Source organism: Amblyraja radiata, chromosome 25 (assembly GCF_010909765.2).
Source record: "Amblyraja radiata isolate CabotCenter1 chromosome 25, sAmbRad1.1.pri, whole genome shotgun sequence".
Taxonomy (NCBI): Eukaryota; Metazoa; Chordata; class Chondrichthyes; order Rajiformes; family Rajidae; genus Amblyraja; species Amblyraja radiata.
In genome coordinates this window covers 17,740,445-17,984,237 of record NC_045980.1, presented here as the reverse complement: position 1 = coordinate 17,984,237, position 243,793 = coordinate 17,740,445, and the positions used below count along the sequence as shown (strand labels likewise).

Sequence of the window (243,793 nt, the reverse complement as noted above, 5' to 3'; positions counted from 1 at the left end):
GGACAAAAAGGATCGTGACACTCTTCAGATTTAGAGTCTGAAGAAGGGCTCGAACTGGAAACATCACCTATTCCTTTTCTCTAGGGATGCTGCGTGACCCACTTAATTACTCCACCACTTTGTGTCTATCTTTAGTATAAACTAGCATCTGCAGTTCATTCCTACACACTAATTGGATGTAAAGTCCTTTGAACTCCGTCATGAAATGTTCCATGTAAATGCGTCATTTTTCTTATTTCCAGATTGTTTTTGAGGCAACTAAATTAAAATTTAATTTGCCATATTAGGATTTGTTTTTAACATTCTCTGGGCTATGAATCCAGACCTGCAGATAATTAATCTCAAACCCCCTTGTGACCATTTTGTAAAGTTTATGCAATAATAACTAGATTATTCACAATAGAATGTTGTTTGCAACAATACAGATCATAGTGGCCCAGTTGACATATTAAGGTTTTCTGTGTTAATGTGGGTGGAGATTCATTAATATTGAGTAATGTGACAACATCCTCTCCTGCACATATCCTATAAAATGATTTAATTAAAGTCTATGCTCTATCAAAACCATATTTTCTTCAACTGAAATTCAATCTACTAATTTATGTTGCAGCTCTCATTATTTATTAATTTCCTTCTCCTGAAAACTGCTGTCAGTATTGACATTATTCCTTAAAGACAGACTTCAGCGGTTTAACAAATGTTTGGCGATGAGATGATTCATTATTTGCCTCCAGCAATATGTTTCAGACCCAATTCTGAAAGATCACATTGAAATAGCTCATCTGCTTCTCGGTGGATCCATAACAGCTCCACATTCTCCAATCTGCCCAGCCAATTCATCATTTATTTAAACTGTTAAAATGGATATTAAAACAATATGTTAGACAAGAGTCCCCAGGGTCTTTGGGAGATAAATTTGATTGTCCTCATAAACGGGCAAGGGACTGTGATGTACGATTAGCCATCACTCAGTGATTGGAGTGCAGGCAACAATCCAACTTCAAACTACCTGGTCACTTCAATTATTTCAGCATCCAGCAAGTATTAACAAAGGGTGGTGGGTATATTGAACGAGCTGCCAGAAAAAGCAAGGCAGTTACTATAATGACATTTAAAAGACATTTGGACATGTCCACGGATAGTGTGCATTCACTCTATCTAATCCCCCTATGAATATATACACCTCTAACAGATCACCACTCAGATATTAAGTCCTAGCCTGCCCAAATTCGCCCAATAGTTCAGCCCCTCAAGTCCTGCCAACATCTCGTAAATCTTCTCCGCACTGATTCCAGCTTGACAACATCTTTCCTATGTGACCAAAGCTGAACACAATACCCCAAATGTGGCTTCACCAATGTATTTTACAACTGTAACATGACCTCCCAATGTCTATGCTCAATGCCCTGACTGATGTGCCCATGTGCCAAAAGGCCAGTGAGCCAATGCATTATTGACCATCCAATCCACCCGTGATGCCACATTCAAGGAACTATGTACCTGCCTCACCGACGTGTTGGTCAGCATTGGTGATACCGACGTGTTGTTCAGCGCATGCCACACGATGTTCGAATGCTGCAGGGGAACCAATGCATAGCAGCTGTGCTGCCATGCAAGGTTAGCTTGCTGCCACTGTAGTGCAGGGTGTTGCAAGGGTTTAGTGAGTGTTACATGACTGAGGGAACATTTCTGAGCCGGATTATTGAACGTTTTCCCGTCAATATTTCAGTCGACTGCAAACTACAAGCAGTGTTGGCGATGTGTGGTGAAGAGCATCATTTTAGATGGCGAGGACCAGGGTGCGTGGATGCAATTATCCAGTGTTTCTTACTCTTGTGTTGAGTGATTCCCAAGTTCCTGAGACAGTGCATCTCTGCTAAAGAAATCCAAATGCGATCATCAGCTGCCCTGTGAGTTTCACAAGGACCAGTCAGCAAGATGGTTGTGCGGTTGACAACATTTTAATTTTTTCACACGGTCTTTAAGATACCATGATGAAACTGAACAGCACATACAATAATTAATGCTACGCCAAATACACATATTGATTTTGGATAAAAGTCGTCACAGTGAATGAAGGCAGACGGATTTCATTTGAAAACTCTCAGCAAAAAGCTTATTTGGTGCTGTTATAAAACATGTATATAAATAAAAACTGGCAAAAATCACAGTTGTTTCACACAGTCACTCACTGGCACCGTCGTGGACTTGTGTTCATCGCACAAGAGCACTTTATAGAATAAATACAAATGATTATACATTCACAGACTGCAAAATATTAATGCCTTTTTTTAAAAATGTCACATTAAAAGGTTATTCCAATCTGTTTACAATATCAAATTTAAGGCAGCATTGATATACAAGGGGCACTCCATCACTGCAGCATGTATTCAGATAGCATGAATAAACAGACTCTACTTACATACATATAGTAGCATTGCCTTATCTGTAAAATACATAGAACATTTACTCCGATACACACGGGCCTTATCTGTAAAATACATAGAACATTTACTCTGATACATAATGTTATTACTAACAGTAACATGCGTCAATATTCGAAGTGACCTCACAATCTACAGCACATACAGAATATAACAACTGGGTATACTGACCACTGCACAATTGTTGCATTTAAATCACCTCAGCTAAACACAGCAGTCAATGTCCACATATAACCAGAAGCCCACATAACATTGGTGCCACAACAATAATGGCATTAGTGCAAGTAAAATGGCAGTGTCTGCATGGGAGCTTTCTCCTGTGTTAGCCTACGTGGCTTCACCAGGCATTCTCTCCCCCTCAACTCTGCATTGAAAGGGGATCAAACCTGCATGACTGCATGCATCGTTGCATTACTCTGTTCATAAGACTGGCAACAATTAACAATTGCTTCTCCACATTCATGCTTGAATTAAAAATAACCAAGAAGATCACACAACAAGCTTACAAGCAGTAGTTTTTCCCCCCTAGCTGCTTTGATGTCTCAAGTATCCTTAGCACATATTGACTTTGGTAGAAAGTGACTTAATACAAGGTTTGCAGGTGGTGGAGTAATTGACTGAGGTGAATCACACAGGCCAGCCCCTGGTTCAGAGTTTTCAGTGCTGCATTAACTAAATCTCTTGGACTAAACAGAGCTCAGTGGGCATTTGCAAAATGTGGGAGGTGAATGCAAGCGGCAATGGGTTCCTGCAATGTGCTGCCAGGGGTGATGGTTGGTGGTGGAGGCATATATGACAGTGGTATTTAAGAAGGTTTTAGATGGGCACATGGATATGCAGGGAATGGTCATAAGGTTATGTGATAGGAGCAGAATTAGGCCATTTGGCCCATCGTCTACTCTGCCATTCAATCATGGCTGATCTATCTCTTCTTCCTAACCCCATTCTCCTGCCTTCTCCTCACCACCCTTGACACCTGTACTAATAAATAATCTATCTATCTTAGTTTAGTTTAGAGATACAGTGCGGAAACACGCACTTCGGCCCAGAGTCCGCACCACCCAGGGATCTCCACACATAAACGCTCTCCCATACACAGTAGGGACAATTTTACACTTAGACCAACCCAATTAACCTGCAAACCTGTACGTCTTTGGAGTGTGGGAGGAAACCGAAGATCTCGGTGAAAACCCACGCGGTCACGGGGAGAATGTACAAACACCGTACAGACAGCACCCATAGTCGGGATCGAACGCAGGTCTCCAGCGTTGAAAGCACTACAAGGCAGCAGCTCTACAACTGCGCCACCATGCCGCCCTAGATCTCTGCCTTAAATGGAGGGAACCATACTCAGCATGGACATCGCATCCATGTGCTGTACTGTTCTGTGTGTAATTGGGAGAACTATTGCTGTTTAAACTTGTGTTCTATGAGTTATTTAATCAGTTGTGGTGTGACTTAATTCTGATGGCACAAAGATGTTGAGAAGATAAATACAAAGATTTGATGGTGGCCTTGGCAACCCCTCCTCACCAATCACTCCCCCTTCCCGCGTTATAGAATCAAATGAATTCCAAGTTTTGATTGAAATGCTTTAAATTTGCCTAAACCTCCAATAACAAGTTTAACCCCCCTTGGCTTCAAATGTTTACAAATAACTTCCTTCCTAACTCTGATTATTAGTAGGAAGAATCTTAGAAAATTCCAGCATTGTAAATAGTCGGTTTGGTTGGATAAAGTGGTTAATTTCAACACGAGGCTGTAAATCAACTGATCTTTCAATACAAAATGTATACAAAATCATGAGAGGAAAAGATCGAGTAGAGTATTTTACCCAGAGTAGGGGAATCGAGGACCAGAGGACATAGGTTCAAGATGAAGGGGAAAAGATTTAATAGGAATCCGAGGGGTAACGTTTTCACACAGTGTGTGGAACAAGCTGCCAGAGGAGGTAGTTGAGGCTGGGACTATCCCATCGTTTAAGAAACAGTTGGACAGGTACATGGATAGGACAGGTTTGGACATTGTTGGCCGGTGTGGGCGAGTTGGGCCGAAGGGCCTGTTTCCACACTGTATTAATCTATGACTATCTATGACTAACATCGCCAACTATTCAATATGTCATTAACATTTATGATTGAGTTTTGGCTTTAGGATTGCTAAATAACATTCCCGTTTGACAAACAAAACTGTTCCGAAATCCACGCAAATCCTGTATGGTGAAAGGGAGATATCTAGGTAGATGTAAACATTACATTTTATTCAGTCATCTGTTTATGTATTTAAGGGAAGTGTAATAAAATGCAGCAAATAACAAAGTTCTGGAGGAACTCAATGGGTCAGGCAGCATCTTTGAAGGGGAATGCAAAGACTATGTTTCAGGTCAGGACGCTTCTTCAGACTTCAGATGGGTCTGCAGTCTGAAGAGGCATCCCGACACGAAATGTCACCTGCCCAATCCCTCCCCAGATGCTTCCTGACCTGCTGAGTTTCCCCAGCACTTTGTTTTTTTTGTTCAAGATTCCAGCTTCTGCAGTTTCTTGTGTCTATAATAAAATGCAGATGGTTTTGTGTGCAAACTGACCTTTAACATGCAGTCATTTGTTGACATGATTTTGCAATCAATGCAAAAGCTTCCTAAGTATCGAATTAATGGATTTTTTTTAAAACCGGTTTGTGGTCAGTGAGAAGCAGTAGAAGTAATTTAAATTGTTTTTGAGGTCAAATCTGATGTATTACATTAATATTGTGGTAAGAAAATCATGAAGTGCTGGAGTAACTCAGCGGGCCAGGCAACATCCCCGGAGGACGTGGATAGGTGACGTTTAGAGTCGGGACCCTTCTTCAGAGTACTCCAGCACTTAAAAAAAAAAAACAGCATCTGCAGTTCCCTGTGTCTACATTAATATTGTGGTTGTTATAAAAAATGAAATTAGCCATCCTTTTTATTTGATGGAATATTAATTATTTCTAAGGTACACAAAATTGCTGGGGAAACTCAGCGGGTGCAGCAGCATCTATGGAGCGAAGGAAATAGGCGACGTTTCGGGCCGAAACCCTTCTTCAGACTGATAGGGGGTGGGGAAAGAAAGAAGGACAAAGGGAGGAGGAGGAGGAGCCCGAGGGCGGGCGGATGGGAGGGTGGGAGGAGACAGCTAGAGGGTGAAGGAAGGGGAGGAGACAGCACGGGCTAGCCAAATTGGGAGAATTCAATGTTGATGCCATAGGGACGCAAGGACCCCAGACGGAATATGAGGTGCTGTTCCTCCAATTTCCGCTGTTGCTCACTCTGGCAATGGAGGAGACCCAGGACAGAGAGGTCGGATTGGGAATGGGAGGGGGAGTTGAAGTGCTGAGCCACCGGGAGGTCAGGTAGGTTATTGCGGACTGAGCGGAGGTGTTCGGCGAAACGGTCGCCCAACCTACGCTTGGTCTCACCGATGTAAATCAGCTGACATCTAGAGCAGCGGATGCAGTAGATGAGGTTGGAGGAGATACAGGTGAACCTTTGTCGCACCTGGAACGACTGCTTGGGACCTTGAATGGAGTCGAGGGGGGAGGTGAAGGGACAGGTGTTGCATTTCTTGCGGTTGCAACGGAAAGTGCCCGGGGAGGGGGTGGTGCGGGAGGGAAGGGAAGAATTGACGAGGGAGTTGCGGAGGGAGCGGTCTTTGCGGAAGGCAGACATGGGGGGAGATGGGAAGATGTGGCGAGTGGTGGGGTCACGTTGGAGGTGGCGGAAATGGCGGAGGATTATGTGTTGTATTTGCCGGCTGGTGGGGTGAAAGGTGAGGACCAGAGGGACTCTGCCCTTGTTGCGTGTGCGGGGATGGGGAGAGAGAGCAGTGTTACGGGGTATGGATGAGACCCTGGTGTGAGCCTCATCTATGGTGGCGGAGGGGAATCCCCGTTCCCTGAAGAACGAGGACATTTCCGATGCCCTGGTATGAAATGTCTCATCCTGGGAACAGATGCGGCGTAGGCGGAGGAATTGGGAGTAGGGGATGGAGTCTTTACAGGGGGCAGGGTGGGAAGACGTGTAGTCCAGATAGCCATGTGAGTCAGTGGGTTTATAATGTATGTCGGTCAGGAGTCTGTCCCCTGCGATGGAGATGGTGAGGTCAAGGAATGGTAGGGAAGTGTCTGAAATCGTCCAGGTGTATTGGAGTGCCGGATGGAAGTTGGTGGTGAAGTGGATGAAGTCAGTCAGTTGTGTGTGGGTGCAGGAGGTGGCACCAAAGCAGTCGTCAATGTAGCGGAGGTAGAGGTCGGGGATGGGGCCCTGGTACGTCTCGAACAAGGATTGTTCAACGTACCCGACAAAGAGGCAGGCGTAGCTGGGGCCCATGCGTGTGCCCATAGCTACGCCTTGTGTTTGGAGGAAATGGGAGGAGTCAAATGTAAAGTTATTGAGGGTGAGGACCAACTCCGCTAAGCGGAGGAGAGTGTCAGTGGCTGGGTATAGGGTTAACTGCAATTATTTCTAAACTGCCTGACCCGCACTGTATATGATGTGCCCTGTATACTGTACCAAGAGGATTACAGGTCAGTGTGGCTGAGAACTTTGATCAATCCATACGCTGTCTGTAGTTTCAAAAGTAGACTCAATGATAAATCTGCAGAGCAGGTTTATATAATACATAAATCATTGCAGAGTAAAACCACGGATTTTTGATCTTGATCCACAACATCTGTGAAACTCAGACAGGTTAACTGCAATAATAACCTCCTGACAAAGGAAGCACATGGATTTACAGCTCATGTGGAGCAAAAACTCTTGCCAGCAATCCCCCCTCTCCGTTCCTCCCCTCTGTCTTTACATTTCCCCCCTCTCTTCTCCTTATCTCACACCTTTTTGTTTCCTTTTCATCTCCAACCTGTGTCACTTACTCCACTCATCTGCCAGTCAAACTCTCCCCTCACTTGTATCCAGCTATCACTTGTCCAGCTTGGTCCCAGCCCCACCCTCCCTCCCTTTCCAGCTCCCCCCTCCCCCCCTCACCACCTATTCCAAACAGTCTGAAGAAGGATCTGACCCAAAATGTAGCGTACGTTTCACGTGGCTCTGGGCCTGTGCTCGCTGGAGTTTAGGATAAGGGGAGATCTCATTGATACCTACCGGATAATGAAAGGCCGAGATAGGGTGGATGTGGGAAGGACTTTGCCAGTCGTGGGAGTGCATTGAACCAGAGGGCACAGCCTCAGAATAAAAGGACGTACCTTTAGAATGGAGATGAGAAATTTCTTCAGCCAGAGGGTGGTGAATCTGTGGAATTCATTGCCACAGACGTCTGTGGAGGCCAAGTCATTGGGTATTTTTAAAGTGGATATTGATAGGTTCTTAATTAGCAAGGGCATCAAAGGTTATGGGGAGAAGGCAGGAGAATGGGGTTGAGAAGGAAAGATAGATCAGCCATGATTTAATGTCGAGTAGATTCGATGGGCCAGACCAGATAACCTAATCCTGCTCCTATATCTTATGGTCTTCCCATCCACAGATGCTGCCTAACCCGTTAGGTTCCTCCAGCACTTGTGTTTTGCTCAATATTCCAGCAGCAGCAATTCCTTGTGTCACCAGTATCACAGCTTCTCTGAACCAGTTTACAGCAGTCCAGAGGTATGTTAAGCTGATGCTTGGGGCCTATGGCTGGCCAACTTCACACACACTTGATTACTTTGAATCACTATGCTAAGATGAATTGTTGATTTCCTGTGGTACAGTGGCATGCTACCAAGAAGGACATCTTTACAAATGAGTAAATGGGACAGGTTTTAGAATACAGTACTGGCTCAGGGGCTAAAAACCTCAGTGTCCTTACATTAATAATGGTTTAAATCTCCTTTTTTACTTTAAATGGCAACTCACCCCAGTGTTGCCATGGATATGGGTTATTTGTGATAATGATGCAGCTTCTTCCCCAGATGGGCATCATTTTCTGGCCTCTGTATCTATGTGTTGCAAATGGCAATGAGGCAAATTATGTACTTTGTTCTTGTTTAAAGCCACAGACCCAATTGTTGCATGCTGTGCACAGAGCATTCACTGATGGGTCTCATGGCCGGTGGCAACAAGTTACTCAGGGAACGGACAGTTCGTTGGCTTGCTTCTCCTTCTCCCTGCTTTCAAATGCTTGGTGGGCATGTTCGAGGTCTCGTACCACTTCCAGAAGCCTGGTGACGGCTGCCGTTTGTTGGTCGTGCAAAGAACGACTCTTCTCCACCCCTGCTGCTTGGGACAGGTTTTGGTTTGGTCAGTTTTGAGGTTCGGAAGCAACCCAATGCAATCCAACCAAACCCAACCCAACCCAACACACCCAACCCAAACCCACCCAACCCAACCCAACACACCCAATCCATGACCACACAACACACCAAGCCCAAACCCACCCAACGCAACATACCAAACCCAAACCCACTCAACCCAACACACCCAGCCCAAATGCAGCCATCCCAAACGCAGTCATCCCAAACCCAGCCAGCCCAAACCCAGCCAGCCCAAACCCAGCCATCCCAAACCCAGCCATCCCAAACCCAGCCATCCCAAACCCACCCAACCTAAACCCACCCAACCCAAACCCACCCAGCCCAAACCCACCCAGCCCAAACCCACCCAAACCAAACCTATCCAACCCCCACGCAACCCAACACCACACACATAACCCAACCCAATCCGACCCAACCTAATCCAACCCAACCTAATCCAACCCAACCTCACAAAACCAAACTCAACCCAGCCAACCCAACCCATACAACCCTTACCAAACCGATCGCAACTCAGCCAACCTAACCAATACAATCCAATCCAACCCTATCTACCCCAACCCAACACACCTAACCCAACCCATCCACATGGGGGCAGATATGATTGTAGCTATTAAGTAGCCTTTGGATAGGCACATGGATATGGATAGGCACATGGATATGGATAGGCACATGGATATGCAGGGAATGGAGGGATAGGCACATGGATATGCAGGGAATGGAGGGATCGTTTACAAGCAGAGATTAGTTTAACTTGGCATCATGTTCGGCACAGATATTGTTGGCCAAAGGGCCTGTTCCTGTGCTGTACTGTTCTATTTTCTCACAAATTAAACTCAATCAGTGAGGTAGTTTGTGCCTACTGTCATGCATCTGAAGTTGAACCCAGAACTTTATGGGAAATTGGATTTTCAACTTCTTATGACAATCGAAAAGTTAACTATAACTTAAAAAAAATAATTTAAATGACACTTGGATGGGTAGATGGAAATGATTTAGAGGGATATAGGTTAAATGCAGGCAGGTGGGACCAGCTCAAAATGCAAACTTGGTCGGCATGGACAGATGGCCTATTGCTGTGTTTTATAGTTATGTCACTCTATCAATGAAAAATGTGTTCAAACTGGTGCTCCTAACACATTATACATCTTATAACGTTCTAGAAAACGCCCATTTGTTTCAATACATGCGTCTACTGGGCATGAGTTTGCTCACCTGCGTTAGTTCCATCCGTGTCCACTCTCTCCTCCTGCTCCGTCAACGAGCCTGTGTCTAGAGGCTCAAAGTATTTCTTTCTAAAACAGAAAACAAAGTCTTCCAATATGAGCATATTATAATTTTAAAATTGTGAAGTGCTATCATTTTAGTTTAATTTTGAAATCATATCCCACTGATATCGAATTTTGTCTCGTGCAATTCATTAATTACTAGTTAAGGGCCTGTCCCACTTAGGCTATTTTTTGGGCGACTACAGATGACTAGGCTGTCGCCACATGGTCGCCAGGGTGTCGCCTGTATGGTCGTGAGTCGTCTGCTCAGTCGCCCAAAGAGTCGTAGCTTCTTTCTGGTTGCCGCTGGATTTTCATAATGTTGAAAATTTTCTGAGACAGTCGGCGACAGCGTAGCTTGACTTCTCCTGATGTTCGTGCTGTCGTAGGTTATCGCCAGGTTAACGTAGGTTATCACCAGGTTAACGTAGGTTATCGCCAGGTGACATAAGATGTCGCCGGTGCTGACTTCATTTTTTTTTTTGTTGTTAAAGTAATGATTCTATTTCAAATTTTACATCGAAGGGGGGGGGGTCCAGTCCCCGTTTTTTCGGCGACCTGCTACGACTATGACAGTCGCCGGCAGTCGCCTAAAAATAGCCTAAGTGGGACTGGCCCATTACACTCCAATTCCTGTTTGTTAGAACATTCAACTAAAAAAATAAATAAATGTAATCTATGAATAGACAGCACTATTTATATCTTGTGAACGTGGTTGACATGTTACGTTATTTTTCAAAGAGTATATTCATAGAGTAATACTGCACAGAAACAGGCACTTTGGCCCAACATGTCCATATCATCCGCGATGTCCCATCTGGATTAGTCCAAGTTGCCTACAAGTATATTTTCACCACACATCTATGTCAATGTAAGTTCTGGATTTGCCACTTTTTAATAAAGATTGCAACACCTTGACTTCAAACCATTCCCTACCACAAACTACTGAACATTGCATTATATAGATTATTGTTAGGTAAACTATTTTTTTTAAAACCCACAAAGTTCTGGAGTAAACTGGCAGGTCAGGCAGTATCTTGGAGAACATGAATAGGTGACGTTTCTGGTTGGATCCCTTCTTCAGACTTCTAACCTGAAACCTTACCCATCCAGAGATGCTGCCTGACCTGCCGAGTTGCTCCAGCTCCACGTTTGTGTCCTTTTTGTAAACCAGCAATTCCTTGTGTGTCGACTTGTTTCATATACCAGTTTTACCTCATATTGTGAATGCATAATTTTGAGGGAGGAAATTTACAACTATTTAAATTAAGTTCCACTTAGAATCATAGAGTCATACAGCACATAAACACTCGCTTCGGCTCAACTTGCTCATGCTGAGCATGATAGTCCCACCTGCCCACATTTGGCCCATATCCCTCTAAACCTTTCCTATCCATTTACCTGTCCAATTGACTTTTAAATGTTGTTATGGTACCTGCCTCAATGACCTCCACTGGCAGTTTGTTCCACCCTTTGTGTGGAAAATATGTCCTTCAGGTTCCTATTAAATCATCCCCTCACCTTAAACCTATGTCCTCTGGTTCATGATATCCCTACTCTGGTTAAAATACTCTGTGTATTCACCTTATCTATTCCCTTCATGATTTGATGCACCTGTACATTATCATTCCTCATCCTCCAGTGCTCCAAGGAATAGTCCATGCCTGCTCAACGTTGCCATTTGTTATAGTGAGTAACTTAATAGGTCACGCTTCAACAGGCTGCTTCATATACAATGGTTGGTGTAGCACTGCCCTCTAGTGGCACAATGTATGGTTTCAATACCCTGCTGTTCCTGGAAACTTTTTGATATCTAATTGATCAACATTTTACTGAGCCAATCTTACCCTTGTTCATTAATTCACGTTGTGGGAGAAATTAATCGAGTTGATTATAATATATATTTTTTATTTCCTGTACTTTACCCCAACATGGAAATACTGATTTAGTTTAGAAATACAGCATGGAAACAGGCCCTTCAGCCCACCGAGCCCATGCCGACCATTGATCACCCATCCACACTATCCTACATTCACATCCACTCCCTACACATTAGCGCCAATTTACAGAGGCCAATTAACCTACAAGCCCGCACGTCTTTGTGATGTACAGAGCACCCGCAGGAAACCCACGTTGTCACAGGGAGAACTTGCAAACTTCACACAGGCAGCACCTGAAGTCAGGATCGAAGCCAGTCTCTGGGGCTGTGAGGCAGCAGCTCTACCAGCTGCGTCATTGGGCCATCCATTGCGCTACGCTCTGGTGAACCCAGATTAGAAGTATCAACGCAATCAGTCTGAATAAGGATCCCAAGCCTGCCCATTCCCTCCATAGATCATAGAACATAGATCATGGATCGGAGAAAAGTGCAGCACAGGAACTGGCCTGAATCTGAAGAAGGTTCCCGACCCAAAACCGAGTCATGTTCTCCAGGGATGCTGCCTGACCCGGTGAGTTACTCTAGCACTTCGTTGTTTTGCTTGGAAATATTATGCCTCCCCTCCACCCTGCACTTCCCACAGCCTGCAAGAGTCAGAAAGTTAGGCATTCCCCAAAAGAGCCATAAATCCCAAACATTATTGAGTGAGCTCTGTTGCTGGATCTGTCATGGAGTTGTGGCTGGAGTGAAAATGAGTCGCAGCTCCCCTTCACTTATACAGTCTCTGACTGTAAAGCTCGTACCACCCTAACCCAGTGTGAAATACCGTGAAGAAAGGCAGAAAGTGTTGGAGGAACTCGGCATCTGTGGAGGGAAAGGACAGGTGACGTTTCAGGTCGGGACAATTCAAAAGTTACTAAATGTTGCACCCTTTATCCTTTATCTCAGTTCAGTTCAGTTTAGTTTATTGTCACATGTACCGAGGTACAGTGAAAAGCTATTGTTGCGTGCTATCCAGTCAGTACATGATTAGAATCAAGACATTCACAGTATATAGAGCCATGATAACGGAATAACGTTTAGTGCAAGGTAAAACCTGTAAAGTCCGAACAAAGATATCCAAGAGTCCCTATGAGGGAGATAGATAGAAGTTCAAGACTGCTCTCTGGTTGTGAAGGGTGGTTCAGTTGCCTGATAACAGCTGGGAAGAAATGTGCACTGGGCACTGTGGACATTTTTATTGTATTCATGTACAGTCTTTTCTTTGATTGGATGGCATGCAAACAAAAGCCGTGGTACGTGATGAATAATAACTAAACGAAAGGGTCCTTTTAAATTAACCCACATTATATATTGATTTTTACTATAAACATAAATATTGTGAAAGTTGTGTGAACATTTAACTATAAAGGCATGTGATATAATACCGTAAGACAAAGGAGTAGAATTAGGCCATTTGGCCCATCGAATCTGCTCCATCATTCAATCATGGCTGATCTAGCTTTCCCTCTCAACCCCATTCTCCTGCCTTCTCCCCGTAACCTTTGACGCCCTTACTAATAAAGAGCTTATCAATCTCTGTTTTAAAAATACCCAATAACATGGCCTCCACAGCCGTCTGTGGCAATGGATTCCACAGATTCACCACCCTCTGGCTAAGGAAATTCCTCCTCATCTCCTTTCTACAGGCATGTCCTTTTATTCTGAGGTTATGCCCTCTGGTCCGAGACTCTCCCACTACTAGAAACATCCTCTCAGCATCCTATGCCTTTGATTATCCGGTAGATTCCCCCCTAAACTCCAGACCCAGATCCATGAAACACTGCTTACACATTACATTGTGTACCACACTAATATTGACTTTAAAAAGGGAGCGTGTAGGACTCTTCCGTCCCGTTACCATGTACGAGGGCTGAGATGCTGCCAGCGCGTCGGGGCCGTGGCAACTACTTACTTCAGCTTCTCTCTGCCTTGCAGCAGCTGCTTGTAGATGGTCTGAGCCTCAACGTCAGGGTCGAGGGGGTCACTCCAGTCCCCCAGGGTCACGGCGGAGTGTGTCCGGCTGCACCCCTGCACTGTTAAACAAATAGAACGCATTCAAGAACAGAACCTTATCCTCACCTTATATCTTCAAGGTCAGACTGGGATTGTTTTCTCTGGGTCATTAGAGGCTGAGGGGACACCTGATAGTAGTTTATAACATTATTAGAGGCATAGACAGGGTAGGCGGTCAGAATGTTTTTCTCAGGGTGGAAATGTCAAATACTAGAGGGTATAGCTTCAAGATTAGAGAGGAAAGTTTAAAGAAGTGAGTGCAACAGAGGGTGGTGGGTGCCTGGAATGAGCTGCCAGGGATGACGGTGGAGGCAGATACAATAGTGGCATTTAAGAGGCTTTTGGATAGGCACATGGATATGCAGGGAATGGAGAGAAGTGGATCATGTGTAGGCAGAGGATTTTAGTTTATCTTAGCATCATGTTTGGTACAGACAATGTGGGCTGAAGGGCCTGTTCCTATGCTGCACTATTCTATGTCTGCATTTAAATTGAAAGTTGCAGGATGGCATATTCAAGGTCGGCTACAGGAGGAAGAGGTGTCCCTGGGGGCATTAACGACGGGAGCCGGTTCTCCGGCTCTGTGAGGCAGTGGCTCCAGTTAGGACTGAACCTCTACCTGCTTGCCCATTGCGTCACCACCAAACCAAAACAGGGACACAAGATTATCCCAGCTAAAACATATTTCCAAATTCAATGCAGATGCACCAGCCATTTTACTTCGGAGTCACGTGAGTGACTACGTGAAGTACCCGCTCAGTGCGCAGGCGCGGCATTAACGCCAGCAGTGCAACAGCGGCTGCAGCGGGAGCTAGGCGCTCCCGCTACAGAATGAAACGGACCGTCAGGTGAGTACCCTGAGGTCGGGTTTCTTTTACAGGGGAGCCTTTTTCTGCTTGTGTTTTACAGGCAGAGAAAAAGGCTCTGGAACAAAACTGTCCCCCGTTCGAGGAGGAACGTTTTCCATCGGGGAGGGGGGCAGCAACAGGCGGTAGGAGCGACCCAGTGTTCCACTATTCCCCGACACCGTGCCGAGCCCAGCCCGCTAGTACCTGAGCAGCGGGCTGGATGCATAGCCACCCGAAGAGGCATCCGGCAGGTGTTCCCGAATTCGGACGGGACGTCTCTCCACCCGCACGGGGGGAGAGAGAGCCGCCTGAGCCGCTGGAGCAGCTCACGGAGCAGGTGCCTGCGAGACGCGTTGCTTGAGGGGCGCTCTCGCTACTACAAGGCACAAAAGCTCTAGAAGAAGGCGGTAGGAACAATTACCGGGCGCTCCGCTTTCCCCATCACCGCGCCGAGCCCAGTCCCGCTAGTGCCTGAGCTGCGGGCTGGATGTTCAGCCATCCCAAGAGGCATCCGGCCGGTGGCTTCCGACTTGTCGGAGGGGACGTCTCTCCACCCGCAGGGAGAGAGACAGCCGCCTGAGCCGCTGGAGCGGCTCCTGGAGCAGGAGCTCCTGCGAGACACGCTACGTGAGGGGCAGTCTCGCTGGGGGTTCAGGCATACCCTCCACAGTGCCTAGGCACTGCCCATCGCTTCCTCCTTATTGTGGTTAGCTTTGGGGTGACCAGTGGCTGGGCTGGTCATGAAGAGGGGTCGCTGGCTGAACAACATCGGGAGTATGCTAGAGGTACAGGATCAGGAAGAGCTGCTGGGTGTGGCCGCTATGTGGCTCCACCACTAGCGAGATGGCTTTTCAGTCTCAACTGATGGCCAGCTTACTACTTGTTCTTTCAAAAATCTCCAAGACAGGTAGTCATGAGGCGTTGGATTTCATCACGCTTCCCCTAAATTGCATTTACTCAAAGTGGCCACCCCATTGAGGGTACATTGAGCATCGCTTTTAAAAAAAAAAATAAAAGCTAAAAATCAAAAAATGAATTTGATATCCCTGACGTCGGCTATCATTTTCGCATGCTCTTCCAGAGGGTCACGGTAGTATGGCAAAACACCTGACCTACTGTTCGCAGTGCTCCGCAACTTCTCAGGAAGTTATAAAACCTGCCCTCAACTCAAATTTTTTTACAGGACTGTGAGAACGCCGACCTCACAACCACAGATCCTGCTGTCTGGCTAAGTTACCAAACCAAGCCTAAAAAACTGGACGAAGTGTCCAAAATATCGGCGCAAGAGGGCAGGGCCTGGAATGAGCACCACACGTAAACCAGTCAGCAGTACCTCTAACGCGTCCACCAGGAGGGTCCACCTCATGGTACTGGTGAAAGCTCGGGGCCTGCATGCCTCCCGTAAGCCGTTCAGGCCAGGCCCCAGAGCAGGCCCCATGGAAAATGCGCCACCCCCCAACACCACCACCACGTCAGACAACGTGCAAGACTCGTTGGACCAGCAGGAAACAGAAGAATACCCATAACCATGGTGGTAGGTGGGTCTGGTTCCTACCAACGTATAGAAAAAAGGGGCTTAATACTAACAGGGGGGAGATTACACCTGTTTTAAGAAGCGAGAGTCTATCACAAGTGATCAGTATATACTCAATGGCTTTAGTGGATACAAAATAAATTTCATACTAGAAAAATTGCCACCAGTTCAACATTTACCCCAGAGGGTATTTCCCTCTCCATTAAAGAAACAAGAGGGACAAGCTGTACTGGTGAGACTAATTTGGAATTCGTATCATATATTCGTCACTAAACCCAAAAAGATGGTGGATGTCGCATCATCATTGACTTAACTTCACTAAATATGTTTGTTAAGTATATACATTTCAAAATGGAAACGGTTGTTACTGCCAAACAACTAATTTCCAAAGGATACTTCATGGCAAGCATTGATCTTAAAGATGTTTACTATTTAGTACCATTCACAAGGATCATCGCAGATACCTGAAATTTACCTGGATGGGGTAGCTATGGCAATGGGAAATAGGCAAGACCATGGAATTGACTATGTTAGCTGTATCAGCTACCAAACAGTTATTCGAAACCCTGGGATTGTCTTACATCCAGATAAATCTAAGTTGAAGCCATCCACAATCATGCACAACTTGGGCTTCACAATTAATTCAGGCTACGTGACTGTAACTTTGCCAAGAGACAAAACAGTTGAATTGGCACAATCATGCAACAATTTAATGGTCCACGTACTCCCAACTATTCGACAAGTAACAGAGTAATTGGGAATATGGTAGCAGCATTTCTGGCTACACAATTCAGACCTTTGCACTGTCAAAACTTACAAAGAGCAAAGGTACAGGCACCAGAACGACATACAGGTCATTATGATTGTGTCATTGAAGTCACCCACTGAAGCAATATCATAACTACAGTGGTGGGCAAAAAATGTTTGGCATAAATTTACGGTTTAAAAGCATATGCACAAATATGCATCACTTGCATGTACGGACACAAATAGATAACACTACGGTGGTGGCCTACGTTAACCATATGGGCGGCATAAAATCGGTATCATGCGACAAGTTGGTCAACACAATTTGGCAATGGTGTGTCGAAAGACATATTTGGCTATCAGTAACTTACCTGCCAGGTAAGCTAAATACAGTGGCAGACACCAGGTCACGTAAATTTAATGACAATGGATGTTAAACCCCAAATAATTTGCAAAAGTTATCATGCAATATGGCACGCCAGATATCGATTTATTTGCATCAAGGCTAAATCACCAGATACCTATGTATGTCGCTTGGGAACCAGACCCTGAGGCAGCAGCGGTAGATGCGTTCGCGCTGGATTGGGGAAATTCTTCTTCTATGCAGTTCCTCCCTGCTGCCTCATCAGTTGGGGACTACGCACAATACAAATGGACTCTGCTTCAGGTATTTTGATAGTACCCGACTGGCCTACACAGCCATGGTTCCCAAAACTCCATGACATGGTTGTTGAAACTCCGATGGTATCCCCAGTGACCCAGAGTTATTTACACCCAGTGTCGGGCACAAGCCACCCGTGCCATGAAAATCAAACTCCTGGGTTGCAGATTCTGAACCACTCCTGGGACTGGGATTATCAGAACAAACCATCGACACCATGTCAGCATCCCTTCGAACATCCACTAAAAAACAGCACTTGTCCAGCATCAAGAAATGGGAGAAGTACTGCTTGGATAAAGGGACCACCTACTCAACCGTTACAGTTACCAACGTACTGGAATTCCTGGCGAACCTTCACCACGATGAAGGACTCAGCTACAGAGCCATCAACACGGCTAGAAGTGCCATGCCTGTCTGTTTAAAACCAGCTCCAGGACAACAGGCCATGGGGTCCCACCCGCTGGTGGTCAAACTAATGAAGGGTATTTACAACTCTAACCCCCTAGACCAAGGTACACCCATACATGGGATGTCAGTGTGGTCCTGACATACCTCAGGGGATGACCACCAGCCAGACCCCTTAACCTGGAACAATCTATGCTCAAAACACGCATGTTGATGGCACTTGTATCTGCACAGAGGGTCCAGTCACTACACCTATTGCGACTGGACAACTTGATCACAGCTCCAGACCAGATCTGTCGTTATCCAGCGACTGATCAAACAGAGCAGACCAGGAACACCTAATCCAGTCGTGGAATTCCAGGCTTACCCACCAGAACCACGGTTATGTGCCATGACCCACCTACTATCCTACATAGACACAACCAAAATATTTGAGGGAGATGAAAAGCCTTGTGGGTCAGTCATAAAAAACCTTATGGTCGGGTGACAAGCCAAACCATTGCGAGATGGCTCAAGCAGGTGCTAAAAACTGCTGGGATAAAACACTAACATGTACAAATTTTATTCCACCAGGGCAGCATCCACGTCGAAGGCTAAAAGAATGGACATGCCTATAGACCACATCCTGGCTACAGCAGGATGGTGGGGGGGGGGGGGGGAAAGACCATTCAGAAATTTTATAATAAGCCGTTGGCAAAACCTGTTCTATTTGCAGCAAAGATTTACGGACTGCAAATATTTAATTTAAGCCCAGGGGAGCAATTTAATTATTTGTTGTTATTGTTAAAAAATACCATTGTGTTTTTCTACAAACAGATTCTTTGGTTGATTACGATAACACTTCCTCCCTCAAGAACTTCGGCAGTGAGTGAAATAAAACTGTTACACGGTTTGAAATCACAGAGCTTTGAAGTCTTCATGTAGTCACTCACGTGACTCCGAAGTAAAATAGTAAGATTAAACGAGAATTTACCAGTTTGAAGTTTGATCTGTATTTTATGAGGAGTTACGATGAGGGATTACGTGCCCTCCGCTCCCACCCTCATTATATGGATCAAACTAATAAACTGATGTCTCCTTGTCTTTACTATGTTTACTTCAAATAACTGTGTCTATCTGTGATTCCACACCGCTGCTTGGAAGTATGCCGCGCCTGCGCACTGAGTGGGTTCTTCACGTAATCCCTCATCGTAACTCCTCATAAAATACAGATCAAACTTCAAACTGGTAAGTTCTCATTTAATCTTACTATTTTAGTGTATTACAATATGCAATTCATACAGGATATATTGAGATAATTTAGTGATGAAAAAAGTATGAGAAAATCCCGAATGCTTTTCTAAATGATTCAACATTGAGAAACATTAAATCTCCCAAAGTTCAAAAATGTGTTTAGGTGATTGATTTAATGGGATTTTTTCTGAATCTGGTCACGTTTTCACTCAGGTGATTATCTTTCTCTTGACTGACACTGCCTTCCTACATTTATTTTAAAGCGGGGAGGGAGAGGGGGAGGGGGAGGGGTAGGGGGGTTGCAGGCGTACCGGTCCTTTCTGTGTGCAGACAACATGTCCACCGGTTACTTCTATAAGAACCTGGATGGAAGGAAGGAAGCATATGTTGATTGTAGAGACTGGCTTTCCTGATAGCCGATAGCCACTGATTCAGTTCATTCACGTTCTAGAAGAGATAATGTGCAAGTTCAGTAGTAAGCATTCAAAAGACTTGGCAATTTCCTTATGTCAATCAGGCAGCAATTTAAAAACAATGGTTTCAGCTTGTGGGATTGCCCATGTCTAATGAAAACCATCTCATTGAGCAGCAGTTCAGTGCCATGTTGACACAAAGCTTGATTAAGTCAAGAGTCAAGAATTAGACCCAAGAATCAAGAACCAAGACCCAAGACTCAATACTCAAGACTCTAATGGGCCTGTCCCACTTAGGCGACTTTTTAGGCGAGTGCAGGAGACTCTGCGCTCGCCACAAGGTCGCCACATGTTCGCTGGTGAGTCTCCTTCATGGTCGCGAGGAGTTCCCGCATTCTGGGAACTAGTCGCGGCCTCAGTATGGTCGCCGCAAATTTTTCAACTTGTTGAAAAATTTTCTGCGACCAAAAATTGGTCGCCATGGAGATAATCGATAATCCTGTAGTCGTAGGTGCAGTTGAAGTGGAGTCGCCATGTAGTTGTTGGTAGTCGTAGGTAGTCGTAGGTAGTTTTAGTTAATCGCCTTGCTGACCGGTCATTTTCATTGGCTCATTGGGGAAACAAAATACAAGCAGGAGTTTTCAGAACCAAGGATAACCGACCGGTAATGTTCAATGTCCACCGAACTTCACAGCTGTGTATAGGATAGGATAGCCTTTTATTGTCATCCAGACCGAAGTCTGAACGAAATTGAAGCAGTCATACATACAATACAATACAATAAAAAAAACAACAATAAACACATATTAACATCCACCACAGTGAGTCCACCCAACATCTCCTCACTGTGATGGAGGCAAAAGTCTTAGGTCTGCAGTCTCTTCCCTCCTCTTCTCCTTCTGCGCTGAGGCGATACCCCCCGGGCGATGTTAAAACCTGTCCCGCGGCTCAAACACCGCGGCCCGGGGTAGTCGAAGCTGCCGCTCACCAGACCTGCTGACGCAGCCGCTGGCCCGCGGCCGAACCCCGTTCTCAGGCCACCGCCACCAGAACTGCCGTCCCAGCCCCCGGAGCATCGTTCCAGCCCCGGGCCGGATCGCCCTCACGTGAGTACTGCCACCGTCTCAGCCTCGCGCCAGGCCGCCGCTCCTCCCTCGCGCCAGGCCTCCCCGACTGGGCGCCGCTCCTCCCTCGGGCTGGGCCGCCCCGACTGGGCACCGCTCCTCCCTCGGGCTGGGCCGCCCCGACCGGGCGCCGCTTCTCCCTCGGGCTGGGCCGCCCCGACCGGGCACCGCTCCTCCCTCGGGCTGGGCCGCCCCGACCGGGCGCCGCTCCTCCCTCGGGCTGGGAACGCCGTACCTCCCCGAGCTCGGCCACTCCGACGGGAGCACCATTCCTTCCTCGGGCCGGCCGTCACAGCCCCTCACGAAAGCCCTGTTCCAGCCCCGAGCCGGGGCGTCCTCACGGGAGCGAGCTCAGTGCGAGTCCTGGCGGGCTCTGCCTCCTGAGCCTCGAGGTCGCCAGCTCCGCCATTAGGCCTCAGCGCAGACGGAGGCAGAGAAGGGGAATACGACAAAAAGTCGCATCCCCCCGCAGGGAGAGACAGCAAGCCCCGTTTCAACCCCCCCCCCCAAAAAAACACAAACTAAAAACCAAAACTAGACTAACCAAAACGAAAATAAACAACCCAAAAAACACAAAACAAACAGGACTGCCGGAGAGCCGCTGCAGCCAGAGCCGCGCCGCCACTAGTGCACACACACTATCTCTGGCTTATTAAAAGTTGTCTGGCTTCTTAAAAGTTGTCTCCGCTCCTTCTTCCCAACTTCTCCCCCCCTCCCTCTTCTCCCCCTTTTCCTCCCCCGCCCCCCCTCTATTAAAGGACTGCTAGCCGTCTTAATTACAGCACCAGCCTTAATTACACCACCAATCTTGTTAATCGCAGTGTGTGTTTGTATCACCTTGGTTTTGCACCGTGTGAATTTCAGACAGCGCTCTCCCCGCTTGCCCTGGCCCCTGCCTTTGCGGTGTGTGTGTGTGTGTGTGTGTGTGTGTGTGTGTGTGTGTGTGTGTGTGTGTGTGTGTGTGTGTGTGTGTGTGTGTGTGTGTGTGTGTGTGTGTGTGTGTGTGTGTGTGTGTGTGTGTGTGTGTGTGTGTGTGTGTGCCGCTCTGACAGTCGCCTGCAGTGCGCTGAAAAATCGCCTAAGTGGGACAGGCCCATAAGACTTAAGACACAAGACTCAAGACAAGACTCAAGAGCCAAGACTCAAAACCCAAGACCCACGTCTCAAGTCTCAAGACTTCAGACATATGACCCAGGACCCAAGAATGTTTAATTGTCGTATGCAATTAAATTGTTGACATTGTTCTATTGTTGGTACATTTTACAATGAAACACTCTTGATTTGGCACATCATCTCTGATAGTGTCCATAGCAGGTGTTACAGACCGCATGGGATAACTGCACGATGCTTTAGATAATGCGGGCATTAATGAAGTAACAGAGAGGGTGTCCATGGGTTTACCTTGCACTGGATGTACATTATGTGGAGCTGTGCCTCATTGTCTTGTGTGATGACCTGCATCATGTGGAGCTGCTGGAAAGCATTCTCATCCACCCGCTCGACGGCACAAACACGCTGCACTGGAATGGAAGATTTCACCTGACGCACAACACACAGACAGGAAACAGAGCAGAGACCTGTGTGAATGCAAGGATCCCAAATCATCAGCTCACACCTAATCCAGGCTGGGAACTGGCATAGTCTCACAAAAACTCAGACATCAGATGAAACAAATTAGAAAATAATTACGATGAGAGTCACATTGAGTCTCTGGTGTACTGCAGAGTGCTGGAGTAACTCAGTGGGTCAGGAAGCATCTCTGGAGAACAAGGATGGGTGGTGTTTCAGGTCAGAACCCTTCTTCAGACTGATTGTACTCAGGGAGAGAAAGCTGGAAGAGAGGTGGGGGTTGGACAAAGCCTGGCAAGTGATAGATGGATACAGGGATACAGGTGAGGGGAGCTTTTAGCAGATGGATGGAGTAAGTGACAAAGGAGACAAAAGGGTGGAGAGTAGATGAGATGAGTGAAATGTCGAGCCAGGAGGAGGGATATAGGTGGGAGGGGAATGGGGGTGGGGAAGGGGGAACTTGAGCAATGTATGTAAACAGTATTGAATGTTTGTATACTCAATCCAAATGCAACTGACACTTCCTGGAAGGAGAAAAATCTCGCAGACAAATCTTCAGCAAATTGTTCAAAGTCACAATTGCCGGCTCTGCGAATGAAGTCGCCACAATAGGGGTCAGGTTGCCAACTGTCTCGTATTAGCCGGGACGTCCCGTATATTGGGCTAAATTGGTTTGTCCCATATGGGACCGCCCTTGTCCCGTATTTGACTGCTACTGCTCGGGTCGAGGGGCCTTTCGGTTTGGAGCGCCGCGTCCGGTCCCACCTCACCCGTCCCGACCTAGTGCAGCAGCAGCACCTTGCCCGTGGTCCCATCGGTCAGCAGCCCGGCCAACTGTCCAACCTTTGGACCTTCGCTTACCGCCGACACCACCACCCCTCCTTCTCATGGCTGATCATCGGTTCATGAGTTGGTTGGATTGCCGGACTTTACACGCGACGTTGCGCGGCCAGGGCCAAAACTCCTCAGCTGGCCCGCCGGCTGGGCTTTGCATGTAGTCCAGCACCCGGGCCAACTCATCATTCACCCAGCCACAGCCAAGTCGGTCAACGAATTGCCGTTGGAAATTTGTCCCTTATTTTGACCTTTTTTCCCTTATTTGGGAGTGAGAAAGTTGGCAACCCTCAGCGTAACTGTTTGACTAATGGAAGTTCACACATTCACATTTCACTAAAAACAACTGTGATATGATACGGAATAGAATTCTGCATTCTTGGAATTTATGGGTCAATTTAAATTTTATTCTCAACTTGCATTTCTTGGCGCGTGTGCAGATGATGCGGCTTTGTGTTACGAAAATTTTCAATGTGGACGGTCGCCAGAACAATTTTCAGATTAGCTTAGTTTAGAGTCTATGCTGTATCTACAGCATAGAAATAGGCCCTTTGGCTGACCGAGTCCATGCTGACCATCGATCACCTGTTCTCACTGGTTCTATCTTATCCCATTTTCTCATCCACTCCCTTCACACTAGGCAACATTCTTTATTGGATCACCAACCCCTATATCTTAAATCTACGGTTATATCAGAGGGGAACGTTTGAAGATAACAAATAATCCCTGTCTTCGTGTTCAAGCTCATCAGAAGCTTTGTTTCTCTGGAGGCACTTAGGTTTTATATCATATACGATAACTTTCCGAGTTGTGATTGATTCATACAAATGGCTGAAATAAATATCTCCATATAATGAAAAACAAGCTGGGCAAGGATCTCCAAAAGTCGACTGTCACGGCTTTCGGAGACATTGTGTGATGACTATCTCCTTCGAACAAAGGTTCCCAATCAGTACCCGTTAATATGGGAGAGTCAAGTCACTGCCATGCATATAAAGGGTAGAGCTATTGACCCTTCAGCCCAACTTGTCCATGCTGACCAAGATGCCCCACCTGCCTGCATTTGACCCATATCCCTCTAAACCTTTCCTATCCACAATAGACTTTAGACTTTAGAGATACAATGTGAAAACAGGCCCTTTGTCCCACTGAGTCCATGCCAACCAGCAATCATCCTGTACACTAACACTACTCTACACACTCGGGTCAATTTACAATTTTATTGATGCCTATTAACCTACAAACCTGCACGTCTTTGAAACCGGAGCACCCGGAGAAAACCAACGCAGTCACAGGGAGAATGTACAAACTCATACAGACAGCATCCCGTGGTCAGGGTCAAACCTGGTTTTCTGGCGCTGTAAGGAAGCAACTCTACCGCTGGGCCAATACTTAAGAGTAATTCCAACCTATTGTTATTTTCAACTGCTATTTACTTCTGCAGATGGATAAATTATGCTATTTTATTTTTAGTTTATCGCTCAGCCAGCTCCAAATTGAAGTGTGATGATACAACTCTGTGCACTTAGCATGGCTGCAGCTGCTTCTGTGTAATTAAATAGCAGTAAGCTATGATGCAATCTAGTAACTCAATTTGGACCAGCACCGTTCAATGGTTTTTACCATTGAGTTGTAAATCTGTAAGTGGAACAGTTTGGATTATTTTATGCATTTTATTCAAAGTGCCCACCACCCTTTCCTCTGAGTTTTATTTTTAAGTCATCTCCGGGCACTGCGAGATATGTATAGTGTGAGTAGTTTGCACCTCATATCCGAGGATGTACTGGCTTTGGAGAAGGTCCAGAAGAGGTTTACGAGAATGACCCCGGGGATGAATGGGTTAATATATGATGAGCATTTGATGGCACTGGGCCCGTACAGGTTGGAGTTTAGGGGATGAAGGGGGACCTCATTGGATCTTACCAAATAGCGATAGGCCTGGATAGAGTGGATGTGGAGAGGATGTTTCCAGTAGTGGGAGAATCTAGGACCAGAGGGCACAGCCTCTGAATAAAAGCACCAGGAGAAAGGAGATGAGGAGGAATTTCCTAGCGAGAAGATGGTGAATCTGTGGCATTCGTTGCCACGGACTGCTGTGGCGGCAAAGTCATTGGGTATTTGTAAAGTGAAGATTGATAGGTTTTTAATTAGCAAAGGTGTCAAAGGTTACAGGGAAAAGGCAGGAGAATGGGGTTGAGAGGGAAAGATAGATTAGCCATGATTGAATAGTTGACTAGACTCGATAGGCCTAATGGCCTAATGGCATGGAAACAGGCCCTTTGGCCCTTCGAGTCCGCACTAACCAACAATCACCCCAAACACTACCACTACCCTACACACTAGGGACAATTTGCAATATTTACCTAAGCCAATTAACCTACAAACCCGTACATCTTTGGAATGTGGAGGAAACCAGAGGACTCAGAGAAAACCCACGTGGTCACAGGGAGAACGTACAAACTCCCTACAGAGAGCACCCATAATTAGGATCGAACCTGGGTCTTTGGTGGTCTACCGCTGTGCCACCCATGAAATGTGTGAATCACATTTTATTATTGTAACAGCTCTTCCCCTCTTACCTGCCAATCGGAAGACTTGGCATACGATAGGCTTTCACTGCTGAGCCAGAAGTAGCGCTTTTTAAAGGTGAAGCGAGTAACAAGGTTGACATCTTCAGCTTTGCGTTTGTGGAGGTAGCCTTCCTTAATGGTCAGTGATGGGTGGAAGGTCAAGCGTGGCTGCAGGTCTGCAGCTGTGGAGAAACAAGACAGCATGAACTCTGGTTCTCTCTCCCACTTACTCGACAGCCACCTCAGATGAACTTTTAACATGAGAAATACACGTCAGCTAATTCCAACATGTGCTTCCTTGCAACTGTGCCATCGATGCACAATGCTGCACAGATATTTCCAGTAAGCATCAAAGTGCAACATTTAGAATTACTACTGTAAAATGGATTGCCCATTGTATGGAGACAGGGCACAATTCAGTTCGAGTTCCACATTCATTCAGGAATCTTTTCAACATCGTTAATGAAGGTGCTTTCAAGAAGGCGCCCACCCCAGGTGACTTTGCGTGGTAGCAGATCTATAAACTAGTATTACAATCGCTCTACACTCTCTATTCCTACAGCAACATTTCAATCTATACTCTGTAAATGAATCGACTGTAATCATGTATTGTCTTTCTGCTGACTGGTTAGCACGCAACAAAAGCTTTTCACTGTACCTCAGTACACGTGGCAATAAACTAAACTGAACTGAGATGTACAAAGACTTTGGTCAGGTCACATTTGAAGTATTGTGTGCAGTTCTGGTTGCCCTGTTACAGGAAGGATGTGAAGACTTTAGAACGGTTGCAGAGGACGTTTACCAGAATGATGCCTGGGTTACAGGGTATTAGCTACAGGGAGAGGTTGGTCAAATTTGGATTGTTTTCTCTGGACGCCGGAGGTTGCGGGCAGACCTGATGGAAGTTTACAAAATCCTGAGAGGCATAGATAAGGTAGACAGTCAGAATCTTTAAAGGACGTTTAAAGGAGATAGGTTGGGTAAGTCTTTTGCAGAGAGAGTGATCGGCACCTGCAATGGCTGTGAAGATACATCTATCAGGTCTCCCCTCATCAACCAATGCTCCGGAGAAAACGCGCTTTGGAGAAAAAGTCCAACCTCTCCTGTTAGCTATTACTCTCTAATTCAGGCAGCATTCTGGTAAACTTCTTCTGCACTCTCACAAAGCCTCTACGTCCTTCCTGAAGATATATGTATTTAATTCACTTCTCAGAGTGCATGGTAGATTTGAACTAAAGTCTTCAATCGTTAATCAAGAGCTACAGACTAGTAATCTGTTAAAATACCTGCTCTGTTACCACGCATGCACATCTAAGGACATAAATCAGAAATGCACATGTATTTTCTTTCTTTCAATGGAAAGGTTTATGAGGTTGTTGCCAGGACTCATAGGCTTGAATTAAAGGGAGGGGTTGAGTAGGCTAAGGGTTTATTCTTTGGAGAGCAGGAAGCTGTAAAAATCATCAGGAGAACAAGCAGGGTGAATGCAGTTTTTACCCAGGCTAAGGAACTCAAGGGGAATCAAGAGCCAAAGGTTATGGACAGTGGCGCAGGGTGGGTTTTGAGCGCCCGGGGCAGTTTAAAATATTGCGCCTCCTCATTAGCGGCTAGCCATGGCCCATGAGCTGTTATAAATCCAAGTTTTGCATTTATTTTCTCAACCTAACAAAAAGATGGCGGCGCTGCCTTAGCAGCTGCGGCTCGCCTGCAGTCTGTCTGGTTTATTCTTCTTTTTTTGTGTTGTTCTTTTGTCCTGTTTAGTTGATTTTTGGTTTATTATGTTGTGTATGTGAGGGGGGGAACACGTTTTGGTCTCTTCCTTCGGGGGATGCGACTTCTTTTGTCGTATCCCCCGTCTCCGCCTGCGCCGAGGCCTAATGGTGGAGTTGGCGGCCTCGGAGTTGGGCAGCGGCAGCGGCGGCTTTGACAGCGGCAGCGGCCGCCCGGCATCAGAGCTGGGACGGCGGCGGCAGCGGCTGGGACGGCGGCAGCGGCAGCGACAGCGGCGGCCTGGCCTCGGATTTGGGGCGGCGGCAGCGGCGACCTGGCCTCGGAGCGGGGACAGCGACAGCCTGGCCTCGGAGCGGGGGCAGCGGCAGCGGCCACACGGCATCAGAGCTGGGACGGCAGCGGCAGCGGCTGGGACGGCGGCAGCGGCAGCGACAGCGGCGGCCTGGCCTCGGAGCTGGGACAGCGGCGACCAGAACTCGGAGCTGGGGCACGTTCCGGCGGCGGTGGCCACTTGACCCGACATTTTATTACAATAATTCCGGGGAAGGCTGCCAAAGAGGTGCAGCGTGCCTTTAGAACAAAGTTTTTTGCCATTTTATAATTTTTTTTTATCCAACAATTTTCTTGCGCCCCTAAAAATTTAGCGCCCGGGGCAACCGCCCCTCTGGCCCCCCCCCCCCCCACGCTACGCCACTGGTTATGGATAGAAGGTGAAAGGGGGAACCTGAGGGGCAACATTTTCACTCTGGGAACAAGCTGCCAGATGAGGTATATGAGGCAGATAAGTAGCATTTAAGAGATATTTGGACAGGCACATGGATAGGAAAGGTTTAGAGGGATATGGAAAAATGTGGGCAGGTGGGACTAGTGTAGATGGGGCATCTTGGTCAACATGGACATTAGGGTAGGGCCTGTCTCCATGCAGTACGACTCTATGACTATGACCAAGTCTCTCGGAACCATCAGTAGCAGTCACAAGGTGTTGGCACAAGATGTTACTCAATAGCCACCAGAGGGAGTAGTGTTCCACACATTGCAACACATATTTTGAATTAAATCAATGCTCTTGTTTTATCCATCCCTCAGGAACAACTATATCAACAGGGCAAGTTGTTTGCACAATGGAGGAGAAATATATGGAACACACTGCTACAAAGGAAACATTGCAAAAAAGTGGAAATAGTCAAAGTCCTCAGATATTTATTCAGCTTTGCCTTTCAAACAATAAGGTGACATAGTTTAATTTAGTTCAGTATAGAGATACAGCATGGACACAGGCCCTTCCGCCCATAGAGTCCACACAGACCATCGATCACCCATTCCCACCAACTCTATGAAAGTTACATGATAGAATGGTGCCATATGGAACCTCTACATGGCAACGTTTAATGATCCTCCACAGTTCAATTAACGGCCCAAAGTTAGAGTCGTAAAGACACAGAAAAATACCTTTCAGCCCTCCGTAACCATGTTGATAATCAACAACCCATCTGTACTAATCCCATTTAACTGGGAACTCAGGTCAGGCAGCATTGGTGGAGGGAAATGATCAGACAACGTTTCAAGTCGGGATCCTTCTTCATCCACAGATGCTGCCTGATCCACTGAGTTCCTGCAGCAGTCTGTTTTTTGCTCAAGATTCCAGGGTGTGCAGCCTCTTGTCTCTACATTTAACTGGAGCCTGGTCTCTCCTCTTCTGTGCCTTGACAACCAAAGAGCACATCCAGATATTTGTTAAACGTTGTAAGAGCTCCTGCCTCAGGCTACATGTTTAGCTTGCAATCAACCTCTGGTGGAAACGATGTCCCTCAGATACTCTCCAAAATCTCTTGTGCCTTACTTTAAAATTATGCTATGTCCATTCTATGCCACAGCAAACATGTTAAATGGACCTTGGAGACGCAAGGCACTGCAGATGCTGCAATCTGGAATAAAACTTAATCATGAACTCAACAGGTCAGGCAGCATCTGCGGAGGGAATGGACAGATTACATTTTGGGTTAGGACCCTTTCTCAGACTTGATGTGAACCATCGCCTGTCCATTCCCTGTACGGAGCAGCGGTGGAAGGAGCCGACGGCAGCGGGGGTTGCAGGATGGCACTGGACTGAAAGTAGGGAGACGGGGGGTGGAGTGGGGGGGGGGGGGAGTTTCTATTTCATGCTGTGCTGGACATGGCTGGGCTCAAGGGAGAGGTTGGACAGACTAGAACCTTATTCCTTGGAGCACAGGAGGCTGAGGGGTGATGTTATAGAGGTGCATAATATAATGAGAAATGTAGAATGGAGTATTTTACCCAGAGTTGGGGAATCAAGAAATAGCAGGCATAGGTTTAAAATGAGAGGGGACAGATTGAATAGGAATCTGAGCGGCAACTTTTTTCACACAGAGGATGGTGGGGATATGGAACGAACTGCCAGAGGAGGTAGTTGAGGCAGGTACTATAACAACATTTAAAAGACATTTGGACAGGTTCTAGGATAGGAAAGGTTTAGAGGAATAGGGGCCAAAGCATCAATGAAACTAGATTGGATTGGGTGTCTTGGTCAGTATGGATGTGTTGGGCTGAAGAGCCTGTTTCAGTGATGTGTGACACTATGAATGGCTTTATGACTATGAATGGCTGAACGACTATGACTCTATGTGCCATCAGCACTGCACATAGGTGAGTGACTTCATTACTGTGTGCCAGTACAATAATCCATACTGACATCAAGGCACTGCAGGCATGCATCAAAAAATCACTCCATAGTCACAGCTGGTTTTCAGGATATCAACTGCATGAAAACCACCTCCCAGCATTAAATGATAGTCTAGGAATGTGTTACACTTAAATTATTCACTGCAAGCCGGTACTGCAGGAAGCACAGATCAAGTGTTGGGGAGTGCCGGGGCAATAGAAACCTGGAGATATGACCCAAGACTTCCCCCACTTCCCACCCCTCCCTCCATCCATGCCTCCCTCACAGTGAACTGAGGGAAAGTAATCGTGCTTTCAGTAAATCACCCAAAATTTAAGCATCGGGCCAGGAAGACCAGATCACCACGGCAACCTGTATCTCAGCAACAAGCTGTTCTCCGGTGAATGTTATCAGATACCGCCAAAAAGAGGAAAGAATTTGTGGAAGATTTTCACAGTGACTGCTTCAAATCTAATTGGCAACATCAAGTTTAAATTTAGTGTGGATATATCACGAAACCAAAACAGAATGGTAAAAAGGTAAAAAGGCTCAGCAGGTCAGGCAGCAGCTGTGGAGAGAGGAAGAGTTGGGGAAGGTGGAGGGGGGGGGGGGGGGGGGGTCAAGCAAACAAAAACTGATGGTGGAACTGTATAAAATGGAACTTTATACTTCCCGGATATGTCACGTAAAGGAGAATGCTGCAAATGTTCCTGATAGCGCCGTCACTGATCATTAACAAACAATCCCACCAATTCTAGGACTTATAGATTGGAACTTTGATGTGTTACTGGTAGATCTGATTTCCTCAGGATGAACAGATAATCATCTGAAGTGCATCTTTGCATAAAGAAATTAAAGGAATGCAGCTGGACAATTATTTTCGTGACAACATGATGGGTAGGAAAGGCCTAGAGGGATATGGGCCAAATGCGGGCAAATGGGACCAGCTTACATGTGGCATTTTGGGCTGAAATGCTTGTTTCCGTGCTGTATGAATCTAAGAGGCGCAGTGTAGACACAGTGGTGCAGCTGTAGAGTTGCTGCCTCACAGTGCCAGAGACCCGGGGTCGATCCTGACTATGGGTGCGTTCTGTGCAGAGTTGTACGTTCTCTCTGAGACCACGTGGGTTTTTCCGGGTGCTCCAGATTCCTCCCATACCCCGAAGACGTACAGGTTTCTAGGTTAATTGGCTTCTGTAAATTGTAAATTGCCCATAGTATGTAGGATAGTGCTAGTGTATGGGGTGATCGCTGGTCAGCGTGGACTCGGTGGGCCAAAGGGCCAGTTTCCGCATTGCATCTCCAGAGACTATTACAAAAAATATTTTCTGTTTCCACTTTATCCCCATTCATTTCTTTCTCCAGTCAATTCAGTTTTCCTCGCCTCCTCACTTTCTGTCTTTCAGTCTTAGTCATGGAGATAAATAGCACAGAAACAGGCCCTTCAGCCCAACTTGTCCATTCTCACCAAGCCAATCCCATTTACCTGTACCTAGCCTATATCCCTCTAACCATTTCCTATCCCAGTACCTGTCCAAATGTCTTTTAAATGTTGGTATTGTACTTGCCTCAACTATCCTACAACCGTCTTTGTGAAAATATTGCCCCTCAGGTTCTTTTTCAATCTTGCCCTTCTCACCATAAACCTATGCCTTCTAGTTCTTGACTCTGCTACCCCTGGGGATAAGACTGTACATTCACCCTATCAAGGTAATTCAGGCAAGTACCATATAAACATTTAAAAGCCATTTGGACAGGTGCATAGGTAGGAAAGGTGACCATAGGACCATAAGACATAGGAGCAGAATTCGTCCTTTTAGCCCATCAAGACTGCTCTGCCAAAGATCATGGCTGATCTACGTTCTCCAGGAATGCTGCCTGACCTGCCTGTTACTCCAGCACTTTGAGTCCTTTTTTGTTAACCAGCATCTGCAATTCCTTATTTTTGTATCCTCCCAAATAAAGATGTAGTGATGATCAATATCTACGTAACTATGCATCAGAAGTTCATGAGTCATAGGAGCAGAATTAGGCCATTCAGTCCATCGAGTCTACTCCATCATTCAATCATGGTTGATCAATCTTTCTCCTGCCTTCGCCCCAATAACCCCTGCCACCCTTGCCAATCAAGAATATGTTAATCACTGCCTTAAAAATACCCAATGACTTGGCCTCCGCCACCATCTGTGGCATCGAATCTGAATATATTAATGGTTGGCGCAATAAATTTCACCTCAAGCTGTGAATTTGAATGAATCGGAATCTGATGACCATCTACATAAGGTGGTCACACACTCCACAACATGATTCTCATTTGATACAAGTAATATATTACAGATGAAAGCTTCCTGACACAAGATTGCTTGTTTTGTACAGGAAATAGATTCAAAAGATATTGAACGTGGCACAGGAAGGTTTATTGGAAAACTCGATTAATCATTAAACAATTTCTAACAAATGTTTGTCAGAGATTTCAGCTGCAATTTTAGGAAGATTACAATAAGGTGTCATAAAATCTTTTGACAGGGGAAAGCTTATATTTGGTTTAAAGTGATATCCACTTCCTGAGTTGGGGACATAAAAATACTCAGAGCTAACCAGCTAACCTGAAAACTTTCAAGCAGCATCTGTGGAGGGAATGGACAGACGATGTTTCGGGTCGGGACCCTTCTTCAGACATATCAAGAATGGTGAGCAAAGGACAAACGCTGAAATAGCTCATTTGGTCAAACAGTTTCCTCCATAGATCTCGGTCTATTTTCCTCCACAGTTGTTGCTTGACCTGCCTAGTTCCTCCAGCACTTTGAGTCTTTTTTTGTAAACCAACATCTGCAGTTGCCTGTGTCTCTATCCCATGTCATAATTTGTCACACCAGGTGACAAAAATGTTATCAAGAGGGCTACTGAGTGCTCTACGCCATGCAGCTTCTCTGCTTTAATATGGCGTGTAGTCTATGGGTTTAAATCAAAATTCTCCCCGTCATCTTTTGCAAAGTAATATTCATTCAATTTCCTTCTCAATCTAAAATTCTTCTAATTTCAGGAATAGTGAGCAAAATACTGCATCCCCCACATATTTCTGTCCATTCCCTCTACAGATGCTAGTTTAGTTTATTGTCACATGTACCGAGGTACAGTGAAAAGCTTGGTGCTGCATGCTATTCAGTCAGCGGAAAGACTATACATGATTACAATCGACCTGTCCACAGTGTACAGATAGAGGATAAAGGGAATAATGTACACTCCACTAAAGCCCGATTAAAGGTAGATCGATGGTCTCATATGAGGTAGATGGTAGGTCTGGACCGCTCTCTAGTTGTGATATTATGGTTTAGTTGCCTGATTACAGCTGGGAAAATGCTACCTGACCTGCTGACCTGACCCAGCGGGATATTCTTTTGCTGAAGATTCTAGATTCTATGATCGCTTGTGTCTTTATATCAGGAATAGTTCCTTTCTCTTTAAATTAACACCATTTTATGTTTTGTTTTCCTCTTTATTTAAAGAGCAGACTTATCTCCTCTGAAAGAGCAGAGCCTCCAACAGTGGGGCGACAGCCGAGATGTTTGTTTAGTTTAGAGATACTGCACGGAAACAGGCCCTTTGGTCCACCAAGTCTACGCCGACCATCGATCACCCATTCACACTAGTTCTATGTTATCCCACTTTCTTATCCACTACCAAGACACTAGGGGCAATTTACAGAGGTCAATTAACCTACAGACCTGCACGTCTCTGGGATGTGGGAGGAATCCCACACTGTCACAGGGAGAACATGCAAACTCCACATAGACAGCATCCAAGGACAGGATCAAACCCGGGTCTCTGACTTTGTGAAGCAGTGGTTCTACCAATTGCATCACTGTGCTGCCTGCCCATTTGTACTTCAGTATCCATAGCAGAGGCCATAGGTAAGAGGTGTTACAATAATAAAACGTGATTCACACATTTCATCACTTTCATGGGCGGCACAGTGGTGCAGCAGTAGAGTTGCTGCCTTACAGCACCAAAGGCCCGGGTTGGATCCTGACCACGGGTACTCTCTGCACGGACTTTGTACTTTCCCCCTGTGGGTTTTCTCCGGATGGCTCCGGTTTCTTCCCCAACTCCAAAGATGTACAGATTTGCAGATTAATTGGCTTCGGTAAAATTGTAAATTGTCCCTAGTGTGTAGGATAGTGCTGGTGTACGAGGTGATTGCTGGTCCAGGCTGACTTGGTGGGCCAAAGGGTCTGTTTCCGTGCTCTATCCCCAAAGTCTAATGTGTAAACTCTGAGCCCAGTGTGCTGGGAGCAGACTGAAACACTGGACTGTGCCTGCCTTGTAAGAAGGTAATCATATTATGGAGCATGTAATTGAATCTAAGATACACCATATTGTCTTCATTTAGGGAAACAGAAGTCTCACCATTTTCATTATCGATGTCTATGAGTTTATCAAGGAAGTCCTTCACACAGCTAACGCTCTGCAGAATGAATGGATGGAGGGGGGTCATCCAGATCTCCTTCCCATACCCCAGCTGCAGCCCCAGGTTACCGATACTCTGAACAGCCTGAAAGAGAACATACAAACAGACCCATTACTGTCCCAAAGCCATTTGCTTATCCACGCCTCTGATTGAATTGATTTTAAATTTATAGACCATAGACCATGCACTGTGACTGAAAGACATAGAATGATGACACAAGGAAATGCAGATGCTGTGTTTACAAAGAAAGACACAAAGTGCTGGAGTAACTCACCGGTCAGGCAGCATCTCTGGAGAACATGGATAGGCGACGTCACCTATCCATGTTCTCCAGAGATGCTGCCTGACCCACTGAGTTACTCCAGCACTTTGTGTCCTTTTGTGTATTAACCAGCATCTACTGTTCTTTGTTTCCACAATCAATCGGAAGAAGGATCGCAAACTGAATCGTCACTTACCTACAGATGATGCCCGACTGCATTACTGCAGTACTTTGTGTTTTACCCTTTCACATCTGGGCTAATCTACCCTACCTCCAGTAGGCCCTACTTTCATTCCATTATTGTATTAATCAGAAGGAACCAAATCAGCTTGAACCTGTTCACAAGAGAACTTGAAAATAACTTAATATATTGTGAGATAGCTGTCCATCATCTCTGCATTCTCAATAGTCTCAAACATTTCCAATGCCACCACCATCATCTTAGAGTGATAGAGCTGTACAACACACAAACAGACCCTTTGGCCCACTTTGTCTCTGCCAACCAAGTCAGCTTACTGGGCAAGTCCCATTTGCCCGCATTTGTCCCATAGCCTTCAAAGCGCTTCCTATCATAATACAAGATACATTTATTTATCACATGTGCCAGTTGGCACAGTGAAATGTGATCACCATACAGCCAGACAATAAAATAAAGAACACAACACACGATATCTGTCCCAATGCCTTTAAATGTGGAGAATTAATGGCGGAATGTCACCATGTAGGTGATAATTGACTTCACATCATCTTATCGCTGAAATTATAATGGAAACGTTAATGAATAATGAATAAAATGTTGACATGAGGTATTTACACAGGAAAAATAAATTCATTTTGGTGCTGAACCCTTTAACTGAAGATCGACAGCTGGGACGGAGTTATCTTTCTGCACTCTTTATGCCTGCACCGTGTGTAATACTAGAATGCCACTGAGTGGATGGTGACTGCTTCCCAACTGGCATTTCTTTGTAGCCAGGAAACAAATACATGTAGTTTGAATGAAGAATAGAAATATTGCAATAGTGGGCCTGGCAAAATCTCTGACCTGAAGCCAAGTATATCAAAGTTAATTAAATTAAAGCACGAGAAATAGAATATTCTCAGAGCCGCCCTGTACTAATTCTTTAGACCACAATGAAATCCCACACCCTTGGCTTCTAATATTAACAGACTCCCAGGTATCACCTTCCGAGTGTACCAGAGTGGCACAGTAGCACAGCGGTAGAGTTGCTGCCTTACAGTGCAGAGACCCAGATTCGATCCTAGCTACGGGTGCTGTCTATAACGAGTTGTACATTCTCCCTGTGACCACGTGGATTTTCTCCGGGTGCTCTGGTTTTCTCCCACATTCCAACGATGTGCAGGTTTGTAGGTTAATTAACTTCTGCAAATTGCTCCTAGTGTGTTGGACATAGAACTAGTGTACAGCTGATCGTGGTCAGTGCGGACTCAGTGGGCTGAAGGGCCTGTTCCCATGCTGTATCCCTGAAATGTACAGTGGAGGGAAAGTCCTATCAAATGATTAATGAAATTACTATGATGGATCTGTTGGAATGTAAATTGGAAATGTGAAAATTGATAATTGGAAATTGACACTGTTTGAAACTGACACCAGGAGCGTTGATGCTCCAACAGGAGTTGGTTCTGATTTCTCCTACATGCTGAAGGCCACACTGTGAACAACAGGGGCTGTAAATGTCCCAGATCATTCCCATCCAGGGTATCCTTACTCACACCATCACCAATCCAATTTCCTATGCTGTTCTTTAGCACATTCCTCTGCTGTTGGACCAGATGGAACATAGGAAAGCCTAGGAACTGCAGATGCTGGTTTACCATAAAAAAGACCAAAGAGCTGGTGTAATTCAATGTGTCAGGCAGCATCTCTGGAGAACATGGATAGGTGATGATTTTGGGTTGGGTTGCCTCTTCAGATTGATTGTAGTAGGGGGGCGTAGGCTGGAAAAGAGATGGGAGCGGGACCAGGCATGGGGAGTGACAGGTGGATACATAGTCCTTCCTCTGGCAACACATTTCCCGCCTCTTCCATCTTTATCTCCTTATCTCACACTTTTTGTCACATAGAAACTGTGTGAATGGGTGATCAATGATCGGCAGGGGCTCAGTGGGCCAAAGGCCTATTACTATGCTGTATCTCTAATCTAAACTCCTTAAGATTTATATGGTAGACTGCTCAAACAGTATGGTCACATGATCATCAATAACATATACACCTTTGCATATAGAGGTCCACCACCGATTTTCTGGCAACTTTAATCCGGACAAATTTACAAGAGTGCACTTGAAATCTCCCCCCGGAAGCACCCCCACAAATATGGTGCCTAGGCCAGATGAGGAGGCCGATCTCGACCTCATTGAGACATCTGAGCCGATCGATGGGTCGAAATTTCCCCCAGCGGCCTGGCCTTTGGCCTGGCCAGAGCTGGCAGATCCATTCCCATAGCCAACTTCCAAGGCTGACTTTGTGGGCCGGTATCTCAACTCCCTCCCAAGGTTGTGACCTCTGTCAGTCCGGCAAAATGGATAATTCAGCAAGGCTCTTTCTGGAGCCAAAGGTGCCTGAAAATCAGAGGTGGACCAGCATCCGATTCTCTGCGTTGGACAGCTGAGAAAAAGGAGGAAAATAATTACCTTTGCTAAAAGTAGCAGAGTTCTCCCTGTCCTCGTATCAGCGTGGTGATCTCGGAGTTTGAAGAGTTTTGGAGTTAAAATAGCTGGAGCAAAGAACCTCAGGAACAGGAAACCACTGATAGCCAAGTACTTTACATCCTGGAAGGAAAATTACAAAGATATATATATGAGCCTCACAGTCAGAGACCCGAACAGAAGCCCATTCCCTGCTGCATTAACCAGAACCTGGGTTAACATCTGATCTCACTGGACCGGGCGCTGCTACAAGAGGCCGAGAACATGGACCAGACGAAGCACGCAACGATGGAGCAGCGGCGGAGGACACCACAGCCACACTTGGCCAGGCCGACCCTGCCAAGTCACCATGACAACGGGCCTTCATGTTCAGTTCAAGAACCCTGAAATTACAACAACTGGGACTTGAAAATAGCGCCAAATAGGCGACTCTGTATACTGTCTCAGTGTACTACACTTGTCCAGTATCTGAGATGATTATCTAAGTATGTATCTGAGATGTATCTAAGTGCTTCTATATAGTGATACTTGTACTGAACTGTATAAAAAAATAAATTTCACTGTACCTTGGTACATGTGACAAATAAAGTGCCATAGTACCATTGATTACCTTCCCAGGAGTTAATTCTATTGTGCTTCAGGGGATCTGTGATGCTTAGTGTTACTGATAATGATGTGTGCAGCCCACCACAGTGAGGAACACAGCAAAACAATAATTAAAAGATATAATTTCAAAAATATTGAATGGGTTCGATAAACCGAGATGTCATACATAAAACTTTGGGAAAAAAAGTAATTGTTTTTCTAAATGGGGATAATGAAATAATTATTCTGACAGAATATGTCAGTTACAAAATGTATTATTCTGGGTCAGAGCAACATTTAGTATTAATACTTTCCTGGTATACCATTAAAAATTAAGTTATATTTCATTCAACGATATACAACTTTGAAAGAATTCTTGCTGGAGTTTATAGAGCTTCAAAGATTTTAAAAGGGCTTTTCAGAGACGTGGGACAGGGTTTCCCTGAGAGGAGTTTCTGATTTGGTGCCGTTAATGATGTATCTCTAGTCCCCAGAAATTAGAGTCATAGAGTCATCCAGCACGTAAGCAGGACCTTCCGCCTAACTTGCCCATGTCACGGAACATTCCCTATCTACACTAGTCCCACCTGCCTGCATTTGGCCCAAATCCCTCTAAATCCCTCCTATCCATATACCTGTCCAATTATAGTACCTGCCTCCTCTGCCAGCTCGTTCCATACACCTTTCAGATTCTTATTAAATATTTCTCCTTACACTTAAATTTCACAAATTAAGAACAGTAAACCATTCACCATTGTTTCATTTGTAAATTTTCGGTCAATGTATTTTTTTCAGAAGGACATTATATTTTGATGCAGCACTTATGATTGATCAAACCACATTCACATTGGTACACAAGTGTACCTGCACATTGCCATTATGCTTCATTTTTACCTTGTTACGCAGAACAAGTTAAGATGACTACCTAGAATAAGACTACTTGGCCTATTGCCTTTGAAATAGCTGGTCAATTCCGTTTAGTTTAGTTTAGTAATACAGTATGGAAATAGGCCCATCGGCCCACCAACCAGCGATCACCCATACACTAGTTCTATCCTACATGCAAGGGGCAATTTACAGGGTTCAATTAACTTACAAACCTGTACGTCTTTGGAATGTGGGAGGAAACCGGAGCACCCGGAGAAAACCCACGCAGCTACAGGGGGATCGTACAAACTACGTACAGATATCACCCGTAGTCAGGATTAAACCAGGCCACAGCTCGGCAGCAGCTCTACCCCTGTGCCACTTTGCCATGCTGAATTATGTTCAAACTATTTCCTAGAGAGACGCTGGCATTATCAAACTCTATCTATGTTCTCCAATGATGCTGCCTGTCCTGCTGAGTTACTCCAGCACTTTGTTTCTTTTTTTTTGCAACCTGCATTTGCAGGTCCAGTATCTACATTTGGACTGCTCCACTGCAAAATTGCAAGGTATGACTATTTTGAAGTTCTCCTCCTCTCCCCCATGGGAGTTCCATGATAACCTCTCTCACTGCTCACCCTCTTCTGCTCTACAAACCATTCCATCAACAACCAGAGAGCTGTCCTGACCTCCCATCTACCACGCTGAAGACCCTCAGACTACCTTGAATTGGCCTTCACTGGACTTCATCTTGCACTGGTCATTATTCCCTTTATCCTGTATATGGACACTGTGGACAGCTTGATTGTAATCCCGCTGATTGGATAGCACGCAACAAAAAAGCTTTCCACTGTACACGTGACAATAAACTATACAAAACCAAACAATTTCGGACTCAGATTCGCTACCACAGCCACATGTATTTTTTTATCTCTGCCCCTTGTCCGACCATCTGCCTATTAAGAACATCACCTTGCCTGTGTTCACCTGCCACGTTTTGTTCTGCTCTTCCTCTCTTCCAGCTTTCACCCCCCCCCCCCCCAACAATCAGTCTACAGAAGGGTACCAACCCCGAAGCGTCACTGATCCACATTCTCCAGAGATGCTGCCTGACCCGCTGAGTTACTCCAGCACTTTGTGTCTTTTTCTGTCAAGCCTGCCGGCTTCCCTTTCTCCTGCACACGTCTCATTACATGAATCAAGAGTCAAGAGTGTTTTATTGTCCTGTCCCAGATAGAACAATGAAATTCTTACTTGCTGCAGCACAACAGAATATGTAAACATAGTACATTGTAAACAATATGATAAACGAGAGGAAAAAAAACTTCACTGTGTATATATACACACATACTCACAAGTACATACACACACACACACACATATATGTATATATATATATATATACACAGTGCATTCAGAAAGTATTCAGACCTCTTCACTTTTTCCACATTTTGTTACGTTACAGCCTTATTTTAAAATGGATTAAATTCATTTTTTTATCATCAATCTACACACAAAACCCCAGAACGAAGAAGCGAAAACAGGTGTTTAGAAATGTTTGCAAAGTAATTAAAAAGAAATGACTGAAATGTCACATTTACATAAGTATTCAGACCCTTTGCTATGGCACTCAAAATTGAGCTTGGGTGCATCCTGTTTGCATTGATTATCCTTGAGATGTTTCTACAACTTGATTGGGGTCCACCAGTGGTAAATTATTGTACATGATTTGGAAAGGCACACATCTTTCTATAGAAAGTCCCACAGTTGACAATGCATGTCAGAGCAAAAACCAAGCCATGAAGACGAAGGAATTGTCCGTGGACCTCCAAGACAGGATTGTGTCGAGACACAGATCTGGGGAAAGGTATAAAACATTAGCCGCGACTGCGAGTTGGGGGCTATACGTGCGTGGATAGAGCAGAGGATGTGGTGAAAGGAGTGAATGAATAATATTAATATAATATCAATGGGGTGGTTGGTGTGTGTGTGTGTGGGGGGGGGGGGGGGGGTGGTTAATGTGTGTGTGACCGGGTTGGTAGTGTGTGTGTGACGCCGCAGGCTGCCCCCTCCCTCCACAACCGCGCGTTGAGGGGACGGGACCCAACGGGTCCCACTTGGTCTAGTATATATCACGCACACATATTCAAACAACAAGAATCAAAGGGATGCAAAGACAACACAGGCTGCCACTCCGTGCGTGACACAACATCACACTGTGACAATAAGCAGCCCCAGCAATATTTCAACATGAAAGCAGGCGTGAAAAAAATCTTCCAGCTTTTATAAAATGTACTTTCAATTCCCTTGAGTTTGGTAGCTCAGAACATGTATTATTCAGCAACAGAAACACAATGTTTATGAAGTTATGTTCTCAGTTGCTTGTGACAGTGAAGCTGGCTTTGGTACCCACTGGGTAATCTGAACATCGCTCCAGCGGTGACTACAGATATATTTGTAACAATGACTCATTCAGAAGTGTCAAAACCAAAATAATAAATTTAATTTAATGCTGCAAGAACTTTGTTTCAAGTATACATCTCTCAGAAAGACGTTATTTAGCATTATTATTATTATTCAAACTCACTGGTGTTACAGGTTAACAGTGGCGCAGCTGGTAGAGCTGCTGCCTCTCAACACCGAGAGGGACAAGAGAATTAAGAATACATATTATCATATGTCCCAAAACGGCCGAGGTCAGGATCGATCACGGATCTCTAGTGCTTGTGAGAATTTCATTGTGCCGTTTTGGGACATATGATAATATGAACTCTTAATTCTCTGTGTGTCTGTGCGCAATTTGCACGTTCTCCCTGAGTTTCCTCCGGGTGCTCCGTTTTCCACCCACATACCAAAGACGTGCGTGTTTGTAGGTTAATTGGCCTCTGTAAATTGCCTTTAGGAGGTGGATGAAAAAATGGGATAGCTAGTGTGAATGGGTGATCGATGGTTGGCGTGGACTCAGTGTGCCAGAGGTCAGATTCCCTGCTGTATCTTTCAATCAATTCAATGGAGTGATATTGACCCCGCAGCTCTTCCAGGTGAGACTGAGGTTCATGTGTACTTTCTTCTGCAACTGCGCTGCTGGTATATCGATGTGACAGCAGAGAGAGAGGCATTGTGGCAAAAATGGGTAGAGGTTAGATGGTGTGGAATAGGGTTCAGAGTATAAAACTCAGGCTTGGTTCAGGGAAGATATTAAGGTTGATCTAATTTTGATCAAATAGAAAATAATATGTAAAGTTAATCACAAAGAACTCAGTGGACAGGACCTTTCTTCAGACTGATTGTCCGCACTTAAAAATAGCGGAGTCAGGGGATATGGGGAAACATAGAAACATAGAAATTAGGTGCAGGAGTAGGCCATTCGGCCCTTCGAGCCTGCACCGCCATTCAATATGATCATGGCTGATCATCCAACTCAGTATCCTGTACCTGCCTTCTCTCCATACCCCCTGATCCCTTTAGCCACAAGGGCCACATCTAACTCCCTCTTAAATATAGCCAATGAACTGGCCTCAACTACTTTCTGTGGCAGAGAATTCCAGAGAAGGCAGGAACGGGGTACTGATTGGGGATGATCAGCCATGATCACATTGAATGGCGGTGCTGGCTCGAAGGGCCAAATGGCCTACTCCTGCATCTATTGTCTATTGATTGGTGGAGAGTTTCAATCAAGAGTTTATTGAGTTTTGGTGAAGTTTTAATTTCTAATTACTTTGAAGAAACCATGGAATCATCACATGGCTTTAGATGGGAAAGGGAGCAGAAGAGATTCACCAGGACATTACCTGATCTTGTTGACTTGAGTTATAGGGAGAGGTAGGACAGACTGGGACTTTGGGGCTTAGGAGGCTGAGGGGTGACCTTATTGAGGGGCACGGATAAAGTCAACACACAGACTTTTTCCACAGGGTGTAGGATTCTGGAACCAGAGGGCAGAGGCTTAAGGTGAGAGTGGACAGATTTAAGGAGCTTCTCAGGGGGAATATTTACACTTGGAAGGTAGGCCAGACCTAGAACAATCTGCCAGAGGAAGCTATCTGACTTTTAAAAGACATTTAAATCCACAGATATGTGGATTGAAAGGATTTGGTAGACTGTGGGCCAAGTACAGGGAGTAGCACAATATACCATCTTGTTTTGCATGGGCTAAGTGGGTCAAAGGGCCAGTTTTTGTGGTTTCTGAGCTCTCCTCCTGGTTTCTCCCTCACTGGGATCTCCTCGGTCTAATTTGTGGTCCATTGGGGTGATCTGGTTGCCTAATTACCTATTCACTCCCATCATTGTTTAATTATTAATATCTCACTTTGTCTAAATGTCCAAGTCCCCTCTTGCTGTGATTTCCACTAGGTCTAATTATCTCTTTGCTGGAGCTTCCTTGAGGTCTAATTACAGCCTTGCTGGGACTTACCTCATTCTCGGCTTCGGGAAACTGCTCTGCCACTCGTTTGTGCAGTTGTTTGAACACAACTCTCATCACGGCTGGGCACTGTTCCACAGAACTCACAATGGCATCTATCACATCACTCAGGTATGACTTTAACATCTCCTGGCTCCATTCTCTCACGTTGGCTTCTGAATGGCCCCCTTTGAAAGAGATTCTCCTTCCAGATCAACAAAAATATTAGTCATCGTAGGTACCTTCCATTTATCCCCCTCCTGTAAAGAGCTCAAACTCACACGGGTTGAAACACAAGCATCTTTATTGTTCAGGTCACTGACTACATAGCAGGTCAACACACGTTCACACTGCTACTCTAACTGGTAGACAGTGGGTAGGATCTTACACTATGAATGTTATAATTAGGCGGGGTTATAAATACTAAACATTCTAATTGGCTAACATGCTATAGCCAATCTACACCTCCTTTCATTGTGTTGTTTAGTGGTCTATTGGAAACGTTAATTTCATTGGAGAAATGTTTTCCAGAGACCTGGATTTGATCCTGACGTTGGGTGCTGTCTGTGTGGAGTTTGCACGTTCTCCCTGTGACAGCATGGGTATCCTCTGGGTGATCCGGTTTCCTCCCACATCCCAAAGACATGCAGGTTTGTAGGTTAATTGGCCACTGTAAATTGCCCCTAATGTGTAGAGAGCGATGAGAAAATGGGACAACAGAGAACTTGTGTGAAGAGGTCATCAATGGTCAGACTGGACTCAACAGACTGAAGAGCCTGTTTCCATGCTGTATCTCTAAACTAAACTGAGAACGCTGAAAATTAAGTTTAGAATCTACGCAGGAAAATCTCACAATTATTATTTAACTCTGAGAAATGCCTGTGTTGTGCATTAACAAATAAGGCAAGCCAGATTTAATAATTAGCTAGGTTTTGAAGGCATATGCAATAAAGTAATGAAAATGCTGTAGGTTACACGCAGACCTCTGGAGCACAGTTATTTCTGCTGTTTTTACTGCAGTAAAGTTCATCAATAAAATGTGTGTGGGAGGATAATCTATATGAAGAAATAGAGGGATTGATTAAATGAGAAAGGAACTATATTTGATTTAGATTAAGGAATACCTCCTTCCTACTTGAATAAGTCTTATGCGGCATCAAACATAAGACAGTATGTCCAGGCCAGGCCGACACCTACGACACCAACCCAGTGGAGATGCCAGAACAATGGGCTTTTAAGACCAAGATAAGACCTAGATACTGGGAGAAGGTACTAAATCGGGAAAAGGCGTTTTACAAGATTATTTGGCAAGAGGTAGGAGACGGGTAAATTAGGAGCAAAATTAGACTATTTTAAATAACTTTGGTTGATCTTACGGCCAGAGGGCATAGCCTCAGAATAAAAGGATTTGCCTTTAGAAAGGAGATAAGGAGGAATGTCTTTATTCGGAGGATGGCAAATCTGAGGAATTCATTACCACATGCAGCTGTGGAGGCCAAGTCATTGGATATTTTTTAAAGCAGAGATTGACAGATTCTTGATTAGTAAGGGACTCAAGGGTTATGGAGATCTGGGGTTGAGAAGGAAAGATAGATCAGTCATGATGGACTGGCGGAGTAGACTCAAAAGGCTGATTCTGCTCCTACGACTTATGAACTATGAACTTATGATGTGAAATCCTTGGAATGACATGGAATGTGTCCACTCCCTCCACCAACACTGCTCCTTTCTGGGTCCATCCTGCCACAGATCAGGCTGCTTGCTGGTCACACAGGGTAATGTGCTGATGGACCTCATGCCTCTCCCATTAGACAAGTTGACTCTTTGACCAGCCTTCCAGGAGTTAAATCTAATACCTCAACGCATTAATTCACATCACGGATGCTGACTGACCTACCGAGTCTTTCTGGCATTCATTATGTTTCCCTTTGTTTTACATTTCCAGAAATGGAAATTCATGACTTTCTGTTCTTGTTTAATGAGTTCATTGCTCTCTCAATTTTACATCATGACGACTCCTCACGATACTGAACTACCTTCAGGCTCAGTGAAAGATAAGGTTCTGGCTCAACGGACAACACTAAAAGCAAGAAGTGGGAATAAGCGCGGTGCTCAGGTGCATAATAAGCCTAAAAACATTAAACAAACAGCAGCAAATATTCGACTGTGAAGCAGATTTCTTGTGCACACAAGCAGATTAGGATGTTGTCTGCAGGAAATGCAGAACTTGCCCTGGTACCAGAGTGGTAACTTAGCAACCATAATCAACCAGTCATATGTGGATAAGTGGCAGATTATTAAACAGTTTCATTATGGCATCAAATAATATTCTGTCGTCAGTGTAATTAACTTCTTGACCTGTTTAACTTCGAAGGGAACAGTTTCTTTTGGATCATAAGCTCATTAAAATTATTTCCACCTGTAACGTTCTCCTAAGAACCTCATTAGTATTTTGACAAAATGTTAAGAAGAAACGTGTACTGCGAGTTATTTATTCTGATTATTATCTTCACGAGGATGTAACAAGCTTCACTGCAGGATATTTATCAACTTGCCTGGTGGCACGGTTGGTCACATTTGCAATTGTGAAAAGAATCAGAGCATGGAATCAGGCCCTTCGGCCCAACTTGTCTATGCCAAGCAAAATGTCCCATCTAAACTTACCCTGCGATTGGCCTGTATCCCTCCAAACCTTTCATATCCATGTATCTGTCCTAATGTATTTTAAATCCTGTTATGATACCTGCCTCAACTACTTCCTCTGGCTCTCGTTCCAAACACCCACCACCCTCTGTGGAAAAAGTTGCCCCTCAGGTTCTTTTTTAATCTTTTCACTCTCACCTAAAACCGATGCCCTCTAGTCTCGATTCCCCTACCACGAGAAAAGAGCTCTGTAAATTCACACTATCTATGGGGCTCATGTTGTCGACCTCCCCATGGTGAGCCCTGTCAACTCAACTCAGTCAGGCGAACGACAACCAACAGAGAGTAGCAGCAGCGCCGCAGCTTGGCGCCAACCTGGAGTATGCGCCCATTTTAGGGCGGGCACCTACGGATGTCGAACCGCATAGCATCACCCTGCTGCGGACTTCTGTTGCCTCAAACGCTAGAAGAACACACATTCTATTCTATTCCCCTCCTGATTTTATATATCTCTATAAGATAACCCCTCAGCCTCCTGTGCTTCAAGGAATAAAGTCCTAGCCTACCCAATCTCTCAAAGCTCGCTGGAGTCATGGCACATCCTCATAAATCTTATCTGTACCATCTCCAGCTTAATGACATCTTTTCTATAACAGGGTGAGTAAACTAAACAAAATGCTCCAACTGTGGCCTCACCAACGTCTTGTACACCTGGAATGTAACATCCCAACGTCTGCTCCCTGATTGATGAAGCCCAGCGTGCCAAAAGCCTTCTTTACAACCCTATCCACCTGTGATGCTACTTTCAGGGAACTATACAGTGTGCAGTGTGGATGGAGTCGATGGTGTGTGGCTGGGCTGTGTGATGGAACGGGATGCATCCACAGTTTTCTGCAATTTCTCGTTTGTGCACATTTGTGGATTTTGCGTGTGCACGTCGCTCCCTCCCATATGACCTGTTCTCTATAAAATTTTGCAAATCTTCCAAACCCGTACATGAGACATCAATTCCCAACCTGTTGAAGGTTCGCAGTATTTTCTGCTTGATTTCCACAAGGGCAGCACAGTGTTGCTGCCTTATGGTGCCAGAGACCCTTGGGTTCAATCTTGACTATGGGTGCTGACTGTAACTAGAACTAGAACATTGGGTGGTGAGGATTCGATGAGCGATAGGCCAGTTTCCACACTGTGTTTGTAAACCAAACTAAACTATCATCTTTGTGATTAAATGTTTTAGAAGGAACTGCAGATGCTGGAAAATCGAAGGTAGACAAACATGCTGGAGAAACTCAGCGGGTGAGGCAGCATCTATGGAGCGAAGGAAATAGACAACGATTTGGGTCGAAACCGGAACTTCAGTCTGAAGAAGGGTTTCGACCCGAAACGTTGCCTATTTCATTCGCTCCATAGATGCTGCCGCACCCGCTGAGTTTCTCCAGTGTTTTTGTCTATCATCTTTGTGAACCAGTTTTGTCCAATCTCATAGAAAAATCAGATTACTAGCAAATCAGAGAAAAAAACAAGGAAAAGTAAAGATATCCAAGAACACATGTATCATTGAGCCATACCTTATTTTGTTCAGGTCAATCTTGCTAGGATCCAGTTCAACATATTTCTTCTCATCAAAAATACGGTTAATGATTTGCCTCAGCACCTCATGCAAATATGGCATTCCCACCAACTGCAAGGAATGAGAGCCATCATTTATACTGGTGTACGTGCAATCAAGTGAGTTACTGAAAGTGGAAGCAAGATCCAGTGAAAGGATATCTCCTTGGTCACGACAATTCTCATCACAGTTCTATTAGTATTTAGTGACCTCTACAAAGACATTTGCTCAGTAACTCAGTAAGAAATATCTCGAATTTGTAAATTCCTGGTAGAAGATGAAATTTTGACTCAGTCCAAGTCTCTTGACCTTCTGTAAAACTTTACTTTAGACTTTAGAGATACAGTGCAGAAACAGCCCCTTCAGCCCACCGAGTCCACGCCAAATGCAATCACCCCGTACACTAACACTATGCTACGCACTAGGAACAATTTTACAACTTACCAAAGTCAATTAACCTACAAACCTGTATGTCTTTGAGATGTGAGAAGAAACCAGAGCACCCGGAGAAAACCCACACAGTCACAGGGAGAACGTACAAATGTAAAGATAACACCCATAGTCAGGATCGAACCTGGGTCTCTGGCGTTGTAAGGCAGCAGCTCTATCGTTGTACCACTGTGCTGCCCCTTTAGCTGTAAATTGGAGATCAATTTGAACTTTCCTGATCTATTGCATGGTTAGAAACTTGGCAGGACTTCACACTGCTTTATTTTTAACATAGCAGCTCAATCTACAAATCTTCTTCATTCCTTCGCTCACTTATAACAGAGGGATGACTCATGCTTTGGATTAAGATGCACAGGCACACTGGACTCCTTCCAAATTAATGCACCATTGTCCTATTAAAATTCATTTAATGACATTATCTATCAATTATTTATTTGACAGAAAAGCAACCCAATGCACAGCAGCAAAAGCAAATAAAAGTAAGGATGTTAAATCAGAACAGGAGGTATATTTGTGGCTGTATAATTTCACTTTATCTAAACACTAAATAGTGAACAGAGCATTATTTTATTCTGGGCAAAGTCTATTGTATGAAGCCATTAACGTTCTAAATTTGGGGTGGCACGGTGGCACAGCTGGTCAGGCACCATCCTTAAAGGGGAACTCGATGGTGCAGTCAACAAGTAGTTGAAGATGATCCAAAGTGGGCGGTACTGTGGCGCAGCGGTACAGTTGCTGCCTTACTGCGCCAGTGACCCGGGTTCAATCCTGACCACGGGCGCTGTCTGTACAGAGTTGCACGCTCTCCCTGTGACTATGTGGGTTTCCTACACGTGGGGTTCATCCCACGCCCCAAAGACATGCAGGTTTGTAGGTTAATTGACTTCTGAATATTGTCCCTGGGATGTAGGATAGAACAAGTGTGAATGGGTGATCGATGGTTGCCGCGGACTCGATGGGCCAAAGGTCCTGGTTACACGTTGTATCTCTAAAGTAAAATTAAACCAGTCACCCAAACAGCAGCGATGCGGTTTTCTGAAGTTAGAAGGACTCAAATGACAAATGTTAAGGAATTATTTTACATTAAGTTGGAAGAATCAGTGACACAGTTATTACCCCTTGTTTCTTTGGAACGTCAGAGGTTGAGAGGAGGCGATGGAAGTATATAAAATTATGAGAGGCATAGATATGATAGACAGTCAGAATCTTTTGCCCAGGTAGAAATATCCAACACTAGAGGGCGTAGCTATAAGGTGAGGGGGAAATATTTTAATGGAGATGTGTGGGGCAAATATTTTTTCTCTGAGAATGGTGGGGGCCCGGAATGCATTGACAGCAGTGGTGGTGGAGCCAGATACGATAGTGGTGTTTACGAGGCTTTTGGATAGGAACATGGAAGTGCAGGGAATAGAGTTATATGGATCATGTACGGGCAGTTGAGATCAGTTTAACTTGGCATCATGTTCGGCACAAACATTGTGGGCCGAAGGGCCCCTTTCCTGAGCTGCACTGTTTTCCATGTTTTATGTATTCCCAAGGACAAGAATTGGAACAGTTTACCCTGTTCAGCGTTGACATATTCTCAGCATGTGCTTTTGCAGCCATGTTAGACTATGCCTTTTGTGCTCAATAACGATAGAAATAGGAGGCAGTATTTAAGTGGGCTATTTCATTAGGTACATGGTTCTCAATAAGATAATCAAGCATTGTTTCAGTTACTGTAAATCAGACACAAGTTTGTACGGTCATTGGGGGGAAATCTGGTATTACTTGGGAAAGTAAGACAGCTTACCTTCATAAACTGTTCCATTGCTTTGGAGGCCAAAGAATTTGATCTGAAAAGTGTGTTTGGATCAGCTGCATAAAAAAAAGAATAATAAAGGCTAAAAGATTCATAGAGTCACAGAGTCATTCAGCGTGGAAACAGGCCCTTATGCCCAACTTGGCCACACAACCAACATATCCCACCTACCTGCATTTGGCCCAAATCCTTATAAACCTATCTTCTCCATGTGCCTGTCCAAATGTTTCTTAAACGTTGCGAGTACTTGCCTCAACCACCTCCTCCGTTAGGTCATTCCATACATCCACTACCCTCAGGTTCCTATTAAATCTCTCTCCCCCTCCCTCCCCCTCATGTTAAACCTATGTAAGTACCTATCTAGGTTATATGATTCTTGTTAGTAAACTAAAGGCCAAACTCTACAAAAGTACAGCATGTCGCATTTTTACGCATTCTTGAAATGAAGTGAATATGTATAATTTATAGACTAAGTGGGACCCGTTGGGTCCCAGCATCACATGGGAGGGCTGGTCACCAACGCAATATTCCACCTCTCCACCAATTCCGATACTGCTCGCCAGTGAGGGGGGGGCTGTCTGTTGCGCTAGTATGGGTGTTGCGGGCTGAAGGTACTGGTTTCCAGAGGGCTAGTATAGACATTGTGGGCCGTATGGATGCTTGGGCAGGCATCCAACTGGTACAATGATTTTAAAAGCCAAGCCAAGGCAAACAATTGGGCTGCAGCCACCCGACAACCAAATTCATTTTGAGAACACAAACTTGTCAAAAAGGAGAGGCAATCAATTGGGCTGCAGACACCTGACAACCAAAATTCATCTTGTGAACACAAACCTGTCAAAAAGGCGAGGCAAACAATTGGGCTGCAGACACCCGACAACCAAAATTCATTTTGTGAACACAAACTTGTTAAAAAGGGCTGCAGCCACTTTACAGCCGCATCGAGGGGACTCGCGTGGAGTAGACGTGCGTTCAGTGTTATTCGCAGCTCAGAGAGCCGTGACCTTCTCGCTTAGCGGTCTGGCAGAGACTGAGAGAGGCACGACATTTCCTGGTTTTATGGTCCCTCCCCCTGCCGCCAGCGGGGGCAGCAGAGAGAATGGGGAATTTTGTAAAAACATTAATATCTCTCTCATTTTTCATCGACGGAACAAATCCTCCGCACTCATATGGCGGAGGGGGACTCTGAGCGAGGTGGCCAAAAATGACGGCCGTAGGTGGCGGCGTTCTCTCGGAAATTGCAGCACAGTCGGCCAAAAGCGGTCAAGATCAGAGATTTAGTAATATAGATAACAAATTGAGGAGGAATCGATGGAATAGTGTATTGTGCCTCTATTCTGCACTCTGTACCTTCCCCTTTGTTTGGCGTATTGTACTTGAGTTTGACTTGATTGTATTTATGTCCAGCATTATCTGATCTGATTAGATAGCATGCAAAACAAAGCTTTTCAATGTACCTCGGTACACATGACAATGATAAACCTAAACCCAAAGGTAAAGTTGAACCTAAATCTATGCACATGCGGGGAAGAGAGTGCTTTTTGTAGTGCGGGGCTGTTGCCATGACTATTCTGTTGCATGCAGTTGGTGATCCTGCCTGTTGTATCACAAATGGACATGTGCAGGGTTCAGATTGGCCAGATTGATGTCAATTAACGAGACACTCTCCTGAACTCTGGCACAACATACATTGATCTGCCCGTGTAAATGTGTTCTATCGGCAAAGTATGGGTTTCATTCAGGATTTTATGGTCACTTTTTCCTTCCCTTTATTCAAAGGCTCTCCCAAGTGCAAGTAGGATACAAAAAGCTGAAGTAACTCAGTGGGACAGGCAGCAACATCTCATCCCAAGTGCAAGTCCTTGGTCTGTTTCCATAGTAATTGTAACATAATCACTGCTAATTAATGAAATACTCAATTAGTCACAGAGGCTTTGTCTGCTCGGATGTTTTGTTTTCCCACATAAAGCGCTGCACATTACCTCCCAGCTTGCTCCTAAACAATGGCTTTTTCCGAGTTACAAGACTGCAATATTCTGTCCCCATAACGTTGTTCAATCTGTCTGTTTCTTGGCAGATAACAGTTCATTCAGTCAACTGATACATTGCTTACAATTCCACACAAACCCCCACTGGGACTTGTTAATATATATATGTATATATACTGTATATACATTATACATCATATAAACAGCACCTATTCCGCTTGGGTTGCTAATAACTTTACCGTATGAACAATGAATTCTCCAGTTTTAGTTAACTAACTTACAACACCCTTCCCCCATTTATTCCCCCTCTCTTCCCTGTGCACAACCTGGATACGTCAAATTAAATGAATGCCCAATAATTGGTATTAAATTTTCAACATTTATTAGTTTACATGTTAAACACACAGTGTGTGTTCCTGTTAACTAAACCTTCTCTCCCTTTAGTGTAGTGAGGAATATGTATTAGTTATTCATTGAGCTGAACAAACTTATTTATACCCTCAGCAAATTACGCAATGATATAGGAATAGATAGGGTGAATGCACAGGGTCTTTTTTCCCAGGGAATCAAGAACCAGAAGACATAGGTTTAAGTTGACAGGAGAAAGATTTAATAGGAAAAAAAGACATAAAGTTTTGGAGTAACCCAGCGGCTCAGACAGCATCTCTGGAGAACACGGTTAGGTGATGTTTGGGGTTGGGACCTTTCTTGAGAGTCTCCTCAAGGTATGCCTGCTTTGAACAGTCTGGGAATTTCTTCCTACTTGTTTCTACAAAGAGAAAATCTCAGTCTGACAATCACACAATAAGTGGATTTAGGTATAACCATTATGGTTAGGCATAAATACAATCAAGTCAAACTCAAGTTCAATACTTAATTCAGAGGCCAAGTTGAACCCTAGTAGATAATCATGTCTCTCTCGCATGCTCCTCACAAACCCCTGTACACAGAGTCTCCGTGTGCAAGGCCAAGCAACAATGGCTGCTAGATGTTCACCAACATGTTTAATCAATAATGTTTTATTAGTAATGTTTAATGTTTTATGTGTCATTCCTAACTGTCACTGTATGTCATGTAATCACTTGCGGGCAGAGCATCAACGCAAATTCCTTGTATGTGAATACTTGGAAATAAACTTATTCATTCATTCATTCAACAACCCCTCCCTGCTCCTGCCTGTGCTCAGAATGCTAGAGAAGTGGTTTACATGCTCACAAACTCCGTGATCTTCAGCGTGTGGATGCAGGGAAAAATTTCCTTTTCAAGGCAACTAGATAAATCTGAGCACTTTTGTTGGCATTTCATCAAAAATGCAAGGTTGGTGCCAATGTACCAGTTACATTCTAGTGGTGGTTGGTGAGATGGCCGTTTCTCTGACTGTAATCCAACACGAATATGCTGCAGACACTGGAAATCTGAAATAAACGCAGAAAGGATGGAACTACGCAGTCAGACAGCATCTGCGGAGGGAGACAGAGAGAGGCTTAGCCCTTCTAATCCTTGGAAGAATGAGGAGTGTCGCTTTATGGACAAATACTCTATTGATCTTCTACAGGTCTACAGTAGAGAGCATATTGACTGGCTGCATCACGGCCTGGTTCAGCTATTCCAATGCCCATGAACAAAAGAGATTTCAAAAAGTAGTGAACTCCAGAGGACACAAAGTGCTGGACTGACTCAATGGGACAGGCAGCATCTTTGGAGTACATTGGTTGGCGTAGGCAAGTTGGGCCGAAGGGCCTGTTTCCACGCACTATGACTCTATGACTCAGTCAGGATTAAATCCAGTGGAATGAAGCTTAGCATCAAGAGAATGTCGTACGTCTTGAACTGAATTAGGATTGAGAACAGGGACTTTTCTCAAACGAATTGCTTTATAAGATTGCGAGACACAAATATTTAATCAAAGTAAAGTGAACAATGCCAACACACACTCAGCAATGAATCCTTAATGCTCTGCAAGACCTATTAAGCGATTCCACATGGAATAATATTTCTTCTAAGAATTATGAGGTGCAGGAAATAAAACACTCAATAAATTCTTATTGGTAAAATGTAACTAAAAGGACTAATGGAGAAAGGACTGCCAACTCATTTCTTCTTTGGAGTCCGTTAGAATTGTTTGAAAACATGGTGAGAATATCCAAACTACGTACACATGGCACCCGAGGTCAGGGTCGAAGCTGGGCCTCTGGCACTGCGAGATAGCAACTCTACCGCACCTTTACCCTCATGCCACTGTGCCACTCTTCATTCTCCCAGTGACCACGTGGGTTTCCTCCGGGTGCTCCGGTTTCCTCCCTCATCCCAAAGGCGTACAGATTTGGATGTTAATTGGCTTCTGAAAATTGTCCCTGGAGTGTAGGATAGAACTAGTATATGGGTGATCGCTGGTCAGCATGGACTTTGTGGGCCGAAGGGCCTGTTTCCACGTTGTATCTCAAAACTAAACTGAACACAAATCTCAGTAACTATAATTCTGCACCACAAACTTCGGTTTTGCACTATTATGGTTCCCTAGTAATATAAATGTTAATTTATTGCATTATGTTTCTACATTTATCTAAGTGTTTTTGGATTTATGGCCCTGTTAAGCTGCAGCAACTAAGAATTTAATTGGTCAGTTGTTGGGAAATATGACAATTAAACACTCTTGACGCAAACAAAAAGATATATGAAGAATGACATTTTCAAACTGTAGCTCAAAAGTAGCTTTCCAGTGCTGTTACATTTTAAATAACGACAAAGTCTTTGTTATACAATACAGGTCTACAACCGATTTCCCCGGCAACTGGTGGTCCTGCACATCCTTTAATCCCGACACAATTGTGAGAGTGCACTTGAAATCCCCCCTGGACGTCCCCCCAAATGTGGTGCCTGGGCAAGGTGAGGCGGCCGATCTCGACCTCATCGGCATTTCAGCGGCTATTCGGCGGGTCGCATTTGCCGCCTGTGGCAGGGACTCTGGAACTCTGACCAGCCAGAGCTGGCAGATCCGGTCCCATAGCCGACCTCCGAGCCCAACTTTGTAGGCCGGTTTCTCGGCCCTTTGGCGGCCTGGGTGGGTCGTTCCGATACTGCTCTACTCCTCTCAGAGGCCGTGACCTCTGTTGGTCCAGCAAAACGGATAATCCAGAAAGGCTCTGAAATCATGGGTGCTGGAAAATCGGTGGTGGAGTTGTAGTTGTAGCTAAACAGTGAGTTGTTTATTTGGATGTCATGATATACTCACTTGTTCTGTTCACTTCTCTCATGTTGAGGTGGTCAAGGAAAGGTACCACCAAGCCCTGACCAAGGAACATCTTCACCAGTGTCACAGCCATGTCTTGTCTGCTCTCCACGGTGGTAACCTCCTCCAACATGGTAAGAGGGGTGACATCCTCAACCTGGGAAAGGTTACAAAGAGTTGCCAGTAAACATTTAGGTTTAGGTTTGGTTTTAGTTTAGGTGTATTACTGTCACATGTACCAAGATACAGTGAAAAGCTTTGTTCTTCATGCTTTCCAAACAGATCAGATATACCATGCATGGATACAAACAGTTCGAAGTCAAGTACAATAAATAGAGTATAGGGGAGGAATCAGAGTACAGAATATAGTTTTCATCATTACAGCGCATCAGTTCCTTAGACAAAGTCCAATGTCCACAATGGGGTCGAGGTGAATCAGACAGTACACTAGCTTATGGAAGGACCAGAGAAACCCCACGTTTTCATAAAAATTCTGTGCAGAACACACAAATGCTATACAGAAAGCACCCGCAGTCAGGATTGAACCCAGGTCTCTACCACTGTCCTCCACTTTGGATCATTCACTCAGTTCACTGCACCACCGATTCCCCCCTTAAGGGTCCTGACCCAAAACATAATCTATCCATTCCCCCCAGAGATGCTGCCTGACCCGTTAAGTTCCTCCAGCACTTTGTGTTCTGCTCCCCCTGTAAAATAAAATTGTTTTAATTCCCCAGTGTGTAAAACTGAGGAGACATTAAAGATATCCAGAAAACTGCCCCCAACAGTTAATTCAATAAAATATTACAGCATGTAGAATTTTTTGCGGATAAACGAAATAGCCAACAATTTTATGTTGTCAGCTGTGATACATCAGATTGAATATTGCAATTAGTTCCTGCACTGACTATGAAAGCAACAGCAGTTACAACATCTGGTTTCATATCCAGTGTCTGCAGGGCAATAGTGTGACATAAATTGAATTCAGCCACATTTTAGATTAATTAAGCTGACAGATTCCACCCATTGAACCAATTTGCCGTTTGATAGATTTCGGACCTAAAGGGTGCAGCAACAATCAAATAAGTGCCATGAGGTCACTTGGTTTCTGAGTGTAGTTCCATCGTACATCGGACACGGTCAGCCCCCCGTAGCTAATGTGCCATGTCAACCATCTCTCTCCTACTCTCATCCTTCCCAACCCCAACCACTCTCACTTCCTCTTCAATCCTTCATAAAACTCTTCTGTTTCACCAAGCAAATAATTCAGTGGCTTACGACCCAATGGTTTAAACAGTGAATTCTCACATTTTAAGTGAAATCCCCCCCCCCCCCCCCCCTCACTTCCCTCTAACCCCCCCCCCCCCCCCACCCCCAATCTGGTAAGCACCCATTCTCACCATTCTGCAACCACCCCCTGTCTCCTTCCACCCACATCCCTCCCACTGGTTCTTCACTCCTTTTATCTCATTTCCTCCATCTGTTATCAAGCAACTGAACCATTCTACCAACAGCTGGAGAGCAGAACTGAGTTACTATCTACCTTACTGGAGAACCTCGGACTATCTTTGATCGGAATTTATCTTGCATTAAATGTTATTCCCTTGGCCATGAATCTGTACACTGTGGATGGTTCTAGTATATTCTTTCCGCTGACTGGTTAGCACACAACCAAAGATTTTCACTGTAAACTCAAAAACTCAAATTCAGTCTGGCAATCGCCCCCAACACCAATATCTACTGGTCGGGGTTTGCTTCCGAACACATTAAGGAGCAAGGAAGGTGATAAATGAGAGCAAGCTCTTTTTCTCAACAAGTAGGTAAATGGCAGCACTCCCACTGACAATGCCACCCCATTAATCCTCTGTATAATCGTGTTCCAAACACACCACTAGATAATTTAGACTCCTTTCATTGCTTTTTTCCCCCCTAATTCTCTATTTGACCTTGGATAAAAAACATCCATTCCAAACCGCTATCAGGTCTACCACAGGAATGTGTCTCCCAGAGATTGAGCAGGTCACTGCTTGAAAATCCTTCTGACAAATCTGCAGTCAATAGGTTTGAGCCCAACAGCTGAAGTGACCGCTGAGAACGAGGACGGGCAGGGCAAGGACGGCCGAGAACAAGGAACAAGGACCAGCCTGGGGGCCTCGCAGAACAAAGACCCAACAGTGGGGGAAGCTGGGAAGCCGGAAGACTGGAGAGTCGAGGAGGAGGAGGGAGCCGTTGGCGGCGATGGGCGCGAGGAGTGGGCCGGTGGGAGAGGGACCAGGGTATTGCCTCCAGTGCCTTGAAGGTCGGCTGCAGGAGACGGCCACGGCGACACAGGGGCGGTCGGGCGAGGAGAGGATTGTTAGGTCGGGCTTACCTAGACTTACCTGAATCAGGGGTGCTCCAGGACTTCCAACACATGGGCTGGACTTTGGACATTTTGTGTTTTCTGTTCTTTTTTAAACGCCGCCAAATTTGTGGCGACTGTGCATTTGTGGATTGTGCAAAAGAATTTCACTGTGCTGTGCATACGTGGCAATAATGAACCATTGGACCAGTGGATCCTGGTCTCCAGAAGCATTCAAAGTATGCTCTGACTGGACGAGCTCACCCTTCCCTCAGGTCAGTCGTGTATGTAATAGTCACTTACTCAAACCTACAAATTGGTATTGGTTTATTATTGTCACTTGCAACAAGATAAGTTGGAAAAACTGCCAAAAAGATTCACCAGGATATTACCTGGACTGGCAACTTGATTGATAGGGAGAGGTGGATATGCTGGCAGTTTTCGCTTTGGAGCATAAGAGGCTGAGGGGTGACCTAGTAGAGCTGTACAAGATCACGAGGGGCATGGATAAAGTGAACACTCACAGTCTGTTTCCATGGGCAGATGATTCTAAATCAAGATGACATAGGCTTAAGGTGAGAGTGGAGAGATTTATGAGAGATCTCAAGGGCACTAATTTCACTCAGAGGGTAGTCAAATCTAGAAAGAGCTGCCAGAGGAAACTGCAGAAGCAGAGAGAATTATAATTCTTTAAATAGATTTGATGATTACATAGATAGGAAGAGTTTCGTAGATGTATAGGTCAAATTCAGATTTGTATGCCACTTTGTTGGCATGGGGGAGAGGTTTCTGTGCTGTACAGCTCGATAATTCTATAACTATATACAGTGCTTTGTGTGTTATCCAGGCAAATTATATGTATAACAAAGATGAACACAAAATGTTGGAGTAACTCAGCGGGACAGGCAGCATTTCTGGAGAAAAGGAATGGGTGACGTTTCGGTTCGAGACCCTTCTTCAGACTCAGGCTCAGTTCGAAAAGGTCACCCATTCCTTCTGTCCAGAGATGCTGCCTGTCCCGCTGAGTTACTTCAGCATTCTGTGTCTATCTTGGGTGTAAACCACCATCTGCAGTTCCTTCCTACAAAAATCACATAACACATACTTTCTTATTATGCACTATCATAATTACCAAGCCCTTAGTTCGAAACTAAGCCCACAAATGCATACAAATCTGAATTTGACTGATTCCTGGGATGTCAGGACTGTCTTATGAAGAAAGACTGGATAGACTTGGTTTATACTCTCTAGAATTTAGGAGATTGAGAGGGGATCTTATAGAAACTTACAAAATTCTTAAGGGGTTGGACAGGCTAGATGCAGGAAGATTGCTCCCGATGTTGGGGAAGTCCAGGACAAGGGGTCACAGCTTAAGGATAAGGGGGAAATACTTTAAAACCGAGATGAGAAGAACTTTTTTCACACAGAGAGTGGTGAATTTCTGGAACTCCCTGCCACAGAGGGTAGTCGAGGCCAGTTCATTGGCTATATTTAAGAGGGAGTTAGATGTGGCCCTTGTGGCTAAGGGGATCAGAGGGTATGGAGAGAAGGCAGGTACGGGATACTGAGTTGGATGATCAGCCATGATCATATTGAATGGCGGTGCAGGCTCGAAGGGCCGAATGGCCTACTCCTGCACCTAATTTCTATGTTTCTATGTTTCTATGTAGTGAAATAGTTTAGAATTTAAAATCACAATTTGTTTCATCACTTAACAGCGACTTCACTTCCTATTACACTTTTTGTATATACAAGGGTAAATGGGCCACTATTACCATATAAATCTAGAACCACATTCCATCAGCTCTCTCCTTATGGTCTCTTGCTGATTTCAATTATGGACGCACTTTACTTAATTGGTTTAAGATTTATAAAGCAATAGTTTTAACCACAGCATTAACTTTGCACGAAAGCCCGTATTATAAGCACCATCCTATTTCATATCCACTGCCCATTAAATGTTCAAATGATGGAAATTGAAGGAAGTGATTTGTGATTTCCATTTGGTATCTTCTGGCCTTAAGCAATAATCCATTCACAGCTAGACAGTTCTACACACAGATAATGCGGTCATAGGTATTGATGACATTGAAATGTTTGATAATTAACAAAACATTGATTATAAAATCTTAGTTCATCTGACAGAAAATCACCAGCTAACAAACCATCATTATGAAACATCGTATCATCAAATGGCGCAGTGGCGCAGGTGGTAGAGCTGCTGCCTCACAGTGCCAGAAGCTCAGGTTCGATTCTGACCTCGCTGTGTGGAGTTTGCACATTTTCCCCGTGACCACATGGGTTTCTTCCAGGAGCTCCGGTTTCCTCCCACATCCCCACGACGTGCAGGTTTGTAAGTTAATTGGTCTCTGTAAATTGCCCCAAACGTGAGGGAGTGAATGTGAAAGTGGGAAGACATGGAACTAGTGTGAACGGGTGATCGATGGTCGGCATGGACTCGGTGGGCCGAAGGGCCTGTTTCCATGCTGTATCTCTCTAAACTAACCTAATCCAAAGTCTGATACAATTGTTAAGTACCATTAATAAATTGCTAAAATCTGCACCAACAGTTTGAGAAGCAAAGATTCATTATAGTCCTGGTTGCTGAAAACTAATGGGAAATGTTGGCTAATTTAGGTACAAAACTAATTTAACAATATGAACAAAATAGAATAATGGATTAATGGCTTTGAATTGGGTGTATCGATACTTTTATATCATAAAGGAATTACTGTCTCTTCTGGGCCCAACGTCAGTCAGTCCCATGAAGAATGTGATACTAGGATGAGCCTTGGAAGCAAGAGATTGACTAATTTAAGATACAGTGTGGAAACAGGCCCTTCGGCCCACTGAATCCACGTTGGCTATCAATTGCCTGTTCACACTAGTTCTGATATCCCACAATATGGATTATTTAAATGTGGTGGTGCAGCAGGTAGAGTTATGGGCCTGTCCCACTTTGGCCGTCAGTTACGCGAAAGGCCGGTGGCGCGCGAAGATTTAGTTCGGTACAAAATCCCGGAGCGCCGCGCGATACCGCGCACAACTCCATACCCACTTCTCAGTGGGACCGGCCCCGCGCGGCAACACGATGCCCGTGCGCCTCAACGCAACGACGAGGTCGCGTAATTTGCGTGCCAAGGACAGGGCCTTTACTGTCTTACAGCATCAGAGACCCAGGTTTGAACCTGATTATATGTACAGAGTTTGTACATTCTCTCTGTGACCATGTGGATTTCCTTTGGATGCTCCTGTTTCTTCCCACACTCCAAAGATATACAGGATTGTAGGTTAATTGGCCAGTAAAATTGTAAAATTGTCCCTAGCATGTAGAATAGTGCTAGTGTATGGGGTGATCACTGCTTGGCGCAGACTCGGTGGGATAAAGGTCATATTTCCACTCTGTATCTCCAAAATAAAGTCTAAAGTGAGTGAAGTTTAATCAAATACACAGAGAGTATAAGTTGGTATGTATATATGTTCAGGGTTATTGAAATGATCAAGGAAAGCCCACATATCCAATGTTTTCTGTTTGCTAAAGCAGATTTAATGAGTAAGAGGTGAGATGATCAAGCTGTAAAAAACAAATAAAAATCCTGAGCACTGAATATTTGAGTTGGAAACAAAACTTACTGGAAACAGAGTCATGGAATGATAGATCTCTACAGCATGGCACCAGGCCTTTCGTCTCACCTCGTCCATGCCGACAATGTTAGCACATTGGACGAGTCACATTGGCCTACATTTAGACTTTAGAGATATAGCATGGAAACAGGCCCTTAGGCCCACCGAGTCCGTGCCGACCAGCAATCAACCCGTACACTAGCACTATCCTACACCTTAGGGACAATTTTTACAACTAGAAAAAGCCAATTAACCTGCGACTTTGCAGTGTGGGAGGAAACCGGAGCACCCAGTTTCCCTCACCGTCACAGGGAGAACGTACAAACTCTGTACAGACAGCACCCGTGGTCAGGATCGAACCAGGGTCTCAGGCGCCATAAGGCAGCAACTCTATCGCTGCGCCACTGTGCTGCCCTTTTTTGACCCATGTCCCTCTAAAGTCTTCCTATCCATATATTAGTCCAAATGACCTTAAAGTCACAATTGTATCAGCTTCTAGAGCTTCCTCAGGCAGCTCGTTGCAGATGCGGACTGCCCACGGAGCGGAAAGGTTGCCTGTTTGTCCATGTCACCCATCGCCCTCTAAACCCTTCCTGTCCAGCAACAAATCGGGCAACTACTGCACGAAGAAGGGCAGTGGTCAGTCCAGTCTAGCTCAGTGAAGACAGAACAGTAAATGGGGCACAAAAAAGCTGGAGAAACTCAGCGGGTGCAGCAGCATCTATGGAGCGAAGGAAATAGGCAACGTTTCAGGCCTAAACCCTTCTTCCAGCATCTTCCAGCATTTTCCAGCATCTGCAGTTCCTTCTTAAACAGTAAATGGGGCACCAAACCACAAGGTTTTGCAAAGGGAGAATTGGGGTGTTTTTACTGTAAATGCTTTATATTGTCAGCACCTACCCAGTTCAGGGGGTCTGCTGCTGCCTGCCGTTCATCGTAAGCCTGTGCAGATTGGGGCACAGTGGTCCTTATGTTTGGCCAGTCCACAGCACCGCTCTGAAAGAGAAGAGAAGAGGTCGTCACAATGCACTTCACCATCCTTTTATAAATCGAGCAGCCGTCATTTTAGTTGAATTCAGTTTAGTTTAGAGATACTGTGTAGGAAGGAACTGCAGATGTTGGTTTACACTGAAGATAGATACAAAATGCTGGAGTAACTCAACGGCAAAAAAGGAATAGGTGATGCTTGGGGTCGGGACCCTTCTTCAGACTGAGAGTCAGGGAAGAGGAGATCTCCTTCCCTCCCCCACCCTAGTTGACACCTAGAATTAGATATAGCTCTTAGGGCTAAAGGAATCAAGGGATATGGGGAAAAAGCAGGAATGGGGTACTGATTTTGGATGATCAGCCATGATTTGCCGGCTCAAAGGGCCGAATGGCCTACTCCTGCACCTATTTTCTAAATTTCTGTCCTGCTAGTTTCATGGTTCTTATCCCTTCATTATCACCTCTTCCTCAGCCAACAATGGACCTTTTCATAGTTTCCGTCTCCCCTGAATCTCAGTCTGAAGAAGGGTCTCGACCTGAAACGTCACCTATTTCTTTTCTCCAGAGATGCTGCCTGTCCCGCTGAGTTACTCCAGCATTTTATGTCTATCTTTAGTTTGGAGTGTGGGAGGAAACCAGAGCACCTGGAGAAAAGCCACACGTTCAAAGGGAGAACGTACAAACTCCGTACAGACAGCACCCGTAGTCGGGATCGAACCCAGGCCCTCGGCAACATAGATTGGGACTACACTGTACCTTACAAGAGGACCGCTCAGATTACGGCAAGGTGGAAACTGTGAATCCAGGGGTATGTGTGCTCAAGGTTTGGTATCATCTGCCCAACAGAAGGGGGGAGAAGTGAGAATGACTGGTGTGTAAGTGGTCCTTGTCCAAGGCAGCATGAAGTGTAGATGGAGTCGACGGTGGGGAATTTGGTCTGTGTGATGGACTGGGCTACATTCACAACCACTCTGCAATTTCTTGCTGTCTTGGGTAGAGCTGTAGTCAAGCCAAGTTGTGTTGCAACCTGATAGGATGCTTTCTCCGGTGCATCTGAATGGTAAGAGTCATTGGAGACATCTGAGGAAGTAGAGGTGTTGATGTGAGTTCATTGCTGTATTGTCAATGTGCTTGGACCAGGACAGATTACTAGTTGGGGCAGCACAGTGGTGCAGCAGTAGAGTTGCTGTCTTACAATGTCATGGCCCAGTTTGATCCTGACCACGAGTGCTGTCTGTAGGGAGTTTGCACGTTCTACCTGTGACTGTGCGGGTTTTCATCGGGTGCTCCGATTTCCTCCCACATCCCAAAAACGAATAGGTTTGTGGTAAGATTGTAAATTGTTCCTACCGTGTAAGGTAGTGCTACTGTATGGGGTGATCGCTGGGTGGCACAGATTCGGTGGACCAAAGAGCCTGTTTCTACATTGTATCTCTAAAGCAAACTAAAGTAAACTAAAAATATTTACACCTAGGAACTCTAAGTTTTCGACCACTTCTTCTTTAATACCAATGACAGAGTGGGGCATGTATCTTTAAAAACACTTTACTGTTCAATTATTATGTAATAATGAGCTTTTATTGTCAAAGAGTAGCATATAAGTAACAAGTAACATGCATAGGAAATGATCTAGGCTACACCACGATACTATTTACATTCCAATAATCTTATAGGCTGTATAAAATCATGAGAGAAATGGAGAGGGTGAATGCACCTGGTCTTTTAAATGAGGGACAAAATGTAATATTTAAATTTAATCTTTTCACACATAGGGTGGTGGGTGTATGGAACGAGCTGCCACAGGAGGTAGTTGAGGCAGGGACTATAACAACATTTAAAAGACATGTGGACAGGTACATGGATAGGAAATGTTTAGAGGGATATGGGCCAAACACAGGCAAATAGGACTAGTGTAGATGGGGTGTCTTGGTTAGCATTCATGAACATAGAACTGTGTCGTATTGGAACAGGCCCTTTGGCCATCAATGTCTGTGCCAAAACCAATGAGTTGGGCTGAAGGGCCTGTTTCTGTGCTCTATGATTCTATAATAAGAATGTTCATATGTACTGCCCGAGAGAATGGAATTATAAACTGCAGCGAGATAGGAAGTAACTTCAGACTTGATGACTGCTCAGATCTCAACTTACTGAATATTGGACAGAGCTGTGTTTCAATATTTCTTTATTGAGACATTAATCTCTGTGCTGGAGGCTTGTGGCCATGAAGGATTGGAGAAGTCATTATCTGAAATATCTCTTCATCACAGATGTCAAATATAGGCCAGAAAACAACAAGTATCTGGTTTGACAGTCAACGTTTACAGTCAAATGCAATGTGACTAGGGCAGCACAGTGGCACAGCTGGTAGAGCTGCTCCCTCACAGTGCCAGAGACCCAAGTTCGTTCCTGACCTCAGGTGATGTCCGTGTGGTGTAAACATATAAAATTATAAAAGGACTGGACAAGCTAGATGCAGAAAAAATGTTCCCAATGTTGGGCGAGTCCAGAAGCAGGGGTCACAGTCTTAGAATAAAGGGGAGGTCATTTAAGACTGAGGTGAGAAAAATATTTTTCAGCCAGAGAGTTGTGAATTTATGGAATTCCCTGCCACTGAGAGCAGTGGAGACCAAGTCACTGGATGGATTTAAGAGAGAGTTAGATAGAGCTCTAGGGGCTAGTGGAGTCAAGGGATATGGGGAGAAGGCAGGCATGGGCTATTGATAGGGGACGATCAGCAATGATCACAATGAATGGCGGTGCTAGCTCGAAAGGGCCGAATGGCCTCCTCCTGCACCTATTTTCTATGTTTCTATGTTTCTATGGTGTTTGCAGGTTCACCCTCTAGGCGGATTTCTTCCGGGTGCTCCGGTTTCCACCCACATCCCAAAAGCATGTGGGTTTATAGGTTAATTGGCCCTCTGTAAATTGGCCCTCGTGTATAGGGAGTGGATGTGAAAATGGGATAACATTGAACTAGTTTGAACGGGTGATCAATGGAAATTCCCCCAAATACTGCTAACTCCGTTTTCCTCACTTGAGATTTCTGCTCATGCCTCCTCTCAATGCGATTCTTTAACCTCTGCCAAGATTTCAATAAGAAACAAACCGCCTATTTACTCAAAGCCAAATACCAAGTACCAGGGCCAAGCAGATCTAACAATCAGAGTTATCTAACAAATCATTAATCTCTGTAACTCATATTCATTTAATAACCAAGAAACAATGTTTACATTGTCTCATTGTCAAAGAGTTGGTAGGAATCCAAAAAAGGCAGTTCCGTGTGAAATTATCCTACCATTTATGCATTAAATTAGACACAACAATGGCATGGATCTCACTGTGTAGTTAATCCCCACCTGCTTTCAATGTAGGTAACAATTCAATTGTACTTGGCCTGGGTACAAATCACTGCCGATCGTACTATTGATCGACTAAATACATCCGCAGGGCACATACTGGACTTTACTGGACTTTATCTTGCACTAAATGTTATTCCCTGTATTCAAAAGGGAACTGCAGATGCTGGAATATCGAAGGTACACAAAATTGCTGGAGGAACTCAGCGGGTGCAGCAGCATCTATGGAGCGAAGGAAATAGGCGACGTTTCGGGCCGAAACCCTTCTTCATACCCTTATTCCCTGTATCCTGTACACTACTTGATTGTAATCATAGCCTTTATGCTGACTGGATAGCATGCAACAAAAAAGCTTTTCACTGTACCGCAGCACACATGACAATAATAATAAACTAAACTAAACTAAAGTAGACTTCAGGAGCATTTTTTAAGGTCATTGTTCGTTGTTGTTCCTTTGGAAGCTATAGCTTGCTTCTTCCAAAAAAGCCACAGTTCCAAAGTTCACTCATCCCACACTCTCTGTATGAATATAAAAACAACATTCATAATTCTGGAGCTTCATCACAAATTAAACCAGGTTTAGACTTACTGGGTTCAGCTAGACAATTCTGACACTCAGAACTGGTAGTTCTCTGAGCTACTTCTGAATCTTACATGGGCTTTTCTCAACAAACAAATGCAAGTGCTTCTAAAAGGACGTACCTTTAGAAAGGAGATGAAGAGGAATTTCTTTAGTCAGAGAGTGGTGAATCTGTGGAAATCATTGCCACAGACGGCAGTGGAGGCCAAGTCACTGGGTATTTTTAAGGCGGAGATTGACAGATTCTTGATTAGTAAGTGTGTCAAACATTACGGGGAGAAGGCAGGAGATTCAGGTTATGAGGGAAAAATAGTTTAGTTTAGTTTAGGGATACAGCAAGGAAACAGGCCCTTTGGTCCTCCGAGTCCGCACCAACCTGCGATCCCCGCACATTAACACTACACACACTAGGGACAGTTTACACCTATACCAAGCCAATTAAGCTACAAACCTGTATGTCTTTGGAGAGTGAGAGGAAACCGAAGATCTCAGAGAAAACCCATGCAGTCACCGCATTATTATACGTGGTCCCGCAGTCGGGATTGAACCCAGGTCACTGACGCTGCAAGCGCTGTAAGGCAGCAACTCTACCACTGCACCAATGTGTCTTGGTTCTTGGTTTCTTGGTCCTCCAAAATATTCCAAATGGAATTTAAACTGGAGGTGGTGAAGGGAGGGCTTAATCCAGAAATGGTTATTGGGAAGAAAGAGCTACTTTAAATTTAGTTGCATCCGGTTGGGTAACTATCGTTGGGTGGAGATTATTCCATGCTTTAATTGTGCGGGGGAAGAACGAATTGCTGTATACATCTGTCTTTGTAGCTGGGATCACAAATTGGATCGAATGCCCTCGTCTGCTCCTAATTGGTTTGGGTTTGGTGTAGGTCTTGTAGTCTATGTCGAGCTGACCATTTAACATTTTGTAAAAACAGGTCAAACGGTGAGCTTCACGTCTGTCTTGGAGAGGGTTCCACCCCAGAGAATTCAGAAGTTTGGTGACACTCGCTTCTCTCTCATAGGTGTTAGTAACAAATCGAGCTGCCTGTCTTTGGACACGTTCGATGGAAGAAATGTTTTTATTTGTGTATGGGTCCCATGCTGCAACTGCGTAGTCCAAATGAGGTCTAACGAGGGTGAAATATAGCTTCTCCTTGACAGAAGTTGAACAATGATGAAAGTTGCGCCTCAGAAATTTGAATTCTTTGGATTCTTCAAGGGTGGCACCAAGTATATTGTAAGACGTTTCGCCTGTATTCCTCTTTCTGGTGACATGCATAGTTTCACATTTGGAAGGGTTGAACTGCATACCCCATTGTTGTGACCACTCAACCATAGTATCGAGATCCTTTTGGAGAGCATCTTCATCATCAGCTGACTTAATTGGACGGTACAGCAAACAATCATCAGCGAAAAGTCTGGTCGTACTTGCGACTTTTTCATGGATGTCATTTATGTAAAGCAAAAATAGGTGTGGGCCAAGTACTGTGCCCTGTGGTGTACCACTCAACACTGGATGCCAATTGGAGCTCTTTCCGTTCACACACACACGCTGAAGACGTTTTGTCAGGAAACTGGAAATCCATCGTTTCGTGTTGGAACGAATACCATAGAAGTCAAGCTTCCGAAGCAGTCTCTGGTGTGGGATGACATCAAATGCTTTAGAAAAGTCCAGCACAACTAAATCCATGATGACGTTACTATCAAGGTGCTTGGCCAGGTCATTTGTCGTCAGGATAAGCTGAGACTCGCATGATCTATGCCTCCTAAATGGATGTTGGTTGTCAGCAAGAATGTTACGTTTGCTCACGTGTCGCATCAGATTACTATCAATTAAATGCTCCAGCAATTTGCAGCAAGTACTTGTTAATGAAACAGGACGATAATTCACTGGGTTGGTGGTTGAACCCTTCTTAAAGTGTCGCCCATAGATCAGCCATGATCAAATGATGGAGAGAGTTGATGGGCTAAATGGCCTAATTAATCGCCTATGACTTATGAATGCTGCCAGGAGCCAAATGCTTTTCCATCTCCTGAAAGTGACTTTATAAGGGAACTGCTCTTGAATTGTGGTTTTCATCGGCAGGTCAGCATTCATTACCATCCCTGTCTCTGGAGATGGCGCCAGATCATGGCAACATGTTCCTAGAAGAGGATCTACCTGCGGTCGTTTCATTCTTGTATATGTGCACAATTGTACTCATCTATAGTAGGATTAGACTCGATAGCACACAGAACAGGTTTTTTTACGGCACCTTGAGGGGTGGGAGATTGCAACCTTCACGTGGACCACCCTGTTTCGGCTAAAGCAACCAACCCGACGTGCGCAAACAAATAGATCAAATAAAACAAGTTGACCTACAACTTTAGTCTGTACATGCCATAGGCAAGAAGACGATGATTGCATCTTGTACACATGGCAATAATAATAAACTAAACTAAAACTAAACAAATTACAATTCATTGAGTCACAAGGAACTGCAGATGCTGAAATCTTGAGCAAGATATAAACTGCTGGAATAACTCAGTGGGTCAGGCAGCATCTGTGGAAGGTATAGACCAATGAAGTTATGGCTCAGGACAATATTTCAGACTTCACACCCTTCTTGGTTCTGAAGCAGGGTCCCAACCCAAAACGTCGAGCCAAGAGCTGAAACATTACCTATCCATGTTCTCCAAGAATGCTGCCTGACCCGTTGAGTTACTCCGACACTCAGTATTTGTGTTGGAACCTAACATGTCACTCCTTGCTGCTAAAGCCCTCCAGTCCCTGTAACATCCTCATACACTAACATCGTTGTAAAATATATGTAATAACAAGCAACCATTCAATAACACCAATTTGTCAAGGTGACTAACTTGTGGAACTCAGCAGAAATGGCAACACCCAACTTTAATGAAAGGCGTGGCAGTGAATGAATGAATGGTGTAATCAAACAGATCCTAACCACAAAGACCATTGATACTTGATGTAATGAGATACCTATGAAAGGGGAAATGACAGAACTATTGCTGTTAAATTCAGTGGCTAATTTCACCTCTGTGTTTTCTTTACAATGTAACATCTAATGGAAACCATTTCAAAGACACATTTAAAAAAATATTTTGCTAAATACTAAAAGACAAAGTAATCTGCAACTCATGTTACTCAAGTTACAATTTTGACTTCAAAATTTTAATCTTCTGGTTGCATTGAATTGAATTGATAGATGCAGCAAGTAAACAAGCCCTTCAGCCCATCAAGTTTACGTCGACCATCGATCACCCGTTCATACTAGTTCTATGTTAGAAACATAGAAACATAGAAATTAGGTGCAGGAGTAGGCCATTCGGCCCTTCGAGCCTGCACCGCCATTCAATATGATCATGGCTGATCATCCAACTCAGTATCCCGTACCTGCCTTCTCTCCATACCCTCTGATCCCCTTAGCCACAAGGGCCACATCTAACTCCCTCTTAAATATAGCCAATGAACTGGCCTCGACTACCCTCTGTGGCAGGGAGTTCCAGAGATTCACCACTCTCTGTGTGAAAAAAGTTCTTCTCATCTCGGTTTTAAAGGATTTCCCCCTTATCCTTAAGCTGTGACCCCTTGTCCTGGACTTCCCCAACATCGGGAGCAATCTTCCTGCATCTAGCCTGTCCAACCCCTTAAGAATTTTGTAAGTTATTCTACTTCCACGCCCATCTCCTACACACTGGCACAGAATAGTGATCACACTTTGAACACACCCTCACCGAAAATAACTCAAAGAGTTTGTGATGAATGTTACTCAGTTAATCGACATCTGGGCGAGCAAACTGGGCGAGCAAATATGTAAAGATATGTTTCACAAGTAAGTTCAGGATTTCACAATATATTTAGCATGCAAAAGTTCCCAATTTGCATAACATCAGAGCCAGGATGTTTAGGCACTAAAAAACACTGAAATAGGCAGGTAAAAAGGCATAATAAAATTACAAAAAAGGCACAAAAAAGGCATTTATTTTCACCACCAAATATGGTTAAAAATGATAGGATAAAGGTATACTACATTAAATGACCTGGTTGCACATAATTACTAGCATTTATTTCAAATTTTCTGGTGTTAAACTGCCGTCTGTCAGGCAGAATATGCTTCAGTTGTGAAAAACTTATTTCTACCTCAGCTGAGGTCACTGGTGCATACCCAAAACAAGCTACTGACTCTATATTCATGTCAATATCTTGTGCATTATAACTACCTTTGAGAACTTTAGCTATGTTTTGTATTTCTTCAAGATCTTTGTTAGCTAAAATCACTCTCTCACATTTTGCTTGTATGTCTTTACGTACATCACCAAGAACTTTACGAATATCATCAGTTACTTTGTTGAAAACCTGCAAGTTATTCACTAATGTTTGCCACGTTTCTCAAGGGAAGTGATAGCTTGTGGGAAGTTTGCAAAATTGGAAGCAATAAACACAAGATCACGGTGGAGGGACTGTTTCTGCATGATTTCACTGAGGATCCTGACTGCAGCAGATTCTTCTTCTTCAAAACAGTTGACGATTTCTTTTATCTTTTCAAAATTTGCAGCATAGTAGAGTACAGCAGAGAGCCATGTACCCCACCCAGTCAAAACGGGCTGAGGAGGTAGCAGAATCTCGGGTTCCATTTCCTTGAACAACTACACACGTGACGGTGCTTTGAGGAAGATTTTCTTGACAATGGAAACTAGGCGATTGACATTTGGAAACGAGCCATGTATGTGCTTGACAACTCCATGAAGTCCTTGAGCTAAGCATGTCAAATGCAACATTTTGGGGAATAAAACTTTAAGTCATAAACAGAAGAACATTCTCGTGTTTTATACCTTCTAGTCAAAGTACAGCAAGTGAAGATGTAAACAACTGAGCAATAGTTGAGCTGTTTGACTTCTCCAATACCTCCGATGTCAACAAATACTCCTTTGATGGTTGACCTGCCTCCAGTGTACCGATGACCACATTAGCAACATATCTCCCCCCAACACCATCGGTTGTCTCGTCTATTGAGATCCATATTTTGTCCCATGCAACTTCATCTCTAATTTACTGCACAACAATGTTGAAGTTGTGGTCAACATAATTTTTCCATAATGATGACTCGCTTGGTATATGTTCCTCTGTATATTTCTCTAAAAAACCTCTGAGAGATTTGTTATTCCAATTACCACAGTGGAATTCCAGCATCAATGAATGCCTTGCACAGATCACTCGAAATCTCAGATTTGCGACTGGAGCCAGCAGTAAATGTAGTGAGGAGACAACCTTGGGTATTTCACTTGTGTAGTCTACACCCCAGCGGTATCAACATTGACTTCTCTAATTTTAGATAGCCCTTGTCTTCTCCCTCCGCCCTCTCCCCCTTCCCAGCTCTCCTTCTAGTCCTACTGTCTCCGTTTCTTGATTTTTTTCCCGGCGCCCCCCCCCCACGTCAGTCTGAAGAAGGGTCTCGACCCGAAACTTCGCCTATTCCTACTCACCCGCTCAATTTCTCTAGCATTTTTTGTCTATTTTTAATTTTTCCAGCATCTGCAGTTCTTTCTTTAATAGTTCTTGGAGAAGACTGAACCAGTGGGCAGAGGCATGAACGAATGAATGAATGACGCCCCATGTTTCGCCCTGGTGGTGGAAGTTTTCTTGTAAGTTACATTATGTTAACACGTTAATAATAACATTAATATTAATGTGTTAACATAGAAAATGTCTTTGTAATCATGGTACAACTAGAGAAAACAGCACAACCTTTTAGCAAAATGGCAAAAAAAAGGCTGATTTAGGCACTCGATCGTGAAAAAGGCATTATCCTGCTAAAATCATCAAAAAAGGCATGGAAAGGCACATGGCATTTATGGCAAAATCCTGGCTCACAGGATTAAGAAAGCCCACAGTAATGCCACAGTAGTATGCAAAAGCCACTCTTTATACATCAAAACTCTCATCAGCCATATTTAAATATCATTATGAACTCCTTCATTTAATTTGGAACAAATATCACTGCTGTAAAACAGTTTACTCAGTACCTCTTCGTTGCAATAATGAACATCTGACATACTAACAAGTACTCATTCAACAAGCCCAATTAAATGAAAATAGCAAAATCAATACAGCTTTTAACTATCACTGGAAAATGACAATCTGTTTAACATGAGATGTTTAGTTTAATTATTGTCTAGATATACAGCATCAAAACAGTCTCTTCAGCCCATTGGACCCACGCTGACACACACGTGCACACAGACACACGCACAGATGCATACACACAGACCCACACACAAGCGCACGCACACACTTGCACGCAGCGCATGCACACATGCGCACAGACACATACACGTGCACACAGACACGCGTGCACACACAGACACGCACACAGACACACACACCGCACACACTTGCATGCACGCACACATGTGCACATACTTGCACACACAGACGCGCACACACACAGACCCGCACACATACACAGACATGCGTACACAGACGTGCACACACACACACGCACGCACAAAATAGATAGTGATCTGATCAGCATCATTGAATGTACCCAAAGTTCAATATTATGTTGATTATAGGGATTCAAGGAACTGCAGATGTTGGTTTACAAAAAAAGACAAAGTGTTGGAGTAACTCAGTGGGTGAGGCAGCATCTCTAGAGATTCATGTCAGAACCCTTTTGCAGACTGATTGTAATAGGTGATAGAAAGCTGGAAAAGTGGTGGGGGCGGGACAAGGCTTGGCAAATGATAGGTGGATTGAGGGGTGTCGATTGGCAGATGGGTGGAGTATGTGACAAAGATTAGAGATGAAAAGAAGACAAAAGGGTGTGAGATAAGGAGAGAAGAGGAGGAGGGAAGTGTAAAGCCAGAGGAAGGAATGTAGGTGGAAGGGGATGGCGGAAGGGGGAGACAGAGAGGTTGAGAAATGGGTGCACACGGGGTGGGACACAGAGAATACGTTGGGCGGTATGGTGGCGCAGTGGTAGAGGTGTTGACTTACAGCGCCAAAGACCCGGGTTCGATCCCGACTATGGGTGCTGTCTGTACGGAGGTTGTACATTCTCCACATGGCCACTTGGGTTTTCTCCAAGATCTTCGGTTTCCCCCCACACTTCAAAGACATGCAGGTTTGTAGGTTAATTGGCTTGTTATGTGTAAATTGTCCCTAGTGTGTGTAGGACGGTGTTAATGTCCGGGGATTTTTGTCAGTGTGGACATGGTAGGCCGAAGGGCCCATTTCCGCGCTGTGTCTCTAAGCTAAACTATAAAAAATAGACGGGGGAAAAGTGTGGTAATTGTGACCTGATATTTATTTTTTCAAGAAATTGAAGTAGATATGGTAATGGTTAAATAGTTGGGGAAGTGATGAGCAGATAAATGCCAGTAGACAAAAGTGCTGGAGAAACTCAGCGGGTGAGGCAGCATCTATGGAGCGAAGGAATAGGTGACGTTTCGGGTTGAGACCCTTCTTCAGATTGATGTGGGACATTGGGATGGGAGTCCACATCACATCGGTCTGAAGAAGGGTCTCAACCCGAAACGTCGCATCTTTCCAGCATCTGCAGTTCCTTCTTAAACAGCAGGTAAATGCCGATTACTAAATATTTTAAACTTTTACAGCTTCGATGTAACGTTTCACCACGTTCTCAAGAGCGTTCCTGAGCAGTAGAGTATCGTCTTACAGTGAGAACAGGTTAATAAGGAGGCTCTCTCACAAAATTCTTGCCGATAGCAAAGCGATGAATGTACAGTTAGTCTATTCTTGTAGGCTTGGAGTGAGGAAAGTGGAACAAGCACATAGGAAACTCCCTCTTCTTATTTCAGCTTCTTGCAACAGAAGCCTTGGAGAGATGGTGAGTCAGTGAAATGAGTCATCTGGGAGGCATGCCTTCAGGCAACGCCAGGCTTATCTGCACTGTAGCAATAGTTTCGATATGTTTGTGTAAAGGAAAACACAAAGTGCTGGAGGAAGTCAGCATGTCAGGCAGCATCTGTGGAGGGAATGCACAGGTCACGTTCTGGCTTGGGAACCTTCTTCAGATTGATTGGAATAAGAGGGAGAAAGCTGGAAAAGAGAGACGGGGGTGGGATGGGGGATGGGGGCAGTGCATCTCACATCAGCACCTCATATTCCACAAGGGCAGCTTACAACACAGCGGTATGAACATTGAATTCTCCCATTTTAAGTAATACTCCCCTACCACTCTCACATCAGTGTTCACCGATACTCGCAATATCTCCCGCAGCCCACGAGTCACCCTGCTCCTTCTCTTCCTTCATACACTCATCTCCCATCCCAATGTCACTCATTTACCTTTCATCTAACCTCTTTCCCCTCCCCACTGTCCCCTTTCATTCTACCCCCCCCCCCCCCCCCCCCTCCAGCTTCACTCCTCTTCCCACTGTATCTGGCTCCCTTGTGTCTCCTTTTCACCTCCAGCCTTTGTCATTTACTCCACCCACTTGTCAATCAATCCCCACCCCTCCCTCACTGGGGGCAAAGAGGCTGATATTCGCCATAAGCTTCACACATTTAAACCAGTATAAACCAGGCTCAACACTAGATCAAGACCAGGGCAACACAGTGGTGCAGCTCGTAGACCCAGGTCCGATCCTGACCTCAGGTGCTGCTTGTGTGGAGTTTGCATGTTCTCTCTGTGACCACGTGGGTTTCCCCTGGGTGCTCCGGTTTCCAAAGACGTGTGGTTTTGTAGGTTAATTGGCCCTATTGTGTACGGAGTAGGTGAGAAAGTGGGATAACATAGAACTAGTGTGAACGGGTAATCGATTGTTAGCCTGGACTCGATGGGTCCAAAGAGACTGTTACCAACGTGTATCTCTAAACTGAACTAATCACATGAAACCACAGATGGTCTTATGAAGATATGTTGGATGGGGCAGTCTCCGTTCCACCACAATTAAAATATTAGATTTCCGGAGTTAGGTATACAATATTACAATATGACAATTAAAATGTATGATCATGAGAAGACTTGACCGGGTGGATGTGGAGAGGATGCTTCTTCAAATGGTGAGCTGGAATTAAGAGAAGGCCTACTTAAAAAGGGGTGCACTCTTTTAAAAGCAAGTTGAGCAGAAATTCTCTTTCTCTCTTGGTCTCCTTGCCTAAGAAAGGATTACAATGGGGTTGCAGACACGTACCTTGGATGGAGAGATTACAGAGTCCACCAGAAGATCAATCAGAGGCTGATAGTACATCGAGGGCAATATCCGCTCTTCTGCCAGCCTGACCTTTAATCGTAACGCTCCCAATTTACCACTGAGAAAACAGAAATGTTGGATTCAAAACCTTTCTGGAGTTGGGTACACAATATTACTGCTTGTAGCAGGCATTTTGCATGTCTTCATGCCAATTGTTTTTCCTTGAAGACTTTTTTCACTGGACTGGACTCCTGCAAAACCTCTGCTGTAATGTGCCCCACTTGTGGTGCTGATTCACCAACCCCTGGCTAAAGAAATTCCCCCTTGTATCCATTCTAACAGTTTGTCCTTTTATTCTGAGGCTGTGCCCTCTATTTCTAGACTCTCCCGCTACTGGAAACATCTTCTCCACGTCCACTCTATCTATGCCTTTCATTATCCTGTAGGTTTCAATGAGATCCCCTCCTCATCCTTCTAAACTCTAGAGAGTGCATGTCATACTTAAATGCTTCATGATATGCCCTCTTTGTGATTAATCTTACGCATAATATATCCCTGTTGGTGACGGTTTCAGAAGCATTCTAGTGGAAAAACGCCCTGGCTCAGACCCAAAATTACTTATGGTGACAATGAGGCTTTGCACCTGCCAAATGTACACTCTTTGAAGTTCCTTAGTTAATTAGTCGAAGGACTTGTCAACAAACATTTTAGGAGCTTGTTCAAGGGAAAGGCCTTTTTTAAATTCAGATGAAGAATTATCCTGTACTATCATTAGAAGAAGAGATAAGGGCTAATTATGGGAACAAAACTCGTGTTAAAAAAATCCCAGCCTAATGAAAAATGAAATATACGACAGGGCTGTGAGCAGAGGGACAGATTTTGAATCAGGTTTAAGTTTAGGTTTATTTTTGTCACGTGTACTGAAGTACAATGAAAAGCTTTCTTTTTGCATGCTATCGAATCAAATCAATTAATACCACATATAAATACAATCAAGCCAAACTGAAGTCCAATAGGTAGTGAAGGGAAAGATACAGAGTGCAGAATATAGTTCTCAGCATTGTAGCGCACCAGTTCCAGAGGCAATGTCCAATGTTCACAAAGGGGTAGAAGTGAATCGGTCAGTACTCTAGCTTATGGAAGAACCGTTCAGAAGCCTGATAACAGAGGGGAAGAATCTGTTCCTGAGCCTGGTGGTGTGCGCTTTCCAGCTTCTGTACCTTCAGCTGGATGGGAGCAGGAAGAAGAAAGAATGACCGGGATGGGACAAGCCTTCGATTATGTTATCTGTTTTTCCGAGGCAGCGTGAAGTGTAAATGGAGTCGATGGTGGGAAGGCTGATCCAATGGTGTGATGGACTGGGCTAAATCCACAACTGCAATTTATTCCGATCTTGGGCACAGCTGTTCCCAAACCAAGCTGTGATGGTGTTATTTGAGACACAGATTAAACCCTTTCCGAATGAGTGAGTGCAAGTGAGAGAGTGAGGGTGACAGGGTGACATAAGGAAACCTTCAGTATTGGCCATCCACATATGGCCATGGGCATGCAGAGTCTACTTCTTAAATATTAACCTGTGACAAAAGATCGAAACAAATCATGAAAATGAAAATAAAACTGGAAATCTGAAATAACACCAGAAAATTCCACAGATCCGCATTTGGCCCAGACCCTCTTGTAACCGTGGAAATCTCAATCCATGAAACAACAAGAAATATTTACCCTGAATCATCTTCAACTTTTTCAAAAGGCAACAGCCTAAACCAGCCCCGGGTCATTTGAGTCTTCTGAACTTCCTCCAAATCAAAGTCAATCTAGTTAGGGGAAAAAAGAACAGAGTCATTCCTTTATAAATGTGAAGGCAACAGCAAGGAGAAATAAAAACAGTCGCAAACATAAAACATATTGGTTTGGTGTTGCCATTGCAATGGCACTTTGGAAGTTCACTACTGTTCAGATCAGAGCTTCTGCTTGATCAGTGCACCCCAACATCTCAAGGTCACCCATTCAGAGGCACAGAGCGCAGATACAGGCCCTTCAGCCCATCATGTCCATGGGCACCATTGTACTTGTCTATACTAGTCCCATTTTCCTGCAGGTAGACAAAAGTGCTGGAGAAACTCAGCGGGTGCAGCAGCATCTATGGAGTGAAGGAAATAGGCAACGTTTCAGGCCGAAACCCTTCTTCAGACTGCAGTTGTGTTCTATGCCTCGGTGCTTCTAGATACTTAGATGTTATGTGAATTCTGCCTCAACGACCTATTCAGACTCTAATCACTCTGCATGTGAAGAAATTTCCTCTCTGATCCCTTGAAAATTCTTCTCTTTCATCTTATGTTCCTTTTGTTTAGACACCATCACCCTTAGCATGAGATAGTTTACAAAAAAAGACTCAAGGCGTTGGAGTAACTCAATGAGTCAGGCAGCAACTCTGAAGAACAAGGGATAGGTGACGTTTTGGGTCTGCAGTTGGGGCCCAATCCAAAACCTCACCTATACATCTTCTCCAGAGATGCTCCCTGACTCGCTGAGTTACTCCAGCACTTTGTGTCTTTTTTCTGTAAACCATCTCATTTTCAAATTCAAATTTAAGTTTATTTAGTTTAGTTTATTGTCGGGTGCATGGAGGTACAATGAAAAGCTATCGTTGTCATTTACACAAGCACTATGAGGCACAATGAAAAATCTTGCTTGCAGCAGCATCACAGGCACTCAGACTCAGACAACACACAAAAACAATGAATGCAACAACAAACAATTAGAAAAAAAGATAAGTTCAAAGTACTGCAAGACAATAAGCAATAGACAATAGGTGCAGGAGTAGGCCATTCACATGGCAGGGCTGGTCCCCCAATGCAATATTCCACCTCTCCACCAATTCCAATATTGTTGGCCAGTGGGGGGGGGGGGGGGGGGGGGGGGGGGCTTTCTGGAGCGCTAGTATGGGTGTTGTGGGCTAAAGGGACTGGTGTCCAGAGGGCTGGTATTGACATTCTGGACCAAAAGGATTCTTGGGTTGGCAGCTCAGTCACTCAGGGCTGGTGGACTGCCAGCTCAGTCACTCAGGGCTGGTGGGCTAGCAGCTCAGAAACTGCCAGAAATTCTGCACAAAACAGGTGAGAGACTCTGTGAGAGAGAAGGGGGAGAGGGTGGAGAATCAATTTTAGACATTTTTCATATTTTTCTGCAGTTCACAGCAATGGAGGAGGAAAGTCTATCCTGGCCTGGATCTCACAGGGAGCCAATGAAGGGAGGGAGAAAAATACTGGGGTGAGGTTTAAGACTTGCAGGGGGAATACTTACAGATGGGCCGAAGGGACTCCTCCTGGGCTACTACAGGACTGATGGGCCGAAGGGGCTCTTTTAAAAAAAATCAGTGAAATCTCGGTGAAAGGCACTTTTTCTGGACTTTTCCTGGCCTTTTGGGCCAAAATGCTCCTCTTGGGCTAATACGGGCATTTTGGGCAAAAGGGACTGGTTTCTCGGCTAATAGAGGCCTAGTGGGCCGAAATTAGTGGTTTCAGGCAGGCCAAACAACACATTTCATTTCAATTTCAATTTCAAGCACAGAGCAGGCCACACAGCTCATTGCATTTTCATTTCATTTCCATTTCCATTGCAGTTTCAAGCACAGGGTAGGCCAAATAGCTCATTGCATTTTCATTTCATTTCCATTTCCATTGCAGTTTCAAACACAGGGCAGGCCAAACAGCTCATGAATGAATGAATGAATGAATGAATCTCTTTATCTCTTTATTGTCATTGCACATGGTACAACGAAATTTAAAAGTCAATCCCACGGTGCGATTCACAAGAGCAATTTTAAATATATAAGAAAAGGTAAAAATATATACATATTTTAAAAAAAAATTACAGATAAATAACAATAGCAGCTGAGGTAGAACCATTCAGTTGAATGTGAGTGTTATTTCTTATTTTGCATTGTTAAGTTCACGTATGGCTATGGGGTAGAAGCTGTCTCTGAGTCTGTTTGTGAGAGTTTTGAAAGACCTGTACCGTCTGCCAGAGGGCAGCAGGTGGAACAGGTTGTGTCCAGGGTGGGAAGGGTCCTTCAGGATGTTGGCTGCCCTGCCAAGGCAGCGAGAGCTGAAGATGTCCTTCAGGGAAGGCAGTGGGCAGCCAGTGATTTTTTGTGCGGTGTTGATGACCGTTTGAAGGGCTCTCCTGTCCGCTGCAGAGCAGCTGGCATACCATGTGGTTATACAGTACGCCAGCACACTCTCGATGGAGCAGCGGTAGAAGGACACCAGCAGCTTCTCCTCCAGGTTGTTTTTCCTGAGGATCCTCAGAAAGTAGAGTCGCTGCTGGGCCTTCTTGACTGCTGTGGTGGTGTTTGTAGTCCAGGAGAGATCCTCCGTAATTTGTGTGCCCAGGAATCTGAAGTCTGAGACCCTTTCCACACAGTCCCCATTGATGAATAGGGGTTTGGGGGCTGCACTGTTCTTACGGAAGTCTATGATAATTTCCTTTGTTTTTGTGGCGTTTAGGATGAGGTTGTTGTCTGAACACCACGCTGCCAGTCTTTGGAATTCCTCCCTGTAGGCTGTCTCACCTCCTCCTGAGATACGTCCAACCACAGTCGTGTCGTCCGCAAACTTGACGATGGTGTTGGTGGAGTGGGCAGGGGCACAATCGTGGGTGTAGAGGGCGTAGAGGAGGGGGCTCAACACACAGCCCTGTGGGGAGCCGGTGCTGAGTGTGATGGGGGTGGAGAGGTGATGGCCCAGTCTGACGGTCTGGGGGCGGTTAGACAGAAAGTCCTTGATCCAGAGGCAGATGGGTTGGGAGAGTCCTAAATCCATGAGTTTGGTGACCAGTCTGCTGGGGATGATGGTATTGAAGGCGGAGCTAAAGTCAATGAAAAGCATCCTCACATAGCTCCCCTGGTGTTCGAGGTGGGTCAGTGCAGTGTGAAGAGCAGTGGCGATGGCATCCTCAGTGGACCTATTTGCTCTGTAGGCAAACTGGTGTGGATCAAAGGTGGGCGGGAGGCTGGATTTGATGTGTTGCTGGACCAGCCTCTCGAAACACGTCATGATGACTGGTGTGAGAGCGACCGGTCGGTAGTCGTTCAGGCCGCTGATAACAGGCTTTTTTGGTAGTGGGATGATTGTGGCAGACTTCAGGCACGGTGGGATGATGGATTTTGACAGGGACAGGTTGAAGATTTTCGTGAAGACCTCGGAGAGCTGGTCTGCACATTCCTTCAGCTCATTGCATTTTCATTTCATTTCCATTTCCATTGCAGTTTCAAGCACAGGACAGGCCAAACAGCTCATTGCATTTTCATTTCCATTTCCATTGCCATTTCAAGCACAGGGCAGGTCAAACTGCTCATTGCATTTTCATTTCATTTCCATTTCCATTGCAGTTTCAAGCAAAGGACTGGGTCTCTATTCCTTGGAGCGCAGGAGGATGAGGGGTGATCTTATAGAGGTGTACAAAATCATGAGATTAATAGATCGGGTAGATGCACAGAGTCTCTTGCGCAGAGTAGGGGAATCGAGGACCAGAGGAAATGGGTTCAACGTGAAGGGGAAAAGATTGAATAGGAATCTAAGGGGTAACATTTTCACACAGTGGTGGTGGGTGTATGGAACAAGCTGCCAGAGGAGGTAGTTGAGGCTGGGACCATTCCATCGTTTAAGAGACAGTTAGACAGGTACATGGATATGACAGGTTTGGAGGAATATGGACCAAGTGCAGGCAAGTGGGACTAGTGTAGCTGGGACATTGTGTGGGCAAGTTGGGTCGAAGGGTTTGTTTCCACTGTATATATGACTCTATGACTCTAAGCTAACGGCCGATGCTTGTTTACCTGGTTCTCCAGAGATGCTGCCTGACCCGCTGAGGTATACCAGCACCGTGTGCCTTTATTTGGTTTGTGCTTAGTTCATATTAAATTTACCTCTGATTTGCTTTTCTGTACCAGTGCTGCAGTGTACTCACATAACTGCAAATGTCCAGCATTATCCTAATGAACCCAGGGTGGATATTCGAATGGCCGCTTCAATAGATTAGACCTGCTGTATATACTACAGATACTCTTAAAATATGAGAGATGAAATGCATTTTTTAATTGGGAAGATCCCATCAAATTCATCGACTCTGTTTTAAGTAATTGTAAGATCACTTTCAGTTTGGTTTAATCCAATTTATAAACTGGATTTTAGACACAAAATGCTGGAGTAATTCAGCGGGAAAGGCAGCATCTCTGGAGAGAAGGAATGGGTGATGTTTTGGGTCGAGACCCTTCTTCAGACTGAGAGTCAGGGGAGAAGGAGACTAGAGATATGGAAGGGTAAGATGTGAAAATGACAGATCAAAGCAGATGCTGATTAAGGAAATGTAATGGTTCATTGTTAGCTGAGGAGAAGGTATACGAGGCATACAATCAGAAAAATTAATCAGGAGGACAGTGAAACTAGTCAGAGAACTTGGGTGGGGGAGGGATGGAGAGAGAGGGAGGGAAAGCACGGGATACTTGAAGTTAGAGAAATCAATGGTGGGGTGCAAGCTGCCCAAGCAAAATATGAGTTGCTGTTGTCATGTGTATTGAGGTACACTGAAAAGCTTTTATCGTGGCATTCTATCCAGTCAGCAAAAAGACTGTACATGATTACAATCAAACCATCCACATTGTACAGATACAGGATAAAGGGAATAACATTTTGTGCAAGATACATTCCAGTAAAGTCTGATTAAAGATAGTTCAAAGGTTTTCAATGAGGTAGATGGGATGATATGACCGCTCTATTCGAGGGTTATTCTCCAGAGATGTGGGTCATGCTGAGTTACTCCAGCACTTTGTGTCTTTTTATTCTAAACCAGCATTTGCAGTTCCTTATTTCTACATTGAAAACTGTAGTGTTTCGACGGAAATTAGCAAAAAATGCACATAATATAAATACTAGCTGATCAAGGTCTAACAATGGATCTGAAGAAGGGTCTCGACCCGAAACATCACCCACCTCCTTCTCTCCACAGATGCTGCCTGTCCCGCTGAGTTATTCCAGCATTTTGTGTCTGTCTGATATTTAAAATACAGCTGCTTTGCCCAAGGTCTATATTTTTGTACTTCAGTACACGTATACACAAAGAACCCAGACTGGGGGTGATTTTGAAATGCAGTGACAGTGGAAGAAATGCGTGCTATAGATGCAGCCACCACACTATGCACTGCTGAGATGGTGATGCTACCCACCGTGAAGAATGGAGCAGTGTGAGACCTCGGAGATTGTCTCCTTTGATGCCAGGAAATGTATGAGATCAAACAAATGTAAAGGACAGGCAAAAAAAACAAACAGTGGCACTTAGCCACTCAATCAAATAAGTAAAACGATTTCCAAGACACAGAATTCATTATTTAAGGTACAATGTCCTAACCGTTTCAATAAAGAATGAGCCAGGCAGTTCTGTGGCTATCAAAACATTGACGGAAACTTGATTTAAATGTGTGTGCAAAGTCTCGGCTAAAACTGTCTCAGAAGAACAGGAAAAGCAGCGAATGTCACACTTCTCATAAAACTGGGTGCCATGATTCAAAGCTTCCTCAGTTCCCAACGCACAAAGCACATTGTGATGGTGCTTACAATAGCTAAAATGTCAGCACCTATTGCAGGAACAGAAATAGGTCATTCAGTCCCTTGAACCTCCAAAGAAAAGATGCCAACCTATCCAACCTCTCCCTATAACCCAAGCCCGTGAGCCCAGGTAACATCCTGGTGAGTCTATTCCGCAACCATTCCATCCTATTGCTATTCTTCCTGTTTTTGGGTGACCAGAACGGAACACAGTGTGGTCTCATCAGGATCAGGATAAGAAATAAGATCAACCCCATGAAGGTCAGGAACAAAACAGCTCTAGACTACAAACTGCAAACCACGCTAATATATACCTTGAAAAAAAAGACACAAAGTACTGGAGTAACCCAGCGGGTTAGGCAGTGTCTCTGGAGAACATGGATAGGTGATTTTTCTTCAGAACAGTACCTCATATTCCACTTGGGTAGCTCAAAGCCTGATGGCATATACATTGAATTATACGGTTTTAAGTAACTAATCTACAACACCCCCTTGTTTTATTCCCCTCTCTGCCCTGTCCCCCCTGGATACACACCCATTTCTCTCGTTCCTCCTCCCCCCAACCTCTTCTATCTATATTCTGAAGAAGAGTACCGACCCAAAACATCAGCTATCTGTGTTCTCCACATATGCTGCCTGATCAACTGTGTTACTCCAGCACTTTGTGTCTTTTTTTGTAAACCAGCATCTGGTTCCTTGTTCAGACTGTTTGTGGTTGGGGGGTGGGGAGGAGAGAAAGCCGGAGGCAGAGAGGATGGGCAGGACAAAGTCAGGTGAGAGATATGTGGATATAATGAGGAACAATGAATATAAAAGAACATCTCTGTCATCTTTCCCTCTCAAACCCATTCTCTGGTCTTCTCCCCATTATCCCTGATATTGTTAATATCCTCTCTGGGATGATACATGTATGGTCAGCGTGGAGTGGGTAGGTGGATGAGCCTGATATGTGGATATAAGTGAAGAGAGGGTGTGGGGGGGGGGGTGATTGGCCGATGGTTAGACAAAGGCTAGGGCTGAAAAGATGAAAAGTTAAGGAGACATGGATCGAAGAGGGGGTGAAATGTGAAGCCAGAGGAAGGGATATATGTGAAAGGGGACCGGGGGAAGGGGAAAGGGGAAACTGGCTGCACATCCAGGTCGGGCACAGGGAAGAGAGGGGCAAAAGCAGGGGAAGCAGGGGGTATTTGCAGGTTATTTACCTAAAAGTGGAGAATTCAATGTTCATGCAATTGGCTTGTAAGCTACATTTTGAAGCTTAATAACATCCAGTAATCAATAAAATAATTTTTGTGTCTTTTTTTTAAGTAATGCCTCTGTAAAGGTGTTTGGGACATTTTTGTATAAGAGGCGGTACATTAATGCAGGTTGTTGCAGTTAGTGACACTACGCATTAAAATTACATCGGCCGCAAAGCTCACTACCACCCTGAAAGGCAGGTGCAGAAATGGAAGTGACAAGGCAGGTTTTAGCACACAAAGTCTATCAGTACGCTCCTGTCTACTTAAGATTATCATCTGTCTTTCCCTGGGATGAGTTACAGCAGATGGGAGTTAATAAGATCTTCAGGGAAGTCATTGCCTGTAATCTGTAAAGAATTTGATCAGCTGCTTGTGTTCATGCTTGCAGTCTGACTGACTACAAAACAGCCTTTGGAGGAACCTGGTGCAAATGTTGAGGAGCTGCCCTGTGAAAGGACTTGGCGTCATAGAATCATACAGCATGGAGACAGCCCCTTCGGCCCTTCTGACCCATGGCAACCAAGATGCCCCATCTACCATCCCACCTGCCCACATTTGGCCCAAATCCCTCTAAACTTTTCCTATCCATGTACCTGTCCAAATGTTTTTTAAATGTTATATTACCTGCCTCAATTTCCTCCTTTTAAAAAAAATAGTTTTTAGTTCCCAGCCTGCCCAACCTCTCCCTATTGCTCAGGCCCTCGAGTCCTGGTAGCATCCTATCTATTCCCCTCATGATTTTATACACCTTTATAAAAATCTCCCCTCACCCTCCTGCATTCCAAGGAATTAAATCCTAGCCTGCCCAACCTCTCCCTTGTGTACAGGCCCTCGAGTCCTGGCAACATCCTATCTATTGCCCTCAAGATTTTATACTTGTGATAGGAGGCTGCGTGAACATTGTAAGCTGCGGGTTCCAGCAGAGACAGAAGATTTGCTTCACAGGATGGGAGTAAGTGTGGGCGCCCTGGCTATTCTGCACAGCTATAATTTAAAATAATGGTCTGCTGTGTCTGAGGGGAGCTTTTAATCTATTCGCTGTTGCGAGAGGCACTAGCAGGGAACAGTGACGCAGGACAAAGGGTTCCTCCACAGACCGAGAGAGAATACCTGTCTATAGGCGCTAGCAATCAATTGCCATTAATTGAAGAAGCTGCAGTTTGTCCAAGGGCCGAAATTTGCAACGTTAGGATTTTGGCTTTAAAGCAAAAAGATTTGACCTGAATTTGTCAGCTTGAATTGAATTGAATTGGGAGATACAGCAGAGCTGCACAGTGGTGCAGTGGGTAGAGCTGCTGCCTTACAGCGCCAGGGACGCAAGTTCGATCCTTACCCCAGGTGCTGTCTATGTGGAGTTTACACATTTTCCCTGTGACTGGGTGGGTTTTCTCCAGGTGCTCCATCTCAAAGTTGTGCAGGTTTGTAGGTTAAATGACCTCTGTAAATTGCTTCTAATGTGTAAAGAGTGGCTGAGAAAAATGGATAACATGAAACCAGTGTGAGTGGGTGATCGATGGTCAGCGTGGACATGGTGGGCTGAAGGGCCTGTTTCTGTGATATATCTCTAAAACTAAAACTAAAAGCCACTGTGCCACCCTAGTGTTGATTGTTGAAGTGTATGTTTTAAGAAAATACATATCATCCCAGAGTGGATATTAACAATATCAGGGATTATGGGGAGAAGGCAAGAAAATGGGTTTGAGAGGGAAAGATGACAGAGATGTTATTTTATATTCATTGTTCCTCTCTAAGGTTTCCCATGCATCTAGGACATGTACATTGATAAGAAAGGTTCAAAGAGATGTGAGCCAGATGTGGGCCAAACATGGGCAAATGGGACCAGCTTAGATGAGGGCATCTTGATTGGTATGGACAAGTTGGGCCGAAGGGCTGTTTCCATGCTGTATCAGAGTGTTATATTTACTCAACATACCACTGTGTATACTCATATGCCAGAGTTCCAGAGGAGATCCCAGCCTCAACATCTGGCCAGCACTGGAAAACCGCTGGAGGAAGCATTATTAAATGTACCTCACCAGTACATGGTTACATGTCACAAAATTAAATGGTTCTTCAGCTAATAAACCTGCCAATCAAATTTGCACAAAGAAGAACATTGAAATTAATCTCTCATAGGTAAAATCAAAACTTTGAGAAGAGAAGCAAATCAAAAGTGGCCAAGTGACGCAGCGGTAGAGCCGTTGTCTCATAGTACCAGAGACCAGAGTTCGATCCTGACTATGGGTGCTGTCCGTGTGGAGCTTGCACGTTCTCCCTGTGATCTCTGGGAGCTCCGGTTTCCTCCCACATCCCAAAGACATGCGGGTTTGTATGTTGATTGGCTCTCTGTAAATTGTCCCTAGTGTGCAGGGAATGGAAGCGAAAGTGGGATAAAACATAACTAGTGTGAACGTGTGACCTCTAGCACATGTCCACTAGAGGCATGGGAAACCACAGAGAGGAACAATGAATATAAAAGAACATCTCTGTCATCTTTCCCTCTCAAACCCATTCTCTTGTCTTCTCCCCATAATCCCTGATATTGTTAATATCCTCTCTGGGATGATACATATATGGTCAGCGTGGAGTGGGTAGGTGGATGGGCCTGTTTCCATGTTGTATCTCTAACTGAACTATAAAGAATGAGTACTGTCTTGCAATAAAATATGAACTGTATGTTAGCGCAAACAGGTCGATTTGTCTGTTGTAAAATTTCTTCCAAAAATTTTTACCCAACACTAAAACTTCAATACACTGCATTACAATTCTCATTCCAGAATGGTTAATGTGTAATCAAAAAATGAGCTGGAAAAATGCAAACAAACACATCAGCAATGTTTCACATAATGACAAGGATTAGCCTTGCGCCAAATAATTGTGGATAGATTTCCATAAAAAATTTAGAACATAGATCAGTATCTTATCTTTGATCTTATAGAGGTGCATAAAATCATGAGAGGAGTAGATGTACAGAGTGTCTTGCCCAGAGTTGGCAAATCGACGACAAGAGGGCATAGGTTTAAGGTGAAAGGGAGAAGATTTAATAGGAATCTGAGGGTTACCTTTTCCACACAAAGGGTGGTGGGTGTATGGAACAAGCTGCCAGAGGAGGTAGTTGAGGCAGGGACTATCCCGACATTTAAGAAACAGTTAGATAGGTACATGGATAGGACAGGATTGGGGGAATATGGGCCAAACGCAGGCAGGTGGGACTAGTGTAGCTGGGACATGTTGGCCGGTGTGGGCAAGTTGGGTTGAAGGGCCTGTTTCCACACTGTCTGACTCTACGACTCTAATACAATACAGAAACAGGCCTTTTGGCCCACAATGTCCGTGCCAAACGTGATGCCAAGTTAACTTCATTGCCTCTGCGTGCACGTGATCCATATCCCTCCACCGCCTGCACATTAATTTGTTTATGGAAATTGTCCCTTGTGTGTGGGGAGTGGATGCAAAAGTGGGATAACATAGAACTAGTGTGATGGGTGATCGGCACCGTGGCGCAGCTGCTCAAGCTGCTGCCTCACAGAGCCAGAGACCCGAGTTCCATCGGGTGCTGTCTGCGTGGAGTTTGCACGTTCTCCCTGTTTCCCCTGGGTGCTCCGATTTATTCCCACATCCCAAAGACGTGCAGGTGTGTAGATTAATTGGCCCTCCATAAATTGTCCCCTAATGTGTAGAGAGTGGATGTGAAAGTGGGATAACATAGAACTAGTATGGTCGACATGGACTCGGTGGGCCGAAAGGGCCTGCTTCCATGCTGTATCTTTCAATCAATCATCCATTCACACAACACATGCTTTAACACATTGAAGAAATTCTCTCCCCTTCCTTACAGCACTGAAACAGTGTTTGACTAGTTAGCATGTGCTGTCCCTGCAAAGAAACAAATATGTACACTAATACATCAACAGATGGTTCCACTCAAGTCCTATATACAGTACAATGATATTTTGAAACCATCCTGAAGCAAGTGCCATGACAGAATATTTATAAATCCACCAAACCCAGCTAAGTTTCACATACTCGAGACACTGTCACATTTTGACAAAACAGGCATCTAATTTACAGAGAAACGTCAAATATAGAACGATGCAGCGCAGGAACAAACATTTCTGCTCACAATGTCTGTGCCTAACTAATTGCCAAGCCTGATGAAGGGTCTCGGCTCGAAACGTCACCCATTCCTTCTCATCAGAGATGTTGCCTATCCCGCTGAGTTACTCCAGCATTTTGTGTCTATCTTTAATCCCTAAATTAAACTAATCTCCTCTGCCTGCACGTAATTCACTGGAATTTAGAAGGATGAGGAGGGATCTTATAGAAACATATAAAATTATAAAAGGACTGGACAAGCTAGATGCAGGAAAAATGTTCCCAATGTTGGGTGAGTCCAGAACCAGGGGGGGGGGAGGTCATTTGAGACTGAGGTGAGAAACAACGTTTTCACCCAGAGAGTTTGTGAATTTATGGAATTCCCTGCCACAGAGGGCAGTGGAGGCCAAGTCACTGGATGGATTTAAGAGAGAGTTAGATAGAGCCCTAGGGGTTAGTGGAGTCAAGGGATATGGGGAGAAGGCAGGTACGGGTTATTGATAGGGGATGATCAGCCATGATCACAATGAATGGCAGTGCTGGCTCGAAGGGCCGAATGGCCTCCTCCTGCACCTATTTTCTATGTTTCTATGTTTCTATGTAATCCATATACACGTTCCCTGCACATCCATGTGCCTATCCAAAAGTCTATGAAACACCACTGTTGTACCTGCCTCCCCCACTATAGCTAGCAGCGCATTCCAGGTACCCACCTATCTCTGTGTAAATTAACTTGCCCTGCACACCTCCTTTAATATTTTGCCCCTTTTGCTTTAACCTGTTCACTGCCAAGATTTTTTTTCACTTGTATTCTCTGACCTGATTATATTCGGCGGTGGCACTGAACGGGTTAAAGCTGTGCCTCTAGTCTTCGACATTTACACCCTGGGTTAAAAGTTCTGGCTATCTACCCCATCTATGTCTTTCAAAATGTTATATATTTCTATCAAGACAAAACATGTCATCCACTCCTGCCTCGTTAATGTGCTGATATGTACAGTATGTCAAGTCAAACAGTGGATTCTCACCTTCCCAAGAAAGTCGTTCTTTCCCACCATGTCCCAGTCCCAGACTTCCACAGTGAAGATCATGTCTTCCGTTGGCTTGTGATCCTCCAGTTCAAACTCAAACACCTCATTCCAGTGGGGAAAGCGAGTCTTCTTTATTGTCTAGAGTATGCAAAAGAGTTATGAAGTCAGAAAATAATATTTCAAAATTTGTAGTACAGGTCCACCACCAATTTCCCGGCAGCCTTGGTTCCAGATCCTTGCCATGTTATCTGTTTTGTCAGACCAACAGAGGTCACAGCTTTGGGGGTGGCTGAGATACCGGCCCACAAAGTCGGCCGTGGAAGTCGGCTGTGGGAACGATCTACCGTCTCGGCCGAGCCAGCATTCCAGAGCCTGGGCCGCAGGGGGCAAATTTGACCTGTCAAGTTCAAGTTTGTTTACATATATTGTCACTGCACCAATTGCTACAGCGAGATTTGGGTTGCCATACAGCCATACAAATAAAAAAAACACAACACACGATAGAATTTAACATGGACATCCCCACACAGCGGAATCAACGTTTCCCACTGTGAGGGAAGGCAATAAAGTTCATTCATCTTCCTCTGTGTTCACCCGTGGTCAGGGCCTATTGAGGCCTCCGCAGTCGCCGCAACGGCGGTCCGATGTTTCAGGCCCTCTCGCCGGATGATGGAACTCCGGCGTCGGAAGAACACTCTCAGCGGCTTGGAGTTGCGAATCGGCCGCTTCCTACCGGAGACCGCGGCTCCCGAAGTCCACAGGCCGAGCTGGGCGGAGCTCCACATGGCAATCCTCGGCGAAAGATCCCAGGGCCCCGTGTTGTTAAAGTCAGCGCCCGCCCGTGGCTGGAAGCTCCACAGACTACAGCTCCATGGTTTTCAAGTCAGCAGGCCCAGCACTCTGACACAGTGACCTGGTAAGACATCGCCCGCTCTGCGATGGTGCTTCAGTGCTGCACCGCTGCTGAAGCTGAAGCTCTGGCCGGTGCTCTGGAAGAAAAAGGCCGCACCAATCCAAATGGTAGGCCGCGAGGAAGGGGCGAAGATGCGGCTCGGAGGACAGACGCATCCTCGACCAGGTAGTCACTGAGAAAACTGTTTCCCCCCCTCCCCCCTCCCCCATCCCCCACATAAAAAGACTAAAAGACCTCCAAAACAAAACTTTGACAGACTAAAACATTTTTTAAAAGATTGAAACGAGGAACAGCTGCAGGCAAGGCTGCCATACTTAACGGCGCCCCCAACGAGCAGCAGCGGAAGTCCCAATGAGGTCTAGGTGCTACATTTTCAGGGAGACTTTCAGGGGGGCGGGGGGGGGGATTTCAAGTGTGCTCGTAATTTTATCCAGATTAAAGGAGGTGCCAGACCACCAGTTGCCGGAAAATCAGTGATGGACCTGTCCCTCATTTCATGGAGCAGTAGCATATCTGTTAGAGCTGCTCTCGCAGCATCAGATCTGGGTTCAATCCTGACCTTGAGTGCTGTCTGTGCAGAGTTTGCACGTTCTTTGGGAATTTTTAAACCATAGATTAAATTAATAGGTTCTTGCTTAGTAAAGATGTCAATGTTTATGAGAAGGCATGAGAATGGGAATGAGACGGAAAAAATAGATTAGCCACGATAGAACACCGGGCAGACTCGATGGTCTGAATGGCCTAATTCTGCTCCTATTTCTTATGATCTTTGGAGTGATTGGCCATGATAAATTGCCTAGGTGGTATAAACTGTGAGGAATTAATGGCAATATGAATAAAGTTGGATTTGATTATTGTAGGATTACTGTAAATGGGTGATTGATGGTCGGCATGGACTCAGTGGGCTGTATCTCTCTATTCTATTGATACTAGGAATAACCACATCAGCATTTGGGGATAATTCTCTTGCTCTACTTTGAAATTTGCCACAGAATCTTTTCTATCTTTTTCCCAGGATGGAAATATCAAATATCAGAGGGCATAGCTTTAAGGCGAGAGGGGCAATGTTTAATGGAGATGTGTCGGGCCAGTTGTTTTACACAGAGGGTGGTGGGTGCTTGGAACGTGCTTCCAGGGGTAATGGTGGAGGCAGGCAGGATAGTGACGTTTAAGAGACTTTTGGATAGGCACATGGATATGCAGGGAATGGAGGGATATGGACTACGTGCAAGCAGATAAGAGTTGGTCTTGGCATCATGTTCGGCACAAACATTGTGGGCCAAAGGGCCTGCTTCCATGCTGTATCTCTCCATGATCAATCCTACCAAGCCGATGTCACAGTTCTAGGTAGCAGTTGCATAATGATGAGAAATTTAAACTTACGAAGGAGTAATCTTATTTTTTTAAATATCATATGACATAGAACAGCACAACACAAGAAATGGATTATACGCATTACTTGGGTCTCTATATTTCCCTAGATGTAGCGCCAGTGATCGATGTATTAAGCCAGTCTGTTCACCACAGTTTGGGGGCGGCACAGTGGCGCAGCGGTAGAGTTTCTGCCTTACAGCGACAGAGATCCGGGTTCAATCCAGACCACGGGTGCTGTCTGTATGGAGTTTGTACATTCTCCCTGTGACCTTGTGGGTTATTTCCAGGTGCTCTGGTTTCCTCCCACACACCAAACACGTGCAGGTTTGCAGGTTAATTGGCTTCGGTAAAATTCTAAATTGTCCCTAGTGTGTAGGCTAGTGCTAGCTTACAAGGTGATCGCTGGTCGGCACAGACACGGTGTATCTCTGAAGTCTAAAGTCATTATTTTATCTTTGGATTCTATTGCATCTGAACATTACTATCGCTGAACATCACCTATCCATGTCCTCCAGAGATGCTGCCTGTCTTTGAGTCTTTGTTTATAAATCAGCATCGGCTGTTCCTTGTGCTTCCACATTGCCTTTTGTTTGCCTCTCATTTCTGTCTCATATTTACATATAATGTTTCCTTTGAATATGGACAACCAGAAATATTATTAACACTTGCCTGTGCTAAAAGGAGTAAAACTCTGCAAAAATAGGGAAATCTTAGATGGATATGAGTTTTTTTCAATCTATTAACTTGACATTGTAGCGGCGCCTGCTAGCGCACGCAGATATCGAACCCGGCGTTCGGAAGCCGCGGTCACGTGACTCGGGAGGGGCTGTTGTTTTTGCGCGGTTTTTCCCTAGTGCGCGTTAGTTCAGCGCTGACCACCGGTGTGGGCAGACGTGTCTGCTGAGCCTGTATGCTGCAACTTGAACTTTTCAATAAAGATCTGTTGAAAACTCCAGTAGTCGTTTCTCAGACCACTAAAACATGTCATTTCAAAGAATGACGTTTAAACAGTTTACTCCTTAATAATCTGGTCAAAGTAATATTTGAATGGTTGTGGTCGGGATTATAATTTCCAAACTCCCTTGTGCCTTCATGTGAAAATCTTTGCCAAACGCAGGTCTTCAAAGTTAAACACACAGTGATGTTGGGATTTTTAAAGTTAATTCCAATGGAAAGGAGAGCGGTAGGAATTTGTGGAATGAAATAAATTTACAGTAAATATAGGTCTCACTAATGATTCAATAAACAGTCAAATTTTGTTTTGGTACTAGATCTGAAAAGAAATGTGTGAAGTCAAAGCAAGTTGTGTGTGCATATCAAACACAGCTAGACTGTCGGGTTAGAACAAGCAGTGCACTACATTCCGAATTATCACCAAGAGAGAAGGATCAGAGCTCCAAGCATTCAAATTCACAATGTGTCTCGTTTCTTGTAATTATATTTAGTAATTACATCCTTTATTTCGAACCGAATGCTATTTGTTATATGTATATGTCACGGTTTGTACAAAATATTGTAAAAGCAATCTTCACAAAATTGATTATTAAAGGTGAATTAAAATTTAATGTAGGGCAATTGCAGTAGACAATCTAAGCAGCATGTTCAGAAATTAGGTGGATAGCAATGGAAATCTGGTTCAAAGCTGATTGGGATCCTGTGGTGTTGAACAGCAATCTGACACCCTATTGTTTCTTTGTCACCCCTTTGCCCCATTTTATCACCCATCTGACAATCCAACCCTCATCACATGCATCCACTTTGCAGTTGCCTCATCCTGCCCTATCTATTTTCCAGCTATCTCCCCCTCCTGCTATAATCAATCTGAAGAAGGGGCATCACAGTGGCGCAGCGGTAGAGTTGCTGCCTTAAAGCCCTGTCCTACTGTACGAGTTCATTCAGGTGCGCTCCCGAGTTTAAAAAAAAATCAAACTCGTGGTAAGCACGTAGAATGAACGTAGCGGGTACGTCGGAGCTCGGGGACGTCTCTTAGCGGCTCGTAACACTAACAGCAGGTACTCGGGAAACGCGGTAAGCTCGGGAAGACTCGTGAAGATTTTTCAACATGTCGAAAAATGTCCACGAGAGCCCCGAGTACTTACGAGCGGCCCTAAGTGGGACAGGGGCATAAATCTCCGAGTTCGAATCAGAGCAAACTCGGGAGACCTCTTGAATGAACTCGTACAGTGGGACAGGGCTATTACAGCACCAGAGACCTGGGTTCGATCCTGACTACGGGTGCTGTCCGTATTGAGTTTGTATTAGAATTACCTTTATAGTGCCTGCAGTCATACATACAATAATACAATAATAAACAACAATAAACACAAATTAACCTTGTGACCACGTGGGGTTTCTCCGGATGCTCCGGTTTCTTCCCACACTCCAAAGACGTACAGGGTTGTACGTTAATTAGCTTTGATAAAATTGTAAAATTATTTGTTGTGAGTAGGATATTGCTAGTGTACAGGCTGATCACTGGTCGGCACGGACTCGGTGGACTGAAGGACCTGTTTCCACGCTGTATCTCTAAAGTCTAAAGGGTCCTGACATGAAACGTCACCTATCCACGTTCTCCAGAGATGTTGCCTGACCTGCCGAGTTACTCCAGCACTTTGTGTCCCAAGCAACTAGATTATTATAGCTATTTGATGAATCAATGTGCATTTAAATCAGCATTCATCATCATTGCAGTTTTAACATATTTCATCATCTTATTTCAAGTCCTTGGGCTGCCCAAAATATGATTGGAAACATCTTTGCCCAACCAATCACTGATGAATTAATTCCTGACTTTGCAATTTTAAGATTAATGATCAGTGACAACAAAAAAGGATACACATTTTGTGATAACACTAATAGATGAAGAAGAAACCATCTATTCCACACAGCTTTAATCAAATATTGTTCTTCAAATCTTAATAAAATATTTGGCTGATGTAGTGATAAGAATGCAGAGAATATTAACAAGGATGTTGCCGGGACTATGACGGTTTAGTGCTCTGACTATGACTCTATGATTCTATTTATGTGATAAGGGAATTGACAATTGTCACAAAATTAAAGTGAAAAAAGGAAATATTTTAAGTATTGATTTGCTAACAATCTCTCAGGAAAATTTAGCTGCTCTATAAATTCAGCAATTGAAACAGTTCATTTTCTGGGGCTGTGATTGCCATCACAAGAGTGTTTCAGTGAAAAGGTACTTGAAACGCTAATTGTCAGAGGTAACTTGCAGGACGATGCTATAGGGGGATTAATGTCCATATCCAACAGAGTCTGAGAACTAATGGCGAGGTTTAGAGAGAGATATACCGTCTGTGGATAACAAAACACATGGTGTGATAAATGAACCGGCCAATGCTGGAGATTGTCATATCAGGATGTGTTGTTTAAATCCAGTGCTTATTTTGTAGACAAAAAGATGCTGCTACGCATATCAATTAAAAATCAAACTACATTTATCTGCAATTTTTTTTCCATCAATGTGCCTCCATTTTCTGTTTTGATTTTGCGACCAATCAACTTCTAATTTAATAAACTAACAACGTGAAAGTATGAAATAAAATTTATTTACATAACATTTCAGAAAATCTAGATTTTAACAATGCACTGGCACAAAAATAAGCTGTTTAAATTTATGCCTCTTCCAGCTAATTTATGATGTTAACAACATCAGAGGTTATGGGGAGAAGGTAGGAGAATGGGCCTTGATTGAAATGCGGAGAAGACTTGATGGGCCGAATGGCCTAATTCTTCTTCTAGGAAATGAATTTATGAACTTATTCTTTATTTTTTCATTGAGCATTGAGCAATAAAACGTGGATCAGGCCCTTCAGCCCATCGAGTCCTCGCTGACCATCGATCTTCTATTCACACAAATTCTATATCATCTCATTTTTTTCATCCACTCATCAATTAGCCTACAAATCCACACATCCTCAGGATGTGGGAGGAAACCGAAGCACCTGGCTGAAACTTTGCTAACAGGAAGAACGTGTAAACTCCACATGGACAGCACCTGGGGTCAGGATTGAATCTGTGTCTGGTACTGTGAGGCAGTGGCTCTACCAGCTGCAACACCATGCCACCATTTTCATTGTAAAATATAATTCTCCTTATGTCCCAGATGCAAGCAAAGATCTCTCAAATTGGTTTGACCCAGAATAAGGTCTTGAAGTAAATGGCTACAAAGTACATCAGATGTAATTGCCTATTATTCATTTGCACAAACCTAAAATGTGGGAAGACTATAACTACACACTATTACTTGCATAATTTATTTGATTAGTGGTATTTTGACTAATTTCCCCCTGCTTCGTACCCCGCAGCTACAGATCTGACAATTCTTAGCACATTGAACATTAATAGCTTGTTACAAAATTAGCTTAAATTCTCAATCGTGACTCATTTGAATTGTCTAAAAATAAACATGAGAATGCAATACAAGATTCTTTTTCTTTTAGCTTTCTGGTAACTGAGGTAGAAAGCAACTAAAAAGTGAAGACTTTGATTTTTTTTTTCCTTTTTCCTTCTAATATCAAGGAGAAATTTAATTAAAACATTTGTTCGAAAGAAAGGGAACTCATCACGTAAAATTGAAATGAATACTGAGAGGTGTACTTTGTTCAGAATCTTTTATAAAGAGAGGTTGTAAAATCTTGGATTGATTTCTCTGTAGTGTTAGAAGTTGAGGAATAGAAGTATATAAAACGTGATGGAATATATAAAATTATGAGAGGCATAGGTAGGGTAGACAGTCAGAAACATTTTTCCCCACGGTGGAAATGTCAAAGATTACAGGGCATAGCTTTCAGGTGAGAGGGGCAAAGTTTAAAGTGGGAGTGTGGGGCAAGTTGTTTCATACAGAGGGCAGTGGGTGCCTGGAACGTGGCGGCAGGGATGGTGGTGGTGGTGGCAGATACAGTGGTGCTGTGTAAGAAACTTTTGAAAAGGCATATGGCTTTGCCACTTGGCATGATATGGCATAGGGATATGGATCAACTGCAGGCAGATGAGATTAGTGGCTTCCGTAAATACTCGCTAGTGTGCAGGATAGAACTGGCGAGTATGGGTGATCGCTTGTTGGCAAGGACTCGGTGGTGCAAAGGGACTATTTCCATGCTGTATCTCTAAACTTAGTGGCATCTATACTATTACTAAAACTCTCATCTTGACCGCTTCCGGTTAGCTTTTATTTTAATTTTGCGCAAAAACAGTACCCTATATCGCCAGCATTTTTTCGCACTTTACTCGCCGTTCTCCTCTGATCCAAGTGCTCCAATTTTTGGTCCGATCGGTCGAATATTACAAAGGTTATGAAGGTTTATAAAATCGTGAGATTTACAGACTGGTCTTCTCACCTGTCAGTCACTATGAAGGTAAAGACCCTTCCAGCACCTGCTGTCAATCCCCGGGGCGAGGAAAATTAAACCCCGGAGGCGGGGCTGAGTCCACAAGCCGTGTGGAGTCGGGGGAAGGCGCTGCGTGGAGTCGGGGGAAGCCGCTGAGTGGAGTCGGGGAAACCGTTGAGTGGAGTCGGGGAAACCGTTGAGTGAAGCCGGGAGGTGCTGGTGGTGCCGTGACTGCTGAGTGGAGTTCCTCCCCCCACACACACCCCCCTCCCCCCCCCCACACACACCCCCTCCCCCCACCCCCTCACCCACACCCCCTTTACCCCTTCCCTGTTTCTCCCCCCTTCTTCCCACCCCCCCACCCCCCACACCACCCCCTCCCCCACACCACCCCCTCCCCCACCCCACACACCACCACCCTCCCCCCTTCCCCAGCCCCTCACACACACCCCCTCTGCCCCACACACCCACATCCCCTTTACCCCTCCCCTGTTTCTCCCCCGTTTCTCCCCCCTTCTTCCCACCCCCTTCCCCACACCACCCCACCCCCTCCCCCTCCCCCCACACCACCACCGCCCTCCCCCACACCACCCCCTCTCCCACACCATGGTGGAATATTGAATTGCGGAATGGGTTGCGTGGGGGGACCAGGCCTCCCGTGTGACTCCGACTTAGTCTAGTCTTTCTTAGAGCAGGCTGACCAAAACCGAACACAACACTCCAAGTGCGGCCTCGCAACGTGTGTGACTATTTGTTGTGATGTCCTTTCTGGTCAGTGTACTGTACTTTACACCAGTGACCTAAATGACACAAAAATATTATCATGGGTGAATGACATCCCAAATCCCAACCTGCTGCCATGTGATGAATACAAACACCATTCGCAAACAATACACAAAGGGGTGAATGCTCTTAGGCTCACTGAATGACAATAACATGCAACAGGCCTTCCGTTCTTCAACCCAGGACACAAAAGCTTACTGACCAATTCTATCAGCGCAGCCACTAACTCACCCTGCAGGTCGGAGCAAATTAACTTCTTCAGGCCGCTAAGTGAGATAATGCTCTGTTTGTTAATATTTTGATATTTGAAGTGTCAGTAAGCTGGTTGGTATTCCAACATGGAACATTTCATTACGGAACAAAAACAAAATATTTTAAATGAAAACAGAAAATGGCAGGGATTTTGGTTACATTAAGCTGTTTAGACATTAGACTTTAGGGAAACCACGCAGAAACAGATCCTTCAGCCCACTTCCGCGCCGACCCGCGTTCACCCTGTACACTAGCAATTTCTACTGGAGCCAATTAACCTACAAACCTGCACATCTTTGGAATGTGGGAGGAAACTGGAGCATCCAGAGAAAACCCACGTGGTCACTGGAAAAGGTACAAACTCCGTACAGACAGCAACTCTGCCAATGTGTTATTGTGCTGCCTATTGTTGATGGCAATGTTGTGGAACATATTCTACGTCTGGCACTGTGCAGAATTTTTGATCGAAGAGAGTCTTCAGGATCTTAAGGCAATGAACTTTTCCAGTATTTTCTGTTTTTTATTTTGGATTTCTAGCATTTTTCTTTGGTAATTTGGGACAATAATTTAGTACCTGTTATTCATATCTCCCTCTGACTGACATCCAGATATCACTGGGTATCTCACCCCAGTTTGTCATTTAATCTTACGTGTCATCTACCCCGCCCTGGTACTCCTCCAATCTCCCCTTCCTCTGCTGCTTACAGTGGTTTACATAGAACAACGATCATAGAACACAGAACAGTATAGCGCAGGAACGAGCTCTCCGGCCCAAGAGCGGAATTCACTATCAAAACATGGAGGGGACGGGGGACACAATTTTTTGGCGGCCGCGTGCGCATGCGCACACTCACACACACACGCGCGCACGCGAGGATTCGGAGGCTCAATCCAGCGCTAAATGCAGCTCAACTGTGCCTCTCTCACCGGGTTAACTACAGCCCTGTCTGGACTGACGGGACACCAGCGCTGCTTCTCCACGCTGGCCATATTTCCCGCAAGCCCAGGCAGGTTAACCTGGCGGGGATGTCCCCCACCTCTCAAAACATGGGGGGGACGTGTCCCCTCTGGCCCCCCCCCCGGGTTTTCCGCCCCTGCTCCGGCCCACAATGTCTGTGCCAAACGTGATTCCAAGATGAACTGTAAATGGTTCGATTGTAATCATGTATTGTTTTTCCCCAGACTGGATAGCACACAACAAAAGCTTTTCACTGTACCTAACTGAAACTGATGTCATCTGCCGGCACATAATCCATATTCCTCCATTCCCTACATATCCACGTGCCTGTCTAAACACCTCTTACTCTTAGATGCTACTATCATATATGTCTCCACCACCGCGCCTGGCGCCCCACTACCCTCTGTGTAAAAAAAGCTTGCCCCACACATCTCCTTTAAACTTTGTCCCTCTCACCTTTAATCTATGCCCTCTTTATATTTTCATCCTGGGAAAAAGGTTCTGACTGTCTACTCTATCTATGCTTCTCATTATTTTATATATTGGTCTCCCACAACCTCTAGTGTCCCAAAGAAAACAGTCTACATCTGGTCAACTTCTCCTGATAGTTCACACACTCTGATCCAGGCAGCATCCTGTAGAATTAGAATTACCTTTATTGTCATTCAGACCTTACGGTCTGAACGAAATTTCGTGCCTGCAGTCATACATACAATAATACAATAATAAACAACAATAAATACAAATTAACATCCACCACAGTGAGTCATCCAAGCACCTCCTCACTGTGGTGGAGGCAAAAATCTTAGGGCTGCAGTCTCTTCCCTCCTCTTCTCCCTCTGCGCTGAGGCGATTCCCCACCGGGCGATGGCACAAACAGTCCCGCGGCTCACCGAACCCCGCAAACGGGCCGGCTCAAACACCGCGGCCCGGGGTGGTCGAAGCTGCCGCCCTCCAGTCCAGCGGACGCAGCCGCTGGCCCGCGGCTGAACCCCAGACTCAGGTCACTGCCGCCAGAACGCCGTCCCAGCCACCGGAGCACCGTTCCAGCCCCTAGCCGGATCGCCCTCACGTGAGTGCCGTTCCTCCCTCGAGCTGGGCCGCTCGAACGAGAGCGACGTACCTCCCTCGAGCTGGGCCGCTCCGACGGGAGCGCCATACCACACTCGAGCTGGGTCACCCCGATGGGAGCGCCGTACTTCCCTCGGGCTGGGTCGCCCCGACGGGAGCGCCGTACCTCCCTCGGGCTGGGCCGCTCCGACGGGAGCGCCATACCACACTCGAGCTGGGCCGCCCCGACGGGAGTGCCATTCCACCCTCGGGCTGGGCCGCCCCGACGGGATCGCCACAGCCCCTCACGGGAGAGTCTCAGCCCCGCGCCAGGCCGCCCTCACGGGAGCGTCACAGCCCCTCACAGACCGAGCCGGACCTCCCTCACGGGAGCGAGCCCAGGGCAAGTCCTGACTGGCTCTGTCTCTGGAGTCTCGAGGTCGCCAGCTCCGCCATTAGGCCTCAGCGCAGACGGAGGTAGAGAAGGGGGATACGACAAAAAAGTCGCATTCCCCCGAAGGGAGAGACAGCAAGCATCGTTTCAACCCCCCCCCCATAAACACAACCTAAAAACCAAAAACTTAACTAGACAAAACGGAAAAAAACAACACAAAAAAGTAAAAACAAACGGACCTCCTTTGAACCCTCCTTTCAAACCTCCTTTGAACCCTCGCCAAAGCATCCACATACTTCCCGTGTTGGAGCAACCAAAACTTCAGGCAACACTCTAAATGTGGCCTAACCAAAGTCTCATGGAGCTGCATCATGAGTTCCTGACTCATACAAAAGTATCACTCTCCCTGTCTTCACAGATAGTGCCACGTATTTCCAGATTTTCCTGTTATTATTTAATTATTCTGGCATAGTTCATTTGGTTCCTCTCCCAGAAAAAAATAATCCCAATATCACATGTCAACACAACCACACACAAAGTGCTAGAGTCAGTGGGTCAAGCAGCATCTCTGGAGAATGTGGAAATGTGACGTTTCAGGTGCCAACTCGAAACGCCTCCTCTCCAGATGTTCTCCAGAGATGCTGCCTGACCTGGTGAGCTACTCCAGCACTTTGTGTCTTTTTCTTTGTGTCCTTTTTTTGTAAACCAACATCTGCAGTTACTTGTTTCTACATGTCCACAAAACCAGTTTGCCGTTAGCCAAACCTTCAGGAATAAATTATTCCAAAGATGTGCTTGAGGGTTTCTAAGTTAATTTTTCATCCTAACTTTCTCCTGGTAGCCACTTCTTCCCACTCATTGCAGCGACCCACTGTTACCCTGGGGCCTGTACTGTGGGCTCTTTCTCTTCCTGGGAGCTGGGAACCCCACGGCATTGTCCGCCATCTTGTTGCCATGGAGCGCGTGCGCCAGGGCGTGGGGTAGAAACCTGAATGCAGGTTGCCCAGGGTTCCTCAGCTGTCCCACTGTGTGGAGTTTGCATGTTCTCCCTGCGACCATGCAAGTTGCCTCCGGGTGCTCCTGTTCCCTCCCATATCCTAAAGACGTGCAGGTTTGTAGGTAAACTGGCCTCTGTAAATTGTCCCTAGTGTGTAGGGAGTGGTTGTGAAAATGGGATAACATAGAACTAATGAGAACTGGTGATCGATGGTCGGTGTGGACTCGGTGGTCTATTTCCATGCTGTATCTCTAAACGCTAAAAAAATGACAGATAAAATTCAAGCCGGAGGAACTTACTGCTGTTTCTGTAGTTTTGTTGTTGAACACCAGTCTTGCAAACGGGTCTGACGTGCCAGAGATATCTCTCGGTGCAAGGTCTCTAGGGAGGTAATGAAGAACAGAGCGTCCATGAAATGTTCTTAAATCACAGCAGAGTGGGCAATTATTCAATTACAGTCTGAGCGTTGGGCACGCGCTTAGCTAATTAGAGTTGATCAATTGATAAAAGAATAAATCCAGCAGGGAAACCTCAGCTTCAATGGCACACACCATGGAACTGGCAATACACTTATTGAACTACAGCTAAAATATAGGTTAAATCTCATCGACTGTACCGTTATTCTCGGTGTAGGCTCCTATATATTGGCGAGACCAAGCACTGACTGGGCGTTGGTTTTGATGAACACTGATGCTCAGTCCACCTTGGCCTACACGATCTCCCGGTTGCTAAACGTTTTAACTCCCCTTCCCATTCCGATACTAACTTTTTTTGTCCTGCACCGCTTTCACTGTCAGGGTCAGGCCACACACAAATTGGAGGAATAGCACTTCATATTTGACTTGGGCAGCTTACAACCCAGCGATATGAGCATTGATTTCTCTAATTTCAAGGACCGCTTGCATTCTCTCTTCCCCCCCTTGCCCCCCCTCCCCCCTCCCCCCTCCCCACTCCCCCACCCTAGTTGTCCTGCTAGTTCCACTGTTCATATCCCATCATCCCTTCATTATCATCTCCTCCTCAGCCAACAATGGACCATTATGGGCTCTATTCTTCCTTGGGCATTTGCTGCCAGCCCTGATTTATTCTGGCCTTTTCCTACCTGCCCACCCTCTACTTTCAGTCTGAAGAAGGGTTCCGACCTAAAAACGTCACCTGTTCCTTTTCTCCTGTGATGCTGCCTGACCCGCAAAGTTGCTCTTGAACTTTGTGTCCATCTTCGGGAAAACCAGTACCTGCAGTTCCTTCCTACCCTTAAACATCAGTGTGTTTGAAAGGTTAGAATCTGGTAGTTTGGTCACTCATTCTCTTGACATCCAGAGATGGACGGTTAGGAGGATTGCAGGCAATAAAATGGTGAGATTTACCCAAGATAGGTCTCAATACTGAGAATGGCCGACTGTGGATGACATTCATTGGAAATATTAATGGTCCCATTTTCCATGATTTGAATAATAGCATTCGGGAGTTTTGATGTTAAAGAGTTCCAGGGGTAGGAGAATCACAAACTTGAGGGCAGAGGTTTAAGGTGAGAGGGGAAAGATTTAATAGGAACCTGAGAAACAACTTTCTCACAGAGGGTGGTGGGTGTTTGGAACTGCCAGAGGAGGTAGTTGAGGCAGGTACAATAACAGCATTTGGAAGACATTTGAACAGGTACATGGATAGGAAAGGTTTGAAGCGATTTGGGCCAGACTGGGACAAATGGGACTGGGTTGGATGGGGGTGAAGATAGATGCAAAGCGCTGGAGTAACTCAGTGGATCAAGCAGCATCTGTGGAGAAAATGGATTGAGATCCTCCTTCAGACTGCAGAGGGCAACTAATGGGGGCGCGTTGGGTCGAGGGGCCTGTGTCAGTGCTGTACAACTCCATGACATTTCACACCCAAGGAAGTCATTGTGAAACAAGATCGCTGCTGTGGCAAGGGGGGAAAATTGGAACTACGTTGTGTGTAGATCTCCCCCTTAAACAACAAGATGACAAGCAGCCTCAGGGAACAGGCTTTTGTGATGCTGATGATGACATTGATAGTGCCCAGGAATCTACACAGCTGCTCCTCCCAAAATGTCAAAGTCCAGAGCCCTCGGACCTTGCCAAATCTCACAGGACAGTAAACAAAGCCTCAGTTGAATGTCTCTTCCAAATGTTGACACCTCTGACAGTGCAGCGCTTCATTAGCCGATGAGGTTTTTGTGCTTCAGTTGCTGAAGGGAGATTTGAGCCCATGACCCTCTGGCTCAGAGACTCGAGTGCTTCTAAGTGAGCTGAGGCTGACACGTCCACAACCTGGCCTTTCTATTCCTTTAAAGCTCGGAAAATTACATCTTGAACAGTGACTAATGTCTGGAAGTGTTTCTCACGGAATAGCTCCAATGGGAGATAAATGTCAAACTGTGATTTGTCACCAAAGCGGGACTTGACTTTCAGCAGATGCCAAAGGACAGGGACTGTGCCGACGCTCTCACAGGAGACTGTGCCTGGTATTTAAACTCCTGTCTGCGCTGTGCCCTTTTCTCTGCTGAGTGAGCTCATTTATAAACAGTACAGTACAGGTAATCACTGATAAACAGTACAGGTAAGCACATAACCCTTCCATCGCCAATGCGTTAGTGGAAATTGGCAATGCAAGGCTTGTGTGCTGGCCCTGTGCGAGGAAGCTCATGAAATGTATTGGGTGGGATGACATGTCCTCCCTTAGGGCCGCTCCGACCTCCATCACCGGCAGACAGGCCAGAGGAAGCCGGCGTCCCGCACCACAAACAATGCTTGGCTGCTGGAAAACACCAGCACTCTGTGCTAAACCGAGGCCACAGTCATACAAGCCAAAGCTGGGTCCAATTAGTGGCTCTTGGCTCAAATTGTCACCACCATGTCAGCCCTACCCCTTATAGAACCAGGAGGTGCTGGGATGAATCCAATTTTCCTTGTGCCTTCCCACTGATGGCAAAGGACTGCTCCCTTCTGTGGACTGGGACCCTCGAGATGCTCTTGCTTGTTGGTGGAAATAAAGCCTATTGGGTGAGTTCACCTTACAACGAGTGCCAGCCGATCCAGTGTCATGACCGATGCCAAATAAGAACATGAAGAACATAAATAGGAGCGGTAATAAGCCGTTCTGTTCCTCTAGCCTGGTTTGTCTTGTACAAGATCTTCGCTGATCTTCTACCTTGTTACTATTTTCCCGCCTTCTACCTACATCCTTTGATTCCTGTAATGGATACTTGCTCTTTTTAATGGATGGGAAGGGGGATGTGGCGGGAGGGGTAAGGATGAGTTTCCAAATAACTTCAAATAATTCGAGAGCCCAGGAACCCAAGAATTCTATATTTAGATCTGTCCAAGGCCATTAGTTCAGTTTAGTTTATTGTCACATGTCACGTGAAAAGCTTTTGTTGCGTGCTATCAAGTCAGCGGAAAGACTTGATGGTTACAATCGAGCCATTCAGTGTACAGATACATGTTAAGGGAATAATGTGGAATAAGGGAATAAGGGAACAAGGATAAGAAGATCTAAGGGAGCTCTGCCAATGCACCTCACACATTCCAATGTTATTATTTTTATAACTATCATGTTCATAAGTTGTAGGAGCAGAATTATGTAATTTGGCTCATCAAGTCTACTCCGCCATTCAATCACGGCTGACCTATCTCTCCCTCCCATTCTCCTGCCTTCTCTCCATATCGTCCTTGAAATAATGTTGCTAACCTGAATTGATCCATGGTGCCTAGATTTACCTGATTAAAAGCTGGTTTCAAATGAAATTACATAAAATTCTCAATTAGCTGTGAAGTTGTCTTGTTGATTTACAATTGTTTTTTTCCCACTCACCAACTCAATTAATTAGAGGATTAGCAAGTAGACACTGCCTGGAGAATGGATTTAGTTGTCTTATCTCCTAAGCTCCTCAGCACATTCTGTTCATTACCATAGCCTGAGAGGTGATGTGGCACCATTTTTTAATTTCTTTCTTCTAAGAAGCAAGCTGAATGCACTAAAATCAAAATAAAAGGCAGTATACTCATGATCCTTAAAGAGACAGCCATACAGTTATGTTAATCCACTTGGCGTTTGGTTAGACATCATTTGAAAGCGTGCTGCACAAGATTAGTAATAAACACATTGGTGTGAAATGGAAGCAGCTTTATTATAAATAGGCAGCATTTCTAAAAGATGTTAAAGTGATTGTTCCAGATGCACTGGTGTCTTTGTTAAAACAGCTCTTGAAGGAATTTTACACACATTAATGAATTTTCCTAATATCATAAAACATTCGCAATTATGTAAGAAGGAACTGCAGATGCTGGTTTATACCGAAGATAGACACAAAAAGCTGGAGTAACTCAGCGGGACAGGTTGAGACCCTTGGGTCTTGAACCGAACGTCACCCATTACTTCCCTCCAGAAATGTTGCCTGTCTCTCTGAGTTACTCCAGCTTTTTGTGTCTAACATTTGCAATCAGACAGCTTTTTATAGTATGGCTCTCAGTTCAATAGATGTACTGGCAGCACTTAGTCAGAGTCATTCAGCATGGAAAAAAGGCCCTTCAGCCCAACTCGTTCATGCTGACCAAGCTGCCCCATCTGCACAAGTTCCATTTGCCTGTGGGGTTTGGCCCATATCCCTCTGAACCAATCCTCTCCATATACCTGCCCAAGTGTATTTAAAACATTACCTCCTACCTTATCTGGCAGCCCATTCCATATACCCAGCTCCCCGAGCAAAAAAAATGCCCCTCTCACCTTAAACCTATGTTCTCTGGTTCTTCATTCTCCTGTGCTAGGTAAAAGATTCTGTGCATTCACTCTATCTGCTCCCCTCATGATTTTATACACCTCTATAAGAGCACCCTTCATCCCCCTGCCCTCCAAATAACAAAGTCATATTGACATCTGTCACCCAATCATTCCACTGGTTCAATGGCACTTTATGGTCATGTATGCCTCACTACAATGAAACATTTTTTGCAGACAGTTCAGTGACAACACATTAGACACAATCATACTAAGTATAAGTGTGCAAGATAGTAAACCACACAAGGTCAGTATACCGAGCCACCAATGTGGAATTCTCTCCCACAGAAAGCAGTGGCCAATTCATTGGATGTTTTCAAGAGAGAGTTAGATTTAGCTCTTAGGGTTAAGAGAATCAAGGGAAATGGGGTAAAAGCCAGAACGGGGTACTGATTTTGGGTGATCAGCATGAAGGGCCGAATGGCCTAATCCTGTACCTATTTTCTATGTTTCCATGTAAGCGCCATCCTGTACAAGTCTATTTTTTTTTTACAGTTAGTGCTTTAACTTGGCTAGAAAGGATTTGGACATAAGATACAATTGCTGACTCGCAGCAAACATTCTACTTCATAAGATTAGCTTGGAGATACAGCATAGACTCATCAGCCCACCGAGTTCCTGCTGACCAACCATCACCCGTATACTAGCTCTATGTTATCCCAGTTTAGTATCCTATACACTAGGGGCAGGTTACAGAGGGCCAATGAACCTACAAACCCACACGGCTTTGGTATGTCAATGGAAACCAGAGCGCCCAGAGAAAACCCACCCGGTCACAGGGAGAACGTACAAACTCCCTACAGACAGCACCCAGAGTCAGGATCAAACACAGGTCTCTGCCACTGCCACAGTAAGCAAGAGTAAACAAATAACGATATCTTCTTCCAGCAAATATCAGGCTAATATCAATCAAAAAATGCCTGGTAGGATAGTCACAGGTAAATTAGATGCACTACATCAGCCACAAATCACCAAACTTGATAAGCAGCAAATTTTGTCCATCATCTCTGCTCTTTCATTGTGTATCGGAGAAAGTAACATCAACTTATTCCAAACACAAAGTTCTGGAGGAACTCAGTAGGTCAGGAAGTGTCTGGGAAGGGAATGGACAGATGACGTTTCAGGTAGGGACCCTAACTCAGACTCTGCCTGAGGTGTTTCAAGCTGAAAAAGGGTCCGAGCTGAAACGTCAACTGTCCATTCCCCTCCAATGATCAGTCCGAAGAAGGGTCTGGACACAAAACGTTTAAGAAGGCTGGAAAATCGAAGGTAGACAAAAGTGCTGGAGAAACTCAGCGGGTGCGGCAGCACCTACGGAGCAAAGGAAATAGGCAACGTTTCGGGCCAAAACCCTTCTTCAGAATGATGTAGGGTGGGGGGGGGGGGGGGGAAGAAGAAAGGAAGAGGATGAGCCAGAGGGCTGAGGGAGAGCTGAGAAGAGGAGGAGCCAATAAGGGCTTCTGGAAATTGGAGGTCAAACATCGTCTATCCAGTTCCCTCAACAGATGCTGCCTGACCCACTGAGTTCCTCCACAACTTTATGTTTTGCCCAAGATTCTGGCATTTGCAATTTCCTGTGCCTATAATTTATTTGAACAAGATTAAAAATTGTTGTTCTGATGTTCAACTGAATGCAAAATAATAGAGGTGCAGGTTTGAAAACACATACCTGCAGATTCAGGGACAGTTTCTTCCCAGCTGTTATCAGGAAACAGAACAGTCCTCTCACCAGCTAGAGAGTAATCCTGACCTTCTATCTACCTCATTGCACACCTTCAAACGATCGTTAATAGTAAGATTAAACGAGAACTTACCAGTTTGAAGTTTGATCTGTATTTTATGAGGAGTTACGATGAGGGATTACGTGAAGAACCCCGCCAGGACGCATGCGTGTCATTCTTCAAAGCAGCGGTGTGAAATCACAGATAACTGTAATGACTAAACATAGTAAGATTAGAGAAGAGATACCAGTTAAGTATATGATCAAGGGTGGGAGCGGAGGGCACGTAATCCCTCATCGTAACTCCTCATAAAATACAGATCAAACTTCAAACTGGTAAGTTCTCGTTTAATCTTACTATTTTACTTCGGAGTCACGTCAGTGACTACGTGAAGATTTTAAAGCTCTGTGATTTCATGCCGTGGAAACGAGTCCATGCATCACGTCTGCCTTGACTGTGGGAGGAATAGTGTTAACATAATTTGGACATGAATTCAACATTGAAATCATAAAATTTATTAACACAAAATTATAACCCTTTTATGGGTTTGAATTAATTTACAGAACTTAAAATTTTTTCTGCAAACGTTCCAGGTTTCATTACTGGTTTATTGTAAAATAATTGGAATGTTCTTTCCCCTGACCATCCTGCTGCTTCGAGGACTTGGTCCATGGGCACATCCAATTGTATTGCTGCCGATGTAGCTGCAGCCCTGGTGGAATGAGATTTTAAAATGTTAGTATCCACCCCAGCCTGTGTAAGCACCTGTTTCAGCCATCTCGAGATGGTCTGGACCGTCACTCTTTTGTGTGGTTGCTTGTGGCTGACCAGAAGTCCCTTCTCATTGCCTCTTAGGATTTTTGTTTTCTCTATGTATAATGACAGGTGTCTAACTATACAGAGACGGTCATCTGTAGGGTATGACCTAAATTGTATATCGAGGCCTGCTGATCCCTGTCTGTTCTGCTTTACTAGCTCGTAGATGTGGAACGTAATATTGTCAGGTGAGGAAGTCATGTTGTCCAGTCTAAGTTTATGCAGTGACTGTACCCTCTGTGCCGTGACCAATGCCATTAGCATGACTGTTTTTAAAGTCAGTCTGTGTAGGGACAGAGCTGATGCTGGAACCCAGTTTCTGAGCATCTTCAGGACAATGCTTACATCCCAAATTTGGGAGTACCTGGTTCTTAGGGGATTAGTATTAAAAATTCCCCTCATGAGCTTAGTTACCAGGGGGTGAGTCCCTACAGAGTAACGCTCTGTCCCTTGCCATAGGTAAGTCGACAGGGCACTTCTGGCGCTGTTGATGGCACTGTAACTGAGCCCCTCATCATAGTGGAGGCCTGCCAGATATTCCAGAACAGACAGGATGTTCATGTTTCTGTTGGTGATGTTGTTTTTATGGCAGTACATTTCCCACTTCCTGATATAGACCAGATACTGTTTTTTAGTCGATTGTCTTTGGGCCGCCGAGATCATGTTCGCTGTTCGGTCCGTTAGTCCCAGTTGTAGTAGTGGTGTTTTTAAACTCTACAAATTAATGTTCAAATATTTATGGCATGGGTGGCTATCCCCTGTTACGGGATGTAGCAATAAGTCTGGTCTATGTGGGATGGTAATACATGGTTCTAATACCATGTTTTGTACCACTGGGAACCATGGTTGAGTAGGCCAATCGGGTACTACCAAAATACCAGACGCAGAGTCTTGTTGTATTTTCCTCAATACCCGACTGATGAGGCAGAAAGGAGGGAATGTGTACATAAACAATTTCCCCCAATGCAGCGAAAATGCATCTGTCGCTGCTGCCCCAGGGTCTGGTTCCCATGAAACATAGTTTGGTATCTGGTGGTTTAGTCTTGATGCGAATAGATTGATATCTGGTCTTCCATATTTTGCTGTAATATCAGCAAATACTTTTTTGTTCAACATCCATTCGGTGTTTTCATTAAATTTGCGTGACCTGGTGTCTGCCACTAAATTTAGTCTTCCTGGTAGGTAAGTGGCTGATATCCAAATATCTCTCTGGATGCACCATTGCCAAATTGAATTAGCCAGATTGTCACATGATATCGATTTGTTTCCACCCATGTGGTTAATGTATGCTACCACGGTGGTATTGTCTATTTGTAGTCTAACATGCTGGTGAAATGACCCAGTACAATATGACTTTAGGCCATGGAATGCACCCAACATTTCCAAGTAGTTTATGCCCAATGTGAGTAAGAAAGATGCCTCCTGTGCAGTCCATCTACCTCCACAGCTGGTGATGGTATTGGTGGCTCCCCACCCAAGTGCACTGGCATCAGTTTGTAGTACCATGGAAGGGTTACTGACAATGATTGGGTTGGAACAAAGCCAGATGTTATCTATCCACCATATTAGTTCCGTTTTGGCTTGGATTGGTAGTTTCATAGGTCTGTCAAAGTGACCTGCATTAATTTTGAGCGCTTGTATTTTTGCTCTCTGTAAGTTTTGGTAATGTAGAGGTCCAAATTGTGTGGCTGGGAAAGCAGCCACCATTTTACCAATTACTTTTGCTACCAATCTGATGGATGGTTTTCTGATGTCAATGAGGCTATTGCAAGCCTCTATTAAATCTCTAGCCTTTCCCTTAGGTAGTGTCACCGTCATGTGAACTGAGTCAATGGTGAACCCCAAATAGTCCATAGTAGTGGAAGGCGTTAGTTTAGATTTAACTGGATGGATGATGAATCCCAGTTTTTCAAATAACTGTTTTGTGGCTGTTACAGTTTGTATGGCCAATTCCAAAGTTTTGCCCACAATGAGTATGTCATCTAAATATGCCATAATCATGTGTTTACGTTTCCGTAGAAATGCTAGGGCTGGTTTTAAAATTTTTGTGAACAGCCTGGGGGCTGATGATAGCCCATTTGGCAGTGCTTTATACTGCCAGAGTTGTCCCATCCAGTTGAATTTTAAATAACATCTGTGGTCACCTCGTATAGGCACTGTATAGTAAGCATCTTTTAAATCGATGCTGGCCATGAAGTAACCTTTGGAAATTAATTGTTTAGCAGTAAAAAGGTTTCCATTTTAAAGTGAATATATTGTACAAATGTATTCAATTTTGTCAGATCGATGATGATGCGACAACCACCATCTTTTTTGATTTTGGTAAATATATTGGACACGAATTCTAATGGTTCGTGTTGAGTATTTTCAATTACACCTTTTATGTAAAGCCGCTTCAGTTCAGCTTGTGCCTCTGATTTTTCTTTATCAGTGAGCACGAACACTCGGTTCGGTATATGTTGAACTGGAGGGCTGTACTTTTGTATAAACTCTATTGTATATCCCTGGATACTGCTTAAGATGTAAGTATCGGTTGTTAACATGCTCCATGCATTCAAAAACCAGTGTAGTCTCCCCCCCAACCTCCATGCTCTCCATATTATTTAGGGAACCAGACCCACCTACCTCCATTGTTACCAGTGGCAGGTTTACTTCTTTTTGTAGTTTTTTCGCTGTTGTTGTTGCGCTGGTGTCTGGATTTTCGGTTTGGCTGGCGTTGGAGGTCCCCGCATCTTCCAAGAAGGCCGGCCTGGGCCATGGCCTAAAAAAGACTCATGTTTGAAATACCATGCCTTCGAGCTTTCACCAGTTCTGCTGGTGGGTGCGTAGGGGTGCTGTCTTTGGCTGTAGTGGGTTTTTGTTGGTGTTCCTTTTATTAATCCCAAGGTTTTGGCTTCCTCATCGAGCTCTTTTACCTGCTTCGATAGGTTGCCTCCGAACAAGAGTATGGGTGGTTTCGTGGTCCCAGGTTTGCACAGTCCCGCGAATTTTGGGTTCAGTGTGGGTTGAATGGCACTTTTCCTGATGTTATTTATTTCATGCTGGGTATTGCAGAATAGTGCCAGTGCATCTTGTTGGTCCTGGGACATGTCCCTGTCGTCCACTGTACGGGCAAATGCTGTTATCCCTGCGGTCAGTAATTTCAGTACTTTTTGCAATTTTACATCCATACTCCTGACTCCTGTTCCAATGTGTTTCCATATACAGTTGTTAACTATTGGAACGTTCAGAGATATGCAATTGCCCGGTGCCAGGTGTCTTCCTGTGGTGTCCAGTACAGCCTGCTCTTGTAACTGGTTTAGAGACATGTAGTCTATACTGGCAGCAAGCTTTGGCTCCAGATTTTGTCCAGTTTGGTCCGGCTGTATAAAATTGGCCACCATGTCCAGTAGGTTCTCTTTTTCCCGCACCCCATGCACACTTGTCTTTTCTTCTGCGGACCCCTCTTCCAGGTCAGCCCAGAACTGACCCACAGTGCTCCCCTCCGATGAGGTAGAAGCACTGTGCAGCCCTTGAAAAGGTACTGCTGTGGGTTTATCATAGGGCCCACAGTGACCCGACTCCATCTCCCGGAGTCTGTCACGTTGGAGCAAATGCTCCACACACCGCTCCATTCGGCTCCAGCGCTCTCGGTCGCTGGCCGTCCGCGGTGGTTCAAAGTCGGACTCCGCTGAGTCCACGACCTTGTTAGTTTTGTGTCTAGCCTTGCCGCCCGGCCGCGTGGATTTGGCCGGTGCGGAGGCGACATTGGGCACAGCTGATCCCACTACGGGTGATCCAAGTGCCGTCGGCTGCTGTTGCTGGCTGCCTGCTGCTCCGCGGTCCTCCCTCCCCAGCTTAGTCGCAGCCCTTGTCTTCTTTGTTTTATCCATGTTCTTACCTGTAGTTGGAAATGGAAACAAAAAAGACCGCAGAGTAAACGCTTACCTGCAATTAGCGGCTTTTAAACTGCCGCCGCGGGGGAACGTCTTTCCACCGCGTCTGACGTTTCGCAATGCGTGTAGCGATATGACACGCATGCGTCCTGGCGGGGTTCTTCACGTAGTCACTCACGTGACTCCGAAGTAAAATTGGACTTTACCTTGCATTAAACGTTATAACCTTTATCCTATTTCTACAGACACTGCGGTCAGCTTGATGTCATCGTGTATGGTCTTTTCGCTGACTAGATAGCACTCAACATAAAGCTTTTCGCTGTACCTCAGTACACTTGACAATAATGAACTAAACTAAACTGAGCTAAACCCAGCCAATGATTTGTTTTTAACCCATGCAAAAGCATTTCTCCCTTTCTACAAGGCTGAATCAATATTCGAGTACGTCGCCTGCTCTCACTGACCGCTGGCTTGGAGAACAGCTTTCATCCCTGACCGTCTCAATTTCCCTTTCTGCCTTTGAACTGAATGACAACTCAATGTGCAGCTCATGAGTCAGAGAAAAAAGGAATTACTTTTAAAGGTGCAAAGGCCATTCAAAGTTAAAAGTTCATTCTTTGCAGAAAGCTTCAATAATGAATGTGTCATTTCAGATGAAACCCGTGTCGAGTCCAGCTCTCAAAATAATGAGACTAGACATAAAAGGCTGGAGTAACTCAGCGGGACAGGCAGCATCTCTGGAGAGGAGAAGGAATGGGTGATGTTTCGGGTCGAGACCCTTATTAAGTCTCTCAAAATAATGAGATTCTTTCATCTTGACGGTGGGGAAGTGTGTGACAGGGGGGGGGAGGTAGTGTGTGACAGGGGGGGAAGAGGGGCTGACAGAGAGAGAGACGGGGGGGCGTTAGTGTGTGTGGGCGGGAGGGGTTAGCATGTGGGGGGGTTAGTGTGTGTGTGGGGGTTAGTGTGTGTGGGGGGGTTAGTGTGTGTGTGGAGTTAGTGTGGATACGGGTTGTGTTGGGGAAATGGGTGAGTGGTGGAATATTGCGTTGGGGAAACAGGGCTCAACGGGTCGGGGGGGGTAGGGAGGGGAGAGGGGTTATGGAGGGTGGGAGGGAGTGACTGATAGTAGGGAGTAACTGAGGGTAGGGGAAAGGAGAGGGAGGGAGAGGTGAAGGAGGTAGTGGAAGAGGGGAGAAGGTGGGCGAAGAGAAGAGGGAGAGTGAAGAGGAGGGGGAGGGAGTGCTGGGGATGAGGGGAAATGAGCCGTGCCTGTGCAGTTGTGGGCTATGGGTGAGTGGTGGAATATTGCGTTGGGAGAGCGGGGTCAACGGGTCCCACTTGGTCTAATAGAACATAAAACAGTACAGCACAGGACCAGGCCCTTGGGCCCACAAAGTCTGCACCAGGCAGCATGACAAAACCAACTCTTCTGTGCCTGCACTAGATCCATACCCTTCCGCTTCTTTCATATCCACGCATCTACCCAAAAGTCTCCTAAACCCCATTATCATATCTGCCTCCACCATAACCCCCAGCAGCACGTTCCAGGCACACACCACCCTTTGTGTAACAAAACCCGCTGCGCACATATTCTTTAAACATTGCCCCTCTCACCTTAACGCTATGCTTTAAAGGCAGTAAGTCTATTCTTTGATATTTCCATCCTGGGAAAAGGGTTCTGACTGTCTACACAATCTATGCCTCTCTTAATTGTATATACTTCTGTCAGATTTTGCTGCAACCTCCGGCGTTCCGCAGAAAACCTCCTCCCCCTGTAGCTGATACCCCTGAATCCAGGCGTCATTTTGGTAAACTTCCTCCGCACCCTTTCCAAAGCCACCAAATCCTTCCTATAATAGGGTGACCAGAACAGCAGACAATACTCCAATTACAGCCTAACCAAAGTCCTATCATGACTTTCATTTTCTCAGAAAGATCTCATGGTAGAAGAATAGATTGCTGAGGTGAATAGATGCAACTGGTAGATGTTACGTTGTTAAAGTATGTGTGGGGAATATCATTCCCATTGAGTTCCAGCAATGTTCAGGAGTTGTCACTCCTTCTGCATGAGTAATAGTTTTGTACAATTTTATCTGTTCACAAGCCCCATTTCAGAGGCTCAATAACATAATCTAGACCAAATCGTGTCAGAGGAGCTTTCATTTTAAAGAGAAATTGATCCAAAATTCATGGGTACTATACTGACCAACATTAATCTTCCAATTAACCTCCAAGAATAGATTGCATGGATGTGAGTATTGCTATGTTCACGTTCATAGGGTATTAAAGTCATACAGCATGGATGCAGACCCTTTAGCCCAACTAATGTATGCAGACCAAGATGTCTATCTAAACTATTCCCACTTGCTCATGTTTGATCAATATGCCTCTCAACCTTTCCTATCCATATACCTGTCCAACTTTTGGGGTCGCGCTATCGAGACCCTTCACGTCACGCTTGGTCGCGCTGTCGAGACCCTTCATCAGAATAGAACGTGTTAGCCGGCATTCTCTCAATTCTACAGCCAGAGAATCATTAAAAAAGACAAATAAATTACAAATAATTGCTCTCTTGACCCTCAAGTCTTCAACCATTAGTTACTTACATTAATAGAAAAGTGATTTTTCTCCTGCATGCAGCAAATTAAATTATATTTCTTGACTGCTGAATTGAATTGAAGTCTGAAGAAGGGTTTCGACCCCAAACGTCACAGATTCCTTCGCTCCATAGATGCTGCCTCAAACGCTGAGTTTCTCCAGCAATTTTGTCTACCTTCAATTTTTTCAGCATCTGCAGTTCTTTCTTAAACAATTGAATTGAATTGAATCGATTGAAAAATACAGAATGGAAACGGGCCCTTCGGCCCATCGATTCCATACCGATCACTCATTACCCGTTCACACTCGTTCTATGTTATCCCACTTTCTTATCCATTCCCTACACACTATGGGCCATTTACAGGGGCCAATTAGCCTGCAAGCCCGCACGTCTTTGGGAAATCAGAGCACCTGGGGGAAGCACACATGATGACAGGGAGAACAAGCAAACTCCGTTTAGACACCACCAATAGTCAAGATTGTACCCGGATCTCTGATGCTGTGAGGCAGCAGTTCTACCCGATGTGCTGCAGTGCCGTCCCATTAGATCTATTCATAAAATAGACAGAGGCACTATCTCTGATGTCCTAGCCAATACTTTTCTCCTCAACGAATAACCACGACATGAAGAGAAGCAGGCCATTACCTCAATGCATCTGCAAGATCTTGCTGGCAGTAAATTGGCCATCACATTTTCGTCCAATATAACTGCCTGCACTTAAAGAGTTCCTCATCTTGAAATAAGCATTTCCAGAGAATAGTAGTGGACAACCAGGCAAATAGGTTGCTGTTTTATGACTAGACTTGCAAGGAATTTGTTTGCAATTGATCACTTTGTTCTCAAATTGATTCCCCAAACGATTCTTGGAAAAGCTGGCTAAATAACTTAGGCCTCTGCATACCGATCCAATAAATCAATCCTTACACTGCACATAATTTTGAGTTTCCAAAACTGTTTTACCTCTCACTAAGCTTCCTAATGATAAAGTAAAATTTATTTTAGTATAAATAATATATAAGAATAAGATGCTGAGATGAATAACTGACGTACACGATTCTGATCTCAAAGAAATCAGACTGAAGCTTTTCATATGAGAATAATTTCCCTGAGGACGTTGATAAGACAGGTGACTACCAGAGGTCTAAAGAGAACCCATTAAATGTACTCAGTCAGTCAACATAAAGAGGAAAGTAATGCTCTCGACCTCCTGGGCCTCAGTCAATGGCAGCTTTATGTATATAAGAGCCTGGCATTCCTTACGAATTCAGACATATCCACTAAATACACACAGAGAACAGGGATAATTTTCTACTTTGCTGTTATTAGAAGCCAATCTCAAGCCTATGTCTGCTTCTAAGTCCACAATGCTTCATTTAATTGGCCTTCTGCTATTTTCCTATCATCTGACTTCATTTAAAAGGGCAATTTCCAATACAGCAGCAACAAGCCGCCTATAACTAGAATTCTCACGTTGCCAGGATACCCGATCCTGTTCTTTATCTGAATTACTAATCTCAATATTCAGTCAAAACAGGAGGTACTACATGAATTTCCTGAAGATTTTTTTTTGTCAGATCTGACAGGCTGGGGTCCCTTGTTATGGAAGGTTTAAAAGACGTACGGTATAATTACAGTGGAGAACAATCATCAAAATGTGCCCATTTTCCAATCCCACACTATCAAACATTTAACTGAGTAGAATCCGTCTGCACCATTACATCTAAGCGTGGCACCTCAAATTACTATCATTTCACTACTGTGATATCTTAAACATATTTTTGACACCTGAAAATTACCATATCATTAAGGAGCAATTTTAAAGTTCACAGTGGACTGTACAAATATAACAATACTTTAGCTATGATTCTTATAATCTCTGATCTTCCTCCAAAATGTATCATCTGCTTATACCCACACAGTCAATATTAGTTATGAATCTCAGTACAATTATCGAGTGTTTAATTGTCATATGTACTGATAACAGTGGAAGTCCAATTTGCAGCGGTATAACATGCCTGTAAACACAACTCATAGATAATAAACCAACAGAAAAATCTATAAAATTCTTATCCATTCTCAAATGATTCCTCAGCGCAACAAAGACTGAAGAATGTTTAATGTCCCTCATTATGGCTTTTCATTGGCTGCAATAATAAAGATTACTTTCTTGATTTTTATTTGCAACTGAATCTAACTTTGTTCTCCACTTTATATCACAGGGGAGCAGTACAGTGGAGACACAAACAACTGCAACTGTTGGAATCTTGAGCAAAACACTACGTGCTGGAGGAAATCAGCAGTTCAGGCAGTATCTGTGGAGAAAAATGGACAGGAGGCTTTTCAGGCCAGGACACTTCTTCAGATTTTTGGAGAGAGGTGGAGAACGTCTTCAAACTAGACAATACTTTGGGGAGACTTTGCAGTGAATGGAACTGCAGAGATTGGAATCTTGAACAAAACACAAAGTGCTGCAGGAACTCAACAGGTCAGGCAGTATCTTGAATTGATTAATGGAATGATACAGCGTGGAAACAGGCCCACCGAGTCCATGCTGACCATCGATCACCTGTTCACACTAGTTCTATGTTATCCTACTTTTGCATCCACTCCCTACACACAAGGGACAATTTACAAAGGTCAATTAAGCTAAAAAGTTGCATGTGGGAGGAAACCGTTGCACCCGGAGGTAAACCCATGTGGTCACAGGGAGAATGTGCAAACTCCACACAGACAGCACCCGAGGTCAGGATCGAACCCGGGTCTCTGGCCGTGTGAGGCAGCAGCTCTACAAGCTGCACCACTGTGCCGCCCCATCTGCGGAGAGAATGGGCAGACCGCATTTCAGGTCGGGACTCGTCTTCAGACCCAAGTGCAGTTTTGGTCTCCTTCAGTAGCTATCACTAACTACAATATTCCAAATCATTTAACACCTCTTATCTCACAGCAATTGTCTTTTCACCTCTGGCCTTTTTTCCAACCATCTGCAAAAAAAATTTTAAATCCTCACCTGTATCCACCTATCGCTTGCCAAACATTTTCCTGCCCCCATCTCTTTTCAAACTTTCTCCCCTAAATACATTCAGTTTGAAGAAGGGTCTGGACCCAAAACATCACCTGTCTGTGTTTTCCAGAGATGCTGCCTGACCTGCTGAGTTACTCCAGCACTTTGTGTCTTTTTCTTTCTAAACCAGCATCTGCAGTTCCTTGTTTCTTCAAATCATTCTACTGTTTAGACCACTGAGTGACTGTCACTGTGCCGTTCTTAAATCTAGCTGAGAAAGATAAAGTGTTGTGCACTTTTGGCCTACTCAACCCTTTCGTATGAGAACAGATCTGATGCTAAACTCACTGGTGAAGTCACTGAGCAGAATGCAAATCTCTGTCAAAAATCTTGCCAATAGAAGTCTTCCATTTTCATATAAAGAGCACAGCATGTCAGAGAATCCAATAAATATACAAGATGCTGAGTTGATTCTGTAATTTGTAATCTTATAAGTTCTAGAAGCAGCATTAGGCCATTCAGTCCATTAAATCTACATCACCATTCAACCATGGCTGATATATCTTTCCCTCTCAACTCCATTCTCCTGCCTTCTCCCCATAACGCCTGTACTAATCAAGAACCTATCTATCTCTGCATTAAAAATATCCATTGACTTGGCCTCCACCGCCATCTATGGCAATGAATTCCACAGATTCACCACTCTCTGACTAAAGAAATTCCTTCTCACCTCCTTTTTTAAAGGTACGTCCTTTTATTCTGAGGCTATGCCTACTGGTCCTAGACTCTCGCACTGGTGGAAACATCCTCTCCACATCCACTCTATTCAGTAAGTTTCATTGAGGTCCCCCCTCATCCTTCTAAGCTCCAGCGAGTAGAGACCCAGTGCCGTCAAACGCTCATCATATGTTAACCCAACCATTCCTAGAATCATTCTCGTAAACCTCCTCACATGTTCTTCAAAGTTACAAATGAATTTTAGAACATAGAACAGTACAGCACAAGAGTGGACCCTTCAGCCCACAATGTCCGTACTGAACATGATGCCAAGGCTAACCCTTATCTGCCTGCACATAACCCGTATCCCTCCGTGCATCTGTATGTGCCTATAAATGGTTTAAAATGCCACTAATAGTTCTGTTTCAACCACCAGCATAGGTAGTGCGTTCCAGGCACTCACCACTTCCTATGGAAAACACTTGCCTGACACATCTACTTTAAACTTTGCCCATTTCTCCTTAAAGCTATGAACTCTAGTATTTGATATTTCCATCCTGGGAAAAAGATTCTGACTGTAGTGACAGCCTCTACGACGTCTCAAGGGTTTAGCCCACAATAGTCACTTTAATAGATGACCGTGGATCAGAAGGTAATCGATACGTACCCAAGAGCCCTCCACGAGACATTCAATGCCGTCGAAAGATGAATCTTCCACAAACAGTCTCTTAATAGTTTCTTTATTGTAGTAGTACAAACAGTAAAATAATTCATCAAGGCTTCTTCTTGTATAAGTACATTTCAATCATACTCGTGGTCATGCTCATGGATGGTCGAATATCTCTCCCCCGATCTTCATCAAACTAAACTAAACTCCTTGGTAGTCTGCGCCAGAATCCCAGTCACAAACCACGCCCCAGGCTACGTATAAATCCCACCCACATAATTACAGGCAGATAAAATAAAAGGTAACTGGTTAATTACAATATACTGAGTTAAGCTAAATGGCTATTACACTGACTGTCCACCCTATCATTAGTTCTCATGATTGTATGTACTTCCCTGCAACCTCCGGCATGCCAGAGAATTATGAAGATCAACTTGAAACATGATTAATATTTATGATGTTCAGCAAGTCACAGTCAGACAATTCTAATGATGGAAGTTTTAGAATTCATAAGCTGCAATAAAAAGCATCTCAGCTTTGCACCGTCTGTTACAGAGACTTACTCGAGTAGTACAGGTGTCAGGATTATGGGGAGAAAGCAGGAGAATGGGTTTGAGAGGGAGAGATAGATTAGCCATGATAGAATGGAGGAGTAGACTGGATGGGACAAATGGTCTAATTCTGCTCTTATCAACTATGAACTTATCTAGAGTGCAGATGACTTCCAGTTGAAATGACTTCCCAGAACCATTTTAATAGTGCTGCTGGTAGAGCTGCTGCCTCACAACACCAGAGTCTGCGGGTTCGATCCCGACTACAGATACTGTCTGTGCGGAGTTTGCACGTTCTCCCTGCGACAGCTTTACAGACACTAAATACATGGCACAGTATTGAGCAATACTAACTGATCGTATCATGGCCAGGGTTAGACCACCCAAATGCCCAGGAACAAAAGGAATTACTAAAAGTTGTGGAGACTGCCCAGACCTTCACGGTACCGACCTCCCCACCATTGAAGAGATCTACAGGAGGCCTCAAAAACACAGACCAGCATCAGCAAGTCTCACTCCACCCTGGCCACGCACTCATCTCACTCCTGCCATCAGGGAGAAGGTATAGGAGCCTGGAAACTGGGACCTCCAGGTTCAGGAACAGCTTCTTCCCAACAACCATCAGGCTCTTGAACACCACCAACTAAACTTCAAACTGTTTTGTGTGCACGAGGGATCCAAGTCGGGCTTTTATTTTGTTTTGAATTTTATTGTTTTTTTTTATTTATTGAACTTTTTTTCTGTTTCTTATATGATTTATTGGGGACTTTGTTTACAAACCCGTTATGCAGCTGCAAGTATGAATTATTCAATTTTGGTACATATGACATTTAAACACTCTTGAGTATTGAACAGGCCCTTCAGCCGATAATGTCTGTGCCGAACAAAATGACAAGTTAAAATAATCGTCTCTGCCTGCACATGATCCATATTTCTCCAAACCCTGCATATCCATGTGCCTATCTAAAAGCCTCTTAACGTATCTGCCGCCACCACCACCCCTGGCAGCAGTTTCCAGGCACTCACCACCCTCTGTGTAAAAAGACTTGCCTTGCGCATCTCCTTTAAACGTTGCACCTCGCACCTTAAAGCTGTGCCCTCTAACCTTTGACATTTCCAGCCTGGGGGAAATGTTCTGACTGTCTTCCCTATCTGTGCCTCTCACAACTTCATATACTTCCATCAGGTCTTCCTTTAACCTCTGCCTTCCAGAGAAAGCAATCCAATTTTGTCCGTCTCGCTGATGCCCACCAACTCAGGCAGTTGTACATACTGTTCAGTGTAGCTTTGTTGGTGGCCTTTCTCTTTATTAGTGTGAAATGCATTTTTTTTATTGGCTGTGATTCTTTGCCAATGAAGTTTTCTCTCACCTGGCTTCGATAAGATGGCACTTTAGGACTTTAGTCTGCCGATCGCGGAGAATCTCTAAACCCAGGTGTATCTCTCCTTGAATCTCCTCATCCGGGTGAATTCGAACCAAATTTATCCAGTTGTCAATACCTGAAGAACAAGAGGCTTTTATTATGACCAATGTACACATTATAAAAAACCAGATGGATAAAAGTCAATGTACATTAGTTTAGAACTCAGTTCATAAATTTATGTTTATAAGGCATCGGAGCAGAATTAGGCCATTTGGCCCATCAAGTCTACTCCACCATTCAGTCATGGCTGATCTATCTTTACCGCTCAACCCCATTCTCCTGCCTTGTTCCCATGAATAAAGTCCTATTTTTTTTTTAAAGAACCTTCAGCAGCTCAACATTCCACATGGCACAGGGCTTACGTTGTACTCCACTTGTGAAATTTTAATCCATTAAAATCTTCGGGTGGGATCCTGCTGTTAGGTGTGAGCTGATATAGTTTTATCTGCTAAGTTCCTGCTTACCATTTACACATCTGCTGATGTTAAGCAAAAACCAAACTGCTGGAGGAACTCAGCAGCTCAGGCAGCATCTGTGGAGGTGTTGCACAGATGATGTTTCGGGTCGGGACCCTTCTTCAGGTTGATGAGGGGAGAACCTCTTCTACATAGACGTACTTTGAGGAGAATTCGCAGCCCAACATGCCCACACTGACCAACATGCCCCTTCTACACCAGTACCGTGTTTGGTCCATGTCTCTCTAAACCTAGTCTATCCATGTACCTGTCCAAATGTTTTTAGAAAGTTGTGATGGAACCTGCCTCAATTACCTCCTCCGGCAGCTCGTTCCATACACCTACCACCCTTTGTGTAAAAAAATTGCTCAACAGATTCTTATCATATCTTTCTCCTCTCACATAAACCCTATGTCCTCTGGTTCCTGATTCCCTGACTCTCGGTCAAAGATTCTGTACATTTACCCTATCTATTCCCCTCATGGAGTGTCTCAATTTTTTTTTAATGCTGGTTTTGATGTGCAAATCTGGGTTTTGGAACAGTGATTCCAATCTACACTAAAACCTGTAGGGTCCAATTCCTTTTCCGAATGAGCACGGCCTCATCTCATGGAGTCATCTTCCTTTAGCGGTCGCACCTGCCCGTCCTCTTGGGCGACAGTGATCCAGTATCAGACCCTGGATACAGAAGCTTGGCTCGCATCTACCAACTTTGTGATCTCTCGCTGTGACTTCCAGCAATGTTGAGGCTAGTTCATAATCTTTGTTCACCTCCTTGGAGTGATATCCATTTTGTCAATTGATTGACATGTTCTTCTCAAACTATGATAAATCTTTGGAAATTAATACCCGGAGAATGAAAAATAACCAGAAAAAAATTTGCAGAGATGTTTACAGTGTTGCAGAAAAATATAAGTACAAATGGCGGATATTAAAACGCATTATATGAACAAATAGCAAATTCAGCCCTGGTTTATTTTAAATTAATTTGCACCAGGATGGACAAGAAATTGGATTTGACATCTTGTAGCTTTTCTTTTTTTTGCTTAATGCTGCCTCGTTTTATCAGTATTATGTTGACAAAATAAGTACCTCAGACAATAATTTCTAATGCCAGATAACCAATGACATTGCCAAGGGAGGACAAAACTGAGTCTGACAAATATTGACAGTGCAGTCCCTTTGGGGAAACTCTTTCTCGCTGGCTGTCACTTATTAATGCCTCAGATTACTTACATACCCAAACATCGGCAAGTTTACCCCGCAGTATAATGCCCCCCAGCACAGAAGGTCACAATTTTGTCTTTTTCGTTCAGGAAAACTCATTCAAAACCTTCAGCAAATAATTTATTTAAATGTCCTTTCTTGCTTCTCCGAGGAAAGAAGAACGGATTGCTGGTAATCTTCTACGTTCTATAGTTTAGTTTAGTTTGGAGATACAGCGCAGAAACAGGTCCTTCGGCCCACCGAGTCCGCACCAACCAGTGATTCCCGTGCACTAGCACTATCCTACACACGACTTTAATCTTTACCGAAGCCAATTAACCTACAAAACCGTACGTCTTTGGAGTGTGGGAAGAAACAAGAGCACCCGGAGGAAACCCACGCGGTCACAGAGAGAAAATACAAATTCCGTACAGATAGCACCCATCGTCAGGATCTCTGACATTGCAAGGCAGCAACTCTACCGCTCCGCCACTGTGCCACCCCTATATGGAGGCAGAGGAGATTAGTTTAAATGGCATCATGTTCGGCACAGACATTTATGGTATTTAATAGAGTCATACTGCAAGGAAATAGGTCATTCAACTCAACTGTCCCTGCTAACCAAGATGCCTCATCTAAGATGGTCCCTTTTACTCACATCTGGCCCATATCCCTCTAAAACTTTCCTATTCATGTACCTGTCCAAATGTATTTTAAATGTTGTTATTGTACCTGCCTCAACTTCCTCTGGTAGTTCGTTGTACATACCCATCACCATCTGTGCTTCTCATTTCACACCTCTTCCATGTTATCTCTATATCTCACACTTTTTATCTTTTCATCTCCAGCCTTTTTCTAACCATCTGCCAATCCAAAACATGTATCTATCTATCACTTGCCAGGCTTTGTCCCAACACCTTCCTCCCCCCCACTCTACCAGCTTTCTCCCCACTATTACAATCAGTCTGAAAATGGGTGCCGATCAGAAGTGTCGCCTATCCATGTCCGCCAGAGATGCTGCCTGACCCGCTTAGTTACTCCAGCACTTTGTATCTTTTTCTATTCATTACCCTCATGATTTTATACACCTCTATAAGATCACCCTTCAGTCTCCTGAGACTGCCCAGCTTCTCCCTATAGCTCAGGCCCTCAGGTTCTGGCAACATCCACGTAAATCTACTCTGTACTGACGGCACGTATAAACATAGAAAATAGGTGCAGGAGTAGGCCATTCGGCCCTTCGAGCCTGCACCGCCATTCAATATGATCATGGCTGATCATCCAACTCAGTATCCTGTACCTGCCTTCTCTCCATACCCCCTGATCCCTTTAGCCACAAGGGCCACATCTAACTCCCTCTTAAATATAGCCAATGAACTGGCCTCAACTACCTTCTGTGGCAGAGAATTCCAGAGATTCACCACTCTGTGTGAAAAATGTTTTTCTCATCTCGGTCCTAAAAGATTTCCCCCTTATCCTGAAACTGTGACTCCTTGTTCTGGACTTCCCCAACATCGGGAACAATCTTCCTGCATCTAGCCTGTCCAACCCCTTATGAATTTTGTAAGTTTCTATAAGATCCCCCCTCAATCTTCTAAATTCTAGCGAGTACAAGCCGAGTCTATCCAGTCTTTCTTCATATGAAAGTCCTGACATCCCAGGAATCAGTCTGGTGAACCTTCTCTGTACTCCCTCTATGGCAAGAATGTCTTTCCTCAGATTAGGAGACCAAAACTGTACGCAATACTCCAGGTGTGGTCCCACCAAGACCCTGTACAACTGCAGTAGAACCTCCCTGCTCCTATACTCAAATCCTTTTGCTATGAATGCTAACATACCATTCGCTTTGATATGATATGATTTGATAAGATATGATTACGTTGATCCATGCAGGCCTGGAATTTGCACCAAGTAAGAATCTCATTTTCCTGTTCTCAGTACATATGACAAATAAATACTCTTGACTTTCTTGACTTCACAACCTCAGAAAATTTCTAAACGTTTTATAGCAGTGAGTTATTCCTGGGCATAATAAAAAACACAAGGTGCTGGAGTAAATCAGTGCGTCAGGTAGCATCTGTGGAGAACATGGATAGGTGACGTTTCGGGTCAGGACACTTCTCTAGACTGCAATATGTGACTATTCGTGTCAGAACTCTTCTTTAGACTGCAATAGGTGACCTTTCAGGTATGGACTCTTCTTCAGATGGTAGTTGTGAATCTGTGGAATTCACTGCCACAGAAGGCAGTGGATGTTTTCAAGATGTTTAGCTTGTAGGACTAAAGGAATCAAAGGATATGGGGGGAAAAAGCAGGAGCGGGGTGCTGATTTTAAATGATCGGCCATGATCATATTGAATGGCGTTGCTGACTTGAAGGGCCGAATGGCCTACTGCTGCACCTATTTTTCTATGTTTCTATTCACCAGAGATACTGCATGACCTGCTGAGTAATCGTAGCATTTTGTATCTGTTTTATAAACCGGCATCTGCAGTACCTTGTGTCGCCATTCCTGAGCGTGATATTGTTGGGGACGACAGCAGCTTGGTAACCACAGGAGGATCTCACACACAGCAGTATGATTATAACCAGCTAATCTGCTTTAGTGATGCTAGTCAAGAGATAAATGATGACCTGGGCAGCTCTTTTTTATTTCCTATAAACCCCTGTATCTCTCTCATACTGTATGGTTTACAACTTGCTAGCGAGTCAGACACATAAACCATTTCCTCCCAGCCCCTCTTGAAAATAATTCTTACTTTTGTTGCAAAATCATTGTACGTAGGCAGTAAATTTTATTCCCAACAGTCAGATGCAACAAAATAGGGTGTGGGAAAATATTCCTGAAATAAATCATGATTAGCAACACCATCAGTTTAAAGTAAACAATGATGGGTATGATATTCTTAAAATATATTATTCGGTGATAAAGTTTTAATGAAAAACGTCCTATTTGGTAAGTCTTTAATGTTATGATCTCTCACACATTTCATACATAAAGTTAAACCAGCAAGAAATCTGGAAAGAAATCCCTTTTCACAGTGGAGCAGCTGGTAGAAGCGGCAGAGACCCAGATTCAATTCTGACCTCGGGTGCTGTCTGTGTGGAGTTTAAACGTTTTCCCTGTGACCACATGGGTTTCTCCAGGTGCTCTGGTTTCCTCCCACATCCCAAAGACGTGCGGGTTTGTAGGTTAATTAGTCACTGTAAATTGCCCCCTAGTGTGTAGGAGTGGAAGAGAAAGTGGGGTAACATAGAACTGGTGCGAACAGGTCGGTGTGGACTAGATGGGCCGAGGGGCCTGTTTCCATGCTGTGCCTCTTTCAGGAGGGCTACGCATTGGAACTGTTTGATAGCATTCCATTTTACCCGTCTCCCTTGAATCTTCAAGCAAGGCCCAGGAGGGAGAGAAATATGCAGACTTTCAAACGCAGAAACAGGCCTTTCTTTTATATCTTACCCTTAATCATGTGCACTTCCTCCAAAACAGGAGGAACAATAGTGGCCAGAGACTAAAGAAAATCCAAAGAAAAGATCTGCCAGCGATATATTCTTTCCTTTGTGCTTGTTTGTCTTTAGCTGTTAAATTAATTGCCAGAAGTGGTAGTTTGGGCTTCCCACGCATTCTGCCTGCGCTGCTGGAGTGGCAATCTATTTGTAATTAAGGTTTAAAACAAATTCTGCCACATGCTAATGGATATTGGCAATATAATCAGAGACAAATTGTAAGATTCAAACAAGCAGGAGAAAAGGATTAGCTGAATTAATAACATGCATTAGTTATTTGTATCGATTCTAGTAAACTTTAGATTAGAGATAAAGCACAGAAACAGGCCCTTCAACCCACCGGGTCCGAGCCGATCAGCTATCCCCATACACTAGCACTATCCTACGCACTAGGGACAATATACAATTTTTCATAAGCTAATTAAACTACAAACCTGTATGTCTTTGGAGTGTGGGTGGAAACTGGAATACCTGGAGAAAACCCACAGGTAGATCACAGGTAGAACGTACAAACTCCGTACAGACAGCACCCATAGTCAGGATTGAACCCGGGTCTCTGGCACTGTAAGGCAGCAGCTCTACGACTGTGTCACTGTGCCACTCCAACAAGTCCATTGGAATACAAAATCTGTGGCATGTATTTCTGATATGTGCGAGATTCCTGGTAATGTTTAGTCTTTGCTCGTATTCACTTGCCTCAAAATTTATCTCCAGTTAATAGCTTGAGAGGAGTGGTGTACTTTTGCTTTGATCATCAATTAAATGAGCTGCACTTAAGGCACAGGTCAGATTGCTAAAGTAAACAGATATAGATCTGCTAAAGAAGTATGCATTTCTTGGCAATCATCAATTGTAACTCATTTTTATAACACCTTGTTTTCTCCAGGTATTTCTCATCAGTAAAAGAAAAGAAACAGCATTAGAACTTGCTACTTGAGTCTGAAGAAGGGTCCTAACCCAAAACCTCGCCTGCCCCTTCCCTGCACAGATGCTGCCTAACCCACTGAATTCCTCCAGTGTTTTTACTCCGGCTTGAACTTAGTTTTTTTAGCTTTAGAGATACAGCATGGAAACAGGCCCTTCGGCCCGCCGAGTCCACGCCGACCAGCGTTCACCCATTCATACCAGTTCTATGCTATCCCACTTTCTCATCCACTCCCTGCACATAGTGGCAATTTACAGAGGCCAATTTTTGGGACGTGGGAGGAAACCGGAGCACCCGGAGAAAACCCATGTGCAAACTCCGTACAGGATGCACCCACAGTCAGGATCGAACCCGGGTCTCTGGCGCTGTGAGGTAGCTACACCCAAACTCGTTTGCACCAATCCCAGTTTACAGGTTACTCACCTCTTAAATGAGCTGCAATGTACTCCCTGTTTAGAGAAATCTTCCCTATGACATCGTCGTGCCTGCAAATTTGAAATAGAGAAACATTTCAGCGGAAGTCAGATTTTAAAAACGGGTATCCCATTTCAGTGTGTGGGCTAGGTTCCCGCTGTTTGGTTTATTATTGTCACGTGTACTGAGATACGGTGAAAAGCTTTGCTCCGCGTGGTATCTAATTAAATCAGATAATACATGTACAAAATCGAGCCACACACAAATATAACATATATGTTGTAGAGAAAACAGAAAACCGCCAGAGTGCAGAATACAATTTTTCAGCATTATAGCATTACAGTTCCAGAGAAAAAGCCGCAATAAGGTTGGTTGCAGGATCTAGCTACATGTCATCCCCTCACATATCGAGAATTTAACTCTTCCTGAAAAATACAGAGTCTGATTTCATTGCCCTTTGAGGGAAAAGAGTTCCAAAGACTCAGAACCCTTTAAGGAAAATAAAATTACCGCACCATTGATTCCTTATATATAGGCAGCGACCACACGATCGAGCTTTTTCTAATCAGAGAATAAATCTTCTCCATCCTGTCTCGACCCCCGAGAACCTTACAAGTTTCAGTCAGGTTGGTTCCCTTCCTCCTTTCTAAACTCCAGCAGATACAAGCCAGCCTGCACAACCAGTCAATCTGCCCGTTGCAGTCATCACTCTGGTAAAGCTTTAAAAAAAAAGTTTATAGAGATGCAGCATGGAAACAGGCGCATCGGTCCATCACGTGGGCGGCACAGTGGCGCAGCAGTACAGTTGCTGCCATTCCAGCTCCAGGTGTGTACAGGTGCTGTCTGTACAAAGTTTGTGTGTTCTCCCTGTGACCACGTGGGTTTTCTCCGGGTGCTCCGGTTTCCTCCCATACTACAAAGTTGCACAGGTTTGTAGGTTAATTGTCCCTAGTGTGTAGATTTTTCAGATTCAGATTCAGATTATTGTCATTGTGCAGTGTACAGTACAGAGACAACGAAATGCAGTTAGCATCTCCCTAGAAGAGCGACATAGAATATGAGCAATAAATAAATATATTTACGTGCATACAGTCATATTATATGACATATTACAGTCATTGTAGATATACAATGCTAGTGCACGGGGAGATCGCTGGTCAGTGTGGACTCGGTAGGCCGAAGGTCCTATTTCCATGCTGTTATTCTAAAGTCTAAAGTTTAAAGAGTCCACACACATCATTGATGTCAGTAATCAATCAGGAAGGGGGTGCGGAGGAGATGTACTGTATGAAGATGTATGAAGGTATCAGCTGGTTGCTGGTAATCTTACACTCCAGTTGGGTTGGAGTGGGCATTTGTTATAATGAATGCATTCTCTAGGGTCTCATTGGGATCCATCTGGTACAGTACAAATCTCTGTATTGGTACAAGTGCTTGCATTTGTTCTGCTATTTCTGCCCGAGCTGGATCGATATAAAGCGCAAACTCTCCCCTCTTTTGAAAAGCCAGTGTTGCCTGCTACACTTACATTGAGCTTTCTTGAAATGGTTCCGCTGAGGTCAGAGGGAACTAAGCTGAGAAATAAATTAATTGGCATCACTGACGCCGTGTGAAAATATAAGCCCTCTGTGCACTGTGACGGCCTGCCTTCCCTAAGGACCGCTCCGATCCTCGTCTCATGAGCCAGAAGCTGCCCATGACCAGCACCACAAATAGTAGCAATGTCACAAAATTTTGAGATTTAAAAAATCAAGTCTGTAATTATCCCATCAGATAAAGCATAAAAAGAAGTTTAATTTGACACCTAATTCACTTTCATATCTCAAGTATTTAAAAAGTTATGGCCATTTTCATACTCAGAAATTAGCATCTTGTTCCCTATTGATTTTCTATGGACATAACAAAAAAGCTGTGATCGTGTGCAGTCAAAAGCTCATAACCTTCTTAAAAATTAAGATAACTGAATGAAATTTTCAGTTATCGTAGATTGAACCATTCTGAAACAAATATAAAATAATCTTACTTGGATGACCTGAAATTAAAGCATATAATTAGTTAGTTACCCAAGTGTAGCTAATTTCAAACTTCAATTACTAGATCTAAACATCTATCCATTTCTTAATAAATGATTAACATTTTTAAATAGCCTAAGTGTCCAAATAATATTCATAAATAATTCACAATAAAACATGATTTTAAAATCTCATTTACATTAATTTATAGTCCAAATGGAAGGAATTTAGTGTTCAATTGCTGTAAATTAAAGTCCATTTAAAATCAGCTTTCTAGTGGGATCCTGTGAACGCGCTGGTTTAGAACGTTCACATTGCGGTAGCTTTGTGCCCAGAAAAATACTGCGGGATATAATGGGCCCAAAATGAGCTACTCGCAATATTAAACTTTGTATAAAGGGATCTTAAGAAGCCCTTTTTAATGTAAAAATAAGCAGCCTACCTTCTATTATTTGCTCTATGCGACCCTGACAGCTGCCGGTGGTCACGGGTTTAGAGATTGATTTTTAAACTACTATAACTATTATACGAGGCCTTTAAAACTAATAATAGCTTTTGCGACGGGGTCTTCCAGCGATTTTTCGTTAATAATTAACTAGGCTGAACATCTTCGATTTGAACAGCCTAGAGAAAATCGCGTTTTAAACCCGCCCCCCTCTAAACGGCGCCAAAATCGCGCACACCCGCAGCGACAGATTTTCAGCGACGCTTCAGGTAGGCTTTGCAACATACCTACAAATAGCGCCCGGCAGCCGGAAAGCTCCGGAAAGCCGGACTGAGCTGAGGCCACAGTCACAGAACAGCTGCGTCCAATTAGTGGTTGTTGGATCAACTCACCTGCACCTCGTCAGCCCTGCTCCTTGTTAACCCAAGAGGGCCAGCAGCAGGAAGGGGGAGGGAGAAAGTGGAAGAGAGGGGAAGACTGAGCTGCCAGGACAAGCCCAAGAGCGCCAGCACCTCCTCTTTGAAAGCAAGACTGAGCTGCCGGGGACAAACCCGAGATCGTCAGTGCCTCCTAACGGATGACGAGGCACTGCGCCCCCATGTGGACATGGACCTTCTTGTCACTACTGTCCTTCACTATAAATAAACCATAATCACGTGAGCTCACCCTACCCCAAGTGTGTATTTAGTTAGTATTAACTTGGCGCCATCCCCAATGTCACAGCATCAAACTAAAGTTTCACCTCTCTACAAAACCAGCTCTCTTAATAATTGAATGCAACAGTTTATAAATAACTAGCATTCAGACTTTGCTTCCATGACATTTTATCAGTTACAAATTAACTTAGCAACTGTGTTGCTATGGGGATAATTAAACGGTTAGCTATTTCTTACTTTTTCTTTCATGTTGCACGTAAGTAAAATCTACATGGAAGTATAATCATTTATATAATTACATGCACCTTGTACTGTGGGTGTAACAAGGTGCTGGGCGAACTCAGCGAGTCAGGCAGCATCTGTGGAGGGAATGGGCTCAGTCTGAAGAAGGGTCCCGACCCAACACATCCATTCTCTCCACAAATGCTGCCTGACCCGCTGAGACCCTCCAGCCGCCTCTTCCTCTCTCTCGTTGTATTTCCCTTAACAAACTGGGTTAAAGACTGTCGGCAAGGATTTCTTGATTTGTAAGCATGTCAAATATTATGGGGAGAAGGGGGTTGAGAGAGAAAAATAGACCAGCCATGATGGAATGGCAGAGTAGACTCAATGGGCCGGATGGCCCAATTCTGCTCCTGTGCTTTGTGGTAAATTCTGGCAGATATGTGGTAAAAGGTCAGTGTTTCACTCGCACGAATGTCAGTGTTTGGAATAACGTGCTTGTGTGAGCAAACCGGTAAGTCTCTGACATGGTAACAAATCCACCTGTCGGGATGCTTGGCCTCCAGCACACACACACTGAGCCCTCAGTTCCAAAGGCAGGTTAAACCTGCTGCTGTATCCATGGCCACATTTGTTTGAATGGAGAATTCACGTCCACAAGAGGGGAAGATAAAATAACACAGTTGCATATTTTTAATTATTTATGTTTCCAGGCATTTACTTCTAATGTGCCTTAAGCGTTTGGGCTTTTAGTTTTAGTTTTAGAGATACAGCATGGAAGCAGGAGCTCACTGAGTCCACGCCAACCATCGACCATCCATTCACACTAGTTCTATGTTGTCCGACTTTCTCATCCATTTCCTACACGCTAGGGGCAATGTACAGATGGCCAATTTACCTACAAACTTTTGAGACGTGGGAGGAAACTGGAGCACCCGGAGGAAACTCACATGGTTACAGGGTGATGGTTATCTTTTCATTATTTCAAAACAATGCTCACGAGGAATGTATAATCCCATGTGAAAGGTATGCGGGGGAATTTTTTTTTTTACACAGAGGGTGCTGTGTGCCTGGAATGTGCTGCCAGGGATAGTGGTGGAGGCAGATATGAACATGGCATCTAAGAGACTTTTGGATCAACACGTGGATAAGCAGGGAATGGAGGAATCGTGTGGAGACAGAGAGGAGTTGGTGTTGGTGTTGGCATCATGTTGTGATTTCAAGACCAACTCTCTCTGCCTGCACATGATTCATATCCCTCCATTCCATACTTATCCATGTGGGATATGCAGGGAATAGAAACATGGAAAATAGGTGCAGGAGTAGGCCATTCGGCCCTTCGAGCCTGCACCGCCATTCAATATGATCATGGCTGATCATCCAACTCAGTATCCTGTACCTGCCTTCTCTCCATACCCCCTGATACCTTTAGCCACAAGGGCCAGATATAAATCCCTTTTAAATATAGCCAATGAACTGGCCTCAACTACCTTCTGTGGCAGAGAATTCCCCCAGAGATTCACCACTCTCTGTGTGAAAAATGTTTTTCTCATCTCGGTCCTAACCAGGGTCTGACCATCTGCACCCTCAAGGTCAGCTGCGGGAGGCATCTCTCTGGCACAAAGGTGGCCGGGTGAGACGAGGAACATCGGTATGTTGAACGATCCATGGCTCGCCAGGATCGGCTGCTGCTCCATAAAACCTAGCGCATGGAAATGGCACCAAATCTGACAACTCGAAAATGAATTTCACCGTGTTTTTGCACATGTAGCAATTATTAAAGCATTATTGATCTACTGATCTATAATCTCTCATCTCGGTTCTAGGTTCAATGATCAAAGAGCCTGTTTTCTTGATGTAGCTCTAAACAAAACTGATTTGAGGCCAGACACCCGAGCCTTGTTTTTCTCTCTCCACAGATGCTGGCAGTCCTGCCAAACATTTCCAGCATTATCTTTTTTTTCAGAATTTCAGCATCTGCAGTATTTTCCTTTTGTCTAATAATCCAAAATAAACCTGCTTGAAAAATGCTTGATGGTGTTCTGAAACGATTGCAAGCTCCCAAAGGTTTTTGCCTGCCTGAATTAATGGTATACCGCAGTGACAGCAAGATTTGGTGACAGACAACGGATTTTTGAAGTTAGAACCAATCACCCAGCTGGTAGGTCACAGACTACATTCACCAGGGTGAAAAGAATAGACATAACTCAGGCGCAAGGAACTGCAGATGCTGGTTACAAAAACAGACACAAAGTGTTGGAGTAACTCAGCGGGTCAGACAGTATCTCTGAAGAAGGTCTCGACCCTTAACGTCACTTATTCCTTTGCTCTAGAGATGCTGCCTGACCCCCTGAGGTACACCAGCATTTGTCCCATTTATTTTGGGCATAATTCACTTTTTGTTGAAAATGTTCCTGACCTTAGACTTCAACCAGATTTAGACACTGACTCACTGCTGAACCTTGCAATCGTCACACAAGCCTGAATCTCAAAACTTAATTGGACTTTAATTGGACTTTATCTTGCACTAAATGTTATTCTCTTTTACCATGTTTCTGTACACTGTGAACAGCTCGATTGTAATAATGTACAGTCTTTCCGCTAACTGGTTAGCATGCAGTTAGAGCTTGTCACAGGTTTGTAGGTTAATTGGCTTCTGTAAATTGTCTCTAGTGTGTAGGCTAGAACTAGGTGATCATTGGTCGGTGCGGACACGTTGAGCGAAGGGCCTGTTTCCAAGCTGTATCTCAAAACTAAACTAAATATGTAAGAAGGAACTGCAATTGCTGGTTTACACCGAAGGTAGACACAAAATATTGGAGTAACTCAGCCAGTCAGACAGCATCTCTGGTGAAAAAAAAAGGTGATATTTTGGGTCGAAACCCGAATCGGGAATCTGAGGAAGGTTCTCGAACCGAAACGTCGCCTATTCCTTGGCTCTAGAGATGCTGCTTGACCCGCTGTCACTCCAGCATTTTGTGTCTATGTAAATTAAACTACGACCCTTCTTCCCCTTCCCCCCCGTTATTTAAATTTAAAATAGGTGACCAAAAATGCACACAATACTCCAGGTGTGGTCTCACTAGGGCCTTATACAACTGCAGAAGGACCTCTTTGCTCCTACACTCAACTCCTCTTGTTATAAAGGCCAACATGCCATTCACTTTCTTCACTGCCTGCTGTACCCACATGCTTACTTTCATTGACTGATGAACAAGGACCCCCAGATCCCGTTGTACATCCCCTTTTCCCAACTTGACACCATTTACATAGTAATCTGCCTTCCTGTTTTTGCTACCAAAGTGGATAACCTCACATTTATCCACATTAAATTGCATTTGGCATGCATCCGCCCACTCACCCATCTTGTCCAAGTCACCCTGCATTCTCATAGCATCCTCTTCACAGTTCACACTGCCACCCAGCTTTGTGTCATCTGCAAATTTGCTAATGTTACTTTGAATCCCTTCATCTAAATCATTGATGTATATTGTAAATAGCTGCGGTCCCAGCACCGAGCCTTGCGGTCCCCACTAGTCACTGCCTGCCATTCTGAAAGGGACCCGTTAATCCCTACTCTTGTTCTGTCTGCCAACCAATTTTCTATCCATGTCAGCACGCTACCCCCAATACCATGTGCCCTAATTTTGCCCACTAATCTCCTCTGTGGGACCTTAGCAAATGTTTTCTGAAAGTCCAGGTATACTACATCCACTGGTTCTCCCTTGTCCATTTTCCTAGTTACATTCTCAAAAAATTCCAGAAGATTAGTCAAGCATGATTTCCCCTTCGTAAATCCATGCTGACTCGGACCGATCCTGCTACTGCTATCCAAATGTGCCGCTATTTCATCTTTTATAATTGACTCTAGCATCTTCCCCACCACTGATGTCAGGCTAACTGGTCTATAATTCCCCGTTTTCTCTCTCCCACCTTTCTTAAAAAGTGGGATAACATTAGCTACCCTCCAATCCACAAGAACTGATCCTGAATCTAGAGAACATTGGGAAATTATCACCAATGCATCCACGATTTCTAGAGCCACTTCTCTAAATACCCTGGGATGCGGACCATCAGGCCCAGGGGATTTATCAGCCTTCAGTCCTATCAGTCTACCCAGCACCATTTCCTGCCTAATGTGGATTTCCTTCCATTCCTCCGTCTCCCCAGATCCTCTGGCCACTAGTATATCAGGAAGATTGTTTTTGTCCTCCTTAGTGAAGACGGATCCAAAGTACCTGTCAACTCATCTGCCATTTCCTTGTTCAGAGAGATAACAGCTTCAAGTTCCTTCAGCAGTTTGATTATTTTAATCAAAAATTACAATATATCTCCTGAAATTGCACTGAAAAAACAAAGAGAAATGTCTCTCTAAAATTCTTAGGAATCATCAGTGTTCTTCTCAAGAGTTGGTTCGAGAACAATTAGAAATTGAGAAACAGTAGGGCCTTTATTGTAAAGTCTTGAAGACTTGCCGATAGTTGAAGGCTGACTTACCCAATGGTGTCTTCGTCCATGACATAAAACGAGAGGTTATGAAAGCCCATGGGCAGGTGGAGAGTATATTCTTCACCCCAGAATGGATTCAGGTCCCTCCATACTGTCGCAGTTCTAAATATGAGAAGAGTAGAAATTAGAATGGTGCAAACCTATGGATTGCTGTCAGAGACAACTCATCCTCTCCTTTTCTTTCTGCTTGACTCAACTAACATCAACTAACATCATTAAATCAGGCACAGTGCTAAAATTAGATCTGGCATACAAAGGGATAATCTTATCTGAGCCTTGGACATACGACTGAGGACCAGAGGTAGCAATCATTGAACAGGTCACTGAGTGAAAGCCTTATTTATAGTTTAATTTAGTTTAGAGATACAGCATGGAAACAGGCCCTTCGGCCCACCAGGTCCACGCCGACCAGCAATCCCCACACATTAACACTATTCCTCCCCATCACGTTTCTAAAGGTATGTCCTCTTGCTCTGTTTAGCTCTGACCCTATGATGCTGTAACTGCCCAAACACACCTACTTAAAACCTATATTGAAAGTGTACAATTTATTTGTGGTGATACAACTACAGATGCTGGGATCTTGAGCAAAAAAAACCCCACATAAGGCTGGAGGAACTCGGTGGGTCAGGCAGCATCTGCGGAGGGAATGGACATACAACACTTTTATGTCAGGACCCTTCTTCAGACCTATGCAGTAAGGGTGAAAGAGAGCTTTTAGTGGGGGTTTTTGGTAGAATGGTCCCAAATTTCTGTGTCTTCAAATATTCTCAGTTGAGACCAAACAGGTCATTTTTATCGTAATGACATCAGAATATAAAAAAGTGTAGCGTTTGAATACTTTTGCTGGGAATATGATTGCAGCTGCAAATACCGCTCGAGAGAAATTAATGTTATGAATTAGTTAATGGGTGAAAATTGTAAACAGATTGAGAGTGCATGTAGCATGATGTAAAACAGCACATTCACTAAATCTGCTAACAGATGATGCACACCTTGAACAAAGCAAGTAACAGATGGACTCCTCTGAATATTCGAAGGGCAGAGAATATCTCATTACAGACCTTCTATGATTAAAGTGGCAACATCACATTCCGGGACCATTAGAAGTCTGACAGACAGGCAACCTGAAGATTAGGGGGGGTGGGGGGGGTGCAGATGAGGGGCGCCAGAATGCTGCCTGGATTCGAGGGTATTAGCGCACTACCCTCCTCTACTTTCAGTCTGAAGAAGGGTCCCGCCTTAAAACGCCACCCATCCTTTTTCTCCAGAGATGTTGTCTAACCCTCTGAGTTACTCCTGCACTTTATGTCTATCTTCACCTTAAAAAAGGGACATCTTCTACACATGATCATTGTATCATTTTTAAATTAATCAGCTTCTTTACCCCATGCAATCACACCCAAAAGATGCAAAAAAAATCCAGATGCTGGTTTACAAGAGTAACTCAGCAGGTCAGGCAGCATCTCTCAGTTGGGCCCCTTCTTCAGACTATTGATTACAGACCATTTCAATATTTGCAAATGGAAAAGCATCAACAAGTAACAAAAAATTTGCAGTTATCGCAAAGCTGAAATACTTAGGATATGAGGCAATGCGTAATGTAGGGGCATTGACCCAAAATATTAATTCTGTTTCTATCTCCATGGACGTCCCCCAAACTGCTCTGTATTCCCGGCATACTCTTTGCCTACTTATTATTGCACAGTGGTGCAGTTGGTAGAGCTGCTGCCTCACAGCGCAAGAGACCCGGTTCGATCCACACCTCGGTTGCTGTCTGTGTAGAGTTTGCAGATTCACCATGTGACCACGTGGGTTTCCTCTGGGTGCTCGATCTCCTCTTTGGGGGGGGGGGGGGGGTTGTAGGTTAATTGAACTCTGTAAAGTTGCCCCTAGTGTGTAGAGAATGGATGTGAAATTGGGATAACATAAAACTAGTGGGAACGGGTGATCGATGGACAACATGGACTCGGTGGGCAGAAAGGCCTGCTTCCATGCTGTATCTTTCAATGATTCAATGATCTGATGCAAGGACATTGACTGGAAATATTAATTCCGTTTCCCTCACCACCGATTTCTCCCTGACCTGGACACAGAGTCGCACAGCATTGAAACAGGCCCTTTGGCCCAACTCATCCATGTCGACCATGATGCCCTATCTAAGCTAGTCTCTTTTCCCTGATATTCCTCTACACCTTTCCTACCATGTACCTGTCCAATGCTCTTATAGTACCTGTCTCAACTACAGTAATTCCCCTGGCAGCTTGTTCCATATACCCACCCTCTGTGTGAAAAAGCTGCCCCTCAGATTGTGAAATCGCATATCTCCACATTCAGGGGCAGTTTCTTCCCAGCTGTTAACAGGCAACTGAAGGGCCTGTTCCACTGCGGCGACCTAATTCGCAAGTTTAGAAGAGTTTGCCCTCGACTCATACTTGCAGCATGGTCGACACAAGGTCCTAGGAGGTCTTTGTAACTCTCCTTCATGCTCGAGAGTAGTCCCCGCGTACTCGAGGCCTCAGCTAGGCCGCGGCGTTTTTTTCAATGCCCGCGAGTAAAAGAAGGTCGCCATGTTTCATCGCTGACGGTCGATCCAGCTTGAGGTTTTTCAGGCGAGTGCCGTCGAGCTTGAAGGTCGAAGACAGTCGCTGAAAAGTCGCCTTAGTGGGACAGGCCCTTGAACCATTCTATCACCAACTAGGGAGCGGTCCTGACTTCCTATCTACCTCATTGGCAACCTTCGAACTATTTTTAATCTGACTTTATTGGGCTTTACCTTGCACTAAACGTTATTTCCTTTATTTTGTAACTGCACACTGTGAGCGGCTTAATGGTAATCATGTATAGTCTTTCTGCTGACAGGATAGCACGCAACAAAAAATGTTGTCACTCGGTAAACGTGACAATAAACTAAACTAAACCAAATCTTTTCCCTCTCACCTTAGACCTATGTCCTCCAGTTTTTGATTCCACTACTCTGAATAAAACAGTAAGTATTTTCAGCAAACTCTTTTTCTACGTACTATTCCAACATATTAGTTATATATAATTAAAAGAGCATTAAAATGGAGTACAGAAGCATGTTTTACTGCTTAGCAAGAAATGATCTCATCATGTCTCGCTTTACATGAACACATTACTCCTTGTACGTATGTCTAAAGTTAACGTCACCTTCAGTGTCTGGCTGAGTGTAATGTAACTAGAATTGCACCGTGACTCTATGAATATACAAACTCAATGTGTATGGAAGGTGTGAAGGCCCATCCTCCCTCAGGACCGCTCCGGCAGACGGGCCAGGAGAAGCCTTCGAGGAGCACCACAAACAGCGCCCAGCTGCCGGAAAACTCCGGAACCCCGGACTGAGCCGTGGCCACAGTCAGAGGAGAAACAGCTGCGTCCAATTAGTGGCTATTGGATCAACTCACCTGCACCTCGTCAGCCCTGCTCCTGGTTAACCCAGGAGGGTCAGCCAGAGAAATGATTTGACACTCACAGAGAGTGGTGGGTGCCTGGACCGTGCTGCCAGGGTGGATGGAGGCAGATACGATAGTGGCATTTATGAGACTTTTGGATAGGCACATGGATATGCAGGGAATGGAGGAATATGTGCAAGCAGATAAGAGTTGATTTTGGCCTCATGTTCAGCACTGACATTGTGGGCCGAAGGGCCTGTACCAGTACTGTACTGCTCTATGTTCAAATGCCCTTACACTGATGCCACACGTTTAATAAATTTGCATTGTGAATAAAGCCGACTTTATGGATGAGTTATAAATTAAAAAAGATGACTTCACACACTTCCATTCAATGGTGTTGACATAAATGTTCACAGGAAATAACCTCAAATTATCAGGTTGTGAAGAATGTCTGGCCATAATGGGAAACTGTCATTTTTCAGTCTTTTTATGTGTAGATTGGAAACATGAAATATATTGGCCTTAAAAGCTAATGGCATCTGAGTGACACTTGTGTTATTAATGTGAAAATCAACCAGTAACAAGCTGTGAGGATTTGCCAATGAATTGTGCACCACCACAGAGCTGGCAGAGGTGTACTCCACAATTAACTTTACAAATAAAATCACCTCCCGCTTAATCTCTGCGAGTTCATTGTAACCGCTAAATTTGGACATTGATTTCCCATTCAACTTAAAAACCGGGAGATTGACTGATTGTGGAAACAGGTCCTTCGGCCCACTGAATCCACGCTGGCTATCGATAGCCTGTTCACACTAGTTCTGTTATCCCACTTAATACTTAACTTTTATCCCTGTTGCCAGCCGGGCAACCTTGGCAGTTTTTTAGATTGCCAAATGACAGTTTAGGTGGTCATTTAAGATGGCTTGCATGACACGTGCTCGGACAAAGTGCGCAGTTACCAGTCGGAATTATGCTCAATGAAGCATTCACATATTATTTCTGCTTCAAATAAAGTCACAAACTAACATATTCACCAATCAAGACATGATATATACCACAATGACATGCAACAAAATTATAATACGGCATCTCAACTCTTTTTACACATTGCAATTAATGCAATTTTTATTATTTCTTTCCACTTCCAAACAAAAATATGGTTGGATTATTCAGCGTATGATCAACCTGTGTCAATAAATCCTGGAACTTGATAACATATATGCTTACCCATGCACACTACAGATTGATGCAAGCATGTTTTCTGTGAAGGACCGAAAATTATCATGACATGGCCATAGCATGGGTCGTTATTGCTAATGGTACAGAAACACTCTCGCTTCTCACATAATTTATCCACAACAAAATATACAGGTTGCAAGGAATTTTCTAAAGGCATTTTATGATAATAGCTGTTAAAACTGATTATACCCATCTGACAGGTTAAACATTACACTAACTAGCAAGAGATGGCCAAAGGACATAAATGCAGCAAATGTTATTTTGGTAATATATTTAAAGGTGTCAAGACGCCACATTACCGGACATTCAAATTAGATGTATGTGGCAATGAAGATACCCAGTTTGTAAGCAACAATTTTTTTTTAAATTGTTGATAAACGCTTTTTCCATCATTCCCACTTCAGAATTAACGTTAAAATTTCAACTGAAATATCTCTCGATCAAATTTGTGATGTATATGACTGACTGTAGAAGTAAAACCTGGATAAATCCAACGTATAGTTGTGAATGTTGCTCATTAAATAACTACAGTACTGATACTTCATATATAGAGCATTGATTTACCATTAAAATGAATTCTGTAATAACGTGTCAGTGACAATCGAACACTGCGGTTTCAATGTTTCACGTGTTCACAATTTAATTAATCCATCTTTATGGATTAAAACAAATAATAACATTGGGAATTAAAACATATTTGATTGCATTCCGTTTTCAAAAATAGTCAATGTTAGCTCTGAAGACATTTCCAGCACAATAGGGTTGGGAGTGGGGGGGGTGTATGAATCAGTGCAGGATGGATAGATGGTGGTGGGGGAGGGGGGGCTTGAGAAGGCAATCGGTGCGGATTGGATGGATTGAGGCAGGGGAATTAGTGCGTGTTGGTTGGAGTAGGTTAAATTGTGAGGGGAGAGCGTGGGGGATGTCAGTGGGGTTGAATGGGGGGGATCTGTGCAGGATGGATGGGGGGAGCAGTGCAGGATGGATGGGAAGGGGGGTCAGTACAGGATGAATTGGGGGAGCAGTGTAGGATTGATGGGGAGTGGCAGGAGAATCAATGCGAGGTGTTTAGGGAGATCAGTGCAGGATGAATAGATGGGGGGGGGAGGAGTAGATGAGGAGGGGAGGGGATAATGGGAGCATACAAGAGAGAGAGAGGAAGGGGCAGAGGAGGTGGGAAGGAAGGCCAGCGCTCCTCGGACAACACCTGTCAGGCACGGAAATAGCAATCAAAATATGGAGGGGACCGCGGACAGAATATCTTGGTGGCCACGCGCGCATGCGCACACTCACACACGCGCGCTGGGCTTCGGAGGCTCAATCCAGCATTAAATGCAGCTCAACTGCCTGTCTCGCCCAAAGACACTAGAAGAGCTCCTCTATAATCTTTGGTCTCGCCTACAACCCTGTCTCAATCCAGACAGGGACAGGCAGAGTTGAGCAGCGTTGCTTCTCTGCGCTGGCTGTGAGCCTGGGGGCGCAGCGCCTGTCTGACTCCCGCCGCCTCTGGCCACCCCCGGGAGAGGGGGCTCTCGGGTGGGCGGGGGGATGGTCCAGTGGCGGTTCGGTTGGCGGTGCCAATTTATTCCTTTGTGTTTTTCCCTGCAAGCAGTAACATCTCTACAGGACCTTGCTCCAAAGTCCAATGTCAGGAGGCAAAGCTTACACAAATGATGAAACACGAAGAGCAAAGAAAAAGTAAAGAAAAGCAAAGAAATCACTATTCTAGTTACCAGTTTTAAGAACCCTGAAAAGAGTAATTTGTTTCGCTTCAATTGTAAACGCACCCTATGCCAGAAACAGTGGTCTCCACCTAAACTGCATGCATCCATTCAATTAGAATAAGAGCATATATTGACAAAATTGCTGGAGAAACTCAGTGGGTGCGGCAGCATCTGTGGAGCGAAGGAAATAGGCAACGTTTCGGGCCGAAACTCTTCTTCAGGCTCGAAACGTTGCCTATTTCATTCGCTCCATAGATGCTGCCGCACCCGCTGAGTTTCTCCAGCAATTTTGTCTACCTTCGATTTTCCAGCATCTGCAGTTCCTTCTTGAACAAGTGCAATGCTTCTAGCAACATCATCTGCGAGATTAGTTGTGGTTGACATGCACCTCAAAACAATGTTTTTCAAAAAACCATAATTAAACACTTATCTCAGTTTACCCCAATACTTAATACCACTACAGGTATCAAAAACATTGCGCATTACCTACTAATCTTGCTTACACTATTTACAACTTCAAATGGAAACATTCTGTCTAAAGACATTTTTTTCAAAAGGTTCAATGATTCGATGATACTTTACTATTGTTTCAAACGTGGCACAGCTGGTAGAGCTGATGATGATGCTAGGGGCAATTTCGCCAAATTCAGGAGAATAATTTCACATACTTTAATAATCACAAACTCAAAATAGCACAAGACGTGACGGTAACAAAGTCAATAAATTAATCCACTTCCTTCTCAAATGGCCTGTGGCACATCATCCTTGCAACAAGTATTTAGCAATGACACGTTGCCTTTTAGTTTAATTTAGTTTTAAAGAAACAGCACAGAAACAGGCCCTTCGGCCCAACAAGTCCATGCCGACCAGTGATCGCCGTACACTAGCACTATCCAACATACTAGGGACAATTTACAATTTTACCGAAGCCAATTAACCCACAAACCTGCACGTCTTTGGCGTGTGGATGGAAACCGAAGCACCTGGGGTAAACCCACGCGGTCACGGGGAGAACATAAACAAACTCCGTAGACCCGGGTCTCTGGCGCTGTAAAGCAGAAACTCTACTGCTGTGCCACCGTGCCGCCCCGTGTGATAAGTATTAAAAATGTATATTCATGCGTTAAGAGAGGGCCAATGCAAATTCTGCAGGAAACAGTGGACAATCAGAAAAGTAAAACAAGCCACCCTCACAAACAATGCAAACTAAAACAACTTTGAATGATACAGCACAGAAAAAGGCCCTTCAACCCACTCTGTCTGTGCCGAACATGAAGGCAAGATAAACCAATCTCCTCCCCCTGCACGTGATTCATATCTCTCCATTCCCAGCATAACCATGTGCCCATCTAAAAACATCTTAAACAGCGCTATCATATCTGGCTCCACCACAACCCCGTGGCAGCATGTTCCAGGCACCCACCACCCAATATGTTAAAAAAAACTTACCCCGCACATCTCCTTTCAACTTTGCCCCTTTCACCTTAAAGCTACGACCACTTGTGTTTGACATTTCCACCCTGGGGGAAAAGGTTCTGACTGTCTACCCTGTCTGTACCATAATTGTGAGAGTGGATACAGAGGAAGAAATACATATTTTCACTGTCTATTTTCTGTTTGTCTATCTTTATTTTTCAGCTCTGATGATAACTATGCACCGAAAATATAGTCTCCAGCTGCTGATAACTTGCTATGCTACAAGACTTTTGATTTGATTTCTGTTTGTCGATTTTTTTATTTGTTCACAGAATGTGGACCTGACTGGCAATGTTGGAATTTGTTGTCAGTCCTTTGTTGCGTCTGCATTGTGGAGATAGTTAAGAGGCAATCACATTTAAGAGGTGTTTGGATAGGCACACTGATACGCAGGGAATGGAAGAATATAGGTCATGTACAGGCAGACAGGAGTTGATCTTAGCATCATGTTTGACAGTCATTGTGAGCTAAAACGTGTTCCTGTGCTGTATGTTCTACAGTTAGACACACAGTGCTGAAGTAATTCAACAGGTCAGGAAGCATCTCTGGAGACAAAGGATGGCTAATATTTCGGATTGGGGCTGAAGGCGTCTTTGGAATGAAGGCGTCTGAAAAATGGTCCCAATCCGAAACGTCACCCATCCTTTATCTCCAGAGATGCTGTCTGACCTGAGTTACTCCAGCACTTTGTGTTTTAGTTTGTACACCAGCATCTGCAGTTCCTTGCGTCTCCTCTTTCATCCATCCTAATATTGTCTCACGAAGGTTAGCAGCAGATTTTGTTTGATGACTGTACTGTGAGGCATCAATAAACAATATAGTCTGTAAATGGCACTATAGAAATACAGGCTGGTGTTGATCTGCAGGTTTAGTTTAGCTTAGAGATACAGTGCAGAAACAGGCCCTTCGGCCGACCGAATCCACGCCAACCAACGATTCCCATGCACTGCACTATCCTACATGCTAGGGACAATTTACAATGTTTTTTAAACTGAAGCCAAATTAACCCGCAAACCTGTACGTCTTTGGAGTGTGGGAGGAAGCACCCAGGAAAAACCCACGCTGTCACAGAGAGAACGTACAAACTCCATAGAGACAGCACCCGTAGTCAGGATCAAACCCGGGTCTCTGGCACCGTAAGGTAGCTACTCTACCGCTACACCACCGTGCCGCCCCAATTAACTGTGAAAATTAACTGTTTCTGAATAGACAGTGGAGAGATGAAGGTGCTTTGCATTCTACGTGGTGTATGTGGAGACGTTTATACTATTCGTAAATATCTGAATTTTTGGACCCATGGACTAAGAGATTGTTCATATGCAGTTAAGAACGTAACATCTAGCAGCGGGAGTAGGTCATTTACTCGAGCTTACTCCAACATTCATCAAACTTATAGCTGATCTTCCAGGAAACATATAGATCTGCTTGGTATGCTCAATACTTAATTTGATATAAGGTCAACTGTTACTCATTATATCTATGAAGCATAGAATAGCACAGCACAGAAACAGATCCTTCAGCCCACAATGTCCATGCCGAACATAATGCCAAGCTAAACAAATCTCCTCTGCGTACACATGGTCCATATCCCTCCATTCCCTTCATATCTACATGCCTAGGTAAAAGCCTCTTAAACCCGACTATTGTACCTGCCTCCACCACTATACATGGCACATAATTCGGAAAACAAATTTGAGATATTCAGCCTGCAGATCTAATAGTCATTTAAAAATAAATCTTTAAGATGCACACATTATAAATTTGTGGTTCAGTGGCGCAGTGGTAGAGTTGATCCCGACTACAGGTGATGTCTGCGCGGAGTTTGTGCATTCGCCCTGTGACCGCGTGGGTTTACTCCGGATGCTCCCGTTTCATCCCACATTCCAAAGATGCGCAGGTTCGTACGTTGATCAGTTTCCGTAAAATTGTCCCAAGAGTGTAGGACAGAACTAGTGTAAGGGATATCATTGGTCGGTGAGGACATGGTGGGCCGAAGGGCCTGTTTCCATCCTCTATCTGTAAACGAAACTAAAACTTCAAAGTCATTCAATATTTTAAAGGGTGCAGATGGGTGGAGGAAAATATCTAACTTTCCTATCACCAACTAGCAAACAGTCCTAACCTACCATTCACCTCACTGGAGACCCTCGGACTATCTTTAATCGGACTTTATACGTTATTTCCTTCATCCTGTATCTGTACACTGTGGACTGTTTAATTGTAATCATGTATAGTCTTTCCACTGACTGGATAGCATGCAACAACAAAAAGCTTTTCACCATACCTCGGTACACGTGACATTAATAACCAACTAAACTAAAAAAAACATAAAATTCGAAAAGTTCTCCCTGAGCACTAACATAAACCAGTTTGTTGGAGGAGTTCCCCACACATTCTATGTGGTGTATATGTAGGGTTTAGTACCATTTGTAAATATATGAATTTTAGGTTACCTGAAAGGAATGGAAATCTTATATATATGCAGGAAGGAACTGCAGATGCTGGCTTGAACCGAAGAGAGGCACAAAATGCTGGAGTAACTCAGCGGGACAGGCAGCATCCATGGGGAGAAGGAATGACTGACGTTTCAGGGTCGAGCCCTTTCTTTTGAGTCTGAAGAAGGGTCTCCACTCAAAATATCACCCATTCCTTCTAACCAGAGATGCTGCCTGTCCCGCTGAGTTACTCCAGCATTTTGTAGAAATCTTGCATATGTTTGTTTTGCTCAGAAACAGAAACTGAAGTCCAATTAAGATAAGTACCATTATAAGCAAAATGGGTCTTATAAAACAAAATGCCATTCACCTGGTGAACATGAAGAAGTATGAGTGATTCCTCTAGGTGACCTTGTCACAAAGTACTTAAGAAAATTGGACAATTGTAATCTCAGCAGTGAATCTCAGGACTGTGTTTTGTTGTTAGCTCGAGTGCACGTTTATTGGGCAGCTATTTACTTCTGAGCTGAACAGGCCACGAAGGAGTTGAAACAGGTTCACAATAATCAATCTATTAAAGGCATTACTTCTCAGTAACTAGATAGTGTTATATTTATCCACAAGCTAAAACCAATAGAAGAGAGAAATTTAAAATAAAAACAGAGCATGCAGGAAATACTCAGCAGGTCAAGCAGCATCTGTGGTGAGGAAAGAGAGCTGCCCAACACTCTCCTTGGCTAATATTCTACACATCTGGACCTCCGAGGTCATCCACTGAATGTGCAGTACAGTGCAGCAATTATAAGGAACAGAGATTTGGTTTGACATTGTTAGCCAAAGTTTGTTGACCAATATTTTGAGGACACAACTTGTCTTGATTCCTCAATATACGTCTTCTCGGATCTGAACCAAATAGTGAACTCAGCTGGACTTTGGATACAGGTTGGGCAGTCTAGTTTAATTTAGAGATACAACATGGGAACAGGCCCTTCGGCCCACTGGATCCATGCTGACCATCGATCACCGTTCACACTAGTTCTATGTTATCCCACTTTTTCATCCAGAGGAAATTTTTAGTGTCCAATTAACCTACAAACCCAAATGTCTTTGGAATGTGTGGGGAAACTGGAGCTCCACTAAATGTGCCACCGTGCCACCCATCACATTCCTTTGCTCCAGCACAGGGACGCAGATGGTAGAGCCGCTGCCTCACAACATCAGAGACCCGTGTGCAATCCTGACCTCGGCTGCTGTCTGTGTGGAGTTTGCACATTCTCCCTGTGACTGCGTGGGTTTTCCCCGGGTGCTCTGGTTTCCTCCCACATCCAAAGACGTGCAGGTGTGTAGGTTACTTGGCCTCTGTAAATTGTCCCCAAGTGGATTGATGAGTGGATGAGAAAGTGAGGTAATATAAAACTAGTGCGAACCGATGATCTACGGTCAGCATGGACTCAGTGGACCGAAGGGCCTGTTTCCATTGCTGTATCACTAAACATGCATGGATGTAAGAAGTTCAACTCACGTACAATAGGTAGAGCAAAGGGAGAGATACAGAGTGCAGAATGTCATTCTTGCATCAGTTCTATAGACACAGTCCAAAGTCCACAATGGGGTAGAGGTGAATTGGACAGTACCCCGGCTCATGGATGGACTGTTCAGAAACCTGATAATGGAGGGGGGAAAGCTGTTCCTGAGGCTGGCGGTGCTTGTTTTCAAGCATCTGCACCTTCTGCGGGGCGGGAGAAGAAGGGGTGACCGGGGGGTGTGGGAAAGTCTTGGATTAAACTGAAACTGCAGCGTGTTCTCTGCAGTCGAACCTGTCCACACAGAAACCAGGTATCCGTAAAGACAACGTGGGCAATATAGGGCAAAGAATGCGAGCGGAGAAATCACAGTGCATTAACACACTTCCGTGCGATTCATAGAGTGTTCCTCGAAATGCAACAGATGGGCGAGACTTCTACAGCCTAATCTCCCCCAATTAGACACATGGCGGATCCTCACACACACACACATACACATAGCTACTGTAATAACCCACTCACCTCGCCACCACTTCATTATCCACCTTGATCAGGCAGTAAGGATCACTGGTACCAGATCTGAAACAAAACGCACCAGAATTAATAAACCATTAGTCCACCTGTACACGGTGTCACAGGTTGCAATGGAAGATGCACAAGGCAGGAAACTTACACGTCCTTTGCTGGCAAATTTCTTCCCTCGATAAGACGAAAATACAAGGTGGTGTTCCTAGCCATGACGGATGCGCCAATGCAAAGTTTATTTCTTTATTTATAAGGCGATGTGACAGCACTTGGACCTTGTTGCATTCATCCCCCTCGTCAGCCGCCGCCGAGCGCTGACTCCTGCAAGAGACACGGGAATCCCTTCTCCCCGCCTCTGCAAATCCACCAAGTCAATCAATGAAGCCAAGACTGAGACACAGACGGACACCTCCACCAGGTCGCCTCCCTCCCACACTTCAACTTGCCTGCTTCACGCCCACAACTTGAAGCCGCTGAAATGCGTGTGCGTGTGATTTGGCAGTGTTTGAATGAAAGCAGCCACGGGCAAGACTTTAAAAGCTTGCGAGGTAAAGGAATATATGCTCAGCATTGGAGTGGAGAGCATGTCTGCCTCCTACCGGTGGCACGGCGGGTTGCAGAGGCATTGGCGACAATTCTGTTCAGGCTAAACAACCTTAGAGCCATCGGACAATGTGTATTGAGAAGGATTTGAGTGCTACTCCCCTATCAGACTTAAGAAAAAATTTATTACAGCATATCACTAATAAAGCAAGCTCTAAAGTTGCAGTGAATTCCATTATTGTTTGGTTTATTGTTGTAATTTTAGATTTAGGTTTATTATTATTTTAAAAAAAGGACCCAAAATGCTGGAGTAATTCAGCAGGTCAGGCACCATCTTCACTTTTTGCATCCTCTCGTTATCACCTTTTCCACAGCGAACAATGGACCATTGTGTGCTCCAACTGTCCTTGGTCATTGTTACTGGCTTTGATTTGTTCTTTTCAAACCTTTCATTCATTTGTTCTTGATACCTTTTCATATCTCTAGTTTCCCTCTCCCCCTGACTCTCGGTCTGAAGAAGGGTCTCGACCCGAAACATCAATGATTCATTTTCTCCAGAGATGCTGCCTGACCCGCTGAGTTACTTCAGCATTTTGTGTCTATCTCTGGAGAACATGGATAGATGACGTTTCGGGTCGGGACCCTTCTTCAGACTGACACTTATTATTGTCACAGTGAAAAGCTTTGTTTTGCATGCTGTCCAATCAAGTCATTGTACATAAATGTGCAATGTAGGTTAATTGGCTTCTGTAATTTGTCCCTAGTGTGTAGGATAGAACTAACGTACGAGTGATCGTTGGTCTGCACGGACTCGGTGGGTCGAAGGGCCAGTTTCCACACTGTATCTGTAAAACTAAAACTAAATCAAAACTAATGGGGTTAAGAGGGGGAAATAGGACAGCCACGATCGAATAGCGGAGCAGACTCGATGGGCCGAATGGCCCAATCCTGCTCCTATAACTTGGTCAAACTTATAGGCGGCATAGTGGCGCAGCATAGAGTTGCGGCCTTACCGCGCCAGAGATCCGGGTTCGATCCTGACTATGGATGCTGTGTCTACGGAGTCTGTACGTTCTCCCCGTGACCATTGTAGGTTTTCTCCGGGATCTCCGGTTTCCTCCCACTCACCAAAGACGTACAGGTTTATGGGTTAATTGGCTCGGTAAAATTGTAAATTGCCCCTAGTGTGTGTAGGACTAGCTGGTCAGCGTGGACTTGGTGCGCTTAAGGGTCTATTTCCGCGCTGTATCTCTAAACTAAACTAAAGAATGCTGTGACTCACCTTTGTTAACATGATAGAGAAACATATTCTTGGAGATCTCAATCTGGGTATCCAAGCCTCTTATGCCCTTAGACTCAGAAGTCATGAGTTGATCAGTCTCATGGCAGGCTCGGGCGTTTGTAGGTTGATTATTCCATCTATGAGTAAGTAGGACGGCAGTTGGCACAATGGGCTAAGTGTTCGGCTGGCAACCGGAAGGTAGCTGGTTCGAATACCGCTTGGAGTGCATACTGTCGTTGTGTCCTTGGGCAAGACACTTCACCCACCTTTGCCTGTGTGTGTGAATGTAATTATGTGAAGCACTTTGGGGTCAATGCAAGTTGACTAAAAATGTGCTATATAAATAAAGACATTTAATTTAATTTAATACCTGTGGCCACAGCTGGATTGTTAAACTGACTGCTGGCATTTGAATAAGAATTGCCTGCGTGCTGCTTCTCCACAGAAACACGAAAAAAGACTTAACTTGGCTGCCCTTAGAGTAAAGGACATTGAGAGTGACGGGGCAGGAAGACCTCAAAGCATTGTCTAAGGACACGCATTGATAGTTGTCCATCAGAGCCTGACAGTGAATTACTGTGGCAGGAAGAAGTCATTGTTCAGAATAAGACAGGACTGATTCATAAAGTTCATGTCGTCAGATTTCAAGTTTGAACTGCCTTAATTACAATTACAAAAATGCTTGCCTATTTTCTTTTAAAAAAAAACACGACTTTCCACTTTCTGATGAGGCGGTACAGTGGTACAGCAGGTAGTGCTACTGCCTCGCAGTGCCAGCGACCCGGGATCGATTCTGACCTCAGGTGCTGTCTATCAGGTGCGGGCGTTTGCACATTCTCCCCGTGGTTACGTGGGTTTCCCCTGGTTGCTCCGGTTTCCTTACACATCCCAAAGACGTGTGTTTGTAGGTTAATTGGCCCCTAGTGTGTAGAGAGTGACTGAGAAGTGGGATAACATAGATCTAGTGTGATTGTGGACTCGGTGGGCAGTAGGGCCTGCTGTATCTTTCAATAAAAAAACAAAACATTGCATTAATGAGGCTTTGTTGAGTTTGGTTTAGTTAAGTTTCGACATACAGCATGGAAACAGATCCTTCAGCCCACCAAGTCCGTGCTAACCATCGATCACCCAAACACTAATTCTATCCTACACACTGAGGGCCAATTAACCTCCAAACCAGCACATCTTGGGAATTTGTGAGGAAACAGGAGCACCCGGAGAAAACCCAGGTGGTCACAGGGAGAACGTGCAAACTCCACACTAGCAGAACGTGCAGGACTCTTTAGTTCTATCTAGTTTAAAAAAAAAAAGGAAGTAAAAGGCAAAAGGTATTGGAGACAATGTAATAATAATTGACAATATTATCAATTTAAAAATGTAAGACTGTAATGATGTAATAGGTTATGTACCTATCTCCAATAAAAAATATTTTCAAAAAAAAAAAAAGAACGTGCAGGATGGGAGAAAGATGTGCCAGGCAAATTGTTTATAAAGAGAGTGGTGGGTGCCTGGAATGCGCTGCCAAAGGTGATGGTAACATTTAGGAAACTTTCAGAGAGGCACATGGATATGCAGGGAATGGAGGGATATCGTTCACCTGCAGGCAAAGGAGATTAGTTTAACTTGGCATCATGTTCGGCACGGACATTGTGGGCCGAAGGGCCGGTTCCTGTGCTGTACTGTTCTATGTTCTATGTATGTTTCTAGAACATAGAACAGTACAACACAAGAACAGGCCCTTCGGCCCACAACGCTTGTGTTGATCATGATACCAAGACCATCTCTTATCTACCTGTGCATAATCCACATCCCTCTGTATCCACCTGCTTATCCAAAAGCTTAAATGCCACTATCGTTGCTGATGAAGAATACACAAGCAAATCTACCTTTTTCCAAGATCTGTATTTGTACAGTTGCCATTTTACATTCAATGATTTTTGGCAATAATTTGAGTACTTTTGTTTGTCTGTACTGCACCAGTCCTGAATTTTAAAACAACTTTAATGAATAAAATTGACAAATAGAATTCAGAAGAGTGCAGACAACAGCTGCCTAATATACACTCATTATAGGCCAGCCGGCAGTTGGACAGGAGTTTGACAAATCTTGTGTGAAATGTCAACACCCCCTAGCTGCTGAAGGAGACAGGTTTCCCCAGAGAATAGAAGGATATCCCACAGGACATATGAATATTAATTAAATCAAGTGCAGCACACATTGCCCTTTCTGATAATACATCACATTCATGCTCTGGCAGTAGATCAGGAATATAATGGATTATTTTTTGGGAAGGTGTGTGGTACCCATTCCAATGACTTCCTGTATTATCTTTTCATACCAAAATGATTTGAGTATAGGAGCAGGGAGGTTCTACTGCAGTTGTACAGGGTCTTGGTGAGACCACACCTGAAGTATTGCGTACAGTTTTGGTCTCCTAATCTGAGGAAAGACATTCTTGCCATAGAGGGAGTACAGAGAAGGTTCACCAGACTGATTCCTGGGATGGCAGGACTTTCATATGAAGAAAGACTGGATAGACTCGGCTTGTTCTCGCTAGAATTTAGAAGATTGAAGGGGGATCTTATAGAAACTTACAAAATTCTTAAGGGGTTGGACAGGCTAGATGCAGGAAGATTATTCCCGATGTTGGGGAAGTCCAGAACAAGGGGTCACAGTTTAAGGATAAGGGGGAAATCTTTTAGGACCGAGATGAGAAAATCATTTTTTACACAGAGAGTGGTGAATCTGTGGAATTCTCTGCCACAGAAGGTAGTTGAGGCCAGTTCATTGGCTATATTTAAGAGGGAGTTAGATGTGGCCCTTGTGGCTAAAGGGATCAGGGGGTATGGAGAGAAGGCAGGTACAGGATACTGAGTTGGATGATCAGCCATGATCATATTGAAGGGCCGAATGGCCTACTCCTGCACCTATTTTCTATGTTTCTATGTTTCTATGTCTATCTCCGTTCTTCTTTCCGCGGATGCGGGCCGGACTGCCTGACTATTTGCAAGCATTTTCTGTTTTAGCTCATTTCACTCCTACCACCGGGAAGAAAGTACAGGAGTCTGAAAACTGTTATCTCTACTTTAGGTTGTAGACTTTGGAGATACAGGCCCTTCAGTCCACCATGTCTGTGTCTACCAGCGATCACCCTGTACACTAACACCATCCTACATATTACGGACAATTTACAATTTATTGAAGACAATTAACCTACGAACCTGAACACCTTTGGATATGGAGTTTGTATGTTCTCTCTGTGACTGTGTGTGTTTCCTCCAGGTGCTCTGGTTTCCTCCCATATTCCAACGATGAACAGGTTTATTGTTTAATTGGATTCAGTAAAAAAAATGGCCCTAGTGTGTAGGATAGTGCTAGTGTATGGGGCGATAATTGGTCGGCATGAACTCGGTGGGCTGAAGGGCCTGTTTCTGCACTGTATCTCTAAAATAAAATTAAGTAAAATGGTGCGACAGATTGCCCCACATGTAGCCATGCTGACTATTCCTAAAATAGCCGAATGCAGTGTTGAACTCTTTCTGCTGGATTGGGGCTCTAGGTAAAGGGATCATATTCTAAAATGTACAGTCAGGCTTTCCAGAAGAGAAGGTAGGAAGCATTGTATGGAAAGGCAGGTAGAAGTTTGGATCTACCTGTCCACAGCAGCGGCGTAAGACATAAGGAACCGCAGATGCTGGAACCTTGAGCAAAAGACAAAGTGCTGGAGGAACTCAGCGAGTCAGGCAGGGAATGAATTGGCAACATTTCATGTCAGTCTCAAGAAGAGACAAACCCAAAATCTCATCTTTCCTGTATCCACCCATCACTTGCCAGGCTTTGCCATACACTATTTTCCAGCTTTCTCTCACCCTACTACAATCAGTCTGAAGAAATATCTGGACCCGATAAGGTCGCCTGTCCATTCCCTACACAGATGCTGCCTGTCCCGCTGAGTTTCTCCAGCAATTCATGTTTTGACCATTCAATGCGAGTTCAACTCTCAGATTTAAATTTTCAAGTTGGTAGATCCTTGGTAATTTGAGTTGTTTAGGGATATGGGAAAAAGATCAGGACATAAATCAGTCACAATCTCATTAAAGCACTTGAGGGCTGTACTCTTGGTCCACTTCGGCATTCCTCTTACACTAAGATCTAAAAACAATCACTATTGATATACAGAAAAAGACACAAAGTTTTGGAGTAACTCAGCAGATCAGTCCCAACCCAAAATGTCACATATTCAAGGTTCTCCAGAGATGCTGACAGACTCCAGAACTTTGTGTCTTTTTTTTGGTAAACCGGCATCTGCAGTTCCTTTTGTCTACCACTGATATAAGCTGCGCTGAAATACAGGAAACTTTATGCCAGTTACAAGAAGTTTGCAGAGGCTTGTGGGTTTGTGCTTATACTGTATTGTGCAGATAGGAAGGGTTTAGAGAGCTATGGGCCAAATGCAGGCAAATTGAATTAGCCCAGTCTGCCAACTTGGTTGGCATGGACATCAGTTCATATGTTCTAGGAGCAGAATTAGGCCATTCAGTCCAACAGCCCATCATGTCTACTCCGCCATTCAACCATGGCTGATCTATCTTTCCCTCTCAACCCCATTCTCCTCTCTTAACCCCTGACTAATCAAGAATCTGTCAATCTCCACCATAATTTCCATTGACTTGATCTTCACAACCTTCTGTGGCAATGAATTCCACAGATTCAACACCCTCTGACTAGGGAAATTCCTCCTCGTCTCCTTTCTAAAGGTACGTCCTTTTAGTCTGAGGTTGTGCCCTCTGGTCCTAGACTCTCCCACTGGTGGAAACATCCTTTCCACATCCACTCTATCCAGACCTGGATTAGGGCAAGGTGGGCCGAAGGGCCTGTTTCGTGCTGTACAGCTCTATGAATCTATGACTCTACATTCCTGGACCTCAGGAAGAACACGCCATGGCAACGACCACAAACATCGTCATATTTGCAGTCATTCCAGACAGTGTCTGTGGGAGGGATAAGCTGCTCGTTACTGATTGTTGATGGATCATTATGTTAACATGAATCATTAAATGGGAAGTCGCTTATACTGATCCCGCTGCAATATTCATCTCACCACCCAATGCTGCGCATTTACCAGTACATTACTGGATGTCACAATAGTTAGTTTAGAGATACAGCACGGAAACAGGCCAATCAGCCTTCCGAGACCACGCCGAACAGCAATCACCCCATACACTAGCACTATCTACACACTAGGAACAATTTACAATTCATAAAGTTAAATAGCCTACATACCTGTAAGTCTCTGGAACGGATGCGTTACAATACACGCTCCGGGTTCCTCCCACATTCCAAAGACGTGCAGCTTTGTAGGTTAAATGGCTTCTGTAAATTGTCCCTAGCGTGTAGGATAGAAGTAGTGTACTCTGGTTGGTGCAGAGTCCGTGTACTGAAGGGTCTGTTTCCACATGGTATCTCTAAGCTAGACTAATTTGAGCAAGATTCCAGCATCTGCAGTTCCTTGGCCACCCAAAATGATCCCAGTCTGAGATCTTCAAAGGCCTCCAGTAGCTACACTCTGATCTGAGCACATGACAAAACATGGAGAGTAATCTTTGTGCCCCAATGGACTGAACCCTCAATGCCATCAAGTTAGTCATGTACCAACAACTAAAGCACATCCCCATGAACTCAGGAGAGGAAAAGATGTTAAGGTTTTTCTACCGCAACTCCAGATATAAGGCAAAACCACACAAAGGGTGGTCTATCTTTTTTTATTTCCCCCGACAAGTTTTGTCTATAGAAAATACGGTGGCACAGTGGCGCAGCTGGTAGAGCAGCTGCCAAATTGCGCCAGGTTCGATCCTAACATCGGGTGCTGTGTGTGTGGACTTTGCACCATCTCCCTGTGACCGAGTGGGTTTCCTCCAGGTGCTCTGGTTTCCACCCACATCCCAAAGTCGTGCGGGTTTGTAGGTTATTAGGCTCTCCGTAAATTGTCCCCTAGTGTATAGGGAGTGGATGCAAAGCTTGGATAACTGTCTCTGGCCATTGTCCAACCATCTGCCTATTAACCCCCACCCCCTCGCCTGTGTTCACCTATTACCTGTCACGCTTTGTCCTGCCCTCATCTCTTCCAGCTTTCTTCTTTAGTCTGATCCAAAACATCACCTATCCATGTTCTCCAGAGATGCTGCCTGACCTGCTGAGTTACTCCAACACTCAGAGTCTTTGTTGTTGGAGAACATAAAACTAGTGTGGACGGGTGATTGATGGTTGGCGTGGACTCAGTGGGCCAAAGGGCCTGTTTCCGTGCTATAGCTCATGCAAAATTTATAAATGAAAAGGGATAACAGAACTGGTGTGAATAGGTGGTCACTGGTCAACATGGACATGGTGGGCCAAAGGGCCTGTTTCCATTCAATAGCTCTATATGAAACCTATAAATGAAAAGTGGGATAACATAGAACTGGTGTGAACAGCTGATCGATGGTCGGCGTGGGCTCGGTGGGCCTGTTTCCACGCTGCATCTTTCAATCAGTCAATCAATCAATTTCAGCCTCAGAAGCAGCCAGAGTCCAGGACACCCGACAGTGACCAACAGCGAGAGTAGACAGACAGTGGATTTCCTCAAAAGACCCGGCCAGACTGGGTCAGGGCCGGACAGACACCGCTGAGCGGAGGTTTGATTAGTCACGGGAAGTTCCGACTTGCAAGTCAGGGACGTTGAGGATGACATGGTCTCCCTGGAGCTGAGCGTCCCAGCCACTTGCCCAGAGAGGCTGTCTGCTCCCATCCCATGCCACAGCCACAGTGAGTCAACATCTCTCGGGCTGTCAGGCCACCACCCAACTGGCAGCTCTGCATTTCCACTTTTTGGAAGAGATCAAACGTTTCAGTTGCTAGGAGACGGCAAATATTCTCTTAGGGTGAAGGATACCTTTCAGATTTTTTGTGACCGTCTACAGTATTCCTTCTTTCAACGGCTCAACAACACTTTGATCTTGCCCATTCCAATGTGTTTCATAAATTCCAGAAGTGTTTAGAATACAAATAATCTACTTTTACCTCCATCCTTCAGGCTGACTTTAAATTCAGTGGTTGAAATGATTTGATTGTAGTTGTCTGGATGTCCTTTCAGTTTGTCACAAAAACATCCTGATGCCAATAGGTCTATTGTGGAATTCACAAATAATATATATGATTTACTCATTGATATAATATATAGTGATTATCTATGAACATCATCAAAGACTTGTCCCACCCCAGTCATTCCCTTCTCCCCACTCCCATCGGGCAGAAGATACAGGAGCTTGAAAGCTCGCACCACGAGACTCAGGAACTTATTTTACCCCTCCTTTATCAGGCTTCTGAATGGTCCTTCCATAAGCTAGGGTACTGCCCGATTAACCTCTACACTGTTGCAGACATTAGACCTTCTCTATGGAACTGATGCGCTTCAATGCTGAGAACTAGGATAGGAAATATTTGGAGAGATATGGGTCAAACACAAGCAAATGGGCCTATCTAGGATGGGACCTCTGGGTTGGCATGGACGAATTGGGCCGAAGGGCCTGTTTCCGTGTTGTATGACTCTATGATTCTCTATGACTAACTATATTCGGCATTCTATATCTTCTCCTTTGTTTTACCTATTTTACTTGAGTTTGACTTGATTTAGGTTTAGGTTTATCATTCTCACATGTACTGAGGTACAGTGAAAAGCTTTGTTGTGCATGCTATACAATCAGATCAGATAATACTATATCTATATGAGTGGTGATAGGTGGCTAAGCTCATTGCATCTCTAAATACATGATCTAATTTCTTAAATTGGAAGAAGTACTTTATTGATGTAATTGTGTTTTTATTGCAACATAACTCTTATATTTTCTATATATGACCAATATTTTGTAAATATTAATATGCAGCATTACAACTGGGCGCTCATTACATTTCAGATGCATGTGCTACTGTGCCATGTTCTGGACTACTAGACTACAGTTCCACACTGTGACAACTCACATTGCAACTTCCTGAGCTCACTCCACTGTCTGGGTGAATCCCTGACTTACGCTACAACTGAGGACGAGAGAACTGAATGTAACCAAATACATCCCCAGACTAAACAGAAAGAGTGGCTTCAGCTCTGAAGAAGGGTTTCGACACGAAATGTTCCCTATTTCCTTCGCTCCATAGATGCTGCCTCACCCGCTGAGTTTCTCCAGAAAAGAAGAAACTGCAGATGGTCGGCGTGGACTCGGTGGGCCTGTTTCCACGCTGCATCTTTCAATCAGTCAATCAATCAATTTCAGCCTCAGAAGCAGCCAGAGTCCAGGACACCCGACAGTGACCAACAGCGAGAGTAGACAGACAGTGGATTTCCTCAAAAGACCCGGCCAGACAGGGTGTGATAACATGGAACTGGTGTGAACAGCTGATCGATGGTCCCACTCCAGCATTTTTGTCTACCTTCGATTTTCCAGCATCTGCAGTTTCTTCTTTTCTGGAGAAACTCAGCGGGTGAGGCAGCATCTATGGAGCGAAGGAAATAGGGAACATTTCGTGTCGAAACCCTTCTTCAGAGCTGAAGCCACTCTTTCTGTTTAGTCTGGGGATGTATTTGGTTACATTCAGTTCTCTCGTCCTCAGTTGTAGCGTAAGTCAGGGATTCACCCAGACAGTGGAGTGAGCTCAGGAAGTTGCAATGTGAGTTGCAATGTGAGTTGTCACAGTGTGGAACTGTAGTCTAGTAGTCCAGAACATGGCACACCTTCTATCCAGAGATACTGCCTGAGTTACTCCAGCATTTTGTGTCTATCATATTTAATATTTGTGTTATTTACAGTTCATGGTAATTTAGAGACACAGTGGGGGTATAATTAGTGGGTCAGAGGTGTATTGTTGGATTATTATTACCTGATCTCTGTTGTTCCGGCAATACGGATAATCCGGCAAAGGTCTGGTACCAAAGGTGCCGGAAAACCGGTGGTGGACTTGTATCGGATCTGATTGGATTGCATGCAAAACAAAGGTTTCACTGTACCACGGTACACATGACAAGAATGAACCTAAACCTCACCAAATTTTACCCGAATGCCGGGTGCATCTTTAAGCAGTGAGGAACATTCACATTCTTGCAAGGGGTGGCTGCACACAGAGTTTGTCCCGCTGAGTTACTTCAGCTTTTCGCGTCTATCTTCGGTTTAAACCAGCAGCTGCAGTTCCTTCCGACACAGAGTTTTCATCTTTGAAACCTGACCATTAATGGCAGCTCCAACCTCAGCATGTAAGAACACTTGGAGAATCACAGAGCATTCTTACGATACAAACATATTCAACGCTGCTCTGCATGCTGCAAACAAAATCCTATAGTCAGCACTAGATCTCTGTCAAATTACACTTAATAATAAACAGCAAGTCACAGTTTGGTTTCCAAGTCAATAATGTAAATCTCCATAATGAACATGCCTCATCTTATTGTTAGCCCAGTGCAAGGCTTCTTGAGCACTGGAATAAGCATCCAGTTCCATTGTACATCCCACATGCCTGGTAATCTACTTCTTGATCAATTAGAATGGATAGGGTGAATACACAGAATCATTCCCGCAGGGTAGCGAAATGAAAAACCAGAGGTCATAGGGAGAGGGAAAAGCTTTAATAGGAACCTGAGGGGCAATTTCATCCAACGGCAGTGATATAGAAAACAAGCTGACAGAGGAGGTAGTTGAGATGGGTACTATAACAACATTTAAAAGACATTTAGATAGGTACATGGATAGGAAAGATTTAGAGGGACAAGGGCCAAACGCAGGCAAATGGGGCTAGGGTAGATGGGGCATCTTGGTCAGCATGGATGAAATGGGCCAAAGGGCTGTTTTGTGCTGTATTTCTCTAGGATTCTATGACTCTAAGTAATGTTGGAAGCTCCAACTAGTCAATTAATTGACTGTGCAAGCTCAGATGAGGTGACCAGTGCAGAGGCAGGTGCTCCTCAGTTACTGCACAGTCCTTTGCTTTCCGAGGGGTAGCTTGGATCTATACCGTGCCCACCTAGACTTGTACCTTCGGTGAGTCAGCCTCTGGCACTGCAAGGTAGGAGAGCACAAGTAAGGGCAGCACGGTGGCACAGCAGTAGATTTTCTGCGGTACAGCGCAGGAGGTTCGGGTTTGATTCTGATCACAGGTACCGTCTGTACGGAATTTGTACATTCTCCTCTGCAAGGATTCCATCCAGGGTTGAATAAGGTTCTATCGTATTGTATCGTATCATAATCTGCGTGGGTTTTCTCCAGGATCTCCGGTTTCCTCCCACACTCCAAAGCGTTCAAGTTTGTAAGCTAATTGGCTTGGTTAAATTGTAAATTGTCCCTAGTATGTGTTGATGGCGTTAATGTGTGGGGATCACTGGTCAGCGCGGACTCGGTGGGCTGAAGGGCCTGTTTCTGTGCTGTATCTCTAAACTAAACTAAACTATTAAAGAAGACACAAAGTACTGGAGTAACCCAGCCAGTCAGGCAGCATCCCTGGAGAATATGGATAGGTGACATTTTAGGTCAGGACCCTTCTTCAATAGGGGGGAAGAGAGGTGTGGGGCAGGACAAAGCCTGGCAAGTGATAGGTGGATACAGGTGAGTCTTCATAGAAACATAGAAACATAGAAAGTAGGTGCGAGAGTAGACCACCAGGTCCGTCGAGCCCGCACCGCCATTCGCTCATGGCTGAACACTAAACAGACACACTTACCCACAAACAGTAGACACAAGACACAGAACACAAGACACTACCCTCCCCTTTATACCGCTATCACCCCTCTCCACCCCAAGAACCTCGTGATCTCCTGGGGGAGGCAAAAAAACGGATAAAAACCCAGGTCCAATTCGGGAAAAAAATCCGGGAAATTCCTCTCCGACCCCAATCCAGGCGATCGACACTTGTCCAGGAGATCACTCAGGTCTTACTATACTAACCATACCTAGGTCCATATCCCTGCCCTCTCCCCGTAGCCCCTTATCCCCTTGGCAGCTAAAAAACCATCTATTTTAGTCTTAAATATATTTAAAGTTTCTGCTTCCACTGCTCCCTGGGGCAGTGAATTCCATAAATTAACCACCCTCTGGGTGAAGAAGTTCTTCCTCATCTCAGTTTTAAAAGAGCCCCCCCTTATTCTGCAACTATGTCCCCTAGTTCTAGTTTCCCCGATCATTGGGAACATCCTCGGTGCATCCACCCGATCAAGGCCCCTCACGATCTTATATGTTTCAATGAGATCGCCTCTCATTCTTCTAAACTCCAAAGAGTAGAGTTCCAGCCTACTTAACCTTTCCTCATATGTCAATCCCCTCATTGCAGGAATTAATCTTGTAAACCTTCGCTGCACTGCCTCCAGGGCTAGTACATCCTTTCTTAAGTATGGACCCCAGAACTGTACACAGTATTCCAAATGTGGTCTCACTAATACTGTGTACAGCTGCAGCAAGACCTCCGTGTTTTTATACTCAATCCCCCTAGCAATAAAGGCCAAAACTCCATTGGCCTTCCTGATTGCTTGCTGCACCTGCATACTAACTTTTAGTGATTCATGTACTAATACCCCTAGATCCCTTTGCGTTGCATTACAACGCAGCTCCTCCTCATTTAGAAAATAACTTGCCCTATCATTTTTTTCCCCAAAGTGAATGACTTCACATTTATTAGTATTAAATTTCATCTGCCAAGTTGTTGCCCACTCACCTAGCTTATCTATATCCTTTTGCAGACTCTTCCTATCCTCCTCATCCCCTACTTTTCCTCCCATTTTTGTATCGTCCGCAAATTTTGATATATTACACTTGGTTCCCTCCTCCAAATCATTTATATAAATTGTGAACAACTGGGGTCCCAGCACCGACCCTTGCGGAACCCCGCTAGTTACCGGTTGCCATCCCGAGTATGAACCATTTATCCCCACTCTCTGCTTCCTATTTGTTAGCCAATCCTCTACCCATGCTAATATATTACCCCCAATCCCATAATTTTTTATTTTTAGCAATAGTCTCTTATGTGGCACCTTGTCAAAAGCCTTTTGGAAGTCCAAGTATACCACATCCACCGGTTCCCCTTTATCCACCCGGGTTGTTACTTCCTCAAAGAATTCGAGCAGATTCGTTAAACAGGACTTCCCCTTCACAAAACCATGCTGGTTCTGTCCGATGAAGTCATGTTTATCCAAGTGCCCCGTTAGTGTTTCTTTAATAATTGTCTCTAACATTTTACCCACCACCGATGTTAGACTAACCGGTCTATAGTTACCCGCCTTCTGTTTACTTCCTTTTTTAAATATAGGTGTTACATTGGCCATTTTCCAATCCACTGGGACCGTTCCTGCCTCCAGGGAGTTTTGGAAAATTATCACCAATGCATCCACAATCCCCACCGCTATCTCCCTCAAGACCCTTGGATGTAATCCATCAGGCCCAGGGGATTTATCCTCCTTCAGTCTCATTAATTTCCCTAATACCACCTCCTTGGTGATCTTAATAGTATTTAGCTCCTCCATTCCTACCGCCCCCTGTTTATCCAGCGTTGGAATATTTTTTGTGTCTTCTATGGTGAAGACTGATACAAAATACTCGTTTAATGCCTTTGCCATTTCCATGTTCCCCACCAACAACTCTCCAGTCTCACCCTCCAATGGACCAACGTTCACCTTAGCCACCCTTTTTCTTTTTATATAGCTATAAAAACTCTTACTATTAGTTTTTATGTTGTTCGCTAAATTCCTTTCATAGTCTATTTTCCCCGTCTTAATTAATCTCTTAGTTATTTTTTGCTGACCTTTAAATGCTTCCCAATCCTCTACCCTCCCACTATCTCTGGCTACCTTATATGCCTTGCCTTCAGCCGAATACTATCCTTTATAGTTTTACTGAGCCATGGCTGACTGTTCTTACCCTTACCCCTTTTTTTCTTCATAGGAATAAATTTTTCTTGAAGGTTATACAGTATACCCTTAAACGTACACCACTGCTCATGTACCGTCTTATTCTTGAGTCTGCTATCCCAGTCAACTTTGATCAGCTCAGTCCTCATACCTTCATAATCCCCCTTATTTAGACTAAGCACCCTAGCCTGAGTTTCAACCTGCTCCCCTTCTATTTGAATATGGAATTCGACCATATTGTGGTCACTTGTTCCCAACGAGTCCCTAACTATGACATTTTTAATTAATCCTGGATCTTTCTGTATTCAAGGGACTGAGAGGACACAAGAGGAGATGTATGATAATTTAATGAATGAGCAAATTGGAAACAGTCAAGGATTCATGTTGCTTATGAGATTTGATTACAACATGTCATGTTTACATATTAAGAATAAGAGTAAGTAGGAACGAAAGATAAAGCATCGCGTTCCTTTCATGTTCGGTACAGACATTGTGGGCCGAAGGGCCTACTTCTATGCTGTACTTTTCTATGTTCCATGGCGTCAGCCAATGACGTGGCAATGACCACATTGGCACTCATGGTAAGGTGAACTCACGCTGTAGGCTTTATTCCCAATATGGAATGTGACGGGAAGGTCCAGATCCGCACAAGGCTGGAGTCCTTCATAGTCACTGAGGAGGCACAATTAATAAGGGGTCTTCCTCTTTCTCTCCCTTTCCTCCCTGTCCTCCGTTCCTCCTGTCAGATGCAAAACGTTTGATGTTACCCAGCCAACCTCCTCTCTGATGTTATCAGTAGTTGGTTCAATAACATTGCATCAGAAAATACCACCACCTAGTGGCTGTATGTGAAATAACTTGCCACTCAATTATGATTTAATATGCTGTTATACTTTAACAGATCCAGCACTACGCATTATGATACAGTTCCATAGAAATTCAATGAACAAAATCTCAACGCACTTAGAATCTGAAGAAGGAACTTCACCAAAATGTCACCCATTCCTTCTCTCCAGAGATACTGCCTGTCCTGCTGAGTTATTCCAGCTTTTTGTGTTGTTTACTAGATGTTGCCAGACCTCGAGGGCCCGAGCTACAGGGGGAGTTTGGGCAACCTAGGACTTTATTCCTTGGAGCACAGGAGGATGAGGGGGTATCTTGTAGAGGTATATAAGTTAATGTATATAAGGGGTCACAGCTTAAGGATAAAGGGGAAATCTTTTAGGACCGAGATGAGAAAACAAAATTTCACACAGAGAGTGGTGAATCCCTGGAACTCTCTGCCACAGAGGGTAGTTGAGGCCTGTTCATTGGCTGTATTTAAGAGGGAGTTAGATGTGGCCCTTGTGGCTAAAGGGATCGGGGGTATGGAGAGAAGGCAGGTACGGGATACTGAGTTGGATGATCAGCCATGATAATATTGAATGGCGGTGCAGGCTCGAAGGGCCGAATGGCCTACTCCTGCACCTATTTTCTATGTATCTATGTATCTATGAGAGGAATAGATTGGGTAAATGCACAGTCTTTTACCCAGAGTAGGGGAATCAAGAACCAGGGTGCGTAGGTTTAAGGTGAGAGGAGAAAGATTTAATAGGAACCTGAGCGGCAAACTTTTCACATAGATGGTGGTGGATGTACGGAATGAACAACCATAGGAGGTAGTTGAGGTAAGTATTATAACAACATTTAAGAGACATTTGGACAGGTACATGGATAAGAAAGATTTACAGAAATATGCGTCAAACACAGGTACATGGGACTAGCTTACATGGGCCATCTCATAAGGTCATAGGGGATAGGAGTAGAATTAGGCCATTCAGCCCATCAAGTCTACTCTGTCATTCAATCATGGCTGATCTATCTCTCCCTCCAAACCCCATTCTCCTGCCTTCTCCCCATAACCTCTGACACCTGTACTAATCAAAAATCTATCTATCTGTCTTTAAAATATCCACTGACTTGCCCTCCATAGCCTTCTGTATTAAAGAATTCCACAGATTCACCACCCTCTGACCAAATACATTTCTCCTCATCTCCTTCCTAAAAGAACATTCGTTAATTCTGAGACTATGACCTCTAGTCCTAGACTCTCCCACAAGTGGAAAAATCTCTCCTCATCCACTCTATCCAAACCTTTCACTATTTTGTATGTTTCAATGAGGCCCCCCCCCCCCTCATTCTTCTAAACCCCAGGCCCAGTGCCGACAAACGCTCATCAGAAGATTAACCTACTCATCCCTGGGACCATTCTTGTAAACCTCCTCTGGTCCACCTCAGTTGGCATGGATGGGTTGGGTGCTGTATGACGCTCCTAGACATAATCTGCTCCAAACCATACCTTTCCTGGAGAGTTTGATAACTATCTGTGATGTGCCAACGCCCCGGGCATATATGTGCAACAACTCAATGTCTGAGCAACTCTCTGAGGGTAGACGCATAATAAAGCATGGAAAACCCATTGTGTCAATGTGCACACTTATCACAGTCTGAAGAAAGGTTCCGACCTTTCAGCAGAAGGCGCCGCCGATAGTGCAGCACTCCACTGCTTCATGGCTGTTTCATGATGGGCATTGGAACATAAAAGGGAAGCTAGATAAGGAAGGATCTGTGGGATAAATTAACAAGAATAATACCGATAGACACGGGAGCATGAGAGGACTTGGGGAGAAACATAAATATTAGGGTGGTTGAATATTTTGTGTGTGGATGTGTAAATGAAAGACCCCTTCTGACAAGATAGCCTTCCTTAGTACTACATCAAAGCATCAGATTTGATTATTTGCTCAAGATCTGAAATGGGATTTGAACCTATGGACTTCTGTCTCAGTGATAATTCTATTAGAGTCCTGTTGAGTGCCCCAATCATGAATGTAATATATATAGAAACTGCAGATGCTGGTTTATACCAACGATAGACACAAACTGGTGGAGTCATTTAATGGGTCAGGCAGAATTTCTAGAGAACATGGATAGGTGACGTTTCTGGTCAGATCTGAAGAATGGGCAGCAGGTGGCGCAGTGGTAGAGTTGCTACCTTACAGCGCTTGCAGCACCAGAGATGTGGGTTTGATCCTGACTACAGGTGCTGTCTGTACGGAGTTTGTATGTTCAACCCGTGACCGCGTGGGTTTTCTCCAAGTTCTTCGGTTTCCTCACACACTCCAAAGACGTACAGGTTTGTAGGTTGTTCAAGAAGGAACTGCAGATGCTGGAAGATCGAAGGTACACAAAATTGCTGGAGAAACTCAGCGGGTGCAGCAGCATCTATGGAGCGAAGGAAATAGGCGACGTTTCGGGCTTTTCAGTCTGAAGAAGGGTTTCGGCCCGAAACGTCGCCTATTTCCTTCGCTCCATAGATGCTGCTGCACCCGCTGAGTTTCTCCAGCAATTTTGTGTACCCAGGTTTGTAGGTTAATTGGCTACTTGATATAAGTGAAAATTGCCCCTAGTGTGTGTAGATAGTGTTAATGTGCAGGGATCGCTGGTTGGTGCGGACTCGTGCTATATCTCTAAACTAAACTAAAAAAAGAAGGCCCTGACCCGAAATCGTCACTTATTCCTTTTCTCCAAGAATGCTACCTGACCCACATAGTTACTCCAGCACTTTGTGTCTATCTTCTGCACACTTATTACAACTGGTTCACTGTCACAGTAGAAATAATGTTACAATACTTGTTGCTTCAGAGGCACAATAGCAGTCACATTATTGGACTAAAACATCCAGGAGGTTGAATTGATAACCTGAAGCCATAACTCTTTATCTTCCACTAAACATTATTCACGTCATCCCCTTTGGCATGTATCTGTACACTACGAATGGCTCGATGGTAATCATGTATAATCTTTCCACTGACTGGTTAGCACAAAACAAAAGCTTTCCACTGCACCTCAGTATATGTGACAATAAACTAAACTCAAACTCAACTCAACCGCCAGATTCAGGGTTAGTTTCTTCCCAGCTGTTATCAGGCAACTGAACCATCCTATCACCAACTAGAAAACGGCCTGAACTACTATTTACCTCACTAGAGATCCTCAGATTATCTTTAATCGGACTTTAACTTGCACTAAACGTTGCCCCTTTTTATCCTGTATCTGTGCACTGTGGATGGCTGAATTGCAATCACGTGTAGTCTTTCTGCTGACTGCTTAACACGCAACATCAACTTTTCACTGTACCTCGGTACACGTGACAATAAACTAAACAGAACAAGTCATGACATCTGTGGAGGACAATTTTATTAAATAAATTGGTTCCAAAATGCATAGCCATTTCACCACTGAAATGTTGTGGGGCAAACCCACACTGGTTCAGCAGTATCCTTTATGGATTAAAATCTGCCATCCTTCCTCGGTCTACCCGAGATGTAATTGCATTGCGGTTGGTTCTGACCACCCTCTGAACTCATCTAATCTGTTATCATCAGCAACTACCCAAGAGCAATAAATGTCGACCTTCCCAGGAATGGGTGAGCAAAGACAATGTGGGTTTTCCACGGAGTTTAAAAACCAAATCAGTTCATTAACGTTATCAGAATATAGTTCTTTTTTAACGTTTTAGCTTAATTTAGAGATTTCAGCATGGAAACAGGCCCTTCGGCCCACTGGGTGCGTGCTGACCAGCGATCCCCGTACACTAGCTGCTGCCTCATAGCTCCAGAGACCAGGGTTCAATCTGACTATGGGTGCTGCCCGCGCGGAGTTTGTATATTCTCCCTGTGCCTGCGTGGGTTTTCTCCGAGCGCTCCTGTTTCTTCCAACATTCTTAAGACATACAGGTGTGCAGTGGATTGATGTTGGGCGCGGACTTGGTGGGCTGAACGGCCTGTTTCCACACTGTATCTCTAAAACTACAACTAAAAAACGAAAACTTTGTTTTGTACACATTTTATATTATGAATAAAGTTCAATATTGAAATGTAACCTCCCCAGGAATAATTGCAAGGGCAACGTGGTTTTTCCACTGTGTTTAAAGAACCAAATCAGTTTATTGATGCAGTCAGAGCATTGTTCCGGTACATGTATTGTTCCTTGCTGTTGGTGCCTATGACAGATCATCATTAGGTCTCGATCCGAAACATCACCCATTCCTTTTCTCCAGACATGCAGCCTGTCCCGCTGAGTTACTCCAGCCATTTGTGTTGATCTTCATCATCCTATAAGCTGCTTAAACTTTTTAGTGGCCCTGACAACCTGACTTATTCACTTAGTTTTATCTTTAAATTTATCTTAGTTTTATCTTTCTGTAATATTAAAACATCTAATAATTTGAAAATCCACTTTTTAACTTTTTGCAGGTATTGTCACAGAGAAAGTTCTGGGATGTAATTATCAAATCAGATTTATTTTTTACATAGCTGAAATCAGAACTCCCCACCTTTTTGTCTGATCATTTCCAGCCATTAATATCATTTATATTTTTGGAGAACTAAGAGAAGTCATTCAGGTTATTATTTTGGTCACGGCTTGCTTGTTTCCAAGAGCTTTCTTCATTCCATCCAAGGCGGAAACATTCCATTTACGTCTTTAATTTAGCAATTATCAAAGGGTCATGGACTCATACATTTTGGAAACAGGCCATTCACCACAATCTGTGCATGCAGACCAATTTGCCCCATCAAAGCTGGTCCAATTTGCTCACGTTTGGCCCATATCCCTCTAAATCTTTCCTACCTATGAATCTGTTCAAATGAATTTTAAATGTTGTTATGTACCTGCCTCAACTATCTCCTCTGACACCTTATTCCATATAATCACCACACTCTGTGTGAAAAAATTGTCCCTCAGTTTCCCCTCCATTAAGTTTAATTTAGTTTGTCACGTGTACCGAGGTACAGTGAAAAGCTTTTGCTGCGTGCTAACCAGTCAGCAGAAAGACAATATATGATTATAATCGAGCCACTCACAGATTCCTATTAAATCTTGCTCCTCTCTTCTTAAAGTTATGCCCTCCAGTTCTTGCTTACCCTACCCTGGGTAAACGACAGTGCACTCTCCTTATTTTTTCCCCACGTGATTTTCCCCACAACTGTAAAATCACCCCTCAGCCTCTTGCTCTCCAAGGAATAAAGTCTTGGCCTGTACAGGAAGGAGCTGCAGATGCTGGTTTAAACCGAAGATAGACACAAAATGCTGGAGTGACTCAATGGGACAGGCAGCATCTCTGGAGAGAATGAATGGGTGACGTTTCGGGTCGAGACCCTTCAGACTGCCCATCCACTCCCTATAGCTCAGGCCCTTGAGTCCAAGCAACATCCTCGTAAATTTTCTCTTTACCCTTTTTAATTTAATGGAATCGCTCCGACAGTAGGGTGGTAATAAAGTTCAATCATCTCCCTCCTTTGTTCACCCGTGGTCGGGGCTGTTGAACCCTCCGCAGTCACCGCTGCCGACGGTCCGTTGTCCGAAGCCCTCGCGTCGGGATGATCGTAACTCCGGCGTCGGGATGGATTGGAACACTCCACGGCATGGAGCTCCCGAGTCGGCCTCGTCTGACTGGGGTCCGCGAGCTTCAGGAAAGGCTGCACCACTCCACCTAGTTAGGCCGCAGGGGGGACGGAGATACGATATGGAGAAAAATCTCATCTCTGTCGAGGTAAGTGATTGAAAAAGTTTCACCCAATTCCCCACCCCCCACGTAAAACAGACCAAGAACCATTAAAACATACTTTTATAACATACTTAAAATAATAAAAACAGAGAGGGTTCCACGGCTGTTCCACTGTGCGGAGGTTGCACGTTCTCCCTGTGACCGCGTGGGCTTCCTCCGGGTGCTCCAGTTTCCTCCCACATCCTAAAGACGTGCGGGTTTGTAGATTAATTGGCCCTCGTGTGTAGGGAGTGGATGAGAAAGTGGGATAACTTAGAACTAGTGTGAACGGGTGATCGATGGTCAGCATGGAACCAGTGGGCCGAAGGGCCTGTTTTCACACTGTATCTTTCAATGAATCAATCTATGTGGTGGGAGGAATTGTCTGGGAGATGGAAGAGGGGGGCAAGAGAGTCACAGTGTCACAGCCAGTGGGTGGGTTGTTGGGTTAATTGTAAATTTAATTTGCTTCTTTAAATTGCCCCATGTGTGTTAGGAATGGTAGAATCTAGCGGGAGTCGACCAGAGTGCATGAAATAATGTAGGGTGTGGGATTAGTATGTGGTGGTTGATGGCTGGTAGAGACTTGGTGGGCCGAAGGGCCTGCTTCTAAGTTAGTTCCCTCTACAGCACCGCAGCTCTTTGACACACTGAGGGCTGAGTTTCTTTGGAAACAGTCCAGCTTTGCACGTCTCCATCACTGAGAGGTGTTGCCCGTGTTGGATAGATTCAGTGATCCTAGTAAGGGCAGAGCTTTAGCAAGTTGAACGCATGTTGGACAGGAACCCTACTCTGTGGCAACAGTTAGTTGCTTCGCCTTCTATTTCTCAACCATTCGTTTCCAATCTGTAGATATGTTGAGCAACATAATCAACTGTGCACCAGCAAAGATTCAACCAAACTAAATGTGTAAAATATAATATTGTTAATCTTGTGAATATTGTTCCTCACAATGCAGCACAGGGGCGTAGCGGGTACAGCCACCCCCTCCCAACACCAGAGATCCGGGTTCGATTCTGACCTCAGGTGGTGTCTGTGTTGAGTTTATACGCTCGCCCTGTGGGTTTCCTCCAGGGGCTCCGGTTTCCTCCCACATCCCAAAGACGTACAGGTTTGTAGGTCAATTGACCTCTGTAAATTGTGCCTAGTGTGTAGGGAGTGGATGAGAGAGTGGGACAACATAGAACTGGTTGAAATGGGTGATCGATGGTCAGCATGGGCTTGGTGGGCCAAAGGGCCTGTATCTCTCAGCTAAACAAAACAACTAAACTAAACTCAGTTAAATGCCGTATGCTGACCTATAATAGCACCACTCCTTGGCTATTGTCAGGACAAATATGGTGGAAAGGAAGGGATTTCAGATTTGGACACACTGTACTGGAGTAACTCAGCGGGTCAGGCAGCATCTCTGAAGGACATGTTTAGGTGAGTCTGAAGTAGGGTCCCAGTCTCAAACATCACCTACCCATCTCTGTCTGACCTGTTGAGTTATGATACGATTCGAGAAAACTTTATTTATTCCAACAGGGCAATTGGTCTGCCAACAATCACAAAATAACACATGAAACATGAAATTAAAGTGATGTGGAAAGTCCAGGAATGGGGATGTGCAAAGATTGGGGGAGGGTGAGGGGTGGTAGGGGAGCCAGTTAGCCCCATGACAGAAGGGAGAGGAGTTGTACACTTTGATAGCCACAGTGAAAAATGATCTTCTGTGGTGTTCTACGCTGCATTTGGTGGAACCAGCCTGTTGCTGAAGTTGCTCCTCAGGTTGACCAGTGTGTCGTGGAGGGGGTGAGCTGTATTATCCGAAAGCTCAGCAGTTTGAGGAGCATCCTCCCCTCCAAGACCACCTCCAATGGATCCAACTCCATTCCCAGGATGGAGCCAGCCTCCTGATGAGCTTGTTAATTCTGCAGCCGTCCGCAGCCTTCGCCCTGCCACCCCGGCACAGAGGATGGCTCTGGCCACCACCGATTGATATCTGCTTACTGCAGATGTTGAAAGAGCAGAGCCTCCTGAGAAAGTACAGATGGCTCTGTCCCTCCTTATTCAGTGCCTCAGCGTTCCTGGACCAGTCCAGTTTACTGGCCAGGTAAACTCCAGCAAGTTGTGCCCTGTTGTGCATTAACCAGCATCTGCGGTTCCTTATTTCTACATGTTTGAAGATTTGGCCTGGGCATCATATTCGGACAAGACCAGTGGGAGGAAACCTTTGCCCACGTCTGGCCAGATGTTCTATGGGTGGGCTGTGAGTTTGAGGGGAGATGGTGTCTAGTTGAAGGCCACTGCCTCAAATAACTTTGCCCAAGGATAAAGAATATGGATCTAAGAGGAACAGAAGTTATCCTTATGGCTCCACCTTAGAAATATCCTTCCCCGTCATGGTTCCTCGTCTGACCTCTGACGCTTGCCATCCCATGACCTCGCCTCGTGGGACAGGTGACATCAGAGACGTCCCTGACACAGAAGCCTCTTCACTGGAGACCTCCTCTGAGGAGAATTAAATGAGATTCAACGTCCAATGTTTGAGACCAACCTAGGCTCTACTCTTGAGCTGAGGTTTGCAACCTTAAATGGCTGCAAGTTTATTCCAACTTATCTTCACTTTAATTCTCTTATTCCACTTCCCCTTTGTGATACGAGAGTTTGCAAAAGATGGTGATCGCCTTTATTTGTGATTCTGTTCCACACACTGCTTGTCAATAGTACGTGATATAACAGGAAATTTTGGCGCTACCTGAGGAGGGCTCGGTGGCGCAGCAGTTGAGTTGCTGCCTTACAGCACCAGAGACCCGGGTTCGATCCTGACTACGGCTGCTGTCTGCGCAAAGTTTGTACGTTCTCCCCGTGATTGCTTGGGTTTTCTCCGGGTACTCCAGTTCCTCCCCCATCCAGTTTTGCAGGTTAATTTGCCTCAGTATATTGTCCATGGTCTGTATCCCTAGTGTGTAGGATAGAACTAGTGTACGCGTGATCACTTGTCGGCATGGACTCAATGGGCCGAAGGGGCTGTTTCCACACTGTATCTCTAAAACAGGAAATCCTTCAGAGGGGTGAACCCCCGAAAAGCACCTGGACCTGATGGTATACCCGGCCGTGTTCTAAAAACCTGTGCGGACCAACTGGCGGGAGTTTTTACGGACATTTTCAACCTCTCACTTCTGAGGTCTGAGGTGCCCACCTGCTTTAAAAGGGCATCAATTATACCAGTGCCCAAGAAGAGTAAGGTGACATGCCTCAATGACTATCGACCAGTGGCACTAACGCCGGTGGTGATGAAGTGCTTTGAGAGGTTGATCATGGAGCAAATCAACTCCTACATCGACAAAAACCTGGACCCACTGCAGTTCGCGCACCGCCACAACAGATCAACGGTGGATGCGATCTCGCTGGCCCTCCACTCCGCACTGGACCACTTGGACAACAAAAACTCATATGTCAGGCTGTTATTCATTGATTACAGCTCGGCATTTAACACAATCATCCCCTCCAAACTGGTTACCAAACTCGCAGAACTGGGTCTCTGCGCATCCCTCTGCAACTGGATCCTCGACTTCCTCGTCCACAGACCACAGTCTGTTCGTATTGGTGGAAATGTGTCAGCCTCAATAACAATCAGCACGGGAGCACCTCAAGGCTGCGTGCTCAGCCCCCTGCTGTACTCACTCTATACCCATGACTGCGTAGCGAACCACAGTGCGAACTCCATCATCAAGTTCGCTGACGACACCACTATTGTGGGGCGTATCACTGATGGGGATGAGTCAGAGTACAGAAGAGAGATCGAGTAACTGTCCATATGGTGCCAGCGCAATAACCTGGCCCTCAACACCAGCAAAACCAAGGAACTGATTGTGGACTTTGGAAGGAGTAGGAGGGGGACCCACAGCCCCATTTATATCAACGGGTCGATGGTTGAAAGGGTCAAGAACTTCAAATTCCTGGGCGTGCACATCTCCGAAGATCTTTCCTGGTCCGAGAACACTAACGCAATTATCAAAAAAGCTCATCAGCGCCTCTACTTCCTGAGAAGATTACGGAGAGTCGGATTGTCAAGGAAAACTCTCTCTAACTTCTACAGGTGCACAGTCAAGAGCATACTGACCGGTTGAATCGTGGCTTGGTTCGGCAATTTGAACGCCCTGGAGAGGAAAAGACTACAAAAAGTAGTAAACACTGCCCAGTCCATCATCGGCTCTGACCTTCCTTCCATCGAGGGGATTTATCGCAGTCGCTGCCTCAAAAAGGCTGGCAATATCATCAAAGACCCACACCATCCTGGCCACACACTCATCTCCCTGCTACCTTCAGGTAGAAGGTACAGGAGCCTGAAGACTGCAACAACCAGGTTCAGGAATAGCTACTTCCCCTCAGCCATCAGGCTATTAAACCTGGCTCGGACAAAACTCTGATTATTAGCAACCACTTTCTGTTATTTGCACTACCAGTTTATTTATTCATGTGTGTATATATTTATATCATGGTATATGGACACATTTATCTGTTTTGTAGTAAATGCCTACTATTTTCTGTGTGCTTAAGCAAAGCAAGAATTTCATTGTCCTATACATGGACACATGACAATAAACTCACTTGAACTTGAACTTGAAACTAAATTATGACGGTATTCACATATAAGCGGCAGAATAAATTGTTTTTCACTGTTATAGAAAGCACACTTTCTTTGATGTCACCACAAATGCTCTTCAAACACTGATAGAAGGTGTTGAGTAATAACATTGCAAGGAAAATAGCTTATGAAAGAGTCTTATTGTAAAACATGCCACATGACTGAAAGAAAAAAGTTTACTGGAAGATTGTGGGCAGCGGCTTAGGGGATGTCGAGGTGAAGTGCTGCGGTTTCAGTGATGAGACCTCCAGTCTACGCAGGTACAACCAGTGTCTCTCTCTCATCCCTCTCTCAGCAACAAAAAGTCCCCGGTGAAATTGGTTTGTCTCAACTTCGCCCCAGTGACTGCCAGTTTTAACTCCATCAATACCCAGTGAACTCAACCTGATCGTTTGACTCTATAAATTGGGAAATCTTGACTTGACTACCAAGAATTTCTCAGGTGCTTTAGTGGGAACACGGTTATGCAAGTCAGCACCATTGCGCAGCGTTAGAGTTGCTTTCCTTTTGTGTACTAAACCAGCATCTCTGGTTCCTTTGTTCAACATTTATTGAGTGGGAGACTTATTACTCACGGCACAGTGGTGCAGCGGTAGAGTTGCGGCCTCACAGCGCCAGGGACTCAGGTTCGATTCAGACCATGGGTGCTGTCTGTATGAAGTTTGTACATTCTCCCCGTGACCTACGTGGGTTTTCTACAACATTCCAAAAGATGTACAGATTTGTAGGCTAATTAGCCTGGTAATATTGTAAATTGTCCCCAGCGTGTTAGTCATAGGATCATAAGGAATACGAGTAGATTTAGGTCATCCGGCCCATCAAGTCTACTCCGCCATTCAATCATGGCTGATCTATCTCTCCCTCCTAACCCCATTCTCCTGCCTTCTCCCGGAAGTGGCGGCGCTGTGAAACGGCTGCGGCTCGCCTGCAGTCTGTCTGTTTTTACTTTTTTGTGTTGTTTTTTTTGTCTTGTTCAGTTAAACTTTTGGTTATTAGGTTGTGTTATGTGTGGGGGGGGGGGGGGGGGGGGGGGGGGGGGGTGTGAAACAGGGCTTTCTGTCTCTCCCTTCGGGGGAATGCGACTTTCTTGTCGTATCCCCCTTCTCTTCCCCCGTCTGAGCTGATGCCTAATGGCGGAGCTGGCGGCCTCCAAACTGCGACCGACCTCGAGGATCCGGAGGTAGAGCCAGCCAGGACTTACCAACGCGAGGCTGGCCGTCTTCAAGCTGCGGCGGCGTTCGGGCAGCGGCTCGACTCGGCGCTCCGGTGAGGGTGGACGGCGCGGGGCTGAGACGCTCCCGTGAGGGCGGCCCGGTGCGGGGCTGGAAGGCGCTCCCGTGTGGGCGGCCCGGCTCCCGGCTGGAAGGTGCTCCCGTGAGGACGGCCCGGCTGGAAGACGCTCCCGTGGGGGCAGCCCGGTGCGGGGCTGAGACGCTCCCATGTGGGCGGCCCGGTGCGGGGCGGAGACGGTGCTCCGGCGGCTGAGGCGGCGTTCTGGCGGCGGCGACCTGAATCCGGGGCTCGGCCGCGGGCCAGTGGATGACATCGTCGGGAGCTCGCGGGTCACAGGTTGATGCCTGTTTTCCGGAGCTCCCGTGGCAACAACTGCGTCCGCTGGACTGGAGGGCAGCAGCTTCGACCACCCCCGGTCCGCGGAGCTTGAACTGCGGGATTGACTTACCATCGCCCGGTGGGGTATTGTCTCAGCGCAGAGGGAGAAGAGGAGGGAAGAGACAGCAACCCTAAGACTTTTGCCTCCATCACAGTGAGGAGGTGCTTGGTGAACTCACTGTGGTGGATGTTAATTTGTGTTTATTGTGTGTTGTTTATTATTACATGTATGGCTGCAGGCAACGACATTTCGTTCAGACCAAAAGGTCTGAATGACAAATAAAGGATTCAATTCAATCAATTCAATAACCTCTGACACCTGTACTAATCAAGAATCTATCTATCTATCTCTGGCAAAGAATTCCACAGATTCACCACCCTCCGACTAAAGAAATATCTCCATCTTCCTAAAAGAACGTCCTTTAATTCTGAGGCTATGACCTCTAGTCCTCGACTCTCCCACTAGTGGAAACATCCTCTCCACATCCACTCTATCCAAGCCTTTCACTATTCTGTAAGTTTCAATGAGGTCCCCCCTCATTCTTCTAAACTCCAGCAAGTACAGGCCCAGTGCCGACAAACGCTGATCACAGGTTAACCTACTCATTCCTGGGATCGTTCTTGTGAACATCCTCTGGACCCTGTCCAGAGCCAGCACATCCTTCCTCAGATATGGTGCCAATATTGCGCACAATATTCTAAATGCGGCCTTACCATTGCCTTATCAGAGCCTCAGCATTACAGCCCTGTTTTTGCATATAAGCCCTCTTGAACTGAATGTTTGCAATGAGTTTGCTTTCTTTAGTACCAATTCGACTTGCAGATTAACTTTTTGGGAATCCTGCACCAACACTCCCAAGTCCCTTTGCACCTCCGATTTCTGGATTCTCACCTCATTTAGAAAAAACGTGTGGAGTTTGCTGGTCGGCATGGACTCGATGGATCGATGAGCATGTTTCCACATGTGCCTGTTATCTTTAAACTAAATGGCTTAATTTGAGATGGAAGTATTCAGATGGCTTAATTTGAGTGGAAGTATTTGACTGATACAGTAGTGGCATAGTAGTGGTATTTAAGAGGCTTTTTAGATGGGCTGACAGGAGACACAAAGAACTGCGGATGATGGGATCTTGCATAGTGCTGGAGTAACTTACTGGGTCAAGCAACACCTCTGGAGAAGATGGCTAGGAGACATTTTGGGTCAGGACCCCTTCTTCAGACCAGAAATGTCGTTATCCACATTCTCCCGAGATGCTGCCTAACCCGTTGAGTTATTCCAACACTTTGTGTGCTACTTTTAGATAGGCACATGGATATGCAGGGAATGGAGGGATATGGATCAAATGCAAACAGAGGAGATTAGTGTAACTTGCCATCATGTTTGGCATGGACTTGGTGGGCCAAAAGGTCTGTTCCTGTACTGTACTAATTCTAGAGGAAGATTCAGTAACCCTAGCAAAAGTGGGTGCAACATTCTTCAAAATGTTCTCTGCACTCTTTTCAGCTGAATTGCATCCTTAGCAGGGTGACCAAAACTGTACACAAGGTTGGCCTCACCAACATCTTGCACATCTGAAACATAACCCACAGAGTCTGTGCCAAACATAATGCTAAGATAAATGAATCTCCTCTGCCAGTACGTGACTCATAATGCCTTCATATCCCCTCCATATCTTCACACCTGTCTCAAAGCTTCTGAAACGCCACTATCATATTAGTCAGCCCATGCCGACCAAGATGGGAAGAGAGAAAAAAAAGAGCAAATTAGGTTAGCCAACAGATGGATTGTTGCAAGGAGGCTCTCTGATGGGTTAACTGTTAGCTAGAGATGGTGTGAGCCCACGAGGGTTACATCGTAACGAACTAAACATTTAAGAATCCCAACATTTAAGAAACAGTTAGGCAGGTACATGGATAGGACAGGTTTGGAAGGATATGGACCAAACGCAGGCAGGTGGGACTCATGTAGCTGGGACATGTTGGCCAGTGTGGACAAGTTGGGCTGAAGGGCCTGTTTCCACACTATATCACTCTATGACGCTATGACTTTTAGTGGAGGAAGGGCGGATGGGGGTTTGTGGGGGTTACCCAACAATGGGGAATTCAACATTCATACCGTTGGGTTGAAAACTACTCAAGCGGAATGAGGTGCAGTTCCTCCAATTTGCGTGTGGCTTCACTCCAACACTGGAGGTGACCCAGGACAGAAAGCTCAGTATGGGAATGGGAGGGGGAGTTAAAATGGTGAGCAAGCGGGAGATCCAGTAAGCCTTGGTGGACCGAGCGCACTTGTGGGCGGCACGGCTGCACGATGGCGCAGCGGTAGAGTTGCTGCCTTACAGCGCCAGAGACCTGGGTTCGATCCCGACTATGGGTGCTTTCTGTACAGAGTTTGTACGTTCTCTCCGTGACTGCGTGGATTTTCGTCGGGTGCTCTGGTTTCCTCCCACACTCCAAAGATGCACAAGTTTGTGGGCTAACTGACCAGTAAAATTGTAAATTGTTCCTAGTGTGCAAGACACTGCTAGTGTACGGGGTGATCACTGGGTGGCATGGACTCAGTGGGCCAAAAGGCCAGTTTCCCTGCTATATCTCTAAAGTCTATAGTTCAGTGAAACGGTCGGCAAGTCTATGCTTGGTCTTGCCGATGTACAGGAGGCTACATCCGTAACACCAGATGCAGTAGATGAGTTGCACGTGAACCTCTGTCTATCCTGCAACAACTGCTGGAGGAATAAGGACCGGTGCTGCATCTCCTGCAGTTGCAGTGGAAAGTACCTGGGGCAGGGGATGGTTTGGGTGGGAATGGATGAGTGAACCAAGGAGCTGTGGAGGGAGCGGTCTCTGTGGAAGGTGAGTAGGGGTGGAGAGGGGAAGATGTGATTAGTGGTGGTGCCACATTGGAGGTGACGGAAATGTCAGAGGATGATGTGTCGGAAGCTGAGTTTCGTAGGGTGAAGGGCCAGTGGAACTCTGTCCCTTGTTGCGTGTGGAGGGGAGGGGGACGGGGAGGGGGAGGGGGAGGGGGAGCGAGAGCACAACTCCGGGACACAGAAGAGACGTGGGTGAGGGATCCATCTATGACAGCCAGGGGGAAACCACGTTCACTAAAGAATGAGGCATCTTGGACGTCCTTGTATGGAAAGCCTCATCTTAGGAGAGGGTTTTCCATTGGAGAAGGCCACCTCATGTGGCAGAGAGAGAGGAATTGAGAATCAGGAAAGAGGCAGGGTGGGAGGAAGTGTAGTCAAGATAACGGAGTTATACAATTTGTCTGCCATTCATTTAATACGTCAAATCAGCGGTAAAATCTTATCATCTTTGCTGAGTTTCTAGTTTCAGAAAACACTGATAAAATGATAAGAGGCTAAATTTAATTTGAGATCTTAATTATATTGAATTATATCTTAAATGAATCAGTCATCAGTCATCTTAAATGGATCAGATAGACTGTGTGTCTTTAGCTCTGTTCAAAGAAATCCGCTAATCCCGTAGTTTATTTAGTGCCTAAGGCATTAATTACTATACAATGGGGCAAAGTTTAAAGGAGATACCTGTGGAAATTTGTTTTTTTTTTAATTTACACAGAGGACAGTGAGGTGTCTGAAACGTGTTGCCAGGGATGGTGGTGGAGCCAGATATGATAGTGGCATTTAGGAGGCTTTTAGATGGGCATGTGGATATGCAGGGAATGGAGGGATATGGATAACATGTAGGCAGAGGAGATGAGCTTAACTTAGCATCATATTCAGCACAGACATTGTGGACTGAAGGGCCTGTTCCTGTGCTATGTTCTATGACAAGCTGTGGAAAATATTTAAGCTGTAAAACACACCTTATTTACAAAAAGACAATATTACAAGTAATTATTCTTGGTTAAATGTTTTTACTGGGACCCATGTTCTCCAGGGATTCTCCCCTCCCCCGATGAGTTACTCCAGCATTTCGTGTCATAAGGCAATAATATTGGATAGCGATGTGAACCCTGTGAAAAAACTAAAATCTGCATTATGTTAATATTATGAACAAAATGGTTTTTGAGTCACGGAAACAAGCCCGTCAGCCCAACTCATCCATATTGACCAAAATGCTCCATCTAACCTAGTCCTATCCCTGTCCCCATCTAAATGTCTTTTAAATACCGTTATTGTACCCGCCTCAACTAGCTCATCTGGAAGCTCGTTCCATAGACCATCCAAATTACTGTCATTTATTAAACAGTGAAAGAAGTAAATATTACAGGCAGTATGTAATCCCTCAAAATAATTCCTAATTTATTTTGTGTTGATTTATACTTTATTGCTTCAGTAAACTATTACATTTGTAATTACTTCTGGTCAGGGAGATAATATTCTTTCTTTCAAGAGAGACAAACTAAAATAGTTGCATGTATTAAATAATTCACTTGGGGAAATGATTAATTTTGTGCAATGATTTTAAACACAGCATGTGCAGGTCTTCAGATGACAGTTTAGTTTAGTTTAGAGGCAGCGTGGAAGCAGGCCCTTCGGCCCACTCGGTCCGCAACAACCGGTGATCCCCACACGCTTGCACAATCCTACACACGAGGGACAATTTACACTTTACAATGCCCCAACATCACACCATTAGATTTGTAGGTTAATTGGCTGGTATAAGTGTGTAAATTGTCCCTAGTGTGGGTGTGTGTGTAGGATAGTGTTAATGTGGGGGGACTGATGGTCGTTGCGGACTCAGTGGGCCGAAGGGCCTGTTTCCGCGCTGTAGGATGTGGAGGGTTTGGAAAGGGTGCGGTAGATGTTTACCAGAATGCTGCCTAGATTACAGGGTAGACACAAAGTGCTGGAGTAACTCAGTACACACTGATCTGTTTTGTAGTCAATGCCTACTATGTTCCGCAAGAAATGCAACACCTGTCCCTTCACCTCCCCCCTCGACTCCATTCAAGGACCCAAGCAGTCGTTCCAGGTGCGACAAAGGTTCACCTGTATCTCCTCCAACCTCATCTACTGCATCCGCTGCTCTAGATGTCAGCTGATTTACATCGGGGAGACTAAGCGTAGGTTGGGCGATCGTTTCCCCGAACACCTCCGCTCAGTCCGCAATAACCTACCTGAACTCCCGGTGGCTCAGCACTTCAACTCCCCCTCCCATTCCCAATCCGACCTCTCTGTCCTGGGTCTCCTCCATTGCCAGAGTGAGCAACAGCGGAAATTGGAGGAACAGCACCTCATATTCCGTCTGGGGACCTTGCGTCCGGATGGCATTAACATTGAATTCTCCCAATTTTGCTAGCCCTTGCTGTCTCCTCCCCTTCCTTAACCCTCCAGCTGTCTCCTCCCACCCTCCCATCCGCCCGCCCTCGGGCTCCTCCTCCTCCTCCTCCCCTTTTCCTTCCTTCTTCCCCCCCCCACCCCCCATCAATCTGAAGAAGGGTTTCGGCCCGAAACGTCGCCTATTTCCTTCGCTCCATAGATGCTGCTGCACCCGCTGAGTTTCCCCAGCAATTTTGTGTACCTCCTATTATTTTCTGTTGTGCTGAAGCAAAGCAAGAATTTCATTGTCCTATCAGGGACACATGACAATAAACTCACTTGACTTGGGTGAGGCAGCATCTCTGGAGAAAAGGAATAGGTGACATTTTGGGTCAGGACCTTTCTTCAGACCCGAAACATCACCTATTCCTTCTCTCCAGAGATGCTGCCTGATCCTCTTAGTTACTCCAGCATTTTGTGTCTATCTTCGGTGTAAAGCAGCATCTGCAGTTCCATCCTACACATACTTGATTAGCGGGTGTTAGATATAAAGAGAGATTGTACAAACTTGCCTGGATATAAGTATATAAAATTAGGAGAGGTATTGATAGCGTTGACAGTGAGGGGAAAAAAGACAAATGCTGGATTATCAGGCAGCATTCCTGGAGAACATGGATAGCCGACATCACGGGTCAGGATCCTTTTTCAGACAGAGACAGAGAGAATTTATATTACCAAGATGGAAATATTAAAGGCTAGAGAGCACAGCTTTAAGGTGAGAGGAGCAAAATTTAAAGGAAGTTTATACTTTAGAGACACATCATTGAAACAGGTCCACAGCCACCGAGACCACACGATCACACTAGGGACAATCTACAAGTTACAGAAGTCAATTAACCTACAAACTGGCACGTCTTTGGAATGTGGGAGAATGCACAAACTCCATACAGATAGCACCCGTAGTCAGGATTGAATGCGTGTCTCTGGCGCTGTAAGGCAACAACTCTGCCGCTGCGCTGCTGCTCTCCCACTGCCGGGGGTGGCCACGGAGGCAGGTACAAAAGTGGCATATCCCCAAATCCAGGTAATATTCTGGTAAACCTCCTGTGCACCCTGTCCAGAGCTTCCAGATCCTTGCTGTATTTCGGATGACCAGAACTGCACCCATTACGCCAAATGCGGCCTAACCAAAGGCCTATCAAGTGGACAGCGTTAGACTTGCTGCCTTACAGCACCAGAGACCCGGGTTCAATCCTGACTACAGGTGCTGTATTATACCCAATGCCCTGATCTATGAAAGCAAGCATACCATATGCCTTTGTTGCAACACTATCTACTCTTGTTGCCATTTAAGGGAGCTGTGGATTTGCAGCCCAAGACCCCTCTGTACATCAATGCTGTGAAGGGTCAGGCCATTAATTGTATACTTTCCCCTTACATTTGACCTCCCAAAGTTCAACACCTCACGCTTCCTCAGTGGGCGAGGATGAGAGTGTGGACACAGCCGCTCCCATGCACTTGTTCCAGCCTTCTTTGCCTCTCCACCACTGAGGTGATGTGGTTTGGAGATCAAACTGTCAGCCCTCAGAGAACCTGCGTGCAGCGAGCTCCGTCCATTATCTGCGATCAGCACCCGAGACTTGTCCAATGACAGCTGATGGATGGCTGCTTTCTGAGAACTCCCTCTCCCAGAAACGTGTAAAAAAGAATCCACTATCTTCAGATACATGTCCCATTCTTGGTGAAGATGATCTGACCCAGATTTGACCCAGAGTCTGTCTGGGGTTCCATGAAAGTCAAACAGTTCCTTGGGTTGATTTCTTTCCTGTGATCAGCAGGTTCCACAAAATCCTTGATCTCCCAAAACACAAAGTGCTGGGAATAGGCAGGTGATGTTTTGGGCCAGGACATTTCTTCTGACAGTTCATTCCCAGCATAGATGCTGCCTGACCCATTCGATTCCCTCCAACACTTTGTGTTTTGCTCAAGGTTCCAGCATCTGCAGTTTAGGGTCTCTCCTTGATCTCTCAGTTCATCCTTGGCCAGGAAATAGTTCCTCTCGCACTTTACAGGTGACCATTCCCTCTGATTTGAGGGGGACATACATTTAATCACATCCTAGCTTCACTGATGAGCTTCAAACACCCTGTAGGAACATGTTACACCTCGATAAGGACCCAAAAGTTGCTGGAGTAACTCAGCGGGTCAGGCAGCATCTCTGGAGACCATGGATGGATAGGTGACGTTTCAGGTCGAGACCCTTCTTTAGACTGATGATGGAGTGGGGTGGTGGGGGGGGGGCCCATAGCAATGTTGATTACACTGCGAGTCAGGTCGGGTCGGGTCCGCTTACGGAAATGGATGAAAAAAAGGCCCACGTTCCGTTCCGTTGCGTACTACACGTCAGCCCATTGCAATTTAGCAGGAGTGGTCTATCTTGCTCCGCTATAGGTTCTTTGATCTGAGTTACTTGTTTCAGACATTACATTGTCGCATTCTGCCTGGTTTAGTGAGTGTCTGACGGACCCTCACCAGAGTAAGTGTCTCACCATCTGCCTGTCCCATGTTGAATATCCTTCGCATTTATTGCAGTCATTGTGACATAGAGCGAGGAAACGGGCCCTTCTATCCTCAGAAGGTACATTGAGGAAGTCCCAGTCAATACTGGGGAAGTTAAGGTCACCCACAAGGAACAAGTAGTCTGAAGAAAGGTCACGACCCAAAACAACACCTATCCATGTTTTCCAGAAGTGCTGCCTGACCTGCTGAGTTTCTCCAACATTTTGTGCCCTTTTGCGTAGTAAGCAGCATCTGCAGTACTTTGTTTCTGCACCATGGCAACCCTGTTGTTTTGACATGCTTCCGTATCTGTTCCTCTAGCTTCCGTTGGCTATTGGGAAGTTATTGCACAATCTCATTAAAATGACACCACCTTTCTTATTTTTGACTCATGTTCGGCACAGAGGCAGCACAGTGGCGCAGCAGTAGAGTTGCTGGGCCTCACAGCGCCGGAGACCCGAGTTCGATCCTGCTGTCTGTGCGAAGTATGTACGTTCTCCGTGTGATTACGTGGGTTTTCTCCACTTTCCTCCCACACTCCAAAGACGTGCGGGTTTATAGGTTAATTGGCCTCTGTAAATTGTCCCCAGTGTGTAGGATAGAACTAGTTTACGGGTAATCGTTGGTCGGTGAAGACTCGGGTGGGCCAAAGAGCCTGTTTCCGCGTTTAAACTAAACTAAACATTGTGGGCTGAAGGGCCTGTTCCTGTGCTGTGCTCTATATTCAATGTTATATTTTATGTTTCCAGGATATGCTGTATATAATCTGTTTTATAATCAGATCCCTGGACTTTCTTGTGTTTTGTTCAAACACATTTTCATCAACTACAAAACTTGCTTCTTGCAAATGTTAGGCACAGAACAAGCAGTGATTTTTGATGCAAATATCAAACGGAATGAGTTTAAAACATTGCTTTAGAGAGTGTGAATCCCACATTGCAAATCATTCTCTCTTTTTCAAATCATGCTATTGCCTGTAATATTGTTATTTTTTTAATCTTCAGATCTTATTTCAAGAGAATTAAAGTGGTTAAGCCTAAAGTTTCATACAGTCTTGTTCGTTTTGATCAACAAAGTGTTCCGTTTCCTGCTAGGCTTGATATGTTACAAGAATATGATATGCTGATACATGCGAAGACAAAGCGTTAGAATTCCCCTTGTGTTGACCTAAACCTACCACAGAATGCCAACGCAAACTGCCACATTATCAGAAAATAAAGAAAAGTACCCAATGTGGCAGCACCATCAAGGACCCACACCATCCTGGCCACACACTCATCTCTCCGCTGCCTTCAGGTAGAAGGTACAGGAGCCTGAAATCTGCAACATCCAGGCTCAGGAACAGCTTCTTTCCCACAAACATCAGAGTATTAAACTCAACTCAAACAAAAATCTGAACTTTAATAGCCTATTGCACTTTGTCTGGTTATTTATGTGTGTATATATATATTCAATGATATATGGACACACCGATCTGTTCTGTATTAATTTATGCCTACAATATTCTGTTGTGCTGAAGCAAAGCAAGAATGTCATTGTCCTATCTGGGACACATGACAATAAACTCTCTTGAATCGTGAATCTTTCTATTCATGTACCTGTACAAATGTCTTTCAAATGTTATCATTGTACCAGCCTCAACTACCTCCCCTAGCAGCTTGTTCCATATACCCACAATGCTCTGAGTATAAACGTTGCCCCTCAGATTCCTATTCAATCTTGCCCCTCATTTTAAACCTATGCCTTTATTTCTTGATTCCCCTACCCTGAGAAAAATTCACTCTATTTATTCCCCTCATGATTTTATGCACCGCTATAGGATCACTCCTCAGCCTCCTGTGTTCCTAAGAAATAAAGTCCTAGCCTGCCCAACCTCTCCCTGTACCTCAGGCCCTCGAGTCCTGGCAACAAGCTTGTAAATCATCTCTGCACCCTTTCCAGCTCAATAGCATCTGTCCCGTAATTTTCAGTACCTCTATATTATTATGTTGATGCTTTTGAAAATACTGCTCCAAAGCTTCCAAAGCAACCGTAAACTATTTCTGAAAACAAGAATTTTCAAACTGCATTGCAGATCATCTTACTCCTTTATTTTTTTGCAGATGGAGTAGATGCATTTAGATTTTATTCCTCACTTTCCACACCACTACCATTTTTTCCCCCATCAACAAACATCCCCACTTTTGACCTTCTGGTGGAAGGAAGTTCATTAGGAATGTAGCATCGAATCATACAGCACAGAAACGCTCCATCTGGCCCAACTCGTCCATGTCAACCTAGATGCTCCATCTAAGTTAGTCCCATTTTCCCGCATTTGGTCCATATCCCTCTAAGCCTTTCCTATCAAAGTACCTGTCCAAATGTCTTTTGAAAGTTATTGTACCTGCGTTAACTACCTTCTCTGGCAGCTCGTTCCACATAACCACCTCCCTCTGAGTGAAAAGGTTGCTCCTCAAGTTCCAGAAGACCATAAAACATAAGGGCAGAATTAGGCCATTCAGCCCATTGAGTCTGTTCCACCATTCGGTCAATCCCATTCTCCTGCCTTCTCCCCGTAACATTTGACGCCCTCAATTGGACGTTCCAATTAAATCCTTCCTCCCTCAACTTTCTCCTTCACTTTAAATCTTCAATGGTGCTTTATTTGTCACTTGCGCAGCTGCACAGTGAAATTCTTTTTGCATATATTTACACATGCAAGCACCGCCATGTTTTGGCGTCATTTCCAGAGCCCGCACGCTCGGTCTACTGGAGCGGCTCCAGATCCAGGTAAACCCCGGGCTCCTGCAATGCCTTCCTCTGTCGCCGTCTACCAGATCTGCCCGCAAACCGACATCAATCTCCTTGCCCGGCCATCTTTGTGTCCCAGGGGCACCTCCTGCAGCTGACCTTGAAGGCCCTGGAGACTTCACCCTGGTTCACCCTCAATCTAAGTTCACCCTCAATTGCAAAGCTCACCCCATAGCAATTTGAGTGCTGAACTGGTTTCATAATGACTAGTGATGAATGCACATTTATAAGCTAGTGTTGCAGATGACCATATAGATCATGGAAGGAAGATAATCATGACAAAAACCCGTGCGCTGTGCTGACTAGATTGATTGAATTGATTAAAAGATACAGCATGGAAACAGGTCTTTTGCTTTCCGAGTCCACGCCGAACCTTCGATCACCAGTTCACACTGGTCCTAGATTATCCCATTATCTCAACCACTAGGGGCAATTTACAGAGGGCCAATTAACCTACAAACCCACATGTCTTTGGGACATGGGAGGAAACCAACACGTTTGGCCGAAGGGCCTGTTTCCACGTTGTATGACTCTATGACTATAGAGTATAGAAGTTAGGAGGTCCTGTTTCAGTTGTACAAGACCTTGGTGAGGTCATATTTAGAGTAATGTGTTCAGTTTTGGTCACCCCATTACAGAAAAGTTGCTGGTAAGCTGGAAAAGGTGGAGAGAAGAGTTGCAAGGATGTTGCCAGGACTCGAGGGCCTGAGCTATAGGGAGAGGTTGAACAGGCTAGTACTTTATTTCTTGGAGCGCAGGAAGATAAGGGGTGATCTTAGTGAGGTGTATAAGGTCATGACAGAAATAGATCTTCTTACCAAGTCCACATCACAAGATTAGAACATGTTGAGCCAGAGCTGAACACACTTCTCGGCATCTGCATACAATGACGTCTTGCGCTTCTCGTGCTTCGTGTGCGTAGTGGTGGAAAGATTGGTGGAAACAGGGCCGCGACGTGAACGCTCTTTCCTTGACCCCACAGAAATAGATGGGGTAAAGTTACAGAGTATTTCACCCAGAGTAGGGGAATCAAGAACCATAGGACATAGGTGTAAGGCAAAGGAGGAAAGATTTAATAGGAAACTGAGGGGCAACATTTTTACACAAAGGGTGGTCGATGTATGGAATGAGCTGCCAGAGGAGGTAGTTGAGGCAGGTACTATCACTACATTAAAAAAAGACCATTTGGACAAGTTATGAATATGCAACTTATGGATACAGCTGCATAAAAATAAAAAATTGCATATCTCATCGGGCCAAGACTTGGAAGTTGCAACATGGCCACTCTCTGCGTGCTGATTTGACTGGATAGCACACAGAACAAGCTTGCACTGTCTCACGACACATGTGACAATAATAAACTAAACATTGCAAACAAACGGGATTGCGTAATATTAAATTCAGAAGTCTGACGTGCATGCTTACATTCGTTCATACGGACAGCAGGACTCATTTTCATTTTCTCTCCACTTTTGGTGATTGTTCTTTCTTATCTGTCTATTGTGCCTCTGACGCCACTGATCACAACATTACCATCATGAGTGATATTTATGTATTTTTCAACTTATAGACATCCGTAAAACCAGAACCTACATGTTCCCTGAAGACAACATGGGTGTCCAAAGACTGCTATAAGCATTGCACTTTCCTCCCTTGAGTTCCAATGTTGAATATATAGAATCTTCTGTATCAGAGCTAGATCAATATGTCGAAACAAGGAACTGTAGATGCTGGTTTATACCAAAGATTGCTAAAAAAAGCGCTAGAGTAATGCAGCGGGTCAGGCAGCATCTCTGAATAAAAAGGATTGGTGACGTTTCAGGTTGGAACCCTTCTTCAGACCTGATGAGTCCCAGCATCTTTTATTAACAAAGTGTCTGAAGAAGTGTACCAACCAGAAACATCAACTATCCATGTTCTCCTGAGATGCTGCCTGATCCATTGAAACAAAGCACTGCAGATGCTGGTTTATACCAAAGATAGACGCAAAGTGCTGGAGTATCTCAGTGGGTCAGCCAGCATCTCTGGTGATAAAGCATAGATGATGTTTCGGGTCGGGACCCTTCTTCAGACTGAAAGTAGGGGTTGGAGGGGGGGGGGGGGGGGGGGGGGGGGGAGGGGGTGAAGAGCTGGAGACGAGAAAAGACCAGGACCAATCAAGGGCGGCAATAGATGACCTCAGGCAGGGAGGTACCTGGGAGGTCCACTGTCGGCTAGGGTAGGTCTGAAGAGGGAAACAATGCGGAGAAGCGTGGAGCTAGTAAAAGGACTAGGGTGAATCACTTCTGCTTTCACCGGAGATTTTAGGCAACATTTAATCTGCATCTTCCTGCGGTCTGAGTAATAAACCCCAATGAGGTGGCAAAGCTCAGCTATCAATGAACTGTTTGCCCCTCCCCAACAATGATGTCAAGGGTAGATTGTGATCCTCAGACTCTCGGGCACCACAGTAAGGGAGTGATCTTCCCCGAGATGGTGCAGATCTTTACCAGGATGCAGCCCAGGTTGGAGATTTTCTATATGAGCAGAGATTTAGTAGACATGAGCTCTTCCTGTCTAACAGGTGAGAATGGAAGACAATTAATGAGTTGAGTTGAGATGAGTTTAGTTTATTGTCATGTGTCGTGGGGTATTGTGAAAAGCTTTTGTTGCATGCTAACCAGTCAGCAGAAAAACATTACATGATTACAATTGAGCCGTCCACAATGCACAGATACAGGATAAAGGAAATAATGTGAATAACGTTTAGTGCAAGATAAAGTCCAGTAAACTCCGATCAGAGATAGTCCGAGGGTCTCAAATGAGGTGGATAGTAGCTCAGGACTACTCTCTAGTTGTTGGTAGGATGGTTCAGCTGCCTGATAACAGCTGGGAAGAAACTGTCCCCGAATCTGGAGGTGTGCGTTTCCTGTTGAGTGTGGAGAGAAGAGGGATTGGCCAGGATGCGACATCCTAGATTGTGCCGCTGGCCTTGCTGAGACAGCGTGAGGTGTAAACGGAGTCAATGGAAGGGAGATTGGTTGCGATCTTGCATGGAATTCACGGTTTAAGAAGTTGGTAATTTAAGATGCACAAAATGATAAAAGGCGTAGTAGGCAGGATGAACAAGAAGGGTCCATTTCCCTTGGCAGAGGCCAGGAGCTGGAGAAGATACATTTAGTTAAGTGGTACATTTGGTAAAGCACCACAAGGCTGAGAACTATTATCTGCATGTTGTATTTTCCCCCTTGCTCTATATATTGTCCTTGAGTTTGACTTGATTGCATCTACACAGGGTATATCTGATTCATTTGGATAGCATGGAAAACAAAGCTTTTCACTGTACCACGGTGCAGGTGACAATAATAATTCTAAACCTAAACACATACTAGAAGGTCAGTGAGATCTACTTTCATCTGCTGACAGTGGCCGTCTGGAAGGTAGTGACTGAAAGGATGATGGAAGGAGAGGCGTGTTTAAGAAGGAACTGCAGATGCTGGAAAATCGAAGGTACACAAAAATGCTGGAGAAACTCAGCGGGTGCAGCAGCATCTATGGAGCGGAGGAAATAGGCAACGTTTCGGGCCGAAACCCTTCAGGGTTTCTCCTTCCAAGGTACACAAAACCATCTGTGGTTTTCCCACCACCTATTTATCTATGATAAAACCATCTATGATAAAACCACCTATTTCCTCCGCTCCATAGATGCTGCTGCACCCGCTGAGTTTCTCCAGCATTTTTGTGTGCCATGGAAGGAGAAACACTCTCTGCATTTAATCACCTCACCTCAACAAACCAAGCATCTTGGCATCAAATTGCAGAATGATCTGCGTTGGAATGGTCAGACTCATCATGCAACGGTGAAAGCAACAGGTGTCCTAAACTTTCTGAGGCGCAACTTACATCATTGTTCAACTTCTGTCAAGGAGAAGCTATACTTCACCCTCGTTAGACCTCATTTGGACTACGCAGTTGCAGCATGGGACCCATACACAAATAAAAACATTTCTTCCATCGAACGTGTCCAAAGACAGGCAGCTCGATTTGTTACTAACACCTATGAGAGAGAAGCGAGTGTCACATAAGCACTTGAATTTATAAGAACAACGAAGCAAGATCACTGGTCGGTATGGACCCGTTGGGCAGAAGGGCCTGTTTCCATGGTATATATCTCTAAAACTAAAACTAAAACTAAAATTAAAATCATCCAATACCATCATCTCTCTCTTTTATATTTATTTTCCACTTGTAAATCTATCACTATTTCTAGCTGGAGTAGCAATATTCTCTATGGACCTGTCACACTGAAATACTGAGAACCTTATTCTCCACTCTGTATCTTTCGCTTTGCTCTGTACTTTTGTTTGGCTCGATTGTACTCATGTGCGATATTATCTGATTTGATTGAGTAGCACGTAAGCAAAAGCTTTTCCTTGTACATCGGTACACGGGACAATAACAAACCTCAACACAAACCTAATTGTTCAACTATCAATTTATCCGAATTGGGTTTGAAGAAGGGTCCCCACCTGTCCATGTCCTCCAGAGATGCTGCCTGAGCCACTGAGTTACTCCAGCACTTTGTGTTCTCCACAAGATTATCGCATCTGAGCTTCATTGTGTATCAATTTATCAGCCCAGCGGTCTTGAAAATTCTTGACCTGCATGGGTTTTCTCTGGGTGCTCCGATTTCCTCTCACACTCCAAAGACGTACAGGCTTGCAGGCTAATTGGCTTGGTATAATTGTAAATTGTCCCTGGTGTGTGTAGGATAGTGCTAGTGTACGGGGATCAATGGTTGGCGTGGACGGATTAGGCCGAAGGGCCTGTTTCTGTGCTGTATCTCTAAACTAAACTAAACTTACCGGAGCAACCCATTCCATTACAACACAACTTCATTTCATGAGGTTTAAGGAGCAGAGATACTCACACATTAAAACTACAATCATTGCAACATTTCCACCTGTGGAACTTGTTGTGCACAGATCAAGATGTCATGATGCCTGAATGGCAGGGCCGAAAATAACCATCAAAAATAGGTGGAAATGGAAAGCAATGTAGAATGGTTCAAAAAGAATAAACACCAGACTATTTTTACGCTAGACTAAAAGTCTTCTTATTTAGAAAGAAAGATGCCTTCATCAAACGATTGAAATTCTTTATAATAAACTAGAAGTAGTACCAGGAGTAAAAGTTGGAGGAATTTAGCAGGACAGAGGACGTTTCAGGTCGGGACCCTTCTTCAGACAGATTGGAGTAACTGGAAAAGAGAGGGTGGGGTGGAACAAACCCTGGCAAATGATATGTAGCAGGAAGGAACTGCAGATGCTGGTTTATACCACATATAGACACAAAGAGCTGGAGTAACTCAGCGGGTCAGGCAACATCTCTGGAGAGAAGGAATAAGTGACGTTTCGAGTCGGAACCCTTCTTCAGACGGGAAGATAGTGGGGGGTGTGGGGGTAACTGGAGATGACCAAAGGCCAGAACAAATCAGGGCTGTCAACAGATGTTCTCAGGAAGTGTGGACCATAATGGCCCATTGTTGGCTGGGAAAGGTGAGTTACTACAGCATTTAGTGTGTATTCTGACAAAGGATAGGTGAATACTGGTGAGGGTGAGGGGAGGGGGGAGGGGGGAGGGGTGGGGGGGGGGGGGGGCAGGGAGTCGATTGGCAGATAGGTGGATAATGGCCAGTGATGTAGGATGGACAAAAGATTGACCAGAGACCGTGTTTCGATCATGACCTCAGATGCTGTCTGTCTGGAGTTTGCACGCTCTCCCTTTGACCGTGTGGGTTTCCTCCGGGTGCTCCGGTTTCCGCCCACATCCCAAAGCCCTGTGGGGTTGTAAGTTAATTGGCTTCTGTAAATTGACTCTAGATTGTAGGGAGTGAATGTGAAAGTGGGATAACATAGAACGAGTGTGAATGGGTGATCGATGGTCAGCGTGGACTTGGTGGGCTGAAGGGCCTATCTCCATGCTGTATCTCTAAAGGAAATGCGACTAAATGCAGAATTTCAATGTTATCAATGGGCACATCTTTCCTTGATAGAGGGTGTGAATAATAATACATATGTGATATTTATGAAACTGAAAGATATTAATGAGTTGTTGTGCAATCTGTGAAGTTCACACTATTACAACAATGCTTTCAATAGAGGAAGTACCATCTCTATCCATCCCCATACACACTTGCAATGTTCCCCATTATATTTGTTCTTGCATCTCTTCCCACCCTCCCTGACATTCCTCTGGCTTTAAACAAGTCTTTCAATTCTTGTAACTGTTCTGATTAAACAAGGGGTGAGGTGGGGGGGGGGGGGGGGGGGGCTGGATACACACTGCCAGGGGTGGTGGTGGAGGCAGATGTGATAGTGGCGCTTAAGAGGTTTTTAGGTAGGAGCACAGAAGTGCAGGGAATAGTAGAATGTGGATCAGGTGCAGGCAGATGAGACCAGCTTGACTTGGCATCATGTTCAGCACCAACATGGTGGGCCAAAGAGCCCGTTCTTGTGCTGTACTGTTCTACGCTAAGGCACCTTGGTTTCGAGCTCGCTGTGAAAATGACGAAGGGAACATCGTCATTTGGTAAGAGGCGGAACAAGACACACACTCTTTGCCGGCGGTGTGGAGCTAAAGCATTTCACCTGCAGAAATCCACCTGTGGTAAATGTGCCTACCCTGCCAAGAGAAAGAGAAAGTATAACTGGAGTGCAAAAGCCAAAAGGAGAAACACAACAGGCACAGGTCGCATGAGGCACCTGAAGGTGGTGTTTCGGAGGTTCAGAAATGGATTCCGTGAAGGCACTACCCCAAAGCCCAGACGTGCTGCAATGGCTTCTTCCAGCACTGCATAAACTGTTGGTGTACCAATGTAACAAATAAAGCTATCATTTGGAAAGTTTAAAAAAAAAAAAAAAAAAAAAAAAAGGCACCTTGGTTGGCATGGACAAGTTGGGCCGAAGGGACTGTTTGCATGCTGTATGGCTCTACACAGTTCACATCATGTTCATCCATCTAGTGATATGAAACAAAAACCCTTGCAGATGAGCAACCTCCCACCCATTCTGCTGAACCCACCGGAAAATACCCCAAAGTGAGTCCATCTCCATTGCATAACTCCTCATGGGCTGAAACCAGGGTGATTAATTCTCCTGTTGAACTGTGTCTAGATGAGCAGTGTATCCTTTGTCCCTTCCTGCAACGTTGACCCATGGTGTGACTCGCGTTATGACAACATTTCATTCCATCCAGTCAGAGAGTGGGGGAGACGAGAGCGTTGGAGGAATGACGTCACATTGGAGGAAGGGCTGCCTCACTGAGGAAGTGGTGGCTGTGGTTTTTGGAGACTTTCATGAAGTCCAGGAAAGGGAAGGGGAGGGAAATTTTTTTTTATTTTTTTTTAATTTATTTCTTATTTTGTCATTCAGACCTTTTGGTCTGAACGAAATTTTGTTTCCCTGCAGTCATACATATAATAAAAATGACAAAGACACACAATCAACACAAATTTAACATCCACCACAGTGAGTTCACTAAACACCTCCTCACTGTGATGGAAGGCAAAATCTTAAAGTCTCTGTCTCTTCCCTCTTTGTTCTCCATCTGCGCCGAGGCGATCCAGGCTCCAGATGTTGTGACCCCCCCCCAGCGGCGACCCGACTCGGCCCCGGAGCTGTGGCGGCGGCAGCGACCACCCGCGGAGTTTGAACCGGCCCGTTCCCCGGACTGGCTGCAGTATTTAGGGCAGGGGGCAGAGGAAACCAATTGAACCATTACACAATTAAATCACTCCTTGTACCTTTTGTTGATGCTCTGGTGCTGGTCCAAGTCCTTGCGCTAAAGGCTTCGCCCTTAACCAGCTGTCGTTTGACAATGAGACTTCATTCATCCAGCTGCAATCTTCCCATTATAGTACACGACAAACCACTAATACGCAGGAGGCTCTCTCTATTGGAGGCATATTTGACCTTCCAGGATACCTAAATCCTTGATCTGTTGTTAACCCGATGTTGCTCTTACCAGTGGATTGCTTCTGTGTCCATTGGAGCTGCCCAGACATTTGAGTTTTAACTGAGAACATAAAAAGGCAACAACTTAAGAACTTAAGAATTAGGTTGATGTGGACTCGGTGGCCTGTTTCTATGCTGTACCTCTAAACTAAATATAAACACTTATCCGATCCCTGTCCCTTTGTAGCCTCTGAGCGACGTTTCGGGTCGAGACCCTTCTTCAGTTCCGAAACGTCACCCATTCCTTCTCTCCAAAGATGCTGCCTGTCCCGCTGAGTTACTCCAGCATGTTGTGTCTATATTCGGTTTAAACCAGCATCTGCAGTTCCTTCTTACACTTTTGTAGCCTCAGGTGCTGTCGCCGAGGGAGGACGGACGGAGCCGCGGCTCGAGAGACTCGAGAGACTAACAGAGACTAACAGAGGCAAAGAGGTTTGCCACGCACTGCAAGGGAGCAGTGGACCAGACAGGAAGAGCGGAAGGAATTACCACTAGACAGCCAAACCAGTAGGTAATTTACGGCTGGGGTGAGTACTTTCCCATTTATAGGAGGTAGGATTATATAAATAAGGGGTGTATCAATACAGTAGGGGATTCTTAAATAGGACCAGTTAATTACTTATATAAGATGGGCGGTCAGGAGATGTGCCAATACTGCGAGATGTGGGAATTTGTCGACACCATTGATGTAGAAGATCCCTACAGCTGCAGTAAGTGTTTGAGGCTAGAGGAACTCCAGCTCCGCATTGATGAGCTGGAGACCCAACTTCATACGCTGCGGTACATCAGGGAGGGGGAGTATTACCTGGATGTTTTGTGCCAGGGGATGGTCACACCGACCAGTTTAACTAATTCAGTAGGCAGTGAGCAAGGAAAGGAAGGTGTGGCCATAAGCGAGGCAGGTAGGGGGAACCAGGAGGAGATGCGGCAGGAGCCACAGCCCTTGTCCCTGACGAGCATGACCGAGGCTCTTACTCAATGTAAGGACGGGATCAGGGGCTGTGGGAGGGATGAGCAACCTGGCTGCAGCACCGTGGATCAGGAGGCCATTCAAGAGGGGGGAGTTAGAAGAAATGCCGTAGTGATAGGGGATAGTATTATTCGGGGGGTAGATAAGGTTCTCTGCGGCCAGCAGAACATGTCCCGAAGGCTGTGTTGCCTACCCGGTGCTAGGGTTAAGGATATCTCTGCGATGCTGGAGAGAAATTTGCAGTGGGAGGGGGAGGATCCAGTGGTCGTGGTCCATGTGGGGACCAATGACATAGGAAGGACGAGGAAGGAGGATCTGCTGAAGGAGTTTGAGCAGTTAGGGAATAAATTAAAAAGCAGAACCTCGAGGGTACTGATCTCCGGATTGCTACCTGAGCCACGGGCCAAATCGGCGAGGGTACGTAAAATTAAAAAGCTAAATGCGTGGCTCAAAGACTGGTGTGGGAATAATGGGTTTGGTTTCTTGGGCCACTGGCACCAGTACTGGGACAGGGGGGATCTGTTCTGTAAGGACGGACTTCACCTGAACGGTGCTGGGACTGGGGTCCTGGCAAATCATATAACTAGGGCAGTAGAGAGGTCTTTAAACTAAGTAGCGGGGGGGAGGTATCAAGGGGGGTAATAACGGCAGGGGTAGAGGAAATAGAGCAGGGTATCAGTGGGGAAGCGGAAAGTCAAAATGTGACAGGAGACAGAATGTGTGAAGATAAAGCTCTAGATGTAAAAGGGGCAAAAACGGAAAGGAAGGGTAGTAAAAATCATCTGAAAGTGCTTTATCTAAATGCACGGAGTATTCGTAATAAGATAAATGAATTAACGGTGCAATTAAGTATATATAGTTATGATATCGTGGCCATTACGGAGACATGGCTGCAAGGGGATCAGGACTGGGAGTTAAATATAGAGGGGTACTCGACAATTAGGAAAGATAGACAGGAAAGAAAGGGAGGAGGGGTGGCCCTTTTAATAAGGGAGGGAATAACGGCAATAGAGAGGAAGGATATTGCGTTGAAGGATCAGGATAGTGAAACAGCTTGGGTACAGATAGAGAATAATAAGGGGAAAAAAACACTAGTGGGTGTAATTTATAGACCTCCAAATAGCTGTGACGCTGTTAGTCAGAACATAAATCTTCAAATAGTTGACGCATGTAAAAAGGGAACTGCTGTAATCATGGGGGACTTCAATTTTCATATTAATTGGGCAAACCAAACTGGGCAGGGTAGACTAGAGGAAGAGTTTATAGAATGTATTAGAGACGGGTTCCTAGAACAGTATGTCACAGAACCGACAAGGGGGGAGGCAATCTTGGATCTGGTCCTGTGTAATGAAGCAGGATTAATTAAAAATGTCATAGTTAGGGACTCGTTGGGAACAAGTGACCACAATATGGTCGAATTCCATATTCAAATAGAAGGGGAGCAGGTTGAAACTCAGGCTAGGGTGCTTAGTCTAAATAAGGGGGATTATGAAGGTATGAGGACTGAGCTGATCAAAGTTGACTGGGATAGCAGACTCAAGAATAAGACGGTACATGAGCAGTGGTGTACGTTTAAGGGTATACTGTATAACCTTCAAGAAAAATTTATTCCTATGAAGAAAAAAAGGGGTAAGGGTAAGAACAGTCAGCCATGGCTCAGTAAAACTATAAAGGATAGTATTCGGCTGAAGGCAAGGGCATATAAGGTAGCCAGAGATAGTGGGAGGGTAGAGGATTGGGAAGCATTTAAAGGTCAGCAAAAAATAACTAAGAGATTAATTATGACGGGGAAAATAGACTATGAAAGGAATTTAGCGAACAACATAAAAACTAATAGTAAGAATTTTTATAGCTATATAAAAAGAAAAAGGGTGGCTAAGGTGAACGTTGGTCCATTGGAGGGAGAGACTGGAGAGTTGTTGGTGGGGAACATGGAAATGGCAAAGGCATTAAACGAGTATTTTGTATCAGTCTTCACCATAGAAGACACAAAAAATATTCCAACGCTGGATAAACAGGGGGCGGTAGGAATGGAGGAGCTAAATACTATTAAGATCACCAAGGAGGTGGTATTAGGGAAATTAATGAGACTGAAGGAGGATAAATCCCCTGGGCCTGATGGATTACATCCAAGGGTCTTGAGGGAGATAGCGGTGGGGATTGTGGATGCATTGGTGATAATTTTCCAAAACTCCCTGGAGGCAGGAACGGTCCCAGTGGATTGGAAAATGGCCAATGTAACACCTATATTTAAAAAAGGAAGTAAACAGAAGGCGGGTAACTATAGACCGGTTAGTCTAACATCGGTGGTGGGTAAAATGTTAGAGACAATTATTAAAGAAACACTAACGGGGCACTTGGATAAACATGACTTCATCGGACAGAACCAGCATGGTTTTGTGAAGGGGAAGTCCTGTTTAACGAATCTGCTCGAATTCTTTGAGGAAGTAACAACCCGGGTGGATAAAGGGGAACCGGTGGATGTGGTATACTTGGACTTCCAAAAGGCTTTTGACAAGGTGCCACATAAGAGACTATTGCTAAAAATAAAAAATTATGGGATTGGGGGTAATATATTAGCATGGGTAGAGGATTGGCTAACAAATAGGAAGCAGAGAGTGGGGATAAATGGTTCATACTCGGGATGGCAACCGGTAACTAGCGGGGTTCCGCAAGGGTCGGTGCTGGGACCCCAGTTGTTCACAATTTATATAAATGATTTGGAGGAGGGAACCAAGTGTAATATATCAAAATTTGCGGACGATACAAAAATGGGAGGAAAAGTAGGGGATGAGGAGGATAGGAAGAGTCTGCAAAAGGATATAGATAAGCTAGGTGAGTGGGCAACAACTTGGCAGATGAAATTTAATACTAATAAATGTGAAGTCATTCACTTTGGGAAAAAAAATGATAGGGCAAGTTATTTTCTAAATGAGGAGGAGCTGCGTTGTAATGCAACGCAAAGGGATCTAGGGGTATTAGTACATGAATCACTAAAAGTTAGTATGCAGGTGCAGCAAGCAATCAGGAAGGCCAATGGAGTTTTGGCCTTTATTGCTAGGGGGATTGAGTATAAAAACACGGAGGTCTTGCTGCAGCTGTACACAGTATTAGTGAGACCACATTTGGAATACTGTGTACAGTTCTGGGGTCCATACTTAAGAAAGGATGTACTAGCCCTGGAGGCAGTGCAGCGAAGGTTTACAAGATTAATTCCTGCAATGAGGGGATTGACATATGAGGAAAGGTTAAGTAGGCTGGAACTCTACTCTTTGGAGTTTAGAAGAATGAGAGGCGATCTCATTGAAACATATAAGATCGTGAGGGGCCTTGATCGGGTGGATGCACCGAGGATGTTCCCAATGATCGGGGAAACTAGAACTAGGGGACATAGTTGCAGAATAAGGGGGGGCTCTTTTAAAACTGAGATGAGGAAGAACTTCTTCACCCAGAGGGTGGTTAATTTATGGAATTCACTGCCCCAGGGAGCAGTGGAAGCAGAAACTTTAAATATATTTAAGACTAAAATAGATGGTTTTTTAGCTGCCAAGGGGATAAGGGGCTACGGGGAGAGGGCAGGGATATGGACCTAGGTATGGTTAGTATAGTAAGACCTGAGTGATCTCCTGGACAAGTGTCGATCGCCTGGATTGGGGTCGGAGAGGAATTTCCCGGATTTTTTTCCCGAATTGGACCTGGGTTTTTATCCGGTTTTTTGCCTCCCCCAGGAGATCACGAGGTTCTTGGGGTGGAGAGGGGTGATAGCGGTATAAAGGGGAGGGTAGTGTCTTGTGTTCTGTGTCTTGTGTCTACTGTTTGTGGGTAAGTGTGTCTGTTTAGTGTTCAGCCATGAGCGAATGGCGGTGCGGGCTCGACGGACCTGGTGGTCTACTCTCGCACCTACTTTCTATGTTTCTATGTTTCTATGTTTCATGGGCTCTCTGCATTGAAGTCTCCAACCTTTGGTTTTATGTAGATTTATTTGGTGAGAATTACTGATATTATTGCGCTGGGTTTAACAGACAAAAGAGGAAGAGGAAATGGTCATTGCACAACCAAAGCTTTAAAACTCCACATCCCATATCCTGAAGAAATCCAGCCTCTAGAATGCCTGAAACAGTCCACGCCACAAAACAAGAAAGCAGGAGTTATTCTGAAATAAGATCGCTCCGCATTGTTTGAATGGGGAACGGGAACTCTGACTCACGGGCATCCGGCCTTTAACTAAACGTTGATGAGAGCCTAACAAGACTGTTGGCAATTTCCTCAAACTAAGATATGAAAAGTTAGACCATGGATGATGTACAGTCAAAATGGAACCAGTCTACCTCTCGGGAATGCATTCAATGTGCTGTCTGTTCAGTGGCTTTGACTCACCAGTAATTAGCCGTTGACATCAAACTGATGTCAAACCCACAGTATAACTTGGTCATCCCCAGGTACTTTGTTCATTCTGCATGTCATTTCCTGCTTCACTTCAGGTTCCAGGAAACAGAGATCCAAGAGACAAAGAACTTAGTAACATGGTGTCAGGACGACAACCTCTCCCTCAATGTTAGCAAGATGAAGGAGCTAATTCTTGGCTTTAGGAAACATGGTGGAGTATGGGCCTCGATCAGCATCAATGGTGCCAACGTGAAAATGGTTGAGAGTTTCATGTTCCGTGGCGTTTACATCAGCAACGATCTGTCGTGGACCAACCGTATTGATGTGACAGCCAAGAAGGCACAGCAACGCCTCTACTTCCTTTGAAGACTAAGAAAATTCAACATGTCTCCAATGCCAAGAGGTTTGTAAAGAAGATGCAAGAAAATACAAGAAGATGCTCCGTAGCAAGCTTGCTGTCAGTTGCATCACAGCTTGGTTTGGGAACAGCTCTGCCCAAGACTGCAAGAATTTGCAGAGTTGTAGATGTAGTCCAGTCCATCACACAGACCAGACTCTCCACCATTTACACCATCTACACTTTATGCTGCCTCACATCACCGAATCTATCTCCACTTCTGAATAAAGGGTTTTAACTCCACTTCAACCAAGTGCATTCCCTTCCCTATCTCGTCAAATCCAAGTAACTGCTTTGTCACTGAAATATTACTGCAACGACTCCTTTCTCGCCCCCATCTTCACTTCATACTGCCTCGGAAAAGTAGCCAACAAACTTCAAAGACGTCCCAGCCAGTCATTCCTTCTTCTCCTTGCTCCTTTTGGGCAAAAGGTACAGAGGCTTAAGAACACAAACCACCAGACTCAGGAACAGCTTCTTCCCCTCTGTTATCAGGCTTCTGAACAGTCCTTCCATAAGCCAGGGTACTGTCTGATTCACCTCTACCCCATTGAGGACACTGGACTTTGTCTATAGATCTGTGTAGGAAAGAACTGCAGATGCTGGTTTAAATCGAAGGTAGACACAAAATGATGGAGTAACGCAGCGGGACAGGCAGCATCTCTGGAGAGAAGGAATCGAGACTCTTTGATCTGATGCGCTACAATGCTAAGAATTATATTCTACATTCTGTATCTTCCCCTTTACTTTACCTGTTGTACTTGAGTTTGGCTTGATTGTATTTATTTATTTATATCTGATCTGTTTGGATAGGATGCAAAGCAAAGCTTTTCGCCGTACCTCGGTACACGTGATAATATTAAACCTGAACCTAAAGCTAAAGAACGGCTCTGTTTCCAGAGCCCCAGCTGAAGCCACTATTTCTGTTTGGTCTGGCGATGTATTTGGTTACAATCAGTTCTCTCGTCCTCAGTTGTAGCTGAAGTCAGGGATTCACCCAGACTTCAGGAAGTGAGCTCAGGAAGTTGCAATGTGAGTTGTCACAGGCTGGCAGTCTAGAACATGGCACAGTAGCACATGCATCTTGAAATATGCTCAGTGCCCAATTGTACGCTGCGTATTAATATTTACAAAATATTGGCCATATAGAGAAAATATGTTATGTTGCAATAAAACCACAATGACATCAATAAAGTACTTCTTCCATTTTAAGAAATGAGATAATGTGTTTAGTGATGCAATGAACTTAAATCTTACCCCTCAAGGGGAATTTTCAATGGTTCAATGGCACTTTATTGCAAAATGTACCTAGATACAGTGAAATTCTTCGTTTTGCATACAATTCAGTAACATTTTACAATATATAAGCACAATAATGCCTGTGTACAAGAGTGCAATATTTGTAGTGCAATTTTCACCCATTTCATTTCAGGATTAACTTAGGTAGAAACAAGAAACTGCAGATGCTGGTTTATTTAAAAAAGTGCCCGTAGTTTGAAGAAAGGTCCCGACCCGAAACATCATCTATTCATGTTCTCCTGAGATGCTGTCTGACCTGCTAAATTACTCCAGTACTTTGTGTCATTTTTTTAGGGATTAGATATAAAAAGAGAGTTAGATAGACCTTTTAAAGATAGCGGAGTCAGGGGATATGGGGAGAAGGCAGGAACAGGGTACTGATTGTGGATGATCAGCCATGATCACAGTGAATGGCAGTGCTGGCTCGAAGGGCCGAATGACCTACTCCTGCACCTATTGTCTATTGTTTGATATTCCTTACAATGAATATCCATTCTTGAATTGTTTATATCATCAGAAGGGGAGGCCGGCATGGTGGCACAGCATTCGAGTTGCTGCCTCACAGCGCCAGAGACCCGGGTTTGATCCTGACTACTGCTGCTGTATGTACAGAATTTGTGCATTCTCCCCGTGATCTGCGTGGGTTTTCTCCGGGTGCTCAGTTTCCTCCCACACTCCAAAGATGTGCAGGTTTGTAGGCTAATTGGTAACATTTTAAATGTCCCTAGTGTATGTAGGATAGTGCTAGTGTACGGGTGATCGCTGGTCAGCGTGGACTTGGTGGGCCGAAGGGCCTGTTTCTATGCTGTTTCTCTAAACTAAACTAAACCAAACTAAAAAGATTTCACACAATTAAAGAATTACTTGCAAACTTTAGTGCATTTATAATTTTCAAATTATCCACAGATCTTTTAGTATTGTATTATTTCCAAAGATATATTTTTAATATTACAAAATGCTAACAAAAATTCTATCGATCTGTAAGGTTTAACAGGCAGGGAAGATCCATCTGTGTTCTGTGGATTGCAAGCCCTTTTCACCAACATGTATTTTAATGCATTTTAAAATTGCAAGATTCCTTGGAGCGCAGGAGGTGGAGGGGTGGTCTTATAGAGGTGTATAAAATCACCAGGGGGATAGATTGGGTGAATGCACAGTATTTTACCCAGAGTAAGGGAATCAAGACATAGAGGACCAAGTTTTAAGGTGAGAGGGGAAGGATTTAATAGGAACCTGAGGGGCTACTTTTTCACACAGAGGGTGGTATATATTTCAGAAAGAACTGCAGATGCTGGAAAAATCGAAGGTAGACAAAAATGCTGGAGGAACTCAGCGGGTGAGGCAGCATCTATGTAGAGAAGGAATAGGTGACGTTTCGGGTCGAGACACTTCTTCAGAAGAAGAACCTGTGGTGGGTATATGGAATGAGCTGCAAGAGGAGGAAGGTGAAGCAGGTATTATAATAACATTTAAAAGACACTTGGACAGGTACATGGATAGGAAAACGTTTCGAGGGATATGAGTCAACTGCAAGCAAATGGGACCAGCCTAGATGGGTCGGCATGGATGGGGTGGACTGTAGGCCCGGTTCGCGTGTAGTATGACTATGAATATCTACCTCAACTCTAGATCTAGTCATCTGATTTTTTCCCCCATTGAACATGAGTTACAAAACGGCCACGTTTCCTGAACAGCCATTTTAGCAAAAAGTGTTCCGCTATTTTGGATTTCGAAGAAGAGGAAGCAGAGGAAGAGTGTACCATCCCTATCTGTGTCATTTCCAGGGTCTTACTTTGAAAAATGCGATGGAACAATGTAAAAGAGGAGAATGTGAGTCAGTGGAAGGTTTATCTGTGGCAGGTCACTTATGAGTCACAGCCACTCCACCAACATGACACAGATAATGGTTGACTCCAGCCTGAGCTCTGGAACCTCACCACACAGCTGAGAAGGCATCCCATTCCCAGCCTGCGTTACAGGTCCAGCCTCAAACCAGCATCTTCCTCATTTGAAGAAGGGCCCTGACCCAAAATGTCACCTGTCCATTCTCTCCGCAGATGCTGGCTGAGTTACTCCAGCGCTTTGTGTTTTGCTCAAGATTCTAGCATCGGCGGTTCCTGGTGTCTCCAAGGTCCGATCCTGACCTCGCGTGCTGTCTGTGTGGAGTTTGCGCATTCTCCCTGACACCCATTCCCTCTCTCCAGAGATGCTGCCTGTCAAGCTGAATTTACTGAAGCATTTTGTGTCTAACTTTGCTGGAGGAACTCAGCAGGTCAGGCAGCATCTGTGGAGGGAAGGGGACAGGCGATGTTAAAATATTGTTATGTCATTTGTTTATTTAAGGGTGAACTGAAGGAATGGCACATTCCAGGATGCTGTGTTATGCGACGTGTTAATTGCCTTATTTAAGCCAACACAGAGATTTCCAGACAGTTCTGTTGTTTACGTGTTTGGTATGGATTTTGGGAATGCTAAGGAAATAGCCCCAAGGAAAGCTATGAGTACGCCTTTTATGTCAAGTGGGAGACAGAGATGTGAATCATTCTCGGGGGAAATTACAGGCCGAGTAGCCACTGTTTCCCCAGCGCATCATCGCCTTGTTTGTTGTTGACAAACACATTCCAATTTTTGCCGGAAGGTCCAAATTAGCAGAACTAAATCTGCTGAGAACCAGGAAAATATATCGCAGACTACATTTGAACCTTCACGGTGAAAATAGATTTTGACTTATTTAGTTGCTTTAAGGAAACTGAAACATAGAAACATAGAAACATAGAAAATAGGTGCAGGAGTAGGCCATTCGGTCCTTCGAGCCTGCACCGCCATTCAATATGATCATGGCTGATCATCCAAATCAATATCCCATACCTGCCTTCTCTCCATACCCCCTGATCCCTTTAGCCACAAGGGCCACGTCTAACTCTGAAATCGGGTAGATTGGACCGTCTTATATCAGGGACGGTAGGAAGAACCGAGGGATCTCACCTTCCGAGCCTTCAATGTCGGCTGCGGGAGGCACCCCAGTGGCACGAAGGCTGAAGGCGGCCGGGCGAGGAGAGGGACGACAGTTCTCGGAATGATTGGATGGAGGTGTCGGCAGCAATGGGACTTTATGACCAGCTGCAGTTGGGACTGTAAAATGGTGGCAAAACCTGGCGACTCTTGCATATCGACCCAGTGGGCTGTTTCTATGCATCATCTGCTTAACTGTGGATTGTACTTATGGATGGCAATAATCTTACTGAACTGTATGTAAGAAAGGAATCCCACTACAGCTTGGTACACTTGATGATAAAGAACCATTGAACCAGTGACACTGGTGAAATGACCAACATTATCAACAGCAAATCCTTCAAATGATCATGACCAATGCAAAGCAAAGGAAACAATGAATGAACATGAAACACCATAGATAGACACAAAATGCTGGAGTAACTCAGTGGGTCAGACAGCATCTCCAGAGAACAAGGTGACGTTTTGGGTTTGGACTCTTTTTTAGACTGAAAGTAGGGGGGTATGGATTGAAGAACTAGGGGCGAGACAAGGCCAGGACCAATTAGGGCGGGCCACAAATGACCTCTGACAAGGAGGTGCCCTGGTAGGCCTATTGTTGGCTAGGGAAGGTGTGATCTCAAGAGGGATACAATGTGGTGAACTGTGAAACTGGTTAGACGACTAGTGTGGAGGAGGGGGGTAAGGGGAGAGGGGAGGGTAGTGTTTGTAGAAGTTACTTAAAATTAGAGAATTCAACATTCATACCGCTGGGTTGTAAGCTGCTCAAGGGAAATATGAAGCACTGTTCCTCCAATTTGCATTGGGTCTCACTCTGCCAATGGAGGAAACCCAGGACAGAAAGGTCAGTGTGGGAATGGGAAGGGGAGTTACAATGGTTGGCAACCGGGAGATCCTGTAGGCCTAGACGGTATGAACGGAAGTGTTCGGCGAAACGATCGCCAAGTCTACGTTTGGTGTCGGTGCGTTTATACATTAGTAAAAATCTTCACGAAAAAAACCATATTAGTCCTAAATTAAGGAATCTAAACTATAGAGATACAGCGTGGAATCTTGAACCTGGGATCCAATCTCATGGGTCTGTGAAGAACTTGTAATGGAATCATTGCTACCATAGCACTGAACCAATCTCTCTTTCAAGGCTCCGTTGAAGCAAGATGCTACGTTAGACAATTTTGTCCCCTGTGTTATCTCTCAACTACACAAAAATCACCCAAATTTTCCACGCTGACTCATTTGAGATGCAACTCAAGAGACAACAAAAAATGAAGCTATTAATTTCAGATTAAATCGTGTCCGTCTAAAATGTCAACTTCGTCAGCATGTTCAAGATTGTAAAGATTCCGATTCTGATACAATAAGTGATTTTTAAGAAAGTTGGATTCAAATGTAATTTATACTAATTATACTATTAATGGGTTAGCTGTGAGGAGGATGCTAGGAGACTGCAAGGTGACTTGGATAGGCTGGGTGAGTGGGCAAATGTTTGGCTGATGCAGTATAATGTGGATAAATGTGAGGTTATCCATTTTGGTGGCAAAAACAGGAAAGCAGACTATTATCTAAATGGTGGCCGATTAGGAAAAGGGGAGATGCAGCGAGACCTGGGTGTCATGGTACACCAGTCATTGAAAGTAGGCATGCAGGTGCAGCAGGCAGTGAAGAAAGCGAATGGTATGTTAGCTTTCATAGCAAAAGGATTTGAGTATAGGAGCAGGGAGGTTCTACTGCAGTTGTACAGGGTCTTGGTGAGACCACACCTGGAGTATTGCGTACAGTTTTGGTTTCCAAATCTGAGGAAGGACATTATTGCCATAGAGGGAGTGCAGAGAAGGTTCACCAGACTGATTCCTGGGATGTCAGGACTGTCTTATGAAGAAAGACTGGATAGACTTGGTTTATACTCTCTAGAATTTAGGAGATTGAGAGGGGATCTTATAGAAACTTACAAAATTCTTAAGGGGTTGGACAGGCTAGATGCAGGAAGATTGCTCCCGATGTTGGGGAAGTCCAGGACAAGGGGTCACAGCTTAAGGATAAGGGGGAAATCCTTTAAAACCGAGATGAGAAGAAATGTTTTCACACAGAGAGTGGTGAATCTCTGGAACTCTCTGCCACAGAGGGTAGTTGAGGCCAGTTCATTGGCTATATTTAAGAGGGAGTTAGATGTGGCCCTTGTGGCTAAGGGGATCAGAGGGTATGGAGAGAAGGCAGGTACGGGATACTGAGTTGGATGATCAGCCATGATCATATTGAATGGCGGTGCAGGCTCGAAGGGCCGAATGGCCTACTCCTGCACCTAATTTCTATGTTTCTATGTTTCTATACTTACCCATTTGTTAAATGTATTTACAAATGGTTGAGTTTTAATTTTATTTACTTTAGTTTTAGTTAAGTTTAGTTTAGCATGGGAACAGGCCCTTCAGCCCTTCAGCCCAACTTGGCCATGCCGACCAAGATGCCCGCCTACTAGTACCGTTTGCCTGCATTTGGCCTGTGTGCTGCAACTAACATCAATATTGTTGTCGGTGTTAGATTTTTAGTTTTAGAGATGCAGCGTGAAAACAGGCCCTTCGGCCCACTGAGTCCGTGCCGACCAGCGACCCCTGGGCACTAGCACTATCCTACACACTAGGGACCATTTACAATGTCCACGAAGCCAATTAAGCTACAAACCTGTGCATCTTTGGAGTGTCGGAGAAAACCGGAGCACTCGGAGAAAACCTACGCTATCATGGGGAGAATGTACAAACTCAATAAAGATAGCACCCGAGGTCAAGATCAAACCCAGGTTCGGTTTCCACACACCTCACATATGTAATTCATGACTTTGAATTAATTACAATGTAGATGAAAAGAAGTATAGGGGGATTATATACATATTGTGCCTTCTGTGTTTTCAAGTCAAGTTAAGTCTTTTAAAATCATGAAGGGAATAGGTAGGGAGAATGCATAGACTTTTACCCAGGGTAGGGGAATCTAAAACAAAAGAGGTAGGTTTAAGGTGAGAGGGGCAAGATTTAATAAGAACCTGAAGGGAAACTATTTCACTGAAAGGTTGGTGGGTATATGGAACAAGCTGTCAGAGGAGGTAGTTGAGGCAGGTACTATAACAGCATTTAAAATATACTTGAACAGGTAACATGCATAGGAATATGAGCCAAATGCAGGCAAATGGGACTAGGGTAGAGGGATGAGTTGGGCCAAAGGGCCTGTCTCTGTGCTCTATGACTCTATCACTCTATGACTCTTAGTCAAGGAAATACGTTTGAAAATGGGGCTGAATCCTTGGGTGATACCCTTGACACCCAGAGCCATAGAAATTGTGTCAGGCACACCTAGCCCTATTGCTAAATCATTCGAATGATACAATACGATACAATACGATACGATACAACTTTATTTATCCCAGGAGGGAAATTGATCAGCCAACAGTCATAAAAACACAAGATACATGAAAAATGAAATTAAAGTGATGAAAAGATTGGGATGTGCAAAGCAGTTTTATAGACACAGGGGAAAAAGGATCTCCTGTGGCGTTCTGTACCATATCTTGGTGGAACCAGTCTGTTGCTGAAGTTGCTCCTCAGGTTGACCAGTCTGTCATGGAGGGGGTGAGCTGTATTGTCCAAGATGCTCCAAAGTTTGAGGAGCATCCTCCCCTCCAAGACCACCTCCCATGAATCCACCTCTGCTCCTATAAGGACATAAGGAACTGCAGATGCTGGTTTATACTGAAGATAGACACAAAGTGCTGAAACAGGCCTTTCAGCCCAAGTTGGCTATGTCTGCCAAAGGGTCTGTTTCCATGCCGTATCCAAACAACTACTTTGAGATAGATGGCAATGAACCATGTTTTGGTAATCTTTAGTTTGAGATGTTCCTGTGGTGAAAGTCTACAATTCCAATTTTACAGCAGGTATATATAGCGTAATACACCAGTTTTTAACCAGTTTTTATTCCTGTTCTTGGAGAGCAATTGTAAGAATCTCATATTAGATCTTGCTACTCACATCGCGCCTAACATTTGTGCTATCTTAACACTTTCATTTCAGTTCTCATATCAGTGAGAAAACCAACATACAGTCTCCTCTATGCATGAGGCTTAGGTGCAGGGGCATGTACGTGTTTAGAAGCTTCTTAGTAAACAGAAACATAATCCTTCAGCCAACTCAAACCATAAAGCAAGTATTTTAATTCCAGAAGATTTCCTGATCACAGTTCAAGTGGATTTATTCTCATTCAAATCACCAACAACTTTTCTATCAGTATTTTTAAAAAGTCCTATCCAATCATAACCGTTATATATACACAACTCGACAGACTCAAAGAGTGATCTATTTTGGGCAGCGGTAGTGGTATAGTTGCTGCCTTACAGCACCAGAGACCCTGACTATGGATTGAATAGTCTATCTGTACGGAGTTTGCACGTTCTCCCTGTGACTGCGTGGATTTTCTCCGGGTGCTCCAGTTTCCTCCCACATCACAAAGACATGCAAGTTTGTAGGTTAATTGGCTTCTGTAAATTTCCCCCTAGTGTGTAGAGAGTGGATGAGAACATAAAACATATGTTTTATGAAGAGCCTGTTTCCATGCTGTATCTCTAAACTAAACTCAACTATAGATTTTGTAAAAGCCAATTTACATAATTGCCAAATCAGTTCTGATATAAAAGTGACATCCACTAAATTGGAAAGGGTGCAGAAGGGATTCACTAGAACAGTACTTCCTTGACGGTAACCCTGACTGCTCTCATGACACTTCCAGTGACTACTACAATTTCCTCCGTCCTACTGTCTTTCTCCTCAGTAAATACAAAGGAGAATTACTCATTGAGAACCTTGCCCACCTCCTGTGGCTCTACACAGAGATGACTGCTTTTATTCCTGAGAGGTCCCACTCTCTCTCTAGTTACCCTTTTCCCCCTAATGTATTTATAAAATCTTTTGGGATTGTCTTTTATGCTACCCGCCAGATCTATCTCCTGGCCCCTTCTTGCCCTTCTGATCTCCTTTTTTATTTTGCTCCTTAGTTCCTGAAACTCCTCCAGGGATGCACTTGATCCCAGTTGTCTATACCTGTCCCATGCATCCTTCTTGTTTTTGACTAACGTCTCAATTTCCCTCGTCAGCCAAGCTTCCTTACGTTTGCCTGCTTTGCCTTTCACTCTAACAGGGACATACGTACACATCCTGAGCTCTCTTCGGTACATTTTTAAAAACATCCCACTTGGCTGATGTTCCTTTCCCCCAAAAATAACCTGCTCCAGTCAACTTGAGCGAGACCTTCAAACTTGGCCTTACCCCAGTTGAGCATTTTAACACATGGACCCTCTCCGTCCCGATCCATAACTATCTTAAACCTAATCGAACTGTGGTCACTGGTCCAAAAAGGCTTCTCCACACACACTTCATTAACTTGCCCTTCCCAATTTCCCAATACTAGATCCAGTGTTGTCCTCTCACGAATGGGGGCCTCAACATACTGTTTAAGAAAACTCTCCTGAGCACCTTTGAGGAATTGCACCCCATCTAAACCCTTCCCGCAATGATTTTCCCAGTATATTGGGAAAGTTGAAATCCCCCACTACAACAATTTTATTTGACCTGCAGCGGTCTGCAATCTCCTGGCACTTTTGCTCTTCTAATTCCCGTTGACTATTTGGGGGTCCGTAGTACACCCCCAAAAGGTGATCATCCCTTTCTTGTTCCTCAGCTCCACCCATATAGCCTCACTAGACAAACCGTCTTGGACTGAACACAGCCTTGACATCCTCCTTAACTAACAATGCAACTCCCCCTCCTCTTTTTTCCTCACCCCTGTCTCGCCTGAAGCTCCTGTACCCCGAAACATTGAGCTGCCAGTCCTGCCCCTCTCCTAACCAGGTTTCAGTCATGGCTGCAACGTCCCAGTCGCTCGTACCCATCCACGCCCTAAGCGCGTCTGCCTTACCCGTCAAGCCCCTTACATTAAAATACGCGCAGTTTAAACCAACCCTCCTTCCTCGCTCTCTGGCTTTTTGCCTATTCTGTCCATTCACCTTTCCCACACCACCCTCCATACCAACTTCTAGCCTCTCCTGTGCCTCTGTCCTGCACGAGATCCCACCCCCTGCCAATCTAGTTTAAACTCTCCCGTGTAGCATTTGCAAACATTCCCGCTAGGATGTTGGTCCCGCCTCCAGTTTAGGTGCAGCCCGTTCCTTTTATACAGGTCACCCCTGCCCCGGAAAATATCCCAATGATCCAGAAATCTGAATCCCTGCCCCATGCACCAACTCCTCAGCCACACATTCATATCCTCCATCTGCTTATTCTTACCTTCACTGGCATGAGGTACTGGAAGTAATCCTGAGATCATTATCTGGAATGGGCTGCCAGACAAAGCTATAGAAGCAGATACAATCTGACTTGTAATAGATACAGGGCAGATATATGGATAGGAAAGGTTTAGAGGGATATGGGCCAGATGCAGGCAAACGGGAGCAGCGCAGTATGCCAACTTGGTTGCAATGGACAAGGTGGGCCGAAGGGCCTGTTTCTGGGATGTACGACCTTATGACTCAACCCCTTACTTCCCGGTGTTGCTTCAGTATGAACAACACACATCTGGCAGAACAATTAGGCTTCCAGCAACATTCAAATCATACACAGTCAGCTTCCGCTCTTTCCCGACAGTTCCAGAATACTCGAACACATTGAGCTGCTGCTGCCTGCAGTCCAGACCATGGTTAAACATTTACGAATTTAGAAAGCATCTCTTAAATAATTACAACCCCACAGCGTAATAGCCTAGAGTCCAGATAGGTTTTGCTATAGGTGTGGCTATACCCAGACCGACAAAAAAACGTCCTCCAAAGCTGAGAATAACGTAAACCTCTAAACTCCCCAGTCTTCACGGTAAGTGCTTCTGAAGTAAACCATCAACGTGTGTGAATGAGAAAAGATTGAGAAAAGGGCATCTACCACACACTGTGCCTCAGGAAGGCCGTCAGCATCCATAAAGACTCCTCACACCCTTGTAATGGACTGTTCGAACTACTTCCCTCCGGCAAACGTTACAAGGCCTTCTACGCCCGAACCTCCAGACTCAGGAACAGCTTCATTCCCAGAGCTATAGCGGCTCTGAACCGGCCCTGCTGAGTGTCCCCCACCCCCCCTGGACTGTCTCCCTCGGATGGTCACGTCGCACAGACACATCTGCACTTTAGTCTGTTTGAACTGTTTTGACTATCTTACTGTTGTAATGTTCTTCTTACAAACCATGTTCTCGGGGTATCTAAATCTAAATGTTATTAGTTATTTTAGTTATGACATCGGATGGAAGCTGCGTACCAAATCTCGTTGCGCTTATGTGCAATGACAATAAAATATATTATTATTATTATTAGATACGGCACGTGTGGAAACCATCAACACAAAACTCTACTGAAAAGAACATATTTTACATTAGTCAACACAGTTCACTATGGAAACCAACATGTAACTTGCCAGCGCTTTTGTAATATTCCCGCATCTAATGGGCGGCATGATGGTGCAGCGGTAGAGTTAAGGGCCTGTCCCACTTAGGCGATTTTTTTAGGCGACTGCCGACGACTGTCATAATCGTAGCAGATCGCCAAAAAACGGCGACTGGACCCCCCCCCCCCCCCTACGGCAATGTCTACGACAAGCTACAACAACCTACCACCTAGTCGACGTCAAGCTACGGAAAGCTACTGACAACCGGTGACACATTAAGGACGTCCACCCGCAACAAGCTACGACAAGCTACGACCCTGTCGGAGACAACTGAAGACAATTCAGTCGCCGGTGCCTGTCGCCGGTTGACGTAGGTGGTCGCGAATGGAATTCACCAAAGTCAGCACCGTCGACAACCTACATCACCTGGAGACAACCTACGATAGCACCTGCACCAGGAGAAGTCAAGCTACGTTCATTGGCGTCAACCCACTGTCGCCAAAAAAATTTGAACATGTTGAAAATCCAGTGGCGAGCAGAAAGATGCTACGACTCTTTGGGCGACTGAGGAGAATACTCACGACCATACAGGTAACACCCCGGCGACCATGTGGCGACAGCCTAGTCGCCCAAAAAATAGCCTCAGTGGGACAGGCCTTTTGCTGCCTAACAGCTCCAGAGACCTAGATACAATCCTGACTATGGGTGCTGTCTGTACGTACGTTCTCCCTGTGACTGTGTATATTTTCTCTGGTGCTCCAGTTTCCTCCCACACAGGTTTGTAGGTTAATTGGCTTCTGTAAAGTTGTAAATTGTTCCTAGTGTGTAGGATAGTGCTAATGTACCGTGATGGCTGGTCAGCATGGACTCGGTGGGCCAAAGGGCCTGTTTCCATGCTGTTTCTCCAAAGTCTAAAGTCTAACTAAAGAAATATTCTACGGGGATCGACTGTCGTGGAAAAGGATGATAATATTGTAGCTTGATGATTGATTGCTGTTTGCAAACTGTTGGACAGTTTTGATCTTTTCAGTACTTTTGTGATTATTTGAATAAAACCCCTTGTTAAAGAAAAAATGCAGTATTAACCTACATACCTCCATGTCTTTGCAGTGTGGGAGGATCCCGAAGATCTCAGAGAATACCCACGCGGTCACAAGGGAAAACGTACAAACTCCATATGTACAGGACCATAGCCGGGATTGAATCTGGGTCTCCGGCGCTGTAAGGCAGCAACGCCATCACTGCGCCACTGTGCCACCCACATATATCACTGCTTATGCTACACATAGATCCCAACAGCATCAAACGACAGCAAAGGAAGGACACATCATTCAGCCTTGTTGAACTGTGCACAGATATCATGTTTGATCTACAACAACTCCAACCAATCTTGCCTCCTTATCAGTAACACCTTTATCTGCAAATATCCATCTGTCGTTTGTGTTCAAATTTAGTTTAAGTTGAGATAAGTTTAAAAATACAGCATGGAAACAGGCCCCTTGGGCCCACCGAGTCCATGCCGACCATCGATCGCCCGTCCACACTAGTTCTAAGTTATCCAACTTACTCATCCACTCCCTACACACTTGGGACGATTTGCAGAGGGCTATTTAACCTACAAACCTGCACGTCTGTGGGATGTGGGAAGAAAGTGGAGCACCCTGAATTGGCCCATTACATCCATGCCAGATATCAAAACAATTGCAACAGTCCCACTTCCCCACAGGTTTCCCGCTAACCTATTGTATCTCACATGTCCATCAACTTCCCGCTGATCCTCTAACCACAGTAGCGGTAGTTCTCAGCTAACAATGAACCATTCTACATTTTCATGTAATTTTCTGCTTTAGAAACATAGAAAATAGGTACAGGAGGAGGCCATTCGGCCCTTCGAGCCAGCATCGCCATTCATTGTAATCATGGCTGATCGTCCCCAATCAATAACCCGTGACTGCCTTCTCCCCAGATAACCCCATCTGCCTTTGACCTGTCGTTTTCACACCTTACCCTTCAATATCTCTAATCTCCCCCTCCATTGACTCTCAGTCTGAAGAAGGGTCTCGAACCAAAACGTCACCCATTCCTTCTCTCCGGAGATGCTGCCTGTCCCGCTAAGGTACTCCAGCATTTTGTGCCTATTTAGCGGTAATTCATGAGAGCCAATTAACGTTGGCGGTCACAGGGAGAACATGCAAACTCCACACAGGCAGCACCTAAGGCCAGGATCAAACATGTGTCCCAGGAACTGGAAATCACCAAAGCAACACTAACTGTAGAGATACTAAGTCACTTGGATTGTATGGACTGGAATGAAATGTTATCCTTCATTAATTCATAGCTTGCTTATAGATGTTCGAAAGTTACTTACATAATTTCAATTTAACTCAAAGAACAGCTTTAATAAATCTGTACTCTCGTGAATTTAGGATTTTACTGAAAGAGCGTGGAAATAAGCCCTTCGGCCCACCGAGTTCACACCCATAGTACACTAGCACTATGTTACTCACGGGACAATTTACAATTTACAGAAGACAATTACCCTACAAACCTGTGGATAAATGTGAGGTTATCCATTTTGGTGGCAAAAACAGGAAAGCAGACTATTATCTAAATGGTGGCCGATTAGGAAAAGGGGAGATGCAGCGAGACCTGGGTGTCATGGTACACCAGTCATTGAAAGTAGGCATGCAGGTGCAGCAGGCAGTGAAGAATGGTATGTTAGCTTTCATAGCAAAAGGATTTGAGTATAGGAGCAGGGAGGTTCTACTGCAGTTGTACAGGGTCTTGGTGAGACCACACCTGGAGTATTGCGTACAGTTTTGGTCTCCAAATCTGAGGAAGGACATTATTGCCCTAGAGGGAGTGCAGAGAAGGTTCACCAGACTGATTCCTGGGATGTCAGGACTGTCTTATGAAGAAAGACTGGATAGACTTGGTTTATACTCTCTAGAATTTAGGAGATTGAGAGGGGATCTTATAGAAACTTATAACATTCTTAAGGGGTTGGACAGGCTAGATGCAGGAAGATTGCTCCCGATGTTGGGGAAGTCCAGGACAAGGGGTCACAGCTTAAGGATAAGGGGGAAATCCTTTAAAACCGAGATGAGAAAAACTTTTTTCACACAGAGAGTGGTGAATCTCTGGAACTCTCTGCCACAGAGGGTAGTCGAGGCCAGTTCATTGGCTATATTTAAGAGGGAGTTAGATGTGGCCCTTGTGGCTAAGGGGATCAGAGGGTATGGAGAGAAGGCAGGTACGGGATACTGAGTTGGATGATCAGCCATGATCATATTGAATGGCGGTGCAGGCTCGAAGGGCCGAATGGCCTACTCCTGCACCTAATTTCTATGTTTCTATGTTTCTATGTATGTGGGAGGAAACTGGAGCACCCAGAGAAAACCCAGATGGACACAGAGGGAACGGACAAACTCCATACAGACAGCACCCATAGTGAGGATGGATTCTGGAACACCGGCGCTGTCAAGCAGCAACTCCACCCCTGCCTCACTCTGCCGCCCCACGGAATTAGAAATTATTCAGTTATCAAAGATACGAAAGGCAAGATTAATTCAGTTTATTTTATTTATTAAATGTTGAAATAAATAAATACAAAAAATATATATTAAATTAACTATATACAAAATTTGACATATATTCAAAATTTGTAAATATTACTTTGTCGTCATAGAATATAGAATATAGAATATAGAACATAGAACATAGAACGCGTACAGCATAAGAACAGGCCCTTCAGCCCACAATGTCTGTACTGAACATGATGCAAAGTTGCTAGTTTCTGAGAGCTATGGACTTGGACTCCAAGATCCCTCTGTCCATCAATACTGTTATGTGACCTGCCCAGCATATCTTTCTGCTCTACATTTTGCAATTGCTATATTCTTTAGTCTAGGTTCTTTTGTCTGTTCCCACCCTCACACCATTACTGCATTATGTCTTTATTATAATTTATTTATGTTAAGTTAACTCGAGCATTATAAATAACTAAAGGCCACCTGTGCATTGAGGCTCAATGCATGGCCTCTGATGATTATCTCCCCTGAACAAAGTGATCAAATCCAGGAACAAACTTTTAAAAGTTTGCAACCAACTGTTGATTTTCCACTGCAAAAAAATGGTCAAATCTTTAGGAGATGTACACATATAACAACTTCCTTAGTTGTAAAGTCCAGAAATTAGCAGAGTAAGCCAAACTGGATTGATAAAGTCACAGAGTTGTACAGCACAGAAACAGGCCCTTCAGCCCATCACGTCCATGCTGACCTTTTTGCCACTATATATTAATCTCAATTGCCCACATTGGGTTCATGTCCTTCAAACGCCCGCCTGTATAAACGCCCTATAATTGTAATGAATGAGGCCGGTAACAGCGAGTTCCTGATATCAAATACTCGCTGTGTAAGAAGGGGATTTCCCTTCCAATTCCCTTTAAAGCTCTGACTCTTCTGCACAGATAACCACTTTCTTCCTATGAAGTGCTATAGTTTGGTGTCAACAAAGGGGAAAAATACCTTTAAGGCAAGAGGGGCACAGTTTAACGGAGATTTACGGGCAAGTTATTTTACAGAGAGTGGTGGGGGCCTGGAACAGGCTGCCAGGGTTGTGGAGGAGGCAGATGCATTAGTTAGAGGCATTTAATAGGCTTTTAGGTAGGCACGTGGATATGCAGGGAATGGAGGAATATGGATCACGTCCATGCGGAAGGGACTAGTTTATCTTGACATCATGATCGCACAGACTTTGAGGACCGTGAGACTGTACCACATAAGAACAGAATTAGGCCATTCGGCCCATCAAGTCTGCTCTGCCATTCAATCATGTATGATCTCCACCCCATTCTTCTGCCGTCTCCCCGTAACCTTTGACTCCATGACTAATCAAGAAAGGGCGTGCTCATGTGCTGTACTATTCTGCATTATGGATATGGATCACGTGCAGGCAGAGGAGATTAATTTATCCTGGCATCATGTTCGGCATGGACATTGTGGGCTGAAGGGCCTGTTCCCGTGCTGTACTCTTCTATGTTCCGTGTTGTGGCTTCTTTGACACATGAGGAAAATGCTTTAACACTTTTGCAACGTAGCGTTTAAAGGCTGTCAGGATTGTGCATCCTCGTTCCTTTTGCTGGAACAGGCTCTCTGGGCTATGACTGTGTTCTGGGGAACAATTGAAATGCGTCGGAACAGAGTCACCTCTTCTCTCTAGAATTGACTGGAGATTTGATTTCAGGGACTCCAGTTGTGTGTGAAGACTTTTAAGTTCAGCGTGCAGTTTTCTTCTTGAAGGGTTCATGTTCATCTGTTGAATAGTTATGTTAATCAAGTGCAATTGATACTGGTGTGCAGCAATAAATATTTTCTTAAACATCTCATTTTCCTCCATATTGTTTAGATGTCCCCTTGGAAGACAATTCACCTCTGCACGGCACACCATATGTCCAGAAAATGGATGTCCTTGGGCAGATCGCTGAAAGAAAGAGACATTTATATTAATGAATGTCACACCTTTAACATAGTTAGGATAGCACAATGGTACAGAAGGTAAGAGGTAGGGAAGTCTGAAAATGTATACATTCAGATTCAGGGACAGTTACATTCCAGTTGTTTTCAGGCAAGTGAACCATCCTATCACCAACTAGAGAGCGGTCCTGACCTCCCATTCGACCTCATTGGAGACCCTCAAACTATCTTTAATCGGACTTTACTACACTTTATCTTGCACTAAACTTTTTTCTTTTTATTCTGTATCTGTACACTGTGGATGGTTTGATTGTAATCTTGTATAGTCTTCCCACTGAATAAAGGGGAGGCCATTTAAGACTGAGGTGAGAAAAAACTTTTTCACCCAGAGAGTTGTGAATTTGTGGAATTCCCTGCCACAGAGGGCAGTGGAGGCCAAATCACTGGACGGATTTAAGAGTGAGTTATGCCCCTGTCCCACTTAGGAAACCTGAACGGAAACCTCGGGAGACTTTGCGCTCCACCCAAGGTTTCCGTGCGGTTCCCGGAGGTTGCAGGTGGTTGTCGGAGGTTGGAGGTCATGGAAGCAGGTAGGGAGACTGACCAAAACCTCCGGGAACCGCACGAAACCTTGGGTGGGGCGCAAAGTTTCCAGAGGTTTCCGTTCAGGTTTCCTAAGTGGGACAGGGGCATTAGATAGAGCTCCAGGGGCTAGTGGAATCAAGGGATATGGGGAGAAGGCAGGCACGGGTTATTGATTAGGGACGATCAGCCATGATCACAATGAATGGCGGCGCTGGCTCGAAGGGCCGAATGGCCTCCTCCTGCACCTATTTTCTATGTTTCTATGTTTCTATGACTGGATAGCATGCAACAAAAAAGCTTTTCACTGTATCTTGGTACACGCGACAATAAACTAAACTAAATTAAACTTCAGTGGTACAGCGGTAGAGTTACTGCCTTACAGCGTCAGAGACCCAGGATTCGATCCGGACTACCTACGGGTGCTGTGAGAATGGAGTTTGTACATTCTCCCCGTGATCGTGTGGGATTTCTCCAGGTGCGCTAGTTTCCTCCCACATTCCAAAGATGTACAGGTTTGTAGGTTAATTGGCATTAGTAAAGATTGCAAATTGTCTCCAGTGTGTAGGATAATGCTAATGTACAGGGATCACTGGTCGACGAGGACTCAGTGAGATGAAGGGCCTGTTCCATAAGTTCATAAGTTCATCGGTTATAGGAGCAGAATTAGGCCATTCAGCCCATCAAGTCTTCATTCAATCATGACTGATCTATCGTTCCCTCTCAAGCCCATTCCCCTGCCTTCACCCCATAACCCCTGACTCCCGTGAAAATCAATTTCCACACTGTATCTCTAAAACTAAAAAACTAAAACCAACAACAATTTTGATGTTATTTGCAGCACATGGGCCAAACATGGACCAAACGGGACTAGCATAGATGGGGCATCTCAGTCGGCATGGACAAGTTGGGCTGAAGGGGCAGTTTCCACACTGTATGACTGCACGCCAATTCCAGTACATAATAAAATGAAGCCACTGAAAGTCACGTGCCATCAATTGCGATATTGCACAGTAAACTCTTTTTCATTTATTACAACTCAAAGGAGCATGCTAAAATTAGTTTGGTTGTAGTCTTGGTAAATAAACAGGAAACATTTTTCGCATAACAACTATCAGCAGGTTACTGGAAATTTTAATGTATTTCTACATTACTTTCGCAAACCATATTTGAATGGATTTTCACATTAGACTCATCTTATGACTTGCAACATTTCCTGTTTTTCTTTATCTTCTAATTCTAGCCTGCGTCACCTTGACATCTTTGCAGAGATCCCAGGCACAGGCTCCAGGTGGGGAGAGGTGTGTGTGGGCCCACTGTGAAAGTGGTGGGGGGGTAAGATGAGATGCAGCCCCAGCACAATGCCACGATTACTACCCCTTCAATTACCAAAGTTCCACACTCCCCTTCTTATTTTAAAAGTTTTGCACGAGATATAATTAATATACGAGATTAATTAATAATAATTAACGAGAGACAATTTACAATTTACAGAAGCCAATTAACCAACAAACCTGAAGGTCTTTGGATTGTGGGAGGAAAGCGGATATCCCGGAGAAAACCCATGCAGGTCATGGGGAGAACATACAAACTCTGTATAGGCAGCACCCATAGTCTGGATTGAACCCGGGTCTGGTGCTGTACGGCAGCAACTCTACCGCTCTGCTACTGTGCCACACTATTAGTCACCGCGCCACCCTAAAATGATGATGTTAATTGCTGCATATTTTGCTTCAATCCTTCATTAAGAGAACAAGATGTATTGGGTGACTGTGATACAACTGCGTTAATGCTATTTTCGTTTAGTTTAGAGAAACAGCATGGCAACAGACATTTCAGCCGACCGAGTCCATGCCAACCATCAATCACCCGTTCACATTAGTTTACTGTTATTCCATTCTCTCCACCACACACGAGGGCCATTTATTACAGATGACAATGAACCAACAAACCCACATCTTTGTGATGTGGGAGGAAACCAGAGCACCTGGAGGAAACCCACGCAGTTGCAAGGAGAATGTTCCACATAAACAGCCCTCTTTTACCTTAAGCCTATGCCCTCTATTTCTTAATTCAACCTTTTACCTTAATGCTATGCCCTCTAGTTCTTGACTCCACCCATTTAACTTAATTCTATGCCCTCTAGTTCTTGACTCGTGTGCCAGGGGGAAACAACCCTGCCCATCTGTTTATCTATGCCCCTCATCATTTCATAAACCTCTATAAGGTCACCCCTCAGCCTCTTATGTTCCGTTGCATTACTGCAACTGACGGCGTAGGGATAAGGATCACTCTGTGATAACTCCACCCTATGTCGAATGTATACACGGCAGTCTATCCAAGAAGCTCACCCGAGAAGATACGGGTAGAACCTATTTCATTCTGTTCCATCATGCACGCCATCAATGTCCTCCAATCTCACCACCTCTACAAGTTGTTGGCATGTTTTCAATCAATCAATCAATCAATTTTATTGGTGAATCAGGTTTTAACTTCAATGTAGTTATTTTAGATGACCAATCTGAGGGATTTCAACATGGTAACCAATCTAAGTATCAAGAACAGTTCAGTAAATCACAGGTCCAGGTGGATACAGCAAGCTTTATCCACATTGGTCCAAGAATCGGCCTTTAGCAAATGAAGAAATCATCTGAAGATCTGAGGTGTAGATTTACGACATCTCAGTTCCACAACCAATTAATATAAAGTACCTTCAAAGTGAGTTAATTGGTGCCCATTCTTGGAAATCATGTAATATACAGATTCAGTTCAATTCAGGCCAGTTCAGCCCAACACGTCCGCACTGACACACTTCCAGATTAATCCCATCACCTAACTCTTGATCCATAGCCAATTAACCGAGAAACCTGCACGTATTTGGAATGTGCGAGGAAACCAGAGCAACCGGAGAAAACCCACGCGGTCGCAGGGAGAATGTGCAAACTCCACACAGACAGCATCTGGGGGTCTGGATCGAACCCGGGTGTCTGGCGCTATGAGGCAGCAGCTCTACCTGTTGCGGCCCTGTGCCGCCCTTCACATGACCCATTACCACCGGCAGGAGTAACAGATTTTCACCCTAGCGATGTGGACCAGATTCAATTCCATCCTGAGCCCCAGGAGAGAAGACCAGTGCGTAAATCCTCTCTCCGTCACCTCTCTACACTGGCCACAAAAGCTATCAGGTCAGTCGGAACGCATTGATAGCAACTTCAATAAATTACATACTAATTGTCCAAGGACTAAAACTAAAGCTAAATATGCACTTTTAAATTAAATATATAAAAGTGAAGATTAATTCAGAATTCTTACGTATAAGTGCAGTACATCGGGTGCAGTCCAATTCAGTTGAAGCAACTGCAGATAACAGTTTTCTATTGTTTTGCTTAAGTCAGGAACTGGATTGGCCTTGACACAAGATAATGGGAAGAGCAGAAAGGCATACAGGACTCCTGGGGAAAAAAAGGAAAAACAGTTTTAAAACAGCCCCAACAGTCTGAAGAAGGGCCCCGACCCTTACAGATAATGTCAGTTACATAATGAATACACCCAGTGTCTGCCTAATTTTGAATAAGGTCCCGACCCCAAACGTCACCTATACATGTTCTCCAGAGATGCTGCATGACCCGTTGAGTTACTCCCATATTTTGTGTCTATCTTCAGTATAAACCAGCACCTGCAGTTCCTTCCAATACATGTTGCAAAGGTAAACAGATCTCTTCCTGCACGTGATCGACATCCCTCCATTCCCAGCATATCAAGGTGACTATCTAAAAACCTCTTCGGCACCACGTCATATCTGTCAGCATGTTCCAGGCACCCACTATCCTCTGTTTAAAAAAACTTGCCCTGCACATCTCCTTTAAAATTATACAAAGATACAAAGTGCTGTTCCTTCTTCAGACTGAAGGGTTCTGACCTGAAACGTCACCCTTCCATGTCCTCCAGAAATGCCACCTGACCCACTGAGTTATACCAGCACTTTGTGCCTATCCCGACAATTGATCCCTTTAAACTGACATCTTACACATTTGCTCTTTGCATTACATTCGAGAATCTTGCAATAATTTTAAAGGTTCATTTTATTGCAAATTATTATTTCCAGATGTCACATCAATAAATAACTTTGAAAGCGTTGCCAGAGACCAACATAATAGCTGGGCAACTGGAAATTACCTGATCCAAGTTCCATTCTTTGGCAGTGCAGACAGATGAATGAGAGGAGCAAGTGGCTTTGCTCTTTAAAGTGCAATCTGCTCAATAATTGGGCAAACTTTTCAGATTACGTCTCATGCGGAAGTGCAACCACAAACGTTTTACAGGAACTTCTTTTGCATGAAGTGCAGATCATTGATGAAATTGCTTTGTCATAGCCATGACATAGATAGTCTGGTACTTCTGGTGTAGATGTGTTGCAGATTGATGGAGATATAGAGTCATAGAGTCCCACAGCATGGATACAGGCCCTTCGCCCATCTTGTCCACACGGACTAACATGTCCCATCTACACTAGTCCCATCTGCCTGTATTTGGCCCATATCTCTCTAAACCTGTCCTATCCATGTATCTGTTTAACTGTTTCTTAAACATTGCGATAGTCCCTGTCTCAATTACCTCCTCTGGCAGCTTATTCCATACACCTACCGCCCTTTGTGTGAAAAAGTTACCCCTCAGATTCCTATTAAATCATTTCCCCCTTAAACCTATTTCCTCTGGTTCTCAATTCCCTTACTCTGGGCAAGAGACTCTGTGCATCTACCTAATCTATTCCTCTCATGATTTTATACACCTCTATAAAGATCACCCCTCATCCTCCTGCACTCCGAGGAATAAAGTCCCAGCCTGGTCAACCTCTCCCTATAGCTCAGACCCTTGCGTCTGGCAACACCCTCGTCAATTTCCTGTACCCTTTCCAACTTGACAACATATTTTCTATAGCACGGTGCCCAGAACTGAACACAATATTGCAAATGCGTCCTCACCATTGTTGTATATAACTGCAACATGACCTCCCAACTTCTATGCTCATACATCGCGGTAATCAGACTGGTGGAGGCAAGAGTGTGGCTGTGTCTCATTGCAACCTGCTGTTCTAACGTCATGTGCAGAGCAGGACGCACATTTGGCATCATACCACCTCTTTTAGCATCTTTTCAAACCATATGGTGGACATCCAACTCTCCACGAAGTGTATCGACAATGATAGATCCCAACGCAAGAGCTAACATCAAGTTCAAAGACCCCAGTGTGATGACTGGGTCACATTAGGTTACATTCTTTCATGTGATGTTAGAGGGAGGATTCTAGACCAGGCTCTCTGGGGAATGTCCTTGATGTTACGGAGAGGCCCATGTGGATCCCAAAATACTCTTGCACATGCCTTATTAATTTGTCATAACAGGGGAAGCAAAGTTAAAACAAACAGCTTGCAGGGAAGCTGGCGAGACTGGGGCAATCAAATAGAGACACAAGGAACAGCAAGCGCTGGAATCTTGACCAAAATGCAAAGTGCTGGAGGAACTCAGCGGGTCAGGCAGCGTCAGTGGAGGTAATGGACCGGTGACGTTTCAGGTCAGGATCCTTCCTCAGGCTGATTGGAGTAGGGGGGAGAGAAAGCTTGGAAGGATGGGGGTAGGCACAACGTGCTGGAGTAACTCAGCCAGTCAGACAGCATCTCTGGAGAAAACGGACGGGTGGCATTTTGGGTTGGGACCCATCGTCAGACTAGATGGGTGTGGGATAAAGATTAGCAATTGATAGGTGGATGCAGGTGAGGGTGGGGAGGTAGATTGGCAGATGGACAGATAAGCAACAAAGGCAGGAGATGTAAAGGAGGCAAAGAGGTGATGAAAGAGAGGAAGGGTGGAATGTATGAATTAGTTTAGTTTAGTTTCATTTATTATCGTCACGTATACCAAGGTACAATGAAAAGCTTTATGCTACCCAGTCAGCGAAAAGATTATACATGAATACAATCAAGTCATCCACAGTGTACAGATGCAGGATAAAGGGAATAAAGTTTAATGCAAGATAAAGTCCAGTAATGTCCGATTAAAGATCGTCTACATGCAGCAAGTTTCTATATTCAAGGTAACAATGGCAGGACAATGGGCAGATTACTGACTAAATAGACTCTGCCCCTCTTGAAACCACAGAACATGGAACAGTACAACACAAGAACTGGCCTTTGAGCCACAAAGGGAATAATGTTTAATGCAAGATAAAGTCCAGTCAACGGCGATAAAAGATAGTTCGAAATTCTCCAATGGAGTAGATGGGAGGTCAGGACCACTCTCCAGTTAGTGAGAGGACGGTTTAGTTGCCTGATTACAGCTGGTCAGAACTTGAATTACTTGAGCAATACGTGCAAAATGTGGATTTAATTGTTTGGTAAAAAGCAATGACATTGGCACTTTAATGAACTTCCTGTGGCCATTGCAATTTCTTAAAAAGCTTTGCCAATGGTGGGAAACTCCCTCAGCTGAAGGGCAAGCAAATCTTTTCAAAGCCCTGTGGCTAGTGGTTTTTAACGGGCATAGACTTTGTGCTAGCCTCTGCTGTCCATTGTCACCAAAGAGTCAGATTGAGGTTGGTTTTCTCATACGTCAAGACTGCTGCTGATCTAATACTGTGCAGACAATGCATCAGTGGGGTGGAGCGTTGAATGCATAGCAGCTTGATGGCTTTTATAGAGCAGGATGAATTGTGTGTAGGTTTTAAATGTGTATTTACCGCACAACCAGATCAATAGGGTGGGCAATGAGTAATTTTCAAATAGAGATATTATTTTATCAGAAGTGGATGAACTAAAATTTAAGGCAATGCAGTGGCACAGCTGGTAGAGCTGTTGCCTCACAGCGCCAGAGGCCCGGGTTCTATCCCGACCTCAATTGTTGTCTGTGCGGAGTTTGCACGTTCTCCCTGTGACCACGTGGGTTTCCTCTGGGTGCTGGGTTTGTAGGTTAATTGTGAATTGCCCCTGGTGTGTAGGGAGTGGATGAGAAAGTGGGATAACATAGTTTTGTTTATTAAGGTACAGTGAAAAGTTTAGTAGTGCGTGCTATCCAGTCAGCGGAAAGACTATATATGATTACAATCAAACCGTCCGCAGTGTATATAGAACAAGTGTGAGCGGGCGATCGATGGTCGGCGTGGATGTAATTGTGGGGAATCTGGTGGTCTGTGTGGTAGACTGGGCTACATCGACATCTATCTGCAACTTCCTGCAGTCTTGGTATTCACCTCCAAACCTGCCCGTGCTTTGAATTGCTGTCAGGATGAATGAGTAGATCTTCCTGTTTACTCTGTATGCTGGTTCCAGACTACCTGACCACCAGGATTATGATTAAACGTTGAAAACCAAATTCCTCCTAAGAGCCTCATACCCGTCAGTGGGACCGGGGATAACTCATTCATATCAGACCACCAAACTATAACATGCACCAAAACATAAATAATGCCTGCTTCTCATCAGACCACAAACTGATGGTGTGGGAGTGATTTTGACACAGTCTCACACTGAAATATGTTGCAGGAGTTAACTTTGACGAGACTGCAGCCAGTATGTAAGTTCCCAACTTGCCCATATTCAACACTGGGAGAGTGGAAAAACATCAATTGAATCAATTATTGGGAAGGGGATGAAAGAAAATCTCTTCACTTCAGGCATGTTGTGTGTGGATCTGCAATATGTTAAACCAGAGATGCGAATTATACTTTGACTGAGTCATACAAAACACCAAAAGAAAAATGTCTCAGTCTCCGACGAAAATCCCAGTCACCGAGTATTTTTTCAGAACTGACATGATCATTTGCATTGTACTGTTGCGCAGTTACAAGGAACTGACTTGTGTGTTGTAATACTCCATATGTACCGTTATTCCATGAGCTCAGCACAGTGGCACACATGACGTAGAGGTGCCCCCTCACATCACCAGAGACCCGGGTTCAATTCTGACCTTGGGTACTGTCTGTGTGTGGATTTGCACGTTCTCCGTGACCGCGTGGCTTTCCTCCAGGAGCTCCGGTTTCCTCCCACACCCCAGAGACGAGCATGTCTGAAGCTTAATTGGCCTCTGTAAATGTTCCCTCGTGTGTAGGGAGTGGATGAGAAAGTGGGAGAACATTGAACTCGTGTGAAGGGGTGATCGATGGTTGGCATGAACTTGGTGGGTGTTCCCGGCTGTGTAAATATCAGAGATACAGCGTGGAAACAGGCCCTATGATCAGCGATCACCCCATAAATGAGTACTATCCTACACAGTAACGACAATATACAATTTACAGAAGCTAATTAACCAACAAACCTGTACGTCTTTAGAATGTGGGAGGAAGCCGGAGTATCTGGAGAAAACCCACGAGAAAACCCACGTGAAAACTTACAAACTCCGTACAGACAGCACCCGGGGTATGGATCTAACCCGGGTCCCTGGTGCTGTGTGGCAGCAGCTTTATCAGCTCCACTACTATATTTTTCAAACTATTCAATCACATTGTGCTCAGGCACTCACTAACTACTCTTCAATAATCTTGCATTTATTCTATGTTTATCTACAGCTTGTTCCCATCCGCCAACCATCTGTTTCAGAGCTTTTGGACAGAAGTGAGGAGTGAGGAATTAGGCAAGTGAGGACAGAACACATGGCCTTGGGGCATGTCACTAATTAGACTGAGGAACAGTGAATGAGCAGTGTACAGTCAGGCTAGAACATTTAACTTAATATGCGGCACAGTAGCACAGCGGTAGAGTTGCTGCCTTACAACGCCAGAGACCCTGGTTCGATCCTGACCTCAGGTGCTGTCTGCTGCATATGCTGCGCATTCTCCTGTGACCACGTGGCTCTTATCCGGGTGCTCCGGTTTCCTCCCACATTCCAAAGACATACAGGATTGTAGTTTAATTAGTTTTGCTAAAAGTTGTAAATTGTCCCCAGTATTTAGGATAGTGCTAGTACCTCTAAAACTAGTACAGGGTGATCGTTGGTCGGTGCGGACTCGGTGGGCCGAAGGGGCTAGTTCCACGGTGTATCTTTAAACTAAACTAAAACCAAAAGTTTAAAAATGTAAATGTTTTTACTGCCTGAGAAGGTGATGGAGGTCAGTGCTCTCATGATATATAAAAAGCATCGAAACAAACACTTGACCCACCAAGGCTACGGTTCAAACACAGGTACGCAGGAGCTGTATAGATAAATACAATGGACAGCATTGAGATGGTGGACTGAAGGGCCTGCCCCAATGCTGTGCTACTCAACTGAGTTTCCATGCTGTATGACTCCATGACTATTTAAAGAACACTGACATTGAATATGTCTTAATTTTTTCCAGCAAGTTCAGGAAACAGTTCCTACTGCAATTCACTGCCAATCATTTGGCAAGGTAAAATTGTCGCTCAACTTTAATGTCTCCAACAATAATTTAGATCTAAAAAGAGTTTGGGACAGCATGGTGGCGCAGCGGTAGAGTTGCTGCCTTACTTTGCCAGAGACCCAGGTTTGATCCTAACTACGGGTGCTGTCCGTACAGAGTTTGTAGGTTTTCCCTGTCTCCCCATGAGTTTCCTCCGAGTGCTCCGGTTTCCTCCCACATTTCAAAGACGTACAGGTTTGCAGGTTAATTGGCTTAGATAAAAATTGTAAATTGTCCCCAATGTGTAGGATAATGCTAGTGTATGGGGATCAGTGGTCGGCACGGTGTCAGTGGGCCGTAGGACCTGATTCTGTGCTAAAACGAAAACACTAAATGAACCACTGCGCTTATAGGTTAATAGAATTGTTTGGTTGCAATTAGGACATAGGTCACTGTCGTCACCGATCAACTACACTCTGACGTTCATTTTCCAGACACACTTTATTTACTTGTGCACTAGGGGGGGCAGCACAGTCCCAGTTACCGTACTGCTCTGACATGCTACTCGGAACTGATTTTACGATACGATACGTTACGACAGGATACAACTTTATTTATCCCAGGAGGGAAATTGGTCTGCCAACAGTCATAAAACACAATAAGATACATGAAATTAAAGTGACGAGTGGAAAGGATTGGGGGATGTGCAAAGATTCGTGACCCTTGAGATCAAACGCACTCTTTAATATTTAATACATTTGATACTTTTGTAACATCGTCGGCGCCCTTTTACGTGCCGACTCTCTGCGTGGTGGTGTACTGTCTGCAACACAAAGAATTTCACTGTCCCAAGTACATGTGACAATAAAGCATCAATCAATCAATTAATCAGTTTCTTATCACCAATCACGATACATCCTCTTATATCTAGTAAAGCTACATGTTATTTAACCCTTTAATTGTATTTAAGTTTAGTTACGATGACTTACAAGAACCTTGTGCTCCAGATTATGGCTAGCTGTATGTCAAAGGATGTCCACCCAGAACCTTGTGCTGTGCATCAAAAGATGTCCATCTTTTGATGCACAGCAATCTTAGCCCTTGTCGTACTGAAGCTTCCACATCACAAAATTAGGCAATCATGAACTAGAGGACATAGGTTTAAGTCGAGAGGGGAAAGATTTAATAGAAACCTAAGGGGTAACTTTTTTGAGCAGAGAGTGTATGGAACAAGCAGCTGCCAGAGGAGATAGCTGAGGCAGATACTATAACAAGACATTCAAAAGATATTTGTACAGGTATAAGGATAAGAAAGGTTTAGAGGTATATGGGCCAAACGCGGGTAAATGGGACGAGTTTAGATGGAGCATCTTGGTCGGCATGGGCGGGTTGGGCAGAAGGGCCTGTTTCTGTGTTGTATGACTCTGTGACTCTACACTTAATCCGCTCCCAAACTATACCTTTCCTGGATAATTGGATCACTATCTGTGATGTGCCTAACGAGTCTCATTAAAAAGCACTGCCATTGAACACGTTTTAATTCTTTCCAGGGCCCGGTTGATTTTGAAATTCACTGGTGAATCATTTTTGCGGTGAAATTGTTGCTCATCTCCCAAGCAGAAAGAATCCCACAATACTGACTTCCTGATTGAGTTCTTGCATGTGAGGCCATTGGAACTTGACTTTTGATGTATGTGTTTATAATGGTGAACAATGCTTAGTTCACCCATAGAATCCAGGACATAGTTCCAATATTTGAACATTACATGGAGGTGCAGACGTATAAAATACGGAGAAACAGTTTCTAGCAGGGGCATCATGTAATTCAAGACAAGTATGTGCCTGGATTAGAGGGTTTCAGCTACAAGGCGAAACTTTGGACTTTAAACTTTAGAGATACAGTGAGGAAACAGGCCCTTTGGCCCAACAAGTCCGCGCCGACCAGCATTCACCACGTACACTAACCTACACATACTAGGGATAATTTTACAACTTACCTAAGCCAATTAACCTACAAACTTGTACATCTTTGGAGTGTGGGAGGAAACTGGAGCACCCGGAGAAAACTTATGCAGCCACGGGGAGAACGTACAAACTCTATACAGACAGCACCCGTAGTCAGGATCGAACCGGGTCTCTGGCACTGTAACGCAGCAGCTCTACTGCTGTGTTAACGTGCCGCCCTTTGAGGTTGGATATACTTGCATTGTTTTCTCTGGAACATTGTGGTTTGAGGGAAGACCAGATAGAAGTATATAAAATTATGAGAGGCAAAGATAGGGTAGACAGTCAGAACCTTTTTCCCACGGTGGAAATGTCCAACACTAGAGGGCATAACTATAAGGTGAACCGGGGAAAGTTTAATGGAGATGTGCGGGCCAAGGTTTTTACACAGAGGGTGATGAGGGCGTGGAACACATTGCCAGGGGTGGTGGTGGAAACAGATACGATAGAGGCATTTAAGAGGCTTTTACATAGCCAAGTGTTGCCAATGTTCTAGGTTAAGGCACCATGGTTGTCATGGACAAGTTGGGCCAAATGGACTCTTTTTGTTCTATAAGAGATCTTCAATATGAGCATATAGTAACCACAGAACATGTGATGAACTGCATCAGGTATGAACAAACAATTAGAACCTGTTCTAAGACTACAAAATATGCATAGATTAAGTGCTCATTCTCTGTAGTATTGATGTTGGACATTTCCAGGATCCTACCTTAAACTAGGATGAAGTTTCGATCTTCCAACCTACCTCATTTTGGACATTGAACTTTTTCTCTGTAACTGCAATACTACAAGGCTGTAACACTATATTCTACACAGATGATTTTTTCTCTTTGCAGTGTCTGTTGTACTTGTCTATGTTCAGTTTATTATTGGCCCGTGTACCAAGGTACAGTGAAAAGCTTTTGTTTGGTACTATCCAATTAAAATCAGATCAAACTAGAATGAGCACACACAAATACAACAGGCACTGCAAAGAGAAAAAAACACCTGTGTAGAATATAGTTTTACTGCCTTGCAGTATTGCAGTTACAGAGAAAAAGTCCTGTATCCACAATGAGGTAGGTTGGAAGATCGGGACTTCATCCTAGTTAATGGTAGGGTTATTCAGAAGTGTGGTAACAAACAGGGAAGAAGTTCTTCCTGAATCTGGTGGCACCTGTTTTCAAACTTTTGTAGGTTCTGCTCAATGTGAGAGGGGGAGAAGAAGGAATGATCGGGGTGAGAAAGATCTTTGATTATGTTGGCTGCTTTCCTGAGGCAGCGTGAAGTGTAGATGGAGTCTGGTCTGTGTGATGGACTGGGCTACATCTACAACTCTCTGCAATTTCTTGCGGTATTGGGCAGAGCTGTTCCCAAACCAAGCTGCAATGTAATATGATGGTGTGCAACCCTACAGTTCACCTGCAGAAGTTGGTACGAGTCATTGGAGACATGCAGATCTTCCTTAGTCTCCTGAGGCTGTAATCTCCATGACTGCACCTTCCATAGAACTGGAGGATCATACGTTCATGAGTCACAGGAGCAGAAATAGGCCATTCGGCCCATCGAGTCTACTCCGCCATTCAATCATGGCTTATCTATCGTTCCTCCTCATCCCATTCTCCTGCCTTCTCCCCATAATTCCTGACACTCTTACTAATCAAGAATCTGTCAATCTTGGCCTTAAAAATACCCAGTGACCTGGCTTCCAATATCCATAATCAAATGGTACACATGAAACTTCTCGGTCCACCATTTCACTGCTGATTCTACGAAATAGCATTCCATTTTCAAACGCAAACACTTCCCTATCCACGTATATACTTACTTCCCTTTAAAAAAGTTTATCCTTGCACATGTTGTAATGGCCCTATACCACTAGATTAAAATTATTGTCACAATTCAGCGGAAATACTCTTATCAACTTGCCTACACTCTCCACACTATCAGACGTCATGGCAACTCACAGATCTTTATATCTTCACAACTCATCCTGGTGTTCTTACCTTTCAATTCCTGTAACCGCCTTCTAATCTCCTTCGTTACCGGATAATCAATTTAAGTTTAGTTTAGAGATACAGCATGGAAACAGGCTTGACTGCCCACTCAGTCCACGCCAGTCATTGATCACCCGTTCACTAGTTATAGATACATAGATACATAGAAAATAGGTGCAGGAGTAGGCCATTCGGCCCTTCGAGCCTGCACCGCCATTCAATATGATCATGGCTGATCATCCAACTCAGTATCCCGTACCTGCCTTCTCTCCATACCCCCTGATCCCTTTAGCCACAAGGGCCACATCTAACTCCCTCTTAAATATAGCCAATGAACTGGCCTCAACTACCCTCTGTGGCAGAGAGTTCCAGAGATTCACCACTCTCTGTGTGAAAAGGTTTCTTCTCATCTCGGTCCTAAAGGATTTCCCCCTTATCCTTAAGCTGTGACCCCTTGTCCTGGACTTCCCCAACATCGGGAACAATCTTCCTGCATCTAGCCTGTCCAACCCCATAAGAATTTTGTGCGTTTCTATAAGATCCCCTCTCAATCTCCTAAATTCTAGCGAGTATAAGCCAAGTCTATCCAGTAGTTCCATGATATCTCCCTTTCTCATCCACTTGGAGCAATTTTTTACAGAGGGCCATTTAATCTACAAACTCGCACATCTTTGGTATGTGGGAGGAAACCGGAACATCTGGAGGAAACCCATGTGGTCTCAGGGAGAACGTGCAAACTCCACACAGGCAGCACCCGAAGTCGGAATTAAACCCAGATCTCTGGCATTGTGAGGAAGCAGCTCGACCAGCTGCGCCATCGTGCCACCTTTGAGTTTCTCCAACTCTTTGTGTTTTACTCAAGATTCCAGCATCTGCAGTTTCTTGCTTCGGACCATAAATGGAACATAAAACTAAGGCAGTGCAAAGATGAATCCACAACAGGGCAGCACAGTGGCGCAGGCGGTAGAGCTGATGCCTCACAGCGCCAGAGACCCAGGTTCGATCCTGACCTCCGGTGCTGTCTATGTTGAATTTGCACATTCTCCCTGTGACCGCATGGGGTTCCTTCAGGTGCTTCGGTTTCCTCCCTCATCCCAAAGATGTGTGGGTTTTTAGGTTACTTGGCCTCTGGTGTGTAGGGAATGGATGAGAAAATGGGTTAACATGGAAGTAGTGTTAAGGGGCGACCGATGGTCGGCGTGGACGAAGGGTGTGTTTCCATGCTCTATCTCTAAAATAAAACTAAAAAACACAATTGTACATCTGAAGACTATAAACTGACACAAGGAACTGCAGATGCTGGTTTAAAATAAAACCCCACAAATGCTGGAGTAACTCAACGAGTTTGACATCACCTCTGGAGGTCATGGATAAGTGATGTGACATTTCAAGTCCCTACTTTGGACTGATTATAGTAGGGAAGAGAAAACTGGAAAAGAAGTGAGGATGGTACAAAACCTGGCAAGTGATAGATGAATGCAGGTGAGGGGAGGTGGGGAGCGGGGGGGGGGGGGGGGGGGGGGGGGGGGTGTTAAGGGGAAAAATGAGTGGACAAAGGCCAGAGATGAAGACCAGAGGGGCGAAATGTGAAGCCAGAGGAAGGGGTAGAGGTGGAAGAAGACAGGGAAAGGGGAAAGGGGAATGGGATAGGGGGAGAAATTTGATGGGTCACAGAGATGGGGGGGAAACGGAGGGGGGGGGGGGTGCTGCGTAAAATAGAATAGTTCACTGCTCTTACCGTTGAGTTGTAAGCTGCACAACCGATGTACGAAGCCTCATTTTTATCGGCTGTGAGGAATGTGAATCACAACATGAATCGCAACATTGGGTAAAAAACAGACCCAAACCAAACCGAGTAACCTTGACAGCACATGCAAGAGACTTTACAGAGTTTGTTTTGAGTATTTCTGTAAATTGCTGAGAAGGAATCAAAGGCAAAGGTCACGTTAGGTCAACACATGGACAGGAATTGAGTGGTAAAAAAAATATGGGAAAGATGTAATGGCCAGCAGCTGGCCGAGGCCATGAAACATGTTAGAAACCAACAAACTGTGATCTACTGTGTAATCTGTGGCATGCTAGTTCATTCATGTCTGTAATTCTTAAATAGATCAGAGTCGAAGTCAGTATGATGAAGAGTGATATCATCTTCGGCATATCAAACAGTGCTAAAGCTGATGGTCTTCCTCTCCTTAGTATCAGAGGACAAAGTTCCCAGATTCAGAAGCAAACAATCTGAGAATGTGAGGGCACGAGAAACACAGTGGTGCTGCCTCCCAGCATCATCGATCCTGACCTTGGGTGCTCTCTATGTGGAGTTTGCACATTCTCCCTGTGACCGCATGGGTTTCCTCTGGGTGCTCCAGTTTACTCCCACATCCCAAAGTCTGTAGGTCAATTTTCCTCTGTAAATTGCCCCTCGTGTGTAGGGAGTGGATGGGAAAGTGGGATAACACATATACATACACACGCACATATACACATATATATGCATAATATATACGTGACTGTGTCTACATACATATTCAACTTTTTTAATGTATTATATTGTTTACAGAGTATTATGTTTACATAAGATAGACACAAAATGCTGGATTAACTCAGCGGGACAGACAGCATCTCTGGAGAGAAGGAATGGGTGACGTTTTGGGACGAGACCCTTCAGAAGAGTGTGAAGAAGGGTCTCGACCCAAAACGTCTCCCACTCCTTCTTTCCAGAAATCTGAAGAAGGGTCTTGGCCCGAAATGTTACCACTAACCTAGCCATTATGATCTTCCAAGGACTGTGTTTTGATTGCTCTATGGACTTTAGTTTTGCAATATTATGGTCTGGGTATGTTTAGTTTAGTTTTGTTTAGAAATACTGCGCGAAAACAGGCCCTTTGGCCCACCGAGCCCGTGCTGACCAGCGATCATCCCGTACACTAGCACTATCCTACACAGACTAGGAACAATTTACAACTTTACCGAAGCCAATTAATCTATAAACCTGTACGTCTTTAGAGTGTGGGACGAAACCGGAGCACCCGGAGAAAACCCACACAGTCAAAGGGAGAACATACAAACTCTGTACAGACAGCACCCGTGGTAAGGATTGAACCCGGGTCCCTGGCGCTGTAAGACAGCAACTCTACCGCTGCACCACTGTGCCGTATAGTAAAGGTAGTGTAGACAGACCCCAGACACACTATGTGATCCAAAATCATCTTTAATCAGCACATAAACTTTAACAGCATAAAGGATGGTTAGATGTCAGAACATCCCAACTGCTGCTCGAACTGAGCAGTGCCGGAAGCAAGTGTTAATATAAATGTTATAGTGGGGTGGGGTTAGTGATGCTAACCTATATGCGATTGGTTGACATGCATAATCAATCTACAGGTAGTAATACTGATTATTAATTTATTGTAGTCTTGATTATTGTATATTTATGTGGTTATTATTTCGTCTACAGGCCTGTTAAGCTGCAAGTAAGAATTTCATTTTGGTACATGTAACAATTACATCCTCCTGACTCTTGAAATCGCGGGGTACAAGTGAGTTCAAGTTATATTTGGGAGACAATCTTTGACAGGCCATATGATGAAAAATTGGACCCACTGTCTGTTGTTTGCTGGGGATACACGGACGTGCAGAAAGCACTTTGTCCTTTTAACCAAAAGGTTAAACTTTCAATGGGGAAAAAAAGGAAGGAAATTGAATGACATATAGAGCAGTATATCTTTGGATGGGGAGTGCAGATTGTGACGTAGTTTTCTGTTTGGTAATGAAAATGGAATCTTTCCCTTTTCGATGATCCACTGACTGCTCATATCAATGTGTCATGAATTCCTACGTTCACATAGTTCACAGATACAGCATTGAAACAGGCTCTGGCCCACCACGTCCACACCAACCATCAATCACCCATTCACACTAGTTCTATGTTATCCCACTTTCCCACCCACTCCCTGCACATGAAGGGCAATTTTACAGAGGCCAATTAACCAACAAACCCGCATGTCTTGGGCAGCACAGTAGCGCAGCAATAGAGTTGCTTGAGCCCCTGTCCCACTTAGGAGACCTAAACAGCAACCTCTGGTGACCTTGCCCGCCACCCAAAAAAAAATCAAGGTCGAGGTGACCTGCAACCTCCTACCACCTCCCACGCATATGTTGAAAACCTTCCTCGACTATGAAGAAAACCGGCTTCGACTATACCTGTGACTAAAAAAGTATCGATTTTTAAAACGGCAACCTATTTTTAGTCGAGGCCGGTTTTAATCAAGATGAAAAAATAGCAGCAACCTAGATGAAGCCTCGACCACGCGGATTTTTAGTCGAGGCCGGTTTTAATAGCGGAAACCACTTTCGACCATTAGGGAGAGTGACCAAAACCTCCGGTCACCTCATGGAAACCTTGGGTGGCGGGCAAGGTCACCAGAGGTTGCCGTTTAGGTCTCCTAAGTGGGACAGGGGCTAAGCGTCAGGGACCCATCATCAATATTCCCTCAGATAGTTCTGTCAGTATCTGCCTCGTCTATCATTGTCACTACATGCTTTTATTTATTTCCATGGATGCAGCGCGGAAACAGGCCCACCACATCCACCCCAACCCGTGATTATCCTGTACACTAGCACTCTCCTACACACTAGGGACAATTTACAATTTACAGATGCTAATTAACCTATTTCATTATAGTGTGGAAAGGAATCGGAGGACCAGGAGAAAACCAATGCAGTCACAATGAGAACGTACAAACTCTGTACAGACAGCACCCGTGGTCAGGATCAAACGCGGGTCTCTGGCGCTGTGAGGCAGCAACTCTACCGCTGCGCCACTGTGCCGCCCTGAATGTTTCCCTGAATGTTTATCTGGTTTTCCATTAAATGTCCTTCTGCTGCCTAAGCTTTGTTATGGAGTTCCACATTCTGACCATGCTCTCTTCTCCCCGTCCCATCAGGCAAGAGATACAGATGTGCGAAAACACATAACTCCATATTCTGGGCCAGTTTCTTCCCAGCTGTTGTCAGGCAACTGAACGATCCTCCAACCAGGTACTGAGCCGTTTTGACCGTGCATCTAGCTCACTGGAGACTTTCAGGCTATCTTTAATCGGATTTTATTGGACTTTGGATTCCAGCATCTCCAATTGCTTGTGTCTACACACCTGCTTCTCTCGTCCTTGATCAAAGAGGCAGAGGTTTGTGTAGGAAAGAACTGCAGATGCTGGTTTACAGCCAAGATAGACATAAAATGCTGGAGTAACGGTCAGAGGTTTGGTGATTGCTGCTTCGGTAGCCTAGGTGGGTGACTGCACTGAGTGCCGGATAGTCCACAGTGCAGACACTGCAGGCTGTTGGTGGAGGAACCAAGGGTTTAATCATTGATTCACAAGCACCTGTCCATCGTGTACTGAAAGCAGCTGAGCTTCATGAGAGCTACTGGACTTATATGGACAAGTGGAGAGTATTCCATCAGCCTCAGGACTTGTACCTTGTACATTCACCGTGTACGGATATCAAGAGACAAATACAATCAGACACGTCCATCACAATGTTTATCGAGACTGATAGGGGAGACACAGAAGATTAGATAGATCTTATCAATCTATCTGATCATATTTTGTACAGAGCTGAGAAGATCTCACTATTAATCACCATCATCTATCTGGTGAGACAGTACCTCAAGCTGATGCAATCACAACACCATTGTCTCTGCATTCTCAGATGTTTAAAGTGATAGAACATAGAACATAGAACTGTACAGCACAAGAACAGGCACAGTGGCGCTGAGCTGCCTCACAGCACCAGAGACCCAGGTTCGATCCTGACTACGGGTGCTGTCTGTACGGAGTTTGTACATTCTCCCTATGGCCATGTGGGTTTTCTCCGGGTGCTCTGGTTTCCTACCACACTCCAAAGACATACAAGTTTGTAGGTTAATTACGGTAGCTTTGGTAAAATTGTAAAAGGTCTCTGGTGTGTAGGATACTGCTAGTGTATGGGGTGATTGCTGGTCGATGCAGACTCAGTGGCCGAAGGGCCTGTTTCTGTGCTGTACCTCTAAAGTTTAAAGTCTAAAAGTAAAGAAGCCCTTCAGCCCACAGTGTCTGTGTTGAACATGATGCCAAGGCTGCCACCTAATCCATATCCTTCCATTCCCTGCATAACCATGTGTCTATCAAAATACTTTTAAATGCCACCAATGTATCTGCTTCAACCACACCCCCTGTAGTGCGTTCCAGGCACCCACCACCCTCTGTGCATATCACCAAAAACTCCAACAAACATTTATAGATGTTTCGTAGAAAGTATCCTGACTGGTTGCATCACGGCCTGGTAAATGCCAACGCACAGGAACGCAAGAGGCTGCAGAGAGTGGTGGAGCCCTCACGGGTACAGCCCTCACCTCCATCAAAAGCACCTACATAAAATGTTTCCTCAAGAAGGCGCCATCAACCATCACGGATCCCCACCATCCGGCCCGTGCCCTCTTCTCAACACTACAATCAGGCAGGAGCTACAGAAGCCTGAAGTCCCTCACCACCAGGGTCAGGAACAGTTACTTTCCGACAATGATCAGGTTTTTGAACCAACCTGCACTACCCTAATGCAACTCAGCAACGGAACACTATGGACCACCTCTTGCACTCCCAGAGACATGACATTTTTTTTCTAGTTATGTTTTTGCACTCATGCCTTGTTTTTGTACTGCATTTCCAATTCTTATATCATTTAGATGTGATTTATGCATCATTTATATTTGTATCCGTTATCTGTGTCTATGTACCTGTGATGCTGCTGCAAGCAAGATTTTCATTGTACCTTGTATCTCACCATATTAATGCAGATGACAATAAATTTGTCCTAACTTAACTTGTTTCTTTCTAGAAGACACATTGTTGAGCACTAAAAGCAGAAAATCACATTTGCTCCTTGCAGGTATCTAGAGTCATGGAGTCATGGAAGATATAGTTCGTAGAGTTATAACATGATGACCCAACTCCTGAACTCAATACCCCGGACTGATGAAGGCAAATGCACCAAATGCCTTCTTCATTAAAACATCAACTTGTGTCATCATCTTCATGGAACTCTGTACCTGCACCCTCTGTCCTCCAACATTCCCCAGATCCCTACCATTTTACTGTGTAAGCCCTGCCCTGCTTTGTACTACCAAATTACAACAACCTGCACTTATCTGAATTAAACTTTGCCTGCCATTCCTCGGCCCAGTTGACCAATACGCCTTTGTCATTTTAGTGGCAAATCTGCACGGTGCCATTACCATTCAGATAGGATGTTGGGAAGAAAATATGTGGCTGATGAAAGAATATTGTTAATTTTTAAGATGCCATCACTTTACTTAGTCAGTCTTCAACTATTGTTGATTTTGCAGCGTGGATCATTTTTGGCTTGAAATATCGGAGAATGATGGCTCTGTGTTGAAGTTTACAGCGAATAACAAACACTATATATTTCGCATGTGTTTGGCATTCTGACTATCATCTTTTGTGATTAATATATTCACCACAAAAAGAGTTGAGACTGTCTACCCACAAAGAAAACCTTGTACTAAGCTTGGAATTTTCTTTTTTCCCTTCCAAGGAGTAATTAAAAAAATCAGATTTGCATTTGATTTTGTTTGCTGATTGTTTTGTTTGTTGGCGTGTTGTCAGTGGCCGCAAGATGGAGGTGGCGGTGAGGAAGTGGGAAATCCACAAGCCCTTCAGAGTTGTAGACGCCCAGCTGGGAATGTTCGGAGGCAAGGGAGACTCTGTTCTTCAGGGAAGTTAAATGTAATGGGGAATCCCAATGGCCCAGTAAAACCTGGAAATGACATGATTTACTCGAGCCAACATAACTACTGCAATCCCAGCCTGTTATCTGCGGTGGTGTTTCGGTTTATTATTGTCACGTGTACCAAGTTACCCTGAAAAGATTTATGTTGCATGCTATCTAATCAGATCAGATAATCCTATACCTAAGGTGACAGTGGATCAGCAAAGACCACACTGGCACTCGTAGTAAGGTGAACTCACTCAGTAAGTTTTATTCCCAATATGGCACAACAGTGACAAGAAGGTCTATGTCCACACCAGTGGAGTCGTCTTTCACCGTCACTGAAGAGGCACAATTAATAAAGGGTCCTCCTCTTTCTCTCCCTTTCCTTCCAGTTCCCCCTTTCCTCTCACACTTTCACCTCTCTTGGAGAACGGGTGGCACGGTGGTATAGTGGTAGAGTTGCTGTCTTACAGCGCCAAAGGCCTGGGTTCAATCCTGACTATGAATGCTGTCTGTACAGTATTTGTGCGTTCTCCCCATGAATCAAATTTCAAATTTCAAAACTGAAGTTTCACTGTACCTTAAAGCTGGAGAAACTCAGCGGGTGCAGCAGCATCTATGGAGTGAAGGAAATAGGCAACGTTTCGGGCCGAAGCCAGATTTTCCAGCATCTGCAGTTCCTTCTTAAACACTTTTCACTGTACCTTAACTGGTACATGTGACGACAAACTGACCTTAAAACCTTGAAACCTTGACCATGTGGGATTTCTCCAGGTGCTCCAATTTTCACCCACACTCCAAAGACGTAGGTTAATTGGCTTCAGTAAAGATTGTCCCTAGTGTGTGGGATAGTGCTTGTGTGCAGAATGATCGCTGGTCAGCGCAGACCCGGTGGGCTGAAGGGCCTGTTTCCACACTGTATTACCAAACCATACCAAACAAACCAAACCAAACTCAACTAAACTCCCCTCCTGCTGACCCTCATGGGTTAACAAGGAGCAGTACAGGGCTGGCGAGGTGCAGGTGAGTTGATCCAATAGCCACTAATTGGACACAGCTGTTTCTCCTCTGACTGTGACCTTGGCTCAGTCCGGGGTTCCGGCATTTTCCGGCAGCCGGGTGCTGTTTGTGGGCTTCTTCTGGTCTGCCTGCCGGTGACAGGGATCAGAGAGGACCTGTCTCCACAATAAATACAACCAAGCCAAACTCAAGTACAATAGGTAGAACACAGGGGAAGATACAGAGTACAGAGTATAGTTCTCAGCATTGTAGCGCATCAGTTCCATAGACAAAGTCCAATCTCTGCAATGGGGTAGAGGTGAATCGGACAGTTCCCGAGCTCATCCAAGGACCATTCAGAAGCCTGATTACAGAGGGGAAGCAGCTATTTCTGAATCTGGTGGTGAGTGCTTTCAGAATTCTGTATCTTCTGCCTGGTGGGAGCAGGGAGAAGAAGGAATGGGACTAGTCTTTGGCTGCTTTTCCTAGGCAGCGTGAAGTGTAGATGAGGTCAGTGATGGGAAGTCCGGTCTGTGTGATAGACTAGGCCACATCCACAACTCTGCGATTTCTTGTGGTCTTGGACAGAGCTGTCCCCAAACCAAGTTGTGATGTAACCCGACAGTATGCTTTCTATGGTGCATCTGTAGTGGTTTGTAAGAATCATTGGAGACATGCCAAACTTTCTCAGTCTCCTCAGGAAGTCGAGGCATTGGTGTTCCGTCTTGGCTGTTGTGTCGATGTGCTTGGTCCACGGCAGATCATTGGTGAAACGTATGCCAAGGAACTTGAAGATCTCAACCATTTCCACTTTGCCATGGAGACACAAGGAACTGCAGATGCTGGAATATAAGCGAGTTCGGTATTCCGACTGCACATGCCCAGGTCATAGGTCACTGTAGATAAACATTGGGTCAAACCGGGTCTCCCACGCTGCATGCGCTGTTGAATTGCTACTGGAGTCAGCGACACTGGTTCTCCCTTCTCTACTGGTCCATGCAGAAAGGCGTCCATGCAGAAAGGCGTCCATGCAGAAAGGCGTCCGTGCAGAAAGGCGGCCTGTCCGGAACCGCTGCTCAGTGATTCCCGTCGCTGCAACGACTCAGGCCGGAGCTCCAGGTCTGGGGAGAATCGCACCTGCCCTCCCCCACCGCTGCTCCAGTGCCGAGAGGGTCAACCGACAGCTACTGGAAAAGGCGAGAGGAGCAGCCGACGCTCACCAAGGTCGCTCTGTGACCAGTGACGATACCGAGGGATTCGGGTCCCACTCACTGTGGGGGAGGGCAGGTGCGATTCTCCTCAGACCCGGAGCTCCGCCTCAGTCGGTGCAGCGACGGGATTCACTGAGAAGCAGTTCCCGCAAAGGAGCGGCGGTCAAACGGATAGATGGCTGGAGAGAGGAGGCAGGGACTGGAGAACGGGAGAGGGGCTTTTATTGGGCGGGTGTCTGCAGGAGAGTTCCGCTATCCTGTCGGTCTGGGGCAGTCCGTGGGCCGCCACTGCTCCAGTCTCTCCCCCTCTCTCCCACTTGCATCTGCCCCCGCTCTCCCGCTACCTGTCACCCCTATTCCTCAGATTAACTATAGTTTTACACATAAATACATTTTACACATATTTTTACACATAAATCATTATTCATGATTTATGTGTAAAAATATGTGTAAAATGTATTTATGTGTTAAAATATAGTAAATAATAATTTACATACAGTTTATGCAGCCAGCCGTTCGTTGGCTTTTTCTTTATAACCAGTGACCTTTGACAAACCCCATGATTCCTTGCGTTTTTTGGAATACCGAACACACTTATTGAGCAAACCATCCAAGCGCTAGAGAAACTCAACAGGTTAGGCAATATCTGGGGAGGGATTGGACAGACGACATTTCACGTCCGGACCCTCCATGAGAGTCAATTCAGGTAACCTGATCGATGACAACCTTTTGTCTGCGTGCTATCAACTGAAATCAAATACTACTGGCCATGAACAAAACATAAAACCGCACACGCACGCGCGCGCGCGCGCACACACACACACACACACACACACACACACACACACACACACACACACACACACACACACACACACACACACACACACACACACACGCGATTTACGTTATGAGAAATTTAGAAGGGTGAAGGGGGACCTCATTGAAACTTGCCGAACAGTCAAAGGCCTGGGTAGAGTGGATATGGAAAGGATGTTTCCACTAGTGGGAGAATCTAGTACCAGAGGCCCTTGCCTCAGATGTACCTTTAGAATAGAGTTGAGGAGGAATTTCTTTAGTCAGAGGGTGGTGAATCAGTGGAATTCATTGCTACAGAAGGCTGTGGAGGCCGTCAATAAATGTTTTAAGGTGGAGATGGACAGATTCTTCATTTGTAAGGGTGTCAGGGATCATGGGGAGAAGGTAGGAAACTGAGGTTGAGAGGGAAAGATAGATCAGCCATGATTGAATGGAGTGGGCATGATTTCTGCTCCTATAACTAATGTTAAAGAGTGGGGTTATTGAATCAGATGATACTAGATCTTCCTCTGGGATCAGCAGACAAAGAGTTGTAGCCATGTAGACTCAAGGGACTGCAGATGCTGGAACCTTGAGTAAAACACAAACCCTTTTTCAGATTGTTTTTTTGAGGGAGGAAGCAGCCCGGCCCAAAGTGTCATCTGACCATTACCCTCCAGTGATGCTGCCTGTCCCATTGAGTTCCTGAAACACTGACTGATCTGTGACCTTTCACTTGTTCATTCCTAGTAAATGTTACAATGCTCTTTCGTGGACCAACCGCTTTGAAATGACAGGCAAGAAGGCACCAACACCCAGACTTCATGTGGAGACTGAGGAAGTATGGAATGTCTCTAATCACTCTTACAAACTTCTATAGACGCACCATGCCAGATTGCATCACTGCTTGTTGTGGGAACAGCTCCGCCCAAGACCACAAGAAATTGTACAAGTTGCAGATGTAGTCAAGTCCATCACACAGACCGGACTCCCCACCACTGACTCCATCTACACTTCACGCTGCCTCAGAAAAGAAGCCAATATAATCAAAGATACACAAAAAAGCCCGAAACGTTGCCTTTTTCCTTCGCTCCATAGATGCTGCTGCACCCGCTGAGTTTCTCCAGCTTTTTTGTGTACCTTCGATTTTCCAGCATCTGCAGTTCCTTCTTAAACACAATATAATTAAAGACTTGCCCGACCCCGGTCATTCCTTCTTTTCTCCCCTACTGTCTGGCAGAAGGTACAGAAGCTTGAAAGCACACACCACCAGACTCAGGAACAGCTTCTTCCCCTCAGATATCAGACTTCTAACCGGTCCTTCCATAAGCTGGTTTACAGCCCAATTCACCTCTGTCCCATTGCGGACTTTGTCTCTGGAACTGTGCGCTACAAAGCTGAGAACTATATTCTGCACTCTGTATCTTCCCCTTTGCTCCACCTATTGTACTTGAGTTTGACATTGATTGTATTTTTTTGATAGTATTATCTGATTTTGTTTCAGTTTTAGAAATACGGTGGAGAAACAGGCCCTTCGGCCCACCGAGTCTGCGCTGACCAGCGATCCCCGCACAATATCCATCACACCAGGGGCAAGTTACAATCTTTACCGAAGCCAATTATCCTACAGACCTGTACATCTCATGGGAGGAAACTGAAGCACCCGGAAAAAACCCACACACGGTCACGGGGAGAGTGGACAAGCTCTGTACCAACAGCAAACCTGTGATCAGTTTGGATAGCAGGCCAAACAAAGCTGTTCACTGTACCTCGGCACATGTG

At 44.7% G+C, this 243,793-nt stretch overlaps 2 protein-coding genes across 3 annotated transcripts; one reads left to right on the top strand and one right to left on the bottom strand.

Moving 5' to 3' along the window:
* Positions 1–7,954: 7,954 nt before the first annotated feature.
* Positions 7,955–148,597, bottom strand: rasal1 (RAS protein activator like 1). 2 transcript variants are annotated; one of them, XM_033043341.1, is made up of 22 exons: positions 148,326–148,597; positions 148,175–148,231; positions 135,825–135,938; positions 128,002–128,063; positions 121,432–121,561; positions 101,617–101,698; positions 89,243–89,383; positions 76,997–77,088; positions 75,275–75,392; positions 62,093–62,188; positions 55,231–55,384; positions 50,002–50,066; positions 47,719–47,831; positions 43,520–43,712; positions 37,639–37,776; positions 34,664–34,808; positions 25,855–26,027; positions 22,274–22,411; positions 19,647–19,782; positions 13,807–13,927; positions 9,921–10,000; positions 7,955–8,670 (listed from the first exon to the last, which is right to left on the bottom strand). In XM_033043341.1, exons 1-22 carry the CDS (start codon positions 148,388–148,390, stop codon positions 8,522–8,524), a joined length of 2,562 nt encoding a protein of 853 aa, XP_032899232.1. In that variant the 5' UTR covers positions 148,391–148,597; the 3' UTR covers positions 7,955–8,521. The 2 variants fall into 2 exon arrangements, with proteins under 2 accessions (XP_032899232.1, XP_032899233.1); XM_033043342.1 differs by lacking the exon at positions 62,093–62,188.
* Positions 148,598–192,840: 44,243 nt separating this feature from the next.
* Positions 192,841–193,214, top strand: LOC116987360 (60S ribosomal protein L37). The gene has a single exon (XM_033043340.1). The coding sequence runs from the start codon at positions 192,874–192,876 to the stop codon at positions 193,165–193,167; it is 294 nt and encodes a 97-aa protein (XP_032899231.1). The 5' UTR covers positions 192,841–192,873; the 3' UTR covers positions 193,168–193,214.
* Positions 193,215–243,793: the final 50,579 nt, after the last annotated feature.

Bases quoted from the DNA above. Each gene is read 5' to 3' on its own strand.
- rasal1 (XM_033043341.1), bottom strand. From the start codon at position 148,390: ATGGCTAGGAACACCACCTTGTATTTTCGTCTTATCGAGGGAAGAAAT. The intron at 47,832-50,001 runs GTAAGCTGTCTT...CATTCCTTGCAG, and splicing joins CAATGGAACAGTTTATGAAG to TTGGTGGGAATGCCATATTT. The intron at 13,928-19,646 runs GTACGCCTGCAA...TTTGTTTAACAG, and splicing joins TCTGCACACAGAAAGGACCG to TGCAGGGGTGCAGCCGGACA.
- LOC116987360 (XM_033043340.1), top strand. From the start codon at position 192,874: ATGACGAAGGGAACATCGTCATTTGGTAAGAGGCGGAACAAGACACAC.